The 288,358-nt window shown below is 47.4% G+C and overlaps 2 protein-coding genes and 1 pseudogene across 4 annotated transcripts in view; all 3 read right to left on the reverse strand.

The window, feature by feature from the left end:
* Window positions 1–38,736: 38,736 nt before the first annotated feature.
* On the reverse strand, window positions 38,737–172,974 carry CCDC134 (coiled-coil domain containing 134). Of its 3 annotated transcripts, none has more exons than XM_063940443.1 (8): window positions 172,819–172,974; window positions 158,402–158,598; window positions 130,921–131,032; window positions 116,994–117,115; window positions 116,746–116,830; window positions 110,354–110,535; window positions 104,434–104,505; window positions 38,737–39,032 (listed from the first exon to the last, which is right to left on the reverse strand). In XM_063940443.1, exons 3-8 carry the CDS (start codon window positions 131,021–131,023, stop codon window positions 38,907–38,909), a joined length of 690 nt encoding a protein of 229 aa, XP_063796513.1. In that variant the 5' UTR covers window positions 131,024–131,032; window positions 158,402–158,598; window positions 172,819–172,974; the 3' UTR covers window positions 38,737–38,906. The 3 variants fall into 3 exon arrangements, with proteins under 3 accessions (XP_063796513.1, XP_063796512.1, XP_063796514.1); XM_063940442.1 differs by having other exon boundaries at window positions 158,458–158,598; window positions 172,819–172,971; XM_063940444.1 differs by lacking the exon at window positions 158,402–158,598.
* LOC134963230 (5S ribosomal RNA) lies at window positions 45,804–45,922 on the reverse strand (annotated as a pseudogene).
* Window positions 172,975–279,904: 106,930 nt separating the features above from the next.
* MEI1 (meiotic double-stranded break formation protein 1) overlaps window positions 279,905–288,358 on the reverse strand; it is a 1,382,157-nt gene continuing 1,373,703 nt past the window's right edge. Inside the window, exon 31 of the mRNA XM_063940445.1 lies at window positions 279,905–280,326. Within this exon, the coding sequence (XP_063796515.1) occupies window positions 280,281–280,326 (46 nt within the window). The 3' untranslated portion in view covers window positions 279,905–280,280. The remainder of the gene's footprint in view (window positions 280,327–288,358) is intronic.

The raw sequence follows: 288,358 nt of genomic DNA on the forward strand, positions 1-288,358 counted from the left end.
GTAGATAGTGAGTTGATTGCCAAGTTTAGTCAGCCAGTCAGTCTCAGTGTCAGTCTGCAGGCAAGGTAGGTGCTTTGACTCAAACTCAGTAATTTTGCTCTGGGTAATAAGGTACTCCTTCTTAGATTGCTCAATGACCAGCAAAATCAGGTCAAACGAGCACTTATTGAGGATGTTAACCCATTTTTTGCAAAAATTAGGGTCAAAACGGCCAATAGTCGGGCAGTTCCGTACTCTGAACCCCCTAAGAATTTGCTTGGCTCTGTAATAATCGCTCAATGAAACCCCATGCAAATGGAAATCAATTTCACGCTTCTTAAGATTAAGGAGGTCACGGTAGATGATATCGTTAAGAGATTCAATTTGGTCAGCCATATGTTCACTGTGCAAAATGCCATCTGTATCAGACTCAGAATAGCTAAAAACATCATGCAGTGGTACCAGTAATGGATTAAAATGATCATCAAATGCATCCGTTAATTCCGCCATGTTTAGCCACCAGATTTATACAAAAGTGCAATCCGTGCAGATTTGTAATGTGCAAAAAAAGCTAATGTGCAAATATATTGTAAAAAGTGCAAGTGCAAATATCTTGTTAAATAGCAGCAATTTATAAAGTGCAAGTCCCAGCTGCACATAAAAACAGACAGTTCACAGACAGGTATTCCTTTTGAGGTCAATGAATTGGGGGTGCCATAGTCCAGTTCAACAAAGAACTCATATAGAATACACAAAACCCGGCACTCCACCTAAAAGCTGTAACCAGTCCTGGTGCCCTCACAACAAATGAATAGTGGATAGCAATAGTGCGGCACTCAGAGACATTTTTCGTCAGGAAATAAAACTCACGGACACAGCGGTCACTGATTCAACGTTTCAATCCCCACAGGATTTTTGTCAAGAATACAGATAATACAAAACCAAGCTTACCTTATACCCCCCGAATACATGTGAAGCTGCACGGATTGGCCGCGTTCTCCAGCCCGGGAGCCCGTCCCTGACACTGGTGCGGGAACATGACGTCAGCGCGCACTTACACGACGCACAGCTGTTACCATAGAGACATCTAAACAACACGGAAAACATAGATGCATTTAGATATCAACAAACAATGTATATACCTGCATATACAGGAAATATCAAAACCACAGATCTTAAAACATAGACACCGCTAACACAGCAGAGTAAAGCCGACATTTGTGTAATCCACAGCACAATTATATCACACACCTGTGCTGCATCAATTAACACTAGAGGGATAGCCACATAGACACCAATGATCAAATGCAGTTGTAAGCAATAGAAATGCCCCACTATTGATCCGTAAACAACACCAGATCTATATCCCCATGATACCATACTATGGGATGTCATATACCAATCCTAAATCAAGAGCACAGGTAAAACACTACTTGTACAACTATCTCTCTCTCACTTTCATTTACCAACATTATATAAACAAGGTAAAATCCGAGATTTACATAAAGCTAGCAAAAGAGATAGAATCATTAAGCCCTTTTGCTATTCCCGCCCAAAAAACCTAAGGGATGTACTTGTTAAAGCCGATGTCTCTAATTATCAAACTGATACTAGCAAGAATTTTCTGGCCAAAAAAAGAAATGGTTGTTTCAGATGCTCATGCACTACGTGCAATTTTCTTTTGACAGGGGACACTTTTTGTCACCCGCATCTGGGAATTAAATATAAGATCCTTCACCATCTCACGTGTGACAGCACACATGTGGTATACCAATTGGTGTGCCCATGTAGGCTGTCCTACGTTGGAAAAACCCAGAGGAAATTTAAAGAGAGAATGAGCGCACATCGCTCTTCCATCCGACTAGCGCTGTCTAAAGGGGCAAGTGACCAACCGGTGGCTCGCCACTTTTTAATGGCAAAACATCCTTTACATAGCCTGCGGTATAGAATGATCGATCACATTCCGCCACTGCGGAGAGGTGGTGACCGTAATTCTCTATTGTTAAAAAGGGAGGCATAATGGATACACAGGCTTAACGTTATTGCCCCAAAAGGGCTTAATTATTCTCTCTCTTTTGCTAGCTTTATGTAAATCTCGGATTTTACCTTGTTTATATAATGTTGGTAAATGAAAGTGAGAGAGATATTTGTACAGGTAGTGTTTTACCTGTGCTCTTGATTTAGGATTGGTATATAACATCCCATAGTATGGTATCATGGGGGTATAGATCTGGTGTTGTTTACGGATCAATAGTGGGGCATTTCTATTGCTTACATCTGCATTTGATCATTGGTGTCTATGTGGCTATCCCTCTAGTGTTACCTGATGCAGCACAGGTGTGTGATATAATTGTGCTGTGGATTACACAAATGTCAGCTTTACTCTGCTGTGTTAGCGGTGTCTATGTTTTAAGATCTGTGGTTTTGATATTTCCTGTATATGCAGGTATATACATTGTTTGTTGATATCTCAATGCATCTATGTTTTCCGTGTTGTTTAGATGTCTCTATGGTAACAGCTGTGCGGCGTGTAAGTGCGCGCTGACGTCATGTTCCCGCACCAGTGTCAGGGACGGGCTCCCGGGCTGGAGAACGCGGCCAATCCGTAAAGTTTCACATGTATTCGGGGGGTATAAGGTAAGCTTGATTTTGGATTATCTGTATTCTTGACAAAACTCCTGTGGGGTTTGAAACGTGGAATCAGTGACCGCTGTGTCCATGAGTTTAATTTCCTGACGAAAAATGTCTCTGAGTGCTGCACTATTGCTATCCTCTATTCATTTGTTGTGAGGGCACCAGGACTGGTTACAGCTTTTAGGTGGAGTGCCGGGTTTTGTGTATTCTATATTATATATATACATATACACACATACATACACACACACACACATATATATACATACACACACACACCGCGGTTCAAGACCGGAGGTATATATATCTTACTTGTACAATATATTCTGTAATAGGTATACTCTTTCTTAACGAACGCTGTCTGTAATAAGACATGTAGAATACTCAAGTGTCTGTAAAGTCTCAGCGCTGTGGACAGGTGGCTTTACAGGGGAGACCTTGCCCTGCAATCCTAGAGACCGATAGCAGCTATGCTCAGAAGATGGCGCCCAGCATCTCTGTCAGTAACTGAGAGAGTGTGAGGCAGCTCAAGTGCGGGAAATCTGCAAGGATATGGCGCCCTGGGCCCAGGCTACAGGTCAAGCGCAGACTCCCCATTGTTGGGCCTCACCACCGGTACTACGGAGCCTTATCAATAGGGGCGTTAGTACACCCGACCTGTACTCCTATACCCTGGCGGATATAGTGCGGTCCCTGCTAGGTAACAGTGTCCACGCCAGCTCGCAGTCCGTCTCCGTAGACTGCGACAGGAATGCGATTTGGTGGCAGGTCCCGCCTGGGGGACCATCTTATCTCCTCCCTTCGTAGCAGCCACGCAAACCAGGAGAATGTCTGCGACCGTGTGCCTAAGCCGGAGCATCTATGCCACAAGCACCCAGGATCTGAGCTGCAGGAGTATGCAACGCCGCTTGGGAGGTTACGGAGACGCAGTGCTGAATGTCACCCTGACAAAACAGTGCTGCATCCCTTGAAGTCTTCAGCTTTTTCAGGGCTGCCCAGTGCAGCCCACCTATTAGGTGACCTGCTGCCTGCAGGCACCACTCGAAACTTAGCCTGGAGGCAGGGTAATAGAGGAGGACCCAATGCATCATGGGATAGTCAAAGCTTTGCCTGATGGTGCCTCTGGATCCAAGATCCCACTCTACACCCCAATGTAGTCCCTGTGGAAGACAGTGTACCCCGCTGCAGAAATTTCTATTTAATGCAGCACTAAATGTCAAAATGTATTATCTATTGTGCATTAAAGTCTATTCACATTGGCGCATATATTCTTTTTAGAGGTACATTCCCTACCCTGGTGCTCTCCTACAGTAGTTTGGTAAATTTGATTACAGTATGGATGCTCACAGCCAGTCTGGCCATCTGGCAAATACCAGATAGGTTGGTCTGCCTTAAAAGCCCAGCCAAGCAGCCCCACCTCCCAGTGTTCTGCTCGGCTGCCAGGCGACAAAGAGATGGGGGTGTTCTGTGAGGCCAGGCCCCCATGATGTTTGGCACCCCTGTGACTCCTAGAACACCCTAAAAAACACAGAGGGAGGTGTAGCACACCCCAGTGAGGCATGACCACGACCCCATGTAGCGAGGCTACACCCCTTTCACATGCTTGCGCACGAAGGGTATAATGTCAGGGCTGATTAAATGCCGCAGTACTTCCCTATGAATGCTTGTATCATTGTTATCCGTACATACTAAGGGGTCAATTCAATTAGACACTGGACAGGTCTTCAAAGGCTGATTTCTGCTTGCAGGCTATGGAGAATATTGTAACGAGAAATTGCGCGAGATTTAGTGGTCAACTAAATTGACCACTAAATATAGTCTTTTATTATATAGGATTATTCAATGAGCCTAAGGCTGTTCCTCACCTTTATTATGTGTGCCGGTGGCCATTAGAGGCCGCCCCACGGACCAAATGACTCCTTTGTGTGCTACAAGCGGTCACAGCTGAAAGTAAAAGTGATAACGTAGGGAGATGTTACAGCCTGCTCCTAATTAATTAAAATTATTGATCTGACTTTCACGCTTGCTGCATATGTAGAGAGAGTGCTGGAGAGAAAGAGAGAATGTGGTGGAAGGGGTATGTTTTTGGTGTGGCAGTTGCCATTTATAACAACCTTTCAGATTCAAAATTGATTGGATTTTCTACCCATTCATTTGATTTCCACTTACTGTTATATTAACAGGAATATCTACATATATAAAACGCTAACGCTGCTCCTCACCCCTGTGTTGCCTCCACCGGCCACTGGAGGGCACCCGACGGAGCTCCGTTCAGGAAACGGACACACATACCCTATGTACACTGCACCCTCCACCATATACTGCCTCTATATACACTGCACCTCCATCCTCTTCCATATTCTGAACTCCTCACCATATACTGCTCCTATATACACACTGCACCCCCATACCCATCCATATAGTGCCCACTATGTACAAGGCACCCCCTCCTCCATATACCACATACTCTGAACCATCTCCCCCCTATACTATGCTGCAATCCCAGGTTACTTGCCATCCTGGGACACAGCAACAAGTAGCAGCAACCAGAAAACAGATGCAGGAACCACCAGATGGTCCCGCAGCACTCAGAGCAGAGCACCAGGGACACGCGTGTGGCCACTTACTGCAGGGGGGGGGGGGGGGGGGGTAGGTGAATCAGTATGACTGGAAGGGGTGAGTCCCTGTGTGGGGTGAACAGTGCGGTGAATGGGAGGAGGGTTGGTGCTGGGGCTGCAGAAGATGGAGGAAGAGGCAGATAACCGGTACAGTTGCTTTATATATACTGGGCGCCAGCAGAGGGGTGGAGTCCAGTGCTTGCCCCTCCCACATCCCGAACAGGCCATGCCCAGACTCCTCCGTCTAGCTGCTGGTGGCTACTGGTGTCCTCTACCCCCATACTAGCCGGGAGCTGTGCTGGGACTGGTGAGCTTACACGAGCCAGTACTGGTGTACACAGTGCAGCACCATTATAGCCTGCCCATTACAGATATACAGCATCTCTCTCTCTAATAATCACCTACCTACTCAGCATGACAGAGGCCCGGCTCCCAGCAGCAGGACTTCTAGAAACCCGACAGCTCCTGAAAATACCAGCAACATCCAACAAACAACAGCCACTTCATTAACAGGTTTCCAATAATAGTTGGCCAAAAATTGGATAGGCAACAACAAATATCACTATGGTAAGGTAGCAACAAAACAAAGCAATGGAACCATAACATGAGCCCAATGCTTTTATAGGAGGAGTGTCAAAAATGTAATGTGTAATGCAAATGCAACTTTTATACTATAACAGTTGTGGATTTGTTCTGGTTTCCTTTTATAATCCATCTTTTACTGTAAACTGATAGTATATTATTTAGTATACATTTTTATAACAGAACCTAAAAGTAAATGCTACAGATCCCTGCAATCATTACTTAAAGATGTGCTATCTAAAAGGTGGCAGTGTCACTGTTTTCTAGTCTGAGGCCTGGTGCTGCCACATGTAATTTGTCTGGTTGAGAATCGCTCCCACAGCTCACACCATTTCCACTGGCTAAGTTGGCAACCTAAAGGGACTACAAACCCTTGGGAAAAGAGCTTCTTGAAGCAGCCCCCAAAGCTTTGGCCTGTGTTCGTGTGTAAGGGGGAAGGGATACGTTAAAGTAGTGGTTCGTAAGCTTACCCCTCAAACAGTGGTGTAGCATTAGCTCCCCGCAGACCCTGTAGTGGCTTGGTGGCGCCGGAATCTGCTGAAAATGTCCCTCCAAAAATGGCCACCACCTAGGAGGAGACATGCTAGAGGTACTACTTGACCTCTAATGTCTGTCAGGGAAGCACAGCACTTATAACTTTACCCAGTAGTGCCGGTAACACTGATGCAACTGGAAGATGATACAGAATGCTGCATCTTCTGCAATGAAAGCCCTGGCAATGAGCATGGAACCCAGAGCGTAAACCCCCTGGCAACGAGCATGAAACCAAAGCATGAAACCCCTGACAACGAGCAGGTAATTTAAGAGTAATTAGAAGTCTAATTTGTAAGGGGCATTATTGCATGTGGCATATTGTGTAATGGGCATTGTGTGATGGGCATTAAAGTGTGTGGCATATTGTGTAATGGGAAATACAGAGTGTGGCATAATGTGTAATGGGCATTACAGTGTGTGGCATAATGTGTAATGGGCATTACGGTGTGTGATCAGAAACTTTTTTTGGCAGGGGGAAGCAAAATTTATAGTTACCCCACTGCCCTTAAGTATCCCCAACAAGTCATGCTTTGAGGATTTTTGTAAGTGGAAGTAAGTACGATAATTACTGACCCAGAAAAAGAGAGACTTACTTGTGCATGAATAAAGAAATCCATAAAACATGTATCTATGGATAGTACTTGAGGACTGGCGTTAAAGAACCAAATGTAAATGCTTTGGTAAATTAAACGTTTAACAAAGAGTTTGCATGAGCAGTTTTATATGCATTCATATTCCATTACATCTGCTTTAATTTCCCTATACAGTTTAAGACACAACATACACCATTTTCAGATTATTAACACACAAATACTTATGATGTGTTCTTATAATCTCAATGTTAAATAAGAAAATAGCTTAAACAGCATGTAAACATATACTAACCCCTTACTCGCAAATTTGTACAAACTTAGCATACATTTATTTTTAAAATATTGATGTATAAACAGTGTCAGACTGAATGTATGAAGGGCCCACAGGGTGAATGCAGTGTTAGTAACCCACGCTTAAGGGGTGCGACCAATTACCACGGGGTGAGACAAGCTCCCACAGAGGCTTGGACAGCGATTAGAGACCATGTAACTGACCCTCCTATGGAGTTTAATTTGAGTGCAATGTCTAGAACCTGACATTATAAGAAGGGATGGGGCCTACTGTAGATTTCTCCTGTACCTCTGTGGGCCAGTCCAACCCTGTGTTTAAATGACTCAGCACTCACATATCTAAAATCACTTGCCCAGTTATTCTCATAAAACTGGCAAATCCATTATAGGAAGGCGGCAAATTATCTATTTGGACTATTTATTTCAACTGTTTATAATTCCATCATTTAAGCTATATTCAGATTTATACACGCGTGGTTATCTGCTGTGGACGTTGTGACGTCACCCGCCGGGTCCGGAGCCGGCGAGAGAGACCGAGCGAGACGAAGCACAACGGTGACATTGTTCCTTTCATTGAGCTTGGATCTTTAAACCATAATGTATGTGGATATTACTCCTTTTTTATAAAGCGATTACCTTTTAACTCACCAGTGCGCTCTCCTGATTCTTTCTAGCACAAATACTTACGGCTCCTGGGCTTGGGCTGGATTGAGCTGCAAACTGGTGGAGTTGTGAGAAAACTCTGGGAAACACGGACAGGCTGCGCAAGGATTGACTATTATATATATATATATATATATATATATATATATACATACACATACACACACATACATATATACATACATACACACACACACACACACACACACACACAGGTTGAGTATCCCTTATCGAAAATGCTTGGGACCAGAGGTATTTTGGATATGGGATTTTTCCGTATTTTGGAATAATTGCATACCATAATGATATATCATGGTGATGGGACCTAAATCTAAGCACAGAATGCATTTATGTTACATATACACCTTACACACACAGCCTGAAGGTCATTTTAGCCAATATTTTTAATAACTTTGTGCATTAAACAAAGTGTGTCTACATTCACACAATTCATTTATGTTTCATATACACCTTATACACACAGCCTGAAGGTCATTTAATACAATATTTTTTATAACTTTGTGTATTACACCAAGTTTGAGTACATTGAGCCACAGAAAACAAAGATTTCACTATCTCACTCTTACTCAAAAAAGTCTGTATTTCGGAATATTTGGATATGGGATACTCATTCTGTATATATATTATAATTGTAACTGCTCTAAGTGTAACGGGTACTGCAATTATACTGAGTCACATCCATGCATGTTTGTGGATTTTCACTAAGTTCTCAATTTATATAATAATGTCTATAATGTGTATTATTAAGCCCTCTAATGACAGCTAATTAATGGTGTTAAGATCTGTGCACGTCTTTTATATTTCTTGTCCCTGTGTGGCACATACTGTAGGTCTTTAAATACTGTATAATGCCAAATATTTGCAAAGCTCAGTCAGTATACAAGGATTTACTGACACATTAACACATTATCTACCTAAATGGCAAGCAGCAAATTCAGTACCACCCAAGAGTAAACTGAGCACTTTCATTTAATGTCATATATAAATGCACATAATTGTTCATTGCACGCATGGATGAAAGAAAAGAAAATATACACAGTCCTTAAATTAAGACTATATAAATAGACACGAATAAAAAAATGTAAATTTGATTAAGGGAAATTTGTTTGTCAAGTCACAAGACACCTGCGCAAGGTAACTTGTGTTTGGGTCCAGTAAATAATACAAGTTTCTAGTCCTGGAATATACCCTAATTTACAGTATATATATATCCTTCACCAAAAGACATTCACACTCACAGTAAATCAGATTTCTGGAACTTTACCTCAATCTGTCAAAGAGCAATGTGTGCCAACAACAAGGAGGCTTCATTTTACAGATAACAGTTTGATATTATGGCATGATGATCACTTCAAATACAGAAGCTAATGTTTTTTCAACTACACTACAGAAATGAGAAAAAACAAATCTGTTACAGCTGAGCATCAAAGCTTTTAAAATTAGTGTTTCAAGCAGGAGCAAATTTAATTTGGAAAATATAGTAATTCAAAAAAATACGTTATGGTAAGAACTTACCATTAACAGGATCCACAGTATAACAATGGGATATGATGAAGCGACAGCGGATTTGCATCAATCGGTCAAAGCTTTTCCGGCCTCCCAGCATGCAATGGGCCGGTCCATATATCCCAGCCTCCTTGCTCAGGCAAATCATCTGTATTATAAAGCTCAAGGCAGGAGCATCATAGATAGCCCTAATCAGGCGATAAGAACACACATGCACACCCTTCCGTACAAGAAGGAAGAGGTGAGTAAAAGGGTCCTCAAATCAGGTGCGTCAGGGTGGGATCCCTCTGGACTTAGGAAAAATACCGCTATCAACGGTAAGTTCTTACCATAACGTATATTTCTCCGGCAGGGTCCACAGGTTATCCACAGGATAACAATGGGATTTCCCAAAGCAATGTAGTGGTGGGGACGCCCCTGATTGGACAGGAGAATTAATGTGTTAATGGAAGACCATGTGGCTGCCTTACATATCTGTTCTGCTGAAGAACCACGTTGTGCTGCCCATGCATGATGAACCTACCTTATTTCAAAAAAATACGTTATGGTAAGAACTTACCATTAACAGGATCCACAGTATAACAATGGGATATGATGAAGCGACAGCGGATTTGCATCAATCGGTCAAAGCTTTTCCGGCCTCCCAGCATGCAATGGGCCGGTCCATATATCCCAGCCTCCTTGCTCAGGCAAATCATCTGTATTATAAAGCTCAAGGCAGGAGCATCATAGATAGCCCTAATCAGGCGATAAGAACACACATGCACACCCTTCCGTACAAGAAGGAAGAGGTGAGTAAAAGGGTCCTCAAATCAGGTGCGTCAGGGTGGGATCCCTCTGGACTTAGGAAAAATACCGCTATCAACGGTAAGTTCTTACCATAACGTATATTTCTCCGGCAGGGTCCACAGGTTATCCACAGGATAACAATGGGATTTCCCAAAGCAATGTAGTGGTGGGGACGCCCCTGATTGGACAGGAGAATTAATGTGTTAATGGAAGACCATGTGGCTGCCTTACATATCTGTTCTGCTGAAGAACCACGTTGTGCTGCCCATGCATGATGAACCTACCTTATGAGTAGAGTGAGCAGAGACATTGGGGGTCATTCCGAGTTGATCGCTAGCTGCCGTTGTTCGCAGCGCAGCGATCAGGCTAAAAAACTGCATTTCTGCGCATGCGTATGCCCCGCAATGTGATACTCTTCTAGCTGACGCCATAGCCAGTAGAAAGAGAACTTTAGCTGTCAACCATTTAAGATCCACTTTATTAAGTGGTTCAAACGGGGCAACTTGAAGGGCTTTCAGGACTATACTTAAGCCCCAAGGCACTGTAGGAGGAACAAAAGGAGGTTGAATGTGCAGCATTCCCTGGAAAAAAGTACACAAATCATGTAAATTGGCAATTTTCTTTTTGAACCATACAGTCAATGCCGACACTTGCACTCTCAAGGAAGCCACCTTCAAACTTTTATCCATTCCTCCCTGAAGGAATGCTAAGACCCTTTAAACTTTGAAAGACTTAGGGTCCATTTTCCGTTCACTGCACCAATGAATATAGGTTTGCCACGGGTGGTCTTCAGTTTGCCGGCGGCAGGAATCCCGACGACCAGCATACCGGCGCCGGAATCCAGACCGCTGGCATACAGACCGATTTTCTCCCTCTTGGGGGTCCACGAACCCCCTGGAGGGAGAATAGATAGCATGGAAGCACGCCACCGTGCCCACAGCGTGGCAAGCGCAGCGAGCCCACAAGGGGCTCATTTGTGCTCGCCCAGCTGTCAGTATGCTGGCGGTTGGGATTCCGGCGCCGGTATGCTGGCCACCGGGAGCCCGACTGCCGGCATAACATACTACACCCGTTTGCCAAATTCGGTGATAAATGCGAGCTGAGGAAGGTTTCCTTGCTCTGAACATAGGGGGTAATTCCAAGTTGATCGCAGCAGGAAATTTTGTAGCAGTTGGGCAAAACCATGTGCACTGCAGGGGGGGGGGGGGGGGCGGCAGATATAACATGTGCAGAGAGAGATAGATTTGGGTGTGTTGAGTTCAATCTGCAATCTAAATTGCAGTGTAAAAATAAAGCAGCCAGTATTTACCCTGCATAGAAACAAAATAACCCACCCAAATCTAACTCTCTTTGCAAATGTTATATCTGCCCCCCCTGCAGTTGCCATAGTTTTGCCCAACTGCTAAAAAAATATCCTGCTGCGATCAACTTGGAATTACCCCCATAGTTTGAATTACATGTTGTGAGAATCCTCTTGACTTCAGGATAGAGGTTTCAAGAGCCACGTTGTCAAAGACAGTCGATCCAGATGTCTGTGATAACAAGGACCCTGCATCAGTAGATCTGGACGTTGAGGGAGCAGAAGTGGAACATCCATCAACATCCTCTGCAGATCTGTGTACCAATGTCTTCTGGGACCAAGCCGGAGCTATTAGTATCACGGCACCTTTTCCTTGCTTTATCTTTCTCACCACCCTGCGTAATAGGGTGATTGGAGGAAACACGTAAGCCAGATGAAAATCCCATCTCACCGACAGGGCATCCACAAAGATCGCTATGGGATCCTTTGTTCTTGACCCGTATGCGAGCACTTTGTTGTTCAGCTGGGACGCCATGAGCTCTATCTCTGGCAACCCCCACTTGTCTACTAGAGTCTGAAAGACCTCCGGGTGTAGAGCCCATTCGCTTTCCTGAATGGCGTGTCGACTGAGAAAGTCCGCTTCCCAGTTTAGGACTCCTGGAACAAACACTGCGGACTAGGCTGGATGATGAAGTTCTGCCCACTTTAGTATGTGACTTACCTCCTTCATCGCTTTTCGGCTGCGAGTTCCTCCCTGATGGCTGAGGTACGCTACTGCCATTGCATTGTCCGAGCGGATCTAGACTGGTTTTCCCCGAAGAATGTCCTTTGCCTAAATCAGTGCCATATATATGGCACGAAGTTCCAATATATTTATTGGCAGGCAACTTTCTTCTTTGGTCCATTCCCCCTGAAAGCACAACCTTCCTGACCGTGCTCCCCAGCCCTGGAGACTGGCATCTGTCATCAGAATTTCCAAATCTGATATCCAAAAGGGTCTCCCCTTGTCCAAATGGGATGTCTGTAGCCACCAGGCTGATGGCCTTCTTACTTCTAACGTAAGAGCCATAGGCCCTCATTCCGAGTTGTTCGCTCGCTAGCTGCTTTTAGCAGCAGTGCAAACGCTAAGCCGCCGCCCTGTGGGAGTGTATCTTAGCTTAGCAGAAGTGCGTACGAAAGGATCGCAGCGCTGCTACAAAAAAAGATTGTGCAGTTTCTGAGTAGCTCGAGACTTACTCCTAGCTAGCGATCACATCAGACTGTTTAGTTCCTGTTTTGACGTCACAAACACGCCCTGCGTTCGGCCAGCCACGCCTACGTTTCCCCAGCCACTCCTGCGTTTTTATCCGACACGCCTGCGTTTTTACACACACTCCTCGAAAACGGTCAGTTACCACCAAGAAACATCCATTTCCTGTCAATCACTCTGCGGCCAGCAGTGCGACTGCAAAGCGTCGCTAGACCTTGTGTGAAACTGCATCGGCTTTTGTGAAAGTACATCGCGCCCCATACGCATGCGCAGAAGTGCCGCTTTTTTACCTAATTGCTGCGAACGAAAGCAGCTAGTGAACAACTCGGAATGAGGGCCATAGTCTGTGTCTTTATCGTCTGATGCAACCCATTCCATTTGACAAGAATCAGACGCTGCAGAGGCCTCGAGTGGAATTGTGCAGACTCCACCATGTCGAATGTTGACACCATCAAATCCATCACGCACATTGCTGCGTGAATGGATACCTTTTGACTGTGTAACAAGTCCTGAATCCTTGACTGAACCTTGGATATCTTGTTCAGAGGTAAAATTACTCTCTGAAGACTTGAATCCAGTACAGCCCCCAAGTGAGCCATCCGTTGTGACGGAACCAGAGATGATTTTGCCCAATTTATGAGCCACCTGTGGTTCTGCAGACACGTTCTTGTCTGCTGCAGATGACGTAAGAGCAATTCCTGCGTCCGTGCCAGGATTAAAAGATTGTCGAGGTATGGAAATATTGTTATCCCCTGCTGGCGGAGATAAGCTGTCATTAGCACCATAATATTGGTAAATACTCTGGGAGCTGTGGCTAACCCATAGGGTAGGACCTGAAACTGAAAATGCTGTTGGAGGATAGCGAACCTGAGATAGCACTGATGGGACAGTGCTATAGGATCATGTAGGTAAGCATCCTGTATATCCAGGAATACCATATAATCCCCTGGCTCCATGGCCAAAATGATGGAACGTAACGTCTCCATGTGAAACCGAGGTACCCAAATGTATTTGTTCACTACTTTGAGATTAAGAATGGGCCGAAATGACCCATTCGGCTTCTGAACTAAAAACAGGTTGGAGTAAAAACCCTGTCCTCGTTGTGCAGGAGGAACTGGAATTACTATTCCTGAGTGAAGTAATTTCTGAACGGCCTCTAACAAAGCCCTGGCCTTCGTCTCTACCCGGGACGGGCTGTTACAGAAAAACCTTTGCGGAGGGTGCTTCTTGAAGGCAAAAGTATAACCTAGAGATAACGCTTCCTGCACCCAGGCATCTGTTGTGGACTGCTGTCAGATCTGTGCAAACTGAAGAAGTTGCCCCCCCCCCACTGGGGTCCCCCAGGTGGAGGCCCGCATCATTAGGCTGATGGCTTATTATCTGTTTTCCCAACCGGTCCTCTGGTAGCCCAATGCTTTTTAGTCTTACCAGACTTCTTGTATTGGGGCTGCTTGCCATCACTTTTTCCTTTAACTTTTCCTTGAGACCGAAAGGGCCGAAGAGCCGGAACTTTAGGTATGAAATTGTATATGGATAGAAACTTGACCTTCTTGGAGTCTGCTTCTGACTCCAAAATATCTGTCAACTCTTCACCAAAAAGAATATCTCCAGAAAATGGCAAAGATTCCAAAACCTTCTTAGATTCTGAATCAGCTTTCCACGTACGTAGCCAAACTGCTCAGTGAGCAGCCATTTTTAAAGCTGATGCACTGGAGGCAATAGTACCCATATCCAATGCTGCTTCTTCCAAAAACATTGCAGCCTGTTTTATATGAGCTATATGGGTCTTTTGCTCTCTAGATGCTATTGAAAAATCCCCCCCCAATGCATCAGCTCAGGCGGCCACTGCTTTTGCCATCCAAGCTGAAGCCATGGCTGGCTTTGTAACTGCCCCAGACAGGGAAAAAATGTTTTTTTTAGAAAACCATCCACTCTCCTATCCGTGACATCATTTAATGATGTTGAAGGCAAGTGTAATGTAGATTTTTGCACTAATCGAATTACATGCATATCTACTTTAAGAGCCACCTCCCTTTTTAAATAATCCCCAGCTGGAAGAGGATAAGGAGATTTATGATAAGAACTTACTTTTGTTAAATCTTTCTGCAAGGTACACTGGGTTCCACAGGGATAACATCGGGGTGTAGAGTTAGATCTTCATCCGAGGCACCAACAGGCTAAAAGCTTGGACTGTCCCCAGGATGCTTACCGCTGCCTCCTCTATATCCCCGCCTCCAGGCACTGGAGCTCAGTTTTGTTAACCAGTCCAATGCAGTAGCAGGTAAGAGAGACAACAACAGTTAGTAGCCACATACACTACATTCTCACGACAGGAGAAGGTACCAGCGGCTAATGCCATACAAACCCAAAGAAGCTAAGTTCGTCAGGGTGGGCGGCCTGTGGAACCCAGTTTACCTCGCAGAAAGAGATTTAACAAAAAGGTAAGTTCTTACCATAAATCTCCTTTTCTGCAGCGGGGTACACTGGAGTTCCACAGGGATAACATCGGGAATGTCCTAAAGCAGTTCCTCATGGGAGGGGACGCACTGTAGCGGGCACAAGAACCTGGCGTCCGAGGACCACGTAGCTGCCTTGCACAATTGTTCTAGGGTCGCACCACGGCGAGCCGCCCAAGAAGGTCCAACAGACCGAGTAGAATGGGCTTTGATGGTAGCAGGAGCTGGAAGGCCACCCTGTGCATAGGTTTGTGCAATCACCATTCTAATCCATCTGGCCAAGGTTTGTTTATTCGCAGGCCAGCCACGTTTGTGAAAACCAAACAAAACAAAACAAAAAGGGAATCTGACCTCCTGATAGAGGCAGTCCTCTCCACATATTTACATCCAAAGACCGCTCTTTGGAGGACAAACCTGGAGAGGTAAATGCCGGAACCACAATCTCCCGGTTAAGGTGGAAAGACGACACCACCTTAGAAATAACCAGGGCGAGTTCTAAGAACTGCCCGGTCACGGTGAAAAATCAGAAAAGGTGACCGACAGGACAAGGCACCCAAGTCTGAAACCCATCTAGCAGAGGCAATAGCCAGCAAGAACAAGACATTAAGAGTAAGCCACTTAAGGACCACAGACTCAAGAGGTTCAAACGGAGACTCTTGTAAGGCGTCCAGAACAACCGACAAATCCTAAGGAGCCACAGGCGGGCCATAGAGAGGTTGAATCCGTAAAACACCCTGAGTGAATGTATGAACATCAGGCAGAGTCGCAATATTTCTCTGAAACCATATCGACAAGGCAGAAATATGAACCTTGAGGGAGGCCAGACGAAGGCCTAAGTCCAGGCCCTGTTGCAGGAAAGCCAAAATGTTGGTAGTACTGAACTTGTATGCATCATAATGGTTAGTCGCACACCAGGTGAAATAAGAATTCCAGACCCTATGATAAATCCGAGCAGACGCCGGTTTACGGGCCTTTAACATAGTTTGAATGACCACCAGAAAATCCTTTGGCCCTCAATACGGAAGGATCAAGAGCCACGCCATCAAAGCTAGCCGGGCCAAATCCTGGTAGACACAAGGGCCCTGAACAAGGAGGTCTGGGCGTTGCGGAAGTAGAAGAGGACGCGCTATTGAGAGACCCTGCACATCTGAGAACCAATGCCGTCTGGGCCACGCTGGAGCGATTAGAAGTAGTATACCTCCTTCTTGCTTGAACTTCCTTATCACCCTGGGCAGAAGTGACACCGGAGGGAACGCGTACGGCAGCCAAAAGTTCCATGGAATTGCCAGTGCGTCCAAGAACGCTGCTTGAGGATCCCTTATCCTTGCTCCAAAGACCGGAACCTTGGGATTGTGTCAAGACGCCATTAGGTCTACATCTGGTAGGCCCCACTTGTCCACTATGAGTTGAAAGACTTTTGGATGAAGACTGCACTCTCCGGCATGTACGTCCTGATGACTGAGGAAGTCCGTTCCCCAGTTGAGGACTCCCAGAATGAACACTGCCGATATGGCTGGCAGATGGCATTCCGCCCAACGAAGGATTTTTGATGCTTCCATCATTGCCATGCAGCTTCGAGTGCCACCTTGATGATTTATGTACGCAACCATGGTGGCGTTGTCTGACTGTACTTGAACAGGCCTGTTCTGTACCAGAGGCAGGGCTAGAGTCAACGCATTGAACACTGCCCTTAATTCTAGAATGTTTATTGGGAGTAGAGATTCCTCCCTGGTCCACCGACCCTGAAGAGAGTGTTGCTCCAACACCATGGCCCAGCCCTGCAGCCTGGCATCCATCGTCAGAAGGACCCAGTTGGAGATCCAGAAGGGAAGACCCCTGCTCAATTGCTGGAAGCACCTTATCTTGTCCTGAAGTTTCAGGACCTTCTCTGGAGACAAAAACAACCGCTGATTGTGGGTGTACAATAGTGCTCCCAGATACAACATACTCTGAGCAGGGACCAGAGATTATTTCTTCCAGTTGATGAGCCACCCATGGGCTTGCATGAATTGGACCGTCAGTTCCAGATGACAGAGGAGAACCTCTGGAGAGTTCGCCAGGATCAACAATTCGTCGAGATATGACAAGAAAAAACAATATATACAGCGCTTAGGAAACTGGATATGGAAAAAACAAACAATATATTTTATTGTATAGAATTTGTTGCAACACTTAATCTAAAACTTCATAGATGTACATCAGATATATAAAAGAAAATGATACGCATAAAAGAAGTATATACATATATATATATATATATATATATATATATATATATATGTATATGTTAAAAATTTGGGCAAGCACAGCACAGCAATTAGTCTGGTATATTACCATGCAGGAAGTTGAGCAGTCAGTTGGTGTATATACTCCAAGGAACTTATGCCACAGTCCTGGGGGCAATTTACAATGCTGGCAGATGAAAATCCACAAAATTCTTAGGACAGACCTTTGCTTTGTTCCGAGCAGCAACCCAGTCCTATTTGAAGCTTGGTCTCCTATGTTGTTAGTGGATGTCTGTCAAATCCCCGTTTTTGGCTTGTGTACAGACTTCTAGGCTTGTTCCAGATATAAAGTGGTGGAGTCTGTAGTGCCCAACTTCTCTTAACCAACGCGTTTCGCTGTACCAACAGCTTTATCAAGGTATGTGTGCTTGCTGTAGAAGTGCCCTTTTTAAAGGCTGTGCTAATTGCCCATTGTTAGCAGCTGGGGGTGATTTCAACATCATCAAATAACTTAAAAATAAAACCATATCCTGGATATCGTGAGGAACCGGCACGATCACTCCCATGTTCAGGAGGGATTGTGCCACCAGATGGAGAGTTTTTGCTTTCACCAGATCCGCGGGGACGTTTGTCAAGCAAAACTGGCGAAGGGGACATTTCTTGAAAGAGATGGCGTATCCGCGAGCGACGACTTCCCTTAGCTAGGCGTCCGAAGTGGTTTGTGACCATACCTGAGCAAACCGTAGAAGTCGGCCTCCCACCCTAGGATTCCCTAGAGGGAGGCCCGCCCCATCATGTGGCAGGCTGGTCTGTTTTAGAAGCAGGCAGCCCAGGCACGTTTAGGTTTGGGCTTAGTGGGTTTGCAAATGCGAGCCTGTTTTGGGTACGCCTGACCCTTTACTTTACCTGGAGGTCGAAAGGAATGAAAGGAGGTACTCTTAGCCTTCGGGACCAAAGATGTAGTACTAGGTAGACATGCAGTCTTAGCTGATGCTAAGCCAGCAACAATCTTAGTGAGGTCTTCCCCAAAAAGTATGTTTCCCTTAAAAGGGATCACCTCCAAGGTCTTTTTAAAATCCAGTTCTACAGACCAGGACCGCAACCAAAGGATCCGGTGGGTCAGAAAAGACATAGTAGACGCTTTGGCCACCAGGATTACTGCATCAGATGCCGCCTCCTGAATATAATGAGAGGCTGTAATAATGTATGAAAGACACTATTTAGCATTATCAGGAAACTTAGATGGTAGTTCCGCTTCGACTTCCTGAACCCAGGCCTCAATAGCTTTAGCAGCCCAATAGGCCACAATAGTAGGCCTGTGCACAGCTCCAGCAAGTGTAAATAGAATTCAAGCAACCCTCCACACGCTTATCCGTCGGTTCCGTCAGAGAGGCGAGTGTAGCAAGGGGATAACGAGCTAGCATCTTTTTAGACAGGGAGAATTTCTATCCTGGATACTCCCAGGATTCCTGACATATGTCAACTAAGTGGCCTGAGTGGGGCAAAAAATAAGATTTTACTCACCGGTAAATCTATTTCTCGTAGTCCGTAGTGGATGCTGGGAACTCCGTAAGGACCATGGGGAATAGACGGGCTCCGCAGGAGACTGGGCACTCTAAAAGAAAGATTAGGTACTATCTGGTGTGCACTGGCTCCTCCCACTATGACCCTCCTCCAGACCTCAGTTAGGATACTGTGCCCGGAAGAGCTGACACAATAAGGAAGGATTTTGAATCCCGGGTAAGAATCATACCAGCCACACCAATCACACCGTATAACTCGTGATACTATACCCAGTTAACAGTATGAAATATAACTGAGCCTCTCAACAGATGGCTCAACAATAACCCTTAGTTAGGCAATAACAACATACAAGTATTGCAGACAATCCGCACTTGGGATGGGCGCCCAGCATCCACTACGGACTACGAGAAATAGATTTACCGGTGAGTAAAATCTTATTTTCTCTGACGTCCTAGTGGATGCTGGGAACTCCGTAAGGACCATGGGGATTATACCAAAGCTCCCAAACGGGCGGGAGAGTGCGGATGACTCTGCAGCACCGAATGAGAGAACTCAAGGTCCTCCTCAGCCAGGGTATCAAAATTGTAGAATTTAGCAAACGTGTTTGCCCCTGACCAAGTTGCAGCTCGGCAAAGTTGTAAAGCCGAGACCCCTCGGGCAGCCGCCCAAGATGAGCCCACTTTCCTCGTGGAATGGGCTTTTACTGATTTAGGATGCGGCAATCCAGCCGCAGAATGCTCCAGCTGAATTGTGCTACAAATTCAGCGAGCAATAGTCTGCTTAGAAGCAGGAGCACCTATTTTGTTGGGTGCCTACAGGATAAAAAGCGAGTCAGTTTTCCTGACTCCAGCCGTCCTGGAAATATAAATTAAGGCCCCGACTACGTCCAGTAACTTGGAATCTTCCAAGTCCCTAGTAGCCGCAGGCACTACAATAGGTTGGTTCAAGTGAAAAGCTGATACCACCTTAGGGAGAAACTGGGGACGAGTCCTCAATTCTGCCCTATCCATATGGAAAATCAGATAAGGGCTTTTACATGACAAAGCCGCCAATTCTGACACACGCCTGGCCGAAGCCAAGGCCAATAACATGACCACTTTCGACGTGAGATATTTCAAATCCACAGTTTTAAGTGGCTCAAACCAATGTGATTTTAGGAAACTCAACACCACGTTGAGATCCCAAGGTGCCACAGGAGGCACAAAAGGGGGCTGAATATGTAGCACTCCCTTAACAAATGTCTGAACTCCAGGCAGTGAAGCCAGTTCTTTCTGGAAGAAAATCTACAGAGCCGAAATCTGGACTTTAATGGAACCCAAGTTTAGGCCCATAGTCACTCCTGACTGTAGGAAGTGCAGAAAACGACCCAGCTGAAATTCCTCTGTTGGGGCCTTCCTGGCCTCACACCACACAACATATTTTCGCCAAATACGGTGATAATGGTTTGCGGTTACTTCTTTCCTGGCTTTTATCAGCGTAGGAATGACTTCCTCCGGAATGCCCTTTTCCTTTAGGATCCGGAATTCAACCGCCATGCCGTCAAACGCAGCCGCGGTAAGTCTTGGAACAGACAGGGCCCCTGCTGTTGCAGATCCTGTCTGAGCGGTAGAGGCCATGGGTCCTCTGATATAATTTCTTGAAGTTCTGGGTACCAAGCTCTTCTTGGCCAATCCGGAACCACGAGTATCGTTCTTACTCCTCGTTTTCTTATTATTCTCAGTACCTTTGGTATGAGAGGCAGAGGAGGGAATACATAAACCGACTGGTACACCCACGGTGTCACTAGAGCGTCCACAGCTATTGCCTGAGGGTCCCTTGACCTGGCGCAATATCTAGTTTTTTGTTTAGGCGGGACGCCATCATGTCCACCTGTGGCCTTTCCCAACGGTTTACCAACAGTTGGAAGACTTCTGGATGAAGTCCCCACTCTCCCGGGTGTAGGTCGTGTCTGCTGAGGAAGTCTGCTTCCCAGTTGTCCACTCCCGGAATGAACACTGCTGACAGTGCTAAGACGTGATTTTCCGCCCATCGGAGAATCCTTGTGGCTTCTGCCATCGCCATCCTGCTTCTTGTGCCGCCCTGTCGGTTTACATGGGCGACTGCCGTGATGTTGTCTGATTGGATCAGTACCGGCTGGTTTTGAAGCAGAGGCCTTGCCAGACTTAGGGCATTGTAAATGGCCCTCAGTTCCAGAATATTTATGTGTAGGGACGACTCCTGACTTGACCAAAGTCCTTGGAAATTTCTTCCCTGTGTGACTGCCCCCCAGCCTCGAAGGCTGGCATCCGTGGCTACCAGGACCCAGTCCTGTATGCCGAATCTGCGGCCCTCTTGAAGATGAGCACTCTGCAGCCACCACAGTAGAGATACCCTGGTCCTTTGCGACAGGGTTATCAGCCGATGCATCTGAAGATGCGATGTCCAAGAGGTCCCACTGAAAGGTTCTTGCATGGAACCTGCCGAATGGAATTTGCTTCGTAAGAAGCTACCATTTTTCCCAGGATTCGTGTGCAGTGATGCACCGATACCTGTTTTGGTTTCAGGAGGTCTCTGACTAGAGATGACAGCTCCTTGGCTTTCTCCTGCGGGAGAAACACTTTTTTCTGTTCTGTGTCCAGAACCATCCCCAGGAACAGTAGGCATGTGGTAGAACCCGCTGTGACTTTGGAATGTTTAGAATCCATCCGTGCTGTTGTAGCACTTCCCGAGATAGTGCTACTCCGACCAACAACTGCTCCTTGGACCTCGCCTTTATAAGGAGATCGTCCAAGTACGGGATAATTAAAACTCCCTTTTTTCGAAGGAGTATCATCATTTCTGCCATTACCTTGGTAAAGACCCTCGGTGCCGTGGACAGTCCAAACGGCAGTGTTTGGAATTGGTAATGGCAATCCTGTACCACAAATCTGAGGTACTCCTGGTGAGGATGGTAAATGGGGACATGTAGGTAAGCATCCTTGATGTCCAGGGATACCATGTAATCCCCCTCCTCCAGGCTTGCAATAACCGCCCTGAGCGATTCCATCTTGAACTTGAATTTTTTTATGTATGTGTTCAAGGATTTCAAATTTAAAATGGGTCTCACCGAACCGTCCGGTTTCGGTACCACAAACAGTGTGGAATAGTAACCCCGTCCTTGTTGAAGTAGGGGCACCTTGACTATCACCTGCTGGGAATACAGCTTGTGAATTGCCTCTAGCACAGCCTCCCTGCCTGAGGGAGTTGTCGGCAAGGCAGATTTGAGGAAACGGCGGGGGGGAGACGCCTCAAATTCCAGCTTGTACCCCTGAGATACTACTTGAAGGATCCAGGGATCCACCTGTGAGCGAGCCCACTGATCGCTGAAATTTTTGAGGCGGCCCCCCACCGTACCTGGCTACCCCTGTGGAGCCCCCGCGTCATGCGGTGGACTCAGAGGAAGCGGGGGAAGAATTTTGATTCTGGGAACTGGCTGACTGGTGCAGCTTTTTCCCTCTTCTCTCGTCTCTGTGCAGAAAGGAAGCGCCTTTGACCCGCTTGCTTTTCTGAAGCCGAAAGGACTGTACCTGATAATACAGTGCTTTCTTAGGCTGTGAGGAAACCTGAGGTAAAAATTTTTCTTCCCAGCTGTTGCTTTGTATACGAGGTCCCAGAGACCATCCCCAAACAATTCCTCACCCTTATAAGGCTCTATGTGCCTTTTAAAGTCAGCATCACCTGTCCAGTGTCGGGTCTCTAATACCCTCCTGACAGAATGGACATTGCATTAATTCTGGATGCCAGCCGGCAAAATATCCCTCTGTGCATCCCTCATATATAAGACGACGTCTTTAATATGCTCTTATGTTCGCAAAATAGTATCCCTGTTTGACAGGGTCACAGACCACGCTGCAGCAGCACTATCTGTAGGTCTCAGTCTAGTACCTGAGTGTGTAAATACAGACTTCAGGATAGCCTCCTGCTTTTTATCAGCAGGTACCTTCAAAGTGGCCGTATCCTAAGACGGCAGTGCCACCTTTTTTGACAAACGTGTGAGCGCCTTATCCACCCTAGGGGATATCTCCCAGCGTAACTTATCCTCTGGCGGGAAAGGGTACGCCATCAGTAACTTTTTAGAAATTACCAGTTTCTTATCGGGGGAACCCACGCTTTTTCACACTTCATTCACTCATTTGATGGGGGAACAAAACACTGCCTGCTTTTTCTCCCCAAACATAAAACCCTTTTTTTAGTAGTACTTGGGTTAATGTCAGAAATGTGTAACACATTTTTTTATTGCCGGGATCATGTAACGGATGTTCCTAGTGGATTGTGTATATGTTCAAATACAGAAAAGTAATGGTACTTTCAAATGAGCGCAGTGAGTATTAGAGTGCTGCCCAGGTTCAAAAACAAAGGAGATAAACACAAATCTCCAACATTAGATTCAAGAAAAAGAGTGGTATTGAACCCCTGGCGCACTGTATTACTAGATGCTATTTCTATTGTTGAATAAATGGAATTAATATGTTGGTTGTAACACAACACTGACGATATTTATTAAAATACAATCCCCAGCTGGGAATGAACAAAAACAAACAAGTATTGAACATATACACACAAATGTGGTAGATGGGAAGGAACCCAGTGCTTTCATAAAGTGCTTTCCGTGCTTAAAGTCCTTCTTAATTATAGAAGAAATCTCTCACCATATTGCATAGCCGCGGTGGGCTAGCTTTTTGAAGAGATAGCTATGGTCCTAGGCTGAAATGCCCAGCACCACCGCAGCAAGCGTGTCAGCTTCCTAGTCACTGGTTCCCCGATCTCCACCACTTCTGTCCTTTATCCAAATAACGCGTTTCGGTCTTTTATTGGCCTTTCTCAAAGTTGGATAAGGGATGTCCTCCGTGCTGGCTTTTTATTTCCTTACTGATTACTGTGTAATGAACAGTAATCCATTCCACCTGTAACTTCCGGGATCGTGTACCGGAAGTGAGGTGGATGCGTTCCAAATGTCGGGGAGGAAGTAGTTTTTGCGTTCCATAAGTGATTCTGGCGTCCGTGATCATTTACCGGAAGTGCGGTGGATGCGTTCCAGATGCCGGATGTTGTTTTTTTGCGTTCCACCAGCACTTCTGCCGTGTCCTCCTCCGATTTTAAATGTTTGCAGATCAAACTTCATTATTAGTGCAATCCAAAGTTTCTCTTCCTTCACTGGGGAACTCAATGGTTACACTTTATATTATGTGTGGATGTAATAAGTTAATTTACTCCATCTCTACCAAACTAGGTGGTACTTCATTCCCAACCTGTCCATCCCTATTACCAAGATGGGGTAAGCTTTGTTTCACATTCATATCCATATAATCGATCCACATAAAAGGGAGGAAGAAATGAATAATACATTAATACAGAATTGATACAAAATCAATAAAAATTAAAATTTATTTAAAAATTAATTTAAAATTGATATGATATATAAAACAGTTATGACAGGAAACTATAAAATATTTTAAAAGTGGTTAAGAATAATGAGGGAAATATGGTGGAGGAAAGAGTGAGGTAATGGGTAATAAATAATCATAAAAACCATTTCAACTCAAAATCAATGTTGAGGCCGTTTGGTCTGATGGAGTTTAGCATATAAATCCACTTCATCTCTCTTCTCGCTAATCTGGTTTCTATGTTATTGCTTTTCCAATTTGGTTTGATATGTTGTATACCCAGATACCTCTTTATTTGACGTTCACATTTACCGTGAACGGTCCTGAAGTGTTCTGATAGGGGGTGTGTATCAAGGCCTTTCCGGATATTGTACACATGTTCTGCCACTCTCACCTTCAGTGGTCTAGATGTTTTTCCAATGTATATATACCCGCATTCACATTCCAGCAGGTAGATCACATTTTTCGAATGGCATGTTATGAAATCATTAATTTTAAAAAACTTGCCCTTGTGTTAAAATTCAGTAGTTTTTCTTGTAATATCTTTTTTTGTGGTGGACTTGCACATAATGCAAGACCCACAACGATGGAACCCTTTATTGCACGACCTCACTGTGTTGTTTTCTTGTAGACTACTTCGTACTACATGGTCCTTGATGGACTTGGCTTTCTTATAAATGAAAACAGGTTTGGGTGGAAGATGGCTTCCCAAAACTGGATCATCTAATAGAATACGCCAATTGTTTTTGAATATCTTTTCAATCTTCTTATAATTTTCACCATACTGAGTGATGAAAGCCCACTGGTAGGGATTATCCCCGCTGGCTTGTGGCTCCTTTTCTTTTTACTACTACTGAATTTGAACACAAGGGCAAGTTTTTTAAAATTAATGATTTCATAACATGCCATTCGAAAAATGTGATCTACCTGCTGGAATGTGAATGCGGGTATATATACATTGGAAAAACATCTAGACCACTGAAGGTGAGAGTGGCAGAACATGTGTACAATATCCGGAAAGGCCTTGATACACACCCCCTATCAGAACACTTCAGGACCGTTCACGGTAAATGTGAACGTCAAATAAAGAGGTATCTGGGTATACAACATATCAAACCAAATTGGAAAAGCAATAACATAGAAACCAGATTAGCGAGAAGTGAGATGAAGTGGATTTATATGCTAAACTCCATCAGACCAAACGGCCTCAACATTGATTTTGAGTTGAAATGGTTTTTATGATTATTTATTACCCATTACCTCACTCTTTCCTCCACCATATTTCCCTCATTATTCTTAACCACTTTTAAAATATTTTATAGTTTCCTGTCATAACTGTTTTATATATCATATCAATTTTAAATTAATTTTTAAATAAATTTTAATTTTTATTGATTTTGTATCAATTCTGTATTAATGTATTATTCATTTCTTCCTCCCTTTTATGTGGATCGATTATATGGATATGAATGTGAAACAAAGCTTACCCCATCTTGGTAATAGGGATGGACAGGTTGGGAATGAAGTACCACCTAGTTTGGTAGAGATGGGGTAAATTAACTTATTACATCCACACATAATATAAAGTGTAACCATTGAGTTCCCCAGTGAAGGAAGAGAAACTTTGGATTGCACTAATAATGAAGTTTGATCTGCAAACATTTAAAATCGGAGGAGGACACGGCAGAAGTGCTGGTGGAACGCAAAAAAACAACATCCGGCATCTGGAACGCATCCACCGCACTTCCGGTAAATGATCACGGACGCCAGAATCACTTATGGAACGCAAAAACTACTTCCTCCCCGACATTTGGAACGCATCCACCTCACTTCCGGTACACGATCCCGGAAGTTACAGGTGGAATGGATTACTGTTCATTACACAGTAATCAGTAAGGAAATAAAAAGCCAGCACGGAGGACATCCCTTATCCAACTTTGAGAAAGGCCAATAAAAGACCGAAACGCGTTATTTGGATAAAGGACAGAAGTGGTGGAGATCGGGGAACCAGTGACTAGGAAGCCGACACGCTTGCTGCGGTGGTGCTGGGCATTTCAGCCTAGGACCATAGCTATCTCTTCAAAAAGCTAGCCCACCGCGGCTATGCAATATGGTGAAAGATTTCTTCTATAATTAAGAAGGACTTTAAGCACGGAAAGCACTTTATGAAAGCACTGGGTTCCTTCCCATCTACCACATTTGTGTGTATATGTTCAATACTTGTTTGTTTTTGTTCATTCCCAGCTGGGGATTGTATTTTAATAAATATCGTCAGTGTTGTGTTACAACCAACATATTCATTCCATTTATTCAACAATAGAAATAGCATCTAGTAATACAGTGCGCCAGGGGTTCAATACCACTCTTTTTCTTGGATTGTGTATATGTCTCAACCTCGTCGACACTGGAGTCAGACTCCGTGTCGACATCTGTGTCTGCCATCTGAGGGAGTGGGCGTTTTTGAGCCCCTGATGGCCTTTGAGACGCCTGGGCAGGCGCGGGCTGAGAAGCCGGCTGTCCCACAGCTGTTCTGTCATCCAGCCTTTTATGTAAGGAGTTGACACTGTCGGTTTATACCTTCCACCTATCCATCCACTCTGGTGTCGGCCCCACAGGGGGCGACATCACATTTATCGGCATCTGCTCTGCCACCACATAAGCCTCCTCATCAAACGTGTCGACACAGCCGTTCCGACACACCGCACACACACAGGGAATGCTCTGACTGAGGACAGGACCCCACACAGCCCTTTGGGGAGACAGAGAGAGAGTATGCCAGCACACACCAGAGCGCTATATAATGTAGGGATTAACACTATATTGAGTGAATTTTTCCCAATAGCTGCTTGTATATACAATATTGCGCCTAAATTTAGTGCCCCCCCTCTCTTTTTAACCCTTTGAGCCTGCAAACTACAGGGGAGAGCCTGGGGAGCTGTCTTCCAGCTGCACTGTGAAGAGAAAATGGCGCCAGTGTGCTGAGGGAGATAGTTCCGCCCCTTTTTCGTGGACTTTTCTCCCGCTTTTTTATGGATTCTGGCAGGGGTATTTATCACATATATAGCCTCTGGGGCTATATATTGTGATTATTTTGCCAGCCAAGGTGTTTTTATTGCTGCTCAGGGCGCCCCCCCCCAGCACCCTGCACCCATCAGTGACCGGAGTGTGAGGTGTACATGAGGAGCAATGGCGCACAGCTGCAGTGCTGTGCGCTACCCTGGTGAAGACTGAAGTCTTCTGCCGCCGATTTTCCGGACCATCTTCGTGCTTCTGGCTCTGTAAGGGGGACGGCGGCGCGGCTCCGGGAACGAACATCAAGGACGGGTCCTGCGGTCGATCCCTCTGGAGCTAATGGTGTCTAGTAGCCTAAGAAGCCCAAGCTAGCTGCAAGCAGGTAGGTTCGCTTCTTCTCCCCTTAGTCCCTCGACGCAGTGAGCCTGTTGCCAGCAGGTCTCACTCTAAAATAAAAAACCTAAAATAAACTTTCTTTCTAGGAGCTCAGGAGAGCCCCTAGTGTGCATCCAGCTCGGCCGGGCACAGAAATCTAACAGAGGTCTGGAGGAGGGTCATAGTGGGAGGAGCCAGTGCACACCAGATAGTACCTAATCTTTCTTTTAGAGTGCCCAGTCTCCTGCGGAGCCCGTCTATTCCCCATGGTCCTTACGGAGTTCCCAGCATCCACTAGGACGTCAGAGAAAAAGGATTTTAATTACCTACCGGTAAATCCCTTTCTCGTAGTCTGTAGAGGATGCAGGGGTCCACATTAGTACCATGGTGTATAGATGGGTCCACTGGGAGCCACTGGCACTTTAAGAGTTTGAGAGTGTGGGCTGGCTCCTCCCTCTATGCCCCTCCTACCAGACTCAGTCTAGAAACTGTGCCTGAGGAGATGGACAACTTCGAGAGAAGGATTTTACACAGACAGTGGCGAGAGTCACACCAGCTCACACATACAAGGCAAACCAAGCTAACTAGCTTGAAACATCAGCAACGGCTGAACAATATTACTCAACCAAGTAACAAAACAGTACTAAACCGAGAACTAAGCAGGACTGAACAAAGTAACCACTGCAGAATCACGAAGTGCTGGGCGGGCGCACAGAATCCTGTACGGACTACGAGAAAAGGATTTACCGGTAGGTAATTAAAATCCTATTTTCTCTTACGTCCTAGAGGATGCTGGGGTTCACATTAGTACCATGGGGATGTACTAAAGCTCCCAGAACGGGAGGGAGAGCACAGAGGCTCCTGCAGAACTGCTTGACCGAACTGCAGGTCCTCAGCGGCCAAAGTATCGAACTTGTAGAACTTTGCAAACATGTTCGACCCCAACCAAGTAGCCGCTCGGCCAAGCTGTAAAGCCGAGACACCCCAGGCAGCCGCCCAGGAAGAACCCACCTTACGAGTAGAGTGGGCCTTAACAGATGTAGGACACGACAATCCTGCCGTAGAATACGCATGCTGGACAGTGAACCTGATCCAGCGAGAGATCATCTGCTTAGAAGCAGGACACCCAAGTTTCTTGGGATCATACAGGACAGAGTCCGATTTTCCGTGACGAGTAGTCCTCTTCACATAGATTTTCAGAGCCCTTACAACATCCAAGGACTTTGAGGAAATTGAGGAGTCAGTAGCAACTGGCACCACAATAGGTTGGTTGATATGAAATGCCGACACAACCTTCGGAAGGAACTGCTGACGTGTTCGAAGCTCAGCTCTATCTTCATGGAAGATCAAGTAGGGGCGCTTAGAAGACAAAGCCCCCAGCTCTGACACACGTCTAGCAGAAGCTAAGGCCAACAAAGTGACAGCCTTCCATGTGAGAAACTTACGTAAACCTCCTGTAGAGGATCGAACCAATCCGATTGGAGAAACTGCAGCACCACGTTAAGATCCCATGGTGCCATAGGCGGCACAAAAAGAGGCTGGATGTGCAGAACCCCTTTCAAAAAGGTCTGAACCTCTGGGAGGGAAGCTAACTGTTTCGGGAAGAAAATGAATAGGGCCGAAATCTGGGCCTTTACGGATCCCAACCTCAGGCCCATATCCACACCTGCTTGCAGGAAGAGGAGAAACCGTCCCAGTTGAAACTTCACCGTAGGAAACTTTTTGGACTCGCACCAAGATACATATTTTTTCCAAATACGATGGTAATGTTTAGACGTTACTCCTTTACTAGCCTGTATCAGGGTAGGAATAACCTTGTTCGGAATGCCCTTCCGAGCTAATATCTGGCGTTCAACCTCCATGCCATCAAACATAGCCGTGGTAAATCTTGATAAGCGAACGGCCCCTGCTGCAGCAGGTCTTCCCGAAGAGGAAGAGGCCTCGGCTCTTCTAGCAGTAGATCCAGAAGATCCGCGTACCAAGCACTTCTTGGCCAGTCCTGAGCAATGAGGATCGCCTGAACTCTTGTTCTCCTTATGAGTTTTAGAACTCTTGGAATGAGTGGAAGTGGAGGAAACACGTACACTGACTGGAACACCCACGGAGTCACTAGGGCATCAATTGCCACGGCTTGCGGGTCCCTCGACCTGGAACAATACCGCTGAAGCTTCTTGTTGAGACGAGAGGCCATCATGTCTATTTGAGGTACACCCCAAAGATCTGTTACCTCCATGAACACCTCCGGAGGGAGTCCCCACTCTCCTGGATGGAGATCATGTCTTCTGAGGGAGACCGCTTTCCAGTTGTCTACTCTCGGAATGAAAAATACTGACAGCGCCAACGCATGTTTTTCTGCCCAGAGGATAATTCTTGTTACCTCTGACATTGCAGCTCTGCTCTTCGTTCCGCCCTGTCTGTTTACGTAAGCCACTGTCGTTACAATGTCCGACTGCACTTGAATGGCTCGATCTCGCAGAAGATGGGCCGCTTGGAGAAGACCGTTGTAGATGGCTCTTAGTTCCAGAATGTTTATTGGTAGGCTGGATTCCAGGCTTGACCACCTTCCTTGGAAGGTTTACCCCCGAGTGACTGCCCCAGCCCCGGAGACTTGCAACTATGGTTAGAAGTATCCAGTCCTGAATCCCGAACCTGCGGCCCTCCAGAAGATGAGGTAGTTGTAGCCACCAGAGGAGTGAAATCCTGGCTTTTGGCGACAGACGTATTCTCTGGTGCATGTGTAGATGAGATCCCGGCCACTTGTCCAGGAGATCCAGTTGGAAGGGTCGAGCATGAAACCTTCCGTACTGTAGAGCCTCATAAGAGGCCACCATCTTCCCCAGAAGGTGAATGCACTGATGAACCAAAACCCGGGCTGGCTTCAGGACATCCCGAACCATTGTTTGTATCACAAACGCTTTCTCCTCTGGAAGACACACCCTCTGCACTTCTGTGATCATTTCCGAAAAGACAACCTCCTGGTGGGCTCAAAATGTGATTTTGGCAGATTCAGGATCCAACCGTAATCCCTGAGCAGATGAGTTGTGAGAACAATGGACTGCAACAACCTCTTCCTGGACGATGCCTTTATCAGCAGATCGTCCAGATATGGGATTATGTTCACCCCCTGTTTGCTGCGGAGAACCATCATCTCTGCCATCACCTTGGTGAACACCCTCGGTGCTGTGGAGAGGCGAATGGTAGTGTCTGGAATTGATAGTGACTGTCTAACAGTGCAAATCTGAGATAAGCCTGGTGAGGCGGCCAAATCGGAATGGGATACCAGAAACTCTCCCTCCTTCAGACATGAAATCACTGCTCTGAGAGACTCCATTTTGAATGTGAACACCCTCAGGTAAGGGTTCAACGATTTAAAGTTCAAATTGGTCTGACCGAACCATACGGTTTCGGTACCACGAAAAGGTTTGAATAATAACCCTTGTTTTGCATATGAGGTGGAACTGGGACAATGACCTGTGATTATTCCAATTTTAGGATGGCTTCCTGTAGGATAGCCCTGTCTGCCAGCAAAGCTGGCAAGCCTGATTTGAAGAATCGGTGAGGCGGGAGTTTTTGAAACTCCAGTCTGTACCCCTGGGACACAATATCCTGTACCCAGGGATCCAGGCCAGATGACACCCAGACGTGGCTGAAACATCTGAGTCTCACACCCACCAGCCCGTCCTCCAGGCTTTGAGGTCCACCGTCATGCTGAGGATTTTGAGGAACCAGAAGCAAGTCTCTGGTCCTGGGAGCCTGCGGGTGCAGGATTTTTGGATTTTGCCCGACCACCTCTAAAGAAAGTGGTAGAAGGCTTGGGCTTTTTTGTCAGCTGAAAACGGTTTCTTCGTAGGAGTAGCAGAGGGAAGGAAATGTGACTTACCCGCGGTTGCCGTGGGAAATCCACGCATCCAACGCTTCCCCAAATAGAGCCTGACCTGTGTAGGGTAGGTTCTCCACACTTCTCCTGGATTCCGCGTCTGCAGACCATTGCCGTAGCCAGAGTACCTTGCGGGCTGAGACTGACATGGAAGATATCCGTGCAATCAGCGTACCCAGGTCCTTCATGGATTCCACCATGAACCCTGCAGAATCCTGTATGTTACGTAAAAACAATTCAACATCACTTCTATCCATTGTATCCAAATCCTCTAGTAATGTGCCTGACCACTTTACTATTGCTTTAGAAATCCTTGCACAGGCAATAGTGGGCCTTAACGCCACTCCTGAAGCAGTGTAAATGGATTTGAGCGTAGTGTCAATCTTACGATCAGCCGGTTCTTTTAACGCGGTAGAACCAGGGACAGGTAAAATCACCTTTTTAGACAGTCTGGAGACAGATACGTCAACAATTGGTGGGTTTTCCCATTTTTTCCTATCTTCCTCAGGGAAGGGAAAAGCAACCAGAACTGTTTTTGGGATCTGGAATTTTTGCTCCGGGTTTTCCCAGGATTTTTCAAATATAGAGTTTAATTCTTTAGACGCAGGGAAGGTTAACGAGGCTTTCTTGTTGTCAGTGAAGTAAGCCTCCTCAACCTTCTCAGGTGTGGTGTCATTAATGTTTAACACATCTCTATAGGCCTCAATCATGAGCTGCACCCTCTTTGCAAGGGATGCCGCCCCCCTCAGCACATCCCCATCACCGTCTGTAGTATCAGAATTGGTATCCGTGTCATCTTGCATAATTTGGGCAAGTGCACGTTTCTGTGGGAACATGCTAGGGAATTTTGCAGGAATAGGGACAGAGCCTGACCAAACTGCCATAGACTTCTTCAACACCTGAGTTTCAGTCTCAGTATCAGCTACCCTAGTAGAGATTTAAGAGTCATTCCTTTGATAGAAGTTAACCACTCAGGTTCAACAATAGGGATCTGAGACGAAGCATTACAATCCTGTGTACATGGAATGGATCCCTCCTGAGAGGAAACATCTTCTGCAGCATATGACACAGAGTCTTTAGACATGGGTATGTGAGAAATTAAACACCCACACACTCAGTCTAATGTCAGACACAGTCTCCCCCCAGGTGTGCCACAGAGAGACAAAGAGATTGGAGCCAACCCACACCCAGCGCTTTTTGAGGTAGAACTAATGAAACTACCAGCGCTGTCTGTGTACCTTAATAGACTACACAGACTTTACATAGCCCCGCCCCTTCTACAACCCCCTGGTACCGCGCAGGATAGCTGGAGTTGCTTGGGAGGGACAGCTCTCCCTGTCAGCGTCTGTTGTACAGGAACTGCAGGCAGGAAAATGGCGCTGAACTCTGCTGGGTCCGCTCTGTACTCCGCCCCCGAACATGGCGATGCTTCCTGCTCTTTATTATATTATACTGGCCTGAGGATTTGTGCTGGCAGCGATCCGTGGACCCTGACATACTTGCTGACCAGTTTAGGGTATGGGCGCTGGCTCAGGGCGCCCCTCACAGCATCGCACTATGTACCACTGCGCTCCCTACCTTGTTGCCATCTTCACACTGGCTCCCCGCTTGCCAGTGGGGGCGGTGACTCACTCGCCACCAAAATCTTCTGGCTCTGTAAGGGGGTGGCGGCATGCTGTGGGAGTGAGCAGTTGCCTGGAGCGGCTAACAATCAGCACCCTCAGGAGCTCAGTGTCCTGTCAGCGGAGATAGTGGCTCAGACCCAGCAGGGTGGACACTACTCCCCCCTTAGTCCCACGAAGCAGGGAGGCTGTTGCCAGCAGCCTCCCTGTACAATAATAAACTCTAAAAAAACTTTTACTAGAGAAACTCTGGAGAGCTCCCCTAGCTGTGACCGGCTCCTCCGGGCACATTTTCTAAACTGAGTCTGGTAGGAGGGGCATAAAGGGAGGAGCCAGCCCACACTCTCAAACTCTTAAAGTGCCAATGGCTCCTAGTGGACCCATCTATACCTCATAGTACTAATGTGAACCCCAGCATCCTCTAGGACAGTGATGGCTAACCTTGACACTCCAGCTGTTGTTGAACTACACATCCCAGCATGCCATGCATCAGTTTTAGCATGGAAAAATAGCAAAACTGTAGCAGGGCATGCTGGAATGTGTAGCTCAACAACAGCTGGAGTGTCAAGGTTAGCCATCACTGCTCTAGGACATAAGAGAAACTAATTTATTAAGCTTCTGACACTTGAACTTATCTGGTTTCTTAGAGGTAGCTGGAGGTTCTTCGTCATCATCAATTTGAAGAATCAGCCAGACAGCCTCCAAGAGATCAGGAACATCCACTTGTGTCATAGATTCCCCATCAGAAGCATCTGCATCAGTGTCTGAGGGGTCAGTATATGCGCCATCTTCATCAGATGAAGTATCTGAAACATGTGTGGATTGTGAGGAAGTAATAGCCCGCTTAGATGACCCCTCGGTCTTAGGCGGGCGAGGGTTTGGATTTTGCGGAGCCAAAGACTGATTTCATTGCTGTAACTGAGAGGACAGAGTATCTGCCCATGGCGGATTAACTGCAGGGACAATATGTGGCTGTAATGGTACAGGAGGTCCCATAGGGGGCGCAAGTCTAGTTACCAGCGTAGTCAGTAAATTAGAAAATGTAGCCCACGGCGGGTCATGATTTGCCCCCATTGCTGTAGACTGACTGAGGGGTATAACAAACCCCAGTACCTGGACCCTCAGCTGCAATATTCTCCTCAGAGACATCCATGGCAGTAGCACTGCATGTTGCAGGATCAGCCATAGAATTATCACCCTGTTTAGCTGACATTATATGAAAGCGTAACTGTAGGGCAAAATAGTACAATATAAGCAAGCAAAGTACCTGGCAGAAATCCCCGTATAGTGTGACTGCAAGCAGATCACACACGGAGGATTTAAGAGGTTTATGGTGACTATAATACACAGAGAAAAATACCACAAGAGTATATCCTGTGAAACACTATATTATAGGAGAACCCTGATACACTTAGCCCCCTTCAGGGTACAGAATATAGGGATAGCAGTACAGTATATGTGAGATACACGGAATGGAAATCACACAGCAGGTAATGGTATACACAGTCATATGTACAATGCAGAAATTGTTCTTAACTAACACTGTCTAAATGACATGTAGAATACTTAAGTGTCCTGTAAATGCTCAGCGCTGATGATGCAGTCGGCTTTACAGAGGAGACATTGCACAGCAGTCCCAAAGTCAGCTCAGCATGTGTGTAATGGCGCCCAAACGCTGACAGGGAGTGAGGAAGCGAGATATGCCGCTCCAGGGCGGGAACATTAGCAGTAAATGGGGCTGGGGGAGAGGCTACAGGTCAGAGCCTTATCCCCTTGCTGGACTTCACCACCGGGTACTGCGAGTTTTAGTAAAACGGATTATGGTAATCCGACCTGTACCCTTGCCCTGGTGGTTTAATGGGGTCCCTGTACGACCAGTGTCCACGCCTAAAGATTGCGGCGGATTTCGTTTTGCAGCGGGTTCTGCCTGGGGGACCCTCTTACCTCCTCCATTGATGCGGCCACGTGATCCCGAAGAGTAGCGGCAAGTGTGTGTGCCCTAGTGGAAACAGGAGCCCTCCGCCATTAAGTACCCGTCAACCAACGCCGCCGGAGGCACTTGTAAGTGCCTATGCTGTGGCCCTTGAAGTCTTCTGATCTACTTAAAAGCTCTTTTCAGGGCTGACCAGCGCAGCCCTCCCTGTTAGCTGCCTGCACTGCAGGCAACAACTTACAAACTGAGCTCCAGTGCCTGGAGGTGGGGATATAGAGGAGGCGGCGCTAAGCATCCTGGGAACAGTCAAAGCTTTTAGCCTGTTGGTGCCTCGGATTAAGATCCAACTCTACACCCCGATGTTATCCCTGTGGAACTCCAGTGTACCCTGCTGCAGAAAATTGGAATTCCATTTCTTAGGAATTCTAAACTTCTTATTGGGCGTAGCCCAAGCCTCTTCCTTAATTTCCATAAGCTGATCTGACCCTTGAAACTCAGTCTTAACTGTTTTGGGACGTTTAAACACAGGTGCCTTGGTTTTTGACATAGGCTCTGCTGAATCCTCTAAGGATAGAATGGCTTTCATTGCTTTAATTAACTCAGCTATCTCCACTGAGCTGAGACCTTCTTCCTCCTCTTCGTATGCTGAAGCAGAATTAATTGAGCTTTCATCTTCCGATGAATCCTCCTCTGCCTCATGTGTAGCCTGTGAAGGTGAAGATTGACTTACCATCGGTTTATCAGCTTGTTTCTTTTGAGAAGCTGCTGGTGGAAGTGATATACCGTAGGTAGGGAGCTGCCTGTAAGGGTTAATAGTGTAACCTATCCCTGGTACAGGAGTTGGAGGAATTATCCGTTCAGCTATACTGGATACAGTCTGTGCAAACATAGCCCAAGATGGATCCATCTGCACCTGAATCTGCCTTGTATTTTTCATTAAAGCTAAAACAATTTGCACACAAACCATCCTGAACCAGATCCTGAGAGGAGAACACAGCTTTGCAAGACCAACATAATATGAGTGTTGGTGTTGCTGTGAGTGTATCTTCCTCACCTTTGCCGCTCTTAGACATGATAAATAATCAACACTTCCACAGTGTACTACACAATTTGTGACTGTAATCACTTTCAACTTCTTAAAGTGACATACAATCCGACCCTACCCATGCACCAGGATCGGAATAAACAAACTGACAGAAATATAGTAAAGTCAGCAATCACACTAGCAGTCAGTCACATGTTATACATTAGTATAATAAGCAATATGAGTATATCATCAACTACATTTTAAGTATGTAGAACATATTACTGTATCATGTTTAAACAGATCTAACGTATTCAGACGCAATTGCGAAATAAACAGTAAATGTATACAGACTCATATGCAATAGGCACTTATCTAACTATTCGTACTCAAAAGGGTAGAGACTTAGTGCTGTATTACCCGTACTCAGTAGAGTGGGATACAGGGAGACTCACCTTGCTTCCAGGACCGATCAACAGCTTAGCGAACGCTGAGTGGATCCAGGCGCTACTAGTGTACACTGCCGCTCCATGAACCTATAGTGAACACAGACGCTCAGTGAACACCGACGCACCAGTCACACAGCCGCCTATGCTGTGATTGGGTCCCCTTCATGTACAGCGTCTGAGACAGAAGCGGGAAACAGTTCATGGTGGGAGACTCGGAGGAAACTGGTCATGAACCAGGGGGAGGGGCGACCAAGAGAGCGTCTGACTCCCCACTGCTGACCATCACCCCTACGGATCGCGGCCTCATACTATTCCTGGAGCCTCTGATCCCCAAGGCCTAGCGCTGGTGCACCCATGGTGGCAGTCGCATCAGCGACTGTTTGGTAGTCTCTTCCCAAAACAGTGCGGCTGTGTCCGTATTACCCTACTAAGCAAAACCGATGCCTTACCTTCTACCCGTGCTCTGGCCACAGCCTGGTAACATCTGCTGGACCTGCTAGTATATCCGACACAGACGCCCGCCGAGACAGCAGTGTACTCGTGGGTAAGCGTTGTCGTGACCCGGTCGGAAAGTTGTTGGAGCGACTCTTTCTAAGGTACATATAAGACGCTGTTTAGAAAGCTCACTCAAGAAAAATAGTAAGACTATAAAAATAAAATAAGAAAGCTTAGGGCTGCTAAAAACCAGCAGCCCTCTGACCATGGTCTGGCTCCTGCCGTACCAAACAAAAAATTGATTTGCATGAGCAAGGAGGCGGGGATATATGGACGGGCCCGTTGCATGCTGGGAGGCCGGAAAAGCTTTGACTGATGCAAATCCGAGGTCGCTTCATCATATCCCATTGTTATCCTGTGGATAACCTGTGGACCCTTCCGGAGAAATAAATGTATTGGCTGCATTGTGAAATCAAGCATTATTGTATAATAAAAAAATGAGGATGAACTATTATATATCTCCCAATAATAATAATAATGTATAAGAACTATAGCAATGCAAAAGGTTTTGCTGCAAGATTTAAAGTAGCAATATCAGGGGAGAGGAGAGTATGATGAACCTAAGAAACCAAAGCCAAAAAGAATATGAAAGACTTTGCAACAATACAAGTCAAATATATATTTTTACAGTGTAATCTCCCACTTTGTAATCAAGACTTAAAAAAAAAAAAAAAAAAAAAGCCTTTTCATTATAGGCAATGATTTTAGCACTTATGGGCTGTTTCCTTTAGTGGTTCCTAGTGATGACTTCATAATTTATGTTATGCTTTAGAAGAGAAGCTGGCTCAAGCATTGGTTGTAAAACATGCCTTTATGTGCTCCTAAAATGTATTGTGGACATACAATGCACTGTTCGGTCTTACCACTGTATAGTTTTGAAGAAGTAAAGTGTAATGGACATTTTTCTTTCCGAACCACAAACAGATAATAACTCCCACATCCCTTAGGCAGAGGCTGCAAATACGGGACAAACTCCCCACACACTCATATTGAACATTTGTGTAATGGCCCAAAGTTGTTAAATGGGAGAATGACACAAATCATGAACGTTTCTTAGGTTTCAGGTGTTTAACAGTTATACCTACCAACAGTGTTGACAAACTGGGGCATGCCAAGTGACCACATCCCCATTGTGACAACGGGGGCATGATGAGCTGATCCCAAAAGTTGTGAGGTACTGTATATTAACTGAATTCAGTAGTACTACGGATTTGTTTATGAGCCACTCTTCTTTTAGACATTTGGTCAATATGGCACTTACAGTATCAGAGTTAAATGATGCACCGATTTACTAGTTTATAATTATGATAGTGAGCTTACTTCCTTTTAAATGCAGGCAAAGCTAATCTTATTAAACAGTCTAAAAACAAATGAGATTTTCAAAATAAGACCTGTTGTGTGTCCTCAAGTACACCTAAGAACCACTTTAGGCAGGGTTATATAAGGTATAGAGCTGCCTGCACACCGGTCAGTGCAGTAGTCGCTTCGATAGACGTAATTGTACAGACCACATTATGTCTTGTGTGCGTGATAAAAAGATGAATCATTTTTAAGTAAACAACTGAGTGCTGTAAGCCATTAGGTGGTTGGTTAAGCCTTCTTTATTAATGTTGCTGCTACATTCATTGCTATAACAGACCTAGGTTTCCCAAACTCTGCTGTTACCAAGGAATTGTGTTGTTGGCACGTGTATTACTCCTGTAAGGCATTCCAGAGACCAGCAACATGCACACATTATTTCGCTCTCTCAGCGTTATAACTCCGACCGAGAGCGAGTTATCCGAGGACCTTTTCGGATTTCCTTCCTTTTCTCTTCCTTTCGTCTTCTCTTCTCCTCTTCTCTCAAAGCTTTCTGAAAAGCATCCGTATTTGGCAAAAACTACATAAGAAAAAATAAGAATTTACTCACCGGTAATTCTATTTCTCGTAGTCCGTAGTGGATGCTGGGAACTCTGTAAGGACCATGGGGAATAGCGGGCTCCGAAGGAGGCTGGGCACTCTAGAAAGATTTATGACTACCTGGTGTGCACTGGCTCCTCCCACTATGACCCTCCTCCAAGCCTCAGTTAGGACACTGTGCCCGGACGAGCTGACATAATAAGGAAGGATTTAGAATCCCGGGTAAGACTCTTACCAGCCACACCAATCACACCGTACAACTCGTGATACTATATCCAGTTTGACAGTATGAAAAACAACTGAGCCTCTCAACAGATGGCTCAACAATAACCCTTTAGTTAACAATAACTATTTACAAGTATTGCAGACAATCCGCACTTGGGATAGGCGCCCAGCATCCACTACGGACTACGAGAAATAGAATTACCGGTGAGTAAATTCTTATTTTCTCGGACGTCCTAGTGGATGCTGGGAACTCCGTAAGGACCATGGGGATTATACCAAAGCTCCCAAACGGGCGGGAGAGTGCGGATGACTCTGTAGCACCGAATGAGAGAACTCCAGGTCCTCCTCAGCCAGGGTATCAAATTTGTAGAATTTTGCAAACGTGTTTGCCCCTGACCAAGTAGCTGCTCGGCAAAGTTGTAAAGCCGAGACCCCTCGGGCAGCCGCCCAAGAAGAGCCCACCTTCCTTGTGGAATGGGCATTTACAGATTTTGGCTGTGGTATGCCTGCCACAGAATGTGCAAGCTGAATTGTACTACAAATCAAGCGAGCAATAGACTGCTTAGAAGCAGGAGCACCCAGCTTGTTGGGTGCATACAGGATAAACAGCGAGTCAGATTTTCTGACTCCAGCCGTCCTGGAAACATATATTTTCAGGGCCCTGACAACGTCTAGCAACTTGGAGTCCTCCAATTCACTAGTAGCCGCCGGCACCACAATAGGCTGGTTCAGGTGAAACGCTGACACCACCTTAGGGAGAAATTGGGGACGAGTCCTCAACTCTGCCCTATCCATATGGAAAATCAGATAAGGGCTTTTACATGATAAAGCCGCCAATTCTGACACTCGCCTGGCTGAAGCCAAGGCTAATAACATGACCACTTTCCACGTGAGATATTTCAGATCCACGGTTTTTAGTGGCTCAAACCAATGTGATTTTAAGAAACTCAACATCACGTTGAGATCCCAAGGTGCCACAGGAGGCACAAACGGGGGCTGAATATGCAGCACTCCTTTCACAAATGTCTGAACTTCAGGTACTGAAGCTAGTTCTTTTTGAAAGAAAATCGACAGAGCCGAGATCTGTACTTTAATGGAGCCTAGTTTTAGGCCCATATCCACTCCTGCTTGCAGGAAATGCAGATTATCGACCTAGTTGAAATTCCTCTGTTGGGGCCTTATTGGCCTCGCACCATGCAACATATTTCCGCCATATGCGGTGATAATGCGTTGCCGTAACATCTTTCCTGGCCTTAATAAGCGTAGGAATGACTTCTTCCGGAATACCCTTTTCCTTTAGGATCCGGTGTTCAACCGCCATGCCGCGGTAAGTCTTGGAACAGACAGGGCCCCTGCTGTATCAGGTCCTGTCTGAGCGGTAGAGGCCACGGGTCCTCTGAGAGCATCTCTTGAAGTTCCGGGTACCACGCTCGTCTTGGCCAATCCGGAACCACGAGAATTGTGTTTACTCCTCGCTTTCTTATTATTCTCAATACCTTTGGTATGAGAGGCAGAGGAGGGAACACATAAACCGACTGGTACACCCACGGTGTCACTAGAGCGTCCACAGCTATCGCCTGAGGGTCCCTTGACCTGGCGCAATATCTTTTTAACTTTTTGTTGAGACGGGACGCCATCATGTCCACCTGTGGTTTTTCCCAACGGTTTACCAGCATCTGGAAGACTTCTGGGTGAAGTCCCCACTCTCCCGGGTGGAGGTCGTGTCTGCTGAGGAAGTCTGCTTCCCAGTTGTCCACTCCCGGAATGAACACTGCTGACAGTGCTAGTACATGATTCTCCGCCCATCTGAGAATTCTTGTGGCTTCTGCCATCGCCATCCTGCTTCTTGTGCCGCCCTGTCGATTTACATGGGCGACTGCCGTGATGTTGTCTGACTGGATCAGCACCGGCAGATGTAGGAGCAGGGATCTTGCTTGACTTAGGGCATTGTAGATGGCCCTTAGTTCCAGAATATTTATGTGAAGGGAAGTCTCCTGACTCGACCATAGTCCTTGGAAGTTTCTTCCCTGTATGACTGCCCCCCAGCCTCGAAGGCTGGCATCCGTGGTCACCAGGACCCAGTCCTGTATGCCGAACCTGCGGCCCTCTAGAAGATGGGCACTCTGCAGCCACCACAGTAGAGACACCCTGGTTCTTGGAGACAGGGTTATTAAGCGATGCATCTGAAGATGCGATCCGGACCACTGGTCCAACAGGTCCCACTGAAAGATTCTGGCATGGAACCTGCCGAAGGGAATTGCTTCGTAAGAAGCCACCATCTTTCCCAGGACCCGTGTGCAGCGATGCACTGATACCTGTTTTGGTTTCAGGAGGTCTCTGACTAGAGATGACAACTCCCTGGCTTTCTCCTCCGGGAGAAACACTTTCTTCTGGACTGTATCCAGAATCATACCCAGGAACAGTAGCCGTGTCGTCGGAACCAGCTGTGACTTTGGGATATTCAGAATCCAGCCGTGCTGGTGCAGCACCTCCTGAGATAGTGCTACTCCCACCAACAACTGTTCCTTGGACCTCGCTTTTATTAGGAGATCGTCCAAGTACGGGATAATTAAAACTCCCTTTTTTCGAAGGAGTATCATCATTTCCGCCATAACCTTGGTAAATACCCTCGGTGCCGTGGACAGGCCAAACGGCAGCGTCTGGAATTGGTAATGGCAATCCTGTACCACAAATCTGAGGTACTCCTGGTGAGGATGGTAAATGGGGACATGCAAGTAAGCATCCTTGATGTCCAGGGATACCATGTAATCCCCCTCGTCCAGGCTTGCAATAACCGCCCTGAGCGATTCCATCTTGAACTTGAATTTTTTTATGTACGTGTTCAAGGATTTTAAATTTAAAATGGGTCTCACCGAACCGTCCGGTTTCGGTACCACAAATAGTGTGGAATAATAACCCCGGCCTTGTTGAAGTAGGGGTACCTTGATTATCACCTGCTGGGAATACAGCTTGTGAATTGCCGCTAGCACCGCCTCCCTGTCTGAGGGAGCAATCGGCAAGGCAGATTTTAGGAACCGGTGGGGTGGGGACGCCTCGAATTCCAGTTTGTACCCCTGAGATACTATTTGCAGGATCCAGGGATCCACCTGTGAGCGAGCCCACTGATCGCTGAAATTCTTGAGGCGACCCCCCACCGTACCTGGCTCCGCCTGTGGAGCCCCACCGTCATGCGGCGGACTTGGAAGAAGAAGCGGGGGAGGACATTTGCTCCTGTGAACCTGCTGTTTGTTGCAGCCTTTTTTCCCCTACCTCTGCCTCTGGACAGAAAGGACCCGCCTTTTCCACGCCTGTTTTTCTGGGTCCGAAAGGACTGAACCTGATAAAACGGCGCCTTCTTAGGCTGTGAGGGGACATGGGGTAAAAATGCTGACTTCCCAGACGTTGCTGTGGAAACTAGGTCCGAGAGACCATCCCCAGATAATTCCTCACCCTTATATGGCAACACTTCCATGTGCTTTTTAGAATCTGCATCTCCTGTCCACTGGCGAGTCCATAATCCTCTCCTAGCAGAAATGGACAATGCACTTACTTTAGATGCCAGTCGGCAGATTTCCCTCTGTGCATCTCTCATATATAAGACTGAGTCTTTTATATGGTCTATGGTTAACAGGATCGTGTCTCTGTCTAATGTGTCAATATTTTCTGACAGTTTATCCGACCACGCAGCGGCAGCACTGCACATCCAAGCTGACGCAATAGCTGGCCTAAGTATAATGCCTGAGTGTGTATATACAGACTTCAGGATCGCCTCCTGCTTTCTATCAGCAGGTTCCTTGAGGGCGGCCGTATCCGGAGACGGTAGTGCCACCTTTTTAGACAAACGTGTGAGCGCTTTATCCACCCTGGGGGGTGTTTCCCAACGTGACCTATCCTCTGGCGGGAAAGGGAACGCCATTAGTACCTTCTTAGGAATTACCAATTTTTTATCAGGGAAAGCCCACGCTTCTTCACACACTTCATTTAATTCATCTGATGGGGGAAAAACTACGGGTAGTTTTTTCTCTCCAAACATAATACCCTTTTTAGTGGTACCTGTAGTTATATCAGAAATGTGTAACACCTCTTTCATTGCCTCAATCATGCAGTGAATGGCCTTAGTGGGCATCAGGTTAGACTCATCGTCGTCGACACTGGTGTCAGTATCAGTGTCGACATCTGGGTCTGCTTGCGGTAGCGGGCGTTTTAGAGCCCCTGACGACCCATGCGACGCCTGGGCAGGCACGAGCTGAGAAGTCGGCTGTCCCACATTTGGCATGTCGTCAATTTTCTTATGTAAGGAGTCTATACGTGCACTCATTACTTTCCATAAGCTCATCCACTCAGGTGTCTGCCCCGCAGGGGGTGACATCCCTTCTAAAGGCATCTGCTCCGCCTCCACATCATTATCCTCATCAAACATGTCGACACAGCCATACCGACACACCGCACACACACAAGGAATGCTCCGAATGAGGACAGGACCCACAAAAGCCCTTTGGGGGGACAGAGTGAGAGTATGCCAGCACACACCAGAGCGCTATATAATGCAGGGACTGAGTTATGTCCCCTATAGCTGCTTTTTCTATATATTATATACTGCGCCTAAATTTAGTCCCCCCCTCTCTGTTTTTACCCTGTTCTGTAGTGTAGACTGCAGGGGAGAGCCAGGGAGCTTCCTTCCAGCGGATCTGTGAAGGAGAAATGGCGCCAGTGTGCTGTGAGAGATAGCTCCGCCCCTTTTCCGCGGACTATTCTCCCGCTTTTTTCCATATTCTGGCAGGGGTATTTTCCACATATATAGCCTCTGGGACTATATATTGTGGAATTTTTGCCAGCCAAGGTGTTATTATTGCTTATCAGGGCGCGCCCCCCCAGCGCCCTGCACCCTCAGTGACCGGAGTATGAAGTGTGTATGAGGAGCAATGGCGCACAGCTGCAGTGCTGTGCGCTACCTTGGTGAAGACTGATGTCTTCTGCCGCCGTTTTTCTGGACCTCTTCTTGCTTCTGGCTCTGTAAGGGGGACGGCGGCGCGGCTCCGGGACCGAACACCAAGGACTGGGCCTGCGGTCGATCCCTCTGGAGCTAATGGTGTCCAGTAGCCTAAGAAGCCCAATCCGGCTGCAAGCAGGCGAGTTCGCTTCTTCTCCCCTTAGTCCCTCGCTGCAGTGAGCCTGTTGCCAGCAGGTCTCACTGAAAATAAAAAACCTAAATCTATACTTTCTTTCTAAGGGCTCAGGAGAGCCCCTAGTGTGCATCCAACCTCGGCCGGGCACAAAATCTAACTGAGGCTTGGAGGAGGGTCATAGTGGGAGGAGCCAGTGCACACCAGGTAGTCATAAATCTTTCTAGAGTGCCCAGCCTCCTTCGGAGCCCGCTATTCCCCATGGTCCTTACGGAGTTCCCAGCATCCACTAGGACGTCAGAGAAAACATAAATGCAGAATAAGATTGATAAAATCTAAAATAGCTACGTAGTTATTCACAAGATAATTCAAAAAAACATAAACATAATTTTCTTAGTTTTAGAGCAGTTCTGTTTAATGATGTCACTAACTTGCCAATGTCAAGAAGATTCTGTACAGAACAGATTTTATCTTACTAGGGGGAAAAAAAAAAAGGAGGAACGAAAGACTCTGTTGGGGCACGCTTAATACAGTAATGAAAAGGATTTAAAAATTACCTTTTGACCAACTATTAAAAAGACAATAAGGTTACACAGAATTTTACAAGGCTAAAGTTACTCAGTAAAAATTAGACCAAGGTGAACACCTCCATGGTGAACACTTCCAAGGTGAACACTTCCAAGGTGAACACTTCCAAGGTGAACACTTCCAAGGTGAACACTTCCAAGGTGAACACTTCCAAGGTGAACACTTCCAAGGTGAACACTTCCAAGGTGAACACCTATATGCTACCTCTAAGCGGGTAGCATGTAGTCTATAATGTTCTAAAGATTAATTTTGAGGTGTAGAATGTAATATAGATGAACAAAGTAATGTGAAAATATTAGGTTATGATAATGTGGCACTTTAATTTGGATATCAATATCAGTTTCTTAATCATGCCAATATATAATCACTCCTGGTTGTAAACAAAGACTTAAGGTGGGATTCAAATGATATATCACGCCCAATTTCCTTTCTAAAATGATCTCCGATATCGCACATATTGCGCCCATAGTGATCAGGTTTAGTTGTGTAAAGGGTTGGGTGCCTCTCTACTCCGGGGGTAGCGAGCTGAAATAATGATACCACGCCCCTGAGGGCAGAAACAGAACGGGTTTGGAAAGGGGTGAAAAGAATTGAATCCCACCCTTAATTGTCTGTCAAGAGAAATGGCTTGATTGCCTGCATAGGGGACGGGATAGATCTATGCTTATTGATGGAATAGTAGGTAATAAATGTGTGGTCTATAAATGGGACAGGTAAGGTAAAAATGTGCAGGGCTACCTTCTTGTGGAGAGGATAGATTAAAAGATCAGGTTGAGGGTTTCTCCACTACTTCTGCTTTCTGTGTCAAAATGATATAATTACTGCACCTGGCATTCCTAGGTGATCTCCCATCCAAGTACTGGCCAGGCCTTTCACTGCTTAGCTTCCAAGATCAGATGAGATTAAGCGTAGGCAGTGCAGTATGGCAGTACTGATTATAATGTCACAGATGAGAGAATGTGGTTAACAACTGTTGAGCAGCAGGGTGTACTTCTGCTTTCCAGGTATTGTGTGCGCAGAATCCCTGTTACATTTGCATTGCAGGGATTAGTAACAGGCACCCTGGATGAGAGAGTAAACGGAAGCGGAGAGTAGTATAAATGCCAGGGTGGGTATAGGAATGGGTTAAAACAACATTGCTTCTGCTGTCAGTCGTCATATGATTGTGTAAGAAGACAAAATTATGAGAGAGCTCAGATGTGGATTTACACTGAAAGTAAGAGTGTAGAAATTCTGTATGCTCAAATGCAGGTTAGAGCTTGTGTGTAGTGGGTGGGGTCCTACAATACATCGGGGATCCCAAACGTGTAGGAGACACTGAGTATTATTGTGTGTTGCTAATTGCCATCATTTCATAGCAAAAGCATGATAATGTGTTCATGCAGGTAGGTTTAAAAAGGTCTAATATAATAAATTATTCTGGTGCCCAAGTGGGCAGATAAATCAGACAAGTAAACCAAGAAAATATGCATTTTAAATTCAAGCAGAAGGTATACAGCATTCATTGGATGGCATAAGGATATGCAGGCCATGTAATAAGGCGTTCATGCAGCAAGATTTATCAAGACTGATTTTCTAGGTAATACAGGAGCCCAAATGGGCAGGTAGGATCAGACAGATAAATCAAGAATAGAAAAAGTTATGGTAAAACTTACCTTCATTAACTCTTTTTCTTTGAGGTCCATGGGATCCACAGGGTTAACCTTGGGTATGATCTGGTGGAGACCAAGACTGGCACCAAACAATAAAGCTTTGTGAGGCTCCCAGGATGCAATGGGCTACTCTGTCTTCATACCCCGCCTCCATGCTCAGGCACATCAGTTTTAGTTAACAAGCCCAAAGCAGGAGCTGGAGAAAGGAGAGAAGAATGGTACACCCAGAAAATCACACTCTTATAGAGAAGGGAACTGGTGACCGTAAAACAACCCATTGAAGCGTGGTGCGTCAGAGTGGGTGCCCTGTGGATCCCATGGACCTCGAAGAAAGAGTTAACAAAGGTTAAGTTTCACCATAACTCTTTCTTTTCTTCTTTGGGGTTCATGGTCTCCACAGGGTTAACCTTGGGATGTCCCAAAGCAGTTGTTATAGGAAAGGAACGCTCCTAAGCTGAAAGGAGGACTTGGCAGCCAAAGGTTGCATCCTGGGAACCAAACGTAGCAAAGGCATAGAACTTAGGAAATGCATGGGAAGAAGACCAGATAGCAGCGTAACTGCTCAGCAAGCGCTCCATGACGTGTTGCCCATGAAGGACCCACAGAGCGAGTAGAATGAGCAGATACTGTACTCTGAACAGGCAGACCTGCCTGTGTGTAAGCCTGTGATAAGGTCATGCGAAGCCAACGTGCCAAGGTTTGTTTATTGGCTGGCCAGCCCCGCTTATGGAATCCATAGAGGACGAATAAGGCATCTGTTTTCCTAACAGAACTAGCGCGGTCCACGTAGATCCGAAGAGCCCGGACCACATCCTCTGGTGAAAGACCAGGTTCCTGGAAGGCCGGTGCCACAATTGGTTTGATGACATTAAATTTAGATACTACCTTAGGTAGGTAACCAAGTTTAGTCCGAAGGACTGCCCGGTCATGGTGGAATATCAGAAATGGGGAGCGCCATGAGAGAGAACCCAAGTCAGAAACCCTATGGGCTGAAAAAATAGTTAATAGTAAACGAGTTTTAGCCGTGAGCCACTTGAGGTCTACCGTTTCCAGTGGTTCAAATGGACTGCGTTGTAGAGCCTTAAGAACCAATGATAGGTCCCAAGGAGCTATCGGAGGAATGAATGGATGCTGTATCTGGAGTACCCCCTGAAGGAAGGCACACATCTGGCAAAGGAGCCAGACTCTTCTGGAACCAGACAAAGTGGAAACCTGGACCTTGAGAGAAGCCAGGCGAAGACCCATGGTGAGTCCTGCCTGCAAGAATGCTAATAATCTAGGGATCTGAAGGACATTGGGATCATAATGATGATGAGCACACCACTGGAAATAGGAGTGCCAAATCAGGTGATAAATGCGAGCAGAGGTTTCCTAGCCTGAAGCATAGTTTGAACCACCTTCCCAAAGAAACCTTTGTCCCTTAGGAGGACAGTCTCAAGAGCTATGCAGTTAGACAGATGGAGGCAGGGCCCTTGGGAGAGGACAAAGAGGCAGAGGTAAGGACTCGTCTATGGAGACATTTATTAGATCTGTGGACTTATGGCATCTGGGCCATGCTGGAGCCAGTAGTATGATCGTGCTGCCAGCCTCTTTGAATTTTTTCAGGTCTCTGGAAAGTAGAGACACTGGAGAGAAGAGATAGGCCAGATGAAAGTCCCAGAGGATTGTGAGAGCATCCACGTAGCTCACTCCTGGATCTCTTGTCCTGGACCCATACAATGGAACCTTGTGATTGTGTCTGGAGGCCATGAGACGTCTGGAAGTTCCCATTTACATACCAGTATCTGAAAGACCCCTGGGTGGAGAGACCGTTCCCCGGCATGAATGTCCTGTTGACAGAGAAAGTCTGCTTCCCAGTTGAGGACTCCTGGAACGAAGACTGCGGATATGACCGTGAGGTCAAGTTCTTCCCAGGCGAGAATCCTGGTTACCGCCTGCATCGCTGCCACACTGCAAGTGCCGCCCTGACTATTTATATATACCGCTGTCGTGACTTTGTCTGACTGGATATGTAATGGAGAATCTAGAGAGAGGACACAAGGTCCAAGAAACCCTGCACAGGTGAGCAGAATTTTTTTTTAAAGGATGTCAATAGATTAACCATTTGGAGAAAGATTTACAATTAGGGCCAGTAAAAGGTCCCTATGAGAATCAATGAGGGTTGGAGGTGCGCCACTAAACTGAGTTATATTATTTTTTAGGGGGAGATTATTGGTGTAAGCCACTAGTGGGCCTAACACTAAAAAGAGGCTTAGTGTGTGGCGCACTCTTTTGAAATGATTATTCAATATTAAAATATTTAAAATTTTTATTTCCATGTTTAAAAAATAGGCACCATAAGCAGGCACAGTATCTAAACTGATAACCTAAAAGTGCAGAAGAAAAATCCTATATAAGATATAGGTATGGGATGAGTGCCATATATTTTTTGCCAATAGTTAGGTCACCAAAAATGATGCCAATTTTCAGTAAATTTATTGTCTAGGCAAAAGTAAAAGAAAGTTTGTTTAATTGGGGTTAATTAAGCTAAGTGAATTATTGGTAAAATTAATCAGTGCTGGTTTAGCTACTGTTCAGCTCTTTCGAGAGACTATGCTGAAACAATTATCCCTATAACATCGATCACTTGTATACTCTTAGGTATATATATATATATCTCTCCCCACCTCCCTGTCCAAGGATAATTTCACAGGGAAAGCAATGGAGAGGCAGACACAAAGAGCACTACAAGTTTAATAAAGGTTCTGTAACATATATGCACCTTTTACAGCAGTCTACTGTTCAAGACTGTAGTAACAGTGTGAATGTAATTTAATACAAATTTTGCATCCACCATTCCGCAACAGTGTATAGCTGACAAGACAACCAGTACTGGAGAACAGATAATAGTTACACTGTCTCAAGTATTCGTGTCAGGAGGGAAACCCTTTTACTAACTGATAAGTACAGCCAAAAAGGCTCCTCATTCTGTTGTTCAAGTGCCTATAATTTTATAGCATAAATGAAAGATAGACGTTCACACTGTGTCCTGATAACGAAAGGGTTAAAGTGATAAAAATAACCCGTTAGTCTGTTCTAATGATAACATGTTACAAAGGGAGGGTTAGTTCTGCTGTTGGATCAGATTCACACAGAAACTGTGGACAAATATCTCCCTTAATTCGACTGTGATTTAAGTTCATATAGAAACCATAGGTAGATGTTACCCTAATATAGGGGATCTTATATAGCTTGATGTTGGAAGTAACTCCCTGGTTCGTGATTGGGGATAATTTCTCAGCACATTAAATAATTTATTAGATGTTCTAAGCGGTGATATAATCCATTTTGTGTAGACACTATCAATTAGAAAAAAGGGGGCTGATGTTGACTGTGCTTTCTAGAAACAATTATATTTGCTAAATAGCCTGTAAAGTGATGTCATTTACTTAGTGTTTCACAAACTGACCTGTATACACTAATTAAGATAAATGCATTTGTAACATTTTGAGACATTTTATAACCAAGGTACAGGTAAAGATTGAAAAGAGTCCCAGATGTGGGGAAACAGATTCACTTTCTGCTTTTGTCCCATGTGCCCTATTGGGCAGTGAATGGGAGCAATGAGAGCAGGGAAGAGCCGTCCACCTGGGGCTGAAAGGATAGAGTAGTGCCGGCTGCTTCTACTGTCCACGTTTGGTATCCTCCTCCCCTGTTACCTAGGGGCATTGCAGGGGGGCCCACAGATACCAAACAGTGGATGAGAGGGCAGCCCTGAGTACCTGGTCAGAGCCCCGTGATGCACCCGTTAAAGGGCGAGGATCTGTCAGTGAATCCGCCGGAGAGAAGGGGAGTTTCCGGGTAGGATTCCCGCACCTCCGTCTGTTATTTTTGCCCTTGTACAATACGGGGTGGATTGTAGTGTCCCAGTACCGCTCTTCGTGCCCCTGTGCCGTTTGCTGGAGCCGGATGTCAGATCGAGTGCTGCAGGTGAAGTCTCTCTATTTCTGGAGCCGCTGCGGGAGGTGGGCGCCAGGTCGGGTGATTCCCGTATCTCCGTACTAAGTGCGCGTCCACGTCCCGCTGTAAGATGGATGACGTACGTTTCACAATATGCTTGTTCACATCCGTATGTAATGGAGAACCCTGGAGCATTTTTCTATTTCTCTTGTGTATTATCACAACCCTTGAGCAGGGCCTGGGCCATCAGAAGGGCCTGGTAGACTGCTAGTAGTTCCAGGACATTGATCGGGAGATCCCTTTCCAACAGATCAGCGACCCTGCAAGGAGTGACTGCCTGTGACAGCCCCCCAGCCCCGAGACTGTCATCTGTGGTGAGGAGTGTCCAGTGTGGGATCCAGAATGGTCGGCCCTTGTCTAAATTCGTCATGTGTAGCCACCATGACAGAGATGCCCAAAAAGATCGGGGTAGAATTAAGGTCTGGATTTTATTTGAGACGGTAACCCGGTCCATTCGAAGAGTATCAGGCTCTGTAGAGGCCTGAAGTGAAATTGGGCATATTCCACCATGTCGAACACAGAGACCATGGAGCCTAGGGTCTGCATTGCTGAATGAACAGAGACCCTGGGACTGCGGAGTAGGTTGCAAATGCACTACTGCAAGGTTGCAATCTTGGCCTCTGGGAGGAATATGCATTGTACCCTCGCGTCCAGCAGTGCTCACCGGTGCTGCAGCCTCTAGGATGGGATGAGTGAGGACTTGGGCCAGTTTATTAGCCATGCATGGTACTGAAGGAAGGCCACCCTCTGTTGTAGGTGACTTTCCAGCACCGTTGGATACTTCACCAGAAGAAGCAAGTTGTCCAGGTAAGGATATATCCAAATTCCCAATTTCTGGAGAGGGGCCTCCATCACCACCATGGTGAACAATTTGGTGAACACCCTGGGGGCTGTAGACGGACAAAGGGAAGGGCCTGGAATTGGAGATGCTGTTGTAGAACAGCAAAGCAAAGATATAGTTGATGACAGGGTGCAATAGGCACATGGAGGTACGCATCCTGAATATCCAGGGAGACCATAGAGTTTCCATATGGAACCTGGGGACCTTGAGGTACAGTACTTTCAGATTTAGAGTTGGACGGTATGATCAATTTGGTTTCTGAACCAAAAAGAGAGTAGAATTGAACCCCGACCCTGCTTAGACTGTGGTACAGGGATGATAACCCCCGACTGTAGGAGGGATAGTATGACTCCAGACAGTGCTTTTGCTTTGTCTGGGTCCGGTGACAGAGTAGAAGGGAAATATTGTCTAGGGGGATGCTTCAGAGAGGAAAGAGTATACCCATGAGAGACCACTTCTAGGACCCAGGCGTCTGTGGTGACCTGACACCATGTATGGGCGTATTAAAGAAGTCGGCCTCCCATCCTGGGGTCCCCCAGGAGTAGGGCTGCCCCGTCAGGCAGAGGGTTTGTTCTCCTGCTTGGAAGTTGGACATTTGGTAGGCCAAGCCTGTTTGGTCTTTGGTTTGGAAGCCTTGACTGTGCGAGACCCTCTTGTAAAATGTCTGACCCTTGGTTTTGCCTTGCTGACAAAAGGACCGAAAGGACGAAATCCTAGGTGCGCTGACGATGCTGAATGCAGACAGGTAGCTAATTTCTCAACAATTTTGTCTAGTTCTGTTCCAAACAGGTGGTCACCTGTGTATGACAAGGCTTCCAGGGCCTTCTTTACATCTGAATCTGCTTTCCAAGATCGAAGCCACACAACGCGGCAAACTGCAAGGGAAACAGCAGAAGCCTTAGAGGACAATAGGACTGTGTCCACAGCTGCCTCTCCAATGTAATAGGCTGTAGCAGTAGCCAGTCGAGATGTTGCTCCTGTGAGGGCGTACATAGACTTGAGACATGTCCAACTGCCTGTCTGGCAAATTACCAAGGGAAGATGCCCTAGGGATAGGGAGTAATTCATTTTTAATTAAATGCGTCACATGAGCATCCACAGTAGGTGGAGTCTCCCACTTTGTACAATCAGCTGGTGGTAGCAGATAAAAGGAGCTGAAACTCTGCTAAAACTACTTTCTGCCGTTTACACAGAGTCTTTAGTAGTAGGTGTTTGTTCAGCATATTCTAGCTGAAGTGACAACGTCACTGCCCTAATTAAAGCAGCCAGATGAAATTTAGGTGTGGACTTCTCCTCCCCTGAAAAGGAATTCAGCATCTGAAACCTCAGTCTGCTCAACAGTAACTAAAGATTCCTTAGAATCATGGAGGAGGGTAGATTGTGTAGAGGGTAGAGTGCTTAGAAGTAGAGGGTGCAAGCAATGTACCTTGACCCTGCATCATGTTTTGAAAAGCAGCAGAGGAAGCAGCCAAGCTCTGTATAGAACCAGAGAATGAGTCCAACCATGTGGTAGGGACAGGTGGGGCTGCAATTGCCTGATAAACAGGCTGTATTGAATGTGGAGTCACATAGGGGGAGTCACGCGCTGCAGTGGTTGTGGTATACTCATAGGGGAAGCCACAGGTGGGGTAACAATATGTCCAGCAATTTTAGTCAGCAACGTAGTGAAAGATGCACATGGGGGTTCTTGTACTGGAGGGACTGAAGTTTTAGGAGGCACCATACAGGTTGTGCACTGACCATCTTGTGACAATTCCTGAGGTAAAACTTCGGTGATACAGGTTTTACATGCTACCATTGTCGAAGCCCCTAACTGCTTGGTCTTAGGTTTGTTAGACATAGCAGTATTACGGTGTACACACAAAAATATAGCAATATGCAGCGTGTAACATGTGACATTGGGCCTAATTCAGAGTTGATCGCAGCACCAAATTTGTTAGCAGTTGAGCAAAACCATGTGAGCTGCAGGGGGGACAGATATAACAAGTGCAGAGAGAGTTAGATTTGGGTGGGGTGTGTTCAAACTGAAATCGAAATTGCAGTGTAAAAATAAAGCAGCCAGTATTTACCCTGCACAGAAACAATATAACCCACCCAAATCTAACTCTCTGTGCAATTGTTATATCTGCCACACCTGCAGTGTACATGGTTTTGCCCAACTGCTAATAAATTTGCTGCTGCGATCAACTCTGAATTACCCCCATAGTGTGCACACAAATTACAAAATATTAGTACAGTGTGTCAAATGTAACCCTAAACACACCAGTTTTCAAGGGTTATTCAGAGAGAAAAGGGAAAGCAATGATGAGAGAGAGAGAGAGAGAGAGAGAGAGATAGAGAGAGCGATTGAAAGCATGCAGCAGTACTAGCATGAGTCACATACATTGCAGAATAACCAATTTAACTGCAATAGGCACTGATATCAACTACCCTGCTCTGTATAAGAGGCTTGGTAGGATGCAGCGATACGTATAACCTGCTATGTGGTAGAGGTGTAAAGGGAAATTCAGCCTACCGCTCCTGGAGGCCTGCAGAGCCCAGAGAATGGCTGCCCAGCGTCTCTCTGTGGAGGTGGATGAAGGAGGAGCAGCCCAGGGCGGGAAGACCACTATGGAATGGCGACCTGGGCTGGAGGGAGGGGCCGCTGGAGAAGCGTGGATCTCCCCTATGCTGAACGTTACCACCGGTTCTCCTGGCATACCTGTTTCCCCAGCATCAGTGTATATTACAGCCCTGGTGGTCTAGGGAGCACTCAATGGTCCGGATGCATGTCAGTGCTGCTGGCCCTCTCCCCAGGCCAGCGGTAAATGGACTGCGCTATACATGGGTACAGCGTGCGGGTTACCTGCCTTAATTGTCCCCCAGTGATCCGGTTGCAGTTCCGGGTGCCCCTGCACCTCTGCTAGTGAAGAAAGTGCGCCAGGGGTCCCGCCGAAATCATGCATCCAGTTGTGGCATTGCGGTCCCGTGGGAGTGTTGGAGCATCAGTGCTGGCTTCCTTTTGGACTGCCAGTCACTGATTGCTCAGTAAAATAAGTAAAAAAAAAAATAAAAAAAAATCAGGAATAAGAATTAAAGCTTGGGCGGCAGTGTGCAGCCCTTATTCAGTGTTACCAGCTCCATGCCGACACCGAAAAAAACTGATGTGCCTGAGCATGGGGGCGGGGTATGAAGGCAGAGGAGCCCACTGCATCCTGGGAACCTCACAAAGCTTTATTGTTCGGTGCCAGTCTCCACCAGATCATACCCAAGGTTAACCCTGTGGAGACCATGGACCCAGTAGAAAAAAAACATGTATTTCTCAATTCCAGCAGAAATTACATTAGTAGCTCAGAAAATGCAGGCAAAAAAGAAAGTCAGTTTTAAGAAGTTTAACATGAGCCCAAATGGGCATTTAGGATCAGACAGGTAAATCAAGAAAACATGTATTTCTCAATTCAAGTAGAAGTGATACATTATAACAAACTTTTAGTTGCATAGAAATATGCATGCAAAAAAAGAAAGTCTTTGTAAAAAATTCCAAGTAGGCCCAAATGGGCAATATACTATACCAGGAGGACAATGCAGGGTTCAGGCTGTGCACAGCCTGGTTCCCGTGTACCAAACCGCCGTTTCACCACTAGAATGGCATGTTCACTGTAAAGTGAGACACTGGGTACAGCCTTTGTAAAGGCCCCAGAAGTTACCTAATCGAGGAAGGGGAGGAGATCAGTATTTCCTGTGTGGAGTGTATGGCCAATAGAGAGCCGGAGTGTCATGTGACTTCAAGTTTTGATATCAACAGACATCTATTAGCTGGAGGGGTGTGTATGTTGCCTTCGTTACTAAGCAACAAGATCAAAGAGTCCCATGTCATGTGATGTGAGGTTCCAGTAGGATTAGGTATTGTGCAGTTAGGGACGTGCACATGTGCAATATATTACTAGGTTGTAATGTTTGTTTTTGTAAAACTAGGTCACCATTATTTTTAATTCTGTTTTTATTGACCTATTTAAATGTGTACAAATAATCACAGAGAGTTCACTCAATCACAAGGACAATTTAATATAAACGATAAGCAAATCAGGAGTGAAAACAAAAGCTGTTCACTGAAGTATACAAAATACACATAGAAGAACATAATATTTTATAAAGGATAAGGGGGGTATCCTATTAGCAGCGATATCGTGGTTTCGCAATAAATTATTGCAAATGCGGTAATTCGGTATCCAATTACCGGCGATAAGTTTTGTCAAAGTCAAAAATATTACATAGAGAGAACATACAAACCACACACACATTTAAGTCGCTATACTTGCAAATATGCGCAGCGAGCACAGCAATATATGGAAACACACGCATTTGCTCGGACATGGCACGGAGATGGATTCGACGCTTGTTTCATACAGTACATGGTTATAATAATGTCAAGCACCAGACATCATGGAGATTTAGAATTGGCTGATGAATTGATGTCATGAATATGTATTATCTGAACAGAACCAGATGCGCCCATCATGTTTGTTATTGAAGCAAGCAGAATGATGTGTGGGTTAGTTTGATGCTGGTTGTGAAGTTGTGGGACATTGCAGCGGATAGATATGATTATATGTATAAAAGCTAAGATCACTTTGTTGAGAACAATGGATGATCAAGCCAACCTTTTACTAAGATTTTCAGGGCTGAACCTGATTAACATATACAAAGGAGAGAGAGAGACCCCTCCCCTAGGAACAGACACACAGGAGGATAGTTCCTGTCTGGGGGGGTTGGGGGTCAGTTTTTGCTGGTGGCCTCAGAGAACAGATGTAATGAAGCGACACTCAGAACAAAGCTCCCAGAAGCATGGCTGGATCATCACCAGGCACCAAAGGCTAAGTATTGAATTCACATGGCTAGATAAGGAAATATAGACAGATTGCTTTCTGGTTTAAATAGGATATTGTAACTTGGTTGTGTGATTGTTGGGTGTTTGTGTGATAGATCTGGGAATCTGTGATGGTAGCTGGGACATTAGACAACCTGTAGCATAGCATTTGTGGTATTTGTTTGCCTATGGTGATTTAAAATAGATTGTACTGGTTAGTTATAATATATATCTTGTTAATCATAAATACCACCATGCAGTTGCGTTTGGGCATGTGCTTGTGGCAGTGGCGGGCTGAGATGTGTGGTTACATTGTGATCTGGTCTTGTGATGAATATGCTCTGGTTATTGAGATACTGAAGTTGTTTGGAATGTGAAAGTGAATAAGATGGTTCTAGGAAGTTGGATTGAAATTGTGAAAGGTGATTTAGATGGTTTGGAATTGTAAAATCAGAACATATGCATTGTTCTGAGGCTTGGGCATTTTGGAATAAAATGGAGTCTTGTGTCTTCTGCTATGTGATTGTGGTGTAGTAGAGAGTGCCATGTGTTTGGACCTGCAAATCTAAAATGGCTGCTGCCGGGTGTTTTCCCCTCCCCCTTTCAACCATGTGTTGCAGTCTTCATGGGAGTTTTCTCAAAATGGAGTCTAGCTTCTGTCCCATGCGGTATTGTAGGGTTGTGTATATAGGGACAGCCAGTATGGGTAAGGTCAAGTATTTTCTCCACAAAGATTCTCAGCATTGAATAACTGCGCAGCGATTGTTCCTCACATGTGTAGTTTTATCTGCAACCATATTGTCTCTTATTTAATGTTATAAGTCATTCTCTCTCTCCTTCCCCTTTTAAAAGTAATTGTGTCTTTATTGTATTTTATGTGTAGTAACTTGGTTAGATATTCTATGTTATTTTGGTAGTGTATAGCTTGTATTGTATTATTCTTTTTGAACGTTCATTCTCTCACTAAAGGCGTTAGAACCTTAGACCGATATTTGATTGGTTATTATAAATGCATAAAGGTTTCTCAGAGCGTCATAGTCGCACATACAGCTTTTAAGCTAACAAGGTTACACTGCATTACATCTACACATTGTCACTGCACAAATGTTTACAGTATAAGTACATTCCTTAAGGTATAGTTAAGGGAGTACCCTTGCGGTACTTTTTGCGCCAATTGCGTACTGTGTTCTTTAACCTTTAACGTGTTTTTAATAGGACAAATATTATAGACATTGTCAATTGGGGAGCTCCTCCGGTCTTCACATATCTGCACTAGGTAACTTCAGCAGACATTATCGGTCAGCAAAGAGTGGAAGGTAGTATCCCTCGTTAAACCGTTTGGAGGTCGGGGATACTGCAGTGCTGACCAGATAAGCGCCTGCTTCACTTGGTAAGGAGTGCTGAGGGAATTCGGGAACTGGAAGGTAAGAACAGTACGTTATTGTCTTTGTAAATCTGGTTTTTATTTCTATTTGGTGCCAATTGCACAGGCAGATTGGATGGTTTGTCTGTTTAAATAGGTTTAAAATTATTTTTAATCGCTCTGCATAGCGTGATAACTAAAAGGGGCTGGCATGATGATTTTTCTTTGTGACAAAAGGTCTGTCCCCCATTTTGTGTAAACCTCATGGATGGGGGAGGAGCAGCGGCCATTTTGGGAAGGTCAAAAAAAAATATTTTTTTTTTGAACGGCTGATTTTCAGTTGACTCAGGAAATAATCAGCCATCCACTGTCAAAAAGAAATCATCATTTAATGAGTTTTTTTTTATGCATTTGTTTAGTCCATATCATAGTCAATCATAAGTAGTTCAGATAGAGTTTAATAACAGTTAATAATTAAATATTTGATTTAAGAAATTTAAGAAATACACAAGTAGTTTTTTTTTTTTTTGTAACTGTCTCTCTTCAAGAACCTGTTTTAACGCTGCTATTTGTAGGATGGCCATTGAAATGCAAATGACCTGTGGGACTGGTTTGTTGTTTTTTTTTTTTTTTTTCTCTCCCAGCAGTGAAAGAAATTGCACATTCATATGCAAAGTAGAAGCACTAATAGGGTCTCATATATGTAATATCTATATGCGTGTGCTTACATCAATATATGTTATTAGATTAATTTAGAATTGCATGTTCATTTGTGTAAGTTTCACATCTCACCTTCCTGTTTGCCATTTGCATTGATAACGTGCTAAGAAAGATTTGTTGCTATTAGTAGTTAAAAAGATAAAAAGTAATATTTAAGGGTATAATTGTAAAAAGCCCACACGCAACTCTACCTAAGGTATAAGGAGAGATTGGTGTGGTGCGCGGTAGATGATCGAGGATCATCTACATTGATAAAAGTGTACATTGTGTTACGGTGGATATTTGCTTTGCGTGCACGTGTCTCTAACAAAGGGCTGAGACTCGCGTACGCAACTCAAAGGCCGACGCACGCAGCGTATATTACGCAACGGAGCGTCCGGGTACGCCCACGTAACTCAAATCACACGATAGTGTTATTGCAACAGGCGGAAAGGTGGCAACGTGGTAAGTAGCGCAAGTCTATTTTAGTGTCCGAAATTTAGATTAACAGATCCTTCTCCAAATTCACAACACATCTGGTCTAAAGAAAATTTCTGCGCAGAAATAGAAATAGAAACAAAAGTGTATATGTGGTGAGTGAGTGTTTGTTTTTACAATTTTTGAGGTTGAACCACAAGAAAAGTCGAGTTCTCGTGAGGTACATGCGTGTAAGTGACGTACATGGTGGCTAGGGAGGCATCCCTGGTTAAAACATACAATTTGAGCATTAGAGTGTAGCAGACCAGGAGGTCATACTGTAACAGACCAGGAGGTCATAGCAGACCAGCAGGTTTAGGTACAGCAGACAAGGAAGTCCGCTATACAGTCCACAGGCACAACACCAAGAAAGGGTTGGTGCAACACCCATATAGGCCATACAAGCTCTGGCTGAAGGAATTCGCAGCCGTAATTTTCGATTCCGTTGGTCGCTCAGTACATAAGATTAGTTGCTTATGTGCTGAACGATTGTACCGCACGTAATTGTGTGCATTAGTAAACCTGACCGGTACTATTAGTGTACGAAGGTCATAAACGCTATTTGTACATTCTAACGTGATTTGTGTAATTTTTTTTTATTTTAAGGGAAGTTCGCTGGTCACTCAGGAACTATCCAACAACCGATACTTGCTGGGGAACGCGCCCCAGTAAATAAAAGGTTCACAGGGGCCCTAGGTTGGGTACAACAGCTCTGGATACAGTGATTGTGTTACTGGCCAACGTGGGCGAGAAGTGAGTGGAGTACTCGGTAAACTTCACCGCCAGCCTGCCCCGGACATCTTGGTTTTTTGTAAGGGTTCGCTGAAGAAAAGCAACACCTACGAGTTATGGGGGCCAGTTGTTCAGGCAGGGGGCGATCAACCTCGGTTCGGGTTGATTTAGTAAACCGACCAGTCGGGTCGGCAAGGTACGTGATGTGTGAAAAATACGGTTCACACACAGAGGTTTTATGTGATGAATGGGAGAGAATGACGGTACATGACGGGGAGAAATTCCCAAGAGTAGGTAGCTTCAGCCCAGAAGTGTTGCAAAATTTAAGGAGGAGGATATGTCTCATCAAATCAGCAAAGAGACGGAGCAAACATTATGATTGTTTAAACCTGTGGCAACAGGAAAGTGAAATGCAAAGAAATGTAACTTACATACCTAACTTTCATCTTGAGAGGAGAGACATGGCAATGGAGAGAATTGTGGTTGCGGAGAAAGGCACAATGTTGTATGATAAAAATGCACTTAGTAACTGTATTAAGAATGAAAGTGTAAAATGTAACAATGTTTATGAAAATGAAAGTGTAAAAAATTACAAATGTTAACCTGTGCAAGTCGCACCCCATGTCAAACTTCCCTCAGGAATACGAACAAGAAAGTGAGCCCAGCACGATGTCGGCACCTCTCCCAGCAACCATCACACAAGACATCCAGGTGGACGCGACCAAATCGGTAAAGGCAATAATCAAACCCCCTAACGGAGGGTCAGGTGAGGTCGTGTCCACAGGTACGTACAAAGTTTTATATCACGCACAAACAAATGTACCCCATATTGTAAGACCAAAACAAGGTGATGTAATTGAGTTTAGTCCTGTCAGGGTGAATCACAGTCCCCAATGGGAAGACTGACGATCAGGGAATCATTCCCGTCAAGGACAGTGCAATGCGCCATCCCTGGTCCCGGACAGAATTGAGATCAATCATGTCTGATTTCCCAGATCCTAGGAAAGATCTAAGTGTATGATCAAAGATTCACAGAAGGTATATCAACGCCCTAGACAACGACATAATCATGGTATCCAAGGAGTCAGGGAGGTACAGGGAAAGCGGTTGATGGTGATGAGCATCCGAGCGTTTGAGGAGGCAGCAAATCAACCAAAACCTCAGGTCACTGACACTTGGAAGAAGCCCCGGGTTTGTTATCTTTGTAAAAGAGAAGGGCATTATGCCAGCAACTGTAATAGCACACATAAAGTCAGACCCCCTAGACAGAGAAATGAGCAAAATTAAAACACACACAATTATAAACAGGGACCATATAGGAAGAATTTTGAGCCACACCCATAATGTGCAATCAGGAAAGGTGATCATTAGGACTGATGGTAAGCCTGAGGTAATAGTTAATGAATTGGGAGGTCATTCCCTGAAGACACAGGAATGACCGGGTGAAACGTTGTAAATGTATCTGTGAAATGTTTCTTTTTCTCTCTCCCCATCTCTGACGAATATTGGTAGGATTCAAACATTGCATATATACTTGGTCTTTGCAGAAGTCTACCAAACCCCAGCATGACCAATCCGCATCAATGTATTCTGGCCAGATACAGACAATGGAATATGGAAGTGCTGGGGGGGAGGGACTGCGCAAGGAAACCATTAGACATGTAGATATGACAGCCTGATGATCTGACAATGTTTTAAAATGTTTGAAAAATGTTTTTTTTCTCTTTTCCTATTGATGGCTATTGTTGATTTAAGTAATATACACATGCATATAAATTGTTCTCTCTCTTTGTTTTTTTTTGCTGTTGTTGTTTTCTCTCTCTTCTCACTCATGCTTTCATGTTTTAAAGATGGTATGTCACCCATCAGTTAGACAAATGGTAATGCAAAATTTTTGCTCCTTACAGAAAGATCGCTGGTTTGGAGGGAATATTGCATCACCAGAATGTTCGTTTGGAAGACTGAGAGACAGCACCTTTGAGAAGACAGCAGAACAAGAAGAACAACAAGACGAGAGAACTAATTATCGTAACAAGTTTCTCTCCCCCTCAAACTGATTTTCTGTACCCCATTACAAATTTCTTCTTTTCTCCTCCTGTAAGATGGACTTGCCCCGAGAGACTGTGATATGGATTTTCCTGTTGACCATGACGTTGACCCGAGCAGTCTGTTTCGGTGAGAGTACCAGTGAGGTCGAGAAAGGATCCAGAAAGGTTCCAATGACTAAGACGGAGGTGTAAATTTCCAATAGCAACACAAGCACCGAGCAAAGGCGAGTACCGGAAACGATCTAACAGCCATGTTATTTGTAAACATTGTTAGCTGAAAAGAAAACTGTATCTGTAGGCTCTGTAACAATGTAGTTGAGGATGGGTGCATTAAGAAATGCCAATCCAGTTTTAATATCCATATGGACCGGCATCCATTGAGTGACTATCACTCCTTAGTGGGTAGCGTGTTAAATAAAACAGATTGTTGGGTATGCTCTCAAGTACCTCAAGGTCATAGCAAATCAGGGCTAGTACCATTTCCTTTAACGGTAGGGGAGGTACTTGAGCTAAAGGGTGGGAGACCGGTGGACAGGAGGTTTAATATCTCTAGTCCTCCTAGTTTGAAGCTCCACCAATATCATGTGGATAGACCCCTAGTATGTTTTAACATTACCAATCCCCGAAAGCCGGGAAATTGGGAAGTGTCATGGAGTAACCAAACCATGACCTTTTCATATAGAGCAGATAGAATGCCGACAGATACAGAGCTTGTACGCCACATAGCCAGTAGAGGAAAATCTTTCCGGTATAGGTATACCTTAGGAAATAGGATTACGAGAGTTGGAGAGGTATCACCAGGATACTGTGCACATATCGTACAACCTGATACGTGTACTAAGCAGATGGAAGAATTAGGGTTAGGAGATTTCACATGGAAGGTGTGTAATATGGTTATGTCCTACTCCGTCCCATATGTTCTCCCCGATGATGCATATTTCATATGCGGGAGAAAGGCGTATGAGCGGCTTGCCCCAAACTCTGAAGGATTGTGTTATATTGGAAAAGTACTACCTGAGGTAATGAGTCTAAGGAGTGAGGAAACTGTAATTCCAATGGACTTGATTTATGACCCAACGGTAGAAACAATGATGTGATGAAAATGCGATTTCTACGGTCCGTTTCCTTCATCTGTTTTTCCGGTTTCTCCTAGGTAAAAAGACCCACTTTTGACGAGGAGTTTGATGATCCTGTATACAGACAACGGATGGATTAAAGAAGAAGTTTTGACAACCTTATACCCAGAGATTTGATGAACTTTGCCATAGATCCCCAGTTTCCCTAGAAATTTTAAAATTACGCTAGCCCAACATTTTTGTAAATCTATGGACATTGACAAAGCTTTTTGCTCGCACCTAATGGGCAAAAGCACAAAGAAGACTGCATTCAACAGACACCGAACAAGACCTCAATCGACGAATGTTCATTAACCTGACATAGAATACCACTGCATTTACCGTAATTATGTCTTATCTTCATCTCTACAACCCTCAGGTAATTATACACATAGTCGATAGGGAATACAGGCACAGATATCAGCAAGCACATATTCCCCCATTCATGTATCATCAACTAAAATGTGCTTCCCCATTTTGTTAGAACCACAGCCGAAAAGAGCTCGGTAAAGTTTGACAGCCCATCCACAGACCCGTACCACGGGATAAGAAGGAATTCAAATGTATACTTCGCAATACCTCGAAGCTTGATTTAAAACACGTACGGCACGATGATACATGACCCCCCAAACACGGATTCATACACACATGCTTCTGCTATCTCACTAGGTCATACCCTCTTCACACCTTCTCCTCTCTCCTCCCTTACCCAACCATGGAAATGTATTAACCCCTGACATATATTTTTCTCTTTTTGAAATGTTTTAGGAAGTGGCAGTCATTGGTGACTGCCAAAGGGTGGACTGTCAAAGTCAAAAATATTACATAGAGAGAACATACAAACCACACACACATTTAAGTCGCTATACTTGCAAATATGCGCAGCGAGCACAGCAATATATGGAAACACACACATTTGCTCGGACATGGCACGGAGATGGATTCGGCGCTTGTTTCATACAGTACATGGTTATAATAATGTCAAGCACCAGACATCATGGAGATTTAGAATTGGCTGATGAATTGATGTCATGAATATGTATTATCTGAACAGAACCAGATGCGCCCATCATGTTTGGTATTGAAGCAAGCAGAATGATGTGTGGGTTAGTTTGATGCTGGTTGTGAAGTTGTGGGACATTGCAGCGGATAGATATGATTATATGTATAAAAGCTAAGATCACTTTGTTGAGAACAATGGATGATCAAGCCAACCTTTTACTAAGATTTTCAGGGCTGAACCTGATTAACATATACAAAGGAGAGAGAGAGACCCCTCCCCTAGGAACAGACACACAGGAGGATAGTTCCTGTCTGGGGGGGTTGGGGGTCAGTTTTTGCTGGTGGCCTCAGAGAACAGATGTAATGAAGCGACACTCAGAACAAAGCTCCCAGAAGCATGGCTGGATCATCACCAGGCACCAAAGGCTAAGTATTGAATTCACATGGCTAGATAAGGAAATATAGACAGATTGCTTTCTGGTTTAAATAGGATATTGTAACTTGGTTGTGTGATTGTTGGGTGTTTGTGTGATAGATCTGGGAATCTGTGATGGTAGCTGGGACATTAGACAACCTGTAGCATAGCATTTGTGGTATTTGTTTGCCTATGGTGATTTAAAATAGATTGTACTGGTTAGTTATAATATATATCTTGTTAATCATAAATACCACCATGCAGTTGCGTTTGGGCATGTGCTTGTGGCAGTGGCGGGCTGAGATGTGTGGTTACATTGTGATCTGGTCTTGTGATGAATATGCTCTGGTTATTGAGATACTGAAGTTGTTTGGAATGTGAAAGTGAATAAGATGGTTCTAGGAAGTTGGATTGAAATTGTGAAAGGTGATTTAGATGGTTTGGAATTGTAAAATCAGAACATATGCATTGTTCTGAGGCTTGGACATTTTGGAATAAAATGGAGTCTTGTGTCTTCTGCTATGTGATTGTGGTGTAGTAGAGAGTGCCATGTGTTTGGACCTGCAAATCTAAAATGGCTGCTGCCGGGTGTTTTCCCCTCCCCCTTTCAACCATGTGTTGCAGTCTTCATGGGAGTTTTCTCAAAATGGAGTCTAGCTTCTGTCCCATGCGGTATTGTAGGGTTGTGTATATAGGGACAGCCGGTATGGGTAAGGTCAAGTATTTTCTCCACAAAGATTCTCAGCATTGAATAACTGCGCAGCGATTGTTCCTCACATGTGTAGTTTTATCTGCAACCATATTGTCTCTTATTTAATGTTATAAGTCATTCTCTCTCTCCTTCCCCTTTTAAAAGTAATTGTGTCTTTATTGTATTTTATGTGTAGTAACTTGGTTAGATATTCTATGTTATTTTGGTAGTGTATAGCTTGTATTGTATTATTCTTTTTGAACGTTCATTCTCTCACTAAAGGCGTTAGAACCTTAGACCGATATTTGATTGGTTATTATAAATGCATAAAGGTTTCTCAGAGCGTCATAGTCGCACATACAGCTTTTAAGCTAACAAGGTTACACTGCATTACATCTACACATTGTCACTGCACAAATGTTTACAGTATAAGTACATTCCTTAAGGTATAGTTAAGGGAGTACCCTTGCGGTACTTTTTGCGCCAATTGCGTACTGTGTTCTTTAACCTTTAACGTGTTTTTAATAGGACAAATATTATAGACATTGTCAGTTTCCATAGGGCTTATCGCGGATTTCTCTTCACCAGCTCAGAGCTGGTGTTAAATTGTGCAAAATCCTATTTTGAGCTAAAAATGTCAGGGTTTGGTTCAGAACCCCTCTGAATGACTAAATTAGGCACTAGAAGTTTTTAATTAGCTAATAATAACAACATGATGTCATTTTTGGGGTTAAAAAAATGCAAAGTGATGGAAAATAGGATTTTAATTACCTACCGGTAAATCCTTTTCTCGTAGTCTGTAGAGGATGCAGGGGTCCATATTAGTACCATGGGGTATAGACGGGTCCACCAGGAGCCATTGGCACTTTAAGAGTTTAACAGTGTAGGCTGGCTCCTCCCTCTAGGCCCCTCCTACCAGACTCAGTCTATGAACTGTGCCCGAGCAGACGACATACTTCGAGAGAAGGAATTACACAGATAGTGGCGAGATTCATACCAGCTCACACAACAAGGCAAATCCGGCCAACAGGCCGGAGAACTCAGCAACAGCTGAAACAGTACTGAAACAGGAACAAACACAGAACTTACCTAGGAACCAGGTAGTACTAAACCAATATAACCACTGCAGGATAACGAAGCACTGGGCGGGCGCCCAGTATCCTCTACGGACTACGAGAAAAGGATTTACCGGTAGGTAATTAAAATCCTATTTTCTCTTACATCCTAGAGGATGCTGGGATCCATATTAGTACCATGGGGACGTACCAAAGCTCCCAGAACGGGAGGGAGAGCGCGCAGGCTCCTGCAGAACTGCTTGACCAAATTTGAGGTCATCAGAGGCCAAAGTATCGAACTTGCAAAACTTAGCAAAAGTGTTCGAACCAGACCAAGTAGCTGCTCGGCAAAGCTGTAAGGCCGAGACATCCCGGGCAGCCGCCCAGGAAGAACCCACTTTACGAGTAGAGTGGGCCTTAACCGATTTTGGACACAGCAATCCTCCCGTAGAATATGCATGCTGGATGATGAACCTGATCCAGCGAGAAATCGACTGCTTAGAAGCAGGACACCCAATTTTCTTGGGATCATAGAGGACAAACAAAGAGTCAGATTTCCTGACACGAGCAGTCCTCTTCACATACATCTTCAAAGTCCTCACAACATCCAAGGCCTTTGAAGCAATTGAGGAGTCAGTAGCCACTGGCACCACAATAGGTTGTTTGATATGAAAAGCCGACACAACCTTAGGAAGGAACTGTGGACGAGACCTGAGTTCCGCCCTATCTTCATGGAAGACCAGATAGGGACTTTTACAGGACAAAGCCCCCAATTCCGACACACGTCAAGCAGAAGCCAGGCCAACAAAGTTACCGCCTTCCATGTAAGAAACTTGATGTCAGCCTCCTGTAGATGCTCAAACCAATCCGACTGGAGGAACTGCAACACCACATCCAGATCCCATGGTGCCGCTGGCGCCACAAAAGGGGGCTGGATGTGCAGAACCCCTTTCAAAAAGGTCTGAACCTCAGGGAGGACAGCCAATTGTTTCTGGAAGAAAATGGATAAGGCTGAAATCTGGACCTTGATGGAGCCCAATCTCAGGACCAAATCCACACCTGCTTGCAGGAAAAGGAGAAACCGTCCAAGTTGAAACTCCACCGCAGGAAACTTCTAGGATTCACACCAAGACACATACTTTTTCCAAATTCAATGGTAATGTTTAGATGTTACCCCCTTCCTAGCCTGTATCAGGGTAGGAATAACCTCGCTCAGAATACCCTTCCGAGCGAAGATCTGGCACTCAACCACCATGCCGTCAAATGTAGCCGTGGTAAGTCTTGACTAGCAAATGGCCCCTGTAGTAGAAGATCCTCCCGAAGAAGCAGAGGCCTTGGAACTTCCAGCAGGAGATCCAGTAGATCCGCGTGCCAAGCCCTCCTTGGTCAGTCCGGAGCAATGAGGATTTCCAGAACCTTTGTTCTTTTTACAAGCTGTAGAACTCTTGGAATGAGAGGAAGTGGAGGGAACACATACACTGACGGGTGCACCCACGGTGTTACTAGTGTGTACACTGCCTCTGCTTGTGGGTCTCTCGACCTGGAACAGTACCTTCGCAGCTTCTTGTTGAGGCGGGAGGCCATCACGTCTATGTGAGGAACCCCCCACCAACCGGTTACCTCATCGAACACCACCAGGTGGAGGCCCCACTCTCCTGGATGGAGATTGTGTCTGCTGAGGAAGTCTTCCCAGTTGTCTTCCCAGTTGTCTACTCCCGGAATGAAGATTGCTGACATCGCTACAGCGTGCCTTTCTGCCCAGAGGAGGATTCTTGTCACCTCTGACATTGCAGCCCTGCTCTTCGTTCCGCCTTGTCGGTTTATGTAGGCCACTGTGGTCACGTAGTACGACTGCACCTGAACTGCCCGATCCTGTAGAAGGTGTGCCGCTTGAAGAAGGCTGTTGTATATGGCTCTTAGCTCCAGGATGTTTATCGGAAGAAGGGATTCCTGACTCGACCACCTTCCTTGGAAGGTTTCCCCTTGAGTGACTGCTCCCCAACCTCTTAGACTTGCATCCGTGGTTAGAAGGATCCAGTCCTGAACTCCGAACCTTCGGCCCTCCAGAAGGTGAGGTAGTTGCAGCCACCAGAGGAGCGAAATCCTCGCTGTCGGCGACAGACGTATCCTTTGGTGCATATGTAGGTGAGAGATCCCGACCACTGGTCCAAGAGATAAAGTTGAAAGGACAGAGCATGAAATCCCCCGTACTGCAGAGCCTCGTAGGAGGCAACCATCTTCCCCAGAAGGCGGATGCACCAATGAACAGATACCCGGGCCGGCTTCAAGACATCCCGGACCATCGTTTGAATCACCAACGTTTACTCCACTGGTAGAAACACCCTCTGCACCTCCGTGTCGAGGATCATCCCCAGGAAAGACAGCCTCCTTGTCGGCTCCAGATGAGACTTTGGAAGGTTCAGGATCCAACTGTGCTCCTTGAGCAGATGCGTCGTGAGAGCAATGGATCTTAACTTCTCCCTGGACGATGCCTTGATCAGCAGGTTGTCCAGATACGGAATTATGTTCACCCCCTGCTTGCGGAGGAGAACCATCATCTCTGCCATTACCTTGGTGAAAATCCTCGGTGCTGTGGAGAGACCGAATGGCAGTGCCTGAAACTGATAGTGATAGTCTAACAGTGCAAACCTGAGGTAAGCCTGATGCAGCGACCAAATGGGAATGTGGAGGTATGCATCCTTGATGTCCAGGGACACCAGGAACTCCCCCTCCGTCAATCCTGAGATAACGGCTCGCAGATTTCAAGTTCAGAATTGGACTGACCGAACCATCCGGCTTCGGTACCACAAAAAGGTTCGAATAGTAACCTTTGTTCAACTGATGAGGTGTAACTGGAACAATGACCTCCGACAATACCAATTTTCGAATAGCGTCCAGTAAAATAGCTCTGTCTGCCGGCAAACCTGATTTTAAGAATCAGTGAGATGGGAGAGTTTGAAACTCCAGCCTGTACCCCCGGGACATGACATCCTGTATCCAGGGATCCAGGCCGGACGACACCCAGGCGTGGCTGAAATGCCGAAGTCTCGCTCCCACCTGACCTACTTCCAGGCTGTGCGGTCCACAGTCATGCTGAGGACTTTGAGGCACCAGAAACAGGCTTTTGGTCCTGGGAACCTGCGGGAGCAGGCTTTTTGGATTTGGCATGACCACCACTAAAGAAGGTGTAAGAGGGCTTGTTCTTTCTAGTCCTAGTGGGCCGAAAGAACGGACGTGTTGGGAGAAAAAGGCTTCTTCGTAGCCAGTGCAGCTGAGAGGAGAAAAGGAGACATACCCGCTGTAGCTGTGGCAATCCACGTATCCAGCGCATCCTCAAACAGAGCCTGTCCTGTATAGGGTAGGCTCTCCACTCTTCCTAGATTCCGCATCCGCACCACCATTGGCGCAGCCAGAGACCCCTGCGAGCCGAGACGGACATGGAGGAGATCCCCGCAGCCATGGAACCCAGATCCTTCATGGATTCCACCAGAAACCCTGCAGAATCCTGTATGTTACGTAAAAACAAATCAACGTCACCTTTATCCATCGTAGTCAAGTCCTCCTGCAGAGTGATTGACCACTTTGCTATTGCTTTTGAAATCCATGCACCGGTAATAGTAGGCCGCAGTATCGCCCCTGAAGCCGTGTATATGGATTTGAGCATAGCATCCACCTTGCGATCCGCCGGGTCTTTCAACGCGGTTGATCCCGGGACAGGCAAAACCACTTGTTTTGATAGCCTGGAAACAGAGGTGTCAACTATAGGCGGGGACTCCCATTTTTTCCCATCGTCCTCCGGGAAGGGAAACGCAACCAGAAGCCTTTTAGGGATCTGGAGTTTTTTTCTCCGGGTTTTCCAAGGCCTTTTCAAAAATGGCATTTAATTCCTTAGAAGCAGGGAAGGTGAGAGGGGCTTTCTTACGGTCTGTGAAAAAAGCCTACTCAACCTGCTCAGGAGGTGTGTCAGAAATAGACGTTACGGTAAGAACTTACCGTTGATAACGTGATTTCTCTTATGTCCACAGGTATCCACAGGATAACATTGGGATATGGTTGAGCGACAGCAGAAATGGCACCAACACGGTCACAAGCTTTCTGGCCTCCCAGAATGCATCGGGGCTTCCCAATATAGTCCCGCCCACTGACTCAGTCAAATCAGTTCTTTCCACAGCGATTTAGGCAGGAGCATCAGGTAGAAAACCTATTTAGGCGATAAGATCACACATGCACACCCTTCCATACAAGAGGGAAGAGGTTTAGTGATTGTCAAGATCCTCAAATCAGGTGCGTCAGGGTGGGACCCCTGTGGAAATCACGTTATCAACGGTAAGTTCTTACCATAACGTCTATTTCTCTGGCTGGGTCCACAGGATTATCCACAGGATAACATTGGGATTCCCAAAGCCAATTTTAGTGGTGGGGACGCTCCTGATTACACAGGAGGACCTTTCGCCCGAAGTCTGCGTCATGAGAGGCAAAAGTATCCAAGGCACAATGTCTAATGAATATGTTTATGGAAGACCATGTGGCTGCCTTACAAATCTGTTCTGCTGAAGCACCCTGTTGTGCTGCCCATGAAGGACCTACCTTACGTGTAGAATGAGCAGAGACATTAGCCGGAGTAGGGAGATCTGCATGAGCATAAGCTTCTGATATTACCATTCGGAGCCATCTTGCGAGCGTCTGTTTACTAGCAGGCCATCCTCTTCTATGAAATCCGTAGAGGATGAAGAGAGAATCTGTTTTCCTGATGGCACTAGTACGATCTATGTAGATTCTTAAGGCTCGGACTACGTCCAGCGACACTTCTCCCGCAGATAGTCCAGATACCTGAAAAGTTGGGACTACAATCTCTTCATTCAAGTGAAACTTTGAAACCACCTTTGGAAGATAACCAGATCTCGTTCTGAGAACTGCTCTGTCTGGAAAAAAACTTAGGAAAGGAGACTTACACAATAACGCTCCTAAATCTGACACTCTTCTGGCTGACGCCAATGCCAGTAGAAAAAGCAATTTAGCCATTAACTATTTAAGATCTGCTCTCTTAAGTGGTTCAAACGGAGGACCTTGGAGGAATTTAAGAACTAAATCCAAATCCCAGGGAGCTGCAGGAGGAACACATGGAGGTTGAATATGTACAACTCCCTGAAAGAAAGTACGTACATCCTGCAAATCGGCAATCTTTCGTTGAAACCATACAGTTAATGCTGATACTTGAACTTTCAAGGAAGCAACTTTCAAACCTTTATCCAATCCTGCTTGAAGGAAATCCAAAATCCTGGATACTTTAAAAGAGCTTGGATTCAAACTTTTTCCAGTACACCAATGAATATAGGCTTGCCATATTCTATGATACACATGAGCTGAAGAAGGCTTTCTTGCTCTAAGCATAGTTTGGATTACTTGTTTTGAAAATCCTCTAGCTTCTAAGATAGAGGTTTCAACAGCCACGCCGTCAAAGACAGACGATCCAGATGACTGTGGCAACAAGGACCCTGCATTATCAGATCTGGACGTTGAGGGAGCAGTATCGGTGCTTCCACTGACATTCTCAGCAGATCTGTGTACCAATGCCTTCTTGGCCAAGCTGGAGCTATTAGAATTATCGCTCCCTTTGCTTGCTTTATTTTTCTCATTACTCTGGGTAACAGGGATATTGGAGGGAACAGATATGCCAGATGAAATTTCCATTCTACTGACAGTGCGTCTACAAGGACCGCTCCTGGGTCCCTTGTTCTCGATCTGTACCTTGGAACTTTGTTGTTTAGATGAGACGCCATGAGGTCTATCTCTGGTAGACCCCATCTGTTCACTAGTGTCTGAAACACTTCTGGGTGTAAAGGCCCATTCAGTTTCCTGAATGGTGTGTCGACTGAGAAAATCCGCTTCCCAGTTCAGAACAACTGGGACAAACACTGCTGACAATGCTGGGAGATGGAGCTCTGCCCATCTTAGAATGGGCGTTACTTCCTCCATCAATCTTTTGCTGTGAGTTCCTCCTTGATGATTGAGGTACGCTACTGCTGTCGCATTGTCTGAGCGAATCTGGACCGGTCTTCCTTGCAGACTGTCCTTTGCCTGAACTAGAGCCAAGTAAATGGCCCTTATTTCCAACAGATTTATTGGTAGGCGACTTTCCTTTGCGGTCCATTTTCCCTGGAACCAAAGGCTTCCGAGTACCGCACCCCAGCCTTGCAGACTGGCATCTGTTGTCAGGACTTGCCATTCTTTTATCCACCACACTATCTTTTTCTCTGGTAAGAGAACTTTCTGTAGGTCTGAATCCAATATGGCCCCCAAATGAACCATCCGCTGTCACGAATTCAGAGAGGACTTTTCCCAATTTATGAGCCACCCGTGTCTCTGTAAACAAACTATTGTCTGTTGAAGATGGCTCAAAAGTAAATCTTGCGAATGTGCTAAGATTAACAGGTCGTCGAGGTATGGGAATATTCTTATCCCCTGTTTGCGCAGACAAGCTGCCATTTCCACCATCATTTTGGTAAACACCCTGGGTGCTGTTGCTAGCCCGAAGGGCAAAGCTTGGAACTGAAAATGTTCCTGGAGGATGGCAAACCTGAGGTAACACTGATGAGACAGTGATATAGACACATTTAGGTAAGCATCCCGTACATCCAGAGATACCATGTAATCTCCCGGTTCCATAGCCAACATTATGGAGCGTAACGTCTCCATGTGGAACTTTGGAATCCAAATTTATTTGTTCAACATTTTCAGATTGAGAATTGGTCGAAATGACCCATTTGGCTTCTGGATCAAAAATAGAATGGAGTAAAACCCCATTCCCCTCTGTGATGGAGGTACTGGGACAATCACACCTGACTGCAGTAATTTTTAGACTGCTTCTTGCAGGGCATTGGCCTTCGACTCTATACGAGACGGGCTGGTGCAAAAAAATCTTTGAGGAGGCTGCCTCCTGAATGGGAACCCATACCCCTGAGATACACCAGATTCTGCACGCAAGCATCTGTTGTTGACTGTTGCCATATGTGTGCAAAATGAAGGAGTCGGCCCCCAACCCTGGAATCCTCCAGGCGGAGGCCCGTCTCTTCAGGCTGATGGTTTCTGTTCAGGCTTGGAAGCTGGCTTTTTGCTAGCCCACTGCTTCATACCCCTGGTTTTGAACTGGGGTTGCTTAGACTCCTTTTTAGCTTTCGCTTTGCTTTGCCAACGAAATGAGCGAAACTTTGAACCCTTAGACTTAGGGTTATAAGTAGCCGGAAATCTGACCTTCTTTGATTCAGCCTCCGATTCTAGGATATCAGATAATGGTTTCCCAAACAATATATTACCAATGAAAGGCAATGCTTCCAATTCTTTCTTGGATTCTGCATCTGCTTTCCAGGTACGTAGCCAAACTGCTCTGCGAGTGGCTACGGTCAAGGCTGAAGCTTTAGAAGCAACTGTACCCATATCAATTGCTGCTTCTTCCAAGTATTGGGCAGATTGTCTTAAACGGCTTAAATGATACTCTTGCTCCCTATTAGGAGAAGAGATGTCATTCTCTAGTTCCTCTATCCATTCGCCCATTGCCTTTGCTACCCAGGCCGAAGCCATAGCAGGTCTTACCACTGCTCCTACTAGAGAAAATACATTTTTCAAGAAGCTATCTACCCTTCTTCTGTGACATCATTTAGTGAGGTAGATGACAGTGGTAAAGCAGATTTATGCACAAGTCGCAGTACATGTGCATCTACTTTTGGAGGAACTTCTCTTTTCAAACAATCCGCAGCTGGAAATGGATAATAAGAATACCATCTTTTCGGAATCTTATATTTTTTACTGGGCGTCACCCAAGACTCATCCATCATTTCCGTCAGCTCATCTGACGCTGGGAATTCAGTTTTAACTGATTTTGTTCGTTTAAACACAGGTGCTTTTGATTTTAACACTGTCTTGGCTGGCTCTTCCAAAGAGAGAACAGCCTTCACAGCATCAATAAGTTCAGCTACAGCCTCTGAACTAAAACTCTGCGACTGATCATCATACGGAGTATTTGAATATACTGTATCATCATCTGTTGTATCATCTTGTGTAGTCTGCCACATAGACGCATCTGTCTTAGTCTTACCTGTCCCTTGGTTGCTTTTAGAGGCTATTGGAACCAAGCCGTAGGAAGGGAGCTGCATGTATGGGTTAATAGTGTAACCTAACCCTTGAGGTGGTGCTACCGGAGTTAACCTGTCCGCTATTGAGGATAAAGTCTTTGCGAACATATTCCATGGTGGCTCTGTTGCTGGTTGAACCAACTCCTGTTTTTTACTTTGCGGAAAAGCAAAACAGTTCGCACACAACCCCTCATAAGTGACCAATTGGTCCATACCAATTAACCCTGTCTTACAAGATAAGCATGCTAGGGATGTAGGAGTGCTTGATAAATTCTCCTCGTCACTTTTGCCGCTCACAGACCTGGTAATAATATGTTAATGACTACACAATTTGTGACTGAAAAAATAAGATTTTACTCACCGGTAAATCTATTTCTCGTAGTCCGTAGTGGATGCTGGGGACTCCGTAAGGACCATGGGGAATAGACGGCTCCGCAGGAGACTGGGCACATCTAAAGAAAGATTTAGGACTATCTGGTGTGCACTGGCTCCTCCCCCTATGACCCTCCTCCAAGCCTCAGTTAGGAACTGTGCCCGGAAGAGCTGACACAATAAGGAAGGATTTTGAATCCCGGGTAAGACTCATACCAGCCACACCAATCACACCATATAACACGTGATAGGAACCCCGGTTAACAGTATGATAACAATTGGAGCCTCTGAAGAGATGGCTCACAACAAAACCCGATTTTTGTAACAATAACTATGTACAAGTATTGCAGACAATCCGCACTTGGGACGGGCGCCCAGCATCCACTACGGACTACGAGAAATAGATTTACCGGTGAGTAAAATCTTATTTTCTCTGACGTCCTAGTGGATGCTGGGGACTCCGTAAGGACCATGGGGATTATACCAAAGCTCCCAAACGGGCGGGAGAGTGCGGATGACTCTGCAGCACCGAATGAGAGAATTCCAGGTCCTCCTCAGCCAGGGTATCAAATTTGTAGAATTTTGCAAACGTGTTTGCCCCCGACCAAGTAGCTGCTCGGCAAAGTTGTAAATCCGAGACCCCTCGGGCAGCCGCCCAAGATGAGCCCACCTTCCGTGTGGAATGGGCTTTTACAGATTTAGGCTGCGGTAAGCCTACCGCAGAATGCGCCAACTGAATAGTGCTACAAATCCAGCGCGCAATAGACTGCTTAGAAGCAGGAGCACCCAGCTTGGTGGGTGCATACAGGATAAACAGCGAGTCAGTCTTTCTGACTCCAGCCGTCCTGGAAATATAAATTTTTAGGGCCCTGACTACGTCCAGCAACTTGGAATCCTCCAAGTCCCTAGTAGCCGCAGGCACCACAATAGGTTGGTTCAAGTGAAAAGCTGAGACCACCTTTGGGAGAAACTGAGGACGAGTCCTCAATTCTGCCCTATCCATATGGAAAATCAGATAAGGGCTTTTACAAGACAAAGCCGCCAATTCTGAAACCCGCCTGGCCGACGCCAAGGCCAACAGCATGACCACTTTCCACGTGAGATATTTTAAATCCACAGTCTTAAGTGGTTCAAACCAATGTGATTTCAGGAATGCCAAAACCACATTGAGATCCCAAGGTGCCACTGGGGGCACAAAAGGAGGCTGAATATGCAGAACTCCTTTGACAAAAGTCTGAACTTCGGGCAGTGAAGCCAGTTCTTTTTGGAAGAAAATCGACAGAGCCGAAATCTGGACCTTTATGGACCCCAATTTGAGGCCCAACGTCACCCCTGCTTGCAGGAAGTGCAGGAATCGACCCAGTTGAAATTCCTCCGTCGGGGCCTTCATGGCCTCACACCAAGCAACATATTTTCGCCAAATGCGGTGATAATGTTTTGCGGTGACATCCTTCCTGGCTTTGATCAGGGTAGGGATGACTTCCTCCGGAATACCCTTTTCCTTCAGGATCCGGTGTTCAACCGCCATGCCGTCAAACGCAGCCGCGGTAAGTCTTGGAACAGACAGGGTCCCTGCTGCAGCAGGTCTTGTCTGAGCGGCAGAGGCCAAGGGTCCTCTGTAAGCATCTCTTGAAGTTCCGGGTACCAAGCTCTTCTTGGCCAATCCGGAACCACGAGTATGGTTTTCACTCCTCACCTTTTTATTATTCTCAGTACCTTGGGTATGAGAGGTAGAGGAGGAAACACATAAACCGACTGGTACACCCATGGTGTCACTAGAGCGTCCACCGCTATCGCCTGAGGGTCTCTTGTCCGGGCGCAATATCTTTTCAACTTCTTGTTGAGGCGGGACGCCATCATGTCTACCTGTGGTTTTTCCCACCGGTTGACCAGCATTTGGAAAACTTCTGGATGAAGTCCCCATTCTCCCGGGTGGAGGTCGTGCCTGCTGAGGAAGTCTGCTTCCCAGTTGTCCACTCCCGCAATGAACACTGCCGTCAGTGCTAACACATGATTCTCTGCCCATCTGAGAATCCTTGTGGCTTCTGCCATCGCCATCCTGCTTCTCGTGCCGCCCTGTCTGTTTACATGGGCGACCGCCGTGATGTTGTCTGACTGGATCAGTACCGGCTGGTTTTGAAGCAGGGGTCTTGCCTGGCTTAGGGCATTGTAAATGGCCCTTAACTCCAGGATATTTATGTGAAGAGAAATCTCCTGTTTTGACCACAGTCCCTGGAAATTTCTTCCCTTTGTGACTGCCCCCCAGCCCCGAAGGCTGGCATCCGTGGTCACCAGGACCCAGTCCTGTATTCCGAATCTGCGGCCCTCTAGTAGATGAGCCCTCTGCAGCCACCACAGCAGCGACACCCTGGTTCTGGCCGATAGGGATATCCGCTGTTGCATCTGGAGATGGGACCCGGACCATTTGTCCAACAGGTCCCACTGGAACGTCCTTGCGTGGAACCTTCCGAATGGAATTGCTTCGTACGAAGCTACCATTTTTCCCAGGACTCGTGTGCATTGATGTACAGACACTTTTCCTGGTTTTAGGATGTCTCTGACCAGAGATGACAATTCCTCTGCTTTTTCCAGTGGAAAAAACACTCTTTTCTGGTCTGTGTCCAGAATCATTCCCAGGAACAGAAGACGTGTCGTCGGGACCAGCTGTGACTTTGGAATGTTTAGAATCCAGCCGTGCTGTTGTAGCACTTCCTGAGAAAGTGCCACCCCCCCTATCAACTGTTCTTTGTACCTCGCCTTTATCAGGAGATCGTCCAAGTACGGGATAATTAAAACTCCCTTCTTGCGAAGGAGTATCATCATTTCGGCCATTACCTTGGTAAAGACCCTCGGTGCCGTGGATAACCCAAACGGCAGCGTCTGGAACTGATAGTGACAGTCCTGTACCACAAATCTGAGGTACTCCTGGTGTGGAGGGTAAATGGGGACATGCAGGTACGCATCCTTGATGTCCAGGGATACCATGTAATCCCCCTCCTCCAGGCTCGCAATAACCGCCCTGAGCGATTCCATCTTGAACTTGAACCTTTTGATATAAGTGTTCAAGGCTTTTAAATTTAAGATGGGTCTCACCGAACCGTCCGGTTTCGGTACCACAAACATTGTGGAGTAGTAACCCTTTCCTTGTTGAAGGAGGGGTACCTTGACGATCACTTTCTGTGAATACAGTTTTTGAATAGCCACCAACACTGCCTCCCTGGCAGAGGGAGTTGCCGGCAAGGCAGATTTTAGGAAACGGCGGGGGGGAGACGTCTCAAATTCCAGCCTGTACCCCTGAGATACTACTTGAAGGACCCAGGGATCCACTTGTGAGAGAGCCCACTGTGTGCTGAAAAACCTGAGACGCGCCCCCACCGTTCCCGATTCCGCCTGAGCAGCCCCAGCTCCGTGGACTTACCGGACGCAGGGGAGGACTTCTGCTCCTGGGAACTAGCTGTGCGCTGTAGCTTTTTCCCCCTTCCTCTGTCCCTCGGCAGAAAGGATGAGCCTCTAGCCCGCTTATTTTTCTGGGGCCGAAAGGACTGTACCAGATAATACGGTGCTTTCTTTTGCTGTGGGGTAGCCTGTGGCAAAAAAGTCGATTTCCCAGCAGTAGCTGTGGAAACGAGGTCTGAAAGACCTTCCCCAAAAAGTTCCACCCCTTTATAGGGTAAAACTTCCATGTGCCGCTTGGAGTCGGCATCACCTGACCATTGCCTAGTCCATAACCCCCGTCTGGCGGCAATGGACAATGTTTTCCGACAGGGAGTCGGACCACGCAGCAGCAGCACTGCACATCCAAGCTGATGCAATAGCGGGTCTCAATATAATGCCCGTGTGTGTGTATATAGCTTTTAGGGTACTTTCCTGCTTTCTATCAGCAGGTTCTTTTAGGGCGGCCGTATCCGGAGACGGTAGTGCCACCTTCTTTGATAAGCGTGTCAGCGCTTTATCTACCCTAGGAGGAGTTTCCCAGCGTGACCTATCCTCTGGCGGGAAAGGGTACGCAGCCATTAACCGTTTAGAAATGATCAATTTCTTATCTGGGGAAGACCACGCTTCCTCACACACCTCATTTAATTCGTCAGATGCAGGAAAAACTACTGGTAGTTTTTTCTCACCAAACATAATACCCTTTTTTGTGGTACCTGGGGTATCATCAGAAATGTGTAATACATTTTTCATAGCCTCAATCATATAACGGGTGGATCTATTGGAGGGTACACTCGTCTCATCATCGTCGACACTGGAGTCGGTATCCGTGTCGACATCTGTATCTGTCATCTGAGGTAGCGGGCGTTTTATAGCCCCTGATGACATTTGAGACGCTTGGACAGGCACAAGCTGAGTAGCCGGCTGTCCTATGTCGTCAAACCTTTTATGTAAGGAGCTGACACTGTCACGTAATTCCTTCCATAAGTCCATCCACACTGGTGTCGACCCCGCAGGGGGTGACATCACATTCACAGGCATTTGCTCCGCCTCCACATCATTATCCTCATCATACATGTCGACACAGCAGTACCGACACACAGGGAATGCTCTTACAGAGGACAGGACCCCACAAAGCCCTTTGGGGAGACAGAGGGAGAGTATGCCAGCACACAATAGGGCGCTATATAACACAGGGATATCACTATACAGAGTGTTTTCCCCTATAGCTGCCTATATATATATATATATATATATATATATATATACACATATACACTGCGCCTAAATTGTGCCCCCCCCTCTCTTTTTTACCCTTTCTGTAGTGCAGGACTGCAGGGGAGAGCCAGGGAGCTTCCTTCCAGCGGAGCTGTGAGGGAATAATGGCGCCAGTGTGCTGAGGGAGTTGGCTCCGCCCCTTTTTCGGCGGGCTTTCTCCCGATATTTTATTGTTTCTGGCAGGGGTTAATATACACCTATATAGCCTCTGGGGCTATATATGGTGTTAGTTTTGCCAGCCAAGGTGTTATTATTGCTGCTCAGGGCGCCCCCCCCCCCCCTGCACCCATCAGTGACCGCAGTGTGTGGTGTGCATGAGGAGCAATGGCGCACAGCTGCAGTGCGCTACCTTGGAGAAGACAGAAGTCTTCAGCCGCCGATTTTCCGGACCACCTTCTTGTTTCTGGCTCTGTAAGGGGGACGGCGGCGCGGCTCCGGGAACGGACGACGAGGTCGGGTCCTGTGTACGATCCCTCTGGAGCTAATGGTGTCCAGTAGCCTAAGAAGCCCAAGCTACCACCACTTAGGTAGGTTCGCTTCTTCTCCCCTTAGTCCCTCGTTGCAGTGAGCCTGTTGCCAGCAGGTCTCACTGAAAATAAAAAACCTAAACTATACTTTCTTCTAGGAGCTCAGGAGAGCCCCTAGTGTGCATCCAACTCAGCCGGGCACAGAAATCTAACTGAGGCTTGGAGGAGGGTCATAGGGGGAGGAGCCAGTGCACACCAGATAGTCCTAAATCTTTCTTTAGATGTGCCCAGTCTCCTGCGGAGCCGTCTATTCCCCATGGTCCTTACGGAGTCCCCAGCATCCACTAGGACGTCAGAGAAACACCTATATATGAGTATATAGAAGTGAGATCAATCTGACCACAGCCGTGCACCTGAATTGAGGGTCAGAACAGGACTGACAACATAGAAATGTCAGCACACATACTAGCAGTCAGTCACGTGTTAAGGCATTAGACATTGTCATATGAGAATACAACCTCCATAACAACTTACAAGTAAGTAGGAAAATTGTACTTCTGTTTCAACAGGTTCTTTTTCAACATAACATGCAGAAAACACAGTAATATACAGATCTCATATGCAATATGTACTAAAAATTAACAATTCATACTAACAAGTAGAGAGAATTTTTAGTACTGTATACCCTTTCTCTGTAGAGCGGGATACAGGGAGACTCACCACACTTCCATATCCAAGCAAATGCGCTCGTAAGACGCTGAGTGGATTCAGACGCTACTGATGTACACTGCCGCTCCTGATAACTGATAACGGACACAGTCGCTCACTGACGGACACGGACGCTCAGCGACTTCCACGTGTATGCAGACGCTACGGCCTGCGACTCTGTCTAGGCGGGATCTCTAGTGTACACAACCACAGCGTCTAAACTGCAACCGAGTACCCTTGTGGTAGCGTCTGAGACGGAAGTGAGGTCATTTAGTTGATGGACAGGAGACGCGCGGAAACTGGTCATGAACTCGGAGGAGGGGCGGCCAGGAGAGCGTCTGAATCTCCCTGTTGACTTAAACTCCAAGGATCGCGGCCTCTAACTAGTCCTGGCGCCTATGATCCCCAGAGCGTAGCGATGTCGCACTCGAGATGTTCGGCGCATCAACACACTGTTTGTAGTCTCCACCAATACAGTGTAGCTGTGTCCGGACCCCTCTAGTAATAGGAAATCCATACTTACCTTCCCCCCCATGCTCCGGCCACAGCCTGGTTACGTCTGCTGGACCTGCTAGAACATCCGACACAGACGCCCGTCGAGACAGCACTGTACCGCGAAGGTTAAGCGTTGTTGCGACCCGGTGGGGAGTTGTTGGAGCGACTCTTTCCAGTATGCGTTTAAGACGCTGTTAAGAAACGTCGGTCAAAAAAAAACACCAAAAAAAAAAACATAGTAAGTCTATAAAAATAAAATAATAAAAGCTTCAGGCTGCTTTATCTACAGCAGCCCTGTGACCATGGTCCGGCTTTCTGCCGCACCAAGCAAAAAACTGATTTGACCGAGTCAGTGGGCGGGACTATATGGGGAAGCCCCGATGCATCCTGGGAGGCCAGAAAGCTCGTGACCATGTTTGTGCCATTTCCGCTGTCGCTCAAACATATCCCAATGTTATTCCTGTGGATAATCCTGTGGACCCAGCCAGAGAAATATTTAACACATTCCGCATGGCCTCAATCATCAACTGCACCCCTTTAGCAAGTGATGCCGTCCCCCTTGACACATCCCCGTCACCGTCTGCTGTGTCACCCTGCGTAATTTGGGCAAGAGCACGTTTGTGAGAATGTACCGCAGGGGGCCCCGGGGGAGCAGTACCGGACAATACTGCCATAGAGGACTGCAATACCAGAGTTGCATGCTCAGTCCTTGCAACCCTTTCAGAAATCTGAGAAATAGCCCCCTAAGAGAGGCTAACCACTCCGGTTCCCTAGCCGGGATCTGCGCTACAACAGTGCAATCCTGATTACATGGGATGGGATTTTCCTGAGAAGATATATCCTCTGCAGCATATGAGACAGAGTCTCTAGACATGGTTGCTTGCACACCCCACATACACACAGGGTACAGGGCAGACAGAGTTTCCACCCCCAACAATGGCAGAGAGAGACAGAGATTGGAGCCAACCCAAACACAGCGCTACATAGGTATAGGGAGACCCTTTACCAGCGCTGACTGTGTCCCTTAACAGGTGACACAGTCTATACACGGCCTCCCCTCCCTTCTACAACCCCCTGGTACCGCACAGATAGCTGGAGTTGCTGTGGAGGGACTGCTCTTCACAGGCAGCGTGTCTGCAGGCAGGAAAATGGCGCTGAACACTGCTGGGTCTGCCCTGAGGAGAAGCTCCGCTCCCTTAATGGCACTGTCTTCCCGCTCTTCCAAGATTATACTGGCCTGTGGATTTTGTGCTGGCTGAGATCAGAGGACCCCGACAGGCAATCTGGTCAGTGTAAGGTTAAGGCGCCGGCTCAAGGCGCCCCTCACAGCGCCGCACCATGTACCGCTGAGCCCCTGGAACGCAGTCAGTACTGCACTCCCTACCCTGTAGCCGCCATCTTCACATCGGCTCCCCGCTTGCCAGGGAGCCGATGACTCACTCGCAATACTTCAGCTCTGCAAGGGGGTGGCGGCATGGCTGCCGGGGTGAGCGTTCCCCTGAGGCGGGGAGCGATCTATCCCCTCTGGATCTCAGTGTCCAGTCAGCGGAGACAGCGACTCAGACCCAGCAGTTTGAACACTGCTCCCCCCCTCAGTCCCTCGAAGCAGGGAGGCTGTTGCCAGCAGCCTCTCTGTAAAATAACAAACTCTAAACTTTTACTAAAGAAGTTCTGTAGAGCTCCCCTAGCTGTGACCGGCTCCTCCGGGCACATTTTCTAAACGGAGTCTGGTAGGAGGAGCATAGAGGGAGGAGCCAGCCCACACTCTCAAACTCTTAAAGTGCCAATGGCTCCTGGTTGACCCATCTATACCCCATGGTACTAATATGGACCCCAGCATCCTCTAGGACGTAAGAGAAATTTGTGTACAAAGTATGAGACAGATATATTGGGGTGCGTTATGAGTGGGACAAGTGTGTGTAGACTTCTAATCTGTCTGTTTACACTTTTTTTTTTTAAAAGTCCCCTAAATGAGCCAAATATATATTTCTACCCATTTTTATGTACCCCAAATTTTAATGACAGCACTTATTTTGCACAAAAAAAAGCTATCAAAAAAATAAAAAATGCATATAACAGTCATTTGATACTTTTATTATAACAAATAGATTTCTATAATGTTTTCCTATATTAGTTTTGCTTTTTGTGCGGTACAGGCAGATTTCCCCATTTTCTCCTATACTTATCACCACTTTTGTCAGCTAGAATTATCACGCAAATCCCGTTTTCACCATTTTGGAATACGATAGGTGCGAAAAAATGGGAGCGTGAAGGATGCGATAAGCGGATTTTTCGGGCGATAGGCGCAACATTAGCCGCGATCATGGATCACGTTATCGTGGCTATTAGGATACCCCCCGAAACAATAGGCAGGAACTAGGAAGGGAAGGAGAGGGGTATGTTAGAAAAGGGATAAGGAAGGACTAGCCATAGGAGAAATAAATAAAAAAAAAGAAAAAGTGTGCATCAATATAGAGAAGGACAGATTGAGTCAAAAGACTTTGGGACTCAGATCACATATTGTAGGATCGCGGACACGTAAATCTTATATTCCACCGAGGACTTATATTTCAACCAAAGGAACCAGGTATTTGCAAAATCATAAAGTTTGTCTGTTGAAAAGACCAAAATGTCTTCCAGATCACCATATTTTTAACCACTTAACTGACTATTTTTCCCCAAAAAACCGCTCCAAAATTGTCAGGTTTTTTATGAGCGAATTAGGTGAAGAATATGATTTTAGTAAAAAAAAAAAAAAAATTTAAATAATTATTTTTTTTTACATAATTTTCCTCAAACATCAGAACATCGTTCAGGAAGATCGGTAACATCGCAACCTTACTTTTTACACCCAAGACAGCAGCAAGGTACACAGGGGGGAGGGGGCTGGGAGTGTCTTGCGGGGGATGTTATACACTTTCCCAGTAGCAGCCATTGTCTGCAGCCGGTGCTCTGAACTTAATCAAACACTCGTAAAATGTATTTAAAGCTATTTTTCTATCCACTGTAAATATGAGCGCACTCACCAGGGACTTGTTAATTGAAAATAAGAATTTACTTACCGATAATTCTATTTCTCATAGTCCGTAGTGGATGCTGGGGACTCCGAAAGGACCATGGGGAATAGCGGCACCGCAGGAGACTGGGCACAAAGTAAAAGCTTTAGGACTAGCTGGTGTGCACTGGCTCCTCCCCCTATGACCCTCCTCCAAGCCTCAGTTAGGATACTGTGCCCGGACGAGCGTACACAATAAGGAAGGATTTTGAATCCCGGGTAAGACTCATACCAGCCACACCAATCACACCGTACAACTTGTGATCTGAACCCAGTTAACAGCATGATAACAGAAGGAGCCTCTGAAAAGATGGCTCACAACAACAATAACCCGATTTTTGTAACAATAACTATGTACAAGTAATGCAGACAATCCGCACTTGGGATGGGCGCCCAGCATCCACTACGGACTATGAGAAATAGAATTATCGGTAAGTAAATTCTTATTTTCTCTAACGTCCTAGTGGATGCTGGGGACTCCGAAAGGACCATGGGGATTATACCAAAGCTCCCAAACGGGCGGGAGAGTGCGGATGACTCTGCAGCACCGAATGAGAGAACTCCAGGTCCTCCTCAGCCAGGGTATCAAATTTGTAGAATTTAGCAAACGTGTTTGCCCCTGACCAAGTAGCTGCTCGGCAAAGTTGTAAAGCAGAGACCCCTCGGGCAGCCGCCCAAGATGAGCCCACTTTCCGTGTGGAATGGGCTTTTACAGATTTTGGCTGTGGCAGGCCTGCCACAGAATGTGCAAGCTGAATTGTACTACAAATCCAACGAGCAATCGTCTGCTTAGAAGCAGGAGCACCCAGCTTGTTGGGTGCATACAGGATAAACAGCGAGTCAGATTTTCTGACTCCAGCCGTCCTGGAAACATATATTTTCAGGGCCCTGACTACGTCCAGCAACTTGGAATCCTTCAAGTCCCTAGTAGCCGCAGGCACCACAATAGGTTGGTTTAAGTGAAATGCTGAAACCACCTTAGGGAGAAATTGAGGACGAGTCCTCAATTCCGCCCTGTCCGAATGGAAAATCAGATAAGGGCTTTTACAGGATAAAGCCGCCAATTCTGACACGCGCCTGGCCCAGGCCAGGGCCAACAGCATGACCACTTTCCATGTGAGATATTTTAACTCCACAGATTTAAGTGGTTCAAACCAATGTGACTTTTGGAACCCAAAAAACTACATAGAGATCCCAAAGTGCCACTGGAGGCACAAAAGGAGGCTGTATATGCAGTACCCCTTTTACAAACGTCTGAACTTCAGGGACTGAAGCTAGTTCCTTTTGGAAGAAAATTGACAGGGCCGAAATTTGAACCTTAATGGACCCCAATTTCAGGCCCATAGACACTCCTGTTTGCAGGAATGTAGGAATCGACCCAGTTGAATTTCCTTCGTCGGGCCTTACTGGCCTCGCACCACGCAACATATTTTCGCCAAATGCGGTGATAATGTTTTGCGGTTACATCCTTCCTGGCTTTGATCAGGATAGGGATGACTTCATCCGGAATGCCTTTTTTCCTTCAGGATCCGGCGTTCAACCGCCATGCCGTCAAACGCAGCCGCGGTAAGTCTTGGAACAGACAGGGTCCTTGTTGGAGCAGGTCCCTTCTTAGAGGTAGAGGCCACGGATCCTCCGTGAGCATCTCTTGAAGTTCCGGTTACCAAGTCCTTCTTGGCCAATCCGGAGCCACGAATATAGTGCTTACTCCTCTCCATCTTATCAATCTCAGTACCTTGGGTATGAGAGGCAGAGGAGGGAACACATACACTGACTGGTACACCCACAGTGTTACCAGAGCGTCTACAGCTATTGCCTGAGGGTCCCTTGACCTGGCGCAATACCTGTCGAGTTTTTTCCCAACGGTTTATAATCATGTGGAAGACTTCTGGGTGAAGTCCCCACTCTCCCGGGTGGAGGTCGTGCTGAGGAAGTCTGCTTCCCAGTTGTCCACTCCCGGAATGAATACTGCTGACAGTGCTATCCCATGATTTTCCGCCCAGCGAAGAATCCTTGCAGCTTCTGTCATTGCCCTTCTGCTTCTTGTGCCACCCTGTTTGTTTACGTGGGTGACTGCCGTGATGTTGTCCGACTGGATCAACACCGGCTGTCCTTGAAGCAGAGGTCTTGCTAAGCTTAGAGCATTGTAAATGTCCCTTAGCTTCAGGATATTTATGTGAAGTGATGTCTCCAGGCTTGACCATAAGTCCTGGATATTCCTGCCCTGTGTGACTGCTCCCCAGCCTCGCAGGCTGGCATCCGTGGTTACCAGGACCCAGTCCTGAATGCCGAATCTGCGGCCCTCTAGAAGATGAGCACTCTGCAACCACCACAGGAGGGACACCCTTGTCCTTGGTGACAGGGTTATCCGCTGATGCATCTGAAGATGCGACCCGGACCATTTGTCCAGCAGGTCCCACTGGAAAGTTCTTGCGTGGAATCTGCCGAATGGGATTGCTTCGTAGGAAGCCACCATTTTACCCAGAACCCTTGTGCATTGATGCACTGAGACTTGGCTCGGTTTGAGGAGGTTCCTGACTAGCTCGGATAACTCCCTGGCTTTCTCCTCCGGGAGAAACACCTTTTTCTGGACTGTGTCCAGGATCATCCCTAGGAACAGAAGACACGTCGTCGGAACCAGCTGCGATTTTGGAATATTGAGAATCCAATCGTGCTGCCGCAACACTACCTGAGATAGTGCTACACCGACCTCCAACTGTTCCCTGGATCTTACCCTTATCAGGGAATCGTCCAAGTAAGGGATAACTAAAATTCCCTTCCTTCGAAGGAATATCATCATTTCGGCCATTACCTTGGTAAAGACCCGGGGTGCCGTGGACCATCCCTACGGCAGCGTCTGAACTGATAAATAGTGACAGTTCTGTACCATAAACCTGAGGTACCCTTGGTGAGAAGGGTAAATTTTGACATGAAGGTAAGCATCCTTGATGTCCCGAGACATCATGTAGTCCCCTTCTTCCAGGTTCGCAATCACTGCTCTGAGTGACTCAATCTTGAATTTGAACCTCTGTATGTAAGTGTTCAAAGATTTTAGATTTTAGAATCGGTCTCACCGAGCCGTCTGGCTTCGGTACCACAATAGTGTGGAATAATACCCCGTTCCCTGTTGCAGGAGGGGTACCTTGATTATCACCTGCTGGGAATACAGCTTGTGAATGGCTTCCAAAACTGCCTCCCTGTCAGAGGGAGACGTCGGTAAAGTCGACTTTTGGAAACGGCGAGGGGGAGACGTCTCGAATTCCAATATGTACCCCTGAGATATTACCTGAAGGATCCAGGGGTCTACTTGCGAGTGAGCCCACTGCGCACTGAAATTCATTGAGAACGGGCCCCCACCGTGCCTGAGCTTGTAAAGCCCTAGCGTCATACTGAGGGCTTGGCAGAGGCGGGAAAGGGTTTCTGTTCCTGGGAACTGGCTGATCTCTGCAGCCTTTTTCCTCTCCCTCTGTCACGAGCAGAAAAGAGGAACCTTTTGTCCGCTTGCCAACAAAGGACTGCGCCTGATAATACGGCGTCTTATTTTGAGAGGCGACCTGGGGTACAAACGTGGATTTCCCAGCTGTTGCCGTGGCCACCAGGTCTAAAAGACCGACCCCAAATGTCCCCTTTCAAAGGCAATACTTCCAAATGCCGTTTGGAATCCGCATCACCTGACCATTTTACTGGTAGAATAGGACAACGCACTTATACTTGATGCCAGTCGGCAATTATTCCGCTGTGCATCATGCATATATAGAAATGCATCTTTTAAATGCTCTATAGGCAATAATATACTATCCTTATCTAGGATATCAATATTTCCAGTCAGGGAATCCGACCATGCCAACCCAGCACTGCACCTCCAGGCTGAGGCGATAGCTGGTCGCAGTATAACACCAGTATGTGTGTAAATACCTTTTTTGGATACCCTCCTGCTTTCTATCAGCAGGATCCTTAAGGGCGGCCATCTCATGAGAGGGTAGAGCCCTTGTTCTTACAAGCGTGTGAGCGCCTTATCCCCCCTAGGGGGTGTTTCCCAATGCATCCTAACCTCTGGCGGGAAAGGGTATGCAGCCAATACTTTTTAAGAAATTATTAATTGTTATCGGGGGGAAACCCACGCATCATCACACACCTCATTTTATTTCTCAGATTCAGGAAAACTACAGGTAGTTTTTCCCTCACCGAACATAATACCCCTTTTTTGGTGGTACTCGTATTATCAGAAATGTATAAAACATTTTCCATTGTCTCAATCATGTAACGTGTGGCCCTACTGGAAATCACGGTTGTCTCTTCACCGTCGACACAGGAGTCAGTATCCGTGTCGGCGTCTGTATCTGCCATCTGCCTGACGGCCTATGAGACGTCTGGACAGGCAAAGCTGAGTAGCCGGCTGTCTCATGTCAACCACTGTTTTTTTATATAGAGCTGACACTGTCACGTAATTTTCAACAGTACATCCACTCAGGTGTCGACCCCCTAGGGGGTGACATCACTGTTACAGACACTCTGCTCCGTCTCCACATCATTTTTCTCCTCATACATGTCGACCCAAACGTACCGACACACAGCACACACACAGGGAATGCTCTGATAGAGGACAGGACCCACTTAGCCCCTTGGGGAGACAGAGGGAGAGTTTGCCAGCACACACCAGAGCGCTATATATGTATAGGGACAACCTTACAATAAGTGTCTATCCCTTATAGCTGCTTATATCTGTTATTTTGCCAAATAGGTGCCCCCCTCTCTTTTTTACCCTGTTTCTGTAGTTGCAGGATGCAGGGGAGATTCTGGGAGCCTTCCTACCAGCGGAGCTGTGTGGGAAAAATGGCGCTGTGTGCTGAGGAGATAGGCCCCGCCCCCTTCACGGCGGGCTCTTCTCCCGCTTTTTTCTGGAAAACTGGCAGGGGTTAAATACATCCATATAGCCCAGGAGCTATATGTGATGTATTTTTTGCCAAATAAGGTAAATTCATTGCTTCCCAGGGCGCCCCCCCCCCAGCGTCCTGCACCCTCAGTGACCGAAGTGTGAAGTGTGCTGAGAGCAATGGCGCACAGCTGCAGTGCTGTGCGCTACCTTATGAAGACAGGAAAGTCTTCTGCCGCCGATTTATGGACCTCTTCTTGCTTCAGCATCTGTAAGGGGGCCGGCGGCGCGGCTCCGGGACCCATCCATGGCTGGGCCTGTGATCGTCCCTCTGGAGCTAATGTCCAGTAGCCTAAGAAGCCCAATCCACTCTGCACGCAGGTGAGTTCGCTTCTTCTCCCCTTAGTCCCTCGATGCAGTGAGCCTGTTGCCAGCAGGTCTCACTGAAAATAAAAAACCTATTTAAACTTTTACTCTAAGCAGCTCAGGAGAGCCACCTAGATTGCACCCTTCTCGTTCGGGCACAAAATCTTAACTGAGGCTTGGAGGAGGGTCATAGGGGGAGGAGCCAGTGCACACCAGCTAGTCCTAAAGCTTTTACTTTGTGCCCAGTCTCCTGCGGAGCCGCTATTCCCCATGGTCCTTTCGGAGTCCCCAGCATCCACTAGGACGTTAGAGAAATAGGATTTTAATACCTACCGGTAAATCCTTTTCTCTTAGTCCGTAGAGGATGCTGGGGATGCTTCAAGAACCATGGGGTAAAGACGGGATCCGCAGGAGACATGGGCACTTTAAGACTTTAAAAGGGGTGTGAACTGGCTCCTCCCTCTATGCCCCTCCTCCAGACTCCAGTTATAGGAACTGTGCCCAGGGAGACGGACATTTCGAAGAAAAGGATTTAATTTTTTAAACTAAGGCGAGATACATACCAGCTCACACCTCAAACACGCCGTACAACAACAACGCATGCAACGGCATTACCAACATCAGCCACAGACTGACTGAACTTAACTCAACATGAGTGTATCCATAACCAAACTGCAGATACAGCCTGCACGGGGACGGGCGCCCAGCATCCTTTACTGACTAAGAGAAAAGGATTTACCGGTAGGTATTAAAATCCTATTTTCTCATACGTCCTAGAGGATGTTGGGGATGCTTCAAGAACCATGGGGTTTATACCAAACCTCTAGAATGGGCGGGAGAGTGCGGATGACTCTGCAGCACCGATTGACCAAACAAGAGGTCCTCCTCAGCCAGGTTATCAAACTTGTAAAACTTCGCAAAGGTGTTTGAACCTGACCAAGTAGCAGCTCAGCAAAGCTGTAATGCCGAGACCCCTCGGGCAGCCGCCCAGGGTGAGCCCACTTTTCTGGTAGAATGGGCTTTCACCGATTTTGGTAACGGCAATCCTGCCGTAGAATGAGCCTGCTGAATCGTATTACAGATCCAGCGCGCAATAGTCTGCTTGGAAGCAGGAGCCCCAATCTTGTTGGGAGCCCACAGGACAAACAGAGCCTCCGTTTTCCTAATCTGCGCCGTTCTGGCGACATAGATTTTCAAAGCTCTGACCACATCGAGCGACTTTGATTCCACCAAGGCGTCAGTAGCCACTGGCACCACAATAGGCTGGTTCACGTAAAATGATGAAACCACTTTTGGCAGAAATTGCTGACGAGTTCTCAACTCCGCTCTATCAGCATGGAAGATTAAATAGGGGCTTTTGTGAGACAAAGCCGCCAACTCAGATACCCGCCTTGCGGATGCCAAGGCCAACAACATGACTACTTTCCAAGTAAGGAATTTTAACTCAACCTTACGTAAAGGTTCAACACCACATTAAGATCCCACGGTGCCACCGGGGGCACAAATGGAGGTTGGATGTGCAGTACACCTTTCATGAAGGTCTGTACTTCTGGAAGGGAGGCCAATTTTTTCTGAAAAAGGGATTGATAAGGCCGAAATTTGTACTTTAATGGAGCCTAACTTTAGGCCCGCATCCACACCTGCTTGCAAAAAAAAGGAGCAAACGCACCAGTTGAAACTCTTCCGTAGGAGCCTTCTTGGATTCACACCAAGACACATATTTCCTCCAAATACGGTGGTAATGCTTTGCCGTTACTTCCTTTCTAGCCTGAAGAAGAGTGGGAATAACTTCTCTAGGAATACCTTTTCTGGCTAGTATTTGGCGTTCAACCGCCATGCCGTCAAACGCAGCCGCGGTAAGTCCTGATACACGCACGGACCTTGTTGTAACAAGTCCTCCCGTAGAGGAAGCGGCCAGGGATCTTCTATGAGCAACTCCTGAAGATCTGGATACCAGGCCCTCTTTGACCAGTCTGGAACAATGAGTATCGCCTGAACCCTTGTTCTTCTTATAATCTTTATCACCTTTGGAATGAGTGAAAGTGGAGGGAACACACAGACTGACGGAAACACCCACGGTGTCACTAGGGCGTCCACTGCTATTGCTTGAGGGTCCCTTGACCTGGAACAATATCTCTGAAGTTTCTTGTTGAGGCGAGATGCCATCATGTCTATTTGAGGAATTCCCCAACAACTTGTCACTTCTGCAAAGACCTCTTGATGAAGACCCCACTCTCCTGGAGGGAGATCGTGTCTGCTGAGGAAGTCTGCCTCCCAGTTGTCCACTCCTGGAATGAAGACTGCTGACAGAGCGCTTGCATGTCTTTCCACCCAGCGAAGAACTTTCGTGGCCTCGGCCATCGCCGCTCTGCTCTTTGTTCCGCCCTGGCGGTTTATGTACGCCACTGCTGTTATGTTGTCTGACTGAATCAAAACGGGCAGACCGAGAAGAAGATATTCCGCTTGCAGAATGCCGTTGTAAATGGCCCTTAATTCCAGAATGTTTATGTGCAGACAAGCTTCCTGGCTTGACCATTTTCCCTGAAAGTTTCTCTTCTGTGTGAGACTGCTCCCCAGCCTCGGAGACTTGCATCTGTGGTCACCAGGATCCAATCCTGAATCCCGAACCTGCATCCCTCCAGAAAGTGAGAACTGTGCAGCCACCACAGAAGGGAGATCCTGGTTCTGGAAGATAGGATTAATTTCCGGTGCATGTCCAGGTGAGACCCGGACCACTTGTCCAACAGGTTCCATTGAAACCCCCTGGCATGGAACCTGCCATACGGAATGGCCTCGTAGGCCACCACCATCTTCCCCAGCAACCGAGTGCATTGAAGAACTGACACTTTTGCCGGTTTCAGAATCTGTTTTACCATGTTCTGTATTTCCAGAGCCTTTCCCACTGGAAGAAAAACTCTCTGTAATTCTGTATCCAGAATCATACCCAGGAACGAAAGCCGTGTCGTCGGAACCAACTGTGATTTTGGCAAGTTTAGGAGCCAACCATGTTGTTGCAGAATCGTCAGTGAGAGCGCAACATTTTTCATCAATTGCTCCTTGAAACTCGCCTTTATGAGGAGATCGTCCAAGTACGGGATAATTGTAATTCCCTGCTTGCGTAGGAGAACCATCATTTCCGCCATAACCTTGGTAAAAATCCTTGGTGCTGTGGACAGACCAAACGGCACCGTCTGAAATTGGTAATGACAATCCTGAACAGCAAACCTCAGGTATGCCTGATGTGGAGGATAACAAGATTTTAAACCTACCGGTAAATCTTTTTCTCCTAGTCCGTACAGGATGCTGGGGACTCCGTAAGGACCATGGGGTATAGACGGGCTCCACAGGAGACATGGGCACTATAAAGAACTTTAGAATGGGTGTGCACTGGCTCCTCCCTCTATGCCCCTCCTCCAGACCTCAGTTAGAGAAACTGTGCCCAGAGGAGACGGACAGTACGAGGAAAGCATTTTGTTAATCTAAGGGCAAGATTCATACCAGCCCACACCATCCACACCGTATAACATGGAATATACTAACCTGTTAACAGTTTGAAACAAAACAGCATCAGCCCGAGACTGATCAAAACTGTAACATAACCCTTATGTGAGCAAAAACTATATACAAGTCTTGCAGAATTTTGTCCGCACTGGGACGGGCGCCCAGCATCCTCTACGGACTAGAAGAAAAAGATTTACTAATAGGTTTAAAATCTTATTTTCTCTTACGTCCTAGAGGATGCTGGGGACTCCGTAAGGACCATGGGGATTATACCAAAGCTCCAAACCGGGCGGGAGAGTGCGGATGACTCTGCAGCACCGATTGAGCAAACATGAGGTCCTCATTAGCCAGGGTATCAAACCTGTAGAATTTTGCAAAAAAGTGTTTGAACCCGACCAAGTCGCCGCTCGGCAAAGCTGTAATGCCGAGACGCCTCTGGCAGCCGCCCAAGAAGAGCCCACCTTCATAGTGGAATGGGCCTTTACCGAATTTGGTAACGGCAATCCAGCCGTAGAATGAGCCTGCTGAATCGTGTTACAGATCCAGCGAGCAATAGTCTGCTTAGAAGCAGGAGCGCCAACCTTGTTGGCTGCATACAGGACAAACAGAGCCTCTGTTTTCCTAACCCGAGCCGTCCTGGCTACATAAATTTTTAAGGCCCTTACTACATCAAGGGACGTGGATTCCTTCAAGTCCCCCGTAGCCACAGGCAGCACAATAGGCTGGTTCATATGAAAAGACGAAACCACCATTGGCAAAAATTGAGGACGAGTCCTCAATTCTGCTCTATCCACATGGAAAATCAGATAGGGGCTTTTGTGAGACAAAAGCCGCCAATTCGGATACCCTCCTTGCAGACGCCAAGGCCAACAACATGACCACCTTCCAAGTGAGAAATTTTAATTCCACTATTTGAAGAGGTTCAAACCAGTGAGACTTTAGGAACTGTAACACCACGTTAAGGTCCCATGGCGCCACTGGAGGCACAAAAGGAGACTATGTGCAGCACTCCCTTTTACGAAAGTCTGGACTTCTGGGAGAGAAGCCAATTCCTTCTGAAAGAAAATTGATAGGGCCGAAATCTGTACCTTAATGGGACCTAACTTTAGGCCCATATCCACTCCTGTCTGCAGAAAGTGGAGAAGACGGCCCAGATGGAAATCTTCCGTAGGAGCATTCTTGGCCTCACACCAAGATACATACTTTCTCCAGATACGGTGATAATGTTTCGCAGTCACCTCCTTCCTAGCCCTCATCAGAGTAGGGATGACTTCTTCCGGAATGCCTTTTCCAGCTAGGATTCGGCGTTCAACCGCCATGCCGTCAAACGTAACCGCTGTAAGTCTTGGAACACGCAGGGCCCCTGTTGCAACAGGTCCTCTCTGAGAGGAAGAGGCCACGGATCTCCTGTGAGCATTTCCTGAAGATCTGAATACCAGGCCCTTCGAGGCCAATCCGGAACAATGAGTATTGTCCGCACTCTTTTTAATCTTATGATTCTCAATATCTTTGAGACGAGTGGAAGAGGAGGAAACACAGACAGACCGAAACACCCACGGTGTCACCAGGGCGTCTACCGCTACTGCCTGAGGGTCCCTTGACCTGGCACAATACCTCTGAAGCTTCTTGTAGAGGCGTGACGCCATCATGTCTATTTGAGGAAGTCCCCAACGACTTGTTATCTCTGCAAAAACTTCTTGATGAAGTCCCCACTCTCCTGGATGGAGATCGTGTCTGCTGAGGAAGTCTGCTTCCCAGTTGTCCACTCCCGGAATGAAGACTGCAGTCAAAGCGCTTACATGATTTTCCGCCCAGCGAAGAATCCTGGCGGCTTCCGCCATTGCCACTCTGCTCCTTGTTCCGCCCTTTCGGTTTACATGAGCCACGGCTGTGACGTTGTCTGACTGAATCAGAACCGGTAGGTCGTGAAGAAGATTCTCCACTTGACACAGGCCGTTGTATATGGCCCTCAATTCCAATACGTTGGTGTGAAGACAAGCCTCCTGGCTTGACCATAGTCCTTGAAAGTTTCTTCCTTGTGTGACTGCTCCCCATCCTCGGAGGCTCGCGTCAGTGGTCACCAGAACCCAGTCCTGAATGCTGAACCTGCGACCTTCTAGAAGGTGAGCACTCTGCAGCCACCACAGGAGAGACACCCTGGCCCTGGGGGACAGGCTGATTTTCTGATGAATATGAAGATGGGACCCGGACCACTTGTCCAGAAGATCCCACTGAAAAGTCCTCGCATGAAACCTGCCGAAGGGGATGGCCTCGTAGGACGGCACCATTTTCCCCAGCACTCGAGTGCATTGATAGACTGACACCCTTTTCGGTTTCAACAGGTCTCTGACCAAGTTCTGGAGTTCCTGGGCTTTTTCGATTGGGAGAAAGCCCTCTTTTGTTCCGTGTCCAGAATCATGTCTAAGAACGATAGCCGAGTTGTTGGCACCAACTGTGACTTTGGTAGATTCAGAATCCAGCCGTGTTGCTGCAGTACTCTCAGGGAGAGCGCCACGCTTTCCAACAACTGACCTCTTGATCTCGCCTTTATCAGGAGATCGTCAAAGTTAGGGATAATTGTGACTCCCTGCCTGCGCAGGAGTACCATCATTTCCGCCATTACCTTGGTGAAAATCCTCGGGGCCGTGGAAAGCCCAAACGGCAACGTCTGAAACTGGTAATGGCAGTCCTGTACAGCGAATCTCAAGGACGCCTGATGAGGGGGATATATGGGGACTTGAAGGTACGCGTCCTTTATGTCCAGTGACACCATAAAATCCCCCCCCCCCTTCAGGCTGGAAATAGCTGCCCGGAGCGATTCCATCTTGAATTTGAACTTTTTCAAGTACTGGTTTAGGGATTTTAAATTTAAAATGGGTCTGACCGAGCCATCCGGTTTCGGGACCACAAATAGGGTTGAATAGTACCCCTTCCCCTGATGACCTAGGGGAACCTCGACCACCACTCGTTGTTGACATAGTTTTTGAATCGCAGCTAAAACTATCTCCCTCTCTGGGGGAGAAGCCGGTAGAGCCGATTTGAAAAATCGGCGAGGAGGCATGTCTTCGAACTCTAGCTTGTAGCCTTGGGATACAATTTCCATTGCCCAAGGATCCACGTCCGACTGAATCCAGACCTGGCTGAAGACGTGCCCCCACTGGCGCAGACTCCCTCAGTGGACCCCAGCGTCATGCGGTGGATTTGGCAGAAGCCGAGGGAGGACTTCTGCTCCTGGGAACTAGCCGTAGCAGGCTGCTTTTTCCCTCTTCCCTTACCTCTCGAAAGGACTGCATCTGATATTGTGATGTTTTCTTTTGCTGTGGGGAAACATAAGGTAAAAAGATAGATTTGCCCGCGGTAGCTGTGGAAACCAGGTCCGCGAGACCTTCCCCAAATAAATCCTCACCTTTGTAAGGCAAAACTTCCATATGCTTCTTTGAGTCGGCATCACCCGACCATTGACGGGTCCACAGGGCTCGCCTAGCAGAAATCGCCATGGCGTTGGCTCTCGAACCTTGCAGACCAACGTCTCTCCGAGTGTCTCTCATATATAAGACTGCGTCTTTAATGTGACCTAAGGTCAATAAAATGGTATCCCTATCCAGGGTATCAATGTCAGCTGACAAGGTATCCATCCAAGCCACAACAGCGCTACAAACCCAAGCCGACGATATTGCCGGCCTGAGCAAGGTCCCCGTATGTGTATAAATAGATTTTAAGGTAGTTTCCTGTCTGCGATCAGAAGGATCCTTGAGCGCGGCCGTGTCTGGAGATGGCAGCGCCACCTTTTTGGACAAGCGCGTTAACGCCTTGTCCACCCTGGGTGAGGATTCCTACCGTACCCTGTCCTGTGTCGGGAAAGGATACGCCATAAGAATTGTCTTGGGAATCTGCAGTTTCTTGTCTGGAGTTTCCCAAGCCTTTTCAAATAACGTGTTCAGTTCATGAGATGGGGGAAAGGTTACCTCAGGTTTCTTTTCCTTAAACATGTGTACCCTCTTGTCAGGGACAGAGGGGTCATCAGTGATATGTAAAACATCCTTTATTGCAATAATCATATAATGAATACTTTTGGCCACCCTTGGGTGTAACCTCGCATCATCGTAGTCGACACTGGAATCAGAATCCGTGTCGGTATCAGTGTCTGCTACTTGGGACAGGGGACGTTTCTGAGACCCTGAAGGGCCCTGTGACACAGCCAAAGCCATGGATTGACTCCCTGTTCTATCCCTGGACTCTGCTTTGTCCAACCTCTGATGTAATAAAGCCACATTTGCATTTAAAACATTCAGCATATCCATCCAATCATGTGTCGGCGTCGCCGACGGAAACACCACAATCATCTGCTCCACCTCCTCCTAAGAAGAGCCTTCCGCTTCAGACATGCCAACACACGCGTACAGACACCCCCACACACTCAGGGATTTATCTATATGGAGACAATTCCCCAATAAGGCCCTTTGGAGAGACAGTGAGAGTGTATGCCAGCATACACCCAGCGCCAACTGACACTGGAAACAAATTCCCAGACAAAAAAACAGCGTTTTTATATAAATATACACTCACTGCGCCAATAAAAAGTGCCCCCCCTCCCTCTTTTTTGCCCTCTGTCACCATGTTCAGTAGTGGAGAGTCCGGGGAGCCAGCTTCTTTGCAGTGTGCTGTGGAGAAAATGGCGCTGGTTAGTGCTGAAAGATCAAGCTCCGCCCCCTCAGCGGCAGGCTTCGGTCCCGCTCAATTTTTTCATACTGGCGGGGGATTTTACAATATAGTGCCTCCGCAGCCCCTATATTATCATTAGCCAGTCCCAAGAGGTTTAAAATTGCTGCCCAGGGCGCCCGCCCTGCACCCTTCAGTGTCCGCCGTGTGTGTTGTGTGTGGGAGCAATGGCGCGCAGCGTTACCGCTGCGCGTTACCTCAGAGAAGATCCGAAGTCTTCAGCTGCCTTTGAAGTCTTCTTTCTTCTTATACTCACCCGGCTTCTGTCTTCCGGCTCTGTGAGGAGGACGGCGGCGCGGCTCCAGGACGAACGGCGAGGGTGAGACCTGTGTTCCGACCCTCTGGAGCTAATGGTGTCCAGTAGCCTAAGAAGCAGAGCCTATCATTTAAGTAGGTCTGCTTCTCTCTCCTCAGTCCCACGATGCAGGGAGCCTGTTGACAGCAGTGCTCCCTGAAAATAAAAAACCTAACAAAATTATTTTTTTCAGAGAAACTCAGGAGAGCTTCCCTGTAGTGCCCCTAGTCTCCTCTGGGCACAGGATCTAACTGAGGTCTGGAGGAGGGGCATAGAGGGAGGAGCCAGTGCACACCCATTCTAAAGTTCTTTATAGTGCCCATGTCTCCTGCGGAGCCTGTCCATACCCCATGGTCCTTACAGAGACCCCAGCATCCTCTAGGACGTAAGAGAAATATAGGAACGTGTAAGTAAGCATCCTTTATGTCGACCGACACCATAAAATCCCCCTCCTCCAGACTGGAGATCACTGCTCAGAGAGATTCCATCTTGAATTTTAATTTTTTCAGAAAGAAATTGAGGGATTTTAGGTTCAGAATCGGTCTGACTGAGCCATCCGGCTTCGGGACCACGAACAGACTCGAATAAAACTCCTCCCCCCATTGTGACGGGGGTACCGTGACAATGACTTGACTTTGACACAGCTTTAGTATCGCCGCGCATACTACCTCTCTTTCTAGAAGAGAAGCTGGCAAGGCCGATTTTAAAAATCAGTGAGGGGGCACGTCTTGAAACTCTAATTTGTACCCTTGGGTTACTATTTCTAATATCCAAGGATCCAGGTCCGAGTGTACCCAGACCTGACTGAAGAGTTTGAGACGTGCCCCCACCAGTGCGGACTCCCGCAGAGGAGCCCCGGCATCATGCGGTGGATTTGGTAGAAGCCGGAGAGGACTTCTGCTCTTGGGAACTTGCCACAGCCTGTGACCTCTTTCCCCTTCCTCTCACAGCAAGGAAGGAGGACCCTCGTCCTTTTTTGAATTTATTGGGCCGAAAGGACTGCATCTGATAGTGGGGCGTTTTCTTTTGTTGTGCAGGAACATAAGGTAAAAATGACGACTTACCCGCGGTAGCCGTAGATACCAGGTCAGTGAGGCAGTCACCAAACAAGACACTACCGCTCAACGGTAAAGACTCCATCGCCTTTTTAGAGTCAGCATCAGCATTCCATTGATGAATCCACAATGCTCTCCTAGCCGAGACTGCCATGGCATTGGCCCTTGATCCCAAAAGGCCAATATCCCTTACAGCTTCTTTTAAATATGCTGCAGCGTCCCTGATATGACCAAGAGTCAAAACCACGCTATCCCTGTCCAGGGTATCTAACTCAGATGACAAGTTATCTGCCCACTTTTCAATAGCGCTACTCACCCATGCCGAAGCAACGGCAGGCCTGAGTAGCGAACCCGTAGTGACATAAATGGATTTTAGTGTATTTTCCTGCTTACGATCTGCAGGATCCTTTAGGGTTGCCGTGTCAGGAGACGGAAGCACTACCTTTTTGGACAGACGCGATAGAGCTTTGTCCACCGTGGGGGTCGACTCCCACTTTTCCCTGTCCGCAGAGGGGAACGGCTATGCCAACGGAATTCTTTTGGGAACCTGTACCTTCTTGTCAGGATTTTCCCCAAGCCTTTTCAAAAAGAGCGTTCAGTTCATGAGAGGGAGGAAACGTTACCTCAGGTGTCTTTCGGAGGGAGGAAACGTTACCTCAGGTTTCTTTCCTTTAAACATACAGACCCTTGTATCAGGAACAGCAGGGTCCTCCGTGATATGTAATAAGTCTTTTATCGCCACAATCATGTACCGAATGCTCTTAGCCAGTTTAGGATTCAATCTGTCATCACTATAGTCGACACTGGAATCAGAGTCCGTGTCGGTATCTGTATCTGCTATCTGGGTAAATGCACGTCTCTGTGACCCCGAAGGGGTCTGAGTTTGTGACAATGCATCCTCCATGGATTTTCTCCATGTCTGGTTCTTAGACTCAGATTTATCGAATCTCTTAGTCAACCGAGCCACATTTGCATTCAAAATACTCAACATATTTACCCAATCAGCCGTCGGCGGTGCCGACACAGTCAGTCCCACAGCCTTTTCTGTCCCCACTCCAGCCTCCTCCTGGGAAGAGCACTCAGCCTCAGACATGTCGACACACACGTACCGACACCCACAACCACACTGGGGCTATAGGAGACAGACCCACAACAAAGCCTGTTAGAGGGACACAGAGGGCGTTCTGCCAGCTCACAACCCAGTGCCTATCCCGGTTCTGAAGATAGTAAATTACTGCCCAGATCTGTTAGCGCTTTTATTCCAATAATTAGCACCAAATCACTTGTGCCTCCCCCCCCCGTTTTGCACCCTGTTACTTGTACAGCAGTGTGGGAGGCAAGACTCAGCGTCTCTGCAGCTTCTGTGAAGAGAAAATGGCACTAGTCAGAGCTGTGAGGGCTAAGCCACGCCCCCTTCATGGCACGCTTCAGTCCCGCTTAATTATACATCTTTATACTGGCGGGGGTCTGTAATTAGTGCCCAGGCACTTTATACACTTTCTGCCAGACGCTAAATTGAGGATTTATGCTGCTCAGGGCACCCCCCCCCCCCCGCGACCTGCACCCTGCAGTGCCGTTCTTATGTGGGAGCATGGCGCACAGCGCGCCCCCTGCGCGGTACCTCAAAAAGCAGTCTTCAGGACAGGGCCGCCACCACCACAGTATTGGACAGACAATTTCCTCCAAGTGCCCTGCTCCTACCTAAATACCAGTCCTAGATCAGCTGACTACAGACTATGTGACCTGAAGTGAACTGCCTAAGTTGAGTAGTAATTAATTTGGACACAATAATGGTTCAAAACTCCAATATAACAGTAATTTAAATGCTGCACCAATGCTGGGGTAACTTAAATTGGTTTAAAAAAAAATGGAACTTCCTGTCCGCAGCAACCGGAACCAGAAGTGGCTGCCATTTTGGCTATTGGGGCCTATTTGTTGCCATTGGCAAGGGAATCCGGACTCTGGGTCGACACCACTTAGGTCGACACCCATTAGGTCCACACCCATTGGTTGACAGTGAATATGTCGACACTAGAAATAGGTCAAAATTACCATTAGGTCGACATGAACAAGGTCAACATGAGTTTTTCTTTAAAAAATAAATAAATCTTTTTTTGACCTTTCTCATACTCCATGTGGACTACAATTTATTTATTTATTTATTTATTAGCAGTTTATTATATAGTGCAGCATATTCCGTTGCGCTTTACAATTAGAACAACAATTATAGAACAAAACTGGGCAAAGACAGACAGACAGAAAGACAGAGGTAGGAAGGCCCTGCTCGCAAGCTTACAATCTATAGGGAAATAGGCATTGATACACAATGATAGATGCTACCTGTTACATAATGGTTCCCCAGGTTGCTAGGTTCTTAATGGGTTGTATATGATATGATCACCCAGCAATGTTGGAAGACAAAATGTGAGTTTATGTGGACTGTACAGAGGGGATGTAACTTGATAGGGAAGCTGTTAAGGTTATGTGTGTGGGTCTGAAATTTGGTAGGCTTGTCTGAAGAGATGAGTTTTCAGAGAACGTTTAAAGGTTTGGAGACTAAAGGAGAGTCTTATTGTGCGTGGGAGTGCATTCCACAGAGTGGGTGAAGCCCGGGTAAAGTCCTGTAATTTTGAGTGGGAACAGGTAATACATGTGGATGAGAGACGCAGATCTTGTGCAGAGCGGAGAGGTCTGGTAGGGAGATATTTTGAGATGAGTGAGGAGATGTATGATGGTGCAGTTTGGTTAATAGCCTTGTATGTAAGTAAAAGTATTTTATATTTGACACGGTAGAATACCGGTAACCAATGGAGGGACTGACAGAGCGGATCAGCAGATGAAGAACAATTGGGTACGGTAACCTGCCCGAAGCATGGCGAGCGAAGTAAGCCGTTCGAGGGGATACGGTTCACTAATTGAGGTTCCCGGTCACTTTACGAATAAAACACCAAAAAAAAAACCCAGGAAAAACTCATGTCAACCTTTTTTCACGTCGACCTAGCCACTGTCGACCAATAGATGTCAAACCTAGACACTGTCAACCCTGAGTCCCATACCCATTGGCAACAAAACCATATATACAAATAAAGCCAAAATAATTTTATCCTCTATTAGAGTTGTCACACGACTTTGATGACAAAAGACTCCCAGTTTAAAGACCCCTTAAAGTTAAATGGTGTGTGACTACAACTACTGTATGTGCAGCCCTGGATAAGATCCATGGTTGAAGGTCAAGCTGCACAGTCCAGACCTGCGTGCAGCCACTGTATGTGTGGTGATAGGCTGAAAGCAGAAGCTGCAGGTGAGAGAATCTGCAGAAGCTGCAGGTGAGAGAATCTGCAGTGCCTGCGACATAGAAAGTAGTAAGCAGCTTAGCTATACAAGGCCCACAAGAAATAAAGTAATGACATGAATAGATGGCTAATTAATTATTCTTTTACATGTGAAATCAAAAGTTTGAGGTCTGGAGACTCTAATTTAGCACTAAAACACTGCACAAATACATTTTGTTAAGAACATTTTAACAGTATACTTAAATGTAAAACACAGAGCTAATCTGCAAGAATTCACTGTACGCTGAGTTTATTTATGTCAATAGGTAATGTGTCTTTAATGGGGGGTTTTTATCGTTCTACTAAAGTTGTTAAAATAATCTTGCAAAAGTACTAATCTAGCTGGGAACAGTGTTGGCAGCAAGTTTAACCACAGACTCTGGTGCACATTTAGACTCACATCCGCCCAAATTCTCTGCTACAACAAACACTTTTTTTTTTTTTTTTTAATTACTCAAAATTATTTGTGGCAGATCATTACTTAATCTTCAGAGAAGGAATGATATTATCCTACACCTTTTAGCTCTAGACCTCTGAAGTCCAATTAGCTCATCCTTTATCCCTTCTCACATGTCAACCTTTATACACTTCAAGCCTCTAGATCAGTTCTGCTGTTGGAGCTCAGATCATATGTAGTCTTTTCTGACTTTCACAGAGTTAATGTTTCTGTTAAATGTTTTATTGGGAAATTGCAAATAATAATACAAATAACTGTATACTAAAATGTAACTAAGGGAAACAATAACTAGTTAACATACAATTTTTATTGTCAAACTAGATAATAGTAATATTAGAAATCACCAAAATTTTGAAGAAATCATGAACACAGCAAAAATGAAGACTCTAATAGACAGACAATTAGTGTAACCTATTAAAAAAAAAATTGTGTGTGCATATACATACACACATTAGGTTTAGGCTACGGGGGGAGGGTTAGGGTTAGGTTGCAGGCTGGGGGGGTTAGGAGGGTTAGCTTTAGGCTGCAGGATGGGGGGAGGTTCAGGCACCACAGCAGAGGGCTAGGGTTAGGCTGCGGAGAGGGAGGGTTAGGGTAATATTTGGGGAAGGTAAGTATACTTACCTACCCCTGTCAAAATTCTGATAGTCAGGATCGCGTGGTCTGTATTCTGACCGCTGGCATCTCGACCACCAACATTCTCCCCCGAACCAGAGTAGAAGTTGTGACCAGCATTGCATTATTTAATTATTTCTGTCTCATTTCACCTGTCCTTCTGTCTGTTTACAAGTCTCACTGTTTCAGTTTAGTTTTCTCTCTTTCCATCTCTTTCCCTCCCCCCATCTCTGTCTTTCTGTTCCTCATACGATAGTCTGTGAAAGTCACTGCTCTGGAGGTCTATGCCATGCAGCAATGTGTTGCTACAGAGTACTTGATCAGCAAGCAGCCTGCTGATTCTTTGTTGCTGGATGTAGCCTGCATACACGTGTGTGACTGGAGCTGCAGTGACTATTATTACACCAGCCACTTCCTTATACGAGTATGACACAGAAAGTGAGAGGGCAGTCATTTAAGGTGACTGGATATCGAAAGGGACGGCACACTTTAGAACCTGACCAGCTCTGTGAGATTGTAGATGTGTGGTCTGCCAGGACTATCTGGGAGTAACATCAATAAAGCTGGCTACACACTGGCCGATATATATCAGCCATTCAACTGAGTGTGTACCCCCGATATGTCTGTGAACGAAGTTGTTCACAGACATATCACGTAGGCCCTGCAGCACAGCTGATGGACAATATATCTGTGCATTGTGCTGTGTGTACAGGAGGTTTCGTACACTTGCTGCAGAGGCCACCAGTAACGGACATCACAACTAGGTGGGTACATGTAAATGCCTACCCAGTTGTGACGTCAGGCACAACACATCAGACAGACAATCAGTAAGTGTGTATGCACTTACCGCTCATCAGTTAGGTCAGTGGATCAGCAGGATGGCCGATCCATTGGCCCAGTGCGTTCCCAGCATAAAACAGGTGGGAGGGGTCAGAGATCAAACCAACGGTCATTAATTATCGATTGTATACATACTCATATATACTCATGCAGGCAGCACCATTTGTCTGGCGACTTGGAGGTCAATATACTCTGGTTGCTTAGGGGAATCACAGACACTGCAATAATTGTACAGATTGTCCTAGGACAAAGAGGCGGCACTCCAGAACTTTGAAAAATATAATGTATATTCAACACATCAGTGTTGTTGGGATCTGAAACGTTGATGTGTTGAATATACTTAATATTTTTCTAAGTTCCGGAGTGCTGCCCCGTTTCCTAAGACAAGCTGTACATAGACACCACACACACTTTTTTTTTTCCTTTTTAGGAGGTTGATGTCACAGTTCAAAGTTTCTAAAACTAAATTTAGCATGTGAACAATATGGTCTATAGTACATTAATTAACAAGACCTACTTACCTCCATATTATCAGTCTTGAAAGGATTGCGGTAATCAGGGGACTTTTCGCTGATGCCCAACTCCTGAGACATCTAAAACATCAAGTTAAAGTCAAGCATGGTGAGCAGGGGAAAAATAAGAATTTACTTACCGATAATTCTATTTCTCGGAGTCCGTAGTGGATGCTGGGGTTCCTGAAAGGACCATGGGGAATAGCGGCTCCGCAGGAGACAGGGCACAAAAAGTAAAGCTTTTCCAGATCAGGTGGTGTGCACTGGCTCCTCCCCCTATGACCCTCCTCCAGACTCCAGTTAGGTACTGTGCCCGGACGAGCGTACACAATAAGGGAGGATTTTGAATCCCGGGTAAGACTCATACCAGCCACACCAATCACACCGTACAACTTGTGATCTAAACCCAGTTAACAGTATGATAACAGAAGAGCCTCTGAAAGATGGCTCCCTAAACAATAACCCGAATTAGTTAACAATAACTATGTACAAGTATTGCAGATAATCCGCACTTGGGATGGGCGCCCAGCATCCACTACGGACTCCGAGAAATAGAATTATCGGTAAGTAAATTCTTATTTTCTCTATCGTCCTAGTGGATGCTGGGGTTCCTGAAAGGACCATGGGGATTATACCAAAGCTCCCAAACGGGCGGGAGAGTGCGGATGACTCTGCAGCACCGAATGAGAGAACTCCAGGTCCTCCTTTGCCAGGGTATCAAATTTGTAGAATTTTACAAACGTGTTCTCCCCTGACCACGTAGCTGCTCGGCAGAGTTGTAATGCCGAGACCCCTCGGGCAGCCGCCCAAGATGAGCCCACCTTCCTTGTGGAATGGGCCTTAACAGATTTAGGCTGTGGCAGGCCTGCCACAGAATGTGCAAGTTGAATTGTGTTACAAATCCAACGAGCAATCGACTGCTTAGAAGCAGGCGCACCCAACTTGTTGGGTGCATACAGTATAAACAGCGAGTCAGATTTTCTGACTCCAGCCGTCCTTGAAATGTATATTTTTAAAGCTCTGACAACGTCCAACAACTTGGAGTCCTCCAAGTCGCTTGTAGCCGCAGGCACTACAATAGGCTGGTTCAGGTGAAACGCTGATACCACCTTAGGGAGAAAATGCGGACGCGTCCGCAGCTCTGCCCTATCCGAATGGAAAATTAAATAAGGGCTTTTATAAGATAAAGCCGCCAGTTCAGATACTCTCCTGGCGGACGCCAGGGCCAGTAACATAGTCACTTTCCATGTGAGATATTTCAAATCCACATTTTTTAGTGGTTCAAACCAATGGGATTTGAGGAAATCTAAAACTACATTTAGATCCCACGGTGCCACCGGAGGCACCACAGGAGGCTGTATATGCAGTACTCCTTTGACAAAAGTCTGGACCTCAGGAACTGAGGCCAAATCTTTTTGGAAGAATATTGACAGGGCCGAAATTTGAACCTTAATAGATCCCAATTTGAGACCCATAGACAATCCTGATTGCAGGAAATGTAGGAAACGACCCAGTTGAAATTCCTCCGTCGGAGCACTCCGATCCTCGCACCACGCAACATATTTCCGCCAAATGCGGTGATAATGCTTCGCGGTGACTTCCTTTCTTGCCTTAATCAAGGTAGGAATGACTTCTTCTGGAATGCCTTTTCCTTTTAGGATCTGGCGTTCAACCGCCATGCCGTCAAACGCAGCCGCGGTAAGTCTTGGAATAGACACGGTCCCTGCTGAAGCAGGTCCTGTCTTAGAGGTAGAGGCCACGGATCGTCCGTGACCATCTCTTGAAGTTCCGGGTACCAAGACCTTCTTGGCCAATCCGGAGCCACTAGTATCGTTCTTACTCCGCTTTGCCGTATGATTCTCAATACCTTTGGTATGAGAGGCAGAGGAGGAAACACATACACCGACTGGTACACCCAAGGTGTTACCAGCGCGTCCACAGCTATTGCCTGCGGATCTCTTGACCTGGCGCAATACCTGTCCAGTTTTTTGTTGAGGCGAGACGCCATCATGTCCACCATTGGTCTTTCCCAACGGTTTATTAGCATGTGGAAAACTTCTGGATGAAGTCCCCACTCTCCCGGGTGAAGATCGTGTCTGCTGAGGAAGTCTGCTTCCCAGTTGTCCACTCCCGGGATGAACACTGCTGACAGTGCTATCACGTGATTCTCCGCCCAGCGAAGGATCCTGGCAGCTTCTGCCATTGCACTCCTGCTTCTTGTGCCGCCCTGTCTGTTTACATGGACGACTGCCGTGATGTTGTCCGACTGGATCAACACCGGTCTTCCTTGAAGCAGAGGTTCCGCCTGGCTTAGAGCATTGTAGATTGCTCTTAGTTCCAGAATGTTTATGTGAAGAGACTTTTCCAGGCTCGACCACACTCCCTGGAAGTTTCTTCCTTGTGTGACTGCTCCCCAGCCTCTCAGGCTGGCGTCCGTGGTCACCAGGATCCAATCCTGTATGCCGAATCTGCGGCCCTCCAATAGATGAGCCCTCTGCAACCACCACAGAAGAGATATCCTTGTCCTTGGAGACAGGGTTATCCGCAGGTGCATCTGAAGATGCGTGCATTGATGCACAGACACCTTTCCTGGTTTTAGGAGATTCCTGACCAGGTCGGATAACTCCTTGGCTTTTTCCTCGGGAAGAAAAACCTTTTCCTGAACCGTGTCCAGAATCATCCCTAGGAACAGCAGACGAGTTGTCGGCATTAATTTGGATTTTGGAATATTCAGAATCCATCCGTGCTGCTTTAGCACCTCTTGAGATATTGCTAATCCCATCTCTAGCTGTTCTCTGGACCTTGCCCTTATTATGAGATCGTCCAAGTATGGGATAATTAATACGCCTTTTCTTCGAAGAAGAATCATCATCTCGGCCATTACCTTTGTAAAGACCCGAGGTGCCGTGGACAAACCAAACGGCAGCGTCTGAAACTGATAGTGACAGTTTTGTACAACGAACCTGAGGTACCCCTGGTGTGAGGGGTAAATTGGAACGTGGAGATACGCATCCTTGATGTCCAAGGATACCATAAAGTCCCCTTCTTCCAGGTTCGCTATCACTGCTCTGAGTGACTCCATCTTGAACTTGAACTTCTTTATGTACAGGTTCAAGGACTTCAGATTTAGAATAGGCCTTACCGAGCCATCCGGCTTCGGTACCACAAATAGAGTGGAATAATACCCCTTCCCTTGTTGTAGAAGAGGTACCTTGACTATCACCTGCTGAGAGTACAGCTTGTGAATGGCTTCCAAAACCGTCTCCCTTTCGGAAGGGGACGTTGGTAAAGCAGACTTCAGGAAACGGCGAGGTGGATCTGTCTCTAATTCCAACCTGTACCCCTGAGATATTATCTGCAGGATCCAGGGATCTACCTGCGAGTGAGCCCACTGCGCGCTGTAATTTTTGAGACGACCTCCCACCGTCCCCGAGTCCGCTTGAGAAGCCCCAGCGTCATGCTGAGGCTTTTGTAGAAGCCGGGGAGGGCTTCTGTTCCTGGGAAGGAGCTGCCTGTTGCTGTTTCTTCCCTCGACCTCTGCCTCGTGGCAGATATGAATAGCCCTTTGCTCTCTTATTTTTAAAGGAACGAAAGGGCTGCGGTTGAAAAGTCGGTGCCTTTTTCTGTTGGGGAGTGACTTGAGGTAGAAAGGTGGATTTCCCGGCTGTAGCCGTGGCCACCAAATCTGATAGACCGACTCCAAATAACTCCTCCCCTTTATACGGCAAAACTTCCATATGCCGTTTTGAATCCGCATCGCCTGTCCACTGTCGCGTCCATAAAGCTCTTCTGGCCGAAATGGACATAGCACTTACCCGTGATGCCAGTGTGCAGATATCCCTCTGTGCATCACGCATATAAAGAAATGCATCCTTTATTTGTTCTAACGACAGTAAAATATTGTCCCTGTCCAGGGTATCAATATTTTCAATCAGGGACTCTGACCAAACTACCCCAGCACTGCACATCCAGGCAGTCGCTATAGCTGGTCGTAGTATAACACCTGCATGTGTGTATATACTTTTTTGGATATTTTCCATCCTCCTATCTGATGGATCTTTAAGTGCGGCCGTCTCAGGAGAAGGTAACGCCACTTGTTTTGATAAGCGTGTTAGCGCCTTGTCCACCCTAGGAGGTGTTTCCCAGCGCTCCCTAACCTCTGGCGGGAAAGGGTATAATGCCAATAATTTCTTTGAAATTATCAGCTTTTTATCAGGGGCAACCCACGCTTCATCACACACGTCATTTAATTCTTCTGATTCAGGAAAAACTATAGGTAGTTTTTTCACACCCCACATAATACCCTGTTTAGTGGTACCTGTAGTATCAGCTAAATGTAACGCCTCCTTCATTGCCAAAATCATATAACGTGTGGCCCTACTGGAAAATACGGTTGATTCGTCACCACTGGAATCAGTGCCTGTGTCTGGGTCTGTGTCGACCGACTGAGGCAAAGGGCGTTTTACAGCCCCTGACGGTGTTTGAGGCGCCTGGACAGGCACTAATTGATTGTCCGGCCGCCTCATGTCGTCAAACGACTGCTTTAGCGTGTTGACACTATCCCGTAATTCCATAAATAAAGGCATCCATTCTGGTGTCGACCCCCTAGGAGGTGACATCCCCATATTTGGCAATTGCTCCGCCTCCACACCAATATCGTCCTCATACATGTCGACACACACGTACCGACACACAGCAGACACACAGGGAATGCTCTAAACGAAGACAGGACCCACTAGCCCTTTGGGGAGACAGAGGGAGAGTCTGCCAGCACACACCAAAAAGCGCTATATATGACAGGGATAGCCTTATAATAAGTGCTCCCTTATAGCTGCTTTATATATATCAAGATATTGCCATTAAATTTGCCCCCCCTCTCTGTTTTACCCTGTTTCTGTAGTGCAGTGCAGGGGAGAGACCTGGGAGCCGTCCTGACCAGCGGAGCTGTGAGAGGAAATGGCGCCGTGTGCTGAGGAGATAGGCCCCGCCCCTTTTCCGGCGGGCTCGTCTCCCGCTATTTTGTGAATACAGGCAGGGGTTAAATATCTCCATATAGCCTCTGGGGGCTATATGTGAGGTATTTTTAGCCTTTATATAGGTTTACATTTGCCTCCCAGGGCGCCCCCCCCCAGCGCCCTGCACCCTCAGTGACTGCGTGTGAAGTGTGCTGAGAGGAAAATGGCGCACAGCTGCAGTGCTGTGCGCTACCTTTAGAAGACTGCAGGAGTCTTCAGCCGCCGATTCTGGACCTCTTCTTACTTCAGCATCTGCAAGGGGGCCGGCGGCGCGGCTCCGGTGACCATCCAGGCTGTACCTGTGATCGTCCCTCTGGAGCTGATGTCCAGTAGCCAAGAAGCCAATCCATCCTGCACGCAGGTGAGTTCACTTCTTCTCCCCTCTGTCCCTCGTTGCAGTGATCCTGTTGCCAGCAGGAATCACTGTAAAATAAAAAACCTAAGCTAAACTTTCTCTAAGCAGCTCTTTATGAGAGCCACCTAGAATTGCACCCTTCTCGGCCGGGCACAAAAATCTAACTGGAGTCTGGAGGAGGGTCATAGGGGGAGGAGCCAGTGCACACCACCTGATCTGGAAAAGCTTTACTTTTTGTGCCCTGTCTCCTGCGGAGCCGCTATTCCCCATGGTCCTTTCAGGAACCCCAGCATCCACTAGGACGATAGAGAAAGCAACATTATGTTCCATTTACACTCTGGTTCTGTGTGAAACAGCGAAAAATATTACAAGCTTCTCAAAGTACCAAAAATTCACACATGGTAATCTCAATTCGTATTAAAGAAAAAAAATGTACAGATTCATAAAATTAAAAGTATATGGTGTTTACAACCAGTTATACAACGACTCCATAAATATCTTTTTTATATTTATAAAACTACAGAAAGGGTAACATACAGTGATAAATGTTTAGCCTTACCAGGCCAAGTAGCTGGGAATGTGGACCATCATCAAAAATGCCACTGAGATTGCAAAAGCCAATGCCCCACCGAATCAGGTTGTTCCAGTTCGAATTCTGATCAAAATAATGGTGAACAATCTTGGGGAATCGTAGAACAACATCACCAAAGAATGCTGAATTCTCCACTGTGTGCGAATAAGCTAAACCCACAAACAACAAAACACAAGGCAAGATCTCAATGGTACACAATTCAACACTTGGTGGTATATTAACTAACCAGTGGGTTGTCAAAGCAGCCAATCATCGGTGGTCTTGACCAACAGATATAAATGTAAAAAAAAAGATTTTTGGTTACTTACCATTGAATCCCTTTCTCTTAAGCAGGCTTGGGGACACTGGACCAAGGGATTGCAGATGGGGACTAAGTAGCTGGCACGTAAACCTGGAACTTTGAGACTAAGCTCCTCCCCTCCGCAACTCCCAAGAGGCCAGTACAACTTTAAAAGTGCCCGGAAGGAGAAGCAGGAATCCAGTGAAACTGTTAGAAGAATAAAAAAAGAACAGTAGGAAAAAAAAAATAATGGAGACAAACCCTTGCACGACTGACTGTGAGAAGGGAACGCAGTGTCCTCCAGGCTGCTTAAAAGAAAAGGATTCAATGGTAATAGACCAAGAATCCTCTTTTCTCTGGCAAGCCTGGGGGACACTGGGCCATGGAACGTTCAACAGGCATGGGTCATTAGGTCGACAACTATTGGTCGACATGGTCACTAGGTCGACATGGTAAAAGGTAGCTATGAGGTTTTTTTTTTTTTTTCTTTTTTTGGTGTAGTTTTCTTCGTAAAGTGACGGGGAACCAAAATTAGGGCACCGTGTCCCCTCGCATGGCTCGCCATGCTTCGGGCAAGGTGCCTCGCTCTGCTACTGCTGCGCTCGGCACAGGTTACTATTCTCAATCGTAGTCCACGTGGATTGTAAAGTATTAAACAGTAAAAAAATAAAAAATGAAAAATAAATGAAAAACGCATGTCGACCTAATGACTGGAAGGGAACACTATTAAGGCTGCCTGACCGGTGCGCCCCTGGAGGCAAGAACCCGAAAACTGTAAAATGACGCGGACAGAAGACCAGGTAGGTGCATGGTAGACCTGTTCCACTGAAGTTGCTTGTCGTCCCGCTCAGGAGTTCACCACCACACAAGCGGAATGTGCTGAAGCCCGGTTTGGTGTACGTCACCATGCACTAGAAGAGGTGGGAGTGATGACCGAGTGGATTAAACTCGCAATGGACCGCTTTGTAGGTGGCTAACCGAATTTCTGTGCATTGTAAAGAAAAAGCAGAGGACCTGTGCGGCGGACAGAAGACATCTTGCCTAAGGAAAAACAGTGCTTGGACTACTTCTAACATAGCCAAATATTAACATGGTCCAAGGAATTGTCGGAAGGGAAAAAACAATTTTCTGGATTAAGTGGAAAAGTCGAAACAACTGTCGGGTGAAACATAAAAATCGTACGGAGAACCAATCTATTATTACAGAATATGAGGAAAAGGAGGCCTATAAGACTAAAGCCCCCAACTTAGAAACACACTGATCTGAGGCAATATCCATAAGGAAGATCAGTTTTCAAGTAAAAAACTGAAGATCAGCTGACCACCAAGGCTCAGCATGTTCCTGCTGAAAGGCCAAGATTAAGATCCGATGGTGCTTCTAGTGGTCGCATGGTTGAAAATGCAACACAAGGTATGAACCTCTGGAAAAGTGCTTATATGCCACTGGAACCAATTTCACAGAGCCGAAAATCGTACTTTAAACTGGCCTCTAAACTCCCTAAAGAAGGCCAAGAACCAAGAGAAACTAAACTTGGAGGTATGAAGATAGAGTATCAAGAAACTACGAGGTAATTGCGTAACAAAACCGGTTGCCGGGTCCACACCCCAGTATCGACCATTTTTAGGGAGTGCTTAGAAAAAAGCAGGCGTGTCGGGGAAAAAGCAGGCGTGGCTGGGTAGGTGTGCGACATCAAAAGCCATCCCTCCGTCATTAGAATCAATGCACACGAAGAGTAACTACAGGGCTGGTCTTCTTTTGCACAAAAAGATTTTGCACGCGCTCTGCTGCACAAGCGTTCGCACTTCTGCAAAGCGAAAATACACTCCCCAGCGGGCGGCAGCAATGCGTTTGCACGGCTGCTAAAAACTGCTAGCGAGCGATCAACTCGGAATGACCCCCTAAATTCTGTAGGATTCGTTGTAGGGACTCTGGTAAGAATCCCTGCTGGAAAAAGGTGTTGATGAACACCTGCAAGAACAGAAGGCACTGACAAGGTATCAGGCAAGTCAGAAAGTCAGGAGTGAGTTGTGATCCTGATGATGTACTTGTACTATGCGATACAGGAGCTATTAAAACATGAAACCGAATCAACCTTCCTGTTGTGATACCATCCTTGCACATGAAGCTAGCCATTACAGACATGCTTTTGGTGAAAACATGTGGTGGCATGGCTATATGGAATGGCAGGGACTGGAATTGATAACGATCGGAATACACCATAATAGAGGAAAGCAAAACGACCTGCCGAAATCGTAACGTGAAGAAAAGCGTTTCTGACATTCAGAGAGGTCAAAAATACGTTGGCCTCCAAGCCGTGGATCACGTGGATTCCATTAGAAATGATCCACCTACACCTGGTGTTCAGATTCAAGATCAGACAGAGGAATAAGTCGGAGCAAACCCTCAGATTCCATTCTAGCGTTGGCTTTGGAGCAATGACGCTTGAGCAGAGAATGTATAACGTGATCCAAATGGTACCCTTTTTCTGCATATCAGGAAAGAGCGGTGGCAAAAAAACCCCGCTATTGTGGCGGGCTCCTGAGATGAATGATGTAACCTCTGGAGATGATGCCAAGCACCTAGGCACTAGAAGACGAATCCACATAACTGTCTATGAAAGAGAAAATGCCCTCAGACTTGCGACTGAACTGGGTGGAAAAACACCATGAGGCTTCTCTGCCAACTTGGCCCCTGAGACTTGGATGGAACTAGAAAATCTGCCCGTAGGAGCTGAACCCCTAATTGGGGAAGAAACGGCCTCTGGCAGACCGACCACAAGTGGATAGTGCACCCTAAAAAAAAAAAAAGGAAGAACAGTGAAAACCACGGGAACACAGACCTCGCTGTTCAGGGGTAGCAACAAGAAGAAAAAGCCTGGTCAATAACAGGATCCAATAATGGCCTGAACAGAATGCCCCCACCAAAAGGCAGAGATTCCAAGGAACATTTTGATTATAAATGTGCATTCCAAGCGGCCCTCCAAACTGATACGGCCGTAGGAAGCTACCTGAGCGCAGTCTTGCACAGCCTCCCACACAGATGCAACTACACCGGAAAACTGTCATGTCAAGTCCAGTAGAAAATACCTGGAAGACTGACCGTGAAGTCCTGTGACTAGTTTGGCAGTTGCAGTCTCTACAGCTGAAGCTACTTATGTAGAGGCTAGTAAAAGGTCAGATAACTACCCCCCAGAGGCTATAAAAATGTACTGGAGACAACAAATGCTCAAAGGACGCCGAGCTCTGAGAAGGAAGAGCCAGGTGTTTAGTTAAACGCGCCACTGCAGCGTCAACCTTGGGAGGCAGTTCCTACTTGGACACATGATCCACTGGACAGAGAACTTATCCGGCGTCTTTTTTGGCTTTACAATGAGATCCAAAAAAGAAGGTAAAGTAACTACAGTATCTTCCTGGGCAGACATTTAAATGGACTTACAGCCTTCACTAGGGAATCCAAATGTAAGCAGCCTTGAGAGTGGCGCAATGCAACAAGGAGATATTCCAGGTCGTGACTGGCAGAAAACTCCAGTTCTTCACCCTTTGGAACAACGTAAATTCGCCCTCTGTCTCCTTTGAACTCTAACGTTTTAACGCCTGGAAGAAGGAAGGAGCCCATGTGTCTCACACAGCTTAGGATCCTATGTTCCAAGGAGCATGTGCCTTGGGGGGTAATTCAGGTGGGTGGGTTATTTTGTTTCTGTGCAGAGTAAATACTGGCTGCTTTATTTTTGCACTACAATTTAGATTTCAATTTGAACACACCCCACCCAAATCTAACGTTCTCTGCACATGTTATATCTGCCCCCCCCTAACAAATTTGCTGCTGCAATCAACTCTGAATTAGGCCCTTGGTTTCCTAAACTGAGGAACAAAACACAGCTATCGCTTTAATGTAATCTTACTCAAGCGCTACTAGCTTCATAAAGACTGAGACAAACAGACTGACCGCCTGTGCCCATGTCGGATTCTGCAGGGTAGATGTGGCGCCTCCCGACATCTGTTTATTAACAGGCCCCTCACTACAGCACATAGCGCCCGAGTCCACCTGTCTACATGGTAACTTGACAGTGCATTGTCTCTCATGTGAGTGGCCAGAGCAGCAAAGCGGTGAGTCGCGGGTGGCGCCATGGGTGGTGGGCCGCACGGAAAGAACAATACTATAGTGACACCTTTAGCCCTAGCATGTTGTCGTGCATTACCTTGTAATGTGCAGCTGCAGAAATAGCACAGAAAAGACGGGTACAAGCCATAATTACAGTGTCACTGAGAGACTTAAAACAAGACACAAAAAGAAATGGGTACTTAGCCTTCCAGGAGGACACCACCAACAGCCACAGAGAACAAGAGTGTTTATAAAGAATCCAGAGCCACCTCCTAGCCTGCATGAGATCTAGGAATGGCAGCATTCAGCATACTACGCAGCTGCCGGGGGCTGCACAAAGATGCCAGCACTGCCAGGTGTACCTCAGCTGTCTGAAGCTCTGCTCTCACACTGTGGTTGCTCTCTCCTTTAGCTACGTGTCCAGCAACCAGGGGAAGACACTGGTACAGCCAGCCCACTGAGTGAGCACACTACCGTGAAAGCCGCCGCATAAAACCCAAGGAAGATGGCACCGCCATTACTGGCTGCACTACACCCTCTAAAAGGGTGAGGTGCATGCCAGCCTCTGAGTCCTGGTGGTCACAACAAAGACCAGAGTGCCACAGGGTGAGCGACTGGCTGCTCAGCTTCCCCCACAGCTTGATGCTCCGACTCCCTACAGCTGCTACACTCCCACTGTATGCTGCCACAAGCAGCGTACAACAGACACACTAAGTACAAAGTACAATAAAAAGTTTCAAGGACACCACAGCCCCTTGAAACTGTGCCCAACTCCTACCGGCATTTAAAACGTACTTCAGAGTTGCGGAGGGGGAGGAGCTTAGTCTTAAAGTTTCAGGTTTTAGATTAAGTGTCAGCTACAATCCCATGGTCCAGTGTCCCCCAGCCTAGGGGCCGGAGAAAAACGCTATTTGGTTGATCGACGGCTTAGTCTACATCTCTTTTTATAGAGGAACATAGGGCCCAATTCAGACTGGATCACTGCAGCGGCAGCGATCGCAGACTGAAGCCCTTGCTGGAGTGCGTACATGCAGTAGCCACTGTGCGTGCGCACCCCGGGAGCCCACTGAGATGCTATCAGCATCTCAGGGCTGCGATCGTTGGCGGGGCACGGTCTGGACAACACAAGCATGTGCGGACCACTGGGGAAGGGGGGCGGGCCGCGGCAGCTGCATGACATCACACGACCCGGGACGCGGCGAGTAGCGGCCTGCCAGCGCGCAGGATGTGCGATAGCAGGGAGCTATTCGCCAGGTGATCACCGCTGTGCGATGCTTTTGCACCTGTGTGTGTGTGTGTGGGGGGGGGGGGGGGAAGGGCCTGAAATGCAGGGTGGACTAGCCCTGTGCTGGGCGTCACCCAGCATGTCAGAGTAAATGATTGTAGATGTGCTAAATTTAGCACATCCACGATCAGATCTGATTCACCACCATAGTTCTTTTTGGCATTCTTTGTTTTTTTCTATTGAAATATAATCTCCACTAGCCGAACTTTAATCTCACACATAAGGCATTTGATTATTTGTGCATAGCCACAAAATACTTCATCCTTAATAATAGAATTGCAATTGTTTTCATGCTCCTTTTTAGCAACTAAATTACAGGAACATTTAATAAATTATGACTCATGCTTCTGTAATTAATTTTGTATGCACAATGTTTTAAAAAGAAAAATTCATGTATGTGGTAGAAATTAATTAAAAAGGACTTGGTCATTTTTTTTGTTATTTACAGGCAATTCAAAGCCTGCATAACCACTTACCTCCTTTGCCAAAACCTCAAATCACTTAAGAGAGGCTACTCTAAATCAGGTAACTTCTATGCTATTCAATCAAACCAACATGTGAAGAGTGTTAGATAGAATTAGATTTTTAACAGTTATTGAATTGATTGAAAATAGCAAAGTGACAGATTCTATTTAATGATTAATGACCTTTATGTATCATGCAAAAGGAGAATTTGAGCAGACTGCATCATACCGTCTTTAATTTTCTCATCTTCAGGGAATGGACCATCAGGCTGTATTCCTGCTGCAATAAGAACAGCTCGGGAGTCTTCCAGTACCTGTTAAAAACAATAAAATCCAAACACTTTCGGAACTCTTTATAGGAAATTAAATAATAAAGAAAGAGTCACTGTGTTGCTTTTTCATTATTACTTGTTCCTTTTATTTAACATATATAGACCTCATAAAGCAAGAGAGATCAAGTGTATGGAAAAATCTCACCTTGAAAAGCCCCTTTACCATGATGTCGATAATCTTGTACTGCTGGTTTACATCATTTAGTTCAATCAGGTTATTGAGGGCATTGATCTGATCCTTCCTCTTCACCTCAAATAGCTTTTTATCTGCAATCCGTCAAGGTCTAAATAGCAGGAATTAAATCTTTAAAACTACAGTACAAGGCACAGTTTGTCAAGTACGCCAAACTCTATGCATGTGCCATATGCAGTGCAAAGGAAATCTTATCTTTCTACCTAAAACAAAAATGACCAATACAGTGAGCAAGAAAATGCAATACATCCAAAAAAGACACATATGCCTCTACAGTATGTGCAGGCTTTTCTCCAGTCCCTGACTGTAAGATTCAGTACAGAATGTGCAGGCTTTTCTCCAGTCCCTGACTGTAAGATTCAACTTATTCAGTTGAACTGTACATTATACAGGGTTATTCAAAAGTCGCAGTACAACCTATTGTTTCAAAAACTGTGCAGGAAATGGGAAAACTGAATACTCCAGTAAGGTATGAGTGAGGTGGGCTATCTTTTAGGGTAAATCCTTTTCTCGTAGTCCGTAGAGGATACTGGTGTTGCATTTAGTACCATGGGGTATAGACAGGTACACTAGGAGCAATGGGCACTTTAAGAATTTGATAGTGTGGGCTGGCTCCTACCTCTACGCCCTTCCTACCAGACTCAGTCTAGGAAACTGTGCCCGAGATGGACATACTTTGAGAGAAGGATATAAAAAGGATAGTGGTGAGATTCTGAACCAGCACACACAAACAAGAGGAAAGCTACGCTAACCCAACTGAAAACAGGAACAGCAATAGCTGAACCAACCATACTTAACCAAGTAACACTGCAGGAAGAACAAAGCACCGGGCGGGCGCCCAGTATCCTCTACGGATTACTAGAAAAGGATTTACCGGTAGTTAATTAAAATCCTATTTTCTCTTACATCCTAGAGGTTACTGGGGTTCCATTTAGTACCATGGGGAAGTACTAAAGCTCCCAAACCGTGGGAGGCACCAAGGGAGGTTGGATGTGCAGAACATTTTTCAAAAACGTCTGGACAGAAGCCAATTGTTTCTGAAATAAAATGAATAAGGCCGAAATCTGGGACTTTTATGGAGCACAGCTGGAGGCCCACATCCACACCTGCCTGTAGAAAACCAGGAAACGCCCTAGATGAAATTCCACCGCAGAATAATTTCTGCTCTCACACCAAGAGACGTATTTCTTCCAAATACGGTGGTCATGTTTAGATGTTACCCCCTTCCTGGCTTGGATCATAGTCAGAATAACCTTGTCGTCAGGGATCCCTCTCCTGGCTAGAATCAGCCGTTCAACTTCCATGCCGTCAAACGTAGCCGCGGTAAGTCTTGACAGACGAACGGGCCCTGCTGCAGAAGATCCTAGCAAAGAGGTAGAAGCCACGGATCTTCAAGAAACATCTCCAGAAGGTCCGTGTACCAGGCCCTTCTTGGCCAGTCTGGAGCAATGAGTATTGCTTGAACCTTTTTATTCTTTTGAGAATTCTTAGGATCAGAGGAAGTGGAGGAAACACGTACACCATCTGATAGAACCATGGAGTCAACAAAGAGTCTACCGCCACTGCCTGTGGGTCTCTCAACCTGGAAGAATACCGCTTGAGCTTCTTGTTGAGACGAGAGGCCATCCTGTCGATTTGTGGATATCCCCATCGACGTGTGAAGAACCTGAACACTTCCGGGTGAAGGCCCCACTCCCCCGGGTGCAGGTCGTGTCTGCTAAGGAAGTCTGCTTCCCAGTTGTCTACTCCCGGAATGAAGGCCGCTGACAATACCACAGCGTATTTTTCTGCCCAGAGAAGAATTCTCGACACCTCTGACATTGCTGCTCTGCTTTTCGTTCCGCCCTGTCGGTTTATGTACGTTACCGCCGTCACATTGTCCGACTGGACCTGAATGGCCTGATCGTGAAGTAGATAGGAGGCCTGTAGAAGGGCGTTGTATATGGCCATGAGTTCCAGAATGTTGATTGAAAAGACAACTACCTGACTTGACATCTTCCTTGAAACTGCACCCCCTGGGTGACTGCCCCCCAACCTTTGAGGCTTGCGTCTATGGTTAACAGAATCCAATTCTGAATACCGAACCTCCGACTCTCGACGAGATGAGAAGTCTGTAGCCACCACAGAAGGGAGATCCTAGCTTTTGGCGACAGACGGATCCTCTGGTGCATGCGAAGATGCGATCTGGACCATTTGTCCAACAGATCGAGCTGGAAGGGTCTTGCGTGAAACCATTTTCCCCAGAAGGCGAATGCATAGAAGCACAGATATCTGGGTGCGCATCAGGACATCCCGAACCATTGACTGGATTACCAATGCCTTTTCCAACGGAAGGAACACCTTCTGCAACTCCGTGTCCAGTATCATTCCGTGTCGGCTCTAGGTGAGATTTCGAAACGTTCAGAATCCACCCATGATCCTGGCAAGACGATCGTCCAGGTACGGAATTATGTTCACTCCCTGTTTGCGAAGTAGAAACATAATCTCTGCCATCACCTTGGTGAACAACCTTGGTGCTGTGGAGAGACCAAATGGCAGGGCCTGGAAACGGTAGTGACAGTCCTGTAGTGCAAAGCGTAGATAAGCCTGGTGAGGCGGCCAGATCAGAATGTGAAGGTACACATCCTTGATATCCAGAGACACTAGGCATTCCCCCTCCTCCAGACCCGACATCACCGCTCTCAGAGACTCCATCTTGAATCAGAACACTCGTAAGTACGGGTTCAACGACTTGAGGTTCAGGATCGGCCTTACCATCCGGTTTCGGTACTACAAACAAGTTGGAATAGTGCCCCTTGTTTTGCTGATGAGGTGGAACTGGGACAATGACGTGAGTCAGTACCAGTTTTTGAATGGCGTCCTGTAAAGTTATACTTGTGAAACTGGTATGCCTGATTTGAAGAATCGGTGAGGTGGGAGCTCTTGGAACTCCAGTCTGTAGCCCTGGGAAATAAGATCTATGACCCATGGATCCTGGCACGAACTTGTCCAGATGTGACTGAAGAATTTTAGCCAGGCTCCCACACACCCCTGCGTGCAGACACTGCCAAAACAGTGGTGTGTGTATTAAGCAAGGCTCTCTCTTTTATGGCTTCCACCATGAAGTTTGCAGAGTCCTGTATATATTGCAGGAGTAAAACAATCTTCCCCCTAGGTAAGGAATCTAACCCCTCAATTAGGTTACCTGACTATTTACCAATGGCTTTTGTAATCCACGCACATGCAATAGTGGGTCTCTGGCCCACCCCGGCAGCTGTGTATGAGGATTTGAGTGTAGTCTCAATTTTACGATCAGCTGTGTCTTTTAGGGAGGCTGCACCAGGGACAGGCAATACTATTTTCCGTGACAACCTGGGCACTGATGCATCCACTATCGGTGGATGTTCCCATTTTTTCCTATCCTCAGGAGGAAAAGGAAAAGATGAGAGTAACCTTTAAAGGATTTAAAATTTCCTATCAGGATTAACCCATGGTTTTTCAAACAGGGTATTCAATTCCTTTGACACAAGAAAAGTGATAGAGGACTTCATTTTTACATTAAAATAAGATTCCTCACACTCCTCTGTCATCTTATCAGAAATTTGCAGGACGTCTCCGATAGTTTGTATAAAAGCTGGTATTCCCTGCGACAGAGCAGCATTCCCACCTTCTGAATCCACCTCCCCCTCCTCCATGTCTGACCCTTCAGCACCAGAGTCAGACTGCAGGACATGGGCCAGAGTTCGCTTTTGTGAACAATGGTAGGGGACTGAGACGCTGGTTTGGGGACTGAGTCTCTGTTCATAACTCATCCACAGACAGTCTTAAGTATTGAATCTCTTTGTCATTGCGGGACAATTTATTAGAAATATTGGAAATCATTCCTGTAATCTAATTCAGCCACGCTGGTTCAGCCCCGCTAGCCTGAGAAGGTGCACTACACTGAGTACATAGTAGTGAGCTCCCTGGGGAAGAGGAACACTCTGCCGTACATGAAGCACACTCTTTGCCTGACATATTGTAAATGTGACAGCACACACACACACACACACACACACACACACACACACACACACACACACACAGGAAAGGTTAAAACACAATTAACCCACAAAGAGCCCTTCCAGGGAGAGACAGAGTAGACACAGAGACTGTGTCCACTGCAGAGGGAAAATGGCGTTGGTGAGCTGCTGGATCCTCTCACTGTGAAGCCCCGCCCCTTCAATGGCGCGCGGTCTTCCCGCTTTTTTATACTGGCTGAGGTAATTTGTGCTTAAAATGGAGACAGAACCGTTTTAAGGCTTTGTTGCCAGTGTGGGTACGGTGTACGGTGTACTGAGACGCAGTTGTGTACTGAGTCTGGAGACGCAAATCGCCTCAGTTAGAAGCCGTGCGTCTCCATACCTTCATGCCGCCATAATGAACGGCGACCCGCTAACCGGGACGCCGGCTTAGTACTTACCACTCTTCTTTCTTCTGGCTCTGTTAGGGGTGGCGGCGTGCTGCGAGAATGTATGCTCGCCGTGGTGGGGCTTGCGAATACCGTATATACTCGAGTATAAGCCGACTTTTTCAGCACAGTTTTCTATGCTGAAAAAGCCCCCCTCGGCTTATACTCGAGTCAACGGCTGCAGCAGACGCCGTGGGCTGTGTGGGCGTCCGCTGCAGCCGGCTCCAGGGACAGACACTAGAGGTCATTATTGACCTCTAGTGTCTGTGCGGCGTTGCTATGGGAGAGACGTCATGACGTCTCTCCCATAGAGATGATCGGGTGCCGGGAAGCGGGCGCCGGCGCGGGCGGCCAGACGGAGCGGCGACCAGATGGAGCGGCGGCCAGACGGAGCGGGGATCCAGATGGAGCGGCGGCCAGACGGAGCGGATGAACAGATGGAGCGGCGGCCAGACGGAGCGGAGCAGCGCAGCAGCAGAAGAAGCGGTCGGGAAGCAGGAGCGGGGCAGTGGTAAGTATTGTTTTAGTGTGTGTTTATGTTTGTAAGCTGCAAAGGGGGCACAGTAACAGGGGGCAAACAAAGGGGGCACAACAACTACTGGGGGCAAAGAAAGGGGGCACAACAACTACTGGGGGCAAAGAAAGGGGGCACAACAACTACTGGGGGCAAAGAAAGGGGGCACCACAACTACTGGGGCAAAGAAAGAGGGGTCATAACTACTGTGGGCAATGAAAGAGGGGGCACAAATACTGGGGGCAAAGAAGGGGCATAACTACTGGGGGCAAAGCAACGGGGGCATGTTTTTATCTGTCACTGGGGGTATATGTGGCACTGGGGGCACAACCCTAGAAACAAACATTACCCCCTGGCAACAAGCATAACACCTACCGCATAAAATCCCTGGCAACGAGCATGACACCCTGAGCATGAAAACCCCTGGCACCGTGCATTTCCCACCCTAGGCTTATACTAGAGTCAGTAATTTTTCCCAGTTTTTTGTGGTAAAATTAGGTGCCTCGGCTTATATTCGGGTCGACTTATACTCGAGTATATACGGTAGTTCCCTTAGGAGCTAGTGTCCTGTCAGCGGGGAACGAGACTATTAACCCTTCAAGAGGTTGGGCCGTTCCTCCCCCTAAGTCCCACGAAGCAGGCAGGCTGGTGCCATCCAGCCCTGCCTGAAAATAACAAACATATAAAAAAAATGCAGAAAACTCTTCAGGAGCTTCCATAAGCGTGACCGGCTTCTCTGGACACATTTTCTAAACTGAGTCTGGTAGGAGGGGCATAGAGGGAGGAGCCAGCCCACACTATCAAATTCTTAAAGTGCCCAGGGCTCCTAGTGGACCCATCTATACTCCATGGTACTAAATGGAACCCCAGTATCCTCTACGGCGTAAGAGAAAGACCTGTTTCTATAACTAACTGTTGGGGCGTCTGACACGCAAATCCGTAGCACAGTACTGAGCTGTTTAATGTACATTCACTCTGGCCCCGTCTAGTCCTTTCCCCCAAACCAAAGCATCTGTAGTATCTTCATTTACATAGTAGCCCTTCATTTACATACAGTACTGTGTTAGCAATTTATGGACTGTAAACTAACTTCTTTGTCTGAAAAGATCAGTCTCTCAGGGGATGGGTGAGGGGGGAGGTGGGGATTAACTAGCGTAGTTCAGAGACCTTGTCGAACATATTAATTCTCTGTTGGGACCCAAAAAAAGAAACCGATAAATCAATAAATAAAAATAGTGTATACAGACACAAACGAACGTGTTAAAGCAATGGTCCGCTGATGTTCGGTTTATGTGAGCTATTAAATGAAATTCAATTTAAATGGGCTTAAAGCTTAATATCTCCGGTTCTGGGGGTCCAATCGGCCCAGACCTGTGTTGGTATGGAAGGTGAGACAATAAGCTACCAGAGGATACTGACCCCAAGTTTCTGTGATCCCCACAAGGCTAACGGCAAGCGTCAGAACCCATGGTGGGTCTGAATTAATGGGCCCATTATAGTCTATGGGAAAATAGATCCACTTTGCGTCCTGATATTTTTGGTTCTGGGCGTCCCAGAGACTCGAGACCGTTACCATACAAAAAAGGAGACTCTTGGCTTTAGGGTCAGACCAACCACTAGTTTATGTGACACCGCAAAGGGAAACGGCAAGCAACCGTGTGTCGGGTCCCCTCCAGTTGACCGCCCACTTTGCACGGGGTGAGGGGTTTCTGGCTACAGTAGAAAGACAATACTGTACAGAGATGCTAAGGACGGTGATTTGGCATCCAGGAACTTAGGGAGGAGCTTTTATCTCTCCCCATTATACTTTGAAAAAGATAACACTTGCCGCTGTAGCCATTACAGCAGAGTACGTTACAAGCCGTTTGTGTTATTTAGTACTCAACTAGAAAATACTGTACAGAGATGCTAAGCACAGTGATTTGCCATCCAGGAACAAAGAGAGGAGCTTTTATCTCTCCCCATTATACTTAATACTACAGGATTTGGACGCTCACATATCCCTAACATCAATACACCATACCTGTAACACGCTTGTTTGCGTCTGTATACACTACTATTTTTATTTGTTGATTTGTCTGCGGGACTTGGACGCTCACATATTCCTAACGTCAATGGACTATACTGTGGCTTTATCATGTTCGTTTGCGTCTGTATATACTGTACTATATATACTGTAATATACTATATGACATACTGTAGCATATTGTACTGTAATGAGACATACCAGTAAAGTAGTTCTTACGCTGTAGTTCAGTATTGTATTTTAATGCAGACCACACGCATGCACAATGGTGATTTTAAAAAGTGACATCTGGTGGATGATCGCATATATTACACTCAAAGGTAACGCCAAATGCTCTGTGCACCTCCCTACGACTAGGCAAGCCTCCTTGCGCCCAGGCATGCTGCGTATTCCTAATCGCGACTAACGCCTCAGCCAGCAAAGATAACGGAGGCTCCATCTGTACACAGGTTCGGCTGGCTGACTTCAAGACTCTATTTCACCTGGTTTTAATCAGCCACAGAACCTGTGTAATTGCTATGTGTCCAGAATTAAAGGGATGAGGTGGTAACCCTAACTATGACCTTTCTATATTTCATCTTAATATACATTATCATCATCTCCTACTCCCGCTTCCCAGATTACTCCTGTATTACCTGGCCAGGAAACACGGCTATTACTGTAATTGCTTATAAGAAGCCTTACGTACCTTGGTCTTACCTTCATGTACTCATTAATTTACTCAACCATATATCACTTGCCTCAGCTGTTCACAGCATGTTTAACTCTTGCCTAAAATATGTGACATAACTCACTTTATCCTCCTACTCGTACTACACCATCTATGACTGTCTGGTCTAAAATGCTTTTTTTTTTTTTCACATTTGCAAAGAATGCTGGAGTTACATAAATAAAAATAATAAGAATTTACTTACCGATAATTCTATTTCTCGGAGTCCGTAGTGGATGCTGGGGTTCCTGAAAGGACCATGGGGAATAGCGGCTCCGCAGGAGACAGGGCACAAAAGTAAAGCTTTTACAGGTCAGGTGGTGTGTACTGGCTCCTCCCCCTATGACCCTCCTCCAGACTCCAGTTAGGTACTGTGCCCGGACGAGCGTACACAATAAGGGAGGATTTTGAATCCCGGGTAAGACTCATACCAGCCACACCAATCACACCGTACAACTTGTGATCTAAACCCAGTTAACAGTATGATAACAGAGGAGCCTCTGAAAGATGGCTTCCTAAACAATAACCCGAATTAGTTAACAATAACTATGTACAAGTATTGCAGATAATCCGCACTTGGGATGGGCGCCCAGCATCCACTACGGACTCCGAGAAATAGAATTATCGGTAAGTAAATTCTTATTTTCTCTATCGTCCTAAGTGGATGCTGGGGTTCCTGAAAGGACCATGGGGATTATACCAAAGCTCCCAAACGGGCGGGAGAGTGCGGATGACTCTGCAGCACCGAATGAGAGAACTCCAGGTCCTCCTTTGCCAGGGTATCAAATTTGTAAAAATTTACAAACGTGTTCTCCCCTGACCACGTAGCTGCTCGGCAGAGTAGTAATGCCGAGACCCCTCGGGCAGCCGCCCAAGATGAGCCCACCTTCCTTGCGGAATGGGCCTTAACAGATTTAGGCTGTGGCAGGCCTGCCACAGAATGTACAAGTTGAATTTTGTTACAAATCCAACGAGCAATCGACTGCTTAGAAGCAGGTGCACCCAACTTGTTGGGTGCATACAGTATAAACAGCGAGTCAGATTTTCTGACTCCAGCCGTCCTTTAAATGTATATTTTTAAGGCTCTGACAACGTCCAACAACTTGGAGTCCTTCAAGTCGTCTGTAGCCGCAGGCACTACAATAGGCTGGTTCAGGTGAAACGCTGATACCACCTTAGGGAGAAAATGCGGACGCGTCCGCAGCTCTGCCCTATGTCGAATGGAAAATTAAATAAGGGCTTTTATAAAACAAAGCCGCCAGTTCAGATACTCTCCCGGCCGAAGCCAGGGCCAGTAACATAGTCACTTTCCATGTGAGATATTTCAAATCCACCTTCTTTAGTGGTTCAAACCAATTTGATTTGAGGAAATCTAAAACTACATTTAGATCCCACGGTGCCACCTTAGGCACCACAGGAGGCTGTATATGCAGTACTCCTTTGATAAAAATCTGGACCTCAGGGACTGAGGCCAATTCTTTTTGGAAGAATATTGATAGGGCCGAAATTTGAACCTTAATAGATCCCAATTTGAGACCCATAGACAATCCTGATTGCAGGAAATGTAGGAAAACGACCCAGTTGAAATTCCTCCATCGGAGCACTCCGCTGCTCGCACCACGCAACATTTTCGCCAAATACGGCGATAATGCTTCGCGGTGACTTCCTTCCTTGCCTTTATCAAGGTAGGAATGACTTCTTCTGGAATGCCTTTTCCTTTTAGGATCTGGCATTCAAACGCCATGCCGTCAAACGCAGCCGCGGTAAGTCTTGAAAAAGACAAGTACCCTGCTGAAGCAGGTCCCTTCTCAGAAGTAGAGGCCACGGATCGTCCGTGACCATCTCTTGAAGTTCCGGGTACCAAGTCCTTCTTGGCCAATCCGGAGCCACTAGTCTTACTCCACTTTGCCGTATAATCCTCAATACCTTTGGTATGAGAGGCAGAGGAGGAAACACATATACCGACTGGTACACCCAAGGTGTTACCAGCGCGTCCACAGCTATTGCCTGCGGATCTCTTGACCTGGCGCAATACCTGTCCAGTGTTTTGTTGAGGCGAGACGCCATCATGTCCACCATTGGTTTTACCCAACGGTTTAATAGCATGTGGAAAACTTCTGGATGAAGTCTCCACTCTCCCGGGTGAAGGTCGTGTCTGCTGAGGAAGTCTGCTTCCCAGTTGTCCACGCCCGGGATGAATACTGCTGACAGTGCTATCACGTGATTCTCCGCCCAGCGAAGGATCCTGGCAGCTTCTGCCATTGCCCTCCTGCTTCTTGTGCCGCCCTGTCTGTTTACATGGGCGACTGCCGTGATGTTGTCCGACTGGATCAACACCGGTCTTCCTTGAAGCAGAGGTTCCGCCTGGCTTAGAGCATTGTAGATTGCTCTTAGTTCCAGAATGCTTATGTGAAGAGACTTTTTCAGGCTCGACCACACTCCCTGGAAATTTCTTCCCTGTGTGACTGCTCCCCAGCCTCTCTGGCTGGCACCCGTGGTCACCAGGATCCAATCCTGCATGCCGAATCTGCGGCCCTCCAATAGATGAGCCTCCTGCAACCACCACAGAAGGGATACCCTTGTCCTCGGCGACAGGGTTATCCGCAGGTGCATCTGAAGATGCGACCCTGACCATTTGTCCAACAGATCCCTTTGCATGGAATCTGCCGAAAGGGATTGCTTCGTAAGAAGCTACCATTTTTTCCCAGGACTCTTGTGCATTGATGTACAGACACCTTTCCTGGTTTTAGGAGGTTCCTGACCAGGTCAGATAACTCCTTGGCTTTTTCTTCGGGAAGAAAAACCTTTTCTGAACTGTGTCCAGAATCATCCCCAGGAACAGCAGACGAGTTGTCGGCATTAATTGGGATTTTGGAATATTCAGAATCCATCCGTGCTGCTTTAGCACCTCTTGAGATAGTGCTAAACCCATCTCTAGCTGTTCTCTGGACCTTGCCCTTATTAGGAGATCGTCCAAGTATGGGATAATTAATACGCCTTTTCTTCGAAGAAGAAGAAATATTATCTCGGCCATTACCTTTGTAAAGACCCGAGGTGCCGTGGACAAACCAAACGGCAGCGTCTGAAACTGATAGTGACAGTTTTGTACAACGAACCTGAGGTACCCCTGGTGTGAGGGGTAATTGGAACGTGGAGATACGCATCCTTGATGTCCAAGGATACCATAAAGTCCCCTTCTTCCAGGTTCGCTATCACTGCTCTGAGTGACTCCATCTTGAACTTGAACTTCTTTATGTACAGGTTCAAGGACTTCAGATTTAGAATAGGCCTTACCGAGCCATCCGGCTTCGGTACCACAAAAAGAGTGGAATAATACCCCTTCCCTTGTTGTAGAAGAGGTACCTTGACTATCACCTGCTGAGAATACAGCTTGTGAATGGCTTCCAAAACCGTCTCCCTTTCTGAGGGGGACGTTGGTAAAGCAGACTTCAGGAAACGGCGAGGTGGCTCTGTCTCTAATTTCAACCTGTACCCCTGAGATATTATCTGCAGGATCCAGGGATTTACCTGCGAGTGAGCCCACTGCGCGCTGTAATTCTTGAGACGACCGCCTACCGCCCCCGAGTCCGCTTGCGAAGCCCCAGCGTCATGCTGAGGCTTTTGTAGAAGCCGGGGAGGGCTTCTGTTCCTGGGAAGGAGCTGCCTGTTGCTGTCTCTTCCCTCGTCCTCTGCCTCGTGGCAGATATGAATAGCCCTTTGCTCTCTTATTTTTAAAGGAACGAAAAGGCTGCGGTTGAAAGGTCGGTGCCTTTTTCTGTTGGGGAGTGACTTGAGGTAGAAAGGTGGATTTCCCGGCCGTAGCCGTGGCCACCAAATCCGATAGACCGACCCCAAATAACTCCTCTACGCATCGCCTGTCCACTGTCGTGTCCATAAAGCTCTTCTGGCCGAAATGGACATAGCACTTACCCGTGATGCCAGTGTGCAGATATCTCTCTGGGCATCACGCATATAAAGAAATGCATCCTTTATTTGTTCTAACGACAGTAAAATATTGTCCCTGTCCAGGGTATCAATATTTTCGATCAGGGACTCTGACCAAACTACCCCAGCACTGCACATCCAGGCAGTCGCAATAGCTGGTCGTAGTATAACACCTGCATGTGTGTATATACCTTTTTGGATATTTTCCATCCTCCTATCTGATGGATCTTTAAGTGCGGCCGTCTCAGGAGAGGGTAACGCCACTTGTTTTGATAAGCGTGTTAGCGCTTTGTCCACCCTAGGAGGTGTTTCCCAGCGCTCCCTAACCTCTGGCGGGAAAGGGTATAAAGCCAATAACTTCTTTGAAATTAGCAGTTTTTTATCGGGGCACCCCACGCTTCATCACACACGTCATTTAATTCTTCTGATTCGGTAAAAACTACTGGTAGTTTTTTCACACCCCACATAATACCCTGTTTAGTGGTACCTGTAGTATCAGCTAAATGTAACATCTCCTTTATTGCCAAAATCATATAACGTGTGGCCCTTTTGGAAAATACGGTTGATTCGTCACCTTCACTACCGGAATCAGTGCCTGTGTCTGGGTCTGTGTCGACCGACTGAGGCAAGGGGCGTTTTACAGCCCCTGACGGTGTTTGAGGCGCCTGGACAGGCACTAAGTGAGTGTCCGGCCGCCTCATGTCGGCAAACGACTGCTTAAGCGAGTTGACGCTATCCCGTAATTCCACAAATAAAGGCATCCATTCTGGTGTCGACCCCCTAGAAGGTGACATCCTCATATTTGGCAATTGCTCCGCCTCCACACCAATAACGTCCTCATACATGTCGACACACACGTACCGACACACAGCAGACACACAGGGAATGCTCTATACGAAGACAGGACCCACTAGCCCTTTGGGGAGACAGAGGGAGAGTCTGCCAGCACACACCAAAAAACGCTATATATGACAGGGATAGCCTTATGATTAAGTGCTCCCTTATAGCTGCTTTTATATTAATATATTGCCATTTATTTTGCCCCCCCTCTCTGTTATACCCTGTTTCTGTAGTGCAGTGCAGGGGAGAGACCTGGGAGCCTTCCTGACCAGCGGAGCTGTGACAGAAAATGGCGCCGTGTGCTGAGGAGATAGGCCCCGCCCCTTTTCCGGCGGGCTCGTCTCCCGCTATTTAGTACATTTAGGCAGGGGTAAATATCTCCATATAGCCTCTGGGGCTATATGTGAGGTATTTTTAGCCTTTTTAAAGGTTTACATTTGCCTCCCAGGGCGCCCCCCCCCAGCGCCCTGCACCCTCAGTGACTGCCGTGTGAAGTGTGCTGAGAGGAAAATGGCGCACAGCTGCAGTGCTGTGCGCTACCTTAAGAAGACTGCAGGAGTCTTCAGCCGCCGATTCTGGACCTCTTCTTGCTTCAGCATCTGTGAGGGGGCCGGCGGCGTGGCTCCGGTGACCATCCAGGCTGTACCTGTGATCGTCCCTCTGGAGCTTCATGTCCAGTAGCCAAGAAGCCAATCCATCCTGCACGCAGGTGAGTTCACTTCTTCTCCCCTCTGTCCCTCGTTGCAGTGATCCTGTTGCCAGCAGGAATCACTGTAAAATAAAAAACCTAAGCTAAACTCTCTAAGCAGCTCTTTATGAGAGCCACCTAGAATTGCACCCTTCTCGGCCGGGCACAAAAATCTAACTGGAGTCTGGAGGAGGGTCATAGGGGGAGGAGCCAGTACACACCACCTGACCTGTAAAAGCTTTACTTTTGTGCCCTGTCTCCTGCGGAGCCGCTATTCCCCATGGTCCTTTCAGGAACCCCAGCATCCACTTAGGACGATAGAGAAAACTATTTTACTCTACAAAAATCAGGCACATATTTGAGCATCACACACCCAATGTTATTAAACATGTTGAGTCTGAAACATTGGTTCTTAATGGCCACTCTGAGTTTTATGTAGATAGCATTTTGTCAGCAAGCCAGTAAAAGCGAGGCTCATATTATTTTTCCAAGAACATGCCAAGTCTATGCAGTGTGATTTTTTTCTATTTGTAAGTAATCATTACATGGCTCAGTCTAGAATTATCTAGGGATTAATTAATGCATCTCCAGTCATTCACTTGAGAAACAAAATCTTTTTGGTACCTCTGGTTGGAAGACGTTACTTTGAACTACCACTGAGGAGTAGAACTATAGCCAATATTACCCTATGAACAGAAAACGTCTCCTATGCAAAGAGAAAAGGATACAGATTTCAAATGCAGTGTCTTTCTTCTGCTTGTTGGTGTCAGAGCAATTTCCCAAGGACAGCAGTGCAAACAGTAGGAAACTCAATACTTGGAAAGGCTCCATTACAGTGTCCTACAAGACAAAGCAAAATGCACCCAGCGAATATTAAGGGCGAGAAACGTCAAATTCAGAACCTGCCTGATGAAACTTGAAGAGACAATAGCTTTAATTAATAAGAATGTAATATACAGTTACATTTGCTCATTTAATTGAATGTATGCCTACTGTAAATCCCAAAAGTAGACCTCATCCCTCTCATACGGATCATTAACAGTAACTCCTAAATCAACTCTAACAACGTACTATTTAATAATCATGTACAGTCCTCCTTATTAATACTCGCCTACCCAGCCTTGAGGCTATAGGCTCACATACAATAGCTTTGCAGATCCACATCTCCATTTGGATCATGGGATTTCTCTGCTTTAAAGTGCGACAGCACATTGTTTAGTGACTGACCGCAAATTTTTATTTTGCTGCAACTTTTACAGTAGTTGGAAAAGGATATGTAAGGGACCATTAAACATAAAATACAAATTGTCTTATTTAACGCATTAATGGCTTGAGGTAATTAATACATCTTTAATTTAAAAGCATTATGCAGGTAATAGTAAAAAAAGAAAATAAGAATTTACTCACCGGTAATTCTATTTCTTGTAGTCCGTAGTGGATGCTGGGGACTCCGTAAGGACCATGGGGAATAGACGGCTCCGCAGGAGACTGGGCACATCTAAAGAAAGATTTAGGTCTATCTGGTGTGCACTGGCTCCTCCTCCTATGACCCTCCTCCAAGCCTCAGTTAGGACACTGTGCCCGGAAGAGCTGACACAATAAGGAAGGATTTTGAAACCCGGGTAAGACTCATACCAGCCACACCAATCACACCGTATAACTCGTGATAGGAACCCCGGTTAACAGTATAATAACAACGGAGCCTCTGAACAGATGGCTCGCAATAACAACCCGATTTGTGTAACAATAACTATTTACAAGTATTGCAGACAATCCGCACTTGGGATGGGCGCCCAGCATCCACTACGGACTACGAGAAATAGAATTACCGGTGAGTAAATTCTTATTTTCTCTGACGTCCTAGTGGATGCTGGGGACTCCATAAGGACCATGGGGATTTTACCAAAGCTCCCAAACGGGCAGGAGAGTGCGGATGACTCTGCAACACCAAATGAGAGAACTCCAGGTCCTCCTCAGCCAGGGTATCAAATTTGTAGAATTTTGCAAACGTGTTTGCCCCTAACCAAGTAGCGGCTCGGCAAAGTTGTAAAGCCGAGACCCCTCGGGCAGCCGCCCAAGATGAGCCCACCTTCCTTGTGGAATGGGCTTTTACAGATTTAGGATGCGGTAGTCCCACCGCAGAATGTGCCAGCTGAATAGTGCTACAAATCCAGCACGCGATAGTCTGCTTAGAAGCAGGAGCACCCAGTTTGTTGGGTGCATACAGGATAAACAGCGAGTCAGTTTTCCTGACTCCAGCCGTCCTGGAAACATAAATTTTCAGGGCCCTGACTACGTCCAGTAACTTGGAATCCTCCAAGTACCTAGTAGCCGCAGGCACCACAATAGGCTGGTTCAAGTGAAACGCTGATACCACCTTCGGGAGAAACTGAGGACGAGTCCTCAACTCTGCCCTATCCATATGGAAAATCAGATAAGGGCTTTTATAGGACAAAGCCGCCAATTCTGACACACGCCTGGCCGAAGCCAGGGCCAACAGCATGACCACTTTCCACGTGAGATATTTCAAATCCACAGTCTTAAGTGGTTCAAACCAATGTGATTTCAGGAACTCCAAAACCACATTGAGATCCCAAGGTGCCACTGGGGGCACAAAAGGAGGCTGAATACGCAGAACTCCTTTGACAAAAGTCTGAACTTCAGGCAGTGAAGCCAGTTCTTTCTGGAAGAAAATCGACAGGGCCGAAATCTGGACCTTAATGGACCCCAATTTGAGGCCCAACGTCACCCCTGCTTGCAGGAAATGCAGGAATCGACCCAGTTGAAATTCCTCCGTTGGGGCCTTCCTGGCCTCACACCAAGCAACATATTTCTGCCAAATGCGGTGATAATGTTTTGCGGTGACATCCTTCCTGGCTTTGATCAGGGTAGGGATGACTTCCTCCGGAATGCCCTTTTCCTTCAGGATCCGGTGTTCAACCGCCATGCCGTCAAACGTAGCCGCGGTAAGTCTTGGAACAGACAGGTCCCCTGCTGCAGCAGGTCCTGTCTGAGCGGCAGAGGCCAAGGGTCCTCTGAAAGCATCTCTTGAAGTTCCGGGTACAAAGCTCTTCTTGGCCAATCCGGAACCACGAGTATAGTTTTCACTCCTCGCCTTCGTATTATTCTCAGTACCTTGGGAATGAGAGGAAGAGGAGGAAACACATAAACCGACTGGTACACCCACGGTGTTACTAGAGCGTCCACAGCGATCGCCTGAGGGTCCCTTGACCTGGCGCAATATCTTTTTAGCTTTTTGTTGAGGCGGGACGCCATCATGTCCACCTGTGGTCTTTCCCACCGGTTTACCAGCATTTGGAAGACTTCTGGATGAAGTCCCCATTCTCCCGGGTGGAGGTCGTGCCTGCTGAGGAAGTCTGCTTCCCAGTTGTCCACTCCCGGAAGGAACACTGCTGTCAGTGCTAACACATGATTTTCCGCCCATCGGAGAATCCTTGTGGCTTCTGCCATTGCCCTCCTGCTTCTTGTGCCGCCCTGTCTGTTTACATGGGCGACCGCCGTGATGTTGTCTGATTGGATCAGTACCGGCTGGTTCTGAAGCAGGGGCCTTGCTTGGCTTAGGGCATTGTAAATGGCCCTTAGCTCTAGAATATTTATGTGAAGCGAAATCTCCTGATTTGACCACAATCCTTGGAAATTTCTTCCCTGTGTGACTGCGCCCCAGCCCCGAAGGCTGGCATCCGTGGTCACCAGGACCCAGTCCTGTATTCCGAATCTGCGGCCCTCTAGTAGATGAGCCCTCTGCAGCCACCACAGCAGCGACACCCTGGTCCTTGCCGACAGGGTTATCCGCTGTTGCATCTGGAGATGGGACCCGGACCATTTGTCCAACAGGTCCCACTGGAAAGTCCTTGCGTGGAACCTTCCGAATGGAATTGCTTCGTACGAAGCTACCATTTTTCCCAGGACTCGTGTGCATTGATGTACCGACACCTGTCCCGGTTTTAGGAGGTCTCTGACTAGAGATGACAACTCCTCGGCTTTTTCCACTGGAAGAAACACTTTTTTCTGGTCTGTGTCCAGAATCATTCCCAGGAACAGAAGACGTGTCGTCGGGACCAGCTGTGACTTTGGAATATTGAGAATCCAGCCGTGCTGTTGTAGCACTTCCCGAGAAAGTGCTACCCCCACAACCAACTGTTCCTTGGACCTCGCCTTTATCAGGAGAACGTCCAAGTACGGGATAAATTAAAACTCCCTTCTTGCGAAGGAGTATCATCATTTCGGCCATTACCTTGGTAAAGACCCTCGGTGCCGTGGATAACCCAAACGGCAGCGTCTGGAACTGATAGTGACAGTCCTGTACCACAAATCTGAGGTACTCCTGGTGAGGAGGGTAAATGGGGACATGCAGGTACGCATCCTTGATGTCCAGTGATACCATGTAATCCCCCTCGTCCAGGCTTGCAATCACCGCCCTGAGCGATTCCATCTTGAACCTTTTGATATAAGTGTTCAAGGATTTTAAATTTAAGATGGGTCTCACCGAACCGTCCGGTTTCGGTACCACAAACATTGTGGAATAGTAACCCTTCTCTTGCTGAAGGAGGGGTACCTTGACAATCACTTGCTGTGAGTACAGTTTTTGGATAGCCACCAACACTGCTGGTAAGGCAGATTTTAGAAAACGGCGGGGGGGGGGGGGGGGGGGGGACGTCTCGAATTCCAGCCTGTACCCCTGAGATACTACTTGAAGGGTCCAGGGATCCACCTGTGAGAGAGCCCACTGTGTGCTGAAATATCCGAGACGGGCCCCAACCGTACCCGGATCCGCCTGTGAAGCCCCAGCGTCATGCTGTGGACTTACCGGACGCGGGGGAGGACTTTTGCTCTTGGGAACTGGCTGTATGTTGCAGCTTTTTCCCTCTACCTTTGCCTCTCGGCAGAAAGGATGCGCCTCGAGCCCTCTTGTGTTTATGGGGCCGAAAGGACTGTACTTGATAATACGGTGCCTTCTTTTGCTGTGGGGTAGCCTGTGGCAAAAATGTCGATTTCCCAGCCGTAGCTGTGGAAACGAGGTCTGAAAGACCATACCCAAACAGTTCCACCCCCTTATAAGGCAAAACTTCCATGTGCCTTTTTGAATCGGCATCACCTGACCACTGCCGAGTCCATAACCCCCTTCTGGCGGCAATGGACATTGCGCTTATTTTTGATGCCAGCCGGCAAATATCCCTCTGTGCATCACGCATGTATAAGACAGCGTCTTTTATATGCTCTACTGTCAGCAAAATAGTGTCCCTATCCAGGGTATCAATATTATCCGACAGGGAATCTGACCACGCAGCAGCAGCACTGCACATCCATGCTGATGCAATCGCTGGACGCAATATAATGCCCGTGTGTGTATATATAGCTTTTAGGGTAGCCTCCTGCTTTCTATCAGCAGGATCCTTTAGGGCGGCCGTATCCGGAGACGGTAGTGCCACCTGTTTTGATAAACGTGTAAGCGCTTTATCTACCCTAGGGGATGTTTTCCAACGTGACCTATCCTCTGGCGGGAAAGGGTACGCTGCCAATAACAGTTTAGAAATTATCAATTTCTTATCGGGGGAAGTCCAGGCTTCCTCACACACCTCATTTAATTCCTCAGATGCAGGAAAAACTACTGGTAGTTTTTTCTCACCGAACATAATACCCTTTTTTGTGGTACCTGGGGTACTATCAGAAATGTGCAATACATTTTTCATTGCCTCAATCATGTAACGGGTGGACCTGTTGGAGGGTACACTAGTCTCATCGTCGTCGACACTGGAGTCGGTATCCATGTCGACATCTGTGTCTGCCATCTGAGGTAGCGGGCGTTTTAAAGCCCCTGATGACATTTGAGACGCTGGAACAGTCACAAGCTGAGTAGCCGGCTGTCCTATGTCGTCAAACCTTTTATGTAAGGAGCTGACACTGTCACGTAATTCCTTCCATAAGTCCATCCACACAGGTGTCGACCCCTCAGGGGGTGACAACACATTTACAGGCATTTGCTCTGCCTCCACATCATTTTCCTCATCATACATGTCGACACAGCGGTACCGACACACAGCACACACACAGGGAATGCTCTGACAGAGGACAGGACCCCACAAAGCCCTTTGGGGAGACAGAGGGAGAGTATGCCAGCACACACCAGAGCGCTATATACCACAGGGATATCACCTATAAAGAGTGTTTTCCCTTATAGCTGCATATATATATATTATACTGCGCCTAAATTTGTGCCCCCCCTCTCTTTTTTACCCTTTCTGTAGTGCAGGACTGCAGGGGAGAGCCAGGGAGCGATCCTTCCAGCGGAGCTGTGAGGGAAAATGGCGCCAGTGTGCTGAGGGAGATGGCTCCGCCCCTTTTTCGGCGGGCTTTCTCCCGCTTTTTGTGTTATTCTGGCAGGGGTAATTTACACCTATATAGCCTCTGGGGCTATATATGGTGTCAGTTTGCCAGCCAAGGTGTTAATATTGCTGCTCAGGGCGCCCCCCCCCCAGCGCCCTGCACCCATCAGTGACCGAAGTGTGTGGTGTGCATGAGGAGCAATGGCGCACAGCTGCAGTGCTGTGCGCTACCTTGGAGAAGACAGAAGTCTTCAGCCGCCGATTTTCCGGACCTTCTTGCTTCTGGCTCTGTAAGGGGGACGGCGGCGCGGCTCCAGGAACGGACGACGAGGTCGGGTCCTGTGTGCGATCCCTCTGGAGCTAATGGTGTCCAGTAGCCTAAGAAGCCCAAGCTACCACCACTTAGGTAGGTTCGCTTCTTCTCCCCTTAGTCCCTCGCTGCAGTGAGCCTGTTGCCAGCAGGTCTCACTGTAAAATAAAAAACCTAAAACTATACTTTCTTTCTAGGAGCTCAGGAGAGCCCCTAGTGTGCATCCAGCTCGGCTGGGCACAGAAATCTAACTGAGGCTTGGAGGAGGGTCATAGGGGGAGGAGCCAGTGCACACCAGATAGACCTAAATCTTTCTTTAGATGTGCCCAGTCTCCTGCGGAGCCGTCTATTCCCCATGGTCCTTACGGAGTCCCCAGCATCCACTAGGACGTCAGAGAAAATAAGATTTTACTTACCGGTAAATCTATTTCTCGTAGTCCGTAGTGGATGCTGGGAACTCCGTAAGGACCATGGGGAATAGACAGGCTCCGCAGGAGACATGGGCACCTTAAGAAAGAATTTAGATTCTGGTGTGCTCTGGCTCCTCCCTCTATGTCCCTCCTCCAGACCTCAGTTAGAGAAACTGTGCCCGGAAGAGCTGACAGTACAAGGAAAGGATTTTGAAAATCCAGGGCAAGATTCATACCAGCCACACCAATCACACCGTATAACTTGTGATAAACTTACCCAGTCAACAGTATGAACAACAACAGAGCATCAGTTCAACCCTGATGCAACAATAACATAGCCCTTATTGCAGCAAAAACTATATACAAGTATTGCAGAAGAAGTCCGCACTTGGGACGGGCGCCCAGCATCCACTACGGACTACGAGAAATAGATTTACCGGTAAGTAAAATCTTATTTTCTCTAACGTCCTAGTGGATGCTGGGGACTCCGTAAGGACCATGGGGATTATACCAAAGCTCCCAAACGGGCGGGAGAGTGCGGATGACTCTGCAGCACCGAATGAGCAAACACAAGGTCCTCCTAAGCCAGGGTATCAAACTTGTAGAACTTTGCAAAAGTGTTTGAACCCGACCAAGTAGCCGCTCGGCACAGCTGTAATGCCGAGACCCCTCGGGCAGCCGCCCAAGAAGAGCCCACCTTCCTAGTGGAATGGGCCTTAACGGATTTTGGCAGCGGCAATCCAGCCGCAGAATGAGCCTGCTGAATCGTGTTACAGATCCAGCGAGCAATAGTTTGCTTTGAAGCAGGCGCACCAAGCTTGTTGGAAGCATACAGGATAAACAAAGTCTGTTTTCCTGACTCTAGCCGTTCTGGCTACATAAACCTTCAAAGCCCTGACCACATCAAGGAACTCGGAATCCTCCAAGTCAGTAGTAGCCACAGGCACCACAATAGGTTGGTTTATATGAAAAGATGAAACCACTTTTGGCAGGAATTGCGGACGGGTCCGCAACTCTGCTCTATCCGCATGGAAAACCAGATAGGGGCTTTTATGTGACAAAGCCGCTAATTCTGACACACGCCTAGCCGAAGCCAATGCTAGTAGCATGACCACCTTCCACGTGAGATATTTCAATTCCACCGTTTTGAGTGGTTCAAACCAGTGGGATTTCAGGAAACTCAACACCACGTTAAGATCCCAAGGTGCCACCGGGGGCACAAAAGGGGGCTGAATATGCAGAACTCCCTTCACAAACGTCTGAACTTCAGGTAGAGAAGCCAGCTCTTTTTGAAAGAAAATGGATAGGGCCGAAATCTGGACCTTAATATAACCCAATTTTAGGCCCAAAGTCACTCCTGACTGTAGGAAGTGAAGGAAACGGCCCAGCTGGAATTCCTCCGTAGGGGCATTCCTGGCCTCACACCAAGCAACATATTTTCGCCATATACGGTGATAATGTTGAGCTGTCACGTCCTTCCTAGCCTTTATCAGCGTAGGAATGACCTCATCCGGAATGCCTCTTTCCGCTAGGATCCGGCGTTCAACCGCCATGCTGTCAAACGCAGCAAGTCTTGGAACAGACAGGGCCCTTGTTGCAACAAGTCCTGTCTTAGAGGAAGAGGCCACGGGTCCTCTGTGAGCATTTCTTGCAGATCTGGATACCAAGTCCTTCTTGGCCAATCCGGAACAATGAGTATTGGGGGTAATTCCAAGTTGATCGCAGCAGGATTTTTTTTAGCAGCTGGGCAAAACCATGTGCACTGCAGGGGAGGCAGATATAACATGTGCAGAGAGTGTTAGATTTGGGTGGGGTGTGTTCAATCTGCAATCTAAATTGCAGTGTAAAAATAAAGCAGCCAGTATTTACCCTGCACAGAAACAAAATAACCCACCCAAATCTAACTCTAAAAAAAAAATCCTGCTGCGATCAACTTGGAATTACCCCCATTGTTCTCACTCCTCTTTTTCTTATGATTCTCAACACCTTGGGTATGAGAGGAAGAGGAGGAAATACATAGACCGATTGGAACACCCACGGTGTCACCAGGGCGTCTACAGCTATCGCCTGAGGGTCTCTTGACCTGGCGCAATACCTCTGTAGTTTCTTGTTGAGGCGGGATGCCATCATGTCCACCTGTGGCAGTTCCCACCGACTTGCAATCTGTGCGAAGACTTCTTGATGAAGTCCCCACTCCCCCGGGTGGAGGTCGTGCCTGCTGAGGAAGTCTGCTTCCCAGTTGTCTGCCCCCGGGATGAACACTGCTGACAGTGCGCTTACGTGATTCCCCGCCCAGCGAAGAATTCTGGTGGCTTCCGCCATCGCCACCCTGCTTCTTGTGCCGCCTTGTCGGTTTACATGAGCCACAGCGGTGATGTTGTCTGACTGAATCAGAACTGGTTGACCGCGAAGCAGGGTCTCTGCTTGACGTAGGGCGTTGTAAATGGCCCTTAGTTCCAGGATGTTGATGTGAAGGCAAGTCTCCTGACTTGACCACAGACCTTGGAAATTTCTTCCCTGTGTGACTGCTCCCCACCCTCGGAGGCTTGCATCCGTGGTCACCAGGACCTAGTCCTGAATGCCGAATCTGCGGCCCTCGAGAAGGTGGGCACTCTGCAGCCACCACAGGAGAGACACCCTGGCCCTTGGGGATAGGGTGATTAACCGATGCATCTGAAGATGTGATCCGGACCATTTGTCCAGTAAGTCCCATTGAAAGGTCCTCGCACGGAACCTGCCGAAGGGAATGGCCTCGTATGATGCCACCATCTTTCCCAGGACTCGCGTGCAGTGATGCACTGACACCTGTTTTGCTTTTAATAGGTCCTTGACCAGTGTCATGAGTTCCTGAACTTTCTCTATCGGGAGATAAACCCTTTTCTGGTCTGTGTCCAGAATCATGCCCAGGAAAGGCAGACGAGTCGTAGGAACCAACTGCGACTTTGGAATATTTAGAATCCAGCCGTGTTGCCGTAACACTTCCAGAGAACGTGCTACGCTGATCAGCAACTGCTCTCTTGACCTCGCTTTTATGAGGAGATCGTCCAAGTATAGGATAATTGTGACCCCTTGCTTCCGCAGGAGTACCATCATTTCCGCCATTACCTTGGTAAATATTCTCGGAGCCGTGGAGAGACCAAACGGCAACGTCTGAAATTGGTAATGACAATCCTGTACCACAAATCTGAGGTACGCCTGATGAGGTGGATAAATGGGGACATGAAGGTATGCATCCTTTATGTCCAGAGACACCATAAAATCCCCCCCTTCCAGGCTTGCAATGACCGCTCTCAGCGATTCCATCTTGAACCGGAACCTTTTTAGGTACATGTTCAGAGATTTTAAATTCAATATGGGTCTGACCGAACCGTCCGGTTTCGGTACCACAAACATGGTCGAATAATAACCCTTTCCTTGTTGAAGGAGGGGAACCTTGACCACCACCTGTTGAAGATACAATTTGTGAATTGCAGTTAACACTATTTTCCTCTCTAAGGGGGAAGCTGGCAGGGCCGATTTGAGGTATCGGTGAGGGGGCATCTCTTCGAATTCCAGCTTGTATCCCTGAGACACAATATCTATTGCCCAGGGATCCAACTGGGAGTGAACCCACTTGTGGCTGAAATTTCGGAGACGCGCCCCCACCGGGCCTAGCTCCGCCTGTGGAGCCCCAGCGTCATGCGGTGGATTTAGTGGAAGCCGGGGAGGACTTCTGTTCCTGGGAACTAGCTGTGTTGTGCAGCTTCTTTCCTCTGCCCCTGCCCCTGGCAAGAAAGGACGCACCTCGGACTTTCTTGTGTTTCTGTGATCGAAAGGACTGCATTTGGTAATACGGTGCTTTCTTAGGCTGTGAGGAAACATATGGCAAAAAAATTGACTTTCCAGCCGTAGCTGTGGAGACCAGGTCCGAGAGACCCTCCCCAAACAATTCCTCACCCTTGTAAGGTAAAACCTCCATGTGCCTTTTTGAGTCGGCATCACCTGTCCATTGCCGAGTCCACAGGACCCTTCTGGCAGAAATCGACATAGCATTTATTCTAGAACCTAGTAGGCTAATGTCTCTCTGAGCATCTCTCATATAAAGGACAGCGTCTTTAATATGCCCCAGGGTCATTAATATAGTATCCTTGACTAAGGTATCAAGTTCCTCAGATAAGGTATCCGTCCATGCTGCTACAGCACTACACACCCTAGCCGACGCGATTGCCGGCCTCAGTAAGGTACCTGAATGTGTATAAATGAACTTCAGGGTACCCTCCTGTTTTCTATCCGCAGCATCTTTGAGGGTAGCCGTATCCTGTGACGGCAGGGCTACCTTCTTGGATAAGCGTGTCAAAGCTTTGTCCACCCTAGGGGAGGATTCCCAGCGTAACCTGTCCGTTGGCGGGAAAGGATACGCCATAAGAATCCGTTTGGAAATCTGCAGTTTTTTATCTGGAGATTCCCAAGCCTTTTCACATAACTCATTGAGCTCGTGTGAGGGGGGAAAAGTTACCTGCGGCTTCTTTTCCCCATACATATGAACCCTCCTGTCAGGGACTGGGGTTTCCTCTGTGATGTGCAACACATCCTTAATAGCTATAATCATATAATGGATGGATTTAGCCAATTTTGGCTGTAACTTTGCATCATCGTAATCGACACTGGAGTCAGAATCCATGTCGGTATCAGTGTCAATAATTTGGGATAGTGGGCGCTTCTGAGACCCTGTCGGCCTCTGCGACATAGGATCAGGCATGGGTTGGGACCCTGACTGTCCTGAGGCTTCAGCTTTTTCCAACCTTTTATGTAAGGAATTAACATGATCATTTAAAACCATCCACATATCCATCCAATCAGGTGTCGGTGCCGTCGGCAGAGACACCACATTCATTTGCTCCCTCTCTGCTTCCACATAGCCTTCCTCATCAGACATGTCGACACAAGCGTACCGACACACCACACACACAGGGAATGCCCTTTTTGAAGACAGTTCCCCCACAAGGCCCTTTGGTGAGACAGAGAGAGAGTATGCCAGCACACACCCCAGCGCTATATAACACAGTAACTTAATGTTAACCCAGTAGCTGCTGTATATTGTGTTTTTAGCGCCTAACTATGTGCCCCCTTCCCCCCCCCCCCCCCCCCTTTTACCCTTTTCTACCGTGATCTGCAGGGGAGAGCCTGGGGAGCTTCTTCTCAGCGGAGCTGTGGAGAAAAAATGGCGCTGGTGAGTGCGGAGGGAGAAGACCCGCCCCCTCGACGGCGGGCTTCTGTCCCGCTAAAATACATATCTTTTTGGCGGGGGCTCATACATATATACAGTGCCCAACTGTATATATGAGTACTTTTGCCAACAGAGGTCCATATGCTGCCCAGGGCGCCCCCCCCTGCGCCCTGCACCCTTACAGTGACCGGAGTATGTGAGGTGTGTTTGGAGCAATGGCGCACAGCTGCAGTGCTGTGCGTTACCTCATGTGAAGAACGGAGTCTTCTGCCGCCGATTTCGAAGTCTTCTTGCTTCTCATACTCACCCGGCTTCTGTCTTCCGGCTCTGCGAGGGGGACGGCGGCGCGAATCTGGGATCGGACGATGAGGGTGAGATCCTGTGTACGATCCCTCTGGAGCTAATGGTGTCCAGTAGCCTAAGAAGCAGGACCTAGCTTCAGAGAGTAGGGCTGCTTCTCTCCCCTCTGTCCCACGATGGAGGGAGTCTGTTGCCAGCAGAGCTCCCTGAAAATAAAAAACCTAACAAAATACTTTCTTACAGCAAGCTCAGGAGAGCTCACTGAACAGCACCCAGCTCGTCCGGGCACAGATTCAAACTGAGGTCTGGAGGAGGGACAGAGGGAGGAGCCAGAGCACACCAGAATCTAAATTGTTTAAGGTGCCCATGTCTCCTGCGGAGCCCGTCTATTCCCCATGGTCCTTACAGAGTCCCCAGCAACCACTAGGACGTCAGAGAAATATACTTTTCCATGGCAACGTTAGTTACTATAATGGACCAAGCAAAATATTGAAGGACACTGAAAAGTAATCTGTTAGTTCTAATTTACTATAATGGAGTTCTATCGGAGTGTGTATTAAACACACTGGGGGATATTCAATTGTTTGAAAAGTCAATTGGGTGTCTGTTTTTTCCTGTCTATTAGACTTTTCAAACAATTTAATTCCCCTCACTGGGTCTAATTCAGATCTCTAATGATTTGAGCTGCACAGAGCAAAGTACCAATGTCTGGTACTTTGCACATTTGCAGTATGGGTCCTGCGTCGCTAACTACACTACAGCTGCAGACATCAAGAGCTTGAATGTCTGCATCCATTTAGGGTGGCGACAGCCTTCATTTTGGGGAGTGTTGAAGCCAGGATCTCCAGCAGAAGATGGAGATTTCCTGGCCTCTTTGTAGGATAGGCAGCGGCCAGCTTGTGTGACCTCTTGGGTCACACAACCGGCCGATGGTATCGCAGGTGATCACTAATGCAAGCAGGAGGAGTCTACTTATACCAGATGGCTCCTGCAGCATTAACATATTAGTGCTTCGCTTTTTGCTGCTGCTTACAAGTAAGCAGCAGAAATGCCATCTCCATCCACATCTGAATTAGGCACACTATGCTGTTAGTAGGTTTTGAAAACAAGAAAAAAAGGTTTTTAACAGGTAGTGGGCTGAATGATGAGGAAAAATAGATATGCAACCAAAATGCCAAATTAAAATACATTCCTGGGGTATGAGGAAAACTTGTGATGTTGATGGCCAGAAAGTGCTGTTTAGGAATGGCATACCGCAGCCAATGCACAGAATTGAATCAGCCCCTGAGTGCTGAGAGGTGGGGGGTGTACATATTCTGTGGTACTACATGTCTTACCATGCTGAACCTTTTAGCTACACAGCACCTGCAAAAAATAAGATTTTACTTACCGATAAATCTATTTCTCGTAGTCCGTAGTGGATGCTGGGGACTCCGTCAGGACCATGGGGGATATAGCGGCTCCGCAGGAGACAGGGCACAATAATAAAAGCTTTAGGATCAGGTGGTGTGCACTGGCTCCTCCCCCTATGACCCTCCTCCAAGCCTCAGTTAGGATACTGTGCCCGGACGAGCGTGCATAATAAGGAAGGATATTGAATCCCGGGTAAGACTCATACCAGCCACACCAATCACACCGTACAACCTGTGATCTGAACCCAGTTAACAGTATGATAACAACGAAGGAGCCTCTGAAAAGATGGCTCACAACAAGAATAACCCGATTTTTGTAACAATAACTATGTACAAGTATTGCAGACAATCCGCACTTGGGATGGGCGCCCAGCATCCACTACGGACTACGAGAAATAGATTTATCGGTAAGTAAAATCTTATTTTCTCTGACGTCCTAGTGGATGCTGGGGACTCCGTCAGGACCATGGGGATTATACCAAAGCTCCCAAACGGGCGGGAGAGTGCGGATGACCCTGCAGCACCGAATGAGAGAACTCCATGTCCTCCTCAGCCAGGGTATCAAATTTGTAGAATTTAGCAAACGTGTTTGCCCCTGACCAAGTAACTGCTCGGCAAAGTTGTAAAGCCGAGACCCCTCGGGCAGTCGCCCAAGATGAGCCCCCTTCCTTTTGGAATGGGCTTTTACCGATTTTGGCTGTGGCAGGCCTGCCACAGAATGTGTAAACTGAATTGTATTACAAATCCAGCGAGCAATCGTCTGCTTAGAAGCAGGAGCACCCATCTTGTTGGGTGCATACAGGCTAAACAGCGAGTCAGATTTTCTGACTCCAGCCTTCCTGGAAACATATTTTTCAGGGCCCTGACAACGTCAAGTAACTTGGAGTCCTCCAAGTCCCTAGTACCCGCAGGTACCACAATAGGTTGGTTCATGTGAAAAACAGAAAACACCTTAAGGAGAAATTGAGGACGAGTCCTCAATTCTGCCCTGTCAGAATGAAAAATTAAGTAAGGTCTTTATATATGATAAAGCCGCCAATTCTGACACACGCCTGGCTGAAGCCAGGGCTAATAGCATCGTCACCTTCCATGTGAGATATTTTAAGTCCACAGTGGTGAGTGGTTCAAACCAATGTGACTTTAGGAAACTCAAAACAACATTGAAATCCCAAGGTGCCACTGGGGCACAAAAGGAGGCTGTATATGCAGTACCCCTTTTACAAACATCTGAACGTCAGGCACTAAAGCCAGTTCTTTCTGGAAGAAATTCGACAGGGCCGAAATTTGAACCTTAATGGACCCTAATTTTAGGCCCATAGACAGTCCTGTTTTCAGGAAATGTAGGAAACGACCCAGTTGGAATTCCTCTGTAGGGGCCTTCTTGGCCTCACACCACGCAACATATCTTCGCCAAATGCGGTGAAAATGTTTTGCGGTTACATCCTTCCTGTCTTCGACCAGGGTAGGGATGACTTCATCTGGAATGCCCTTTCAGGATCCGGCGTTCAACCGCCATGCCGTCAAACGCGGCCGCGGTAAGTCTTGGAACAGACAAGGCCCCTGCTGGAGCAGGTCCTTTCTTAAAGGTAGAGGCCACGGGTCTTCCGTGAACATCTCTTGAAGTTTCGGGTACCAAGTCCTTCTTGGCCAATCCGGAACCACGAGTATCATTCTTACTCATCTCCCTCTTATGATTCTCAGTACTTTTTGTATGAGAGGCATAGGAGGGAACACATACTCTGACTGGTACATCCACAGTGTTACCAGAGCGTCCACCGCTATTGCCTGAGGGTCCCTTGACCTGGCGCAATATCTAGTTTTTTGTTCAGGCGGGACGCCATCATGTCCACCTTTGGTTTTTCACAACGGTTTACAATCATGTGGAAGACTTCCCGATGAAGTCCCCACTCTCCCGGGTGGAGGTCATGCCTGCTGAGGAAGTCTGCTTCCCAGTTTTCCACTCCCGGAATGAACACTGCTGAGAGTGTTATCACATGATTTTTCGCCCAGCGAAGAATCCTTGCAGTTTCTGCCATTTCCCTCCTGCTTCTTGTGCCGCCCTGTCTGTTTACGTGGGCGACTGCCGTGATGTTGTCCCACTGGATCAATACCGGCTGACCTTGAAGCAGAGGTCTTGCTAAGCTTAGAGCATTGTAAATTGCCCTTAGCTCCAGTATATTTATGTGGAGAGAAGTCTCCAGACTCGATCACACTCTCTGGAAATTTTTTCCTTGTGTGACTGCTCCCCAGCCACTCAGGCTGGCATCCGTGGTCACCAGGACCCAGTCCTGAATGCCGAATCTGCGGCCCTTTCATAGATGAGCACTCTGCAGCCACCGCAGAAGAAACACCCTTGTCCTTGGAGACAGGGTTATCCGCTGATGCATCTGAAGATGCGATCCGGACCATTTTTCCAGCAGATCCCACGTAAAGGTTCTTGCGTGAAATCTACCGAATGGGATCGCTTTGTAAGAAACCACCATTTTTCACAGGATCCTTGTGCAATGATGCACTGATACTTTTCCTGGTTTTAGGAGGTTCCTGACTAGCTCGGATAACTCCCTGGCTTTCTTCTCCGGGAGAAAACATCCTTTTCTGGACTGTGTCCAGAATCATCCCTAGGAACAGTAGACATGTCGTCGGAAAAAACTGCGATTTTGGAATATTTAGAATCCACTCGTGCTGTCGTAGAACTACTTAAGATAGTGCTACTCCGACCTCCAACTGTTCTCTGGACCTTGCCCTTATCAGGAAAGCGTCCATATTTCTTTTAAGAAGAATCATCATTTCGGCCATTACCTTGGTAAAGACCCGGGGTGCCGTGGACAATCCAAACGGCAGCGTCTGAACTGATAGTGACAGTTCTGTACCACGAACCTGAGGTACCCTTGGTGAGAAGGGCAAATTTGGACATGTAGGTAAGCGTCCCTGATATCCAGTGACACCATATCGTCCCCTTCTTCCTGGTTCGCTATCACTGCTCTGAGTGACTCCATCTTGATTTGAACGCTTGTATGTAAGTGTTCAAATATTTCAGATCTCACCTAGCCGTCTGGCTTCAGTACCACAATATAGTGTGGAATAATACCCCTTCCCTTGTTGTAGAAGGGGTACTTTGATTATCACCTGCTGGGAATACAGCCTGTGAATTGTTCCCAATACTGCCTCCCTGTCGGAGGGAGACGTTGGTAAAGCAGACTTCAGGAACTTGTGAGGGGAAGACGTCTCGAATTTCCAATGTACACCTGGGATACTACGTGTAGGATCCAGGAGTCCACTTGTGAGTGAGCCCACTGCGTGCTGAAACTCTTGAGATGACCCCCTACCGCACCTGAGTCCGCTTGTACGGCCCCAGCGTCATGCTGCGGACTTGGCAGAAGCTGTGGAGGGCTTCTGTTCCTGGGAATGGGCTGCCTGCTGCAGTCTTCTTCCCTTTCCTCTACCCCTGGGCAGATATGACTGGCCCTTTTGCCCGCCTGCCCTTATGGGGACGAAAGGACTGAGACTGAAAAGACTGTGTCCTTTTCTGCTGAGATGTGACTTGGGGTAACAAAAAGTGGATTTTTCAGCTGTTGCCATGGCCACCAGGTCCGATGGACCGCCCCTTTATACGGCAATACTTCCATGTGCCGTCTGGAATCTGCATCACCTGACCACTGTCGTCTGGCAGATATGGACATCACATTTACTCTTGATGCCAGAATGCAAATATCCCTCTGCGCATCTCGCATATATAGAAATGCATCCTTAAAATGCTCTATAGTCAATAAAATCTTGTCCCTGTCAAGGGTATCAATATTTTCAGTCAGGAAATCCGACCAAGCCCCCTCAGCGCTGCACATCCAGGCTGAGGCGATTGCTGGTCGTAGTATAACACCAGTATATGTGTATATACTTTTAGGATATTTTTCAGCTTCCTATCAGCTGGCTCCTTGAGGGCTGCCGTATCTGGAGACGGTAACGCCACTTGTTTTTATAAGCGTGTGAGCGCCTTATTCACCCTAAGGTGTGTTTCCCAACTCGCCCTAACTTCTGGCGGGAAAGGGTATACCGCCAATAATTTTCTATCGGAGGAAACCCACGTATCATCACACACTTCATTTAATTTTTCTGATTCAGGAAAAACTACAAGTAGTTTATTCACACCCTACATAATACCCTTATTTGTGGTACTTGTATCAGAAATATGTAACACCTCCTTCATTGCCCTTAACATGAAACGTGTGGCCCTAAAGGAAAATACGTTTGTTTCTTCACCGTCGACACTGGAGTCAGTGTCCGTGTCTGTGTCTGTGTCGACCGACTGAGGTAAATGGGCGTTTTTACAAGCCCCTGACGGTGTCTGAGACGCCTGGACAGGTACTAATTTGTTTGCCGGCCGTCTCATGTCGTCAACCGACCTTGCAGCGTGTTGACATTATCACGTAATTCCTAAATAAGCCATCCATTCCAGTGTCGACTCCCTAGAGAGTGACATCACCAATACAGGCAATTTGCTCCGCCTCCTCACCAACATCGTCCTCCTACATGTCGACACACACGTACCGACACACCGCACACACACAGGGAATGCTCTGACAGAGGACAGGACCCCACTAGCCCTTTGGGGAGACAGAGGGAGAGTTTGCCAGCACACACCAAAAACGCTATAATTATACAGGGACAACCCCTTATACAAGTGTTTTCCCTTATAGCATTTTTATATATGTAATCATATCGCCAAATAAGTGCCCCCCCTCTCTGTTTTAACCCTGTTTCTGTAGTGCAGTGCAGGGGAGAGCCTGGGAGCCTTCCTCACAGCAGAGCTGAGCAGGAAAATGGCGCCGTGTGCTGAGGAGAATAGGCCCCGCCCCCTTTTCGGCGGGCTCTTCTCCCGGAGTTTGTGAGATCTGGCAGGGGTTAAATACATCCATATAGCCTCAAGGGCTATATGTGATGTATTTTAGCCATAAAAAGGTATTATACATTGCTGCCCAGGGCGCCCCCCCCAGCGCCCTGCACCCTCAGTGACAGTTGGTGACTGTTGGTGAAGTGTGCTGACAACAATGGCGCACAGCTGCAGTGCTGTGCGCTACCTTATGAAGACTGAAAGTCTTCTGCCGCCTGTTTCTGGACCTCTGGACCTCTTCAACTTCGGCATCTGCAAGGGGGGTCGGCGGCACGGCTCCGGGACCGGACTCCATGGCTGGGCCTGTGTTCGATCCCTCTGGAGCTAATGGTGTCCAGTAGCCTAAGAAGCAAATCCATCCTGCACGCAGGTGAGTTTACTTCTCTCCCCTAAGTCCCTCGTAGCAGTGAGCCTGTTGCCAGCAGGACTCACTGAAAATAAAAAACCTAACTTAAACTTTTATTCTAAGCAGCTCAGGAGAGCCACCTAGATTGCACCCTTCTCGTCGGGCACAAAAATCTAACTGAGGCTTGGAGGAGGGTCATAGGGGGAGGAGCCAGTGCACACCACCTGATCCTAAAGCTTTTATTATTGTGCCCTGTCTCCTGCGGAGCCGCTATATCCCCCATGGTCCTGACGGAGTCCCCAGCATCCACTAGGACGTCAGAGAAATTATAGCAGTTAGGGAGTATAAAGTTTAATTAAGAGATTATTTTTTTTACTGCATACAATCGCAAGGCAATTACAGATGTAGGGTAGATAAAAAATTACTTTGTTTTGCGCCTGTGGTATATTCAGTTAAACTGCAATTACTATGCCATGAACAGCGGTTGAAATGATAGATCATTGACACCCCAACAGTATCTAACATGCCACTCTAGATCCACATGCAACCCAATGAACCTTTGTATATGCCCTGAATGATCATCACGTGCCTAAATCAGGTGTTTGCAATCCTATAATTAAGACTCTGGATTAACTGGTTTAGTGAGAAGACAAGATCCTATGAATGTGTATTGTATTTGGTAAGGAAAAAAAAAAAAAAAAGAGCAAAGGAGGCAACTACCGACTGAAAACGAGGACACAGATGGTTTGTATAACTTCAAAATTCTGAGAGTGCTAGGCATTCAAGGACTTCCTCAGGAAATCTGCCTATATGAACAGTCTTAACCATTATGAAATTGGTTAAAAAGTGACATAGTAATAATTATTTGAATACAGGCTACCATCTATACTGAAGAAAATAAGATTTTAAACCTACCGGTAAATCTTTTTCTCGTAGTCCGTAGAGGATGCTGGGGACTCCGTAAGGACCATGGGGAATAGACGGGCTCCGCAGGAGACATAGGCACTTTAAGAAAGACTTTAGGTCTGGGTGTGCACTGGCTCCTCCCTCTATGCCCCTCCTCCAGACCTCAGTTAGAGAAACTGTGCCCAGAGGAGACGGACAGTACGAGGAAAGGATTTTAGTTAATCCAAGGGCAAGATTCATACCAGCCACACCAATCACACCGTATAACTTGTGTATTTATTAAACAGTTAACAGTATGAAAAACAACGCAGCATCAGTCCAAAACTGATGAAACTATAACATAACCCTTATGTAAGCAAAACTATAAACAAGTCTCGCAGAAGTAGTCCGCACTAGGGACAGGCGCCCAGCATCCTCTACGGACTACGAGAAAAAGATTTACCGGTAGGTTTAAAATCTTATTTTCTCTTACGTCCTAGAGGATGCTGGGGACTCCGTAAGGACCATGGGGATTATACCAAAGCTCCCAAACGGGCGGGAGAGTGCGGATGACTCTGCAGCACCGAATGAGAGAACTCAAGGTCCTCCTCAGCCAGGGTATCAAACTTTAAGAACTTTGCAAAGGTGTTTGAACCAGACCAAGTAGCAGCTCGGCATAGTTGTAGTGCCGAGACCCCTCGGGCAGCCGCCCAAGACGAGCCCACCTTCCTGGTAGAATGGGCTCTGACAGATTTAGGTAACGGGAATCCAGCCGTAGAATGAGCCTGCTGAATCGTGTTACAGATCCAGCGAGCAATAGTCTGCTTTGCAGCAGGGGCGCCAACCTTGTTGGTTGCATATAGGACAAACAGTGCTTCTGTTTTCCTGACTCTAGCCGTTCTGGCCACGTAAATTTTCAAAGCCCTGACTACATCAAGGGACTCGGAATCCTCCAAGTCTCGCGTAGCCACAGGCACCACAATAGGTTGGTTCATATGAAAAGATGACACCACCTTAGGCAAGAACTGAGGACGGGTCCGCAATATCCATATGGAAAACCAGATAGGGGCTTTTATGAGATAAAGCTGCCAATTCCGACACTCGCCTAGCCGAAGCCAAGGCTAATAACATGACCACCTTCCAAGTGAGATATTTCAACTCCACCGTTTGAAGTGGTTCAAACCAGTGCGACTTAAGGAAACTCAACACCACGTTAAGGTCCCAAGGCGCCACCGGAGGTATAAAAAGGAGGCTGAATATGCAGCACTCCCTTCACAAAAGTCTGTACTGGGAGAGAAGCCAATTCTTTTTGAAAGAAAATGGATAAGGCCGAAATCTGAACCTTAATGGAGCCTAATTTTAGGCCCAAATTCAATCCAGTCTGTAGGAAGTGAAGGAAACGGCCCAGATGGAATTCTTCCGTAGGAGCATTCCTGGCCTCACACCAAGAAACATATTTTCGCCATATCCGGTGATAATGTTTCGCTGTCACGTCCTTCCTAGCCTTTATCAGAGTAAGAATGACCTCATCCGGAATGCCCTTTACTGCTAGGATCTGGCGTTCAACCGCCATGCCGTCAAACGCAGCCGCGGTAAGTCTTGGAACAGACAGGGCCCCTGTTGCAACAGGTCCTGTCGTAGGGTAAGAGGCCACGGATCTCCCGTGAGCATTTCCAGCAGATCCGGATACCAGGTCCTTCTTGGCCAATCTGGAACAATGAGAATGGTTCTCACTCCTCGTTTTCTTATTATTCTCAACACCTTGGGTATGAGAGGAAGAGGAGGAAACACATAGACCGACTGGAACACCCACGGTGTCACTAGGGCGTCTACTGCTACCGCCTGAGGGTCTTTTGATCTGGCGCAATACCTCTGCAGCTTTCTGTTGAGACGGGACGCCATCATGTCTATCTGGGGCAGTCCCCACTGACTTGCAATCTGTGCAAAGACTTCCTGATGAAGCCCCCACTCTCCTGGATGCAGGTCGTGTCTGCTGAGGAAGTCTGCTTCCCAGTTGTCCACTCCCGGAATGAACACTGCTGACAGTGCGCTTACATGATTTTCTGCCCAGCGAAGAATTCTGGTGGATTCCGCCATTGCCACTCTGCTCCTTGTGCCGCCTTGGCCGTTTACATAAGCCACTGCGGTGATGTTGTCTGACTGGATCAGAACTGGTTGGTCGCGAAGTAAGATCTCCGCTTGACGTAGGGCGTTGTATATGGCCCTCAGCTCCAGGATGTTGATGTGAAGACAAGTCTCTTGACTTGTCCAAAGTCCTTGGATATTTCTTCCCTGTGTGACTGCTCCCCACCCTCTGAGGCTCGCGTCCGTGGTCACCAGGATCCAGTCCTGAATGCCGAACCTGCGGCCTTCTAAAAGGTGAGCACTCTGCAGCCACCACAGGAGAGATAGAAACATAGAATTTGACGGCAGATAAGAACCACTTGGCCCATCTAGTCTGCTCCTTTTTTTTTATCCTTTAGGTAATCTCAACCCTTTTTGAACCTTAATTCTTTGTAAGGATATTCATATGCCTATCCCAAGCATGTTTAAATTGCTCTACAGTCTTAGCCTCTACTACCTCTGATGGGAGACTATTCCACTTATCCACTACCCTTTCTGTGAAGTAATTTTTCCTTAAACTTCCCCTGAACCTCCCCCCTCCAGTCTCAGTGTATGTCCTCGAGTTCTAATACTTCTCTTCCTTTGAAGAATGTTTCACTCCTGAACTTTGTTAATACCCTTGATATATTTGAAAGTTTCTATCATGTCTCCCCTTTCCCTTCTCTCCTCCAAACTATACATGTTAAGATCTTTTAGCCTTTCCGGGTACGTTTTGTGATGTAGGCCATGCACCATTTTAGTTGCCCTTCTTTGTACACTCTCTAATGTATTTATATCCTTCTGGAGATATGGTCTCCAGAACTGGACACAGTATTCTAGATGGGGCCGCACCAATGACCTATACAGTGGCATTATCACTTCTTTTTTCCTGCTACTGATTCCTCTCCCTATGCAACCAAGCATCTGACTTGCCTTTCTCATTGCTTTGTTGCATTGCTTTCCTGCCTTCAAGTCACTTGAAATAGTTACTCCTGAATCCCTTTCCTCCTCAGTAGTTTCCATTATAGTACCCTTGATACTATATTTAGCCTTTGGGTTTTTGAGACCCAAGTGCATGATTTTGCATTTTTTAGCATTAAACTGTAGTTGCCACGTTCTTGACCATTTCTCAAGCCTAGCTAGGTCATCAATCATTTGTTTTACCCCTCCCGGTGTGTCTACCCTGTTGCATATCTTTGTATCATCTGCAAAAAGGCATACCTTCCCTTCAATACCATCTGCAATGTCACCAACAAAGATATTAAAGAGAACTGGACCAAGTACAGATCCCTGGGGTACTCCACTGGTAACATTTCCCTCCATAGATTGCACTCCATTAACTACAACTGTCTGTTTCCTATCCTGCAACCAGGTTCTTATCCAAACTTTAACTGTTTTATAATCCACCCCCACGCTTTCAAGTTTATTTAGCAGTCTGCGATGTGGGACAGTGTCAAATGCCTTACTAAAGTCTAGATATGCTACATCTACGGCTCCCCCTTGATCTATTATTTTCGTCACAGAGTCAAAAAAGTCAATAAGATTTGTTTGGCATGATCTACCACCAGTAAATCCATGCTGTTTTGGATCCTGTAAGTGGTTTGATTTAAGTTAATCCACAACTCTTTCTTTTATTAGTTTTTCCCATTACTTTCCCTACTACTGATGTAAGGCTTACTGGTCTGTAGTTACTTGCTTCTTCCTTGCTTCCACTTTTGTGCAGTGGAACTACATTTGCTCTTTTCCAGTCCTCTGGAATGGCACCTGTATTTAGTGACTGGTTAAATAATTCTGTTAACGGTGTAACCAGCACATCTTTTAGCTCTTTGAGTATCCTTGGGTGTATCCCATCTGGTCCCATTGATTTATCCACTTTTAGTTAGATACCCTGGGTCTGGGGGACAGGGTGATCCGCTGATGAATTTGTAGATGTGACCCGGACCACTTGTCCAATAGGTCCCATTGGAAAGTCCTTGCATGGAATCTGCCGAAGGGAATGGCTTCGTATTTTGCCACCATCTTTCCCAGGACTTGAGTGCAATGATGTACTGACACTTGTTTTGGCTTCAATAGGTTCTAGACTAGAGTCATAAGTTCCTGAGCTTTTTCTATCGGAAGAAAAACCTTTTTCTGGTCTGTGTCCAGAATCATGCCCAAGAAAGTCAGACGAGTCGTAGGAACCAGCTGCGACTTTGGGATATTGAGAATCCAGCCGTGTTGCTGTAACACCTTCAGTGAAAGTGACACGCTGTTCAGTAACTTCTCTCGTGATCTCGCTTTTATGAGATCGTCCAAGTATGGGATAATTGTGACACCCTGCTTGCGCAGGAGCATCATCATTTCCGCCATTACCTTGGTGAAAATCCTCGGGCCGTGGAAAGCCCAAACGGCAACGTCTGAAATTGGTAATGACAATCCTGTACCGCAAATCTCAGGTATGCCTGGTGAGGTGGATAAATGGGAACATGAAGGTATGCATCCTTTATGTCCAGAGATACCATAAAATCCCCCCCTTCCAGGCTGGCGATGACCGCTCTGAGCGATTCCATCTTGAACTTGAACCGTTTTAAGTATAGGTTCAGGGATTTTAAATTCAAAATGGGTCTGACCGAACCGTCCGTTTTCGGGACTACAAACAGAGTTGAGTAGTAACCCTTCCCTCTTTGAAGCAGGGGAACCTCGACCACCACTTGTTGAAGACACAAGTTGTGAATCGCATTTAACACTATCTCCCTTTCTAGGGGAGAAGTTGGTAGAGCAGATTTGAAAAACCGGCGAGGAGGCACCTCTTCGAATTCCAGCTTGTATCCCTGAGAAACAATTTCTATTGCCCAGGGATCCACCCGTGATTGAACCCAGATGTGGCTAAAAAACCGAAGACGTGCCCCCACTGGGGCAGACTCCCTCAGCGGAGCCCCAGCGTCATGCGGTGGATTTTGCAGAGGCCGGGGAGGACTTCTGTTCCTGGGAACTAGCTGTGTTGTGCAGCTTTTTTCCTCTGCCCTTACCTCTGGCAAGAAAGGACGATCCACGTACTCTTTTGCTTTTATTTGAACGAAAGGACTGCATTTGATAATGTGTCGCTTTCTTAGTCTGTGAGGGAACATAAGGCAAAAAATTCAATTTACCTGCCGTAGCTGTGGAGACGAGGTCCGAGAGACCTTCCCCAAACAATTCCTCACCCTTGTAAGGCAAAACCTCCATATGCCTCTGAGTCTGCATCACCTGTCCACTGTCGGGTCCATAAGACACGCCTAGCAGAAATAGACATAGCGTTTATTCTGGAACCCAGTAAACTAATGTCTCTTTGAGCATCCCTCATATATAAGACAGCATCTTTTATATGCCCTAGGGTTAATAAAATGGTATCCTTATCTAGGGTCTCAATATCCGCTGATAATGAATCTGTCCATGCTGCTACAGCGCTACAAACCCAGGCCGATGCAATTGCCGGACTGAGTAATGTACCAGAATGTGTGTAAATGGACTTCAAGGTAACCTCCTGCTTGCGGTCAGCAGGATCCTTGAGGGTAGCCGTATCTTGGGATGGCAGCGCTATCTTTTTTGATAAGCGTGTCAATGCTTTGTCTACCCTAGGGGAGGATTCCCACCGTATCCTGTCCGTTGGCGGGAAATTATACGCCATAAGAATCCTTTTGGGAATCTGCAGTTTTTTGTCTGGAGATTCCCAAGCTTTTTCACATAACTCATTCAACTCATGTGAGGAGGGAAAAGTTACCTCAGGTTTCTTTCCCTTATACATGTGTACCCTCGTGTCAGGGACAGGGGGTTCCTCTGTGATATGCAAAACATCTTTTATTGCCATAATCATATAACGAATACATTTAGCCACTTTTGGCTGTAACTTTGCATCATCGTAGTTGACACTGGAGTCAGAATCCGTGTCGGTATCTGTGTCTCCTATTTGGGATAGTGGGCGCTTTTGAGACCCCGAAGGTCCCGGCGACATAGGGACAGACATGGACTCACTCCCTGACTGTTCCCTAGCTTCAGCTTTGTCTAATCTTTTGTGCAATAAATTTACATTAGCACTTAAAACATTCCACATATCCATCCAGTCAGGTGTCGGCGCTGCCGACAGAGGCCTCACATTCATACGCTCCCCCCCCCCCCTCCTCCCTAGGCGAGCCTTCTACCTCAGACATGTCGACACACGCGTACCGACACACCACACACACACACACAGGGAAACTCTTATCTGAAGACAGTTTCCCCAACAGGCCCTTTGGAGAGACAGAGAGAGAGAGAGAGTATGCCAGCACACACCCCAGCGCTATATGACCCAGGAAGAAACACAAAATTTCACCCAGTAGCGCCTTTTTATGTATATGCGCCAATTATGTGCCCCCCCCCCCCCTCTTGAAAAACCCTCTGTCACCGTGAGTAAGCAGGGGAGAGTCTGGGGAGCTTCCTCTCAGCGCTGTGCTGTGGAGAAAATGGCGCTGGTGAGTGCTGAGGGAGAAGCCCCGCCCCCTCGGCGGCGGGCTTCTGTCCCGCTCAAAAGTCTTAAAAAACTGGCGGGGTCTCTTTATATACACATGTACAGTGCCCAGCTGTACATGTACCGTATTTTTCGGTCCATAAGACGCACCTGACCATAAGACGCACCTAGTTTTTAGAGTAGGAAAACTGGAAAAAAAATATTCTGAACTAAATATATAAACTATAACAGAATAGCCCTGCCTCCCTAGTTTTCACCGACCTCTAAGAGATATTTCCAGTTCTGTGTGATTTCTCAAGACTCCTACAAGTATTCTGTACAGTGCAGCCTTCTGTCAGAGTGCAGCCTTCTGTTAGAGCCAGCACACACACACACACACACACACACACACACACACACACACACACATCAGAGCCAGCATACACATAGACAGACACACACACATGCATACATAGACAGTACCAGTGGTTCCCCGCATCTAGGCTGTCAGCTAACGCTGCCCGCTGTGCACTCCTGAGGAGGGAGGAGGTGGATGGGAGCGGGGGGAGTCACATGATGCCCGCTCTGCTGCTGGGCTCTGAGATGCGGGCGCTCTGCTGATGACGTTGCAGCAGCAGCAGCATACAGGACCCGGCGCTACCCGCCGGCGCTACCCGCTACCTGCAACCTCCATCTGTGCTGGCTCTCATTCGCTCCATAAGACGCACATACTTTTTCCCCCACATTTTTGGGGAGAAAAAGTGCGTCTTATGGTCCGAAAAATACGGTATATATGTATTTTTGCCAAAGGAGAGATTTATATGCTGCCCAGGGTGCCCCCCCCCGCGCCCTGTACCCTTACAGTGACTGCCGTGTGTGAGGTGAATGGGAGCAATGACGCACAGCTTTATTGCTGTGCGTTACCTCTGTGAAGATCAAGAAGTCTTCTGCCGCCTCTGAAGTCTTCTTTTCTTCTCATACTCCCCCGGCTTCTATCTTCCGGCTCTGCGAGGAGGACGGCGTTGCGGCTCTGGGACGGACCGCAAGGGTGAGACCTGCGTACCAATCCCCCTGGAGCTAATGGTGTCCAGTAGCCTAAGAAACAGAGCCTTGAAACTCACAGAAGTAGGTCTGTTTCTCTCTCCTCAGTCCCTCGATGCAGGGAGTCTGTTGCCAGCAGGCTCCCTGAAAATAAAAAACCTAACTAAAATTCTTTCTGACAGGAAACTCAGGAGAGCTCCCTGTAATGCACCCAGTCTCCACTGGGCACAGTATCAAACGGAGTTCTGGAGGAGGGGCATAGAGGGAGGAGCCAGTGCACACCCAGACCTAAAGTCTTTCTTAAATTGCCCATGTCTCCTGCGGAGCCTGTCTATCCCCATGGTCTTTATGGAGTCCCCAGCATCCTCTAGGACGTAAGAGAAACATAAAATGGCATGTATGTCTGCATACTGTACATGTCACAACTGTCTGTGTTTAAAATCAAGTGAGAGCAAACACTTATCCCAAATAAATAGTGCGTCATTCAAATCTTCTCAGATATACAATAGCACGGACGCCTTACTGTGTTCTTTCCTCCAAAGGAAGCAAACAAACAGAGAGGTCTCTGTCATTTCTTACGTTCAGCTGGCTCACAGTACAGGAAGCGTCTTCTCAGTGTGGAGGTGTTTATAGCCAGAGAGCATCTGCTCTCTCTGCGTGCAGGTCTCAGATATCTGTCACTGCATCACCAATGCATACTGCTCCACTGATGCTGGAACACTATTGAAAGGGATAATTACAGAGTATATTTAAACCTCTCCTTAATGTATCACAGATTAGAATATCAATAATTGACTGATTCATTATCATGTCAGTTGTGCAGAGCAATAAAGTCATGTTTCATTTAAAAAATCCAGACAAAAAGTATACATTATTACAAGTAAACACAAAGGCAATGCAAGCAAGAGTCGAGCCTATAAAACAAGATGGGCTATACAGGTCCCTCAAATGGCCAGCTTGGCCTTAGTAGATTCTCCATATCTGCTGATATCATAAATAAATTGTACATGATAAAATCTGAACTTTTGAGAAGGTTACTATAATTACGCGAGTGAAAGAATGAAAACGTCAGACAAAGGTTTTTATCACAGTAGTAAACAAAGACGAACAATAACTTTTTCATCAATTTAAGAACTACAGCTACTCACCTAACACAAATACGGATTTCTTAGGAATGTAAATAATACCCCTTTCACACCGCAACCCGGGTCGGACCCTTTCACACTACACATTCAACCCGGGTTATTGCAGGGTTGGCTCCTTTTAACACAACCCGGGTCAGCAATTAAAATACCATGGATGTCATTTTAAATGGACTTTTTTTTAGCTCAGAAAGATGAGGTGTCAGAAGGGTACAAAATGAGAGGGTGGGCACAGCTCACAGCATTGCAGGAATCATGGCTGACAGAGCTATGTTTTTATACACAAATGCATCTTTAACTGTTCCAATAACATATCTCCCAACTGTCCCGTTTATCACGGGACAGTCCCGTTTTTTTGGGACTGTCCCGCTGTTCCACCCACGGGCCGCAGTGTCCCGCGGTGGGAGGGCGCAGTTGGGAGGCTCCTGTCACTGCTGCTCTGCACGCGCACAGCGTCTATTCACAGGTGACAGAGGGGGCATGCCAGCAGCTTAGAGTGTGCTAGGCATGCCCCCTCAGGGACGGTACAAGGGGGGCGTGACCTGCGATCGCAGCTCTGCCACTAGACCATGCCCCTTTCATATAGGTCACACCCTCTTTTCGGGCATGCATGCACGTGGCGCGCCCCAAGGTCCCTCTTTGTACTTTTAGTAAGTTGGGAGGTATGCAGTAAGCTGCTTAGCAATCTCCGCCTCACCCCTAATTCTTAGTAGCTCTAATTCTTAATGCTCTCTGTTCTTTCCTGTGTAGCAGGGCTCAGGCTGCTGACGTCATCAAGGCACACAAAGAACAGCCAATCAGCACTTTTATATGAATGCAGGGTTGAATAACCCGGGTTGGACACTTTAGAGTGCACATTGACCCGGGTCCAACTCGTGTATAATACCCCTTTCACACCGCACAAATAACCCGGTATCGACCCGGCATATTGCCAGGTCGGCGTGTGGTGTGAAAGGGGCATAGCCGAAATTCCGGGTCGCCTGACCCGGCAATTCAACCCGGGTATAAAGCAGTGTTATACCCGAGTGAAAACCGGGTCAGTGGCTGCGTAAACGGGCTCCCGGGTCGATGCGACCCGGGACCCGTTTACTAGATAGGGAGAGGCGGCGCGGAGATGATCTCATCTCACAGCGCCGCCTCCACCTCCGCCCCCCCGCTGCTATGGCAACCCGCCCGGCATATTTCCGGGTCGGGAAAGCCTGCAGCAGCTGCCAATGCTGGATCCCACCCGGGAAGGACCCGTTTCCAATTCCCGGGTGGGATCCGGCATTGGCAGTGAAAGGGGTATAACACTGCTTTTATACCGGGTTGAAATGCAGGGTTACTCGACCCGGAATATTCAAAAGTGGTGCTTTTAGACTGCACCTCGACCCGGGTCGAGCTGGCTCAACCCGGCAATATCCCGGGATATATTTGCGGTGTGAAAGGGTATAAGTAATTTATTTTAATGACTGTATAATGTAGTAATAAGGCACATTATGAAAAATACATGAAATGCCGGCCCTATCCATAATAAATTTACATTACTATATATACCTATTTCTAAACACGAATGTGTTAATAGAACTGTATATTGGGCTGAATTCAATTGTTTTATTGCACACAATCTCCTGTCTAAAGTGACACGAGATCGGGGGGGTTATGCAATTGCTTAACCACGCAAATCTGCTAAACCAGACTAAACAGACGTGAAAAGTGGCATCTGGGCGTGCGGGGGGCTGCGAGATGAAAATAAGAATTTACTTACCGATAATTCTATTTCTCGGAGTCCATAGTGGATGCTGGGGTTCCTGAAAGGACCATGGGGAATAGCGGCTCCGCAGGAGACAGGGCACAAAAAGCAAAGCTTTAGGATCAGGTGGTGTGCACTGGCTCCTCCCCCTATGACCCTCCTCCAAGCCTCAGTTAGGATACTGTGCCCGGACGAGTGTACACAATAAGGAAGGATTTTGAATCCCGGGTAAGACTCCTACCAGCCACACCAATCACACTGTACAACCTGTGATCTGAACCCAGTTAACAGTATGATAACAGCGGAGCCTCTGAAAAGATGGCTCACAACAATAATAACCCGATTTCTCTAACGTCCTAGTGGATGCTGGGACTCCGTCAGGACCATGGGGAATAGCGGGCTCCGCAGGAGACAGGGCACATCTAAATAAAGCTTTTAGGATCACATGGTGCGTACTGGCTCCTCCCCCTATGACCCTCCTCCAAGCCTCAGTTAGGTTTTTGTGCCCGTCCGAGAAGGGTGCAATCTAGGTGGCTCTCCTAAAGAGCTGCTTAGAAAAAGTTTTTTTAGGTTTAAATCTCAGTGAATCCTGCTGGCAACAGGATCACTGCATCGAGGGACTTAGGGGAGAGATTTCCAACTCACCTGCGTGCAGGATGGATTGGAGTCTTAGGCTACTGGACACTTAGCTCCAGAGGGAGTCGGAACACAGGTCCTCCTGGGGTTCGTCCCGGAGCCGCGCCGCCGATCCCCCTTACAGACGCTGAAGACGGAGGTCCGGAAAGCAGGCGGCAGAAGACTCCTCAGTCTTCATGAAGGTAGCGCACAGCACTGCAGCTGTGCGCCATTGTTGCTACACGTCTCACTGATTCAGTCACGGAGGGTGCAGGGCGCTGCTGGGGGCGCCCTGGGCAGCAATATTAAATACCTTTAGTGGCAAAATAAATACATCACATATAGCCATTAAGGCTATATGTATGTATTTAACCCAGGCCAGTTTTCTTAAAACCCGGGAGAAAAGCCCGCCGAAAAAGGGGCGGAGCTTATTCTCCTCAGCACTCAGCGCCATTTTCCTGCTCACCTCCGCTGGTGAGGAAGGCTCCCAGGACTCTCCCCTGCACTGCACTACAGAAACAGGGTAACAAAGAGAAGGGGGGCATAATTTGGCGATATTGATATATTAAAAGCGCTTATATCAAAAACAACACCTTCTAGGGTTGTTTATATACATTTATAGCGCTTTTGGTGTGTGCTGGCAAACTCTCCCTCTGTCTCCCCAAAGGGCTAAGAGGGTCCTGTCTTCGATTAGACCATTCCCTGTGTGGCTGCTGTGTGTCGGTACGTGTGTGTCGACATGTATGAGGACGATGTTGGTGTGGAGGCAGAGCAATTGCCGGTAATGGTGATGTCACCCCCTAGGGAGTCGACACCGGAATGGATGGCTTTAGTTATGGAATTACGTGATAATGTTAGCACATTACAAAAGTCAGTTGACGAAATGAGACGGCCGGAAAACCAGTTAGTACCGGCTCAGGCGTCTCAGACACCGTCAGGGGCTGTAAAACGTCCCTTACCTCAGTCAGTTGACACGGGTACCGACACAGATGAATCTAGTGTCGACGGTGAAGAAACAAACGTATTTTCCAATAGGGCCACACGTTATATGATCACGGCAATGAAGGAGGCTTTGCAGATCTCTGATACTGCTGGTACCTCAAAAAGGGGTATTATGTGGGGGGTGAAAAAACTACCTGTAGCTTTTCCAGAATCAGAGGAATTGAATGACGTGTGTGACGAAGCGTGGGTTAACCCAGATAGAAAACTGCTAATTTCCAAGAAGTTATTGGCATTATACCCTTTCCCACCAGAGGTTAGGGCGCGCTGGGAAACACCCCCTAGGGTGGATAAGGCGCTCACACGTTTATCAAAGCAAGTGGCGTTGCCGTCTCCTGATACGGCCGCCCTCAAGGATCCAGCAGATAGGAGGCTGGAAACTACACTGAAGAGTATATACACACATACTGGTGTTATACTGCGACCGGCAGTAGCCTCAGCCTGGATGTGCAGTGCTGGGGTAGTGTGGTTGGATTCTCTGACTGAAAATATTGATACCCTGGATAGGGACAGTATTTTATTGACTCTAGAGCAATTAAAGGATGCTTTTCTTTATATGCGAGATGCTCAGAGGGATATTTGTACTCTAGCATCAAGAGTAAGCGCGATGTCCATATCTGCCAGAAGAAGTTTATGGACGCGACAGTGGTCAGGTGATGCGGATTCCAAAAGGCATATGGAAGTATTGCCATATAAAGGAGAGGAATTATTTGGGGTCGGTCTTTCGGACCTGGTGGCCACGGCAACTGCCGGCAAATCCACTTTTTTACCTCAGACCCCCTCCCAACAGAAAAAGACACCGTCTTTTCAGCCGCAGTCCTTTCGCTCCTATAAAAACAAGCGACCAAAAGGACAGTCTTATCTGCCGCGAGGCAGAGGAAAGGGTAAGAGAGGGCAGCAAGCAGCCCCTGCCCAGGACCAGAAGCCCGCCCCGGGTTCTACAAAGCCATCAGCATGACGCTGGGGCTTTACAAGCGGACTCAGGAGCGGTGGGGGGTCGACTCAAGATTTTCAGCAATCAGTGGGCTCGCTCACAAGTGGACCCGTGGATCCTGCAGATAATATCTCAGGGTTACATGTTGGAGTTCGAAAGGTCTCCCCCTCGCCGGTTCCTAAAGTCTGCTTTACCAACGTCTCCCTCAGAAAGGACGTCGGTTTTGGAAGCCATTCACAAGCTGTATTCTCAGCAGGTGATAGTCAAGGTACCCCTCCTACAACAGGGAAAGGGGTATTATTCCACACTATTTGTGGTACCGAAGCCGGACGGTTCGGTAAGACCTATTCTAAACCTGAAATCCTTGAACCTGTACATACAGAAATTCAAGTTCAAGATGGAGTCACTCAGAGCAGTGATAGCGAATCTGGAAGAAGGGGACTTCATGGTGTCCCTGGACATAAAAGATGCTTATCTGCATGTCCCAATTTACCCCTCACACCAAGGGTATCTCAGGTTCGTGATACAAGACTGTCATTATCAGTTTCAAACGCTGCCGTTTGGTTTGTCCACGGCCCCTCGGGTCTTTACCAAGGTAATGACCGAAATGATGGTTCTTCTACGAAGAAAAGGCGTATTAATTATCCCTTACTTGGACGATCTCCTGATAAGGGCAAAGTCCAGAGAACAGCTGGAAGTCGGTGTAGCACTAACCCAGGTAGTGCTTCAGCAACACGGGTGGATTCTGAATCTTCCAAAATCTCAATTGACCCCGACAACTCGTCTGCTGTTCCTGGGAATGATTCTGGACACGGTTCAGAAAAAGGTGTTTCTCCCGGAGGAGAAAGCAAGGGAGTTATCCGAACTTGTCAGGAACCTCCTAAAACCAGGAACTGTGTCAGTACATCAATGCACAAGAGTCCTGGGAAAGATGGTGGCTTCTTACGAAGCGATTCCATTCGGCAGATTCCATGCACGGACATTTCAGTGGGATCTGCTGGACAAATGGTCCGGATCGCATCTGCACATGCATCAGCGGATAACACTGTCACCAAGAACAAGGTTGTCTCTCCTGTGGTGGTTGCAGAGTGCCCATCTGTTAGAGGGCCGCAGATTCGGCATACAGGACTGGGTCCTGGTGACTACGGATGCCAGCCTACGAGGCTGGGGAGCAGTCACACAGGGAAGAAACTTCCAGGGCGTGTGGTCAAACCTGGAGACGTCCCTTCACATAAATATACTGGAGCTAAGAGCGATCTACAATGCTCTAAGCCTGGCAAAATCGCTGCTTCAGGGTCAGCCGGTGTTGATCCAGTCGGACAACATCACGGCAGTCGCCCACGTAAACCGACAAGGCGGCACGAGAAGCAGAAGAGCAATGACAGAAGCTGCAAGGATTCTGCGCTGGGCGGAGAATCATGTCATAGCACTGTCAGCAGTGTTCATCCCGGGAGTGGACAACTGGGAAGCAGACTTCCTCAGCAGACACGACCTTCACCCGGGAGAGTGGGGACTTCATCCAGAAGTCTTCCACATGATTGTGAACCGTTGGGAAAGACCAAAGGTGGACATGATGGCGTCTCGCCTCAACAAAAAATTGGACAGATATTGCGCCAGGTCAAGAGACCCTCAGGCAATAGCTGTGGACGCTCTGGTAACACCGTGGGTGTACCAGTCAGTGTATGTGTTCCCTCCTCTGCCTCTCATACCAAAGGTACTGAGAATTATACGGAAAAGAGGAGTAAGAACAATACTGGTGGCTCCGGACTGGCCAAGAAGAACTTGGTATCCGGAACTTCAAGAGATGCTCACGGAGGATCCATGGCCTCTACCTCTAAGAAGGGATCTGCTTCAGCAGGGACCTTGTATGTTCCAAGACTTACCGCGTCTGCGTTTGACGGCATGGCGGTTGAACGCCGGATTCTAAAAGAAAAGGGCATTCCAGAGGAAGTTATTCCTACCTTGATTAAGGCTAGAAAGGAAGTGACTGTACAACATTATCACCGCATTTGGCGAAAATATGTTGCGTGGTGTGAGGCCAAGAAGGCTCCAACGGAAGAATTTCAATTGGGTCGATTCTTACATTTCCTGCAAGCAGGATTGTCTATGGGCCTAAAATTGGGGTCCATTAAAGTTCAAATTTCGGCCTTATCAATCTTCTTCCAGAAGGAATTGGCATCAGTGCCTGAAGTACAAACTTTTGTCAAAGGTGTACTACATATACAACCCCCAATAGTACCTCCAGTGGCACCGTGGGATTTGAACGTAGTTTTGAATTTTCTCAAATCTCATTGGTTTGAGCCTCTAAAATCGGTAGATTTAAAATACCTTACATGGAAGGTAACCATGCTATTGGCCCTGGCTTCAGCCAGGAGAGTTTCAGAGTTGGCGGCTTTATCATACAAAAGCCCATATCTGATTTTCCATTCGGACAGGGCAGAACTGCGGACACGTCCTCATTTTCTCCCTAAGGTGGTTTCGGCTTTTCACTTGAACCAGCCTATTGTGGTGCCTGCGGCTACTAGCGACTTGGAGGACTCCAAGTTACTGGACGTTGTCAGAGCATTAAAAATATATATTTCAAGGACAGCTGGAGTCAGAAAATCTGACTCGTTGTTTATATTGTATGCACCCAACAAGATGGGTGCTCCTGCGTCTAAACAGACGATTGCACGTTGGATCTGTAGCACAATCCAACTTGCACATTCTGTGGCAGGCCTGCCACAGCCTAAATCTGTAAAGGCCCACTCCACAAGGAAAGTGGGCTCATCTTGGGCGGCTGCCCGAGGGGTCTCGGCATTACAACTTTGCCGAGCAGCTACGTGGTCAGGGGAGAACACGTTTGTAAAATTTTACAAATTTGATACTCTGGCTAAGGAGGACCTGGAGTTCTCTCATTCGGTGCTGCAGAGTTATCCGCACTCTCCCGCCCGTTTGGGAGCTTTGGTATAATCCCCATGGTCCTGACGGAGTCCCAGCATCCACTAGGACGTTAGAGAAAATAAGAATTTACTTACCGATAATTCTATTTCTCATAGTCCGTAGTGGATGCTGGGCGCCCATCCCAAGTGCGGATTGTCTGCAATACTTGTACATAGTTATTGTTACAAAGATCGGGTTATTACTATTGTTGTGAGCCATCTTTTCAGAGGCTACTTCGTTTTTTGTTATCATACTGTTAACTGGGTTCAGATCACAAGTTGTACGGTGTGATTGGTGTGGCTGGTATGAGTCTTACCCGGGATTCAAGATCCTTCCTTATTGTGTACGCTCGTCCGGGCACAGTACCTAACTGAGGCTTGGAGGAGGGTCATAGGGGGAGGAGCCAGTACGCACCATGTGATCCTAAAAGCTTTATTTAGATGTGCCCTGTCTCCTGCGGAGCCCGCTATTCCCCATGGTCCTGACGGAGTCCCAGCATCCACTACGGACTATGAGAAATAGAATTATCGGTAAGTAAATTCTTGTTTTTTGTAACTATGTACAAGTATTGCAGATAATCCGCACTTGGGATGGGCGCCCAGCATCCACTACGGACTCCGAGAAATAGAATTATCGGTAAGTAAATTCTTATTTTCTCTATCGTCCTAGTGGATGCTGGGGTTCCTGAAAGGACCATGGGGATTATACCAAAGCTCCCAAACGGGCGGGAGAGTGCGGATGACTCTGCAGCACCGAATGAGAGAACTCCAGGTCCTCCTTAGCCAGGGTATCAAATTTGTAGGATTTTACAAACGTGTTTGCCCCTGACTAAATAGCCGCTCGGCAAAGTTGTAAAGCCGAGACCCCTCGGGCAGCCGCCCAAGATGAGCCCACCTTCCTTGTGGAATGGGCATTTACATATTTTGGCTGTGGCAGGCCTGCCACAGAATGTGCAAGCTGAATTGTATTACCCATTCAACTAGCAATAGTCTGCTTAGAAGCAAGAGCACCCAGATTGTTGGGTGCATACAGGATAACAGCAAGTCAGTTTTCCTGACTCCAGCCGTCCTGGAACCTATATTTTCAGGGCCCTGACAACATCTAGCAACTTGGAGTCCTCCAAGTCCCTAGTAGGTGCCAGGCACCACAATAAGCTGGTTCAGGTGAAACACTGACACCACCTTAGGGAGAGAACTGGGGACGAGTCCGCAGCTCTGCCCTGTCCAAATGGACAAACAGATATGGGCTTTTTTGAGAAAAAAACCACCAATTTGACACTCGCCTGGTCCAGGCCAGGGCCAAGAGCATGGTCACTTTTCATGTGAGATGCTTCAAAACCACAGATTTGACTGGTTTTAAACCAATGTGATTTGAGGAATCCCAGAACTACGTTGAGATCCCACAGTGCCACTGGAGGCACAAAAGGGGTTGTATATGCAATACTCCCTTGACAAACTTCTGGACTTCAGGAACTGAAGCCAATTCTTTCTGGAAGAAAATCGACAGGGCCGAAATTTGAACCTTAATGGACCCCAATTTGAGGCCCATAGACACTCCTGTTTGCAGGAAATGTAGGAATCGACCGAGTTGAAATTTCTTCGTGGGGCCTTTCTGGTCTCGCACCACGCAACATATTTTTTCCACATGTGGTGATAATGTTGTGCGGTCACCTCCTTTCTGGCTTTGACCAGGGTAGGAATGACCTCTTCCGGAATGCCTTTTTCCCTTAGGATCCGGCGTTCCACCGCCATGCCGTCAAACGCAGCTGCGGTAAGTCTTGGAACAGACATGGTACTTGCTGAAACAAGTCCCTTCTTAGCGGCAGAGGCCATAAGTCCTCTGTGAGCATCTCTTGAAGTTCCGGGTACCAAGTCCTTCTTGGCCAATCCGGAGCCATGAGTATAGTTCTTACTCCTCTACGTCTTATAATTCTCAGTACCTTAGGTATGATAAGCAGAGGATGGAACACATACAACGACTGGTACACCCACGGTGTTACCAGAACGTCCACAGCTATTGCTTGAGGGTCTCTTAACCTGGCGCAATACCTGTCCCGTTTTTTGTTCAGACGGGACGCCATCATGTCCACCTTTGGTATTTCCCAACGGTTTATAATCATGTGGAAAACTTCCCGATGAAGTTTCCACTCTGCCGGGTGGAGGTCGTGCCTGCTGAGGAAGTCTGCTTCCCAGTTTCCATTCCCGGAATGAAACACTGCTGACAGTGCTATCACATGATTTTCCGCCCAGCGAAAAGTCCTTGCAGTTTTTGCCATTGCCCTCCTGCTTCTTGTGCCGCCCTGTCTATTTACGTGGGCGACTGCCGTGATGTTTTTCCCACTGGATCAATACCGGCTGACCTTGAAGCAGAGGTCTTGCTAAGCTTAGAGCATTATAAATTTACCCTTAGCTCCAGTATATTTATGTGGAGAAAAGTCTCCAGACTTGATCACACTCCCTGGAAATTTTTTTCTTTGTGTGACTGCTCCCCAGCCTCTCGGGCTGGCCTCTGTGGTCACCAGCATCCAATCCTGAATGCCGAATCTGCGGCCCTCTAGAAGATGAGCACTCTGTAACCACCACAGGAGAGACACCCTTGTCCTTGGATATAGGGTTATCCGCTGATGCATCTGAAGATGCGATCCGGACCATTTGTCCAGCAGATCCCACTGAAAAGTTCTTGCGTGAAATCTGCCGAATGGAATTGCTTCGTAGGAAGTCACCATTTTTACCATGGCCCTTGTGCAATGATGCACTGATTTTAGGAGGTTCCTGACTAGCTCGGATAACTCCCTGGCTTTCTCTTCCGAGAGAAACACCTTTTTCTGGACTGTGTCCAGAATCATCCCTAAGCACAGGAGACTTGTCGTCGGGATCAGCTGCGATTTTGGAATATTTAGAATCCACCCGTGCTGTTGTAGCAGTATCCGAGATAGTGCTACTCCGACCTCCAACTGTTCCCTGGACTTTGCCCTTATCAGGAGATCGTCCAAGTAAGGGATAATTAAGACGCCTTTTCTTCGAAGAAGAATCATCATTTCGGCCATTACCTTGGTAAAGACCCGGGGTGCCGTGGACAATCCAAACGGCAGCGTCTGAAACTGATAGTGACAGTTCTGTACCACGAACCTGAGGTACCCTTAGTAATAAGGGCAATTTTGGGACATGGAGGTAAGCATCCCTGATGTCTCGGGACACCATATAGTCCCCTTCTTCCTGGTTCGTTATCACTGCTCTGAGTGACTCCATCTTGATTTGAACCTTTGTAAGTGTTCACATTTTTTTAGATTTAGAATAGGTCTCACCTAGCCTTCTGGCTTCAGTACCACAATATAGTGTGGAATAATACCCCTTTTCTTGTTGTAGGAGGGGTAATTTAATTATCACCTGCTGGGAATACAGCTTGTGAATTGTTTCCCATACTGCCTCCTTGTCGGAGGGAGACCTTGGTAAAGCAGACTTCAGGAGCCTGCGAAGGGGAAACGTCTCGACATTCCAATCTGTACCCCTGGGATACTACTTGTAGGATCCAGGGGTCCTGTACGGTCTCAGCGTCATGCTGAGAGCTTGTCAGAAGCGGTGGAACGCTTCTGTTCCTGGGAATGGGCTGCCTGCTGCAGTCTTCTTCCCTTTCCTCTATCCCTGGGCAGATATGACTCTTATAGGGACGAAAGGACTGAGGCTGAAAAGACAGTGTCTTTTTCTGCAGAGATGTGACTTAGGGTAAAAACGGTGGATTTTCCAGCAGTTGCCTTGGCCACCAGGTCCGATGGACCGACCCCAAATAACTCCTCTTCCTTTATACGGCAATACACCTTTGTGCCGTTTGGAATCTGCATCACCTGACCACTGTCGTGTCCATAAACATCTTCTGGTAGATATGGACATCGCACTTACTCTTGATGCCAGAGTGCAAATATCCTCTGTGCATCTCGCATATATAGAAATGCATCCTTTAAATGCTCTATAGTCAATAAAATACTGTCCCTGTCAAGGGTATCAATATTTTTAGTCAGGGAATCCGAACAAGCCACCCCAGCTCTGCACATCCAGGCTGAGGCGATCGTTGGTCGCAGTATAACACCAGTATGTGTGTATATACTTTTTATGATATTTTCCAGCCTCCTGTCAGCTGGCTCCTTGAGGATGGCCCTATCTATAGACGGTACCGCCACTTGTTTTGATAAGCGTGTGAGCGCCTTATCCACCCTAAGGGGTGTTTCCCAACGCGCCCTAACATCTGGCGGGAAAGGGTATACCGCCAATAATTTTCTATCGGGGGGAACCCACGCATCATCACACACTTCATTTAATTTATCTGATTCAGGAAAAACTACGGTAGTTTTTTCACATCCCACATAATACCCTCTTTTGTGGTACTTGTAGTATCAGAAATATGTAACACCTCCTTCATTGCCCTTAACGTGTGGCCCTAATAAGGAATACGTTTGTTTATTCACCGTCGACACTGGATTCAGTGTCCGTGTCTGTGTCTGTGTCGACCGACTAAAGTAAACGGGCGTTTTAAAACCCCTGACGGTGTTTTTGAGACGTCTGGACCGGTACTAATTGTTTGTCGGTCGTCTCATGTCGTCAACCGACCTTGCAGCGTGTTGACATTATCACGTAATTCCCTAAATAAGCCATCCATTCCGGTGTCGACTCCCTAGAGAGTGACATCACCATTACAGGCAATTGCTCCGCCTCCTCACCAACATCGTCCTCATACATGTCGACACACACGTACCGACACACAGCACACACACAGGGAATGCTCTGATAGAGGACAGGACCCACTAGCCCTTTGGAGAGACAGAGGGAGAGTTTGCCAGCACACACCAAAAACGCTATAATTATATAGGGACAACCTTATATAAGTGTTTTCCCTTATAGCATCTTTTTTATATATTTCTTACGCCAAATTAGTGCCCCCCCTCTCTGTTTTAACCCTGTTTCTGTAGTGCAGTGCAGGGGAGAGCCTGGGAGCCTTCCCTCCAGCCTTTCTGTGAGGGAAAATGGCGCTGTGTGCTGAGGAGATAGGCCCCGCCCCTTTTTCGGCGGCCTCGTCTCCCGCTCTTTAACGGATTATGGCAGGGGTTAAATATCTCCATATAGCCCCCGGAGGCTATATGTGAGGTATTTTTTGCCAAAAATAGGTTTACATTTGCCTCCCAGGGCGCCCCCCTCCCAGCGCCCTGCACCCTCAGTGACTGCCGTGTGAAGTGTGCTGAGAGGAAATGGCGCACAGCTGCAGTGCTGTGCGCTACCTTAAGAAGACTGAGGAGTCTTCTGCCGCCGATTCTGGACCTTCTTCTCGTTTCAGCATCTGCAAGGGGGCCGGCGGCGAGGCTCCGGTGACCATCCAGGCTGTACCTGTGATCGTCCCTCTGGAGCTAATGTCCAGTAGCCAAAGAAGCCAATCCATCCTGCACGCAGGTGAGTTCACTTCTTCTCCCCTAAGTCCCTCGTTGCAGTGATCCTGTTGCCAGCAGGACTCACTGTAAAATAAAAAACCTAAGCTAAACTTTTCTAAGCAACTCTTTAGGAGAGCCACCTAGATTGCACCCTTCTCGGCCGGGCACAAAAATCTAACTGAGGCTTGGAGGAGGGTCATAGGGGGAGGAGCCAGTGCACACCACCTGATCCTAAAGCTTTGCTTTTTGTGCCCTGTCTCCTGCGGAGCCGCTATTCCCCATGGTCCTTTCAGGAACCCCAGCATCCACTAGGACGATAGAGAAATGCCGTTACCGCTGTTAGCACCTGAATTGGGCAACAATTGAATTGCATAGTGGGGGGCCGAGCAGTAACAGCTGCTGGCGATAACAACTGAATTCTGCCCCCATATGTCCGCCTGTATATTGAAAGAAATCACGCATAAACATCTGCAAGAAACGTTTTACAGATATACAGTGATACATAATACTGAAAGATATGTTAACCTTTTCTATGAATACATTTTCAAATAGTATACTGCCACACGGCTGAAAATAACGTGCATGTGCCTACATACCGCATGACACCGTTTTCACTATCAGATATTTTATAGTCATTTCTATGCTGATCTGTTTAGTCTGCACACATAAATGATACCAACTGCATGAGAGAGCCTCTTCACAGCACTACTATCCCCTTTATACTGAATGCATTGGCCTGTGTTTCTAGGCTGACAGGTGTATGAAGAGAAGCCCTGTTTTACAGTCTGACATATGGTAACCACTATGGACGCTATTATTACTTAAATAAATAATAGAAAATATAATGTTTCATTCATTTAAGCAATGTGTATAAATACAAAAATCCTTTCGATTGTGTGGCATACTTCAAATCTGCAGTGATCAGCCCACCAGCATATAAGGAATATCCATTTCTGCAGAGAATACACTTGTATGCTTTGACTCAGGTAAAACATATTAGAATATAGGAATGTCATCCTGGCAGCGCTGTGTGCTGCTGCTGCTGCTGCTGCTGCTACAGTACACAGCGGATCGCGTGCGAGTGCAGATCTCCTGCCTGGTGTCCTGTAATAACAACCGGTGCACGTGCAATCAGATGTGAGGCGTGTAGTACATACAGCGATACTCCTCCGTACACACTCACCCTTTTCTCAAGCCGGTGAGCACAGTGACTAATGATCCCTTACTCCATCTGGGCTGTCATGCTGCTGCTTATTTCCAGGTACCTTTTTCTGTGTATGCAATCTCAGTCACACCAATCAGAGGCTCCTTCCTTCTTCATGTCACTTCCTGCTACTGCTACCCACACTCCCCGGTGCCGTGTGTGTAGGGTTGTGTGTAGCTCTCCTCCTCAGTCGGTCCTCCGCTCGCTGCTGCTGATGGGTTTCTGCAAGTGGGTTATGGCCGGGCAGCCTGGCTCAGTTTGCTATACTAATGACACTAATGGCGTGGTTTGCTTTGCTGCAATAACATAGCTATACGTCTTTATTTCACATGATGTACTGTATCCAGGTATTGGGAGTAAAAACAAAATATGCGACTCTTACGTGGTGCCCTCTAGTGTGATATATTATTGCTGCACAACAGGTTCTTACAATGTTGGTGTTGCAAGGAAAACAACCATCCGTAGCGTGCAGTTCCTACCCAGCTAGGCATTTTCTTCATCTATGGTATTGCCACTTTATGAAGAGGCAGGATGCTAAAATCGTCTTTTTTATTAGGATTAAACACAGAGTTTGGAAAGACTACTAGTGCTAAGAAAAGATCCCGGCTGTCGAAATGGTATCCGGTCTGTAGGTCAACCACTATTGGTTGACGTTCGTTAGGTCGACATAGTCTATAGATCATACTTTACGATCCACGTGGACTACGATTGGGAACAGTAACCACGAGGCCCCTTGCCAGAAGCATAGCGAGGGGATACGATGCACTAATTGGGGTTCCCGGGCACTTGACAAAGCAAATGGCACCAATTTTTTTAAAAAACCCAAGTTGACCTTTTTTCATTTGACCTTGTTCATGTTGACCTAATGATCGTGTTGACCTATTTCTGGCGTCGACCTAGTCACTGTTGACCCTATGATCCACATCCGTCGAAATATCAAATACGCCAGAATGCCGACACAAACCTGTGAAAACAAATGCAAAGGATACCAATTTCCCTTACGTCCTAGAGGATGCTGGGGACTCCAAAAGGACCATGGGGTATAGACGGGATCTGCAGGAGACATGGGCACACTATAAGACTTTGAATGGGTGTGAACTGGCTCCTCCCTCTATGCCCCTCCTCCAGACCTCAGTTAGATTCTGTGCCCAGAGAGACTGGACACACACTAGGGGAGCTCTCCTGAGTTTCTCTAAAAAGACTTTATGTTAGGTTTTTTATTTTAAGGGGGACCTGCTGGCTACAGGCTCCCTGCTCCGTGGGACTGAGGGGAGAGAAGTCAGACCTACTTCTTCTGAGTTAAGGTTCTGCTTCTTAGGCTACTGGACACCATTAGCTCCAGAGGGTTCGATCACTTGGTGCGCCTAGCTGCTTGTTCCCGGAACCACGCTGTCAACCCCTTCACAGAAGCCAGAAGAAAGAAGCCGGGTGAGTATAAAAAAATACAGAAGACTTCAGTGACGGCAGAAAACTTAAGTAACGAGGTACAGCGCAGCGGTCGCACTGCGCGCCATGCTCCCACACACAGACGGCACTTACAGGGCACAGGGGGGGCGCCCTGGGCAGCATGTTACTGGAGGATAAAACTGGCACAAGTATATATGTTATAAGTGCCTAGCCACTAAATTATAGCCCCCGCCAGTATAAATATTAAGATTTTGAGCGGGACTACAGCGTGCCAGTGAGGGGGCGTGGCTTAGCCCTCACAGCTTACCAGCGCCATTTTCTCTTCACAGGCGGCAGAGAACGCTGGGCCGGACCTCCACTCTCCTGAACAAGTAACAGGGAGCAAAACCGGGGGGGGCACAGTAATTTGGTGCTATTAACCCTTTTATGAACAGCGCAGACATCTGATATTTGTTTTCAGTATTGAAATAGGCGCTGGGGTGTGAGCTGGTAAACTCCCTCTGTGTTTCTCTAACAGGCTTCCCTGTGGGTCTGTCCCCTATAGCCAGTGTGTTTGTGCGTGTCGGTACGTGTGTGTCGACATGTCTGAGGCTGAGTGCTCCTCCCCTGAGGAAGTTGCTGGGGGCGCAGATAAGGAGTTGGGAGTGACTCTGTCGGCACCGCCGACTGCTGATTGGGTGAATGTGTTGAGTACATTGAATGCAAATGTGGCGTTGTTGACTAAAAGACTGGATAAATCCGATTCTCAGACACAAACGTGGAGAAAATCCATGGAGGACGCCTTGTTTCAGGTACAGGCCCCCTCAGGGTCACAAAAGCGTTCATTTACCCAGATGACGGATACCGACACGGACTCTGATTCCAGTGTCGACTATAGTGAGGCCAGTTTACAGAGTATTCAGTACATGATTGTGGCAATTAAAGATGTTTTACATATTTCTGAAGTGCCTGCTGTTCCAGATACAAGGGTTTGTTTGTATAAGGGAAAGAAGCCTGAGGTGACGTTTCCCCCCTCTCATGAACTGAAAGCTCTTTGTGAAAAAGCTTGGGAATCTCCTGATAAAAGATGGCAGATTCCCAAGAGAATTCTAATGGCTTATCCTTTCCCCTCTGACGATAGGGAAAAGTGGGAGTTGTCTCCCAATGTGGACAAGGCTCTATCACGGCTGTGCAGGAAGGTGGCGCTTCCGTCTCCCGACACTGCTGCCCTTAAGGACCCTGCGGATCGTAAGCAGGAAACGACCTTAAAGTCCATTTATGTCACTACGGGTGCACTGCTCAGACCTGCCAAGGCGTCGGCATGGGTGAGTAGTGCTATTGGTAAGTGGCTGATAATTTGGCATCTGACATGGATACCCTGAATAGGGATAACATTCTTTTGACTCTCGGTTATATCAGGGACGCTGCAGCTCACCTAAAGGATGCGGCGAGGGATATTGGCCTCTTGGGATCAAGGGCCAATGCCATGGCAGTCTCGGCCAGGAGAGCGCTGTGGATTCATCAATGGAATGCTGATGCCGACTCTAAGAAGGCTATGGAAGCTCTCCCATATAAAGGTAGTGTCTTGTTTGGTGACGGCCTCGCTGACCTGGTGTCTACGGCTACAGCGGGTAAGTCATCCTTTCTTCCTTATGTTCCTGCACAACAGAAAAAGACACCCCATTATCAGATGCGGTCCTTTCGGCCTAATAAATACAAAAAAGGAAGAGGGTCGTCCTTCCTTGCCTCTAAAGGTAGAGGAAGGGGAAAAAGGTTGCCGGCAGTGCCAGGCTCCCAGGACCAGAAGTCCTCCCCGGCTTCTGCCAAGTCCACTGCATGACGCTGGGGCTCCCCTACGGGAGTCCGTACCGGTGGGGGCGCGTCTCCGACTCTTCAGTCAGGTCTGGTTTCACTCGGGCCTAGATCCTTGGGTGTTACACATAGTGTCCCAAGGGTACAAACTGGAGTTTCAGGAGGTGCCCCCCCACCCACCGGTTTTTCAAATCAGCCTTGCCAGTTTCTATCCCAGAAAGAGAAGTAGTGAGTGCTGCGATACAAAAGCTGTGTCAACAGAGTGTCATTGTCACGGTACCCCCGTCTCAACGGGGGGAAGGGTTTTATTCTAGCCTCTTTGTCGTACCAAAGTCGGACGGCTCAGTCAGACCGATCCTGAACCTAAAATCCCTCAATCTGTATTTGAAAACTTTAAAGTTCAAGATGGAATCTCTTCCAGCAGTGATCTCCAGTCTAGAAGGAGGGGATTTTATGGCGTCAGTCGACATAAAAGATGCCTGCTTACATGTCCCAATCTATCCTCCGCATCAAGCTTTCCTGAGGTTTACGGTGCAGGATTGTCATTACCAATTTCAGACGTTGCCGTTTGGTCTTTCCACGGCCCCGAGGGTCTTCACCAAAGTAATGGCGGAAATGATGGTACTCCTACGCAAGCAGGGTGTCACAATTATCCCGTACTTGGATGATCTCCTGATAAAGGCGAGATCAAAGGAGCAGTTGCTAAGAAACGTGGCACTCTCCCTGACGATTCTGCAACAACATGGTTGGATTCTAAATTTGCCAAAATCGCAGTTGATTCCAACAACTCGGCTGTCTTTCCTGGGCATGATTCTGGACACAGAACTGCAGAAAGTATTTCTCCCAGCTGAAAAGGCTCTGGAAATCCAGACTATGGTCAAGGAGATTCTGAAACCGGCAAGGGTTTCGATTCATCAATGCACTCAGGTGCTGGGTAAGATGGTGGCAGCTTACGAAGCCATTCCGTTTGGCAGGTTTCATGCCTGGATATTTCAGTGGGACCTGTTGGACAAGTGGTCCGGGTCGCACATGCACCGGAAAATAAGTCTATCTTCCAGGACCAGAATATCTCTCCTGTGGTGGCTTCAAAGTTCTCACCTCCTAGAGGGACGCAGGTTCGGGATCCAGGATTGGGTCCTGCTGACCACGGATGCAAGTCTCCGAGGCTGGGGAGCAGTCACACAAGGAAGAAGTTTCCAGGGAAAATGGTCAAGCCAGGAAGCTTGTCTACACATAACGTTCTGGAATTAAGAGCCATTTACAACGGCCTTCTGCAAGCGGAACACTTTCTTCGAGGTCTACCTGTCCTGATTCAGTCGGACAACGTAACAGCGGTGGCGTACATAAACCGCCAGGGCGGAACGCAGAGCGGCGATTGCAGAGGCCACAAAAGTTCTCCGCTGGGCGGAAAAGCACGTGAGCGCTCTGTCAGCGGTCTTCCTTCCGGGCATGGACAACTGGGAAGCAGACTTCCTCAGCAGACACGATCTCCATCCAGGAGAGTGGGGTCTTCATCAAGAGGTCTTTACAGAAGTGACAAGTCTTTGGGGAATTCCTCAAATAGACATGATGGCGTCTCGCCTCAACAAGAAGCTTCCGAGGTATTGTTCCAGGTCAAGGGACCCTCAAGCCAGTGCAGTGGACACCCTGGTAACTCCGTGGGTGTTTCAGTCGGTATATGTGTTCCCTCCACTTCCGCTCATTCCAAAAGTGTTGAGGATCATAAGAAGAACAAGGGTTCAGGCGGTACTCCTCTTTCCAGATTGGCCACGGAGGGCCTGGTATCCGGATCTTCAGGAATTGCTCATAGAAGATCCTTGGCCTCTTCCTCTCAGGGAGGATCGGTTACTACAGAGGCCGTGCGTCTTCCAAGATTTACTGAGGCTGCGTTTATCGGCGTGGAGGTTGAACGCCAAATCCTAGCTCGAAAGGGTATTCCCGGGGAAGTCATCACCACTCTCCTTAAGGCTAAAAAAGAGGTCACGGTGAAGCATTATCACCGTATTTGGAGAAAGTATGTGTCTTGGTGTGAAGCCAAGAAAGCTCCTACGGAGGAGTTTCAGCTGGGTCGTTTCCTCCATTTTTTGCAGGCAGGTGTGGATGCAGGCCCGAAATTAGGTTCCATTAAAGTGCAGATTTCGGCTTTATCTATTTTCTTTCAAAAAGAATTGGCCGCCCTTCCAGAGGTTCAGACTTTCATGAAGGGAGTGCTGCACATCCATCCTCCGTTTGTGCCACCCGTGGCACCTTGACGTGGTGTTACAATTTCTTATGTCTCACTGGTTTGAACCTTTCAAAAGGTTGAGTTGACATTTCTCACTTGGAAAGTGGTCATGCTTTTGGCCTTGGCATCCGCAAGACGGATGTCGGAATTGGCGGCTTTGTCTTACAAGAGCTCCTATTTGATTTTCCATGTTGATAGAGCGGAATTGATGACTCGTCAACAATTTCTGCCGAAGGTTCTTCGTTTCACATAAATCAACCTATTGTGGTGCCTGTGGCTACGGATGCCGTGGCGATGCCAAAATCTCTCAATGTCGTAAGAGCTTTGAAAATTTATGTCGCCAGAATGGCTCCAATTAGGAAATCAGAGGCTCTGTTTGTCCTATATGCTCCCAACAAAATTGGGGCTCCTGCTTCCAAGCAGACTATTGCCCGCTGGATCTGTAATACGATTCAGCATTCCCATTGTACGGCTGGATTGCCGTTGCCGAAGTTATTGAAAGACCATTCTACCAGGAAGGTGGGCTCATCTTGGGCGGCTGCCTGAGGTGAGGAGTCTCGGCGCTTCAACTTTGCCGAGCAGCTACGTGGTCGGGTTCAAACACTTTTGCTAAGTTCTACAAGTTTGATACCCTGGCTGATGAGGACCTCATGTTTGCTCAATTGGTGCTGCAGAGTCGTCCGCACTCTCCCGCCCTGTCTGGAGCTTTGGTATAGACCCCATGGTCCTTTTGGAGTCCCCAGCATCCTCTAGGACGTAAGAGAAAATAGGATTTTAATACCTACCGGTAAATCCTTTTCTCCTAGTCCGTAGAGGATGCTGGGCGCCCGTCCCGGTGCGGACTGTTACTTGCAGTTGTATTGATAGTTGTGGTTTTCAGTTACACGAAGGTTGTGTATCGGTTCTATACAGCTTGTTGCTGTTTTTAGTTCATACTGTTAACTGGTATTGCTTGTAAACTATGTTGTACGGGGTTCTGTGGTGTGAGCTGGTGTGTTTCTCACCCTTGGTTAACAAAAAATCCTTTTCCTCGAAATGTCAGTCTCCCTGGGCACAGTTCCTATAACTGAGGTCTGGAGGAGGGGCATAGAGGGAGGAGCCAGTTCACACCCATTCAAAGTCTTATAGTGTGCCCATGCCTCCTGCGGATCCCGTCTATACCTCATGGTCCTTTTGGAGTCCCCAGCATCCTCTACGGACTAGGAGAAAAGGATTTACCGGTAGGTATTAAAATCCTATTTTTTGTACAGCCTGTATTTGCACATTTCTGAATCTCTGTCCCAGTTCTTCAGCTGATTTTCAGGTTTTTTGCGTTACATTCTAAATATACTGAGCAGTGCTTTTTAAATTAAGGGCCTAATTCAGTATGTGATGCATCAGAGATGCAATTGCATACTACCATTTCTGCAGCAGGGTACACTGTGTTCCACAGGGAAATACATCAGGGTGTAGAGATGGATCTTGATCCAGGTGCCAACAGTTTAAAGCTTTAGCTGTCCCAGGATGCATTGGGGCCTCCTCTATAATCCCGCCTCCAGGCTCTGTGAGCTCAGTTTCGAGATGGTGCCTGCAGAGCAGGCTAGTCAACGGGGGCTGCGCTGGGCAGCCCTGAACAAAAAAAAAAAAGCTTTCTAAGAAGACTTCAAGGGCCGCAGCACTGTTATATGTCACAGTGACATTCAGTGCTGCGACTCCATCACCTCCCAAGCGGCGGTGCATACTCCCGTGGCTCAGTTCCCGGGTACTTGCGGCGGAGACGCTCCAGCTCTAGGCACACGGTCGCAGATGCTCTCCTGGTTAGCGTGACTGCTACGGGGAGGAGGTAAGAGGGTACCCCAGGCGGGACCTGCTACTAAATCGCGTTCAGTTCGCAGTCTAGGGAGACGGACTGCGACACTGGCATGGACACTGTTGCGCACAGGGACCCCACTATATCTGCCAAGGCATAGGAGTACAGGTCGAGTGTACTAACACCCAGTTTAATAAGACTCCGTAGGACCAGACGGTGAGGACCAGCATAGGGGAGCCTGCACTTGACCTGTAGCCCCGGCCCACGGCGCCATCTCTGAGCAGATTTTCCCGCCCTTGAGCTGCCTTCCACTCTCCCTCACTCCCTGACTGAGACACTGGGCACCATCTTAGGTATAGCTGCGTCTGGTCTCCGGGACTGCAGGGCAAGGTCTCCCTTGTAAAGCCGCCTGTCTACAACCCTCTGGCACTCTTTCTTCATTTGATCCCACAAATGAAGATTAAGTATCATCACTCTTCTCATCCTGCTTCTCTACTACCTCTCCTCTTGATCCTTTACCCTCACAAATAAGTAAAGCTCTGTCTCTGGTGCTCATCCCTACCTTAACTAACATCTGTAATCTCTCTCTCTCTACTGGTATCTCTCTTACGTCCTAGAGGATGCTTGGGACTCCGTAAGGACCATGGGGGAATAGACGGGCTCCGCAGGAGACATGGGCACTACAAAGAAACTTTAGAATGGGTGTACACTGGCTTCTCCCTCTATGCCCCTCCTCCAGACCTCCGTTAGATCCTGTGCCCAGAGGAGACTGGGTGCTTTCAGGGGAGCTCTCCTGAGTTTCTCTGTAATAAAGAATTTTGTTAGGTTTTTTATTTTCAGGGAGTCCTGCTGGCAACAGGCTCCCTGCGCCGTGGGACTGAGGAGAGAGAGAGAAGCAGACCTACTTCAGTGTTAGGCTCTGCTTCTTAGGCTACTGGACACCATTAGCTCCAGAGGGATCGGAACGCAGGTCTCACCCTTGCCGTTCGTCCCAGAGCCACGCCGCCGTCCTCCTTGCAGAGCCGGAAGATTGAAGCCGGGTGAGTATACGAAGAAAGAAGACTTCACAGGCGGCAGAAGACTTCAGATCTTCACTGAGGTAACGCGCAGCGGTAACGCTGCGCGCCATTGCTCCCGCACACACACACAGGCACAGACGGGTGCCCCCTTGCGCCCTGGGCAGCAATAATCCTCTTGGATGGCATAAAAGGATTATTCAGCTATGGCATTATAATATACGATCCCCCGCCAGGTTTTTTTGTATTTTGAGCGGGACCAAAGCCCGCCGCTGAGGGGGCGGAGCTTGATCCCACAGCACTAACCAGCGCCATTTTCTCCACAGCACGCTGCTGAGAAGCTGGCTCCCCGGACTCTCCCCTGCTGAACACGGTGACAGAGGGCTTTGAAGGATGGGGGGGGGCACATAATTTGGCACAGTCAATATATTTATATTTCTCTATCGTCCTAAGTGGATGCTGGGGTTCCTGAAAGGACCATGGGGAATAGCGGCTCCGCAGGAGACAGGGCACAAAAGTAAAGCTTTTACAGGTCAGGTGGTGTGTACTGGCTCCTCCCCCTATGACCCTCCTCCAGACTCCAGTTAGATTTTTGTGCCCGGCCGAGAAGGGTGCAATTCTAGGTGGCTCTCATAAAGAGCTGCTTAGAGAGTTTAGCTTAGGTTTTTTATTTTACAGTGATTCCTGCTGGCAACAGGATCACTGCAACGAGGGACAGAGGGGAGAAGAAGTGAACTCACCTGCGTGCAGGATGGATTGGCTTCTTGGCTACTGGACATGAAGCTCCAGAGGGACGATCACAGGTACAGCCTGGATGGTCACCGGAGCCACGCCGCCGGCCCCCTCACAGATGCTGAAGCAAGAAGAGGTCCAGAATCGGCGGCTGAAGACTCCTGCAGTCTTCTTAAGGTAGCGCACAGCACTGCAGCTGTGCGCCATTTTCCTCTCAGCACACTTCACACGGCAGTCACTGAGGGTGCAGGGCGCTGGGGGGGGGCGCCCTGGGAGGCAAATGAAAACCTTTAAAAAGGCTAAAAATACCTCACATATAGCCCCAGAGGCTATATGGAGATATTTACCCCTGCCTAAATGTACTAAATAGCGGGAGACGAGCCCGCCGAAAAAGGGGCGGGGCCTATCTCCTCAGCACACGGCGCCATTTTCTGTCACAGCTCCGCTGGTCAGGAAGGCTCCCAGGTCTCTCCCCTGCACTGCACTACAGAAACAGGGTATAACAGAGAGGGGGGGCAGAATAAATGGCAATATATTAATATAAAAGCAGCTATAAGGGAGCACTTAATCATAAGGCTATCCCTGTCATATATAGCGCTTTTTGGTGTGTGCTGGCAGACTCTCCCTCTGTCTCCCCAAAGGGCTAGTGGGTCCTGTCTTCGTATAGAGCATTCCCTGTGTGTCTGCTGTGTGTCGGTACGTGTGTGTCGACATGTATGAGGACGTTATTGGTGTGGAGGCGGAGCAATTGCCAAATATGAGGATGTCACCTCCTAGGGGGTCGACACCAGAATGGATGCCTTTATTTGTGGAATTACGGGATAGCGTCAACTCGCTTAAGCAGTCGTTTGCCGACATGAGGCGGCCGGACACTCAATTAGTGTCTGTCCAGGCGCCTCAAACACCGTCAGGGGCTGTAAAACGTCCCTTGCCTCAGTCGGTCGACACAGACCCAGACACAGGCACTGATTCCGGTGGTGAAGGTGACGAATCAACCGTATTTTCCAGTAGGGCCACACGTTATATGATTTTGGCAATAAAGGAGATGTTACATTTAGCTGATACTACAGGTACCACTAAACAGGGTATTATGTGGGGTGTGAAAAAACTACCAGTAGTTTTTACCGAATCAGAAGAATTAAATGACGTGTGTGATGAAGCGTGGGGTGCCCCGATAAAAAACTGCTAATTTCAAAGAAGTTATTGGCTTTATACCCTTTCCCGCCAGAGGTTAGGGAGCGCTGGGAAACACCTCCTAGGGTGGACAAAGCGCTAACACGCTTATCAAAACAAGTGGCGTTACCCTCTCCTGAGACGGACGCACTTAAAGATCCATCAGATAGGAGGATGGAAAATATCCAAAAAGGTATATACACACATGCAGGTGTTATACTACGACCAGCTATTGCGACTGCCTGGATGTGCAGTGCTGGGGTAGTTTGGTCAGAGTCCCTGATCAAAAATATTGATACCCTGGACAGGGACAATATTTTACTGTCGTTAGAACAAATAAAGGATGCATTTCTTTATATGCGTGATGCACAGAGAGATATCTGCACACTGGCATCACGGGTAAGTGCTATGTCCATTTCGGCCAGAAGAGCTTTATGGACACGACAGTGGACAGGCGATGCGTAGAGGAGTTATTTGAGGTCGGTCTATCGGATTTGGTGGCCACGGCTACGGCCGAGAAATCCACCTTTCTACCTCAAGTCACTCCCCAACAGAAAAAGGCACCGACCTTTCAACCGCAGCCCTTTCGTTCCTTTAAAAATAAGAGAGCAAAGGGCTATTCATATCTGCCACGAGGCAGAGGACGAGGGAAGAGACAGCAACAGGCAGCTCCTTCCCAGGAACAGAAGCCCTCCCCGGCTTCTACAAAAGCCTCAGCATGACGCTGGGGCTTCGCAAGCGGACTCGGGGGCGGTAGGCGGTCGTCTCAAAAATTACAGCGCGCAGTGGGCTCACTCGCAGGTAAATCCCTGGATCCTGCAGATAATATCTCAGGGGTACAGGTTGAAATTAGAGACAGAGCCACCTCGCCGTTTCCTGAAGTCTGCTTTACCAACGTCCCCCTCAGAAAGGGAGACGGTTTTGGAAGCCATTCACAAGCTGTATTCTCAGCAGGTGATAGTCAAGGTACCTCTTCTACAACAAGGGAAGGGGTATTATTCCACTCTATTTGTGGTACCGAAGCCGGATGGCTCGGTAAGGCCTATTCTAAATCTGAAGTCCTTGAACCTATACATAAAGAAGTTCAAGTTCAAGATGGAGTCACTCAGAGCAGTGATAGCGAACCTGGAAGAAGGGGACTTTATGGTATCCTTGGACATCAAGGATGCGTATCTCCACGTTCCAATTACCCCTCACACCAGGGGTACCTCAGGTTCGTTGTACAAAACTGTCACTATCAGTTTCAGACGCTGCCGTTTGGTTTGTCCACGGCACCTCGGGTCTTTACAAAGGTAATGGCCGAGATAATATTTCTTCTTCGAAGAAAAGGCGTATTAATTATCCCATACTTGGACGATCTCCTAATAAGGGCAAGGTCCAGAGAACAGCTAGAGATGGGTTTAGCACTATCTCAAGAGGTGCTAAAGCAGCACGGATGGATTCTGAATATTCCAAAATCCCAATTAATGCCGACAACTCGTCTGCTGTTCCTGGGGATGATTCTGGACACAGTTCAGAAAAAGGTTTTTCTTCCCGAAGAAAAAGCCAAGGAGTTATCTGACCTGGTCAGGAACCTCCTAAAACCAGGAAAGGTGTCTGTACATCAATGCACAAGAGTCCTGGGAAAAAAATGGTAGCTTCTTACGAAGCAATCCCTTTCGGCAGATTCCATGCAAAGGGATCTGTTGGACAAATGGTCAGGGTCGCATCTTCAGATGCACCTGCGGATAACCCTGTCGCCGAGGACAAGGGTATCCCTTCTGTGGTGGTTGCAGGAGGCTCATCTATTGGAGGGCCGCAGATTCGGCATACAGGATTGGATCCTGGTGACCACGGATGCCAGCCTGAGAGGCTGGGGAGCAGTCACACAGGGAAGAAATTTCCAGGGAGTGTGGTCGAGCCTGAAAAAGTCTCTTCACATAAGCATTCTGGAACTAAGAGCAATCTACAATGCTCTAAGCCAGGCGGAACCTCTGCTTCAAGGAAGACCGGTGTTGATCCAGTCGGACAACATCACGGCAGTCGCCCATGTAAACAGACAGGGCGGCACAAGAAGCAGGAGGGAAATGGCAGAAGCTGCCAGGATCCTTCGCTGGGCGGAGAATCACGTGATAGCACTGTCAGCAGTATTCATCCCGGGCGTGGACAACTGGGAAGCAGACTTCCTCAGCAGACACGACCTTCACCCGGGAGAGTGGGGACTTCATCCAGAAGTTTTCCACATGCTATTAAACCGTTGGGTAAAACCAATGGTGGACATGATGGCGTCTCGCCTCAACAAAACACTGGACAGGTATTGCGCCAGGTCAAGAGATCCGCAGGCAATAGCTGTGGACGCGCTGGTAACACCTTGGGTGTACCAGTCGGTATATGTGTTTCCTCCTCTGCCTCTCATACCAAAGGTATTGAGGATTATACGGCAAAGAGGAGTAAGACTAGTGGCTCCGGATTGGCCAAGAAGGACTTGGTACCCGGAACTTCAAGAGATGGTCACGGACGATCCGTGGCATCTACTTCTGAGAAGGGACCTGCTTCAGCAGGGTCCTTGTCTTTTTCAAGACTTACCGCGGCTGCGTTTGACGGCATGGCGTTGAATGCCAGATCCTAAAAGGAAAAGGCATTCCAGAAGAAGTCATTCCTACCTTGATAAAGGCAAGGAAGGAAGTCACCGCGAAGCATTATCGCCGTATTTGGCGAAAATATGTTGCGTGGTGCGAGCAGCGGAGTGCTCCGATGGAGGAATTTCAACTGGGTTGTTTTCCTACATTTCCTGCAATCAGGATTGTCTATGGGTCTCAAATTGGGATCTATTAAGGTTCAAATTTCGGCCCTATCAATATTCTTCCACAAAGAATTGGCCTCAGTCCCTGAGGTCCAGATTTTTATCAAAGGAGTACTGCATATACAGCCTCCTGTGGTGCCTAAGGTGGCACCGTGGGATCTAAATGTAGTTTTAGATTTCCTCAAATCCAATTGGTTTGAACCACTAAAGAATGTGGATTTGAAATATCTCACATGGAAAGTGACTATGTTACTGGCCCTGGCTTCGGCCGGGAGAGTATCTGAACTGGCGGCTTTGTCTTATAAAAGCCCTTATTTAATTTTCCATTCGACATAGGGCAGAGCTGCGGACGCGTCCGCATTTTCTCCCTAAGGTGGTATCGGCGTTTCACCTGAACCAGCCTATTGTAGTGCCTGCGGCTACAGACGACTTGAAGGACTCCAAGTTGTTGGACGTTGTCAGAGCCTTAAAAATATACATTTAAAGGACGGCTGGAGTCAGAAAATCTGACTCGCTGTTTATACTGTATGCACCCAACAAGTTGGGTGCACCTGCTTCTAAGCAGTCGATTGCTCGTTGGTTTTGTAACAAAATTCAACTTGTACATTCTGTGGCAGGCCTGCCACAGCCTAAATCTGTTAAGGCCCATTCCGCAAGGAAGGTGGGCTCATCTTGGGCGGCTGCCCGAGGGGTCTCGGCATTACAACTCTGCCGAGCAGCTACGTGGTCAGGGGAGAACACGTTTGTAAATTTTTACAAATTTGATACCCTGGCAAAGGAGGACCTGGAGTTCTCTCATTCGGTGCTGCAGAGTCATCCGCACTCTCCCGCCCGTTTGGGAGCTTTGGTATAATCCCCATGGTCCTTTCAGGAACCCCAGCATCCACTTAGGACGATAGAGAAAATAAGAATTTACTTACCGATAATTCTATTTCTCGGAGTCCGTAGTGGATGCTGGGCGCCCATCCCAAGTGCGGATTATCTGCAATACTTGTACATAGTTATTGTTAACTAATTCGGGTTATTGTTTAGGAAGCCATCTTTCAGAGGCTCCTCTGTTATCATACTGTTAACTGGGTTTAGATCACAAGTTGTACGGTGTGATTGGTGTGGCTGGTATGAGTCTTACCCGGGATTCAAAATCCTCCCTTATTGTGTACGCTCGTCCGGGCACAGTACCTAACTGGAGTCTGGAGGAGGGTCATAGGGGGAGGAGCCAGTACACACCACCTGACCTGTAAAAGCTTTACTTTTGTGCCCTGTCTCCTGCGGAGCCGCTATTCCCCATGGTCCTTTCAGGAACCCCAGCATCCACTACGGACTCCGAGAAATAGAATTATCGGTAAGTAAATTCTTATTATAAAACAAAAAAGCGCTGTATATAGCTGGGACTTGTGTTTCCAGGGTCATTGGCGCTGGGTGTGTGCTGGCATACTCTCTCTCAGTTCCCCCAACAGGGCCCTTTGGAGAGACAATCTCCAGATTAGAGATTTCCCTGAGTGTGTGGGGTGTCGGTACGCGTGTGTCGGCATGTCTGAAGCGGAAGGCTCTTCTAGGGAGGAGGTGGAGCAAATGAGTGTGGTGTCTCCGTCGGCAACGCCGACACCTGATTGGTTGGATATGTGGATTGTTTTAAATGCAAATGTGAATTTATTACACAAATGGTTGGACAAAGCGGAGTCCAGGGAAAATACAGGGAGTCAATCCCTGCCTTTCACTATGTCACAGGGCCCTTCTGGGTCTCATAAGCGCCCACTATCCCAAGTAGCAGACACTGATACCGACACAGATTCTGACTCCAGTGTCGACTTTGATGATGCGAGGTTGCAGCCGAGATTGGCAAAAAGTATTCATTATATGATTATTGCAATAAAAGATGTGTTGCATATCACGGATGACCCCTCGGTCCCGGACACAAGGGTGTGCATGTATAAGGAAAAGAAACCTGAGGTTACTTTCCCCCTTCACATGAGGTAAATGAGTTGTTTGAAAGGGCTTGGGTAACTCCAGACAAGAAACTGCAGATTCCCAAAAGGATTCTTATGGCGTATCCTTTCCCGGCTAAGGACAGGATACGGTGAGAATCCTCTCCCAGGGTGGACAAAGCGTTGACGCGCTTACCCAAAAAGGTGGCGCTGCCGTCTCAGGATACCGCAACCCTCAAGGATCCTCTGGATCGCAGGCAAGAGACTACGTTGAAGTCAATTTACACACATACTGGTACATTACTCAGACCGGCGATGCTTGGGTTTGTAGCGCTGTAGCAGCATGGACAGATACCTTGTCTGCTGAAATTGATACACTGGATAAGGATACCATTTTATTGACCTTGGGTCATATTAAGGATGCTGTCCTGTATATGAGAGATGCTCAGAGAGACGTTGGCCTACTTGGTGCCAGAGCCAACGCCATGGCGATTTCTGCTAGGCGAGCCCTGTGGTCCCGACAATGGACGGGTGATGCCAACTCAAAGAAGCATATGGAGGTTTTGCCTTACAAGGGTGAGGAATTATTTGGGGAAGGTCTCACGGACCTGGTTTCCACAGCTACTGCAGGTAAATCCACTTTTTACCTTATGTTTCCTCACAGCCAAAGAAAACGCCACATTATCAGATGCAGTCCTTTCGGTAGCATAAATCCAAGAGAGTACGGGGATCTTCCTTTCTCGCCAGAGGTAAGGGCAGGGGGAAAAAGCTGCCAACTACAGCGAGTTCCCAGGAACAGAAGTCCTCCCCGGCTTCTACTAAATCCACCGCATGACACTGGGGCTCCGCTGAGGGAGTCCGCCCCAGTGGGGGCACGTCTTCGACTTTTCAGCCACGTCTGGATTCAATCACAGGTGGATCCCTGGGCAATAGACATTGTTTCCCAGGGTTACAAGCTGGAATTCGAAGAGGTGCCTCCTCGCCGGTTTTTCAAATCGGCCCTACCAGCTTCTTCCCCGGAGACGGAAGTAGTTTTAAATGCAATTCAAAAACTGTGTCTTCAACAAGTGGTGGTCAAAGTTCCCCTGCTTCAACAGGGGACGGGGTACTACTCAACCCTGTTTGTGGTACCGAAACCGGACGGTTCGGTCAGACCCATTCTGAATTTAAAATCCTTAAACCTATACTTGAAAAGGTTCAAATTCAAGATGGAATCGCTCAAAGCGGTCATCGCCAGCCTGGAGGGGGGGGATTATATGGTGTCACTGGGCATAGAGGATGCATACCTTCATGTCCCCATATATCCTCCTCATCAGGTGTTCCTGAGATTTGCTGTACAGGATTGTCATTACCAATTTCAGACATTACCGTTTGGGCTTTCCACGGCCCCGAGGATTTTCACCAAGGTAATGGCGGAAATGATGGTGCTCCTGTGCAAGCAGGGTGTCACAATTATCCCGTACTTGGACGATCTAATAAAAGAGAGATCGAGGGAACAGTTGCTGAACCGCGTATCACTCTCCCTGAGGGTGTTGCAACAGCACGGCTGGATTCTCAATCTACCAAAGTTACAGTTGGTTCCAACGACCCGTTTGCCTTTCTTAGGCATGATTCTGGATACGGAACGAAAAAGGGTTTTTCTCCCGATGGAAAAGGCCCAGGAACTCCAGAACGTGGTCAGGGACCTGTTAAAGCCAAAAAGGGTGTCGGTCCATCAATGCACTCGAGTTCTGGGAAAGATGGTGGCGTCTTACGAGGCCATTCAATTCGGCAGGTTCCATGCGAGGACCTTTCAGTGGGACCTTCTGGACAAGTGGTCCGGGTCACATCTACATATTCATCAGATGATCAGCCTGTCCCCCAGGGCCAGGGTATCTCTCTTGTGGTGGCTGCAGAGTGCTCACCTTCTAGAGGGTCGCAGGTTTGGCATTCAGGACTGGGTTCTGGTGACCACGGACGCAAGCCTCCGAGGCTGGGGAGCAGTCACACAGGGAAGAAACTTCCAGGGTCTGTGGTCAAGCCAGGAGGCTTGTATACACATCAACGTACTGGAATTGAGGGCCATATACAACGGCCTACGTCAAGCGGAGAGTTTTCTTCGCGACCTACCGGTTCTGATTCAGTCAGACAACGTCACGGCTGTGGCTCATGTAAACCGCCAAGGCGGGACAAGGAGCAGAGTGGCAATGGCTGAAGCCACCAGAATTCTTCGCTGGGCGGAAAATCATGTAAGCGCTCTGACAGCAGTCTTCATTCCGGGAGTGGACAACTGGAAAGCAGACTTCCTCAGCAGACACGATCTCAATCCAGGAGAGTGGGGACTTCATCAAGAAGTCTTGGCAGAGATTGCAAGTCAGTGGGGACTGCCGCAAATAGACATGATGGTGTCACGCCTCAACAAAATGCTCCCGAGGTATTGTGCCAGGTCAAGGGACCCTCAGGCGGTAGCAGTGGACGCCCTGGTGACTGCGTGGGTGTTTCAGTCGGTCTATGTGTTCCCTCCTCTTCCTCTCATCTCAAAAATATTGAGAATCATAAGACGAAAAGGAGTACAGGCAATTCTCATGGTTCCAGATTGGCCTCGAAGGGCCTGGTATTCGGAGCTGCAGGAAATGCTCACAGAAGATCCGTGGCCTTTTCCTCTCAGAGAGGACCTGTTGCAACAGGGGCCCTGTCTGTTCCAAGACTTACCGCGGCTGCGTTTGACGGCATGGCGGTTGAACGCCAGATCCTAGCTGAAAAGGGCATTCCGGACGAGGTCATTCCTACTCTGATAAGGGCTAGGAAGGAGATGACAGCGAAACATTATCACCGTATCTGGAGGAAGTATGTGTCTTGGTGTGAGACCAAGAATGCTCCTTCAGTAGAATTCCATCTAGGCCGTTTTCTCCACTTCCTATAGACTGGAGTGAATTTGGGCCTAAAATTAGGTTCCATTAAGGTACAGATTTCGTCCCTGTCTATTTTCTTTCAGAAGGAATTGGCTTCTCTACCAGAAGTCCAGACTTTTGTGAAGGGAGTGCTGCATATCCAGCCTCCTTTTGTGCCCCCAGTGGCACCATGGGACCTTAACGTGATGTTACAGTTCCTTAAGTCTCATTGGTTTGAGCCTCTTCAAACCGTGGAATTAAAATATCTCACTTGGAAAGTGGTTATGTTGTTGGCCTTGGCGTCTGCAAGGCGAGTGTCTGAGTTGGCGGCTTTGTCTTACAAAAGCCCCTATCTGATTTTCCATGTGGACAGAGCTGAGTTGCGAACTCGTCCTCAATTTTTGCCTAAGGTGGTTTCCTCTTTTCATATGAACCAACCTATTGTGGTGCCTGTGGCTACAAGGGACCTGGCCGAGTCCCTTGATGTGGTCAGGGCTTAGAAAATTTATGTAGCCAGAACGGCTAGGGTTAGGAAGACAGTCTCTTTTTGTCCTGTATGCAGCCAACAAGGTTGGCGCTCCTGCTTCTAAGCAGACTATTGCTCGCTGGATCTGTAACACGATTCAGCAGGCTCATTCTACGGCTGGATTGCCGTTACCTAATTCGGTGAAGGCCCATACCACTAGGAAGGTGGTATCTTCTTGGGCGGCTGCCCGAGGCGTCTCGGCATTACAGCTTTGCCGAGCGGCGACTTGGTCGGGTTCAAACACTTTTGCTAAATTCTACAAGTTTGATACCCTGGCTGAGGAGGACCTCATGTTTGCTCAATCGGTGCTGCAGAGTCATCTGCACTCTCCCGCCCGTTTGGGAGCTTTGGTATAATCCCCATGGTCCTTATGGAGTCCCCAGCATCCTCTAGGACGTAAGAGAAAATAAGATTTTAAACCTACCGGTAAATCTTTTTCTCCTAGTCCGTAGAGGATGCTGGGCGCCCGTCCCAGTGCGGACAACATTCTGCAAGACTTGTATATAGTTTTTTGCTTTCATATGGGTTATGTTACAGTTTTGTTCAGTCTTGGACTGATGCTGTTCTGTTTCATACTGTTGACTGGTTCGTATATTCCAGGTCATATAGTGTGGATGGTGTGGGCTGGTGTGAATCTTGCCCTTGGATTAACAAAATCCTTTCCTCGTACTGTCCGTCTCCTCTGGGCACAGTTTCTCTAACTGAGGTCTGGAGGAGGGACATAGAGGGAGGAGCCAGTGCACACCCATTCTAAAGTTTCTTTGTAGTGCCCATGTCTCTTGCGGAGCCCGTCTATTCCCACATGGTCCTTACGGAGTCCCCAGCATCCTCTACGGACTAGGAGAAAAAGATTTACCGGTAGGTTTAAAATCTTATTTTTTCCTTCACTCTTCAAGCATGCAGTGATTACTCCCATTTTAAAAAAACAAAGTTCTGACCCTAATGCTCTCTCAAACTACAGCCCTATCTCTCAGCTCCCTTGTCTCTATAAGCTACTTGAGAGACTTGCCTACACTCGACTCACACACTTTCTTAACTCATACACTTTGTTGGACCCACTTCAGTCAGGCTTCCGTTCCCAACATTCCACAGAGACAGCACTGACTAAAGTGGTTAATGATTTGGTCACTACGAAGTCTAAAGGCCACTACTCACTACTTATTCTTCTAGATCTATCTGCTGCATTTGACACTAGGCCACTCTCTTCTCATACAGACACTACAATCCCTAGGTCTTAAAGACACAGCCCTTTCTTGGTTCCTATCCTACCTATCTAATCGCTCCTTCAGTGTTCGCTTCTCTGAATCTACCTCCTCTTCGCTACCTCTTTCAGTTGAAGTACCGCAAGACTCAGTCTTGGGTCCTCTGCTTTTCTCTATCTATACCTCATCTCTTGGTAAACTAATCAGCTCTTTTGGTTTTCAGTATCATCTGTATGCAGATGATACTCAAATCTACCTATCCTCCCCTGACTTGTCCCTATCTGTACTGGACCGTGTCACTGAATGCCTTTCTGCCATTTCATCCTGGATGAATCTCGCCACCTCAAACTGAATATTTCAAAGACAGAGTTAATTATATTTCCACCGGCCAATAGTAGGTACCAACCTGATATCTCTATCACTGTTGAAAACTCGACTATCTACCCTACCCCACAAGCTCGCTGCCTAGGTGTCATCCAATCTGTCTCAAGATCATGTTACATGCATCTAAAAAACATCCAAAATACGACCATACACAAGACACTGCTAAAACTCTAATCCACGCTCTCATCTCCCGCATTGATTATTGCAATAGTCTCCTAACTGGTCTTCCCAAAACGAGACTCTCACCACTACAATCCATTCTGAATGCAGCGGCGAGGCTTACCTTCCTCGCTAGACGTTCATCGTCTGCAGATCCACTCTGTCAGTCCCCCCATTGGTTACCTGTACTCTACCGCATTCAATATAAAATACTTTTACTCACACACAAGACCATTAACCAAACTAAACCAACGTACATCACTTCGCTTATCTCAAAATATCTCCCAACCCGACCTCTTCGCTCTTCACAAGACCTGCGCCTCTCATCCACACTCATTACTCGCGCCCACTCACGATTGCAGGACTTTCATCGGGCTGCACCCACTCTGTGGAATGCCCTACCACGCACAATAAGACTCTCCTCTAGTCTCCAAACCTTCAAGCGTTCCCTGAAAACTCACCTCTTTAGGCAAGCATATCAAATTCCAGAACCGCCCATATAACTTTCATAAACCTTCCTATCAAATTGCGTCCACTCTGTACAGTCCACACATATCCTCACATGTCTTCTCATTCTATGCAATAGATAGCACCTTTCCTTGTGTACACATGCCTATTTCTCTATAGATTGTAAGCCTGCGAACAGGGCCTTCCTACCTCTATGACTGACTGTTATCACCCAGTTTGTTATTATTTCAAATTGTAAAGTGCAACGGAATTTGCTGCGCTATATAAGAAACTCACAGAGTAGACATGATTCTGCACCAGTTCTGAAGGTTCAAAAGAAATAGTAATAATAATAATAATAAAGTACCAGAATAGCGTATAATATTTTTTGCAAGAATGATTCGTATTTTTGATATATAGGTCTGGTGGTGCACCCAGAGTCAGAGACAAACTTGGAAGAAAACGATTTACAGAAGACTCTTGTGTGGGTGCACTCTTATTTTGATTTGTTTATATGAAGATATTAAAACATAACTTTTTATTATCTCATTATTTTAAGAAAAAATCCACACATATAGTCCACCACAATTAATCAACGAAGTGTATTAGTACACACATAAGAAACTGTTAATAAATAAAGAAATAATACAACGCTGTGACTTTATAAATACTTACAGTAAGTATTCTACATGTCTTTATACAGACAGCGTTAGTTAAGAAAAAGTGTACCTGTTACAGAATATATTGTACGAGTATTCTGATATATACTTCCTATATAATATTTCTGCTGCGGGGTACACTGTGCTCCACAAGGATTAACATCGGGGTGTAGAGTAGGATCTTGATCCGAGGCACCAACCGGCTCAAAGCTTTTGACTGTTCCCAAGATGCTCAGTGCCGCCTCCTCTATAACCCTGCCTCCATGCACAGTGAGCTCAGTTTGTAAGTTGGTGCCATGCAGTAAGCAGGCACTTAACAGGGGGCTGCCTCAGGCAGCCTATTCATAGCTTTATTTTAAAGAAAGAAGAAGATTCTTATACATCTATCAAGGGCTGCAGCAGACAAAGTCTTTATAGACGTTTCTGGTTGCAGCTCCGGCACCCCCAGCGGCGCTGTATACTCTCGCGCCCTGGTTGCCGGGTCACTGCAGCGGAGGCGCCGGTTTCTTCACAGAGGCCAGTCACACTAACGCCACCGTCCTCCCGGATCGTGGGGCCGCAGATAAGGGGGAGGTAAAGGGCTTCTGTGTCCGCACTTTACCATGATCCGGCGCGGCCGTAGACACTGAGTACTGGGCAGCCGCTCCATTAGCCACCAGGGACAGTTAAGAAGCACAGGTCTGGGGGGTTTTCTACTATATTAACCCCGTTTGTTACTGGCCGCAGCGCCCGGTGGGGATGCCAGCAAGGGGAGCAGGTTGGACCTGAGGCCCCTCCCCCTGGAGCTGCATATCTCTCCCTCACTCCTGACCAGCGGCCATCACAGATTGAGCTGAGCTGTTTCTAGGACTGCTGGGGCAAATCCTCCTCTGTAGAACTGCCCGATTGCCAGTGCTGTGCTTCTTACAGGACACTTACCTAATCTGTCCCAGTGACAGGTAGAATACTTAAGAAAGAGTGCAAACATTCAGGGTTGTGTGGTGCAAACACCCTGCGATATACATCCAGTGTTTACGGTGCTTTGATATATCTATTGTTAACACATAGCCATACTAAGTATTACTGTGAAGTCCAGTGCAGTTTTATGGTGCATAATTTCTGCATGGTACGCTTGTGACTATATATGTGTGTGCATGTAGCTGCTGCGTTGTAACCTTATTGCAGGGTATTTCACTCAGTGGGCTATTCCTATATTGCTATACCTGAAGGGGCCAAGTGTTTCAGGTTTTCTCTGTTTAATATAGGATTGAATCACAAGATATACTGGCAGTGTATTTTTACTTGTGATTTATAGTCACCATATAGTTTATATCTCTTGAACTCCCGGTACGTAAGCTATCATAGGCTTTCCTGAGAGTTCTTGCTAGATATAGTGCTGCTACACTTTGTACCAGGTTGCCCAATATTGTGCACATAGGAGGTAATTCCAAGTTGATCGCAAGTTGAATTTTTAGCAGTTGGGCAAAACCATGTGCACTGCAGGGGGGGCAGATATAACGTGCAGAGAGAGTTAGATTTGGGTGAGTTATTTTGTTTCTGTGCAGGGTAAATACTGGCTGCTTTATTTTTACACTGCAATTTAGATTGCAGATTGAACTCACCACACCCAAATCAAACTCTCTCTGCAAATGTTATATCTGCCTCCCCTGCAGTACACATGGTTTTGCCCAACTGCTAAAAAATTTCCTGCTACGATCAACTTGGAATTACCCATCTAGTTATGTCAGCTACACGTGGCAACGACACTGGGGCTTCTCCCACACTGTGTGGTAGTGAGGCCGCGGACGTTACGGATGATATGGCAGCTGAGAGTTCAGGTTCAGGGGGTTCCTTACTCCACAGTGGGTCAGTAGCACCTGGGGCATCCCAAGACCCACCTTGGGCTACATTTTCCACATTGTTAAACACGCTTGTAACTAAACTGACGCCCCCTGTGGGACCACCTGTGCCACTGCAACAGTTTATGGCCGCTGCTGTTAACCCGTCATGGGCGAATCAGCTTTCCACTCAGTTACAGCATTTGAACCGGTCTATGACTAAATCTAAGTGTCACTCTCACCCGCCTAAGACTAAGTCGTCTTCTAAACTGGCCATTACCTCCTCCCAATCCACCGCTATTTCAGACACGTCCTCTGATGAGGACGGTGCATATACTGACCCCACAGACACGGACACTGATGTTTCTGATGGGGAAGGGAAGTCATTGGTGGATGTCCCGGATTTGATTGAGGCAATCAGGCTCATTTTTCAGGTGTCTGATGATCCTGAACCTGAGGCTGTCTCCAAGAAACCGGATAGGTTTAATTGTAAGAAGGTGGTTAAACAAGTTTTACCTCATTCTGAACACCTGGTTGACATAAGTCAGGAATCTTGGGAAAATCCGGGGACAAAATTCACACCAAATAAGAGACTGTTGGCTCGCTATCCTCTCTCTGCGGGGGGTCTGTAAAAATTGGGAAACCCCTCCGCCTGTAGATTCTCGTGTGGCGCGTATGGTTGTTTCCTCTGCTCTGCCAGCAACTACCATCACCTCTCTAAAGGTACCGATGGATCGATGTGTGGAGGACTGTTTACAAGCGATTTAAACCCTAACGGGGGCTGTGCATAGGCCAACGATTGCAGCGACATGGGCTGCTGAAGCTGTTGAGGCATGGGCTCAGGAACTTGAGGCGGAACTGCCTTCCAATGCATCTGAGCATGCTCAACAATGTCTCTCGTATATTGCCACGGCTTCTCTGTACCTTAAGGAGGCGGCCTCCGATGCCGGGGTGCTCGCGGCCAATGCTGCTACTACGTCAGTATTGGCCAGATGTATCCTTTGGTTGAGATCCGGGTGGGTGGATGTGGATTCCAAGAAAACCCTGAAGGTGCTTTCTTTCAAGTGAGACATTTTCTTTGGAGAAGACCTCAATAAGATTGTGGCTGATCTGGCTACTGCTAAAACAACTTGCCTACCTAGTACGGCTCCTTCCACGCAGAAGGCTAAAAGTACTTTCCGTCAGCCCTTTCGTCCTCCAGGAAAAGCAAAAGGTCAGGCGTACCCAAAGCAAACTCATGCTTCCAGGCCTGCCAAGCCCAGACCGAAGCGTGCCTGGGCCGCCCGTCAGCCAGCTTACAAAACTGACAAGCCTGCCGCATGACGGGGTGGGCCTCCCTCTTGGGGATCCCAGGGTGGGGGGCCGACTTATAGGTGTTGCCCAGGAATGGTTGAAGACCACTTCAGATACCTGGGTGAGGGAAGTCGTCGCTCGAGGTTACATCATACCCTTCAAGAATCGTCCACCTCATCGATTTTGCCTGACAGATGTGCCTCTGGATCCGGCAAAAGCAAACACATTGCACTCGGTGGTACATTCCCTCCTGACCACAGGAGTGGTAGTACAGGTGCCTCTGGCTCAGAGAGGCAAGGGGTACTATTCACCGCTGTTTTTAGTCCCAAAACCGAACGGGTCCTCGCGGCCCATTCTCAATCTGAAGTCCTTGAACAAGCATGTGCGGATCTCCAAGTTTCGTATGGAAACACTGCTCTCTATTGTTCTGGCCTTGGAGCCTGGGAATTATATGGTCTCCCTGGACATACAGGATACCTACCTACGTATTCCTATTGTGGTATCTCATCAGCAGTACCTGAGGTTTGCGGTGGGCAACCTTCATTACCAATTTCGGGCGTTACCCTATGGTTTGACAACGGCTCCCCGAGTTTTCACCAAAGTTATGGCGGTCACGATGGCTACACTCCGCCGTCAAGGGGTCAGGATCCTACAGTACTTGGACGATTTGTTGATCCTGGCAAATTCCCCAGAACTTCTCCTGAGTCATCTCGATCTGACGGTCCAGTGCATGAAAGCCCACGGGTGGCTGATCAACTAGAAAAAGTCCTCCCTGGTTCCTGCTCGGAGCATGTTACATCTGGGAGCGTTATTGGACACTCACAACCAATGGTTGTTTCTGTCTCAGGAGAAGGTCCTGAAGCTTCAGGACAGGATATCTTGTCCGCGAGTGTCAATTCATTCGGCAATGCAAGTACTGGGTCTCATGGTATCGGCCTTCGACCTGGTGGAGTATGCTCAGTCCCACTCTCTCCCTCTCCAGAATTTAATTCTGACCAAGTGGGACGGCCTGCCTCACTGGATCAGATCTCACATGATCTCATTGTCTCCGGAGGTCTGCCTGTCACTGAGCTGGTGGCTACAGTACCAACAATTGAGCAGGGGCCGTCCCTTCTGGATATCCGACTAGGTCCTTCTGACGATGGATGCCAGTCTGAGAGGTTGGGGCGCGGTGTTGGAACAGCAGTTTCTTTAGGGTTAATGGACCAAGGAGGAGTCTCTGCTCCCGATCAATATTCTGGAACTGCGGCCAGTTTCACTGCGTTGACAGTGGCCCAGCATCTAATACAGAACAGACATGTTCAGGTACAGTTGGACAACGCCACCATGGTGGCGTACATAAATCATTAAGGCGTCACTTGAAACCACATGGCACTGAGGGAAGTATCACGGATTCTTCAGTGGGCAGAACGCCACCTGCCGGCCATATCCGCAGTGTTCATTCCGGGCGTTCTGAACTGGGAAGCGGACTATCTCAGTCATCAGGACGTACACGCCGGAGAGTGGAGCCTCCATTCGGAGGTGTTTCAACTTCTGGTGGACACGTGGGGCCTTCCGGATGTGGATCTGATGGTGTCTCGACACAATCACAAGGTTCCGGTCTTCGGAACAAGAACAAGGGATCCTCAGGCTGCGTTCGTGGATGCTCTGGCAATTCCATGGTACTTTCAGCTGCCATATGTGTTCCCTCCGGTGTCTCTCCTGCCCAGAGTAATACGGAAATTCAAGCAAGAGGGAGGAAACCTGCTTCTGGTCGCTCCAGCATGGCCCAGACGGCACTGGTTCTCTGATCTACTGGGGGAAGTCGTCGCTCTGATCTCTCCTGCGATTCTCCTCTTTTACTTCCACAACGACCAGTCCTCCTCATTCAGGGCCCTTGTGTTTACTATGATTTGGCCTGTCTGGCTTTGACGGCATGGCTCTTGAAGCTTCCGTCCTGAGGGCCAAGGGTTTTTCTGAGGCGGTCGTTCAAACTATGTTGAAGGCCCGTAAGCCGTTTTCTGCTCAGATCTATCATAGGGTCTGGAATGCTTACTTTACTTGGTGTGCGTCTCACAATCATGACGTTTTCAAGTTTAGTATGGCCAAACTATTGGCCTTCCTACAACAGGGCCTGGACTTAGGCCTCCGTCTGGCCTCCCTTAAGGTTCACATCTCTGCCTTGTCGGTTTGGTTTCAGAGGAAAATTGCTACCCTACCTGATGTCCATACATTCACTCAGGGTGTGTTGCGGATTCAGTTCCCTTATGTGCCACCTGTGGCCCCTTGGGACTTGTCGGTGGTTTTTGAGGCCTTGCAAGAGTCTCCGTTTGAGCCTTTTGCCTCTGCTGACCTTAAGTGGCTTTCCCTTAAGGTCCTATTCTTGCTGGCGCTTGCTTCAGCTAGAAGGGTTTCGGACTTGGGTGCCTTATCCTGTAAGTGTCCCTATTTGATTTTATACCTTGACCGGGCGGTTCTTAGAACGCGGCCAGGTTATTTACCTAAGATGGTGTCTTCCTTCCATCTTAACCAGGAAATTGTGGTTCCGGCCTTTCATTCTCCTGATTTGTCCTCCAAAGAGCGGTCTTTGGATGTGGTACGGGCTCTCCGTATCTATGAAGAGAATTTCCTCTATTAAGAATCTCTTTTTGTGGTTTGGTTTTCACAAACGTGGCTGGCCTGCTTCCAAGCAGACTTTGGCCAGATGGATTAGAATGGTGATTGCACATGCTTATGTACAGGCTGGTCGTCCAGTTCCTGCTACCATTAAAGCCCATTCTACTTGGTTGGTTGGACCATCTTGGGCGGCCCACCGTGGTGCGACCCTTGAACAATTATGCAAGGCGGCGACATGGTACTCAGGGAATACGTTTATAAGGTTCTGTGCCTTCGATACCGCCGCTTCCCAGGATGCTTCCTTTGAACACCAGGTTCTTGTGCCCACTACAGTGCATCCCCTCCCATATGGAACTGCTTTAGGACATCTCCGATGTTAATCCTTGTGGAGCCTAGTGTACCCCGCAGCTTAAAACGAGATTTATGTTAAGAACTTACCGTTGTTAAATCTCTTTCTGCGAGGTACACAGGGCTCCACAAGGCGCCCACCTTGACGCACTTTGCTTCTTTGGGTTGGTATTGACATAGCTGCCGACACCCTCTTCTGTAATGAGTGTGTGGTGTATTTGGCTATGAGGGATTGTCATCTCTGGTACCTGCTACTACATTGGGCTGGTTAACGAAACTGAGCTCACTGTGCATGGAGGCGGGGTTATAGAGGAGGCGGCGCTGAGCATCTTGGGAACAGTGAAAGCTTTGAGCCTGTTGGTGCCTCGGATCAAGATCCTACTCTACACCCCAATGTTAATCCTTGTGGAGCCCAGTGTACCTCGCTGAAAGAGATTTAACAACGGTAAATTATTACCATAAATCTCGTGTTACCGATTATACGTATTATACTGTGTACTCAATCACCTACTACCGGATTTATTCGCAGGTGTTGTGTACTGGGTACTCAGTCACATACTAAAGAATTTATTCACAGGTAGCGTACTCTATCTGGCTTTATCATACTCATACGCTCTATTGTTGCATTTACTGAAATGTCTAACAAAAAGGGCAGTAAATCTGGGGACGCTCCCGCATCATGCAGGGCAGGCACCAAGAATTTACTTGAGGGGGAAGTTTTACATGATGGTTTGTGTAATGTGTGCCATACCTCTCCCAGTCAGTCCGCAGCTCCTGCAATCAATCAGAAGCCACCCTGGGCTAAGTTCTCAACTCTGTTGGGTACTCTGGTGGACCGCCTTATGCCTGCTATGGGATCACCTGTGCCACTACAGCCACAAATTGTCCCTATGGTTAATCTGCCTTGGGTGGATAATATGTCTAACCAGTTGCAGCAATGAAACCAATTTTTGGTTAGACATAAGTCTGCTATAGGTCACACTCGTGCCCCTTGGTCATCTAAGCGGGCTGCTACTTCCTCACAATCCACGCATCTCTCAGAAGTTTCTTCTGATGAGGATGGGGAACTAACTGCCCTGTCAGACACTGAATCAGATGCTTTTGACGAGGAATCTTCTTTACAGGTGGATGTCCCTGACTTGGTGGTTGCTATTAGACAGATCCTCCAAATATCATATGATGATGAGGATTCCACTGCGGTGTCTAAGAAACCTGACAAGTTTAAACGTCAGAAGGTAACTAAAACTCTGTTACCACATTCTGACCATTTAGTGGATATATGCCGAGAACCCTGATCTGAGCCAGGGAAGAAACGGGCCTTAGCTCGATATCCTCTCCCTGCAGAGTTATGTAACAAGTGGGAAAATCCACTGGCGGTGGATTCCCATGTCACCCATCTGGTGGTATCTTCTACTCTACCTATCACTACTGTCACCTCACTGATGGAACTGACAGATAAATGTGTGGAGGGATGCCTGAAATCTATTTGCTCCCTAACAGGTGCTGTACATAGACCAACTATTGCTGCCTCGTGGGCGGCAAAAGGTATTGAAGCATGGGTTCAGGCACTGGAGGAAGAGCTGCCCGATGAATTATCTGACAAGGCCAGACATTCTCACTTTACCACGGCTGCCTATTATATTCAGGAAGCGTCCTCTGAGGCAGGTGTATTGGCGACTAAGGCGTCTACTACGTCTGTCCTATCCCACCATATTCTGTGGGTGAGGTCATGGAAGGTGGACCTGGACTCCAAAAAGACCTTGGAGGTACTCCCTTTTAAGAGAGATATCTTGTTTGGGGAAGACCTAAATAAAATTGTGTCTGATTTAGCGGCTGCTAAAACTGCATTTCTCCCAAATCCTACTCCCTCTGCACAGAGGGCAAAAAGTCTTGTGCTACCAAAACTACAAAGCCCAAGACAAAACAGTTCTGGGCGGCCTATCAGCCTGCTTCTAAATAAGACAAGCCTGCCGCATGATGGGGCGGGCCTCCCCCCGGGGATCCCAGAGTGGGAGACTGACTTCTACAGTTCACCCAGGCCTGGCTAAAAACCATTTCAGGCGCATGGGTGCGGGAAGTCGCCTTGTCAAAGTCGAAAAATATGGCAGAACACACAGCACGTATAAAATACACACACATGCCCACTGCGCGTGCACTTGTTCCGCCGTGCGTGTACATATCCGCAATTTGCGTATGGTTGCTCCCGCGATCCGGCGCGTGGTATGGGTATTTACGGCGGAGTTTGTGAACCCATGGAGAGCTATCAAAACATTACATATTTAATCCAAATAGTGCACAATGTACACATGGTCTCCTTGCACCACATCAGAAAGTTATAGCTGTTTAAATGGTTGCAGAACAAAGGGATTCGCCTTTACATGATAGGAGGGGACAGACTAAGGTTATAAGGTGGTGTTTGGTATCCAGCTGTAGGGTATTTTAAGGGTAACATTCCGGTGTTGGTTTGCAGAAGATCGCATGTTCCTGCGGATAGTTAGGTGCAGAAGCAGAATATAGATATAAACTGTACTTACTGTATATTATGTATGCGGCGGGAATCCAGAGGAGACCACCCACAAGAGCAGTTGAGAAAGACATCGCCCACCTTTTCAAATCAACCTATGACCTCTCCTGTACTGTAAAGGTGCATTCCTGTGTCCAATGGACAAAGGATTTACAGTATCCATTGTATTGCTTTTGGAAGTATTGCAGCCTGGCCGGACACAAGACTCTCAACGTTATCAACCTGATAGCGGAGGACCGGACCGGGAGGCGCATGCGAATATTCTCACGTATGTACATTGACTGTAGCCATTTACTCTGTTGTATTGTAGTGCATAATTTGTATTGTTAACCCCCTTTCAGAAATATTACTCTGTGGTGTCGGAACCCAGTGATTAACTACAAATCGGTGCTGTGTCCTCTTTTCCCTGCTAGGGTTTAAAGTGTATTACATTGACTAACTGTATAAGGTTTAAAAGTGTATTAATTGGGTGTGTACGCGCTGCGTGTACTTTGTACCCCCAGCGCAGCGTTCGTACGCAGAGTCCGTACATGGTACGGGACTCATTACGCAAATAGCGTAAAAGGTACGTAGAGTGCATATTAAGTCTAGCGGCCGCAGCGGCTCCATGGTAAAAGTGTGTTTAAAGGTATAGCTTTATGTTTTAAGATAATATCGACATTATCAATTGGGGGCATCGTCCGGTTTTTCCACATACCCGCAGCCTAGCAGGTTAAAGCAGACTTTATCTAACAGCAAAGGGCGGACAGGTATCCTACGTAAACCTTTTTCTGGCCGCTGGATACACTGGAAACCCTATTTTATTGCTGATTAGATGGCGTCTGCTCTGCATGGTTTGTAGGGATGCTGGTGGGACCCGTAGAGTAAATACGCAAAGCTATTTAACAAATCTGTGAATTTCTGTTTGGCGCCAAATGCGCACACAACACAAGCGTACACCTGTACTCTGTATACCTGCTCACATTGTTGCCATAAGTACTGATTACTAGATTCATTTAGACCTGTGCGGAGAAATTTGTTGCTATTTAGTTAAAATATAGAATAAATATTAAAGAAGTAAACGTAAAACACAAACACAGTCCGGCCTAGTTAAAAAGATTTATACAGAAAGAAACTGTGTTGTGTTAAGTGAGCGATTATAGGTAATATCGCTTACATTTATAGAAGTGTGGGATTTGTACTATTGCGGACGTACGGTTTTTGTACACGTGTCTCGGACAAAGTACGGGACTGCGTACGCAACGTAAAGACATACACACGGTCGCGTGTTTACGCAACGTGCGTAAGGGTACGACCGCTAAGTACAAATTACACAATAGCATTGTTTAGTTTAGGGGCAGGACAGTAGCCACGCTACATTAGCACAAATTGCTCGGTTTCCAAGATTTAGTTTAAATAAAACCTTTTTTTACTGTATTGCCTCTGGGAGTAAAGCTGTTTATCTGAATGAAAGATAATTTTCTGTACAGAAAAAACAAAGTGTATTTGAGTGAGCGAACGTGAGTGAGCAAACGTAATAAAGGTTTAGTGGACCCAGGGAATTCGGGATCCCGTCGAGTGGTACATCAAGTGAGTGGAGACTTGGTGGCGTGAGGCAGCTGACTCATGTTTATATAGATTTAAGAACAAAGGAGCAAGGTAGGCAATTGTGTTAGAGTACTGCGGCCCAGGGGGTTAGCGAAGGTTTACCCATTTAGGGTTTTTTTTAATACGCTCCGGCTGAGGTTTCGCAGCCTGAAAATCGATTCCAGTGGTCGTACGGCGGATAAGTAACAAGTACCTATACGCTGTGCGATTGGACCGCGCGTTTGTGGGTGCAATATTTAGCGCAACGTGATACCCTTTTTACGAGCTTTGCGTAAAATCGCGGTATCATTAGCGCTGTATATAGCATACGCAAGCGTGATTTGTGTGTAATAAAGGTTTAGGGAGTTTTCGCTGGTCTCTCTCAGGAAATCTCCAACGGCTTATATTTACTGGAAAGGGTAAGTTATTCCCAGAATCTTCCAGTAAATAGAGGTTACATAGGGCCCTAAGTTGGGTACATTGCCTTCGCTATCGACAGTGTATGGTAGTACTGGCCAACGTGGGCGGTAAGCGGGTGAAGAGCGCTCGGAGAACTTTCACCGTTGCCTTATATTGAGTATTTTGGGGGTTTTTGTGGGATTAGCCGAAAGGGCAATACCTGCAAAATATGGAGGCCAGTTGCTCAAGTAAGGGACGTTCAACCAGGGTTCAGGTTGACATACTGCGGCCCAGGGGGTCAGCGAGGTTGATAATGTGTGAGAAGTATGGACCACACACAAAAGTTTTATGCAATGAATGGGAACGTATGACTGCGGGAGATAGGGAACCATTCCCTAAGGTAGGCAGTTTTGAACCAGAGGTATTGCAGAATTTAAGGATTAGGATATGTCTGATAAAATCCCGAAAACAAAGGGTCAGACACACAGATTATTTAAATTTATGGCAGCAAGAGGGCGATATGCAAAGAGAATTAGCTCACGCAGCAGGTTCCAAACCTAGCAGGAAAATGATGGCAACCGCACCACCACCACTTTATATTGTGGGGGAGAAAGTGGCTACAGACAATGGCATATTGGTATCCGATAAGAGTATAGTTGATAAATGTACTAACGCTAATCCTTGCCAGTTGTATCCCATTTTAAATTTTCCTCAGGACTGCGAGCAAGAAGATGAGCCCAGCACGATATCGGCACTCTCTCTAGCAGCCACCATACAGAATACTCAGGTGGGCACGGCCCAACCAGCAAGAGCAGTAGTAAGGCCCCCTAGCGGAGGGATAAGTGAGGTCGTGTCCACAGGTAAGTACGGTACCATACATTATGCAGAGACAATAGCACCTCAGATTGTGGAGTCAACTCAGAATGACGTAATTGAATTAAATCCTGTCAGGGTGATCGCAGTCCCCAATGGGAGGACTGACGCTCAGGGAGTCACTCCCATCAGGAACATTGCTATGCATTGTCCCTGGTCCCGGACAGAATTGAGGGCAATTATGTCAGAATTTCCCGATCCCAGAAAGGATCTAGTCGCATGCCAGAGGTTCATTGAAGAGTTAGGTAACACCACCGAACCCACAAACAAAGATTGGCGAACAGTGCTACGAATATGTTTACCTTCCAATATTGACCCCGCAAAATTCATTACTGATTGTAAATTAGATGCAGAAGTAACTCTCACTGATGAGTACACTCAGGAGAATGTACGACAAATCAATCTGCAATTAGGAGTATATTTCCCTACTGTTGTCAAATGGAATAAAATCTTTTCCGTAACACAAAAAGAAGGTGAAATGGCATCTGAATATTTCCACCGAGCACTGCAGGAAATGGCTAGATACACTGGGATCGAGGACATTAAGGACTATGTACATCACAGGGAGATAGCTGTGTCAGTATTAATGGACGGGTTAAAAGAGACCTTAAGAACAAGGGTACAAACCACTCTACCTAACTGGAGAGGTATCTCGGTGGCTGCATTAAGAGAGTCCGCTATCGAGCACGATCGGAACGTCATTAAGCACAGGGAGTCTCAGGGGGATAAGCTGATGACAGGAAGTATAAATGCTCTTACAACAAAACCGCATCAGCCAAAACCCCAGACCCCTGATGGTAAGTCACGTGTAGTAGTATGCTATAACTGTCAGAAGGAAGGACATTTTGCACGGAATTGTAGGTATAAAAACACACATAAGGTATACCGACCCCCTAGACCAGTATATGAACCACATAATTGGGATCAGGGATCACATAGGAGAAGTTATGAGCCACATGCAGGGGAAACAAGGAGGTATCCACCTAGGAGGGACTGGCAGACCTCCGAAAATTCTCAGTTACCCCCCTCACATATGGTAGCTGCCAGTGCGCTGCGGGAGGGTCACAATATACAATAGGGGTTGGGCCACACTTGTAGTCTGCAGCCAGTGAAGTTAATTGCTAGCCTTGGTAGTGAACCTGAGGTCACAGTTGATGTAGCTGGTAGATCATTACCTTTTCTTGTAGATACAGGGGCGGCCAGGTCAGTGTTAAATTCGACGGTAGGTATGAAAACCACGGCTAAAACAATTTCAGCAATGGGAGTAACAGGAATAGTGCAACACTACCCTCTGAGTAGACCTGCGGAGATTACGATAGGGCCTTTGCAGACTAAACATTCCTTTTTGCTAGCTGCATCAGCTCCGACTAATCTACTTGGGAGAGATTTATTGTGTAAAATGAGGTGTGTCATATATTGTACTCCTGAGGGTGTCTTCTTGGATATACCCGAGAATCACGTTCAGGAAGTGCAGGATATGTTAGATACCCCACAAAGGCTAATGTCACACTCTGCTGTTATAGACAGGTGTCCATCAAAGGTAGAGGAAATGATCTCACGAATACCGGGATCCCTCTGGACCAAAGATGGACAAGACACTGGATTGAAGGCGAATGTAGCTCCAGTAGTAGTACAAATAAAAGATGGTAGGTTAGCTCCAAAAATCCCTGAGTATCCTTTGAATCCAGAGGTGGAATTAGGAGTATACCCATTCATAGAGCGCTTGCTACAACAGGGCATCCTAGTCAGGACGTCCAGCACTGCCAATAGTCCCATCTTCCCTGTGAAAAAGAGTGGGGGGAGGGGTTACAGGCTAGTGCAGGATCTAAGGGGGGATAAACAAGATAGTTGAGAGCCAATTCCCCGTAGTGCCAAATCCAGCTGTCATCCTCATGCAAATTCCCCCTACTGCTAAATTTTTCACTGTCATTGACCTCTGTTCTGCCTTCTTTTCTGTCCCTCTGCACCCTGACAGCCAATACCTGTTTGCATTCACATACAGGGGAGTACAGTACACCTGGACTCGCCTACCCCAAGGTTTCATTCACATCCCAAGTATTTTCTCCCAGGCTTTGCATGACTGTTTACAATCCTTTCAACCTGAGAGCGGATCAGTATTAATACAGTATGTAGATGACTTACTGCTGTGTTCTGATTCACTCGAATCGTCCTTGAAAGACACGAAACAGCTTCTATTTCACCATTGTAATACGGGACACAAGGTTTCAAAGGATAAGTTGCAGCTGTGCCAGACCAGGGTAAAATATTTGGGACATTGCTTGACGCAAGGACTTAGACACCTCACCGCTGATAGAATACAGGCAATTCGCGACATGACTCTGCCACAAACCCAGCAACAGATCCGCACCTTTCTTGGAATGTGTGGGTACTGCCGAAACTGGATCCCAGGGTTCTCCATACTGGTTTTACCTTTGCAAGAAATGGTCTCTTCGAACAAACCAGATCGGATCTCGCACACAGATGAGTCCGAACTGGCATTTGAGAAACTCAAACAGTGCCTATCACAGGCACCTGCATTAGGCATGCCAGATTATGGGAAACCCTTTGAATTGTATGGTACGGAAAGTGCTGGGTGTGCGGCAGGTATCCTAACCCAGAGACATGGTGATGCCAGCAGGCCGGTAGCTTACTACAGTGCACAGTTGGACACCGTAGCGCGGTCTCTTCCCACATGCTTGCGAAGTGTTGCAGCGATAGCTTTGCTAGTAAGTAAAAGCGAAGACGTAGTGTTAGGACACAACCTTACAATCCATACACCTCATGCAGTATCAGCCTTACTGAACTCCACCCAAACCAGACATGTCTCATCGGCACGGTTTACAAAGTGGGAATTAGCACTAATGGCCCCTGTAAACATCACCATAAAGCGATGCAGCGCACTAAATCCTGCAACTTATCTGCCGGGTGTGCCTGGACAGGCACAAAGGGTGGAGGATGAGAATGATGGTGAAGTAGGATTTAGTGCAGACACTGATATGCATGATTGTGTGGAATACCTAAACCAGACTTTCACTGCAAGACCTGACATTAGTGACAACCCACTGGAAGGCATAGATTTTACTTTTTACACTGACGGTAGTTGCCACAGACAGACGGACTCGGGAGACCTGTGTACTGGATACGCAGTCGTAGATGACAGAGGTATCATAGAAGCTGAGCCCCTGGGCCCACCGCACTCAGCACAAGTTGCTGAGCTGGTCGCCCTTACCAGAGCGTGTGAATTGGCCAAGGGTAAGTCAGCCAATATATACACAGATTCTAGGTATGCCTTTGGAGTAGTGCATGATTTCGGGGCCCTATGGCGCCTCAGAAATTTTATGACGGCAGCTGGCACACCTGTAGCGCATGCGTCCCACATAAAAAGGCTTCTAACAGCGATACAAGAACCAGACAGAGTGGCTGTTATCAAGTGCAAAGCACACATTTACAACCAAGATCCAATCTCACTTGGTAACAGCCGGGCAGACGAAGCTGCTAAATCAGCAGCCAGCACCCCCATACATACAAACAAACATCACATCACTGATGACATTCAACACAACACACAAAAATTAATTGAAATGCAAAATTTGTGTTCTCCACAGGAAAAGGCGGTCTGGAGGTCAAAGGGGTATGGCCAGGAGTCCTCAGGACTCTGGACAGGTGGACAGGGTAAGCCAGTGGCCCCCAGAGCATATCTTCCAAGCTTAGCTGAGGCGGCACACGGTCTGACTCATCTGGGTAAAGAGGGTATGTGTAAGCTGGTGAGAGCCTTCCATAAGACAGAAAGAGAATTAACTGGCATCCGAATATTTCCACAGAGCTTTGATGGAAATGGCTAAATTCACTGGGGTTGAGGATATTAGAGACAATGTCAACCACAGGGAAGTAGCTGTCTCTGTATTAATGGAGGGATTGAAGGAGGCACTGAAAACCAGGGTGCAAACTTCTATGCCAAACTGGAGGGGTATTACGGTGACTGCACTTAGGGAATCAGCACTGGAGCACGACCGTAATATTCAGAAAACCAGGGAGGCACAAGGGGAGCCGTTGATGGTTATGAGCATCCAAGCACTGGAAGGAGCACCAACTCGACCAAAACCCCAGGCCCCTGACACATGGAAAAAGTCAAGAGTTTGTTATCTGTGTAAAAGCGAAGGGCATTATGCCAGCAATTGTAACAGCACACAAAAATTCAGACCCCCTAGACAAGAACACGAGCAAAGTAATTATACACATAGAGGAGATCAGGGATCATACAGGAGAGAGTACGAGCCGCATAGAGGGGAAACAAGGAGGTATCCACCACGGGAGGACTGGCGAGCCCCCGAAGACTTACCGTTATCCCCCTCACATGTCATAGCCGCCAATCCCCAAAGGGTGGGTTGACGCCCCCAATAGAGGTTAGGCCACACCTGTAGTCTGCAGCCTGTGAAGCTGATCGCTGGCCCTGGGAATGAACCTGAGGTCTTGGTCAAAGTAGCAGGAACACTACAACCATTTCTTGTAGATACAGGGGTGGCCAGATCTGTACTCAAAGCTCCAACCAATTTACTGACCACGGGCAAAACCATTTCGGCTATGGGAGTAACAGGAACGGTGCAACACTACCCTTTGAGTAGACCGGCAGAGATTACGATAGGGCCCCTGCAGACCAAACACTCTTTTCTGCTGGCTGCATCGGCTCCGACTAATCTGCTCGGCAGAGATTTATTGTGTAAAATGCGGTGTGTCATATATTGTACTCCTGAGGGTGTCTTCTTGGATATACCCGAGAATCACGTTCAAGAAGTGCAAGATATATTAGACACCCCTCAAAGGCTAATGTCGCACTCTGCTGTTATAGACAAGTGTCCATCAAAGGTAGAGGAAATGATCTCACAAATACCGGGTTTCCTTTGGACCAAAGATGGACAAGACACTGGATTGATGGCGAATGTAGCCCCAGTAGTAGTGCAAGTAAAAGATGGTAGGATAGCTCCAAAAATCCCTCAGTATCCTCTGAAGCCAGAGGTAGAATTAGGAGTGTACCCCGTCATAGAGCGGTTGCTACAACAGGGCATCCTAGTCAGGACGTCCAGCACAGCCAATAGTCCCATCTTTCCTGTGAAAAAGAGTGGGGGGAGGGGTTACCGGCTAGTGCAGGATTTAAGAGGGGTGAACAAAATAGTTGAGAGTCAATTCCCCGTAGTGCCCAATCCAGCTGTCATCTTGATGCAGATCCCCGCAACCTCTTCATACTTCACTGTCATTGATCTCTGTTCTGCCTTCTTTTCTGTCCCTCTCCACCCCGACAGTCAGTACCTTTTCGCCTTCTCTTACAGGGGAGTACAGTACACCTGGACTCGTCTCCCCCAAGACTTCATTGACAGCCCAAGTATCTTCTCCCAAGCACTGCATGACTGCTTGCAATCCTTTCAACCTGAAAATGCCTCAGTGCTAATACAGTATGTTGATGACTTATTGTTGTGCTCTGACTCATTTGAAACGTCCTTGGCAGATACGAAGCAGCTGCTGCTTCACCTCTCCCAGACAGGACACAAGGTTTCAAAGGATAAATTACAGTTGTGCAGTAAAAGGGTGAGGTATTTGGGGCATTGCTTGACACAAGGACAACGACACCTCACTGCTGATAGGATAGAAGCGATTTGCAACATGACTTTGCCACAAACCCAGCAACAGATCCGCACTTTCCTAGGAATGTGTGGGTACTGCCGAAACTGGATCCCAGGGTTCTCCATACTGGCTTTACCTTTGCAAGAGATGATCTCTTCAAACAAACCAGATCGGATTTCGCACACAGATGAGTCCAAACTGGCATTTGAGAGACTCAAACAGTGCCTATCACAGGCACCTGCATTAGGTATGCCAGATTATGGGAAACCCTTTGAATTGTACGGTACAGAGAGTGCTGGGTGTGCGGCAGGTGTTTTAACACAGAAACATGGTGATGCCAGCAGACCAGTAGCATACTACAGTGCACAATTGGACACTGTAGCACGGTCTCTCCCCAAATGCTTGCAAAGTGTTGCAGCGATAGCTTTGCTAGTGAGTAAGAGCGAAGACGTAGTGTTAGGACACAACCTGACCATCCATACACCTCATGCAGTATCAGCCTTACTGAACTCCGCCCAAACCAGACATGTCTCATCAGCACGATTTACAAAGTGGGAATTAGCACTAATGGCCCCTGTAAACATCACTATAAAGAGATGCAGCGCACTAAATCCTGCAACTTATCTGCCAAGTGTGCCTGGACAGGCACAAAGGGTGGAGGATGAGAATGATGGTGAAGGAGGATTTAGTGCAGACACTGATACGCATGATTGTATGGAATATCTGAACCAGACTTTCACTGCGAGACCTGACATTAGTGACAACCCACTGGAAAACGTAGATTTTACCTTCTACACTGACGGTAGTTGCCATAGAAGCTGAGCCCCTGGGCCCACCGCACTCAGCACAAGTTGCTGAGCTGGTCGCCTTAACCAGAGCGTGTGAATTGGCCAAGGGTAAGTCAGCTAATATATACACAGATTCTAGGTATGCCTTTGGAGTGGTACATGATTTCGGGGCCCTATGGCGCCTCAGAAATTTCATGACAGCAGCTGGCACACCCGTGGCGCATGCGACCCACATCAAAAGATTGCTATCAGCAATACAAGACCCCGACAGAGTGGCTGTTATCAAGTGCAAAGCCCACACTTACAGTCAAGATCCAGTGTCACTTGGTAACAGCCGGGCAGATGAAGCTGCCAAGGCAGCAGCAAGTTCAGCCACACTAACCAACATCACACCACTGATGACATTTAACACAATAAGCACACAACAACTCATTGAAATGCAAGATTTGTGTTCCCTGCAGGAGAAGTCCATCTGGAAGGCGAAGGGATATGGAAGAGAGTCTTCGGGCCTCTGGACAGATGGGCATGGTAAGCCAGTGGCTCCCAGAGCATATCTTCCAAGCTTAGCTGAGGCGGCACACGGTCTAACTCATCTAGGTAAAGAGGGTATGTGTAAGCTGGTGAGAGCCTACTGGTGTGCGCCAGGATTCTCTTCTCATGCGGGTAAGAGAGCAATGACATGTCTTACTTGCTTGAGGAAGAATATTGGAAAGTCAATACCAACAGAACCATCCCATATCCCTCCGACAGACGGCCCTTTTCAGGTAATACAAATTGATTTCATACAGTTACCACCCTGTAGAAATTTAAAATATGTGTTAGTCTATATTGATGTGTTTTCCAATTGGGAATAAACGTTCCCTGCGGCCTCAAATACTGCTACGTTCACTGCAAAGAAAATTGTGCAGGAATTTGTGTGTAGATATGGTATCCCTAGAATAATTGAAAGTGATAGGGGTACCCATTTTACAGGTGAAGTCTTTCAGGTTATGTGCAAACTGATGGGAATTAATAGCAAGCTGCATACTCCGTACCGACCACAGGCAAGTGCGAAGGTGGAGAGAGTGAACAGCACTATTAAGAACAAGCTGAGCAAAGTGATGGCTGAGACTGGATTTTTGTGGCCAGAAGCTTTGCCACTAGTATTGTACAGCATCAGAACCACTCCCAGGTCCCCCCTTAACCTATCACCCTTTGAGATTCTTTTTGGCCGACAACCTCATGTAATGATAGACCCCAGGATGATTTGAAATGCAATAATGAAGTGACTGTGAGATATTTGGTTAGGATGAGCCAGCAGTTGAGGAATCAAAATAGGAATCTAAAGCTGGTGATTCCTGACCTACCGAACAGTAATTGTCATGACATTGAACCTGGGGATTATGTAATGATTTGACATTTTCTACGCTCAGGTTGCCTCATTGACAGGTGGGAAGGACCGTACCAAGTCTTGCTAACCAGCACGACAGCATTAAAGGTTGCCGAGAGAGACTTGGGTCCACTCGTCCCACTGTAAGAAGGTCGCTGACCCGGAGAGAACCCGTGCCAAAGAGCAGAGTGTAGAGAACATTGTATCACTGGAGTGTCTGTTACGGGAAGGTTGAGAGGCAGGACTGTTGAGACGGCACCTGAGCGCGGAGAACAACAAGACCAGAGGCGGTTGTCGCACCAGTTTTTTTTATAATTTTCTCCATCTCCCACTACCCTCCTTCTCTCCTTCTCTTTCTCCCCCTTCTTGTTTCCCTTCTCTTCCCTTAACAAGATGGACTTACCCCAAGAGACTGCGTTCCAGGTTTTCCTGTTAATCCTGTTGTTGACCAGGACAGTCTATTTCGGTGAGGGTCCCAGAGAGGTCGAGAAAGGATCTGGAATGGGTTCTGATGGCGGGGATGGATTTGTAGAATCTCAAAAGCAACACATCACTCGAGCAAAGGCGAGTATCAGAAAGCGATCTGGTAGTCAGGGAGCTCGGAGGCACTGTGAAGGGTTATTGGCTGAGGAAAATTGCATTTGTAAGAATTGTGAGAACATAGTCGAGGATGGGTGCATCCAGAGATGTCAGTCCAGCCTTAATATCAACATGGACCGTCATCCATTGAGTGATTACCACTCACTAGTGGGTAAGGTCTTAAACCAGACAGAATGCTGGGTGTGCTCACAAGTACCTCAAGGTCAGAGCAAGTCAGGATTAGTACCGTACCCTTTAGCAATAGATGAGGTACTCGAATTACGGGGTAGGAGACCGGTGGACAAGAAATTTTATATTTCTAGGCCCCCTAGTTTGAAGCTCCACCAGTATCATGTAGATAGATCCTTATTATGTTTCAATATTTCCAATTACCGAAAACCGGGAAATTGGGAAGTGACATGGAATAACCAGACAATGGCCTTTTCGCACAGAGCTGATAGGATACCCATAGACTCTGAACTTGTACGCCAAATAACCAACAGTGGGAGGTATTTTCGGTATAGGTATACTCGAGGAAGCAAGACCATGTGGGTTGGAGAAGTATCACCAGGGTACTGTGCTCATATCATCCAGCCTGATACTTGTACTGAGCAGATGGGAGAACTAGGGATTGGGTTTTTCACTTGGAAAGTTTGTAATATGGTAATGTCATATTCTGTCCCATATGTTCTCCCTGATGATGCCTATTTCATATGTGGGAGGAAGGCGTATAAGTGGCTTGCCCCGAACTCAGAGGGATTGTGTTATGTTGGAAGAGTATTGCCAGAGGTCATGACCATAACCCATGATAAGATGAAAGATGTTCACCGCAGTGCTCAGGCTCCTTATACTCATACTCACTATGAACACATCGTCAAGAGACCTCTCATAGAGAGGACAGAGCACGTAGCCTCTGATTTGATCCACGAATCCACCGGGATTCAATTCCTTCTCACATTAGACATCACCCGTACTGCCAGAGGAATTATAAATTATAGGTATATCCATGCGCTAGCGAACTTGATAGATAATATCACTGAGATGTATGACGACACCTTCAGGTATACGGGAAGGGAATTACAAGCTTACAAGACGGAACTGATCCATCACAGGATGGTCCTTAATTATATCACAGCCGTGACGGGTGGGTACTGTGTCACTTTGGCAACTCAATATGGTGTGAAGTGCTGCACGTATATTACAAACAGCACTGACGACCCATCATAGAGACAGAGTTATGATAAGGATTGCAAATGAATTCAATGGCCTGTTTCTTTCACCCGTTTTTCCTTTGTCTCCCCCTCTGCCTAGATACACCCATCCGGAAAATACATCGACCCTACCCAAGAATGATTATGAAAATGTTATGTGAATGTATTTTAGATATGTGTCTTATCTTCATCTCTACAACCTTCAGTTAAAGACACACATAGTCGACAGGTGATATCCACATATACTAGCACTCACATATGTTCCCCCTCCATGTATCATCAACTAAATGTGTACCCCATTTGTTGGAACAAGAATCCGAAAAGAGCTCAGTAGTGTTTGTTGGCCTACTTACAGACCCTTAATACGGGATAAGAAGGATTTAATGTATACTTCGCAATACCTCGAAGCTTATCTAGAACATATACGGCACGATGATACATGCCCCTCAGACATGGATTCATACATTCATGCTTTTTTACTATCCCACTAGGCCATACATTTCCCGCCTACAACTCTCCTCCTACCATCCAATCGTCTGTAGGTATTGTATTGGTATTTTTCTGTTTAGTGATTAGATAGTGGCAGTTATTGTTGACTGCCAAAGGGTGGACTGTCAAAGTCGAAAAATATTGCAGAACACACAGCACGTATAAAATACACACACATGCCCACTGCGCGTGCACTTGTTCCGCCGTGCGTGCACATATCCGCAATTTGCGTATGGTCGCTCCTGCGGTCCGGCGCATGGTATGGGTATTTACGGCGGAGTTTGTGAACGCATGGAGAGCTATCAAAACATTACATATTTAATCCAAATAGTGCACAATGTACACATAGTCTCCTTGCACCACATCAGAAAGTTATAGCTGTTTAAATGGTTGCAGAACAAAGGGATTCGCCTTTACATGATAGGAGGGGACAGACTAAGGTTATAAGGTGGTGTTTGGTATCCAGCTGTAGGGTATTTTAAGGGTAACATTCCGGTGTTGGTTTGTGGAAGATTGCATGTTCCTGCGGATAGTTAGGTGCAGAAGCAGAATATAGATATAAACTGTATTTACTGTATATTATGTATGCGGCGGGAATCCAGAGGAGACCACCCACAAGAGCAGTTGAGAAAGACATCGCCCACCTTTTCAAGTCAACCTATGACCTCTCCTGTACTGTAAAGGTGCATTCCTGTGTCCAATGGACAAAGGGATTACAGTATCCATTGTATTGCTTTTGGAAGTATTGTATAAAAAGCCTGTTGCAGCCTGGCCGGACACAAGACTCTCAACGTTATCAACTTGATAGCGGAGGACTGGACCGGGAGGCGCATGCGAATATTCTCACATATGTACATTGACTGTAGCCATTTACTCTGTAGTATTGTAGTGCATAATTTGTATTGTTAACCCCCTTTCAGAAATATTACTCTGTGTTGTCAGAACCCAGTGATTAGCTACAAATCGGTGCTGTGTCCTCTTTTCCCTGCTAGGGTTTAAAGTGTATTACATTGACTAACTGTATAAGGTTTAAAAGTGTATTAATTGGGTGTGTACGCGCTGCGTGTACTTTGTACCCCCAGCGCGGCGTTCGTACACAGAGTCCGTTCATGGTACAGGACTCATTACGCAAATAGCGTAAAAGGTACGTAGAGTGCATATTAAGTCTAGCGGCCGCAGCGGCTCCATGGTAAAAGTGTGTTTAAAGGTATAGCTTTATGTTTTAAGATAATATCGACATTATCAGCCTTTCACGGGTATACAGTCTCCTTCAAGAGACGTCCCCCTCACCAGTTTTGCACCATGGTCATCCCTTCGGATCAGTTAAAAGCGCAAGCTCTATTTGCGAGTTCCCTCCTGGATACAGGAGTGGTAGTGCTGATACCTCTGTCCCAGATAGGCCAAGGATACTATTCAACCCTGTTTCTAGTTCCGAAACCCAATGGGTCTTTTCGGCCTATATTCAACCTCAAATCATTGAACAAGTTTGTGAGAGTATCCAAGTTCCATATGGAAACTCTGCACTCAATTGTACTGACCATGGAACCCGGAGACTATATGGTATCCCTGGATATACAGGATGCATACCTGCATATACCTATTGCCATGTCGCATCAACAATAACTGCAGTTTGCTATTGACAAAATCCACTATCAGTTTCAGGCTCATCTCCATCTCCAGGGAGTCAGGATCCTGCCGTATCTGAATGACTTGCTGATCCTCGCAAACTCCCACGATGTCCTTCTCAGCCATCTACAACTGACAGTAAGCTTCCTACAAGCCCACGGGTGGCTCATCAATTGGAAGAAGTCCTCGCTGGTCCCAGCTCAGAGCATGGGGCACTGATGGACACGCAGAGTGAATGGCTGTTTCTGTCTCCAGAGAAGGTCCTGAAGCTGGACAGGATAAGATACTTCCTTTGTCGACCCAGAGTGTTGTTACACTCGGCAATTCAAGTACTGGGTCTGATGGTCTCGGCATTTGACATGGTGGAGTACGCTCAATTTCATTCCCGCCCTCTGCAGAGGTTAATCCTTTCCAGATGGGATGGCCTACTTCATCGGATCAGGTCACGTATGATCTCTTTGACTCCGGAGGTTCGTCTGTCGCTGACCTGGTGGCTTCAGGACCAGCAGTTAAGCAGGGGTTGTCCCTTCTGGATCCCCAACTGGGTCCTGTAGACAACGGATGCCAGCCAGAGGGGATGGGGCGCGGTGTTGGAGCAACACTCTTTTGAGGGTCGGTGGACCAAGGAGGAATCGCTCCTCCCGATAAACATTCTGGAGTTGCGGGCAGTGTTCAGTGCGTTGTCTCTTGCCCTGCCTCTAGTACAGAAAAGGCCTGTTCAAGTACGGTCAGACAACGCCACCACGGTGGCATACATCAACCATCAAGGTGGCACTCAAAGCCGCATGGCAATGTTGGAAGTGTCAAAAATCCTTCAATGGGCGGAACGCCATCTACCAACAATATCGGCAGTGTTCATTCTGGGTGTCCTCAACTGGGAAGCGGACTTCCTCAGTCGCCAGGACGTGCACGCCGGAGAGTAGAGTAGAGCATACAGAAGTCTTTCAACTCCTAGTGGACAAGTGGGGCATACCAGACATAGACCTGATGGCGTCTCGACACAATCACAATGTTCTGGTCTTCGGATCAAGGACCAGGGATCCTCAAGCAGCATTCATGGATGCACTAGCCATTCCATGGAATTTTCGGCTGCCTTACATGTTTCCTCCAGTGTCACTCCTGCCCAGGGTCCTGCTGAAGTTCAAGCAAGAAGGAGGAATACTACTTCTAGTTGCTCCAGCGTGGCCCAGACGGCATTGGTTCTCAGACCTGCAGGGTCTATCGATAGAGCGTCCTCTTCTACTTCCTCAACGTCCAGACCTCCTCATACAGGGCCCTTGTCTCTACCCAGACCTGTCCAGGCTTGCTTTGACGGTGTGGCTCTTGAAGCTTCACTCCTAAGGGCAAAAGGCTTTTCTGAGGTGGTCATCCAAACTATGTCGAAGGCCCACAAACTGGCATCTGCCCGGATCTATTAGAGTCTGGAATTCTTATTTCGCCTGGTGTGCTGATAAGAACTATTTCTTTAAATTAACTACGCACTGAGTATATCTTTTTGTTCGGACGAGCAGCTGCACTTGCTAGGTGACCAGCCTCTCTAGAGAAAAATAATGTATTGTCTAGTGCTGCGCTAATGTGGGTGATTTTATCTGGTCCTATATGGATAGTTAAACTTTTGGGTTATATAGCGCTGTGGTTTCAGAGAAAAATTGCATCTATACCTGACGTTCATACATTCACTCAGGGCGTATTGCGGATTCAGGCTCTCTATGTCCCTCCTGTGGCTCCATGGGATTTGTCTGTTGTCTTGAATGCCCTGCAAGAGTCTCCATTTTAACCTCTTGAGTCAGTGGACCTTAAATGGCTTACGGCTAAGGTCCTGTTCTTACTGGCTATTGCCTCTGCCAGAAGGGTGTTGGACCTAGGCGCTTTGTCCTGTCGTCCACCCTTTCTGAAATTTCATCGTGACCGAGCAGTTCTTAGAACTCGCTCTGGTTATTTACCTAAGGTGGTGTCATCTTTTCTCTTACGTCCTAGAGGATGCTGGGGTCCAGATTAGTACCATGGGGTATAGATGGGTCCACTAGAAGCCATCAGCACTTTAAGAGTTTGAGTGTGGGCTGTCTCCTCCCTCTATGCCCCTCCTACCAGACTCAGTTTAGAAAATGTGCCCGGAGGAGCCGGTCACAGCTAGGGGAGTTTGTTGTTTTTTTATTAGAGTTAGGCACAGGGAGGGTGAAAGTTAATAAGGGTTAATAAGAAGCACATAAGTGCTATATAAGTGAAGTGTGATTAAAATAATACAAAAATATATACAAAGTGATAGGGAAAATCCTTATTAACTTTCACCTGTGTGCTGACCTGGGGTAGCCGACCTGTGCCGACATAATGGGGTCCTGCACCCCGGACCCATACCTAGTATTAGGGACCCCCAGTGACAGAGACGCCTTGCCGAACGGCCTGGGGGCTTAACCCTATATCTGCAGATATATGCAACTAAGATCTCTTATCTGATTATTATGTAGTATTATTGCTCACTCAGTGTGCATTAGGGAACACAAATTGTTTTTTCTTTCACAGATAATAAGAAAGCCTCGCTAACCTTCCCTGCGTCTAAAGAATTGAACGCTTTATTTGAAAAATCCTGGAAGAACACGGAGAAAAAATTCCAGATTCCCAAAAGGGTTCTGGTTGCTTTTCCCTTCCCTGAGGAGGTTAGAAAAAAATGGGAAAACCCACCCATAGTTTACGCATCTGTTTCCAGACTGTCAAAGAAGGTGGTTTTACCTGTCCCTGGGTCTACTGCATTAAAAGAACCGGCTGATCGTAAGATTGATACTACGCTCAAATCCATATACACTGCTTCAGGGGTGGCGTTGAGGCCTACTATTGCCTGTGCATGGATCTCTAAAGCAATAGTAAAGTGGTCAGGCACGTTACTAGAGGACTTAGATACAATGGACAGAAGTGACATTGCACTGTTTTTACGTAACATACAGATTCTGCGGGGTTCATGGTGGAATCTATGAAGGACCTGGGTACGCTAACTACAAGGATATCTTCCATGTCTGTCTCAGCTCGCAGGGGACTCTGGCTACGCCAATGGTCTGCAGACGCGGACTCCAGGAGAAGAGTGGAGAACCTACCCTACACAGGTCAGGCTCTATTTGGGGAAGCATTGGATGTGTGGATTTCCACGGCAACCGCAGGTAAGTCACCTTTTCTTCCCCCAGCTACACCTTCTACGAAGAAACCATTTTCTTCCTCTACATCGCAGTACTTTCGGACCGCTAAGACAAAAAAGTCCAAGCCTCCTACCACCTTCTTTAGAGGTGTTCGTGCAAAATCCAAAAAGCCTGCTCCTCCAGGCTCCCAGGACCAGAAACCTGCTTCTGGTTCGTCAAAATCCTCAGCATGACGGTGGTCCGCGAAGCCTGGAGGACGGGCTGGTGGGTGCGAGGCTCAGACATTTCAGCCACGTCTGGGTGTCGTCCGGCCTGGATCCCTGGGTACAGGATATTGTGTCCCAGGGGGTACAGACTGGAGTTTCAAGAACTCCTGCCTCACCGTTTCTTCAAATCAGGCTTGCCGGCTTTGATGACAGACAGGGCCAATCTTCGGGAGGCCATCCAAAAATTGGAAAAGTCAGAGGTCATTGTTCCAGTTCCACCTCCTATGCAACACATGGGTTTCTATTCGAACCTTTTCATGGTACCGAAACCGGATGGTTCGGTCAGACCAATTTTGAACCTGAAATCGCTAAACCCTTATCTGAGGGTGTTCAAATTCAAAAGAGAGTCTCTGAGAGCGGTGATCTAAGGTCTGGAGGAGAGGGAATTTCTGCTATCCCTGGATATCAAGGATGCGTACCTCCACATTCCGATTTGGCCACCGCACCAGGTCTATCTCAGATTTGCACTGTTAGACAGTCACTATCAATTTCAGGCACTGCCATTCGGCCTCTCCACAGCACCGAGGGTGTTCACCAAGGTGATGGCAGAGATGATGGATTTCCTCCGCAGACAGGGGGTGAACATAATTCCATATCTGGACGATCTGCTGATAAAGGCATCGACCAGGGAGAAATTGTTGCAGTTGATTGCTTTCACAACTCGTCTGCTCAGGGAACATGGTTGGATCCTGAACCTTCCAAAGTCACATTTGGAGCTGACAAGGAGATTGTCTTTCCTGGGGATGATCCTCGACACGGAAGTGCAGAGGGTCTTTCTGCCAGAGGAGAAAGCGTTGGTGATTCAAACATTGGTCCGGGATATCCTGAAGCCAGCCCGGGTATCAGTTGATCAGTGCATTCGCCTTCTGGGACAGATGGTTGTCTCCTACGAGGCCCTACAGTACAGAAGATTTCATGCTCAATCCTTCCAACTGGATCTCCTGGACAAGTGGTCGGGGTCTCATCTACATTTGCACCTGCGGATTCATCTGTCACCGAAAGCAAGGATTTCACTACTCTGGTGGCTGCAGATGTCTCACCTTCTGGAGGGCCGCAAGTTCGGGATTCAGGACTGGATCCTTATAACCACGGATGCAAGTCTCCAGGGATGGGGCGCCGTCACTCAAGGGAAAACTTTCCAAGGAAGGTGGTCAAACCTGGAATCTGGTCTTCCAATAAACATTCTGGAACTAAGAGCCGTATACAATGGTCTTCTTCATGCGGCAGATTTTCAGCGAGATCGAGCCATTCAAGTACAGTCGTACAATGTAGTGTTCACTCTAGAATCCGGGCAGCGCACCGTACCTAGAGGGGCACTAGCGTGCGCCAAAAAGGGGGCGTTGCCATGCAAAATAGGGGCGGGGTCATTGCGGTAATAAAAGTGGGCGGTTCAGCCCGCTGACGTAAAAAAAAGGGGGCGTGGGCGGCCGGCGGCGTCACTGTCGGGGGCATGCCCAGCACCTACGGAGGTGCTGGGCTTCCCCCAAGCGCGCTCTCAGCGCCCTGCCCTTAAAAAATCGGGCAGGGCGCGCCGCCCTGCTAAAACTGCCTAGCATGAACACTACAATGTAACGATGGTGGCCTACATACACCGACAGGGTGGAATGAAGAGCAGAGCTGCAATGTCAGAGGTGACAAGAATCATCCTCTGGCCAGAAAAACACGCGTTGGCACTGTCAGCAATTTTCATTCTGGGAGTAGACAACTGGGAAGCGGATTTCCTCAGCAGACATGATCTCTATCCAGGATAATGGGGCCTCCATCCAGAGGTGTTCACGGAGGTGACAAGAATTTGGGGGGTTCATCAAATCGACATGATGGCCTCCCGCCTCAACAAGAAGGTATTGTTCCAGGTCGAGGGACCCATAAGCAGTGGCGGGGGACGCTCTGGTGTCTCCGTGGGTGTTCCAGTCAGTGTACATGTTTCCTCCACTTCCACTCATCCCAAGGGTTCTGAAGCTCATAAGGAGAACAAGGCAATCCTCATTGCTCCAGACTGGCCAAGAAGGGCTTGGTACGCAGATCTTCTGGATCTACTGCTGGAAGATCCGAGGCCTCTTCCTCTTCGGGAGGACCTGTTACAACTGGGGCTGTTTGCTTATCAAGACTTACCGTGGCTACGTTTGACGGCATGGAGGTTGAACACCAGATATTAGCTCGGAAGGGCATTCCGAACAAAGTCATTCCTACCCTAATACAGGCTAGGAAAGGAGTAATGTCTAAGCATTACCATCGCATTTGAAAAAAGTATATGCCTTGGTGTGATTCCAAGAAGTTTCCTACGGTGGAGTTTCAACTGGGACGGTTTCTCCTCTTCCTGCAAGCAGGTGTGGATATGGGTCTGAGGTTGGTATCCATAAAGGTCCAGATTTCGGCCTTAACCATTTTCTTCCAGAAACAAGTGGCTTCCCTCCCTGAGGTTCAGACTTTTTTGAAAGGGGTTCTACACATCCAGCCTCCCTTTGTGCCACCTACGGAACCCTGGGATCGTAACGTGGTGTTACAGTTCCTCCAATTGTATTGGTTCGAGCCTCTACAGGAGGTTGAAGTTAAGGTTCTCACGTGGAAGGCTGTCAATTTGTTGGCTTTGGCTCTTCTGCTCGACGTGTGTCGGAGTTGGGTGCTTTGTCTTGTAAAAGCCCCTATTTGATCTTCCATGAAGATAGAGCTGAGCTCCGGACTCGGCAGCAGTTCCTTCCAAAGGTTGTGTCGGCTTTTCATATCAACCAACCTATTGTGGTGCCAGTGGCTACTGACTCCTCAATTCCATCAAAGTCCTTGGATGTTGTAAGGGCTCTGAAAATCTATGTGAAGAGGACTGCTCGTCACAGAAAATCGGACTCTGTCTTTGTCCTGTATGATCCCAAGAAACTTGGGTGTCCTGATTATAAGCAGAAGATCTCTCGCTGGATCAGGTTCACTATCCAGCATGCGTATTCTACGGCAGGACTGCCGTGTCCAAACTCTGTTAAGGCCCACTCTACTCGTAAGGTGGGTTCTTCCTGGGCGGCTGCCCGGGGTTTCTCGGCTTTACAGCTTCGCCGAGTGGCTACTTGGTCTGGGTCGAACACGTTTGCTAAGTTCTACAAGTTCGATACTTTGGCCTCTGAGGACATAAAGTTTGGTCAATCAGTTCTGCAGGAGCCTCCGTGCTCTCCCTTCCGTTCTGGGAGCTTTGGTACATCCCCATGGTATTAATATGGACCCCAGCATCCTCTAGGACGTAAGAGAAAATAGGATTTTAATTACCTACTGGTAAATCCTTTTCTCGTAGTCCGTAGAGGATGCTGGGCGCCCGCCCAGCGCTTCGTGATCCTGCAGTGATTACTTGGTTCAGTACTGCTTAGTTCTTGGTTAAGTACTGTTTTGTTACTTGGTTAAGTAATCTTGTTCAGCCGTTGCTGAGTTTTCAAGTTGGTTAGCTCGGTTTGCCTTGTATGTGTGAGCTGATGTGAATCTTGCCACTATCTGTGTAAAATCCTTCTCTCGAAGTATGTCCGTCTCCTCGGGCACAGTTTCTAGACTGAGTCTGGTAGGAGGGACATAGAGGGAGGAGCCAACCCACAATCTCAAACTCTTAAAGTGCCAATGGCTCCTAGTGGACCCGTCTATACCCCATGGTAAAATGTGGACCCCAGCATCCTCTACAGACTACGAGAAAAGGATTTACCGGTACGTAATTAAAATCCTATTTTCACCTTAATCAAGAGATTGTGGTTCCTGCCTTCATCTCCTCTGAATTGTCCTCCAAAGAACGGTCTTTGGATGTGGTACGGGCTCTCAGCGTATATGTGGAGAGAACTGCCTCTATTAGGAGGTCAGATACCCTTTTTGTACTGTTTGGTTTCCACAAACCTGGCTGGCCTGCGAATAAGCAAACCTTGGCCAGATGGGTTAGAATGGTGATTGCACAAGTTTATGCACAGGCTGGACTCCCAGCTCCTGCTGCTATTAAAGCCCATTGTACTCTGTCCATTGGACCCTCTTGGGCGGCCCGCCATGGCGCGTCCGCAGAACAATTGTGCAAGGCGGTTACGTGGTCCTCAGTGAACACGTTCATTAGGTTCTATGCCTTTGATACTTCCGCCTCCCAGGATGCTTCCTTTGGACGCTGGGTTTTCATACCCGCTAAGGCGCGTCCCTTGAACTGCTTAGGACATCCCCAATGTATTCCCTGTGGAAGGCAGTGTACCCTGCTGCAGAAAAGGAGATTTATGGTAGACTTACCATTGTTAAATCTCTTTCTGCGAGGTACACTGGGTGCCACAGGGCGCCCACCCTGACGCACCTAGCTTCTTTGGGTTTGTATGGCATTAGCCGCTGGTCGTGAGAATGTGGTTCTATGTGACTAACATCTGCCTTCTCTTTTACCTGCTCCTGCATTGGACTGGTTAACAAAACTGAGCTCACAGTGCCTGGAGGCAGGGTTATAGAGGAGGCCCCAATGCATTCTGGGACAGCTAAAGCTTTAACCTGTTGGTGCCTGGATCAAGATCTATCTCTACACCCCGATGTATTCCCTGTGGAACCCAGTGTACCTCACAGAAAGATATTTAACAATGGTAAGTCTACCATAAATCTCCTTTTTAGGCCCAGTGTGCATTCGCAGGTCGGCCAATGCAATCACATCGCATTAATGCGAATGCCTCTGCTTGATTGACAGGTGGCAATGCGGTGGCGTGGCATTGGGAGCGGGTTCGGGGTGTGTGCGTGTCATCACACGTGTCCGCTGCGAACAAGAAAATGGAGGTGGCCAGACTGCTTTCACAACCAGGCTGCTAATTCAGTGATGCTATCGCAATTCAATTGCCATTAGCATTCTGGGCGGCCTTGATTTGTGTTGGGTGGCCCCCAGCATGCGACTGATAGCAGTTGCAGTTTTGCTAAAATAGAAAAACTGCAACTGAAGCTGAATCAGGTCCAAAGTGTTGTTTCTGCCACATGGATTTAAAGGTGCAATAATATTAAATATAAACCTAGGCGTATTTTGTATTTAACAGTAGTGTCCTCTTAAATCCAGCATCCGAAAACATGATGGCATTGAAAAGCATTGCTTAGTAAATTTAGGTGGGAGGCATTCAATTTGCTGGCTGTCGGGATCCTGGCTGTCAGGATACTGACGCCGGAACGCCGACACCTGGAACTACCGGCGGTCCTGATCGCCAGGATATCATACTGAATCCATTTAGGCTTACAATCTCTCTCTACTGCCCAACAGGCAAAAGTTTTGCAGAAATATTCATGCTTTTCATGTCTTTCCACTCTTTGGGATCAATTCAAATAGATGCAAGGGAGACGGGTTGCCATTGTATCTGCATGGAAACGCTGCAAGTGGCCTGCAATTCGGCGCCATTGCAGCCCAATGTCTCCCTGGACGCATGGATGTTTGTACGTAGCCCTATAAACTCTGTGAGTCTGCGGTACCATAAGTGCAGAACTTGCAGATTCAAGTAAGTTGCGTACAATTAAATTAACCCCTTTGTGTTGTTTGACTTGTTGCTTTTTTAGTTCTAGGATAATATTACAGCAGGAACACATGGGCTGTCAGAGGGTTTTCCTGCACATTTTGCATTGTTGGACCACAGATGCTTTATAAGTTGTGACATCACTTATATTGTGGAGTACTGTAAAGTATTGTTATGAAATAGCTGAGTTCATTGGATGTGCTCTTGAGCTGTGTATTGAGTGAGAAAGACTGAGAGCAAGGGCTATAGGGGGTCATTCCGAGTTGATCGCTAGCTGCCGTTGTTCGCAGCGCAGCGATCAGGCTAAAAATCGGCATTTGTGCGCATGCCCCACAATGCGCACGCGCGTCACACGGGTTCAAAGCCCGTTGTGGTTGTGCACAGGTTCTAGCAAAGTTTTCAGTCGCACTGACGGCCGCAAGAAGATTGACAGGAAGGAGGCGTTTCTGGGTGTCAACTCACCGTTTTCAGGGAGTGTTTGCAAAAACGCAGGTGTGTCTGAAAAAACACAGGCGTGGCTGGGCGTTCGCTGGGCGGGTTTATGACGTCAAATCTGGACACGAATAGGCTGAAGTGATCGCAAGCACTGAGTAGGTTCAGAGCTATTCAGAAACTGCACAAACTTTATGCAGAGCTTGGCAGCACATGTGTTCGCACTTCTGCTAAGCTAAAATACACTCGCCAGTGGGTGGCGGCATAGTGTTTGCACGGCTGCTAAAACTAGCTAGCGAGCTATCAACTCGGAATGACCCCCATAGTCTTAGCACTTCCTAACACAAATCAGCATGGATCAGTAATAATTATGTTATTTATAGTCTATTAGCCGCGGTAAAACATTGGGTGCCAAAAACCTTGCGTTTTTCCGCGATTTTTCCAGATGTTTCACCAGTTTTTTTTCTACAGGCTATCCTAATAGATTGCCCGTACAAAAAAATTCCCTTTCTCCCGAAAACACACAGGTTCAGTGAAACCCAGAGCTGGATTAAGGGGGGGCTGGAGGTAAGTATCCCTGGACCCCCTTTCTTAAAGGGTCCCCACCAGCCGCCACAGATCGGATGCTGACCTAGGCAGACGTGCCTGGGGCTCTCTCCTGGGGTCCAGCCTTCAGTCCACCCCAGGAGAGAGGCCCCGGACCTACCACCGCGGCCTGCACCCGGCTGCACAGATTGAGGCTATCGTTCTCTATACCCGGCAGCGCCCAGGAGAGAGGCTCCCATGCTGAACCGACCGCCGCTCCCTGCCCCTGGCAGCACCACGGCTGCAACCCGGCAAGGCCCCGCTCCGACCTCCGTGTCCTGCACCTCTGCTCCTCTGGCTGCTGAATATCCGGTGCGGTACTGCAGCGGCAGCCCCGGCATCAGGGTAAGCAAGTGCAGTAGGACCTGCACCTGTGCTGACACAAAGGGGGGGGCTCCACCAAAGGCTTAATCCGGCCCTGAAACCTGTGTGTTTTCATGAGAAATAGCCCCGTTTTCGCGCCGGCTTATCGGGGCTAATAGGATAGACCCGGGTGAGACCTTTAGCCACGGTCATTTTACAGCAGCTAATAGGATACCGGCCAAAGTGCTTCACATTTGCCTTTACAACACAAAATACAATTAAGCTTAACAAATGACATTAGTGAAATGCTTGAGTAAACAGGAAAGTTGAGTCTGTTTTTGAAGGATTCTAGAGTGGAGACCTCTCGCACTTTGCAGTGAAGGGAGTTCCATAGTGTCAAAACTGCAAAGCTAAAAGCTCTACCTCCAGATAAATTGAGGGAGATTCTAGGTACTGCTAATTGCGTCATTCATCCACAGATTGCAGTAATCGAGTGGGGAAGTAAGGAATCAGAAGTTACTTCAGGTACCTTGGGCCCTGGTCATGTAGGGCTTTGAAAGTCAGTCAGCCAATCTTGAAAACAACTAGCCATCTTACAGACAGCCTGTCACGCCTGAGGGTATGCTTGTGTATACGTGTGAGGCTGAAACAGGAACTACTGAGGCATGAATGAAGCTAGGAGGATTGATCCAGCTCTTTCTCATGGGTTAAGGAATGAGAGCTGGCAGTGGAGCTGCTGGTAGTAAGTGAGATGAGTCGTTGGCGTTCTAGTGGCAGCTAGCCTGAAAGCACAGACAGAGCCATACATATTTCAAGTTCATGTCCACTTTGAAATGAATAGCTGGAACTGGGCTGTGGGCAGGCCATGCAGAGCTGGACAAAAGTGTAAATACTGCTGTTTGGAGGTGTATCTTTTGCATCAAATATAGGCTAATGCAAGTGCTCTTTGATGACAATGACGAGTACCAAGCTAAGCATATGTATAAGGGTCGGGCAGAGCACAAAGTTGCGCATAATTCTGCATACAGGCATTTATTTCTCTATCCATAGGGGACGCTGGAGTTAAGTACTATGGGGTATAGACATACTTGCCTACGTTTGAAAACCACTTTCAGGGAGATTTCAGTTGGCAGCAGGATACGCAGCGCTTTCCGTTGGTGGAGGGGGGTATCGGGCCATGCATGTCTAGGTCCACCTATGAGGGTATTTATTGCCACTCAGGGGTGTGTACTGATGAAAACTATAGTACTAAAAGCAGGGGGAAAAAGCGTAATAATATAGGTACACTATATATTAAGATAGTGTGTACTGTACACTTGTGAGGAGACTGACAAATAGAGAACCTACAGTATATACACTGGTGTGCGATTGTGTGATAGATAGATATGTATGTATGTATGTGTATATATATATATATATATATATATATATACATATAATATTTGCAATAGTCAGCAGCAATCCATACTAGGCAATACAAGTAAATCAGGCCGGTGCCCTCCATATAACATCCCCAGCAGGGATGTTTTCAAACATAACACACAGTCGGCGGCACTCACGGCTCCCTCAGCGGGGAATAAAACGAGACCAAGTCACGAAGAGAGTCAATGTTGTAGATAAAACATTTTCATCAGGACATACAACACAATGCTTACATAACATACCTATATACCATCGAGGCCGTCCATGGCCCCCGCCGTCCGCCCGCTTCACGTCCATCAACAATGACGTCACAGTGCCGCGCCAGACGCGGCGTCACGGAGAGCCCCGTTACACCTGTAAGTGATAACAGCATAATGAGCTGTTAAAGTGAAAGAAACAAACAAGACATACAGTTGCCATTGAAAATCATGTGTCAGTGGAAGACGAGGGATTTTGAACCCTCTGAAGGTTGGATGCTTTAAATGTCTTGGCTGCACCACCTGCAACCATATGATTGTTGGCAATAGTTTTTGCCATCCATACACTGGAAAACGGTACAAAATCCGCCATAGATTAACGTGTTCTACAAAGTTTGTCATATATATGTTGAGTTGCCCTTGCGGCTTACATTATATTGGCAAAACTGAATGTACATTTAAAGAAAGGATGGCAGGCCATCGGGCTTCCATAAGAGCTGCCCTGTCCACTGGCAAAAGCGACCAGCCGGTCGCTCGACATTTTTTAACTGCCAATCATTCTTTAGCGGTTTTGAGACATCAAATCATTGATCACATTCCCCCCCTTAAACGTGGAGGTGATAGGTGATTAATTCTCTTGAAGGCAGAGGCCCGTTGGATTTTTTTGCTGGACACCCTTTCACCCAGAGGTCTAAATGAACACTCTGGGCTACATTGTTTTCTTTAAGACCTACAAATGAGCCTTTATGTTTCCATCTAACGTATCCCATAATATAGGTGTTATATTATTGCAGTCCAGTATTTATTTGTTAACATCTGTTTATTATTATACATTTATTTTGATGTATTTAGCATAATATCTGATTAATCTGCAGATGTCACCTATACTAACATACAGAATAGAGATGGTTAACAAATATGTTTATATATCTTAAATTACTGCCTTGGACATATGTGTATTGTTTTGCCGCATTGATTGATAGTATTTTTCAGGAGTTGCTTCACTGACGCATGATTTTCAATGGCAACTGTATGTCTTGTTTGTTTCTTTCACTTTAACAGCTCAATATGCTGTTTTCACTTACAGGTGTAACGGGGCTCTCCGTGACGCCGCGTCTGGCGCGGCACTGTGACGTCATTGTTGATGGACGTGAAGCGGGCGGACGGCGGGCGCCATGGACGGCCTCGATGGTATATAGGTATGTTATGTAAGCATTGTGTTATATGTCCTGATGAAAATGTTTTATCTACAACATTGAAACGTTGACTCTCTTCGTGACTTGGTCTCGTTTTATTCCCCGCTGAGGGAGCCGTGAGTGCCGCCGACTGTGTGTTATATATATACATATATATATATATATATATATACACAGAAACACACACACACACACATTACACCCAGTACACACATTACACCCAGTACACACAGCACCATAATACATTACATTATACACAGACCCCACATCACACCCAGTACACACCGCACCGTAATCTACTACATTATACACACAGCCAGAGCTGTAGCTAGACATTTTGGTGCCCTGTGCCGGAAAAAAAATTGGTGTGCCCTCCCACCCACCCACATGCTAGACAGGGACTGCGCGCCTTAGGCGCGCATCAAAAATATTAGAGATGAGCGCCTGAAATTTTTCGGGTTTTGGTTTTGGGTTCGGTTCCGCGGCCGTGTTTTGGGTTCGAACGCGTTTTGGCAAAACCTCACCGAATTTTTTTTGTCGGATTCGGGTGTGTTTTGGATTCGGGTGTTTTTTTCAAAAAACACTAAAAAACAGCTTAAATCATAGAATTTGGGGGTCATTTTGATCCCAAAGTATTATTAACCTCAAAAACCATAATTTACACTCATTTTCAGTCTATTCTGAATACCTCACACCTCACAATATTATTTTTAGTCCTAAAATTTGCACCGAGGTCGCTGTGTGAGTAAGATAAGCGACCCTAGTGGCCGACACAAACACCGGGCCCATCTAGGAGTGGCACTGCAGTGTCACGCAGGATGTCCCTTCCAAAAAACCCTCCCCAAACAGCACATGACGCAAAGAAAAAAAGAGGCGCAATGAGGTAGCTGTGTGAGTAAGATTAGCGACCCTAGTGGCCGACACAAACACCGGGCCCATCTAGGAGTGGCACTGCAGTGTCACGCAGGATGGCCCTTCCAAAAAACCCTCCCCAAACAGCACATGACGCAAAGAAAAAAAGAGGCGCAATGAGGTAGCTGTGTGAGTAAGATTAGCGACCCTAGTGGCCGACACAAACACCGGGCCCATCTAGGAGTGGCACTGCAGTGTCACGCAGGATGTCCCTTCCAAAAAACCCTCCCCAAACAGCACATGACGCAAAGAAAAAAAGAGGCGCAATGAGGTAGCTGTGTGAGTAAGATTAGCGACCCTAGTGGCCGACACAAACACCGGGCCCATCTAGGAGTGGCACTGCAGTGTCACGCAGGATGTCCCTTCCAAAAAACCCTCCCCAAACAGCACATGACGCAAAGAAAAAAAGAGGCGCAATGAGGTAGCTGTGTGAGTAAGATTAGCGACCCTAGTGGCCGACACAAACACCGGGCCCATCTAGGAGTGGCACTGCAGTGTCACGCAGGATGTCCCTTCCAAAAAACCCTCCCCAAACAGCACATGACGCAAAGAAAAAAAGAGGCGCAATGAGGTAGCTGACTGTGTGAGTAAGATTAGCGACCCTAGTGGCCGACACAAACACCGGGCCCATTTAGGAGTGGCACTGCAGTGTCACGCAGGATGTCCCTTCCAAAAAACCCTCCCCAATCAGCACATGATGCAAAGAAAAAGAAAAGAAAAAAGAGGTGCAAGATGGAATTGTCCTTGGGCCCTCCCACCCACCCTTATGTTGTATAAACAAAACAGGACATGCACACTTTAACCAACCCATCATTTCAGTGACAGGGTCTGCCACACGACTGTGACTGATATGACGGGTTGGTTTGGACCCCCCCCAAAAAAGAAGCAATTAATCTCTCCTTGCACAAACTGGCTCTACAGAGGCAAGATGTCCACCTCATCATCACCCTCCGATATATCACCGTGTACATCCCCCTCCTCACAGATTATCAATTCGTCCCCACTGGAATCCACCATCTCCGCTCCCTGTGTACTTTGTGGAGGCAATTGCTGCTGGTCAATGTCTCCGCGGAGGAATTGATTATAATTCATTTTAATGAACATCATCTTCTCCACATTTTCTGGATGTAACCTCGTACGCCGATTGCTGACAAGGTGAGCGGCGGCACTAAACACTCTTTCGGAGTACACACTTGTGGGAGGGCAACTTAGGTAGAATAAAGCCAGTTTGTGCAAGGGCCTCCAAATTGCCTCTTTTTCCTGCCAGTATAAGTACGGACTGTGTGACGTGCCTACTTGGATGCGGTCACTCATATAATCCTCCACCATTCTATCAATGTTGAGAGAATCATATGCAGTGACAGTAGACGACATGTCCGTAATCGTTGTCAGGTCCTTCAGTCCGGACCAGATGTCAGCATCAGCAGTCGCTCCAGACTGCCCTGCATCACCGCCAGCGGGTGGGCTCGGAATTCTGAGCCTTTTCCTCGCACCCCCAGTTGCGGGAGAATGTGAAGGAGGAGATGTTGACAGGTCGCGTTCCGCTTGACTTGACAATTTTGTCACCAGCAGGTCTTTCAACCCCAGCAGACTTGTGTCTGCCGGAAAGAGAGATCCAAGGTAGGCTTTAAATCTAGGATCGAGCACGGTGGCCAAAATGTAGTGCTCTGATTTCAACAGATTGACCACCCGTGAATCCTTGTTAAGCGAATTAAGGGCTCCATCCACAAGTCCCACATGCCTAGCGGAATCGCTCCGTGTTAGCTCCTCCTTCAATGTCTCCAGCTTCTTCTGCAAAAGCCTGATGAGGGGAATGACCTGACTCAGGCTGGCAGTGTCTGAACTGACTTCACGTGTGGCAAGTTCAAAGGGCATCAGAACCTTGCACAACGTTGAAATCATTCTCCACTGCGCTTGAGACAGGTGCATTCCACCTACTATATCGTGCTCAATTGTATAGGCTTGAATGGCCTTTTGCTGCTCCTCCAACCTCTGAAGCATATAGAGGGTTGAATTCCACCTCGTTACCACTTCTTGCTTCAGATGATGGCAGGGCAGGTTCAGTAGTTTTTGGTGGTGCTCCAGTCTTCTGTACGTGGTGCCTGTACGCCGAAAGTGTCCCACAATTCTTCTGGCCACCGACAGCATCTCTTGCACGCCCCTGTCGTTTTTTAAAAAATTCTGCACCACCAAATTCAAGGTATGTGCAAAACATGGGACGTGCTGGAATTTGCCCATATTTAATGCACACACAATATTGCTGGCGTTGTCCGATGCCACAAATCCACAGGAGAGTCCAATTGGGGTAAGCCATTCCGCGATGATCTTCCTCAGTTGCCGTAAGAGGTTTTCAGCTGTGTGCGTATTCTGGAAAGCGGTGATACAAAGCGTAGCCTGCCTAGGAAAGAGTTGGCGTTTGCGAGATGCTGCTACTGGTGCCGCCGCTGCTGTTCTTGCGGCGGGAGTCCATACATCTACCCAGTGGGCTGTCACAGTCATATAGTCCTGACCCTGCCCTGCTCCACTTGTCCACATGTCCGTGGTTAAGTGGACATTGGGTACAACTGCATTTTTTAGGACACTGGTGAGTCTTTTTCTGACGTCCGTGTACATTCTCGGTATCGCCTGCCTAGAGAAGTGGAACCTAGATGGTATTTGGTAACGGGGGCACACTGCCTCAATAAATTGTCTAGTTCCCTGTGAACTAACGGCGGATACCGGACGCACGTCTAACACCAACATAGTTGTCAAGGCCTCAGTTATCCGCTTTGCAGCAGGATGACTGCTGTGATATTTCATCTTCCTCGCAAAGGACTGTTGAACAGTCAATTGCTTACTGGAAGTAGTACAAGTGGGCTTACGACTTCCCCTCTGGGATGACCATCGACTCCCAGCAGCAACAACAGCAGCGCCAGCAGCAGTAGGCGTTACACGCAAGGATGCATCGGAGGAATCCCAGGCAGGAGAGGACTCGTCAGAATTGCCAGTGACATGGCCTGCAGGACTATTGGCATTCCTGGGGAAGGAGGAAATTGACACTGAGGGAGTTGGTGGGGTGGTTTGCGTGAGCTTGGTTACAAGAGGAAGGGATTTACTGGTCAGTGGACTGCTTCCGCTGTCACCCAAAGTTTTTGAACTTGTCACTGACTTATTATGAATGCGCTGCAGGTGACGTATAAGGGAGGATGATCCGAGGTGGTTAACGTCCTTACCCCTACTTATTACAGCTTGACAAAGGGAACACACGGCTTGACACCTGTTGTCCGCATATCTGGTGAAATACCTCCACACCGAAGAGCTGATTTTTTTGGTATTTTCACCTGGCATGTCAACGGCCATATTCCTCCCACGGACAACAGGTGTCTCCCCGGGTGCCTGACTTAAACAAACCACCTCACCATCAGAATCCTCCTGGTCAATTTCCTCCCCAGCGCCAGCAACACCCATATCCTCCTCATCCTGGTGTACTTCAACACTGACATCTTCAATCTGACTATCAGGAACTGGACTGCGGGTGCTCCTTCCAGCACTTGCAGGGGGCGTGCAAATGGTGGAAGGCGCATGCTCTTCACGTCCAGTGTTGGGAAGGTCAGGCATCGCAACCGACACAATTGGACTCTCCTTGTGGATTTGGGATTTCGAAGAATGCACAGTTCTTTGCTGTGCTGCTTTTGCCAGCTTGAGTCTTTTCATTTTTCTAGCGAGAGGCTGAGTGCTTCCATCCTCATGTGAAGCTGAACCACTAGCCATGAACATAGGCCAGGGCCTCAGCCGTTCCTTGCCACTCCGTGTCGTAAATGGCATATTGGCAAGTTTACGCTTCTCCTCCGACAATTTTATTTTAGGTTTTGGAGTCCTTTTTTTTCTGATATTTGGTGTTTTGGATTTGACATGCTCTGTACTATGACATTGGGCATCGGCCTTGGCAGACGACGTTGCTGGCATTTCATCGTCTCGGCCATGACTAGTGGCAGCAGCTTCAGCACGAGGTGGAAGTGGATCTTGATCTTTCCCTAATTTTGGAACCTCAACATTTTTGTTCTCCATATTTTAATAGGCACAACTAAAAGGCACCTCAGGTAAACAATGGAGATGGATACTAGTATACAATTATGGACTGCCTGCCGAGTGCAGACACAGAGGTAGCCACAGCCGTGAACTACCGTACTGTACTGTGTCTGCTGCTAATATAGACTGGTTGATAAAGAGATGTCTATGTAACTATGTATGTATAAAGAAGAAAGAAAAAAAAAACACGGTTAGGTGGTATACAATTATGGACGGACTGCCTGCCGAGTGCAGACACAGAGGTAGCCACAGCCGTGAACTACCGTACTGTGTCTGCTGCGACTGGATGATAAATGATATAAAAAATATATATATATCACTACTGCAGCCGGACAGGTATATATTATATATTATATAATGACGGACCTGCTGGACACTGTCTGTCAGCAGAATGAGTTTTATTTTTATAGAATAAAAAAAACAACACACAAGTGAAGTCACACGACGAGTGTTTAACTTTTTCAGGCAATCACAATATAAGTATACTACTAACTATGCTGGTGGTCAGTGTGGTCAGGTCACTGGTCAGTCACACTGGCAGTGGCACTCCTGCAGCAAAAGTGTGCACTGTTTAATTTTAATATAATATTATGTACTCCTGGCTCCTGCTATAACCTATAACTGGCACTGCAGTGCTCCCCAGTCTCCCCCACAATTATAAGCTGTGTGAGCTGAGCAGTCAGACAGATATATAATATATATAGATGATGCAGCACACTGGGCTGAGCCTGAGCAGTGCACACAGATATGGTATGTGACTGAGTCACTGTGTGTATCGCTTTTTTCAGGCAGAGAACGGATATATTAAATAAACTGCACTGTCTGGTGGTCACTCACTATATAATATTATGTACTCCTGGCTCCTGCTATAACCTATAACTGGCACTGCAGTGCTCCCCAGTCTCCCCCACAATTATAAGCTGTGTGAGCTGAGCAGTCAGACAGATATATAATATATATAGATGATGCAGCACACTGGGCTGAGCCTGAGCAGTGCACACAGATATGGTATGTGACTGAGTCACTGTGTGTATCGCTTTTTTCAGGCAGAGAACGGATATATTAAATAAACTGCACTGTCTGGTGGTCACTCACTATATAATATTATGTACTCCTGGCTCCTGCTATAACCTATAACTGGCACTGCAGTGCTCCCCAGTCTCCCCCACAATTATAAGCTGTGTGAGCTGAGCAGTCAGACAGATATATAATATATATAGATGATGCAGCACACTGGGCTGAGCCTGAGCAGTGCACACAGATATGGTATGTGACTGAGTCACTGTGTGTATCGCTTTTTTCAGGCAGAGAACGGATATATTAAATAAACTGCACTGTCTGGTGGTCACTCACTAGTAAACTCTCTGCACTCTCTACACTTCTACAGTACTCCTCCTAGTCCTAAGCTCCAGTAAATCTCTCTCTTTTATAATCTAAATGGAGAGGACGCCAGCCACGTCCTCTCCCTATCAATCTCAATGCACGTGTGAAAATGGCGGCGACGCGCGGCTCCTTATATAGAATCCGAGTCTCGCGATAGAATCCGAGCCTCGCGAGAATCCGACAGCGTCATGATGACGTTCGGGCGCGCTCGGGTTAACCGAGCAAGGCGGGAAGATCCGAGTCGCTCGGACCCGTGAAAAAAAACATGAAGTTCGGGCGGGTTCGGATTCAGAGAAACCGAACCCGCTCATCTCTAAAAAATATATGGGCGTGGCTTCATAGGAAAGGGGCATGACCACATAATTCACATTACATTACCCTGCACAGTATTGTACTTTTGCCACATTGCACCACACAGTAGTACCCCTTATACACATTACGCCAGACAGCCCCTTATATACATTATGCCAGGTAGACTCTTACACATAATAAGAATTTACTTACCGATAATTCTATTTCTCGGAGTCCGTAGTGGATGCTGGGGTTCCTGAAAGGACCATGGGGAATAGCGGCTCCGCAGGAGACAGGGCACAAAAGTAAAGCTTTCCGATCAGGTGGTGTGCACTGGCTCCTCCCCCTATGACCCTCCTCCAAGCCAGTTAGGTACTGTGCCCGGACGAGCGTACACAATAAGGGAGGAATTTTGAATCCCGGGTAAGACTCATACCAGCCACACCAATCACACCGTACAACTTGTGATCTAAACCCAGTTAACAGTATGATAACAGCGGAGCCTCTGAAAAGATGGCTCACAACAATAATAACCCGATTTTTGTAACTATGTACAAGTATTGCAGATAATCCGCACTTGGGATGGGCGCCCAGCATCCACTACGGACTCCGAGAAATAGAATTATCGGTAAGTAAATTCTTATTTTCTCTATCGTCCTAGTGGATGCTGGGGTTCCTGAAAGGACCATGGGGATTATACCAAAGCTCCCAAACGGGCGGGAGAGTGCGGATGACTCTGCAGCACCGAATGAGAGAACTCCAGGTCCTCCTTAGCCAGGGTATCAAATTTGTAGAATTTAGCAAACGTGTTTGCCCCTGACCAAGTAGCTGCTCGGCAAAGTTGTAAAGCCGAGACCCCTCGGGCAGCCGCCCAAGATGAGCCCACCTTCCTTGTGGAATGGGCAATTACATATTTTGGCTGTGGCAGGCCTGCCACAGAATGTGCAAGCTGAATTGTATTACACATCCAACTAGCAATAGTCTGCTTAGAAGCAAGAGCACCCAGTTTGTTGGGTGCATACAGGATAACAGCAAGTCAGTTTTCCTGACTCCAGCCGTCCTGGAACATATTTTCAGGGCCCTGACAACATCTAGCAACTTGGAGTCCTCCAAGTCCCTAGTAGGTGCAAGGCACCACAATAAGCTGGTTCAGGTGAAACACTGACACCACCTTAGGGAGAGAACTGGGGACGAGTCCGCAGCTCTGCCCTGTCCGAATGGACAAACAGATATGGGCTTTTTTGAGAAAAAACCACCAATTTGACACTCGCCTGGTCCAGGCCAGGGCCAAGAGCATGGTCACTTTTCATGTGAGATGCTTCAAATCCACAGATTTGACTGGTTTTAAACCAATGTGATTTGAGGAATCCCAGAACTACGTTGAGATCCCACAGTGCCACTGGAGGCACCAAAGGGGGTTGTATATGCAATACTCCCTTGACAAACTTCTGGACTTCAGGAACTGAAGCCAATTCTTTCTGGAAGAAAATCGACAGGGCCGAAATTTGAACCTTAATGGACCCCAATTTGAGGCCCATAGACACTCCTGTTTGCAGGAAATGCAGGAAACGACCGAGTTGAAATTTCTTTGTGGGCCTTCCTGGCCTCACACCACGCAACATATTTTCGCCACATGTGGTGATAATGTTGTGCGGTCACCTCCTTTCTGGCTTTGACCAGGGTAGGAATGACCTCTTCCGGAATGCCTTTTTCCCTTAGGATCCGGCTTTCCACCGCCATGCCGACAAACGCAGCTGCGGTAAGTCTTGGAACAGACATGGTACTTGCTGAAGCAAGTCCCTTCTTAGCGGCAGAGGCCCTAAGACCTCTGTAAGCATCTCTTGAAGTTCCGGGTACCAAGTCCTTCTTGGCCAATCCGGAGCCATGAGTATAGTTCTTACTCCTCTACGTCTTATAATTCTCAGCACCTTAGGTATGAGAAGCAGAGGAGGGAACACATACACCGACTGGTACACCCACGGTGTTACCAGAACGTCCACAGCTATTGCCTGAGGGTCTCTTGACCTGGCGCAATACCTGTCCCGTTTTTTGTTCAGACGGGACGCCATCATGTCCACCTTTGGTTTTTCCCAACGGTTTACAATCATGTGGAAAAAACTTCCCGATGAAGTTTCCACTTTCCCGGGTGGAGGTCGTGCCTGCTGAGGAAGTCTGCTTCCCAGTTTCCGTTCCCGGGATGAAACACTGCTGACAGTGCTATCACATGATTTTCCGCCCAGCGAAAAGTCCTTGCAGTTTTTGCCATTGCCCTCCTGCTTCTTGTGTCGCCCTGTCTGTTTACGTGGGCGACTGCCGTGATGTTTTTCCCACTGGATCAATACCGGCTGACCTTGAAGCAGAGGTCTTGCTAAGCTTAGAGCATTATAAATTTACCCTTAGCTCCAGTATATTTATGTGGAGAAAAGTCTCCAGACTTGATCACACTCCCTGGAAATTTTTTCCTTGTGTGACTGCTCCCCAGCCTCTCGGGCTGGGCTCCGTGGTCACCAGCATCCAATCCTGAATGCCGAATCTGCGGCCCTCTAGAAGATGAGCACTCTATAACCACCACAGGAGAGACACCCTTGTCCTTGGATATAGGGTTATCCGCTGATGCATCTGAAGATGCGATCCGGACCATTTGTCCAGCAGATCCCACTGAAAAGTTCTTGCGTGAAATCTGCCGAATGGAATTGCTTCGTAGGAAGCCACCATTTTTACCAGGACCCTTGTGCAATGATGCACTGTTTTTAGGAGGTTCCTGACTAGCTCGGATAACTCCCTGGCTTTCTCTTCCGGGAGAAACACCTTTTTCTGGACTGTGTCCAGAATCATCCCTAGGCACAGCAGACGTGTCGTCGGGATCAGCTGCGATTTTGGAATATTTAGAATCCACCCGTGCTGTTGTAGCAGTATCCGAGATAGTGCTACTCCGACCTCCAACTGTTCCCTGGACTATGCCCTTATCAGGAGATCGTCCAAGTAAGGGATAATTAATACGCCTTTTCTTCGAAGAAGAATCATCATTTCGGCCATTACCTTGGTAAAGACCCGGGGTGCCGTGGACAATCCAAACGGCAGCGTCTGAAACTGATAGTGACAGTTCTGCACCACGAACCTGAGGTACCCTTAGTGAGAAGGGCAAATTTGGGACATAGAGGTAAGCATCCCTGATGTCCCGGGACACTATATAGTCCCCTTCTTCCTGGTTCGTTATCACTGCTCTGAGCGACTCCATCTTGATTTGAACCTTTGTAAGTGTTCAAAAAAATTTTTAGAATAAGTCTCACCTAGCCTTCTGGCTTCAGTACCACAATATAGTGTGGAATAATACCCCTTTTCTTGTAGTAGGAGGGGTAATTTAATTATCACCTGCTGGGAATACAGCTTGTGAATTTTTTCCCATACTGCCTCCTTGTCGGAGGGAGACCTTGGTAAAGCAGACTTCAGGAGCCTGCGAAGGGGAAACGTCTCGACATTCCAATCTGTACCCCTGGGATACTACTTGTAGGATCCAGGGGTCCTGTACGGTCTCAGCGCCATGCTGAGAACTTGTCAGAAGCGGTGGAACGCTTCTGTTCCTGGGAGTGGGCTGCCTGCTGCAGTCTTCTTCCCTTTCCTCTATCCCTGGGCAGATATGATCTTATAGGGACGAAAGGACTGAGGCTGAAAAGACGGTGTCTTTTTCTGCAGAGATGTGACTTAGGGTAAAAACGGCGGATTTTCCAGCAGTTGCCGTGGCCACCAGGTCCGATGGACCGACCCCAAATAACTCCTCTTCCTTTATACGGCAATACACCTTTGTGCCGTTTGGAATCTGCATCACCTGACCACTGTCGTGTCCATAACATCTTCTGGCAGATATGGACATCGCATTTACTCTTGATGCCAGAGTGCAAATATCCCTCTGTGCATCTCGCATATATAGAAATGCATCCTTTAAATGCTCTATAGTCAATAAAATACTGTCCCTGTCAAGGGTATCAATATTTTTAGTCAGGGAATCCGACCAAGCCACCCCAGCTCTGCACATCCAGGCTGAGGCGATCGCTGGTCGCAGTATAACACCAGTATGTGTGTATATACTTTTTATGATATTTTCCAGCCTCCTGTCAGCTGGTCCTTGAGGACGGCCCTATCTATAGACGGTACCGCCACTTGTTTTGATAAGCGTGTGAGCGCCTTATCCACCCTAAGGGGTGTTTCCCAACGCGCCCTAACTTCTGGCGGGAAAGGGTATACCGCCCATAATTTTCTATCGGGGGGAACCCACGCATCATCACACACTTTATTTAATTTATCTGATTCAGGAAAAACTACGGTAGTTTTTTCACATCCCACATAATACCCTCTTTTGTGGTACTTGTAGTATCAGAAATATGTAACACCTCCTTCATTGCCTTTAACGTGTGGCCCTAATAAGGAATACGTTTGTTTATTCACCGTCGACACTGGATTCAGTGTCCCTGTCTGTGTCTGTGTCGACCGACTAAAGTAAACGGGCGTTTTAAAACCCCTGACGGTGTTTTTGAGACGTCTGGACCGGTACTAATTGTTTGTCGGCCGTCTCATGTCGTCAACCGACCTTGCAGCGTGTTGACATTATCACGTAATTTCCTAAATAAGCCATCCATTCCGGTGTCGACTCCCTAGAGAGTGACATCACCATTACAGGCAATTGCTCCGCCTCCTCACCAACATCGTTCTCATACATGTCGACACACACGTACCGACACACAGCACACACACAGGGAATGCTCTGATAGAGGACAGGACCCACTAGCCCTTTGGAGAGACAGAGGGAGAGTTTACCAGCACACACCAAAAACGCTATAATTATATAGGGACAACCTTATATAAGTGTTTTCCCTTATAGCATCTTTTTTATATATTTCTAACGCCAATTTAGTGCCCCCCCTCTCTGTTTTAACCCTGTTTCTGTAGTGCAGTGCAGGGGAGAGCCTGGGAGCCTTCCCTCCAGCCTTTCTGTGAGGGAAAATGGCGCTGTGTGCTGAGGAGATAGGCCCCGCCCCTTTTTCGGCGGCCTCGTCTCCCGCTCTTAACGGATTCTGGCAGGGGTTAAATATCTCCATATAGCCTCCGGAGGCTATATGTGAGGTATTTTTAGCCAAAATAGGTATTCATTTGCCTCCCAGGGCGCCCCCCTCCCAGCGCCCTGCACCCTCAGTGACTGCCGTGTGAAGTGTGCTGAGAGGAAAATGGCGCACAGCTGCAGTGCTGTGCGCTACCTTTAGAAGACTGAGGAGTCTTCTGCCGCCGATTCTGGACCTCTTCTTACTTCAGCATCTGCAAGGGGGCCGGCGGCAAGGCTCCGGTGACCATCCAGGCTGTACCTGTGATCGTCCCTCTGGAGCTGATGTCCAGTAGCCAAGAAGCCAATCCATCCTGCACGCAGGTGAGTTCACTTCTTCTCCCCTAAGTCCCTCGTTGCAGTGATCCTGTTGCCAGCAGGACTCACTGTAAAATAAAAAACCTAAGCTAAACTTTTCTAAGCAGCTCTTTAGGAGAGCCACCTAGATTGCACCCTTCTCGGCCGGGCACAAAAATCTAACTGGCTTTGAGGAGGGTCATAGGGGGAGGAGCCAGTGCACACCACCTGATCGGAAAGCTTTACTTTTGTGCCCTGTCTCCTGCGGAGCCGCTATTCCCCATGGTCCTTTCAGGAACCCCAGCATCCACTAGGACGATAGAGAAATTACCTTATACACATTACACCAGGTAGCCTATGCCAGATAGCCTCTTACACACATTACGCCAGGTAGCCTACGTCAGGTAGCCTATTACACACATTACACCAGGTAACTTACGCCAGGTAGCCTCTTACACACATTACGCCAAGTAGCCTCTTACACACATTACACCAAGTAGCCTACGCCAGGTAACATCTTACACACACATTACACCAGGTAGCCTCTTACACATGTAACCCCTTCTCTCTAAGCTGATAGTTATCTGGGGGTTACCGTTACGTGAAAATAACTATGAATATCTTGTGCCTCCACCCAAACCAATTTGTAAACCCGGGCTTGTTTGGGTAAGCCCTGCCGTTAGCTAGTGTATGTATGTGTGATCAGTATGTTGTGCTATTTATATACACTAGCATACCTTATACCTTTCTCTCCTTTTCCCTCTAGGTTCTTTGGATCCTTCTTTCACTTCGACTCAGTGATGGTAAGTATAACAGGTTTTATTATGTTGCAAATGAATAGCATATGACCAATAACTCTTATGAAACACTCAATAACATGCAGTAGGGTTTTCCCCGCTAATCCCTCTCTATGGGCCTATACAAACAGATTTGCATGCAATACAAAAAAACAAAATAATAATAATACTACATATATGAGTGACCCGGGTACTCAGAGTTATTTAGTGCACTGTTGGGGCCCTGGTAAATTAGTTCACACTCTAACAGTGTTCTGGTTTACCTGGTAGTCTTGGTTTATTCGTATTATCCATCAGTCTTCTGCTCAACTTAACTATCTCCAGTAGTATAGCTGTGATATTTCCTCTGCGGTACACTAGTAAGCAAAACGATCACCTCTTGTAGTCAGCAGACTGATGATGTAAGTGATTACTTTGTCGCTAAGGCCAATGAAGGACACTCTTTCCGGGAGTACTTCACCACTGGGCTTCCAAGGTCATATAGTTCAAATTGTCTTAGTCAAATGACTACTTGGTGGGTCAGTGGTATAGTGGTGTCTATTCGCTAGAAGGGGGTATCAATATAGGTGCATTGTGTTTCTACCTCTCGTGGCTCGGAGAGTGGTTTTGCTAAAGTGGCACACCCCTCGTCCATCCATAAAATTTCTGGCAGGGGGGGAGGAGATCCTTGTACCCTGGGGGTTGGTTTCACTGACACTGAGCATTAATGTCCATCATACTCCCTTTCCTATCGACCTGTGAACAGTCGAGAGGGAGTAGTGCTCTCTTTCCACTCTGAGTAGTCAATAACTTTTCTCTAACGTCCTAGTGGATGCTGGGGACTCCGAAAGGACCATGGGGAATAGCGGCTCCGCAGGAGACTGGTCACAAAAGTAAAAGCTTTAGGACTACCTGGTGTGCACTGGCTCCTCCCCCTATGACCCTCCTCCAAGCCTCAGTTAGATTTTTGTGCCCGAACGAGAAGGGTGCATACTAAGGGGCTCTCCTGAGCTGCTTAGAGTAAAAGTTTAAAGTAGGTTTTTTATTTTCAGTGAGACCTGCTGGCAACAGGCTCACTGCACCGAGGGACTAAGGGGAGAAGAAGCGAACTCACCTGCGTGCAGAGTGGATTGGGCTTCTTAGGCTACTGGACATTAGCTCCAGAGGGACGATCACAGGCCCAGCCATGGATGGGTCCCAGAGCCGCGCCGCCGGCCCCCTTACAGAGCCAGAAGACTGAAGAGGTCCGGAAAATCGGCGGCAGAAGACGTCCTGTCTTCAATAAGGTAGCGCACAGCACCGCAGCTGTGCGCCATTGCTCTCAGCACACTTCACACTCCGGTCACTGAGGGTGCAGGGCGCTGGGGAGGGCGCCCTGAGACGCAATAAAAACACCTTATATGGCAAAAAATACATCACATATAGCTCCTGGGCTATATGGATGCATTTAACCCCTGCCAATTTTTCCATAAAAAAGCGGGAGAAAGGCCGCCGAGAAGGGGGCGGAGCCTATCTCCTCAGCACACTGGCGCCATTTTTTCCTCACAGCTCCGTTGGAGGGAAGCTCCCTGACTCTCCCCTGCAGTCCTGCACTACAGAAACAGGGTAAAACAAGAGAGGGGGGGCACTAATTTGGCAGATAAATATATACAGCAGCTATATCAGGGAGAAACACTTATATAAGGTTATCCCTGTATATATATAGCGCTCTGGTGTGTGCTGGCAAACTCTCCCTCTGTCTCCCCAAAGGGCTAGTGGGGTCCTGTCCTCTATCAGAGCATTCCCTGTGTGTGTGCTGTGTGTTGGTACGTTGTGTCGACATGTGTGAGGAGGAAAATGGTATGGAGGCGGAGCAATTGCCTGTATTAGTGATGTCACCCCCTAGGGAGTCGACACCTGACTGGATGGTCTTATGGAAGGAATTACGTGATAGTGTCAGCACTTTACAAAAGACTGTTGACGACATGAGACAGCTGGCAAATCAGTTAATACCTGTACAGGCGTCTCAAACACCGTCAGGGGCTCTAAAGCGCCCGTTACCTCAGATGGTCGACACAGACACTGACTCCAGTGTCGACGGTGAGGAAACAAACGTATTTTCCAGTAGGGCCACACGTTACATGATCACGGCAATGAAGGAGGTTTTGAACATTTCTGATACTACAAGTACCACAAAAAAGGGTATTATGTGGGGTGTGAAAAAACTACCCGTAGTTTTTCCTGAATCAGATGAATTAAATGAGGTGTGTGATGAAGCGTGGGTTTCCCCCGATAAAAAACTGCTAATTTCTAAAAAATTATTGGCATTATACCCTTTCCCGCCAGAGGTTAGGGCGCGTTGGGAAACACCCCCTAGGGTAGATAAGGCGCTCACACGCTTATCAAAACAAGTGGCGTTACCGTCTCCTGATATGGCCGCCCTCAAGGAACCAGCTGATGGGAAGCTGGAAAATATCCTAAAAAGTATATACACACATACTGGTATTATACTGCGACCAGCAATCGCCTCAGCCTGGATGTGCAGTGCTGGGGTGGCTTGGTCGGATTCCCTGACTGAAAATATTGATACCCTGGACAGGGACAATATATTATTGACTATAGAGCATTTAAAGGATGCATTTCTATATATGCGAGATGCACAGAGGGATATTTGCACTCTGGCATCAAGAGAAAGTGCGCTGTCCATTTCTGCCAGAAGAGGGTTATGGATGCGACAGTGGTCAGGTGATGCGGATTCCAAACGGCATATGGAAGTATTGCCGTATAAAGGGGAGGAGTTATTTGGGGTCGGTCTATCGGACCTGGTGGCCACGGCAACGGCTGGGAAATCCACCTTTTTACCCCAGGTCACCTCTCAGCAGAAAAAGACACCGTCTTTTCAGGCTCAGTCCTTTCGTCCCCATAAGGGCAAGCGGGCAAAAGGCCACTCATATCTGCCCCGGGGCAGAGGAAGGGGAAAAAGACTGCAGCAGACAGCCTCTTCCCACGAACAGAAGCCCTCCCCTGCTTCTGCCAAGTCCTCAGCATGAGGCTGGGGCCTTACAAGCGGACTCAGGCAGGGTGGGGGCCCGTCTCAAGAATTCCAGCGCGCAGTGGGCTCACTCGCAAGTGGACCCCTGGATCCTGCAGGTAGTATCTCAGGGGTACAAATTGGAATTCGAGACGTCTCCCCCTCGCCGGTTCCTGAAGTCTGCTTTACCAACGTCTCCCCCCGACAGGGAGGCAGTATTGGAAGCCATTCACAAGCTGTATTCCCAGCAGGTGATAATCAAGGTACCCCTCCTACAACAGGGAAAGGGGTATTATTCCACGCTGTTTGTGGTACCGAAGCCGGACGGCTCGGTGAGACCTATTTTAAATCTGAAATCCTTGAACACTTACATACAAAGGTTCAAATTCAAGATGGAATCACTCAGAGCAGTGATAGCGAACCTGGAAGAAGGGGACTATATGGTGTCTCTGGACATCAAGGATGCTTACCTCCATGTCCCAATTTGCCCTTCTCACCAAGGGTACCTCAGGTTTGTGGTACAGAACTGTCACTATCAGTTTCAGACGCTGCCGTTTGGATTGTCCACGGCACCCCGGGTCTTTACCAAGGTAATGGCCGAAATGATGATTCTTCTTCGAAGAAAAGGCGTCTTAATTATCCCTTACTTGGACGATCTCCTGATAAGGGCAAGGTCCAGAGAACAGTTAGAGGTCGGAGTAGCACTATCTCAAGTAGTACTACGACAGCACGGATGGATTCTAAATATTCCAAAATCGCAGCTGATTCCGACAACACGTCTGCTGTTCCTAGGGATGATTCTGGACACAGTACAGAAAAAGGTGTTTCTCCCGGAGGAGAAAGCCAGGGAGTTATCCGACCTAGTCAGGAACCTCCTAAAACCAGGCCAAGTGTCAGTGCATCAATGCACAAGGGTCCTGGGAAAAATGGTGGCTTCTTACGAAGCGATTCCATTCGGCAGATTCCACGCAAGAACTTTTCAGTGGGATCTGCTGGACAAATGGTCCGGATCGCATCTTCAAATGCATCAGCGGATAACCCTGTCTCCAAGGACAAGGGTGTCTCTCCTGTGGTGGTTACAGAGTGCTCATCTTCTAGAGGGCCGCAGATTCGGCATTCAGGACTGGGTCCTGGTGACCACGGATGCCAGCCTGAGAGGCTGGGGAGCAGTCACACAGGGAAAAAATTTCCAGGGCTTGTGGTCAAGCATGGAAACGTCACTTCACATAAATATCCTGGAACTAAGGGCCATTTACAATGCCCTAAGTCAGGCAAGGCCTCTGCTTCAGGGTCAGCCAGTGTTGATCCAGTCGGACAACATCACGGCAGTCGCCCACGTAAACAGACAGGGCGGCACAAGAAGCAGGAGGGCAATGACGGAAGTTGCAAGGATTCTTCGCTGGGCGGAAAATCATGTGATAGCACTGTCAGCAGTGTTCATTCCGGGAGTGGACAACTGGGAAGCAGACTTCCTCAGCAGACACGACCTCCACCCGGGGGAGTGGGGACTTCACCCAGAAGTCTTCCACATGATTGTAAACCGTTGGGAAAAACCAAAGGTGGACATGATGGCGTCCCGCCTCAACAAAAAACTGGACAGATATTGCGCCAGGTCAAGGGACCCTCAGGCAATAGCTGTGGACGCTCTGGTAACACCGTGGGTGTACCAGTCAGTGTATGTGTTCCCTCCTCTGCCTCTCATACCCAAGGTACTGAGAATCATAAGAAGGAGAGGAGTAAGGACTATACTCGTGGCTCCGGATTGGCCAAGAAGGACTTGGTACCCGGAACTTCAAGAGATGCTCACGGAAGACCCGTGGCCTCTACCTCTAAGAAAGGACCTGCTCCAGCAGGGACCATGTCTGTTCCAAGACTTACCGCGGCTGCGTTTGACGGCATGGCGGTTGAACGCCGGATCCTGAAGGAAAAAGGCATTCCGGATGAAGTCATCTCTACCCTGATCAAAGCCAGGAAGGATGTAACTGTGCAACATTATCACCGTATTTGGCGTAAATATGTTGCGTGGTGTGAGGCCAGGAAGGCCCCTACAGAGGAATTTCAACTGGGTCGTTTCCTGCATTTCCTGCAAACAGGACTGTCTATGGGCCTAAAATTAGGGTCCATTAAGGTTCAAATTTCGGCCCTGTCAATATTCTTCCAAAAAGAACTAGCTTCAGTTCCTGAAGTTCAGACGTTTGTCAAGGGAGTACTGCATATACAGCCTCCTTTTGTGCCTCCAGTGGCACCTTGGGATCTCAATGTAGTTTTGGGGTTCCTAAAATCACATTGGTTTGAACCACTCACCACTGTGGACTTAAAATATCTCACATGGAAAGTGGTAATGCTGTTAGCCCTGGCTTCAGCCAGGCGTGTTTCAGAATTGGCGGCTTTATCCTATAAAAGCCCTTACCTAATTTTTCATACGGACAGGGCAGAATTGAGGACTCGTCCTCAATTTCTCCCTAAGGTGGTTTCAGCATTTCACTTAAACCAGCCTATTGTGGTGCCTGCGGCTACTAGGGACTTGGAGGATTCCAAGTTACTGGACGTAGTCAGGGCCCTGAAAATATATGTTTCCAGGACGGCTGGAGTCAGAAAATCTGACTCGCTGTTTATCCTGTATGCACCCAACAAGCTGGGTGCTCCTGCTTCTAAGCAGACTATTGCTCGTTGGATTTGTAGTACAATTCAGCTTGCACATTCTGTGGCAGGCCTGCCACAGCCAAAATCTGTAAAAGCCCATTCCACAAGGAAAGTGGGCTCATCTTGGGCGGCTGCCCGAGGGGTCTCGGCTTTACAACTTTGCCGAGCAGCTACTTGGTCAGGGGCAAACACGTTTGCTAAATTCTACAAATTTGATACCCTGGCTGAGGAGGACCTGGAGTTCTCTCATTCGGTGCTGCAGAGTCATCCGCACTCTCCCGCCCGTTTGGGAGCTTTGGTATAATCCCCATGGTCCTTTCGGAGTCCCCAGCATCCACTAGGACGTTAGAGAAAATAAGAATTTACTTACCGATAATTCTATTTCTCATAGTCCGTAGTGGATGCTGGGCGCCCATCCCAAGTGCGGATTGTCTGCAATACTTGTACATAATTATTGTTACAAAAATCGGGTTATTATTGTTGTGAGCCATCTTTTCAGAGGCTCCTCTGTTATCATGCTGTTAACTGGGTTCAGATCACAAGTTGTACGGTGTGATTGGTGTGGCTGGTATGTGTCTTACCCGGGATTCAAAATCCTTCCTTATTGTGTACGCTCGTCCGGGCACAGTGTCCTAACTGAGGCTTGGAGGAGGGTCATAGGGGGAGGAGCCAGTGCACACCAGGTAGTCCTAAAGCTTTTACTTTTGTGCCCAGTCTCCTGCGGAGCCGCTATTCCCCATGGTCCTTTCGGAGTCCCCAGCATCCACTACGGACTATGAGAAATATAATTATCGGTAAGTAAATTCTTATTATTAACATCTGTATATTTAGGCTGCAGCTCATAAATGACTTAGTCCTCTTCCTCCTGATATGACTTCCAGTAATGCATTTGTGTATACCGCTCAGTCTCCCTGTGTTAATGGTATCACATTCAATATGTAAATGTTCAGAGTGCCATATCCAAATACGAGGCAAAACTACTTCTCCACTGCTATCACCGTTAGCAGCCTGTCCCCGTGCATAGAGGGCTATGAATTGGGCTACCAGGTATTAACTATAATCTGGTCCCCTATTGATGTACTTTATCCTTTGATAAAGGATATCCTTTGATATCCTCTTCTCCGCCTCTCTCTTTAGTGTCAGTCAATGTGTATATGTAAGTACTCCCCCGACTCTCTTCATCCACACTAGTCCTGACTTATCTGACGTGTAGTTCAGGGACACGGGCACTGAGCACAATCACCTCACCGACCTCCTCTGCAGGTGCATTGCTACGGGTACCTGTCAGATACCTGACCTCACTGTACCGCTGTTGCCGCTGCCGTTCTCTACTTCTTCAATACCACCACCGCCGGTGGTGTCTCCACATATCCCTCTTTCTCTATCCGCCTCATCTGCTGCTCTTGCTGTGCTCTCCCTCAGCACTGCCGCTCGCACCAACTGTCTTTTTCAGCCGTTACTTCGGGTCCCGTATGTAGTCCGTTTCTGCTGGCTCACGCTCCCTTCCCAGCAGGGAAAAGTCCCATTCCTCGAGACACCCCCGTTCTAGAAAGTTCTCCTGTTCCCTGCGTTGCATATCCATACTTTCTTGTTCAATATATATATATGCATGCATGTACATTATAACAATATCATATAGCACACTATCATTAAAGTTATATACATATTTGTATTTAGAAGTTACACTTGTCTCTATATTTTAATATTGTTTTATTTATCTGGGTTACACACACATTACCCACAGTAGCACATTACATTACACACACACCCATATTACATACAGTAGCACATTACATTTTACACCCCCCTATATTACACACAGTAGCACATTACATTACACCAGCCCCATATTACACACAGTAGCGCATTACATTACACTACACCAGCCCCATATTACACACAGTAGCACATTACATTACAAACCCCTCCCATATTACACACAGTAGCACATTACACTCCCCCCCCCCCCTCATATTACACACAGTGGCACATTACACCCTCCTCCACATATTACACACAGTAGCACATTACATTACACCCCCATATTACACACAGTACAACATTACATTACACACACCCCTATTACACACAGTAGCACGTTACATTTTACACCCCCCATATTAAACAGTAGCACATTACACACACACACCCATATTACACACAGTAGAACATTGCATTACACACACACCCCATATTACACACAGTACAGCATTACATTACATTACACACACACCCATATTACACACAGTAGCACATTACATTTTACACTCCCCCATATTACAGACAGTAGCACATTACACATACACACCCATATTACACACAGTAGCACATTACATTACACCCCCTATATTACACACAGTAGCACATTACACACACACCCACATTACACACAGTAGCACATTACATTACACTCCCCATATTACACACAGTAGCACATTACACACACACACCCATATTACACACAGTAGAACATTGCATTACACACACACCCCATATTACACACAGTACAGCATTACATTACACACACACACACCCATATTACACACAGTAGCACATTACATTTTACACTCCCCCATATTACAGACAGTAGCACATTACATATACACACCCATATTACACACAGTAGCACATTACATTACACCCCCTATATTACACACAGTAGCACATTACACACACACCCACATTACACACAGTAGCACATTACATTACACTCCCCATTTCTCTATCGTCCTAGTGGATGCTGGGGTTCCTGAAAGGACCATGGGGGATAGCGGCTCCGCAGGAGACAGGGCACAAAAAGTAAAGCTTTTTCCGATCAGGTGGTGTGCACTGGCTCCTCCCCCTATGACCCTCCTCCAGACTCCAGTTAGATTTTTGTGCCCGGCCGAGAAGGGTGCAATCTAGGTGGCTCTCCTAAAGAGCTGCTTAGAAAAAGTTTAGCTAGGTTTTTTATTTTACAGTGATTCCTGCTGGCAACAGGATCACTGCAACGAGGGACTTAGGGGAGAAGGAGTCAACTCACCTGCGTGCAGGATGGATTGGCTTCTTGGCTACTGGACATCAAGCTCCAGAGGGACGATCACGGGTACAGCCTGGATGGTCACCGGAGCCACGCCGCCGGCCCCCTTGCAGATGCTGAAGACAGAAGAGGTCCAGAATCGGCGGCTGAAGACTCCTGCAGTCTTCAAAAGGTAGCGCACAGCACTGCAGCTGTGCGCCATTTTCCTCTCAGCACACTTCACACGGCAGTCACTGAGGGTGCAGGGCGCTGGGAGGGGGGCGCCCTGGGAGGCAAAATGATTACCTATAAAGGCTAAAAATACCTCACATATAGCCCTAGAGGCTATATGGAGATATTTAACCCCTGCCTAATTTCTCTAAATAGCGGGAGACGAGCCCGCCAGAAAAGGGGCGGGGCCTATCTCCTCAGCACACGGCGCCATTTCCTCTCACAGTTCCGCTGGTCAGGACGGCTCCCAAGTCTCTCCCCTGCACTGCACTACAGAAACAGGGTAAAACAGAGAGGGGGGGGCACATTTATGGCGATAATTTGATATAACAAAGCAGCTATAAGGGAGCACTTATTATAAGGCTATCCCTGATATATATATAGCGCTTTTGGTGTGTGCTGGCAAACTCTCCCTCTGTCTCCCCAAAGGGCTAGTGGGTCCTGTCTTCGTTAGGAGCATTCCCTGTGTGTCTGCTGTGTGTCGGTACGTGTGTGTCGACATGTATGAGGACGATATTGGTGTGGAGGCGGAGCAATTGCCAAATATGAGGATGTCACCCCCTAGGGAGTCGACACCGGAATGGATGCCTTTATTTATGGAACTACGGGATAGTGTCAACACGCTAAAGCAGTCGTTTGACGACATGAGGCGGCCGGACAATCAATTAGTGCCTGTCCAGGCGACTCAAACACCGTCAGGGGCTGTGAAACGCCCTTTGCCTCAGTCGGTCGACACAGACCCAGACACAGGCGATGACTCCAGTGGTGACGGTGACGAATCAACCGTATTTTCCAGTAGGGCCACACGTTATATGATTTTGGCAATGAAGGAGGCGTTACATTTAGCTGATACTACAGGTACCACTAAACAGGGTATTATGTGGGGTATGAAAAAACTACCTATAGTTTTTCCTGAATCAGAAGAATTAAATGACGTGTGTAATGAAGCGTGGGTTGCCCCTGATAAAAAACTGATAATTTCAAAGAAATTATTGGCATTATACCCTTTCCCGCCAGAGGTTAGGGAGCGCTGGGAAACACCTCCTAGGGTGGACAAGGCGCTAACACGCTTATCTAAACAAGTGGCGTTACCCTCTCCTGAGACGGCCGCACTTAAAGATCCATCAGATAGGAGGATGGAAAATATCCAAAAAAGTATATACACACATGCAGGTGTTATACTACGACCAGCTGTAGCGACTGCCTGGATGGGCAGTGCTGGGGTAGTTTGGTCAGAGTCCCTGATTGAAAATATTGATACCCTGGACAGGGACAATATTTTACTGTCGTTAGAACAAATAAAGGATGCATTTCTTTATATGCGTGATGCACAGAGGGATATCTGCACACTGGCATCACGGGTAAGTGCTATGTCCATTTCGGCCAGAAGAGCTTTATGGACGCGACAGTGGTCAGGTGATGCGGATTCAAAACGGCATATGGAAGTTTTGCCGTATAAAGGGGAGGAGTTATTTGGAGTCGGTCTATCAGATTTGGTGGCCACGGCTACAGCCGGGAAATCCACCTTTCTACCTCAAGTCACTCCCCCACAGAAAAAGGCACCGACTTTTCAACCGCAGCCCTTTCGTTCCTTTAAAAATAAGAGAGCAAAGGGCTATTCATATTTGCCACGAGGCAAAGGTCGAGGGAAGAGACAGCAACACGCAGCTCCTTCCCAGGAACAGAAGCCCTCCCCGGCTTCTACAAAAGCCTCAGCATGACGCTGGGGCTCCTCAAGCGGACTCGGGGATGGTGGGCGGTCGTCTCAAAAAATTACAGCGCGAAGTGGGCTCACTCGCAGGTAGATCCCTGGATCCTGCAGATAATATCTCAGGGGTACAGGTTGGAATTAGAGACAGATCCACCTCGCCGTTTCCTGAAGTCTGCTTTACCAACGTCCCCCTCCGAAAGGGAGACGGTTTTGGAAGCCATTCACAAGCTGTACTCTCAGCAGGTGATAGTCAAGGTACCTCTTCTACAACAAGGGAAGGGGTATTATTCCACTCTTTTTGTGGTACCGAAGCCGGATGGCTCGGTAAGGCCTATTCTAAATCTGAAGTCCTTGAACCTGTACATAAAGAAGTTCAAGTTCAAAATGGAGTCACTCAGAGCAGTGATAGCGAACCTGGAAGAGGGGGACTTTATGGTATCCTTGGACATCAAGGATGCGTATCTCCACGTTCCAATTTACCCCTCACACCAGGGGTACCTCAGGTTCGTTGTACAAAACTGTCACTATCAGTTTCAGACGCTGCCGTTCGGATTGTCCACGGCACCTCGGATCTTTACAAAGGTAATGGCCGAGATGATGATTCTTCTTCGAAGAAAAGGCGTATTAATTATCCCATACTTGGACGATCTCCTAATAAGGGCGAGGTCCAGAGAACAGCTAGAGATGGGATTAGCACTGTCTCAAGAAGTGCTAAAACAGCACGGGTGGATTCTGAATATTCCAAAATCCCAGTTAATGCCGACAACTCGTCTGCTGTTCCTAGGGATGATTCTGGACACGGTTCAGAAAAAGGTTTTTCTCCCGGAGGAAAAAGCCAAGGAGTTATCCGAGCTTGTCAGGAACCTCCTAAAACCAGGAAAGGTGTCTGTACATCAATGCACAAGAGTCCTGGGAAAAATGGTAGCTTCTTACGAAGCAATTCCATTCGGCAGATTCCACGCAAGAATTTTCCAAAGGGATCTGTTGGACAAATGGTCAGGGTCGCATCTTCAGATGCACCTACGGATAACCCTGTCTCCAAGGACAAGGGTGTCTCTTCTGTGGTGGTTGCAGAGTCCTCATCTATTGGAGGGCCGCAGATTCGGCATACAGGATTGGATCCTGGTGACCACGGACGCCAGCCTGAGAGGCTGGGGAGCAGTCACACAAGGAAGAAACTTCCAGGGAGTATGGACGAGCCTGGAAACGTCTCTTCACATAAACATTCTGGAACTAAGAGCAATATACAATGCTCTAAGCCAGGCAGAACCTCTGCTTCAGGGAAAACCGGTGTTGATCCAGTCGGACAACATCACGGCAGTCGCCCATGTGAACAGACAGGGCGGCACAAGAAGCAGGAGTGCAATGGCAGAAGCTGCAAGGATTCTTCGCTGGGCAGAGAATCATGTGATAGCGCTATCAGCAGTGTTCATCCCGGGAGTGGACAACTGGGAAGCAGACTTCCTCAGCAGACACGATCTTCACCCGGGAGAGTGGGGACTTCATCCAGAAGTCTTCCACATGCTGGTAACCCGTTGGGAAAGACCAATGGTGGACATGATGGCGTCTCGCCTCAACAAAAAACTGGACAGGTATTGCGCCAGGTCAAGAGATCCGCAGGCAATAGCTGTGGACGCGCTGGTAACGCCTTGGGTGTACCAGTCGGTGTATGTGTTTCCTCCTCTGCCTCTCATACCAAAAGTATTGAGAATTATACGGCAAAGAGGCGTAAGAACGATACTAGTGGTTCCGGATTGGCCAAGAAGGACTTGGTACCCGGAACTTCAAGAGATGATCACGGAAGATCCGTGGCCTCTACCTCTAAGGAGGGACTTGCTTCAGCAGGGTCCCTGTCTGTTTCAAGACTTACCGCGGCTGCGTTTGACGGCATGGCGGTTGAACGCCGGATCCTAATGGAAAAAGGCATGCCGGAAGAAGTCATTCCTACTTTGATTAAAGCAAGGAAAGAAGTAACCGTGCAACATTATCACCGAATTTGGCGAAAATATGTTGCGTGGTGCGAAGATCGGAGTGCTCCAACGGAGGAATTTCAACTGGGTCGATTCCTACATTTCCTGCAATCAGGATTGTCTATGGGTCTCAAATTGGGATCTATTAAGGTTCAAATTTCGGCCCTGTCGATTTTCTTTCAAAAAGAATTGGCTTCAGTCCCTGAAGTCCAGACCTTTGTTAAGGGAGTGCTGCATATACAGCCTCCTGTGGTGCCTCCAGTGGCACCGTGGGATCTCAATGTAGTTTTGGATTTTCTAAAATCTCATTGGTTTGAACCACTAAATAAGGTGGATTTGAAATATCTCACTTGGAAAGTGACCATGCTTCTAGCCCTGGCTTCTGCCAGGAGAGTGTCAGAATTGGCAGCTTTATCTTACAAAAGCCCATATCTGATTTTCCATTCGGACAGGGCAGAACTGCGGACTCGTCCGCATTTTCTCCCTAAGGTGGTGTCAGCATTTCATCTGAACCAGCCTATTGTAGTGCCTGCGGCTACAAGTGACTTGGAGGACTCCAAGTTACTGGACGTTGTCAGAGCATTAAAAATATATATTGCAAGAACAGCTGGAGTCAGAAAATCTGACTCGTTGTTTATATTGTATGCACCCAACAAGATGGGTGCTCCTGCGTCTAAGCAGACGATTGCTCGTTGGATCTGTAGCACAATCCAACTGGCACATTCTGTGGCAGGCCTGCCACAGCCTAAATCTGTAAAGGCCCACTCCACAAGGAAGGTGGGCTCATCTTGGGCGGCTGCCGAGGGGTCTCGGCATTACAACTTTGCCGAGCAGCTACGTGGTCAGGGGAGAACACGTTTGTAAAATTTTACAAATTTGATACTCTGGCTAAGGAGGACCTGGAGTTCTCTCATTCGGTGCTGCAGAGTCATCCGCACTCTCCCGCCCGTTTGGGAGCTTTGGTATAATCCCCATGGTCCTTTCAGGAACCCCAGCATCCACTAGGACGATAGAGAAAATAAGATTTTACTTACCGATAAATCTATTTCTCGGAGTCCGTAGTGGATGCTGGGCGCCCATCCCAAGTGCGGATTATCTGCATAAATTGTACATAGTTATTGTTAACTTATTCGGGTTATTGTTGTAGGAAGCCATCTTTCAGAGGCTCCGCTGTTATCATACTGTTAACTGGGTTTAGATCACAAGTTGTACGGTGTGATTGGTGTGGCTGGTATGAGTCTTACCCGGGATTCAAAATCCTCCCTTATTGTGTACGCTCGTCCGGGCACAGTACCTAACTGGAGTCTGGAGGAGGGTCATAGGGGGAGGAGCCAGTGCACACCACCTGATCGGAAAAAGCTTTACTTTTTGTGCCCTGTCTCCTGCGGAGCCGCTATCCCCCATGGTCCTTTCAGGAACCCCAGCATCCACTACGGACTCCGAGAAATAGATTTATCGGTAAGTAAAATCTTATTATTACACACAGTAGCACATTACACACACTCACCCATATTACACACAGTAGAACATTGCATTACACACACACCCCATATTACACACAGTACAGCATTACATTACACACACACCCATATTACACACAGTAGCACATTACATTTTACACTCCCCCATATTACAGACAGTAGCACATTACACATACACACCCATATTACACACAGTAGCACATTACATTACACCCCCTATATTACACACAGTAGCACATTACACACACACCCACATTACACACAGTAGCACATTACATTACACTCCCCATATTACACACAGTAGCACATTACACACACACCCATATTACACACAGTAGAACATTGCATTACACACACACCCCATATTACACACAGTACAACATTACATTACACACACCCCTATTACACACAGTAGCACGTTACATTTTACACCCCCCATATTAAACAGTAGCACATTACACACACACCCATATTACACACAGTAGAACATTGCATTACACACACACCCCATATTACACACAGTACAGCATTACATTACACACACACCCATATTACACACAGTAGCACATTACATTTTACACTCCCCCATATTACAGACAGTAGCACATTACACATACACACCCATATTACACACAGTAGCACATTACATTACACCCCCTATATTACACACAGTAGCACATTACACACACACCCACATTACACACAGTAGCACATTACATTACACTCCCCATATTACACACAGTAGCACATTACACACACACACACACACCCATATTACACACAGTAGAACATTGCATTACACACACACCCCATATTACACACAGTACAGCATTACATTACACACACACCCATATTACACACAGTAGCACATTACATTTTACACTCCCCCATATTACAGACAGTAGCACATTACACATACACACCCATATTACACACAGTAGCACATTACATTACACCCCCTATATTACACACAGTAGCACATTACACACACACACCCACATTACACACAGTAGCACATTACATTACACTCCCCATATTACACACAGTAGCACATTACACACACACACCCATATTACACACAGTAGAACATTGCATTACACACACACCCCATATTACACACAGTACAACATTACATTACACACACCCCTATTACACACAGTAGCACGTTACATTTTACACCCCCCATATTAAACAGTAGCACATTACACACACACCCATATTACACACAGTAGAACATTGCATTACACACACACCCCATATTACACACAGTACAGCATTACATTACACACACACCCATATTACACACAGTAGCACATTACATTTTACACTCCCCCATATTACAGACAGTAGCACATTACACATACACACCCATATTACACACAGTAGCACATTACATTACACCCCCTATATTACACACAGTAGCACATTACACACACACCCACATTACACACAGTAGCACATTACATTACACTCCCCATATTACACACAGTAGCACATTACACACACACACCCATATTACACACAGTAGAACATTGCATTACACACACACCCCATATTACACACAGTACAGCATTACATTACACACACACCCATATTACACACAGTAGCACATTACATTTTACACTCCCCCATATAACAGACAGTAGCACATTACACATACACACCCATATTACACACAGTAGCACATTACATTACACCCCCTATATTACACACATTAGCACATTACACACACACCCACATTACACACAGTAGCACATTACATTACACTCCCCATATTACACACAGTAGCACATTACACACACACACCCATATTACACACAGTAGAACATTGCATTACACACACACCCCATATTACACACAGTACAGCATTACATTACACACACACCCATATTACACACAGTAGCACATTACATTTTACACTCCCCCATATTACAGACAGTAGCACATTACACATACACACCCATATTACACACAGTAGCACATTACATTACACCCCCCATATTACACACAGTACAGCATTACACACACACACACACACATTACACACAGTAGCACATTACATTACACTCCCCATATTACACACAGTAGCACATTACACACACACCCACATAACACACAGTAGCACATTACATTACACTCCCCATATTACACACAGTAGCACATTACAACCCCCCTCCCCCCCATAGTTGCACATTACATAGTCCCCCCACCCCCAATAACCCCCAGTAGACACAGTACCTGCCTGGTTTGTTGCTCCCTCCTGTGAAGAGCAGGGTTGCACTGGCAGCCCTGGGACAGTGCAGTGGGGGAGGTAGCACAGAGCAGCCACATCCAGCAGCAGGAAAGCTGGGCTGTTACAGGAAGCCTACTGTGGTGGGCGGGGCCAGCCACAGCGATGCAGAGCCCCTGGCTGCCGGGTCATGTGCTTCACTGGTGGGCGCTGTGCTTATTTACACCCTGCTGCTGGTCAGACTGCCTGACTCTGGTACAGGGCAGTGACCAGGACTCTCACAGCACCCAGTCTGCCTCTCCGGCGCAGGCCCTGCCCCCCGCATTTCCGGAATCGCGCATGCGCAGTCCGGATTCACGGAGATGAAGAGTTAAAAATCGGGAGGGCTGACAAGGTATGCGGGGCATCGGGAGGCTCATAGAAAAATCGGGAGCCTCCAGCTGAATGCGGGAGGGTAGGCAAGCCTGGGTATAGATGGGGTGATCAGGCGAGCCGACACTTTACATTTTTTAATGTGTGTGACTGGCTCCTGCCCCTCTATACCCCGCCCCAGACCAGTTTTAGAAATGTGCCCGGGAGAGCCGGTCACTTCCTCTGGAGCTCCAGAGATAATTTAATTTTTAACAATTCTACAACAGTCTGGCAGTTTCCCCCTGCCAGTCTTCTCCGTGGGAGCTGCCCGGGGAACTCTGTTCCACCCTGAGGGGTCTGGAGCCAAAGTCCTGGCTGCAGGGACATCAGTCCTTGGGTGTCTCGTATCCAGCAGTTCACTGCTGACATGGAGCCCACCGGCAGCATGGCTGAAGATGTCTTTGGTAAGTATAAGCCCGGGGCCCGGTTAGTGGGGTTCCCGGGTCAACTGGCGGCTATAGATGGGAGAAACAGCATGCGCTCTAATTCTCCTCTGCATCTGTCCTGTAGAGAGCTGTGGCAGCACCATCACAGCAGCCCCAGTGCCTTGCTGGCTGCTCTGGAGGAAGGAGGTGTCTCAGCCTCCCTGACACTACTGGCTGCCTGCTGTGCTCGTAATCCTAGTGTGGGAAACTTCTAAACCGGACTGCTCTGCCATCAGACAGGGTGGGCACAGCATCTATCACATCCGATACTGGGGCGGACCTGTGCGGGCGGCTGGTAGAGAAGCCACCATGGTCTGCTTACATAGAACAATCAACTACTGACAAAGCGCTTACAGGGGGAGACAGCAGGTGCAGTACTCTGAACCACGCACCTTTTAGACGCCAACAAGCAGTTGGGCTAAGTGCAGCTCAATTGCTAATATAGAAAACAAAGAAACGGCTGCGCAATGTAACAGGGAAAGAAATTAATGAGAGCTGACGTTTAAAAAAATTAACACAATTTATTAACCAGAACACTTAATAAAAACATGCTGATAATAATACCAATGATATAAAATTATTAATGTGTATGGCTATATAATAGAACACACCTTGATAAATATAGATATCATATGAGGTTTTAAAGCAGCTTGTATAATAAACTTGCTGAAGATCCGTAATCACTCACAAGGTTGACACTTGTGGATTCATTTGTGTAATTGAATAAGGAATGGTCCCAGGTAATGCACAAAGTTCCCGTCACAGAGCTCTGCTGCTATAATATGTACCTCTCCTGTGGGCTGGTCCGAGACCGGGCGTCCCCGGTTCTTAGTCCTGCGTTGCCCACTTGTGCTGTGCAGCAAGGAGATGGTGATGACCGCCGGGCTGTTGTAGCAAGTGAGGCCGATGTAACAGATGAGAGCCGCAGGCTGGTGTGTGCGGCTTGCGGGAACCAGAGTGCCGGTAGAGAAGTCCGTGGGAACTCGGCAAAGAGCTGCTGGTGTAGATACCTTAATCAAGGTGGATAATGAGGCGGGGTCCTAATGCGTTTCGTCACGTATCACGTGACTTTTTCACCTTTGAAAAAGTCACGTGATACGTGACGAAACGCGTTAAGACCCCGCCTCATTATCCACCTTGATTAAGGTATCTACACCAGCAGCTCTTTGCCGAGTTCCCACAGACTTCTCTACCGGCACTCTGGTTCCCGCAAGCCGCACACACCAGCCTGCGGCTCTCATCTGTTACATCGGCCTCACTTGCTACAACAGCCCGGCGGTCATCACCATCTCCTTGCTGCACAGCACGAGTGGGCAACGCAGGACTAAGAACCGGGGACGCCCGGTCTCGGACCAGCCCACAGGAGAGGTACATATTATAGCAGCAGAGCTCTGTGACGGGAACTTTGTGCATTACCTGGGACCATTCCTTATTCAATTACACAAATGAATCCACAAGTGTCAACCTTGTGAGTGATTACGGATCTTCAGCAAGTTTATTATACAAGCTGCTTTAAAACCTCATATGATATCTATATTTATCAAGGTGTGTTCTATTATATAGCCATACACATTAATAATTTTATATCATTGGTATTATTATCAGCATGTTTTTTATTAAGTGTTCTGGTTAATAAATTGTGTTCATTTTTTTAAACATCGGCTCTCATTAATTTCTTTCCCTGTTACATTGCGCAGCCGTTTCTTTGTTTTCTGTGATTTCTTTATGACACTCACCTAGTGTTGTCGGCCGCGCATTATATCAGGGGAATTCTCTGACATTGCACAGTCTACTATTTGGGCGCTTATAAGCAGTCAGTTAGTTTTTTAGTTCTTTTCAATTGCTAATATAAGCTCAGGGGTAGCATACCCTCCAACTGTATCTTTTTGGGCTGTATGGTACCGTTTTTTTATGGTCTGTACCGGCCAAAAATGGCTTTGTACTGATTTTTTTGCTCACTAAATCTCCATAGAAAGTATAGGAAAGGGTTCCTAGTTTGTACCGGTTTTCGAGTGTTCAATGTTGGATGTATGCGGTAGTAGGTGACTCCTTCATTACTGTTAGCCACAGTCAGCTGGCGCCGGCGGCCCCATCCCAGCGGGAGCAGCTCCATGGATGACAGCAGCCGTGGAGCCACAGCACTCGAATTTGCTGAAGCAGATTGTCATGGAGTCCCACACTAGCATTGAGTAGCCCGGGGACAGCTGCTACATACTACAGCGGTACCCGCGGCAGGGGAGAATTACATCAGTCCTGCCTGCCAGCCCGCACTGTATGTGTCATTTGTTACTCCCGCTCTATGCGCACCAGGGGCTACATCTCCGGGGGTGCAGCTGATTCGACTACTTTACATTTAAAGTGATGCGTGCCTATTGCAGTAAGGCATTTTTAAATTTAGGCGCCATGCAGGTAGGGGCGGAGCTAAGCTCCGTGGAGACAAGTGTTTGAGACATAGTAGAGCGGGTAAAGCTCCCGTCTTCAGTGTATTGACCATTATACTACTGGCCTCTTCATATGCAGACAATATCTGGGATCCGGTTTCCTAGCCGGTTCAGGATCTTTAAAAGGGCCCTACACACTTGCCGATACCACTAAACGATATGAACATTCTCGTTCATTAATAAACGAGAACTCGTTCATATCGCTCAGTGTGTAGGCACCAACGATGAACAATGCGCTGCCCCAGGCCATTATGGACAATCTCGTCCACATTAGCATGCACTGCTATGGAACCGGGGACAGGGGGAGTGAAGAAACTTCACTCCCCCCTGTCGCCGGGTTGCCCGCCGGCCGTCGGGCACCTCGGCTGCACATCGCCATAACACCTGTAATAGATGTTTTAGAATGACAGGCACTGTATCCTAAAGTGTTAGTTCCCTGCCCACAATGAGGTCCTCTGCACACAAATATGTCAAATGGCCAGAGGGCCTGGTGGTTAGAGCTTTGACTTGCCATGATCAGGTCCCTAGTTCAAGCCCTGCTCGGTCCTCTTACTTATTAATAGGCTGGGGGACTGCGTTACAGGCAACCAAGTATATTTTTCTAGGGATGTATATACATGGCTGTGTACAATATGTTGTATATTTGTGTGTTTATGTATAGATATATCTATATAGATGCCGTTCTTATTGGCGATAACTCCGTCTAGAGTAACCGGTTATTATGATTACTTTCGATACGATTACAAATGGCATTGCTGACTCGTAGCACTCACGCTTTGACACAGCAATGTGGAGTTTTTATGTTCTCCCTGACCATATGCATTTTATCCTTCTGTTTTCAGTTCTCTACTAGTCTGGTAGTTTAGTAACAACCAGTGGTTACCATTTTTTGACTAAGATTAGTATCTAGTACGTCTCTTTCTGAGAGACTTGTATTTATGTAAATATATATATATGTATATATATGTATATATATACATACACTGCTCAAAAAAATAAAGGGAACACTAAAATAACACATCCTAGATCTGAATGAATGAAATATACTTATTAAATACTTTGTTCTTTACATAGTTGAATGTGCTGACAACAAAATCACACAAAAATTATCAATGGAAATCAAATTTATTAACCCATGGAGGTCTGGATTTGGAGTCACACTCAAAATTAAAGTGGAAAAACACACTACAGGCTGATCCAACTTTGATGTAATGTCCTTAAAACAAGTCAAAATGAGGCTCAGTAGTGTGTGTGGCCTCCACGTGCCTGTATGACCCCCCTACAATGCCTGGGCATGCTCCTGATGAGGTGGAGATGGTCTCCTGAGGGATCTCCTCCCAGACCTGGACTAAAGCATCCGCCAACTCCTGGACAGTCTGTGGTGCAACGTGGCGTTGGTGGATGGAGCGAGACATGATGTCCCAGATGTGCTCAATTGGATTCAGGTCTGGGGAACGGGCGGGCCAGTCCATAGCATTAGTACCTTTGTCTTGCAGGAACTGCTGACACACTCCAGCCACATGAGGTCCAGCATTGTCTTGCATTAGGAGGAACCCAGGGCCAAACGCACCAGCATATGGTCTCACAATGGGTCTGAGGATCTCATCTCGGTACCTAATGGCAGTCAGGCTACCTCTGGCGATCGCATGGAGGGCTGTGCGCCCCCCCAAAGAAACGCCACCCCACACCATTACTGACCCACTGCCAAACCAGTCATGCTGGAGGATGTTGCAGGCAGCAGAACGTTCTCCTTGGCGTCTCCAGACTCTGTCACGTCTGTCACATGTGCTCAGTGAGAACCTGCTTTCATCTGTGAAGAGCACAGGGCGCCAGTGGCGAATTTGCCAATCTTGGTGTTCTCTGGCAAATACCAAACGTCCTGCACGGTGTTGGGCTGTAAGCACAACCCCAACCTGTGGACGTCGGGCCCTCATACCACCCTCATGGAGTCTGTTTCTGATCGTTTGAGTAGACACATGCACACTTGTGGCTTGCTGGAGGTTATTTTGCAGGGCTCTGGCAGTGCTCCTCCTGTTCCTTCTTGCACAAAGGCAGAGGTAGCGGTCCTGCTGCTGGGTTGTTGCCCTCCTACGGCCTCCTCCACATCTCCTGATGTACTGGCCTGTCTCCTGTTAGCGCCTCCATGCTCTGGACACTACGCTGACAGACACAGCAAACCTTCTTGCCACAGCTCGCATTGATGTGCCATCCTGGATGAGCTGCACTACCTGAGCCACTTGTGTGGGTTGTAGACTCCGTCTCATGCTACCACTAGAGTGAAAGCACCGCCAGCTTTCAAAAGTGACCAATACATCAGCCAGAAAGCATAGGAGCTGAGAAGTGGTCTGTGGTCACCACCTGCAGAACAACTCCTTTATTGAGGGGTGTCTTGCTAATTGCCTATAATTTCCACCGGTTGTCTATTCCATTTGCACAACAGCATGTGAAATTGATTGTCAATCAGTGTTGCTTCCTAAGTGGACAGTTTGATTTCACAGAAGTGTGATTGACTTGGAGTTACGTTGTATTTTTTAAGTGTTCCCTTTATTTTTTTAAGCAGTGTATATTATACAGTACATAAATATATATATGCTACATAGGCTAGTGCAGTGGTCTCCAACCTTAATTGGGGTGTCAGCTACTTTCGGAAAATAAAACCTCTGTAGGAGCTACCCCCTCCCCCCAATGCGCGTGCGTTCCTGCGAAAGTAGGTGTGGTCTCACAAAAGTGGGTGTGGCCTCACAACTACAAGTAATGCCCCCCGCGTAGTGCCAGATACACAAATAATGCCCCTCAGCAGTGCCAGATATACAAATAATGCCCCCCAGCAGTGCCAGATACAATTCCCCCCGCAGTGCCATTTAAAATGCCCCCCGCAGCGCCAGATAAAATGCCCCCCCTTGCAGGGTCCGATACATTGCCCCACACAGTGCTAACCCTTGCTGGCTGCTTCTACTGCCACCGGTGCTGCTCCTCCTGTATGCGGGACGGAAGGGGAGGAGAGTTCAGCGCTGGCGCCTCTCCTGTGAAGTCCGTAGAGCTGCTGCGGTGAGGGTGACAGAGTCACCGGCGGCGGAGGGCATTTAAAATATGGTGCCATTAAGTGAGCCAATCAAAACTCGCGGTCCGGCAATCAATCAGGTGCCGCCACTGCTGGTCCACGAGCTCTGATTGGCTGATGGCCGGCACCATATTAAAAATGAAGGGAGGAGGAGTGCCAGTGACTGCCCAAGCCCGTGCGCTTTGTGAGCTACCGCAAATACTACGGCGAGCTACCGGTAGCTCACGAGCTACGGGTTGGAGATCACTGGCCTAGTGGGTTAAGGCACCATTGCACTACCCTAAAGGGTCCAGTTTGAGCCCCTTGTGGAACTTTCTTTAATATACAGTAGACAGTTTAAATGTATGGAATGGATTTAAAAGGAAGATGGAAGGAGAAGTTACTCTGTACCCTCTATGCATCAACCTGGTGTTATACTTCCACCGGTATAACTATGTCATTTGAATCCAACACGTCTATAAAGATGTCATGTAGTCTCAGATATGGGTATTATATTACTCTATAAATTCCTTTTGCTAACTCAGCAGGTTGTGCGCTGTACCTGGGATCATTCACTAAGATGTACTCTAGTCCATACTGTCGATAATGACCTTTCTTTCTCACAGATTCCCACAATACAGGCATCTGCCTGAGTGTTAATTCGACTGCCGTCAAGTCTATTTTCTCTGCCCAGCTGACTTTATCTACAAGGAACAGGAAAGTATTTGGGTCTCATCAGATCCTGAGTTTACAATAGAAGATAATTCAAGGTACATTCCATCCCTTCTCTTCTGTTCCAGTTTATTTGTAAAATGTTAAATTTCTACAGCACAAATAGACGTCGGTGAGGTAGTTCTAGTTTTCTGATACACTCCCGGAGCTCAACCTTTCAATTACAGGTGTAAGGCGGGAGTTTTTTCTACTTAAGCACCTACAGTGTTTTGAGCGTACCTTACAACAGAGCTGCCCTCTACAGGAAGCGCGAAAGGCTGTGAAGAGCAGTTTATTTTTTTATTTCTCATACGTCCTAGAGGATGCTGGGGTCCACTTCATGACCATGGGGTATAGACGGTTCCGCAGGAGCCATGGACACTTTAAGACTTTTCGATGGGTGTGAACTGGCTCCTCCCTCTATGCCCCTCCTCTAGACCTCAGTTTTAGAAATGTGCCCAGGCAGACTGGATGCACACTAGGGGAGCTCTACTGAGCTTCTCTGAAAAGACTTATGTTAGGTTTTTTATTTTCAGGGAGGACTGCTGGCAACAGTCTCCCTGCTTCGTGGGACTGAGGGGGCAGAAGTAGGAACCAACTTCCTGAAGAGTTTCATGGCTCTGCTTCTAGCTGACAGGACACCATTAGCTCCTGAAGGGTACTGAACGCTAGCCATGTCTAGATGCTCACTCCCACAGCACGCCGTCACCCCCCTCGCAGAGCCAGAAGACAGGTGAGTAGAAGACAGATCTTCTATCAAGCAAAGTGACGGCTGAGGTTCAGCACAGCTGGCGGGAGCGCAGTGTGCCATTGCTGCCCACACACACAGGCACTGCAGGGTGTGGGGGGGCACCCTGGGCAGCAAGATCACCCCTATAAACTGGCAAAAAGGGGGCATAAGATGCCCAGGCACAGCCCTACCCCCGCCAGTATAAATATTGTGAAAAATTGCTGAGGTAAAAACGCGCCATTGTGGGGGCGGAGCTTCTTCCTCAGGCAGCCAGCACACTGCTCAGCGCCATTTTCTCAGGCTGCAGAGACATCGCTGGTCCTCCTTCACTTCTGACTACAAGTATCGGGGTGCAAAACGGGGGGGGGGGGGGGGGGCACAAGCGAATTTGGTGCTTTACAAGTGTGTTTTACTGTGTAAAAAGCGCTGCATGTCAGTGAGCATTCTGTGTTCACAGGCATTAGATACTGGCACTTGGGTTGTGAACTGGCTGCTCCTAAACTGTGTCCCTCTGACAGATTTTACTGTCGGTCTGTCCCCTATAAGTCCCAGTGTGTCTGTGTGTGTGTTGTACACGTGTGTAAGACATGTCAGAGGCGGGGAGTTCCTCCCCGGAGGAAACCATTTTACGACACAGAAGTGTAATGTGGTGGCGCTGCCGGCACACCAAAAGCCTGCATGGGTGAAAGAAATACGTGATAGTATGCATCATATCAATAGGAGATTAGATAAGTCTGAATCTCATGCTGAGTGCTGGAGAAAATCTGTGGAGGATGTGATTTTTCAGGGCTCTGCTCTTCCATCCGCAGGTGACCCCTCTGGGTCACATAAGAGACCATTTGCGAATATTGTGCATACTGCTACCGACACGGACACTGATTCTTGTGTCGACGATACTGACTCCAGAGAAATAGATCATAAATTGGCAAAAAATATGCAATATATGATTGTAGCTATAAGGGAAGTTCTGGAAGTCACGGAAGCCACTCCTGTACCTCAGGAGAAGGCTTATTTCTATAAGGAAAAGAAATCCAAGGTTACTTTCCCTCTTTCCCACGAGCTTAATACTCTCTTTGAAGGGATGTGGGTGAATCCCGAAAAGAAATTTCGTATTACCAAGAGAATTCAGATAGCTTATCCTTTCCCGGTGGAGGACTGGAAAAAATGGGAGTCACCCCCTGTGTTAGACAGTGCACTGTCCAGGTTGACAAAGAAGGTAATTCTCCCTGCACCTGGCACGGCTTCACTAAAGGAGCCGGCAGACCGCAAAATGGAAACTACATTGAAATCCATTTATGTTGCAAATGGTACGCTACTCAGACCCACAATTGCTTGCGCGTGGGTGAGTCACGCTATTGAAAAATGGTCAGAAAGCGTGTCATCAGAAATTGACACGATTGATAAAGATGAGATACTCCTTAAGTTAGGGAATATCAAAGACGCTGCCGCATACATGCTAGAAGCGATGAAAGATATAGGACTCTTGAGTTCACAAGCCGCTACCATGGCAGTATCGGCTCGGCGGGTGTTGTGGATTCGCCAGTGGAACGCTGATGCTGATTCCAAAAGAAATATGGAGGCTCTCCCATATAAAGGTGAGGACTTATTTTGCGATGGACTGGATGCGTTAGTTTTGGCGGCTACTGCAGGTTAGTCGACATTTTTGCCCTATGCGCCTGCACCGGCAAAATAGACATATCACCCTCACATGCAGTCCTTTCGGCCCAGTAAATACAAAAAAGCGAGATATTCCCCCTTCTTTGCAGGTAGGGGAAGGGGAAAGGGAAAGAAGCCCACAGCGGCTCCAGGTTCCCAGGAGCAGAAGTCTACCCCTACTTATGCCAAATCTACAGCATGACGCTGGGGCTCCCTTGCTGGAGGCCGCTCGGGTGGGGGCACGTCTCAAACTGTTCAGTCAGGGTTGGATTCAATCTGGCCTAGATCCCTGGGTTTTACAAATAGTGTCCCAGGGGTACAAACTGGAGTTTCACGACGTTCCCCCATGCCGATTTTTCAAATCGACCTTGCCAGCTTCTCTTCCAGAAAGAGAAGCAGTAACGACAGCAATTCAAAAATTATGTATGGACCAGGTCATAGTCCTGGTACCTTTGCCACAACAAGGGGAGGGGTTTTATTCAAGCCTCTTTGTAGTTCCGAAGCCGGACGGCTCGATCAGACCGATCCTAAACCTAAAAAAATCAGAATCTCTACTTGAAACGGTTCAAGTTCAAGATGGAATCACTCAGGGCAGTGATTTCCAGTCTGGAGGAGGGGGATTACATGGTGTCTGTCGGTGGACATAAAGGATGCTTACCTGCATGTTCTCATTTATCCTCTTCACCAGGCTTATCTGAGATTCGCGGTTCAGTACTGCCATTGCCAGTTCCAGACGTTGCCTTTCGGTCTCTCCACGGCGCCGAGGGTATTCACCAAGGTGATGGCGGAGATGATGGTCCTCCTTCATCTAAAAGGAGTCAATATAATTCCTTATCTGGACGATCTCCTGATAAAGGCGAGATCCAGGGAGAAGTTGCTACAGAACATCACACTCTCCCTGTCTACACTCCAACAGCATGGTTGGATCATAAATTTTCCAAAATCACAGTTGGATTCAACGACAAGATTGTCTGTTCTCGGGATGATTCTGGACACAGAAGTTCAGAGAGTTTTTCTTCCAATGGAAAAGGCTCTGGAAATCCAGAAAATGGTAAAACAGATATTGAAACCATCAAGTGTGTCGATCCATCAGTGCATTCGGTTGTTGGGGAAAATGGTGGCAGCCTACGAGGCCATACAGTTTGGCAGGTTCCGTGCCAGAGTATTCCAGTGGTACCTGTTGGACAAGTGGTCAGGATCCCACATACACATGCACCGGAAGATAGTCCTGTCGTCAAAAGCCAGGATTTCACTCCTGTGGTGGCTACACAGTTCGCACCTACTAGAGGGACGCAGGTTCGGGATTCAGGACTGGGTCCTGGTAACCACGGATGCGAGTCTCTGAGGCTGGAGAGTTGTCACTCAGGGGGAAAGCTTCCAAGGAAAATGGTCAAGTCAGGGAGCCTGCCTTCACATAAACGTTCTGGAATTGAGAGCCATTTACAATGGCCTTCAACAAGCGGTACATCTTCTTCAAGATCATCCCGTGCAGATCCAGTCGGACAATGTAACAGCAGTCGCGTACTTAAACAGGCAGGGCGGAACGAAAAGCAGAGCGGCAATGGCAGAGGTGACGAAGATCCTCCTCTGGGCAGAAAGGCATGTACAAGCTCTGTCGTCAATTTTCATTCCGGGAGTTGACAACTGGGAAGCAGACTTCCTCAGCAGACACGATCTCCATCCAGGAGAGTGGGGCCTCCACCAAGAAGTCTTCGCAGAGGTGACAAGTCTTTGGGGAGTTCCTCAAGTAGACATGATGGCATCTCGTCTCAACAAGAAGCTTCAGAGATATTGTTCCAGGTCGAGAGACCCTCAAGCAATAGCGGTGGATGCGCTAGTGACCCACTGGGTATTCCGGTCAGTGTATGTCTTCCCTCCACTTCCGCTGATCCCAAAATTTCTCAGGATCATAAGAAGAACAAGGGTTCAAGCAATCTTCATTGCCCCGGACTGGCCAAGGAGGGCTTGGTACCCAGATCTTCAGGAGTTGCTCATGGAAGATCCTCGGCCTCTTCCTCTTCGCGAGGACCTGCTGCAGCAGGGGCCGTGCGTGTAATCAAGACTTACCGCAGCTACGTTTGACGGCATGACTGTTGAGCGCTGGATCATAGCCCGAAAGGGTATTCCGAAAGAAGTCATTCCCACACTTATTCAGGCCAGGAAAGGAGTAACGTCGAAACATTACCACCGTATTTGGAGAAAATATGTGTCTTGGTGTGAATCTAAGAAGGCTCCTACGGAAGAGTTTCACTTGGGATGTTTTCTCCATTTTCTGCATGCTGGTGTGGAGGCGGGCCTCCGAATTGGGGTCAATCAAGGTCCAGATTTCGGCCTTGTCAGTGTTTTTCCAAAAACAATTGGCCTCTCTTCCAGAGGTACAGACCTTCGTGAAAGGGGTTCTGCACATCCAGCCTCCATTTGTGCCTCCAGTGGCACCATGGGACCTTAATGTGGTGTTGCAGTTCCTTCAATCGGATTGGTTTGAGCCTCTACGAGAGATAGAGTTGAAGTTTCTCACTTGGAAAGTGGTGATGCTTTTGGCATTGGCATCCGCACGGCGGGTGTCTGAATTGGGGGCCTTGTCTCACAAGAGCCCTTACCTGATCTTCCATGAAGATAGGGCAGAGTTGAGAACTCGACAACATTTTCTTCCAAAGGTGGTTTCATCTTTCCACATAAACCAACCTATTGTGGTGCCAGTAGTTACTGACACGTTCACTGAATCAAAGTCTCTAGATGTGGTTAGAGCTTTGAAGATTTATGTTGCTAGAACAGTTTGAATTCGGAAAACAGAGTCTTTGTTTGTCCTGTATGCTCCCAACAAGATTGGGTGTCCTGCTTCCAAGCAGACTATTGCGCGTTGGATGAGAGGTACGATTCAGCAAGCTCATACTATGGTTGAATTGCCGTTACCGACGTCCGTGAAGGCCCATTCCACTAGGAAGGTGGGCTCATCCTGGGCGGCTGCCCGGGGGATCTCGGCATTACAACTTTGCCGAGCAGCTACTTGGTCGGGGTCAAACACATTTGCAAAATTCTACAAGTTTGACACCTTGGCCGATGAAGACCTCAAGTTCGGTCAATCGGTGCTGCAGGGTCATCCGCACTCTCCCGCCCATACTGGAGCTTTGGAATAAACCCCATGTTCATGAAGTGGAGCCCAGCATCCTCTAGGACGTATGAGAAAACAGGATTTTAATACCTACCGGTAAATCCTTTTCTCCTAGTCAGTAGAGGATGCTGGGCGCCCGTCCCAGTGCGTACTTTTACCTGCAGTTTAGTTCATTAGAGTTACACATGTTGTGTTATATTAGTTTCAGCATGTTGCTGTAATTGGTTCATGCCTGTTGGCGTGTGTTATGTTGAATGCCATGTTGTGCGGCATGGTTGAGGTGTGAGCTGGTATGTATCTCACCACTAGTATTAAAAGTAAATCCTTTACTCGAAATGTCCGTCTCCCTGGGCACAGTTTCTATAACTGAGGTCTGGAGGAGGGGCATAGAGGGAGGAGCCAGTTCACACCCATTGAAAAGTCTAAAAGTGTCCATAGCTCCTGCGGAACCGTCTATACCCCAAGGTTATGCAGTGGACCCCAGCATCCTCTATGGACTACGAGAAAAGAATTTACCGGTAGGTATTAAAATCCTGTTTTCTCTTACGTCCTAGTGGATACTGGGGTCTTGTACTTTAGTACCATGGGGTATAGATCAGATCCACTGGAGCCTGGCACTTCAAAACCTTTATGTGTATATGTGTGTGCTGGCTCCTCCCCTCTATGCCCCTCCTACCAGACTCCATTTAGAAAAATGTGCCCAAGGAGCCGCGTGCACTTCTCTGGAGCTCCAGAGATTTTTTCTTTACTTTTGATTTAGTTTCTTATTTTCAGGTAGCTCGTTGTGGTAAACAGACTACCTGCTTTGTGGGATTTAGCGGGGGGACCGAACCAACCTCCGGAGGGTTAATGGTTCGTAATCCCAGCTGACAGGACACTGAGCTCCTGAGGTACTGATCACACATCGTTAGTATGTGTGCCCACGCCAGCAGCTAGCCGCCACCCTCTAACAGATGCCGAAGACCAGGTGCAGTGAGTGTTACACCGGGGTCCCAGTTAGCGGGTCCCCATTGTGCAGTGTTGGCGGCAAGTCAGCGGCGGTCACGGACCCGGAGCTGCGGTGCCCGTCGCTGACAAACTGACTCTGGGCTACAAGCCCGCAGTGCTCACGGTCTCTGAAGGCTTGTGTGAACTGCTGTAGACAATATTTAATGTGTTTTTACACTTGTGGCCAGTATAAACTGTGAGGGACCGCGCACCATTATGAGGGGCAGGGCTTCCTGGATCGGGACGAGTGTCGGGAAAGCGCCATTTCCCCGCTGCTGTGGATCATCAAGGCTGCATGCACACTGCTCCTCCAGAACACACGCTGTTACAGTCTGTGTGAACCGGTACCAGGGGGTCATAGCCAGGTATGAGCACACCAGTGGTAGCGCCACTGCACTGTTATTGCATACACTCATTTACACACATTGTGCTGCTGTGTTCTGTGTGCTGGGTCCCCTCCTCTGGGTCACTCCAAAGGGCTCTCTAGGGTCTGTGTGGGGTGTGGGACATTTGGCTGCGCTGTTTTTGTACTGGATAATAACTGTAGATTTGGTTATGCATGCTGCTTGTAATTCTACCCCGTCTCCAGCTGGGGGTCTCATGTGTGAGCAGTGTTCCCTGTCTCCTCAAGGACCTAGCTCACAGGCACCTGACTGGTTGGATAGTTTTAAGAGCATGATTCAAAATGTCATTTCTGAATTAGCTGCAGCTAAAAGGGAGAGACAGGTGTTAAAACAGTCAATTGCCTGTAGCTAAGGTAGCAGATTCCAGGAAGGCTTCACAAACGCTCACTACCACAGGTTTTGGGTTTTACAGTCTGATTCTGATCAGCCAGATGCGGATGATGATGATATGGACGAGGACAGCTCTCTGTCCCCTGAGGTGGAGGCCATCATTTTTGCCATAAGAGAGGTCCTTCACATACCGGACCCGGAACCAGATGAGGAGTTCTACTTTAATGTAAGACCCAAGAGTTCAGCTACCTTTCCGGTGTCTACGGAGTTAAACTCCCTGGCCAGGGAGGCTTGGTTAAACCCTGATACAAAAATTTTAAATTCCTTAGAGGTTTTATCTACCTTTCCCCTTCCGGCTGAGGCTAGGAAGGTCTGGGAAAACCCTCCGTCGGTCGATACATCTGCATCCAGACTGTAAAAAAAATTGGTTCTGCCTGTCCCTGGGGCTGTATCCCTAAGGGAACCTGCTGACCGTAAAATTGAGACCACGCTCAAGGCCATTTATACGGCAGCCAGTGCAGCACAGCGCCCTACAATAGTTTGCATGTGGATCTCCAAGGCTGTGGTAAAGTGGTCTGACAATGTTATTGATGGTTTAGATGGTCTGGTTCGGGATAAGGTAAGTTACCCTGCTTCACCATATACAGGATGCTGCAAGTTTTATGAGCGAGGCTATAAAGGAGTTGTGTAAGATTAATGGTTGCACTACTGCTATGGCGGTCTCAGCGTGCAGAGGTCTGTGGTTACGTCAATGGGCGGTGGACGCTGATTCCAAAAGGGTGTGGAAAATCTTCCCTTTACAGGTGATGCCTTGTTTGGAGACGAATTGAATAAGTGGATCTCCCAGGCAACGGTGGGTAAGTCTACCTACCTACCGTCCACTGTACCACCTGCTAGACGTTCTTACACTGGACCCTCCTTGCAGTCCTTTCGTGTGGCAAGGTTCAGGGGCAGGGGCCGAGGGGTCTCCACCACTTCCATAGGATCTCGTGCGAAGTCCAGTAAACCTGCACCTGCTATCTCCCTGGACCAGACCACCGGATCCCCTGCCGCTAAACCTTCCGTATGACGGTTAACCCCAGCGACAAGGTGACTTTCAGGTAGGTGCTCGCCTTCAACACTTCGCCCACATGTGGGCGCAGTCTTTCCGGGACCCTTGGGTGAGGGACCTCATTTCCCATGGATACCGGCTGGAATTCAAAACTCTACCTCCTCACAGGTTTTTCAAGTCGGGCTTACCAGCTTTACCCACAGCAAAAGTTACCTTGCAAAAGGCTGTTCAAACTCTTGCAGACAGGGGTGGTAGTTCCTGTACCTCCTCCGTTAATCAACAGGGGTTTTTACTCCAGTCTTTTTGTCGTTCCCAAACCAGACGGCTCGGTGCGCCCCATCTTGAATCTGAAGTCTCTCAACCCATATCTGCGGGTGTTCAAATTCAATATGGAGTTCCTGAGGGCAGTGGTGTCCGCTCTGGAGGAGGGGGAGTTCCTGGTGTCTCTGGATGTCAAGGATGCTCACCTTCCCATTCCGGTGTGCCCTCCTCATCAGGCTTACCTCCGGTTCGCCATATTGGACGACCATTTCCAATTTCAGGCCTTATCCTTCGGATTATCCACAGCTCCGAGGGTCTTCACCAAGGTCATGGTGGAGATGATGCTGCAACTGCGCATGATGGGGGTCAACATAGTCCCCCACTTGGACGATCTCCTACTAAAAGATGTGTCCAGGAAACGTCTGCTACACAGCATTGATCTGACAACTCGCCTTCTCACGGATCATGGGTGGATCCTGAATTTCCAGAAATCTCACCTGGAGCCAACCCAGCGTCTTCAGTTCTTGGGAATGATACTGAACACGGTATCTCAAAAGGTGTTTCTCCCAATGGATAAGGCCTCGCAGGGTGTCTATCCATTTTTGCATCAGGTTACTGAGCAGGATGGTGGCTGCTTACGAGGCAATCCAATACAACAGGTTTCATTCCCGGCCTTTTCAACTGGATCTACTGGACAAGTGGTCAGGTTCTCACCTGCATATGCATCAGCAAGTGACCCTCTCTCTGAAAGCCTGGATTTCTCTATTATGGTGGCTTCAATTTCCTCACCAACTAGAGGGCAGATGTTTCAATATCCACCAGTGGATTCTACTGACAACAGACGCCAGCCTCCGGGGTTGGGGAGCGGTGACCCAAGGGTCCCATTTCCAAGGGTTGTGGTCCGTTCAGGAATCGATTTTACCAATAAACCTTCTGGAACTCAGGGCGGCTTACAATGCTCTTCCACAAGCCTCCCATCTCCTGAAGGGTCAGGCGATCCAGGTTCAATCGGACAATGCCACGGCGGTGGCATACATAAACCGACAAAGAGGAACAAGAAGCAGAGCGGCGATGCAAGAGGTTTTAAAAATCCTTCTCTGGGCGGAGGCCAATGCAAGGTCCATCTCAGCCATATTCATTCCAAGAATGGACAACTCGGAAGCGGACTTCCTCAGCAGGCACGACCTCCAGCCATGGGAATGGGGCCTGCATCTCCAGGTGTTTCAACAGTTGATCCGCCGGTGAGGCTGTCCACAGATATATTTGATGGCTTCTCATCTCAAAAAGAAGCTCTTCCGTTACTGCTCCAGGACAAGGGATCCACAGCCCGTAGCAGTGGATGCGCTGACAACACAGTGGACATACCGGTTCATGAACCTGTTCCCGCCTCTACCACTAATCTCGAGGGTAAAAAGGCTGAGAAGAGAAAGCATTCTGGCAATTCTCATTGCCACGGATTGGCCTTGATGGGTGGCTTCTGTCGCTCCAAGACGATCTTCTTCAGCAAGGTCCGTTCCTCTATCCAGACTTAAGGTGGCTACGTTTGACGGCTTGGAAGTTGAGAGGGAGATTCTAGCAAGAAAAGGTCTTCCCTCCCGGGTTTTTTCCTCCATGGTCCAGGCCAGGAAGAAGGTAACGTCGAAACATTATCATCGTATCTGGAAAAAGTATGTTTCCTGGTGTGAAAGTAGAAAGGTTTCTCCTGTGGAATTTAGAACTGGTCGTTTTCTACTTTTCCTGCAAGCGGGAGTGGATATGGGCCTACGCTTAAGTCCAGATTTTGGCGCTTTCTGTTTTCTTCCAGAAACAGCTTGCTATGTTGCCTGAAATACAGACTTTCCTGAAGTGTGTTCTTCTTATGCAACCGCCCTTTGTGCCTTCCACGGCTCCGTGGGACCTCAGTATGGTACTGTCTTTTCTTCAATCGGATTAGTTTGAACCCTTATATAGGGTGGAATTTAAATTTCTCACCTGGAAGACGGTGATGTTATTGGCATTGGCGTCAGCCAGGCGTGTCTCTGAATTAGGGGCCTTGTCCTGCAAGAGTCTTTATTTGATTTTTCATGAAGACAAGGCGGAACTTAGGACCCGTCCTCAGTTTTTGCCGAAGATGTGTCAGCTTTTCATGTGAACCAGCCTATTGTGGTTCCAGTGTTGTCTGATGGTTCTGTGGGCCCTGAGTCCTTGTATGTGGTCAGGGCTCTGAAGATTTATGTCAAAAGGACGGCACTTCATCGGAAATCTGATTCGCTGTTTGTCCTTTATGATGCCTCCAAGATTGGTCGGCCAGCTTCTAAGCAATCTATTGCTCGTTGACTCAGGTTGACAATTCAACAGGCCTATACTTCGGCGGCTCTGCCCTTGCCGACGTCTATTCAGGCCCACTCAACAAGGTCAGTGGGGTCCTCCTGGGCTGCTGCCCGGGGTGTCTTGGCCCCACAATTGTGCCGAGCTGCAACTTGGTCTGGTTCGAACACGTTTGTTAAATTCTATAGGTTTGAAACCTTGGCCAAGGATGACCTTCAGTTTGGTCAGGCGGTTTTGCAGGGGTCTCAGCACTCTTTCACCCGTTTGGGAGCTTTGGGATTTCCCCATGGTACTAGGTTAATCCTGGCAAATTCCCCAGATCTTCTCCTGCGTCATCTGGATATGACGGACCGGTTTCTACAAGCCCACGGGTGGCTCATCAACTGGAAGAAATCCTCCCTGGTCCCTGCTCAGAGCATGGTGCATCTTGAAGCGCTGTTGGACACTCACAACCAGAGGTTGTTCTTGTCTCAGGAGAAAGTCCTGAAACTTCAGGACAGGATTCGTTGCTTCCTTACCTCACTCTGACCACCTAGTGGATATACGTCAGGAACCCTGGCAAAGCCCGGGTACGAAGTTTGTGCCTCAAAAGAAGATGCTGGCTCGCTATCCCCTCGTGCCAGAGCTGTCTAAGAATTGGGAAATGCCTCCTCCAGTAGACTCACATGTGGCTAGGATGGTGGTTTCCTCATCTCTACCTGTCACTACCGTCACGTCTCTAAAAGAGCCTACGGATAAACGTGTCGAGGGTTGTCTAAAAGCGATTTACACCCTCACGGGTGCTGCACAAAGGCCCACTATTGCAGCTACATGGACGGCAGAGGCTATTGAAGCATGGGCCTTGGAGTTAGAAGCTGAAATCCACTAGGACTTAAGAGAAAATAGGAATTTAATACCTACCGGTAATTCCTTTTCTCCTAGTCTGTAGTGGATACTGGGGTCCCGCCTCAGTGCTTCGCTTCTGCTTACCTGTGTAAGTTTTGGGTTGGACCGACGTTGCGGTCCAGTTTTGTTGTTGGGATAGCCGTGCTATCCAGGTTTGGTTGGTGTTGCTAACCTCTGTTCTGGTTAGTGCCCTCCTTTCGTTCATGGTTGTGTGTTGGCTTGTTGCCTAACCGCTGTTGGCTTGTTGCCTCACCGCTGTTGTATTGTTCTTCTCTCATGTTATGTCCATCTCCTCATGCACAGTTTACCTAGACTGAGTCTGGTAGGAGGGGCATAGAGGGGAGGAGCCAGCACACACATACACACACTAAAAGTTTTAAAGTGCCAGGCTCCAGTGGACCCGATCTATACCCCATGGTACTAAAGTACAAGACCTCAGTATCCACTATGGACTAGGAGAAAAGGAATTGCCGGTAGGTATTAAATTCCTATTTTTTTTGTCCTAGCACCTGGGTTGCTGGTAAGATTGAGGAGTATCGGGAAAGGAGAGATTTACACTTTGATCTATTATTCTAGACATATATTCTGGAAGGAGATTTGTTTAATGCTTCTGTTTACAATATATGAGGGATGTTTTTCAGCAGAGACAGAGACTTTAGTCTAAAAGTATAGATTCCATTGGATACTCTCCCGGAGCATACAACTTTCTTGCTGGGTCCTTGGCTCAGTCAGTGTTCTACCCTTCTGGGAGCATTGGTTGGCCTCAAATAGGACTTTCCAGTACAACCCAATTTGTCTCTCCGGACCAGTGCAAGTATTCACTTTGAATTCTGCACTGCACTTTGATGTCCTGGACCCACAACTACTGGAAAGCTGTTGAGTCACATTTCTTCTCCCTTGTGAGTGGGTTCCTTAAGTCCGGTCAGACTGCACTACTGTTGCATACTCTTAGGAGTAAGAATACACAGATTATGTTCTATTCTTCTATTGCAGCATGCTTTTAACAGCAAATAGTCAACATATTGTGCTATACCACCTTAGGCTTTGTATCCACAGGACGTCTGATTGACCATAGTCCTTGCAGCAGACGTTTTCTAAGGTCCTCATTTTTTATTTACACTTGTGGGGGCAACAACAAGGAAGACCTTGTCTACTCCGTGGGTATGCCAGTTACCTCGTATCTTTCCCTGTTTCCCAGTGTCACAGTTCAGGGATTCTAATCCTGGGTGTGGCGGCTAAAACCTGTGTGATTTCCAAATTGTGACAATCCTGTGTATATAGAGATGTATCTGTCTATATATACTGTATATCTACGCACGCACACTCATGTTCAATATATATCTGTGTCTTTCTGAGGTTCCTGTTTTACGGAGATCTCTCTTTATGGTTGTCTTGCTTACCACCTCCTCTATTGTTCGGGTTGCCGTCTCTCCTCCGGCACAGTTTCTTAACTGGTCTGGGGAAGGGTATAGATGGGGAGGAGCCAGTCACACACATAAAAAAATGGAAAGTGCCGGCTCCCCTGATCACCCCATCTATACCCCATAGTACTGAACTCCAGCTTCCCCTATGGACTCGGAGAAAGGAATTTACCGGTAAGTACCAAAATAATGTTTTCTGTGCACGCAGTGTGAAAGCAACTGACTGTCATTTCCATTCAGTGCTACATTAAGCCTTTTAACAATACAACATAATGGCAGATTCAGGGGGGTATCCAGTTACCTAAGAAGAAACATCAAGCGTGATAAATGAACGTTTTATCCAGTGTTTTACTGATATATTTTTACAGGCTATCCAATTTGGTTGCACCGGCTTATTGGGGCTAATAGGATAGCTCTCACAACACAAATAGCCACAGTAATTGACTGCGGCTAATTGGATAGCTCCCTTAGACTCCAGCAGAGGGTATTGTATACTGTTTGCTTTTTCATATGCATGTAATACAGAGAATTCCAGTCATACCTTTTCAATATTATATTTTATTGCTTGAATTGTTGGAACTGTAAAAAAGGAAAGTCTGAAATGAAAACCATTAAAACATAATATTTTCATTGTTATTAGCCCTGAGTACAATGTTTCTTCTGTAATAACACAGTATGTAGGTTGTTATTGCACTATGGCCTGGGCTGTTTATTATGTGGTGTGCATTACTGGATAGCTGTAATTGTAAATAATATGTAGTATCTTGTTACCTTAACAAAACATTTTATTTCATACCAATGCAATATTATTAGGCAGACTTAAGGGCATGAACACTGAAGAAATTGTATTTTTACAAATAACTACAAAAACATACTTTTATTATAATAACAGAAAACGATTTTATTATTTCAGAATGGACGATATTATTATTACTGATTTCCATTTACAGACTTGACAGACGTTGATTAATTACTGGCATGAAATACTGTAGTGACATTTTTTGCTTTATTCTGCTACATGAGATGGGTGCTTCGCAATGCCATCTACACATCTGACAGGACTGGTAGCAAGGAAGTTTTATCAATACAATGTAGAAAGAAATTAGAAATATGAGAAATAAAGGGTCATTTACAAACAGACTGTTGTATGGGAAAATTATGTAGTGTAATATTCATAGCTAAACAGGTAAAATAAAATGGAGTGCTCCATTTATGTAATGATATAATTATTGCTGCTCCTTTTCAATAATTTCTGCAGGGTCAAGGACAGCTCCACATGGCACATCCTGCATCCAGATTCTACAGTGTACCTGCAACAGGATCCCTCTATTTAATCTGGCAGCAGTGCCATCTTCCGGGTGATATTGTCAGAAAGATGGCGCAAGAGTAGGAATTAGCAAAGACTGGTTGTGTGTCAGAGGCTTTGCTATCTTCTCTGCAAGCGCCGTCTTCCTGGAAATTACACAGACGTTGGCACTGCCGACAAATGATAAAGGGGAATTCGCTGCGTGAAGTGGAGAGTGCTGCACATGGACTCCCCCAGGCGTAATTATGCCTCTGGAAAGAAGGTCACATTGTACTGCTGATTTTCAGTAACAATTGTTGCTAATTTGAAATGCTTCATGCATTATTTTCACCTGGAAAGCTGACTTACCTCACAAAAAGAGCTTAACTATCTACATTAATGTCATGGCAAGGCAGAATTGATAATGATAATAATGCATTTCATTGCATAATCAGCCTCATGTTCTCACCATGGGCCTGATTTATAAGTGTAGGCAAACCCAATTGTTTGAGTACAAATACAATGTTTGGGGGTTTGCACATGTGCAGAATAGGTCTTGCAATGTCACTCGCAGACCCCTGTCAGCATTTGGGGTGCGATGTCCTTGTGTGCCCTTGTTTGTCCTAGTCACATAGTCAGATGCATTTTCGTCAAAAAGACACTCAATGCTAGAAGATACTGTTGTGCCAAGAGGGGCTGTTTGGCGTGACTGCGGAATGAGGAAATATCTGTATGTAGATATAACCACAGATGCAGGGGCGTTTTAACAGAGGAGTGGGCCCGTGTGCAGACTCCAGGTGGGCCTTCTCCTCTCCACGGTGCAGTAGGCTCTGGCATTGTGCTGAAGTCTACTGTGCATGCGCAGGTCTCTGGAAACATACGTTTGCTAACAGCAAAGGAAAGTAAATCAAACCCCAAAAAGTTTTTTAAATACATCAACAGCAAAAGATTAAAGAGAGTATAGGCCCTTTAAAATGCAAGTTGGGAGTCCTAATTAGGGAGGCCAATCCTAGGCCATTTTTTTCAATCCCCGGTATCGGGATTGAAAATTGGTGATTCCCGGGATTGGCTTTTCCCTATGTGGCCGCCCCGCACACATAACTCACCATATATTGCGGGTGGGAAACCTCCTCTTCTCTCTCCCGGTAGCGGTCAGCGACGGGTGACAGTGCAGTGTGACTTCTCACTGCACGTCATGCTGCACTGGGGAGCCGGGCAGCGTCTGAGCATCCTGAGGATGCTCAGCGCTGATCCCTCAATCCCCGGGATTGCAGCTTCCAGTCCCGAGATTGAATCCTGGCCGCCTTAAATCCCGGGATCGGCGGGATCCCGGGATTTATGGCAAAAAATGGCCTCCCGAGTCCTAATCAAAGACGACAATGACATAGCAGAAAAATTAAACAAGTTTTCTCTGACGTCCTAGTGGATGCTGGGAACTCCGTAAGGACCATGGGGAATAGCGGGCTCCGAAGGAGGCTGGGCACTCTAGAAAGATTTATGACTACCTGGTGTGCACTGGCTCCTCCCACTATGACCCTCCTCCAAGCCTCAGTTAGATTTTGTGCCCAGCCGAGGTTGGATGCACACTAGGGGCTCTCCTGAGCCTTTAGAAAGAAAGTATAGAAATTAGTTTTTTTATTTTCAGTGAGACCTGCTGGCAACAGGCTCACTGCAGCGAGGGACTAAGGGGAGAAGAAGCGAACCTGCCTGCTTGCAGCCAGCTTGGGCTTCTTAGGCTACTGGACACCATTAGCTCCAGAAGGATCGACTGCAGGCCCAGCCTTGGTGTTCGGTCCCGGAGCCGCGCCGCCGTCCCCCTTACAGAGCCAGAAGCAAGAAGAGGGGCTTATGGACTCGCCAGTGGACAGGAGATGCAGATTCTAAAAGGCACATGGAAGTTTTGCCTTATAAGGGTGAGGAATTATTTGGGGATGGTCTCTCGGACCTAGTTTCCACAGCAACGTCTGGGAAGTCAGCATTTTTACCCCATGTCCCCTCACAGCCTAAGAAGGCGCCGTTTTATCAGGTTCAGTCCTTTCGGACCCAGAAAAACAAGCGTGGAAAAGGCGGGTCTTTTCTGTCCAGAGGCAGAGGTAGGGGAAAAAGGCTGCAACAAACAGCAGGTTCCCAGGAGCAAAAGTCCTCCCCCGCTTCTTCTTCCAAGTCCGCCGCATGACGGTGGGGCTCCACAGGCGGAGCCAGGTACGGTGGGGGGCCGCCTCAAGAATTTCAGCGATCAGTGGGCTCGCTCACAGGTGGATCCCTGGATCCTTCAAATAGTATCTCAGGGGTACAAACTGGAATTCGAGGCGTCTCCACCCCACCGGTTCCTAAAATCTGCCTTGCCGATTGCTCCCTCAGACAGGGAGGCGGTGCTAGCGGCAATTCACAAGCTGTATTCCCAGCAGGTGATAATCAAGGTACCCCTACTTCAACAAGGCCGGGGTTACTATTCCACACTATTTGTGGTGCCGAAACCGGACGGTTCGGTGAGACCCATTTTAAATTTGAAATCCTTGAACACATACATAACAAAATTCAAGTTCAAGATGGAATCGCTCAGGGCGGTTATTGCAAGCCTAGACGAGGGGGATTACATGGTATCCCTGGACATCAAGGATGCTTACTTGCATGTCCCCATTTACCATCCTCACCAGGAGTACCTCAGATTTGTGGTACAGGATTGCCATTACCAATTCCAGACGCTGCCGTTTGGACTGTCCACGGCACCGAGGGTATTTACCAAGGTTATGGCGGAAATGATGATACTCCTTCGAAAAAAGGGAGTTTTAATTATCCCGTACTTGGACGATCTCCTAATAAAGGCGAGATCCAAGGAACAGTTGTTGGTGGGAGTAGCACTATCTCAGGAAGTGCTGCACCAGCACGGCTGGATTCTGAATATCCCAAAGTCACAGCTGGTTCCGACGACACGGCTACTGTTCCTGGGTATGATTCTGGATACAGTCCAGAAAAAAGTGTTTCTCCCGGAGGAGAAAGCCAGGGAGTTGTCATCTCTAGTCAGAGACCTCCTGAAACCAAAACAGGTATCGGTGCATCACTGCACGCGGGTCCTGGGAAAGATGGTAGCTTCTTACGAAGCAATTCCCTTCGGCAGGTTCCATGCCAGAATCTTTCAGTGGGACCTATTGGACAAATGGTCTGGATCGCATCTTCAGATGCATCGCTTAATAACCCTGTCTCCAAGAACCAGGGTGTCTCTACTGTGGTGGCTGCAGAGTGCCCATCTTCTAGAGGGCCGCAGGTTCGGCATACAGGACTGGGTCCTGGTGACCACGGATGCCAGCCTTCGAGGCTGGGGGGCAGTCACACGGGGAAGAAACTTCCAAGGACTATGGTCGAGTCAGGAGACTTCCCTTCACATAAATATTCTGGAACTAAGGGCCATTTACAATGCCCTAAGTCAAGCAAAATCCCTGCTCCTACACCAGCCGGTGCTGATCCAGTCAGACAACATCACGGCAGTCGCCCATGTAAATCGACAGGGCGGCACAAGAAGCAGGATGGCGATGGCAGAAGCCACAAGAATTCTCCGATGGGCGGAGAATCATGTACTAGCACTGTCAGCAGTGTTCATTCCGGGAGTGGACAACTGGGAAGCAGACTTCCTCAGCAGACACGACCTCCACCCGGGAGAGTGGGGACTTCATCCAGAAGTCTTCCAGATGCTGGTAAACCGTTGGGAAAAACCACAGGTGGACATGATGGCGTCCCGCCTCAACAAAAAGTTAAAAAGATATTGCGCCAGGTCAAGGGACCCTCAGGCGATAGCTGTGGACGCTCTAGTGACACCGTGGGTGTACCAGTCGGTTTATGTGTTCCCTCCTCTGCCTCTCATACCAAAGGTATTGAGAATAATAAGAAAGCGAGGAGTAAACACAATTCTCGTGGTTCCGGATTGGCCAAGACGAGCGTGGTACCCGGAACTTCAAGAGATGATCTCAGAGGACCCGTGGCCTCTGCCGCTCAGACAGGACCTGCTACAGCAGGGGCCCTGTCTGTTCCAAGACTTACCGCGGCTGCGTTTGACGGCATGGCGGTTGAACGCCGGATCCTGAAGGAAAAGGGTATTCCGGAAGAAGTCATTCCTACGCTTATTAAAGCCAGGAAAGATGTTACGGCAAATCATTATCACCGCATATGGCGGAAATATGTTGCATGGTGCAAGGCCAAAAAGGCCCCAACAGAGGAATTTCAACTAGGTCGATTTCTGCATTTCCTGCAAGCAGGAGTGAATATGGGCCTAAAACTAGGCTCCATTAAAGTACAGATCTCGGCTCTGTCGATTTTCTTTCAAAAAGAACTAGCTTCAGTACCTGAAGTTCAGACATTTGTGAAAGGAGTGCTGCATATTCAGCCCCCGTTTGTGCCTCCTGTGGCACCTTGGGATCTCAACGTGGTGTTGAGTTTCTTAAAATCACATTGGTTTGAGCCACTAAAAACCGTGGATCTAAAATATCTCACGTGGAAAGTGGTCATGTTATTGGCCTTGGCTTCAGCCAGGCGAGTGTCAGAATTGGCGGCTTTATCATGTAAAAGCCCTTATCTGATTTTCCATATGGATAGGGCAGAATTGAGGACTCGTCCCCAGTTTCTCCCTAAGGTGGTGTCAGCGTTTCACCTGAACCAGCCTATTGTGGTGCCTGCGGCTACTAGGGATTTGGAGGACTCCAAGTTGCTAGACGTTGTCAGGGCCCTGAAAATATATGTTTCCAGGACGGCTGGAGTCAGAAAATCTGACTCGCTGTTTATCCTGTATGCACCCAACAAGCTGGGTGCTCCTGCTTCTAAGCAGACTATTGCTCGCTGGATTTGTAGTACAATTCAGCTTGCACATTCTGTGGCAGGCCTGCCACAGCCAAAATCTGTAAATGCCCATTCCACAAGGAAGGTGGGCTCATCTTGGGCGGCTGCCCGAGGGGTCTCGGCTTTACAACTTTGCCGAGCAGCTACTTGGTCAGGGGCAAACACGTTTGCAAAATTCTACAAATTTGATACCCTGGCTGAGAAGGACCTGGAGTTCTCTCATTCGGTGCTGCAGAGTCATCCGCACTCTCCCGCCCGTTTGGGAGCTTTGGTATAATCCCCATGGTCCTTACGGAGTTCCCAGCATCCACTAGGACGTCAGAGAAAATAAGAATTTACTCACCGGTAATTCTATTTCTCGTAGTCCGTAGTGGATGCTGGGCGCCCATCCCAAGTGCTGATTGTCTGCAATACTTGTAAATAGTTATTGCTAACTAAAGGGTTATTGTTGAGCCATCTGTTGAGAGGCTCAGTTGTTTTCATACTGTCAAACTGGATATAGTATCACGAGTTGTACGGTGTGATTGGTGTGGCTGGTATGAGTCTTACCCGGGATTTAAAATCCTTCCTTATTATGTCAGCTCGTCCGGGCACAGTGTCCTAACTGAGGCTTGGAGGAGGGTCATAGTGGGAGGAGCCAGTGCACACCAGGTAGTCATAAATCTTTCTAGAGTGCCCAGCCTCCTTCGGAGCCCGCTATTCCCCATGGTCCTTACGGAGTTCCCAGCATCCACTACGGACTACGAGAAATAGAATTACCGGTGAGTAAATTCTTATTTTCTTATCTGTATTTACAAGAGAGGACCAGATGGCGGGATTGATGCATAACCTCAGCAACGATAATGTCCAACTGTTAAATGCTTCGTTAAATGAGGAAGTAGTCTGTGACCGATTAAGAACAATTTTAATTAATAAGTCACCTGGATGGAATTCACCCAAGGGTTTTCATGGAGCTCCACTCCAAATTAGCAAGACCCCTATATTTGATTTTCAAAGACTCACATCAGGCATGGTCCCCAAAGACTGGCGTATAGCGGAAGTAGTGCAGATATTTAAAAAGGGAAGTAAATCTGAACCGGGTAATTATAGACCAGTAAGTCTTACATCCATAGTGGGGAAAGTACTGGAAGGTATTTTAAGGGATAGAATACAGGAGTTCCTTGAAACCAATAAGGTTATTAATAGGAACCAACATGGATTTGTAAAGGATAAATCATGTCAGACTTCAGATGGAGCCATGCTAATCGTGGCTTCCATCTGCGACTAGGCGCACCGCCGTGAACAAAAGGGACGCGTCTCTGTATGCTTGGTGGCGTGCTGATGTGCAGGTGCGCCAAGGCACACCGCGCGCCCCTGCCTGCGATGCATCTGTAATTTAATAGGCTTTTGTGAAACAGTTAGTGCAAACCTAGATCAGGGTAAAGAAATTAACGTAATCTTTTTAGACTTTGCTAATGCTTTCGATACAGTACCTCACATGAGACTTATATACAAATTAAAAGAACTTGTGCGAGGGAGCACAAAATGCACTTGGGTTAGAAATTGTTTGGATAAAAGGAAGTAGTGAGTGGTGATAAATGAAACTTTTTTGAAATGGACTGAAGTACTAAGTGGTGTGCCACAAGGGTCAGTACTTGGACCACTATTGTTCAACATTATCATAAATGGTCTAGAGAGCACAGTGTCAATTTTTGCAGACGATACAAAACTGTGTAAGGTTATAAATTCAGTGGGGAATGTTGAGTCTCTTCAGAACAACTTTTCTGCAGCAGGGTACATCGGTTTCCACGGGAAAACATTGGGGTGTAGAGCGAGATCTTGATCCAGAGGCACCATCAGGCAAAGCTTTGACTGTCCCAGGATGCATTGGGGCCTCCACTATAAACCCGCCTCCAGGCACTGAGAGCTCAGCTTCGAGTGGTGCCTGCAGCAGCAGGCCACCTATCAGGCGGGCTGCACAGGGCAGCACTGAAAAAGCTAAGAAGACTTCAAGGGCCGCAGCACTGATATGTCAGGGTGACATTCAGTGCTGCATCTCCGTCACCTCCCGAGCGACGTCGCATACTCCCGTGGCTCCCGGGTACTTGTGGCAGAGACGCTCCGGCTTAGGCACATGGTCGCAGATGCTCTCCTGGTTCGCCTGGCTGCTACGAAGGGAGGAGGTAAGAGGGTCCCCCAGACAGGACCTGCCACTAAATCGCATTCCTGATCACAGTCTAGGGAGACGGATTACAACGCTGGCGTGGACACTGTTACCGAAGAGGGACCCCACTATATCCATCAGGGCATAGGAGTACGGTTGGGTGTACTAACACCCCTGTTGATAAGGCTCCATAGTACCGGCGGTGAGGTCCAGTATAGGGGAGCCGGCACTTGACCTGTAGACCTCCTGTGCCACTGCCACCACAAATTGACCCTATTGTAAATCCGTCTTGCACGGAAAATTTGCCTAGCCAACTGCAGCAGTTAAATCAGTCTTTGGTTAGACAGAAATCTACTCCAGGTCACTTCCGTGTCCCTGGGTGCTCTAAGCGAGCTGCATCCTCCTCACAATCCACTAACTTCTCTGATGTTTCATCTGAAGAGGAGGGGGAGCATACGGTCCTGTCAGACACTGAATCCTGTGTTACTGACGAAGATTCTTCCTCACAAGTTGATGTCAATGCCTTAGTGGTTGCTATTAAGCAGATACTACAAATCTCTGAAGATGAGGATTCCACCACAGTAGCCAAGAAAACTGATATGTTTAAACAGCAGAAAGTGGTTAAAACTGTATTACCCCATTCTGATCATCTTGTGGACATCAGACGGGAACCCTGGTCTACCCCAGTTAAGAAATTCCTGCTCCCTAAACGGGCTTTGGCTCGATATCCTCTCTCTGCAGAGTTATGTAATAAATGGGAGAATCTGCTGCCGGTGGATTCTCATGTCACCCATCTTGTGGAGTCATCTACTCTGCCTGTCACCACTGT

Source organism: Pseudophryne corroboree, chromosome 9 (assembly GCF_028390025.1).
Source record: "Pseudophryne corroboree isolate aPseCor3 chromosome 9, aPseCor3.hap2, whole genome shotgun sequence".
NCBI lineage: Eukaryota > Metazoa > Chordata > Amphibia > Anura > Myobatrachidae > Pseudophryne > Pseudophryne corroboree.

Coding starts and splice junctions, on each gene's coding strand:
- CCDC134 (XM_063940444.1), bottom strand. CDS start 131,023: ATGGAGCCTTTCCAAGTATTGAGTTTCCTACTGTTTGCACTGCTGTCC. Junction 117,116..130,920: donor AGACACTGCATTTGAAATCT/GTATCCTTTTCT, acceptor GACGGATTGCAG/ATAAAAAGCTATTTGAGGTG. Junction 110,536..116,745: donor AGATGAGAAAATTAAAGACG/GTATGATGCAGT, acceptor TTGTGGGTTTAG/CTTATTCGCACACAGTGGAG.